This window comes from Triturus cristatus, chromosome 10 (genome assembly GCF_964204655.1).
Source record: "Triturus cristatus chromosome 10, aTriCri1.1, whole genome shotgun sequence".
Taxonomy (NCBI): Eukaryota; Metazoa; Chordata; class Amphibia; order Caudata; family Salamandridae; genus Triturus; species Triturus cristatus.
The window spans coordinates 569,596,635-569,884,992 of NC_140593.1; the positions used below are offsets into that span (position 1 = coordinate 569,596,635).

A 288,358-nucleotide genomic window follows, 5' to 3' on the forward strand; every position below is an offset into this window, starting at 1 on the left:
CTGCAAAAACCCTCCTAGTCCGATCCGCCAGGATCATTCAGGACCAGTTGGTGGCAGAATATGCCATCATCTCCACCACTGGCGAGACATCACCTCAGATAGGTGGGTGTTGCAAGTAGTCCAAAGGGGCTACTCCCTCCCCTTCAAGACTACCCCTCCATCAATGCCTTCAGTGTCCGATCGGCTGATGAAGGATAACCTTGCCGTACTCCACGAGGAAGTCAAATCGCTCTTGGCCAAGGGAGCTATAGAGAGGGTTCCCGGGCCAGAAATAGGCTGTGGTTGTTATTCCCACTATTGTCTGGTCCCAAAGAAGGACGGAGGTCTTCATCTTATCGTTGGTGGTAGCAGGGGAGGCGGGTGTATCATGCGGGGTGGGCCGGGAGTTGTTGGGCGCCGTGAGCGAGGTGGGCGGTGCGGCGTTTGGTTTTCCGCGTTCTTCTTCCTCCCCCGCTGCGAGTGTCAAGCGCGGGGGGGGCGGGGAGTTAAGCGGCGCTCGGCTTCACTGCCGGGGGCGCCGGGAGCGTCGTATGTGGCGTCGCGGAATGAGGGAGAGCTGGTTATGGGAGCAGCGGGGGCCGGAGGCCGTTTGCGAGCGGGCGCTGAGGCGGTGGACGAGTATAACTTTGAGCGCGATGTCGGGGTGGGTGGAGCCAGCGTGGAGTGCGTTGTAGGCCCCAGTGTATTGGTGAGGGGTTATGAGGGAGATTTTGCTGGCGACAGGGTGGGCAGAAGGCAGGCATTTGGAAGCGAGTTTGATTTCGAGATGGCAGGGGGCACTGCGGAGGGTGGGCCTGTTAGCCCTTTACTGTTTTCCCCCCTTCTTCGTTTAAGGGAGGGAGAGGGTCTGTTGGGGGGAGTTTGTGCGGGGAGGGGGAATGGGCGCAGGTGGGGGGGCTGGCATCCTCATCCGGATTTGCTTTCAGTTGGAGATCGTGGGAGTGTGAGGGTGTCGGTTTCTCCACCTGGGGTGGGTCTGCTGCCTTCGGTCACTGGAAAGGTACGTCAGGGGCGGGGGGGAGTTGGTTTGGGTGCGGAAGGTGTAGCATTTGGGGATATGGAGCCAGCTGAGGAGGGTCGGGATTGGGAGGGGCTTGACATTTTTCCTTCATGGGCAGAAGGGGTTAGGGGCCTCGCTGATGGGGACTCTTTGGAGTGGTCCCGGTTGAAAGGGCGCGAGAGGGGCGCCGGTAAAGGGTTAGGAGCTAGGTTTGGTGACAGGGGTGGGGAGTGGGCGGGGTTGGGTGGTTCGCTGGGTTCGGGGGCCGGTAAGGGAGCTGGTTCTGCATCTGCGTTGGTTCAGGCAATGTTAGAATGAAGTGGGGATGAGGAAGGGGTGGTGTCTCCTTACCCGGTTGGTGTTGGTCGGTCAGGTTTTTCTGGAGGTATTGGGCAGAGAGAGATGTTTCAGAGTGGTGCGGGGGCAGGTGTAGCAAGTAGTTTTCAGGGACCCAGCACACCAGTCCAACATTTTTCTTCACAGGTTAGGAAGTGTGGCAGCGCAGCGGACTCGGTAGGGCAAGGTGCGGCCCAGCGGCGCCGAGGAGAAGGGAGGATGAGGCCTGGCGCGGCACATTCCGTACCATCGGGGGATCCCATCGCGGCCAGCATACGAAAGTCCGGCACGACTTCGCTGGCCCCAACGTTCGGCAGGTCACGGTGGTCAGCATTTACGCAGGATTTTGATGGTCAAGCCAGTCAACGGTTGGGGAGGACCGGCGGGTACAGTCGGCTCCCCCGCAGAGCAGATATTCAGGGGCCACTGGGGCCAGTGTGAGTCAAAAGGCAGGGTCTGGTAAGGCCCGTGTGGTGAAATTTGCTAAAGAGGTATTCCAGGCAGAGGAGCCAATTCTGCTGGACTATGAGGAGGATTGTCCTGAAGAAGGGGAATTGCTGGATGATGAGGGAGGGGTCTTCTCATGTGTCTCGTAGTCTTTTGCAGATCCCGGGTGCGGTACCACGTAAGCAGTCGGCGATGGTTCGAGCTAAAGGAGAGTGCGGCCCATCGGTGAGGGCGCTTCCTACAAGGGTTTCTCATGAGAGGTCGGCGCGGTGGTCTGAGTCCGTCCGAGTACCCTCCTTAGAGCAAGGTGAGAGCGTAACAACACAGGCCAAACCTAAAATGGTGTCTGTGGGGACGGGAGGAGGGGGGTGTGGGGAGGTGTTGGACGGGAGATTGTTTAAGGGGAAGTATGTAAAAGATACAGGGGTAGGCACAGGGGATGGTGGAGTTGGTTTGGATACTAAAGTCGAGAGTGGGACCAACACGGACGTAGGGGGTTTTAAGGAGCCCTTGGTAAGTAAAGAATTAAAAAAAAAGAAGCTCCCTTACATGGGGGTGACAAAGCCGCTAGGTGCACATTTGATGCTGGCAACTAAGTAGCGCATATGGAAAGGGGAATATGTAGAGATTTTGAAACTTCTTCATAGGGAAGTGAGGTCCAAAGAGGGTTTGAAGGAGGAGGAGTATGAGTTAGCCAAGCGCCCTAAGGTGCCGTTGACAATTGAGAATTGGACAGCGGCATTTTTAATTTACGCCAGTGTTTACTGCGAGAAGTTTCCTGAGTGCTGCGTGGCTATTTTCAAGTATATGGATGTAATTCGGAAAGCACAAATTACAGGTAGTGGTTTCGCATGGGCACAGTATGACGAAGAGTTCAGGGCTCGAATGGCTTGGGACTCGGAGGCAAGATGGGGAGAGTTGGATAATGATTTGTGGCAACATACAATGGGGGCGGCGCCAGGTGGTAAGACCATCTTCACAGCTAGGGGTTTGCCTCTAGTTTATCGGCCCTTTCAGGGAAAGCCCACCCGGGGTGGGGTGGGAGGCTCAGCCGCGACACAAACTGTATTTGGGGCATGTTGGGATTTCAGCAAGGGTTTATGCACACGGGAATTTTGCAAATACCGACATGAGTGCTCTAAGTGTGGGAAAAGACATCCTCTCGTTAACTGTTGGGGCATCAGACCGTCAGGCGGACAGCAAGGGCAGCATGCAGGCGCAGGGATGTCTGGCAATGCGAAGCAACCTCAGGGTGGACGGGGGGGAAGGGGAGCACAGGGTTCTGGGCCAAAGGGCTCCTACGCCAATTAAATTGGCGCAGCTTGAGGAAGCATTGAGGGGTTATGAGAAGGTGGAGGCAAGACAGACACTTTTGGATGGTTTTCGGTGGGGTTTTCATTTCGGGTACCACGGGCCTCGACTCAGGAGGTGGGTGGATAATTTGAAATCCGCATCAGAGCATAAATTGGTGGTGCGCGAAAAACTGAGCAAGGAAGTGCGTGAGGGGAGGATGGCAGGCCCTTTTGATGAGTGGCCAATTCACAATTTGATCATTTCCCCTATTGGGGTGGTACCTAAAAAAGAGGAAGGGCAGTTTCGGCTGATTCAACATTTGTCATGGCCAGAAGGGTCATCAGTCAATGATTTTATTGATGAAGACGCTGCATCGGTGTCATATTCCTCAGTTGACGTAGCCATGTCACTTGTAGTGACCGCGGGCGCAACTGCAGGCATGGCAAAGTGTGATATCAAGTCGGCTTTTAGGCTGCTCCCGGTTCATCCGGATGATTGGCCTTTGCTGGGGATACATTTTGAAGGCAAATGGTACGTGGACAAGGCTTTACCAATGGGCTGCTCTGTGTCATGTGCTCTGTTCGAACTTTTTAGCACTTTCCTCCAGTGGTGTTTCACGCAACGCACAGGTCACAATTTGGTCACACACTACTTGGATGATTTCTTTTTTGTGGGTTCCCCGGGCTCCACGGAGTGCCAGCATGCTCTGGACACCTTCCACGAGCTTATGGAGGAGCTGGGGGTGCCGCTAGCACCGGAAAAGACAATGGGGCCTGATACTGTTATATCCTTTTTGGGTATTGAGCTTGACTCAGTGGCAATGCAGGCCCGTCTGCCTGCCGATAAAAAATTCAAAATGTTGGCTTTGTTAGATAGGATGTTGTCTAAACGGAAAGTGACAGTTAAAGACATTCAAGTGTTGTTAGGTCATCTGAATTTTGCCTGCAGGGTCGTCAGGGCAGGTAGGACTTTCTGCAGGGGCCTGGGCCGGGCTTTGGCGGGTCAGCATTTACCTCACCATCACGTGCGCTTGTCAGCAGGAGTGAAGGAGGATCTGCGTATGTGGTCTGTTTTCTTGCACTCCTTTAATGGAGTACCACTGGCTAGGGACGAGGACTTACAGTGGGATGTGCAAATGTTTTCGGATGCGGCAGGCAGTGATGGTTTTGGTATTTACTGGCAAGGACGGTGGTGTGCAGAGAAGTGGCTGCAGAATTGGAAGAATGGAGGGCGGAGCATTACTTCTTTTGAGCTTTTCCCGCTCCTGGTGGCATTGACCATTTGGGGCAAGGAGCTGGAGCATAAGAAGGTGCTTTTCCGTGTAGACAACATGGCAGTAGTGCAAATAGTCAATAGGCAGTCAGCAAGGGATGAGCAGATTTTGAAATTGTTGAGAGTGTTTGTGCTGGGCTGTTTGCGCTACGACATTTCATTCAGGGCTTTGCACGTGCCGGGTGTGGACAAAGTCATTGCGGATGCTTTGTCTTGTTCGCAGTGGGGGCGATTCCATGGGCTGGCCAAGGAGGCGGACAAGACACTTACCCCGATGCCGGAGCACCTCTGGTATGTCGGCAACGTAGGGTATTTCAACTGGTGGTAGGTTCTCTGTCCGTTTCCACGCGTGCATCTTATGCTTTCGCGTGGAGGGAATTTTTGGCATCAGGAGCTTGTAGGAGGGAGGAGTCTTGGCGCAGTTCAGAGGATGTTGTGCAGTTTATCTTGGACCTCATTGAGAAAGGTTTGTCTAGAGTTACTATTGCTGGGAAGTTGGCGGGTATTTCCTTCATGGGTAAGCTTTTTTGGGGTTATTCCCCTTCTGCTGGGGAAATAGGAAGAAGGATGCTTGAGGGCTGGGCTAGGGAGCGGGGAGGGGCTCTTGTGTCTCGTTCACCTATTTCTTGGCAGACGTTAGCACGTTTGTTGGAAGTTTTGCCTGTAGTTTGCAGGGACGATTTTGAGGCATCGTTGTTTGCTACCCTTATGGCGTTCATGTTTTTTGGGGCTTTTCGGGTTTCTGAGCTCCTTGGGACCAAAGTAAAGCGGGGCATTTGCTGGCAGGAGGTGTTCTTTACGGACACAGGTTTGAACATTTGGCTGTCCAGTTCAAAAACGGATCAGAGGGGTGTTGGGAAGGGGGTGTGGTTAGAGGCAGGAACCCCCAGTTGTACTTGTCCGCTGCGTTTGGCAAAGCAATGGAAAATCCTATCGGGGGGAGATGGGAGCGATTTTGTTTTTAAACATATGAATGGCTCCCGTGTCACAGATTATCAGCTGCGTATGGTTTTGCGCAAAGGGTTGCAGCGGATTGGTTTGGACGGGGCTCAGTTTGGGACTCCTTCTTCTAGGATCGGGGCGGCAACTGAAGCGCATAAACGGGGTTGGTCTCAGGGTGACATCATGCGGCTAGGGCGTTGGTCATCGGACTGTTTTCATAAATATGTGAGGGTTAATGCAGTGGAGGAGCATGCGTCAACCCCCTGTTTGTGAGTCTCATTCTTTTTTCTCTTTTCAGGTTCGGTGGCTGGGCCCCACGCAAAGGAATTGACGGTGTGGATTGTGGGGCATTCATTCATCAAGTGGGCACATGTACAAGCGTGCAAAAGTTATTTCGGGGGAATGTTGGGGTTCAATGAACGTCTTTTTCGGATTATCTGGAAAGGAAAAGGGGGAATGCTTTGGAGGGAGCTTATTCCGTGTTTTAATAATGCCATGGTGAGGGGCCAATGCCCTGATATTCTGTTGATACATTTGGGCGAGAATGATCTTTGTGGCGCCAAAGGGGTGGTCTTATTGCGGGCAATGAAGAGGGATTTGACCTTGTTGAAGGAGCGTTGGTTGGGTTGCCATGTGCTTTGGACGGAATTGGTCCCGCGGAGGGTGTGGAGAGGGGCTTTGAACCCCAGAGCTATTGACAGGGCACGGAAGGTGAATGCAGAGATTTCTAGATTTTGCCGCAATTTGGGTTTCGGGAGAGTGACTCACAAGGAAATCCATTTTGAGGCGGTGGAGTTTTTTCGAGGTGATGGTGTGCATTTGTCAAGGATGGGCATGGATCTATATTTGCTTGAAATTAGGGAAGTTCTGTCCCGATGTGTGAACGTGCAGAGTCATGGTCAAGGGTCTAAAGGTTTTTCTCTGTTGGGGGGCAGAAAGAGGGGTGGTTAGTGGTTACACCACCCCTTTCTTTCTGGGTGGCGGGGGTTATGTGAATTTTGACAGTTTTGCCGTAGGTTGGTTGATTTATTTGTTGAGTTGGGTTATCGGCAGGGAAAGGATAGGTTGGTTAAGTTTAGCTCGGTTCCACAGTTTGGGTGATCGATAGCTGTAAAGGGGCAGGCAGGGGAGTTTGGTTAACGAAAGGTTTGTATTTAGAGATTTTTGATGGGGTTATACAGGAATGTAATGTTTGATATTGTTGTAATGTTGTAATGTACGGGCGGGGGCGGGTTCGAAGAAATTTAGGGGAGGGGGCGGGGTGTGGGGTTAGGTATATGTTTTATTTAGTGAGGTTTAGTTTTGGAAGGCTGTTTGCCAAGGTTTTTAAAATTGTAATGTGCACCTGTTCCAATAAAGCGGCCTTTTTCACACAAAGTCTTTGTCAGTGGCCTGCTTCCCCCCCCACCCCTCCCTCCCAAGGGGGTCCTGGGGGGGGCAGACGACCGCAGGGAGGTCCCCCCCCCCGGGCAGTTTGGGAGGGGGTGTGGGGGGGGGCGTGGCTGGCCTTGCGCCGGCCATTTTGAACTTGGGCTACATTTTTTGTAGCCCAAAAGTAGCTCAATTATAAAGGGCTTGGGCGCCTGCTGCCAGCCACCATTTTAGGTTTGGTGACCTGGTGGCTGGGAGTCTGGCTATTGGTGTTTTTTGTACCCCCCCCCCTTTCCCACCCACAAAAAACACTTTTTTCCATTCGGTTCCCCCCTTTTTTGTAGTTTTTTCCTATTTTTCTTTTTTGCTTTCTCTTCTTTCGGAATTTTTCAGGTGTTTTTTTCTGGGACAGGTGCGCAGGGGTTTTGTACTATTTATTTGTCGCTTGGAGCAGGTGCAGTGCGGGGGTCATGTGAATTTTGACAGTTTTGCCGGAGGTTGGTTGATTGATTTATTTGTTGAGTTGGGTTATCGGGAGGGAAAGGATAGGTTGGTTAAGTTTAGCTCGGTTCCACAGTTGGGTGATCGATAGCTGTAAAGGGGCAGGCAGGGGAGTTTAGTTAACAGAAGGTTTGTATTTAGAGATTTTTGATGGGGTTATACAGGAATGTAATGTTTGATATTGTTGTAATGTTGTAATGTACGGGCGGGGGCGGGTTCGAAGAAATTTAGGGGAGGGGGAGGGGTGTGGGGTTAGGTATATGTTTTATTTAGTGAGGTTTAGTTTTGGAAGGCTGTTTGCCAAGGTTTTTAAAATTGTAATGTGCACCTGTTCCAATAAAGCGGCCTTTTTCACACAAAGTCTTTGTCAGTGGCCTGCTTCCCCCCCACCCCTCCCTCCCAATTTTCTGTTCTAGCGCTGACCTACAAACCTCTGCGGATGCGCCTCAGTGAGTCTTTAAACAGCACAGGCACTGGGAAAAAGGAGTTGAGTTGAGTGCAGGGGAGTCGCAGCACAGGCTCACAACCCGGACAATTGGGGCTGTTTAGGGTCTCTTAAAAGCTGAACGAGGATGCTTTAGAGCTCTTCGGGGCAACTATACGATGCAGACTCGTAAGCGAGTGAATATTTACAGAAGTTGGTGATGGGACTGTACTACTTCTATAATAAAAGTGGTAAACGTAAAAAGTTTCCCATGCACAATGTGCGCACAGCAGTTCCTTTCGTGTATATAATAATGCAACGGGACAAACCATTTGGTGGCTTGGACCGTCCGTTTGATGTAATTTACATATACGTGCGGTACTGTTATATGGTTTTAGATAGCGCCGGCGGTTCTCGTTCGCCTGCGTGGCCTCGATATCTAGTATACTATTACTATAGTAATATGGATCGTCTGTTTGGTGTAATTTACATATCATACGTGCGGTGTTATATGGTTTTTAGGTGGCGCCGGCGGCTCTAGCTTGCCTGCGCAGCCTCAATATCTAGTATACAGCACTTGGAAACAGATTAAAAAATGTAATCTGTTTCCAAGTGCTGTATACTAAGATCGCGAGGCCGCGCAAGATGGTCGCCATGTTATGTTACCACCAACTCCTCTCGGAAAGATGGCCGCCACCTCCCCCAAAACACAAGATGGTGGCCATGTTATGTTACCAGCCACCAGGCAACTCCTCTAGGAAAGATAGCCTCCCCCAAACCGCTGTCCCAACCTGGTTGCAAGCCATTGATTCAGCAGATCCTTAGAAAGAGGTCTGAGCTTTACCTCAGTGAGCACAGCCTCCAATAGTTCAAGTGTGGCACGTGTGACTCGAGTACCCAATCCCACCGGAGTACCGGACAGACTGCTGTTTCTACTCCTGCCCTGAAGACATCTCTTTTTCTCCCCTCCCATGTCAGAGTGAACTACCTGCAGGCTGCAGTGGTGCCTTCAGAATATGACATGCTTGGGTAGGCTATCACCAGAATTATGCTGTAATGTAGATATCAATTATTTCGCAGGGAGGACTAAATTATGCATCAGAGGCAAATTATGTGGCGTAATGCTACATTTTTAACTATTTGACTATTTTGTCATATCAGCATCACACATTAATCCTGTGGAATATAGGTAAAACATTTACATCAGTGTCAATTAACTCCGGAATACAGCAATCAGCAAGGAAAAAGTGACCAATGAAACCTTTACAAATTGTCTGGCACCGCGCTGCGCCACGTGTGGCACTTTTCTGGTATTTATTTTCTTCAGTTACAAATGTTTTCATATATACAATTTGGCAAAAGGTGAATTATGTGCATAGTGCGCAAAATTCTGCTTCAGTGTTCTTGCCCATATGAACTTTCAAATGTCACCAGTGGCCACTCACTGGTCAAGTAAGGTTCAAACTATGAAAAATAAATAAAGCAATTCAGAGTGTTCGCAAAGTGGCTACATAGATTTTATTCACACCCAAACATATTAGCGCTACTTTACAGAGTTTGCCAGTGAAGCAGTACTTTTGTTTTCTTGTCTTTTTTTTAACAACATTGTTTTCCCTGGTGGGGAAGTGCACCAATCGTGGGGTACTACAATGACTGATTGATGGGTGGATTGGTAACCCTAAACCATGTTCTTACTGCTTACATTTCACATGCTTTAGTTTGCTCTTTCCAGGATGTTGGTACTTTTTATTTAGGCAGCATATTGCTCTCTTGTCTAGTACGTAATTTGAATGGAGTTGCAAGTATATTATGGTTCTAAAAGCACTCGAAACCCCCTTCCTGGCCTCTAGCAATTTTCAGAAACAATACACAAATGTAATGATAACGCTGATGGTTAATGTTTTTCGTGGAGAGAGATCAGAGTTTTGTCTAGTGGAAGTTTTGACTCAAGGAAAGGTCGCGCAGAAGGTTAATGTGCCAGCTGCAAAGAACATGTACCTGATGCGGACCACAAAATACACATGATGTAAATAGGTCAGTGAGTCACTGCTTTTGTCAGAGAGATCCTTTTGTTACTTGCAGTTTGTAAGTTAAAATCCTAACATACAACAGTGAGCTATTAACTGTCATCTAAGAGCTGCATGCAAACTGCAAGGTAAAAATTAGAGCGTTATGTTTTGTTCCCCCACTCTTTGTTTGATTATCCTAATGTTTCAGCAATAAATTGTTATATTTTTATTTTCAGCACCTGGTAAAGCCAGACAACCATTACCTAATTTTTGGCCGAAGAACAAGAGGCCTCAACCTCCTTTGCTGCTCTTTCACCCCGGCTACAACCCAGCAAACACCAGTATTAAAGGTAAGGAAACTGATGCTATATTTTTTTTGATTGGAGTTAGGGCAATGTATGTGGTCACTCTACATGGTGGTTGGGGTGGGTGCACATTTTGAACATTGTTGCCTCAGTGGATGGAATTTACTAATAGCCTTAGCCATGTGCTTTGGGCAATAATGGTTGTTAAAGGCACTATCTATTCAGTGCCTTCAGCAACCAGTATGGCACACAGAGGCAGCAGGCAGTAAGGCTGTAGTTTTAGCAGTCATGTTGTGCAAACCAGGGGAGCTGTTGGAGACATATTGCGATAATGCACAAGATATATGTATTTATACTGAAATTTGATATTATTTGCACCAAACCTTATACACTGTACTTTGATTATTGACAGGTTTCTTTAATATTGGTAAGGCCAGCATCGGCATGATGAATACAGTAGAACAGCTAATTGCAAGGCCATTCTTTGGACGGAAACTTGAAGAGAAACTACATATAAAGCAATTAGGGCCTGGTCAGCCTGACCTAAAACTACAACAAGTTACCCAGGACAGAGGAAAAACTTAAAAACGTACATTCTCAAACACCTGGTACACAAAAGCTGATTGGCTTACAGGGTGCGCGTCAAAAAACTCTCTGTTCTGCTTCCCTTGCTTGCTGTTCAGTGGTGGTGACATGTCTTGGACAAAACAAGGAGTGATAGACTTGAAGCATTTGTCTAACAAAATAAAGAAGCATGCACACACAAGAAGCCATTTGGAATGCCTGACGGGACTGGGAATGTTGGGAGACACACTGATTGAGCACCACATAAGCGATGCATACCGCCAAACAATACAGAAACACAATGAAGCAGTTGATAGGAATAGACACTATCAAAAATAATTGATTCCATTAGTTTCTGTGGTGCTTTCGAACTGGCATTGTGAGGCCATGATGAATCTGAAAGTTCCTCAAATCCTGGAATATTCAGAGGCCTCATGGATTTAATAGCAAGCTTAGACAAGGAAATAGAAGCACATTTAGCAAGTGCTACATTCTTTAAGGGCACCTCTAAAACGATACAAAATGAACTCCTTGAGTGAATGCTAGGAATTCTGAGAAGCCATATTGTCCAAGAGGTGCAAAACACAGACTTTGTGGCTATTCAGGCTGATGACACCACTGATGTGGCCACACAAACACAGTCCGTATTAGTCTTTCGGTACCTTGACAAAGAGAGTAAAGTTGTGGAGAGGTTCAATGGCTTTGCACATTTAAGAGACTCTAGTGCAGAAACCATTACTTCAACTATACTACGTGAACTGAACTACCTCAAAGAAAAAAACTTATCTCACAAAGCTATGATGGTGCTTCCATAATGAGTGGAAACCTGCAGGAAAAACAACAGCAGTCTGGTTCGAATTGCAAAGGAGATATGTGACATTATAATTATGCATGCACAAGAACGTTTTTCTTTCACAAAACATTTGTTGAGTGCCACATTATTGCAAAGTGAACACTTTGCAAAATATGATCAATCCTTCCCTGAGCAAGCTCTGAATGATGCTGTGGAAGCGTATCCTATGCTCAACAAAGAGGACCTGAGAACCGAGTTGACTGTACTGTACGGAATGAGTGTATACCGGAAGGCCACTGGTGCCATTTCTTTGCTGGCTTTAATTCAGAAACTTAACATGGAAAGGTCACTTACAGTGACAGTGGCTTTACTAAAAATTGTCATTACCACTCCTATGACAACAGCAGAGTCGGAACGATGTTTTTCCACCTTAAACCAAATTAAGACATTCCTGAGGAACACAATGATTCAGGAAAGACAGAATGCGTTAGCAATGCTCTCTATAGAGAGCGACCTAGTTAAAAGAATCCCAGACTTTAACGTTCAAGTTATTGAAAAGTTTGCTGCTCTTAAAGACGGATGTGCTGATTTTATCTACAAAAAGTGAACAATATGTTGAATGCTGCTAGTTTGCGACCTGTTTAGTTGTTTGTTAAATAAAAAACATCTGTGAGGTACTCAGAAATGCATTGTATCTCGAAGTCTGTTATGAAGCTCTGTGGTTATACTGAATAAGCAACTACCTATGTTATATGACATCTCTTTATTAATGTAATAACGGCACTTTCGCAATTGCTTTATTAACCTTCCTGCTTTCTCAAATTTGCTTGAAAATGCACCATTTGTCCACTCTTTTTTCGAAATTTTCTCGGGGGAAGAACCCCCCCAAACGCCCCTTAGGTTGTACCACCTCGCTCGCTACGCTCGGTCGCAAAGGTGCAGTATGACAAATATTTTACGGCGCACCACTTTCAAATGTCACCGGCCGCCACTGCTCAATCATTACATTTACATCGGAGCCTGATGATGATCACAGAGGAAGTTGGATACACAGCATCCTATGTGCTGCCTCATGCTACCTCAAGATGCACAATATATTTTTAAACCGACTAGATGTTACCTTTCAGAAGCCTATAAAGGTCCAAGCATATCTAGGCTCATTTAATATTCCCAATCAGGTACCTATTTCAAATCATCTCTTTACAGGTACTTTTTTTTGTACAACTGCCCGTTTTTCAGCAGAGTTCTGCTAATTAAAACGAGGACAAAAGTCACAAAGATTTTAGAGGGATGGATTGTCCTCCGTCCTGAATAATCACAATGTTAAGGAAAGATGTTGGGGTGATTTTACCAGGTGGGGCGTTACTACAGTGAAATGTAACACTTCCTCTTTAGGTCAAGCCTACGAGAGCATGCGCTACATGTGTTAGCATCTGGTGTGTTATCCCACAGAGCTCGGTTATTTTACAAGACATTATAGTGTTTGCACTATCCTTGTGGTGTAAGTTTGCTTGCTTCACATTTTCATCATCATCATCATCAGGTTTTCAGCATCTTTTTACAGCGGAGGCCGGCATGGATCGGAGGTAAGGGGCTGGTGGCCAGAGGGTGGGTGGATGCGGGAGAAGTGGGTTTAAAAAATAAACTAAAAAATAAAACTTATCTTTTGCCGCGTCTTTCATCCGCAGTCCTCCCTCGCTCGGGCTCAACAAGAAGCATACCAAGACTTCCAGTCAGTCAATCACAATGCAGCCTTGGGAGCATTGTGATTGGTCTGAGCGTCGTGTTTGGGTGCTCAGACACTGACTGGGAGCCTGGGCATGTTCTCCATGCAGGCTGTAATGCGCCTGTATGGAGAACATGCAAAGTGTGCAAGACTGTTTTGGACGGCCCGAGAGGGCCGGCCACGCAGTCATTGCACACTTAGGAGGGTGTTAGCACTACTCCCCTGCCCTCGCCCCTCAAGCAAAGCTGTCGAAGAAGGAGAAAATAAAATGATAATAACGTGAGCTATTACCATTTTATTTTCCTTTTGTGTCACTGCAAAAAAGCAGTGGGGCGACGCTCCTCCGCCTTAGCGAAGGAACCGCCACTATCTTTTTCACTTCACTGTTGACATGCAATTTATGTGGCAAGTGCATCTAATTATGCATTCATCTGTTCTTCAGCATTGGATCTTTCCAAGGTTCACATGCTTGAATCCTTCCACGTCGTCAGACTGGGAAGTTTTCAACCATGTGAATCTATGAAAGATACCTATGCTGGAGAATTGGAGTTAAATGTAAGTAACTTACTTCCAGGCTACCCTCTCACCCCATCAGTGCTTAGCGGGAGTCCTTATATATAGACCCCCGGGTCACGCATGGGCCTTCCTGAAGTCCATCAGTGACGCTATCGCGCCAATGGCCTCCAGATTTAAACATTTTCTTGTTTTGGGTGATTTTAACATACATATGAACATACAGGATATCCCGGAGACTGTCTCTCTGTTGAAATCCTTGGATGCGCCTAATCTTGTTCCTTATGTCTTCACCCCTACGCATACTAAAGCACATACCCTTCACCAAGTATTTGCCAACTGTAATATTCAGGCAGAGACTCCTTTACCTCTACTATGGTCAGACCACTATCTGGTGGGATTTAAGTCACCTAAACTAACGCAGCCGTCACTGACCCAGGTGAAACGGCCGTCTTTTACATCTAGGCCTTTTCATAAGATTACCCCAGCTGCCCTCAAAGATGAACTCGATAAACACCCTCTTAGGCCGAGCGGCAACATAGAGCAGGATGCGGAGGCCCTTGTTAAATGGATCACGCAAGGTACCCTGTCCATTGCCACTTTAACCCCGTGCTCTATTAAAACTGCCAGATGCTCAGCCCCATGGTTCAACGATATCCTGCGACAGTGCAGAAAGGACTGTAAACGTCAGCAAAGAGTATGGAGGAAAGATTTTAATGTGGAAAATAAAAGGAACTACAAAGAGGCCTTAAGAGAATATAACAAAAGTATACAGGAAGCTAAGAAGAGTTTCTGTGCATCCAAAATTAAGTCCGCTGGAAATAAAAGCAGAGAAATCTTCAGGATTGTTAAAAGCTTCTTTTCTCCTAACGCTGGGACTAGGCTCTCCCTTCCTTCAGCTGACTGGACTGAAAAGTTAGCTAACTTCTTCTATACGAAGATTAGCACAATTCAATCATCTTTTGATGGGTTGGATGGGAAAGATGTGATCGCTTCCTCATTTACCACCCCGCAGAATAAGGATGGTAGGGTTTCCCTCTCCAGCTTCCCTCCCTTGTCCCCTGAGATGTCTTTATCAATAATGAAGGGCCTTAAATTCGGCTCTCCTGTGGATCCATGCCCTGACAAATTTCTGGCTTCAAAGGCGGAGGTTGTGAATCCCCAAGTGAACAGCATTTTGATCGTGTCTCTTCTTAGCGGTCAGGTCCCAGTTAGCTGGAAGAGCGCGAAAATTATCCCATTACTGAAAAAACCTACGGCTGATCCCACAGTCTTAACCAACTATAGACCGATCTCTTTGCTATCTTTCTTCGCAAAGACAATAGAGAAGTATGTTCACTCAGTGATCAGTGATTTCGCTGAAGCCAATAATCTTCTCCACCCGAGTCAGTCCGGTTTTAGGCAGAACTTAGCACAGAGACAGCTTTGCTGGAGGTCTCCGATTCCATCAAGGAGACCCTGGATAAAGGGGGCAAAGCTGTCCTAGTACTCTTCGACCTATCTGCGGCTTTCGACACCGTGCCCCACAGTCTCCTCCTGCAGAGGTTAAGGGAATATGGACTCTAGGGCATGGTGTTGAAGTGGTTCTCCTCGTTTTTGGCGGATAGAAATCAGGAGGTCTGGTTACCCCCACTTTCGGCCAGTGTTCCGCCCTTGAAGGCGGGCGCGCCCCAGGGATCTATCTTGAGCTCTGTACTTTTTAATCTGTACATGGCTACCCTGGCAGAAGCGGGTGAGGCTATGATTATATCCTATGCCGATGACACTCAACTGCTCTTCACTTGCAAGAAGGGGGAAAGATTAACAAATGCTTGAGAGAAATCTTTGCCTGGTTCAGACATAACCATCTTAAATGCAACCCGGACATGTCTGAAAAAATTTCTTTCGGTACAACTCCCACCCCCCACCCCTCCGGACGCCTGGAAACAATGGTGGCCCATGGACATGTCCCCCCCCAATCAGCAGTTAAGATTGTAAAAAAACCTGGGAGTGAAAATTGATGATGCCTTATCTATGGCGCCCCAAGTTCAGTCAGTTGTGGGCATGTGCTTAGGCATCTTGAAAATGCTACGTAGGTTTCTCTTCCTATTACCAACCTCGCACAGACAGGCCCTTATCACCTCCAGATTGGACTATGCCAACGTCCTCTAGCTGGGCCTTCCGGAGTTTATGCTCAATAGACTGCAAGACGTGCAGGATGATGCAGCCAGGGCAGTCCTGAGACTCTCACCCAGAGACCGGATCTCTCACCACCTGAAGATGCTGCACTGGCTGCCTGTCCGATGCAGAATACTTTTCAAAGCACTTGTCCTTGCCTTTAAAGCTCTACATGGCATAGGGCCAATTTACATCCGTAGAAGAGTTTCACATTACGTACCTGGCAGATCCCTTAGGTCAGCACACCAACACTTAATCGTTATCCCTAAGGGCCATATGTAGGTAGCCTAATACCGGTCGGTAACGGCCGATTTTCGGTAAAAATCCCGTTACCGACCGGTATTCAGGCTTTTGGTATGTAGGGGGGACATTTCAGGATTCGGTAATTTACCGAATCGGTAAAATTACCGAATCGGTAATTTTACCGATTCGGTAAATACCGAATCCTGAAATGAGATGTAGGGGGAGTGTGTGGGTGTTGTGTGGATTCGTTATTTACCACCAACTAAAAGTTGGTGGTAAATGACGAATGGCTTAGAAAAAGCATTTTTTGGCACTTAGAAGTGTGCAATGTGGCAGACATACATGCCCTTAGGGCATGTATGTGTGCCACATGTGCACACATGCAGGAATCAGGGGTGCAACAGGGTGTCACTGTGACACCCTGCCACCCTTGATTGTGCTCCCCCCATTACCGAATCGGTATTTACCGATTCGGTAATGGTAACTGGCTTCCCATTGATTCCTATGGGCCTCCTGGCCCATAGCAATCAATGGGAAGCCAGTTACCATTATCGAATCGGTAAATACCGATTCTAAATTACCGACCAATTCCGATTCGGTAATTTTTACCGACTGATTACCTACATAGCATTTACCACTTCATAAATACCGAATCGGTAAAATTCGGTATTTATGAAGTGGTAAATGTTAGGCTACCTACATAAGGCCCTAAGTGTCTTACAGCCCGCCACTGCGGACGTTCTTTTCAAGTGCTAGTGGCTAGATTCTGGAACATACTGCCTCTTTCGATGAGGCAGGCCACGAGCAGAAAGGTTTTCAGGAAACAATTGAGAGCCTAGCTGTTCCAACAAGCTGTATAATGGCCGACCGCCCGAGACTGATGTCCCATCCCTGGCCTCTGCATCTTTTCGTCTTAGCGCCGGGATACTCTCCTGAGTAGCTGTGCGCTCTACAAATCCAGTTTAACATAACATAACATTTCCTTCATCAGTGCATTGCTAAACTTGATCGGGGCTCTGCAGTGGCCACAAGATTGAATGCAGCCTCCAGGCCTCCGCTGCGCAGTGCAGGAGGGCCATGGCTTTGAGTGTGTTATACAGGCATCACCTGACATCACAAATGACCTTTATCTTCATGAACTTGTTAACCCCCTTCCATTCTTGCTTTTCTTCTCTCTCCTTTTCTGTCCCTCGCGATCTGTCAATGTCACTCTCCATGTTTTTCTCTCTCTCCCTTTCCTTTCCCACTTGCACTCCAGTTGGCTCTATTTCTCGTTCTCTCTTCCTCTTCACCTTGTCTTCTAGCTTTTCCAGTCTCTCACCTAACATCCTGCTGTCTCGTTCTTCCACCATCACCCCTTTTCTCCTCTCTCTTGCTTTCTCCCACCTTCCCACAGTCTTGTTTCCTATTTCCTTCTCTTTTAATCTCCTTCTGCCCACTTCCTCTTCAACGTCCAGCCGCCCCGTCTCTGCACTCTCGCTATAAAATCATCCGGCTATCCACTACCACCCTATTGTCAAAGCACAATAGCTCGCCCATGGGCAAGACCTATTAGCTTTGCTAATGGATGTTGTATTTAAAGTTTTTCCTCTCCTATCACCTATTCCTTTTTTCCAAGATCCAGAGAAGTGACTCTCAAAATGGTGAATACAAATATTTTTTGCAACTGACATTAAAAAAAGATTCTGTTGAACTACAGTAGACTACAATTTAGAAAACAGAAAAGGACAATACTCTTTCCAGTGCTTTAACCTTTTATTAGTGGAAGTGGCTTAAGCACAATCAAAGTGCATAGAAAACAGTGTCAATATTTTCAATTCTTTCTCTTTTAAACAAAAAAATCTTCAATTTTTAGTACAAGTGTATAAAGAAGGCACTTTGATGATGCTAATGTGCACTGTGCATCAGAGGGATAGTTACCAGAAATAAAAATAAAAATAACAATCAAGAGTGATTACATACTGGGGCAAATGGGGACAAAGTAACGGAATAGCAAACAATGACTTTGGCAACATCATCTTTTGCAAAATGTTTCGTCCACACAGAACATACTTAACCAACCAATGACCCCTTGGAAAGCTGTTTGTTTTCCACTACTGGAATTCACAAAAGAGAATACACCAAACGGAAAATTAAAACACGGAGCTTTTCAAAGGATTTTCTTTGCAAGATTTCAAAATGTGCATCCTACAGCCATATCTGTTTGTTCCCATTTCTGGTAGTAAGATGTGCATTTGTGGTTGGACGGCAGAAGTAGTGTTTCAGTGTAACGTAGGAACCCTAACATCAATTTAGACAATTCAGAAAATTGTCCTTGTTTGCGGTGATATATGTATGCATTGATAGTCTTATTCGCTGGCTTTTGTTCCATTAAAATCAGCATCTCGCGAGTCCCCGTCCTCTTCTGACCCATCTGCTGCATTATCTACTGTTCGTCTTCCTCCTCCAGATCGGCGAGGGGGGGCAAAAGATGGTTCATTCCCCCGTCTGAAGAAAAGAGAAGAAAGACTTAAAAGGAGCCAACATGTACGTTCTACTGGAATATTCAACTGTTATTTGCCACCACAGTTGGTTAAAGATAAAGAACCAAGATTATTTCATCAAGCACAGGCATGACCGGTCAAAAGAAAATTCATGATCGCTGAATGAATGAAACCTTGATGTAATGGCTAATAATGTCACATGAAACCTCTGTACATGGTACAGCTCTATAATGTTTCTCAAACTTTTTGTGAAGGTTTCTATCATACAGCAATCCGGATGGAGAGCTTTATTTTCAAAAGAGTTGTCCCAGATAATAATGAATTTGGAGGGAAAATACAAGTTTCTTATGAAAATGAAGCCCAAAATATTTAAAAAGGCATTGAGCTTTTCTGCAGCAGTCTCAAATGCTTCTTCCACTGATTCCAATTCCTTCTAAGTTTTCCATCTACCATCTGGTATGTCATGTGCATGTAATAAGTTCACACGTGTCAAATGGACATAGATAAACAGCTTGAAAAGTATTGTAGCACTCTCCCAGACTGGGGAACCCAACCGCCCTAAGGGAATCTGCTTATTAATCAATTTGTGCTATAATTGCTTTCATGAAACCATGTTTAAAATTCACCCCTCGCTTTTGTCAAATACCTGTCTGTATTTTTTCAATTGTTATTGGCCACAAGACTGAGTTTGTGATAAATGTTGTGACTGAATTTAATAATATACCCATCTTTGTTAGTTAATGACTTTTGTTTTATTGTCTGCAGTCCTTAATCAATCTTGTTTTCTTGCTTTATGCTGAATAACTTTGACTATATGATATCCCAACACCACTGATGTTTTTAGACAAAGGACTGACTGGTATTTGGACTCTAGTTTATACGCATGTCTGGTCAATGTGGTGGTCATTAGGCACTGTTAATGACATATGAAGAACTACAAGTGCTGACAAATCATGTTATCATCTACAGATGTCAACTCTTCTAGTTACGGACCTCTGCACTCCTTGTACACAAATATAGAGTATAATTCTACTTAATCTTACAGTACACGATCCCGGTCCTATGCTTCCCCAGTTTCTAGCTAAAGTATGTAAATAAGTAATGGTGTGTGCCAAAAAAAAGTTAGTACAGATGGTTTGGAAACATTCAATGAAAACCTTAAGAGACTGCTGCTAAGACAAGGCTTCCTTAAATATTTGTGTCAAAATAGATTAGCATAGGTGAACAAAAGAGGAATAATTGCAAATATGGAAACCCATTTTGGGAACATGGGGACTACTGAGCAAGTATGCCAATTGAAAGTAGATTGTTTAGTTCAGAATGAGTGCTTTCATTCAAATTACCTTTTCAGATAATCAAATTATGGAGAGTCTTCTTGGTGCAGCAGTGTATATGGTCATTGGTATTGTTGGCATTTGTAGTACATATTCATGCCCTTCTTTCTTATTCAGTAGAAACCTCCACTGCTTTTGTTCATCTCTCATAATGCTAAGCTGGGATATGTGCATTATACAGACAGTGAAGTCTGTACGATGCATGGCTTTAGCATAGGCGGCTCCATAGTAAAGGCAGCATTATGTGATGGATTATTATAGATGTAGTGCACAAAAAAATGGTGGATGGAATGCGTGAAATATTCTCAGCCACTGGTAATTACTTGGGGCTGCATCCCAATCCATTGTTATTTTGCACACCATGTCACCTCAGTTTAGACGCAGCTAAATGCACCCTGCTCTAATCTGAACAGTCAGGCCCAAACTGCCAATCCAGGTCCTCCCTTAACCGGAACACAAACAACCAAGGACCGGTTTTGCCCTAGTTATGGCCTCATCAGATGGGTACAGCTTGGTTCCAGTGACACAGCGTGCAAGGGATCCATGTACGGGTGACACCGCTTCTGGGTTGCTTGAGTTCTGGTCCAGGGAGGACCTGGCTTGGCAGTTCGAGGTAGACTGTTCCTATTGGAGCAGGGTCAAGTCTGATTTGCATCTAGTTGAGTCCAATTGGAGGTGGAATGGTGTGCAGAATAATGATGGATTGGGATGCGGCCCGAATGTTTACCAGTGGCAGAGATTAATTCAAGCATTCCATTCATCACTGTTTTGTATACTTATTGTGTCGTCTAAGGTGGGACAGGTATGCCCAGACAGACGTGGGTTCCGTGCACACTGTGTCACTACTGTATCCAGCTAATGAGCCACTAACTAGGGCGAAACCGGTTCTGGGTTGCTTGTGTTACGATTCAGGGAGGATCTGGCTTGGCAGTTCGGGCTGCTAGGGTCCTATTGGAGCAGGGTCAAGACTAATTTGCATATAGCTTGGTCCAAACTGAGGAGGCATAGTGTGCAGAATAACGATGGATTGGGATGAGGCTAGTGGCAGATATTAATTTAAGAATTTCATCCATCACTGTTTTGTATACGTATTAATACAGATGGCACAAGAAATTCCTTGATCACACGTTTATCAAAATGCGTAGATTTAAAATAGCTGCTTACATCAATCAAGCGAGATTCGCAAATGAAAATGGAGGCTGTCGACAAGATGTCTGATTCATGGAACTTAGTAATCAGTACAACATTCCATAATGTTTAGAAATGTTTTTAGCACTTTTACATGGTCTGTGATGGGCTAAATATACTAGTCTGACGTTGTGTTGCAGCATGGGCAAGCGTCGAGATTTTCCACTCCTGCTTATTTTGGGTTAGCTGGCATTATGGAGGCTGAAGGCTCGAGAAAGGCATGCCTTAATGAGAACACTGTTAAGCTAACTGGGCTGTCTTAACAAATTTGCTTATAATTCTAGATTCTTCAACAAGTGTTTGGGAAAATTCAACACCAATGTAAGTTTAATAATATGAGAAGATGTTATTTCCTTCCTCAAGTTGCTTGGTGCATTCAGACTATCCCAAAAGGGATCTGTGACTGTGAAGATGTCACAGTTGGTGTTGTATCTGTGCTGAATTAAAATTCATTGTGCGCATTCACCATGAACAAGTGGTTACTGTATGTGGTGAAAATATGCATTTCTGTGATGAAGATTGCAATACAATATATTAGTTATTTGTTTTAGAATGAGTATTATGCTGGTAAGTTATTGCATCATTCTGGAAAAAGGTGTGCAAGAGACAGCTCTAGCATGCAAAGGAGACAAGGCAATCCAATCGGCATTCCGGTCAGACCGTCCTACACAGAGTGTGAGAATGCACAAATCTCAGTATGTGCCATCAGGCAGAGGAGAAACATGAATTTTAGAAGGACTGGGGGGGATGCAGGTGTCATTGGTACATTGGTTTCCCTTCATGTGAAACTCATATTGCAAAGATATCCAGGTCTTGAAGTTTTGTTAAAAAGTATATATCTGATTCGAAAAAATGGATATCTGTGCAACAATTACTAGTCAGAAAGATGGAGGCAGGGTACCTGCTTAGTCATTTTGTGGAGGTTCCTGTGTCCCTCTGAAACAAAGATGTCAGCATAAATCAATGCATCACATTACATGTTAAGGTGTTACACTTAAATATCCAGTGTCAATATTTTAAAATAGACAACAAAAAAAGACATAATTAAATAGAATCATTATGTATTCCCAGAGTTATTTCCATCATTTGATTTGCATCACATTTCAAAATCAAATCCTAGTGGTGCCATGTGAAATTGATAAAATCATAGATTTCAAAACTTTGGATTTCAAGGTCTCCATCGAGGAACTGGAATTATTTGTAGCCATCCAATCTGCATAAGCATTTGTTCAACCCAAAAGTCTTGAGTACCATTTAAGAGGGCTGTCGCACAGTTCCAACATTTTAATAAGGTTTTCTTGTTAACTAAACCTGAACGTGGCACCATATCTCCCTCATGGTGCATTAGAGAGAACTTGCTTCAAACTTCGGACAGAAGAAAATTCTTCCCTCATCTGTCTTTACTGTTCCTTCGCTATTGACGACAAACCACATTATTCAGATTTTTTTTTAAACTTTTGTTTTAATGAAAACACCCAAAGTGGTGGTATGGTCTCTAAATATATGTATGATTGCCCTCTCCTTTAAACCTACACCCATAATTTCTGTAAATGCCTATGTTTACCTTTCTCTTTTCAACATATATTTCAGACACTTCCACTGTCTAATCAGCAGCTTCAGCGCCAAATTCAACCCGTATGCTTATGCTACAAAGACCTACATTAGCCTCAAATGATAGCCAGAAACTCCAGATATCTTTTCTCACTATCAGTTTGAAAATAATTCAGTGAATTAATCAGACCTTGCCATTATTTCAAGTCACTCCTTTATAATCACTCCTTACTGTCTTGCTGTCGACCAAGTACAAGATATACAATGAACTGCTCATGTCCCCTTGTATGCATTTTTGACCTGTTATTGGTGATGCGCACTATGCAAAAAATTATTAGTTGTGATTTTAGTTAAAAGGCCCATGACACAATGCATTGTATTCTCCATTGCTGAGTGGCTGCCCACCTATATTAATGTGAATAATGTAAAGTCTTGTCTAGTGGTATATTTAGCTCCAAATATATTCCTCTACATAAAGCTGATACTGGGGTAAACCAGATTATACTCCCAAAAAGGAAATTCAAAAGTGTTGCTGGATGAAAAGAACAAGTATTTAAGAATTGGGCAGTTATGGACTGTCAAAATCAAGAGCGTAAGGATTTTTTAGTCCAGGACAGAGAGGCACATACTTAAAAAATACAACCCACTCAAAAATGAAGATAGGCAGTTGCTGAAAAGTCACCATGAGAACCATGTATTCTCAACAGTGGAAGAGAAAATACATATTTGGAGGTGTGACCCTGAGATTTCCTGAAACACAAACTAGAGCTGGGAAGGTCTCGTTCTATGAGTCAGTAATCTTCAGAAAGGCGTGCAGTAAGATTTCATAATCAACAGAGATTGTCCGACATCTAAACAAGAAGATTGGGCCTTGTGACGTAGAAAACAAATCTCATCAAGTCATGATTTGAGTTACTTGAGTATAAGTCACTTGGTCCCATTTATCCTGAATTACTAGTGTAATGACTGTGTCCTAATATTTCTCATTATTATACCTCTTGTTGCTTTATGCTGCAACTTACGAGTGTTGCAGTGCTGGTCGACCACTGTACCTGATGCCCTAATGATATGTGTATAAACAATGACAAATGTTTCACTTGTTGCAACGGAGGACTGCCTAAGTCCACCACTGGGTCCATCACAAAGGTTTGCGGTGACACCGACTGTCTATCTCCCAAGAGTATATTCCCAACAGCATCAGCTTTGAAAAAACATTACGTGTCAAAAGCAGTCCAAAGCAGCCAGTCCAACTATTGGTTGTTTGTTAGAATATTGAGCACAAAAGTATTTTTCTTTTTTTTTTTTTTTAATTAAATTTTTTATTCAATTCAGTGAAGCAATAATATTACATAAATTTCATAATATACAAAAGAAAGAAGAAAAAAAAACCAGCCTTAAATTAAGCACATATACAAACATACAATCAGATACAACAAACATAATCCTTGACTTTACAAACAGACCCAAAACACATCATCAGAGATGCCTTTCTAAAGCCAATTTGCAATCGGCTCCCATATTGCTACCCCTAGCTTCTTTCTTACCCTGCCTTTTAACTTATACAGGGCCATTTCCAAATTATACAATGAAATAAGCTTAGCCCTCCAGATATCGAATGAGGGGGGTTCTGAATCCAACCACTGAGATGTTATACATAACCTCAACACCGACATACATATGAACTTAAATCCTCTGTATGACACCGTTTTACTCCCCACCTCCGTACCATGTTCCATCCCAAACAGAACCAAATGTGCAGTCACCGTAATCAGGATAACCAAAGATCCTGAGATAAAACGTTCGATATCCAATAATAGTTGGGAGAGTAATGGGCAGGAAAAGAACATATGTATTGAGTCTGCAGCGTGCAACCCACACCTAGCACAGCTCGTCCCCCTACCCGCCTTCCACTTTGAAATCTTTGCCGGCGTATAATATAAATTAAACGCGGCCATATATGCTTGGCTTCTTAGACTGCCCGAGAGCAAGATTGCATTCGCAGTCCTCCAAGCCAGCTGAATATCAATATTCGTCAAAGTTAATTTCCCCTCCCACATTGCCTCAAATTTGTGGATATCATCAAACTCCTTTAGCATAAATTCTTCATATATTTGTCCGATTTTAGATTTACACTTTATCAACTCCAAGATCCGAATCTGGGACACTTGACAATTCCCCCTCGCAATTTCAGCTTGAAGATAGCTTCTAAGTTGCAGATATTTAAAAAAAATCCACCCTGCCAACCCCAAATTTCTCTTGTAGCGATAAGAAAGTAAGAATATTGCCAGTATCAAAAAGATCCCCAATTATTCTTATACCTTGCTGTGACCACCTCCTCATAACTGAATCTTGACATATAGTAGAAGACAACACATACGAATCAAAAGGTGTACACCATAAAATAGTAGGCATATCCCATTGCTTCCTGACCCTCCTCCATACTGCATATGCTGCCTGTAAAATCTTAAACTTAGTCTTTTTATAGTAGCTAGGCTCTAATACTTTGACCAACAATCCTCGAGCTGATTTGCCAAGACACCATTCGTATATTGAGGGAGAAAAGGCAGCCTCCAATACCTCAGTATTTCCATATAATAAAACCCCCATATATTGAAACAATGAAACACAATAATAAGCATAAAAATTAGGAATAGCGAGACCTCCCCGCTCTACCGGCAAATAAAGCCATTTCATCGCTCTTCTAGAGCGCCTATACCCCCAAACAAACCGTGAACACATACGCTCCATTCTCTTAAAAAGGATGTTAGAAAACATAATTGGGATCGCCCGAAACAGATATAAAAACTTCGGGAAGATTGACATCTTTAATACATTCCCCCTTCCATATATAGATAAATGGAGCCTATTTATACGCTCCAAGATATTAGTAACTGATGTGATCAGTGGATCAACATTGATCCTTGGTATCTCTTGGATCTTAACAGAGATAAGCACCCCTAAGTACATTGCCTCCTTAGATATATCGATCCCTATTGGTAGCCCAACCTCATCATCAAGCCACATACATGTTGAGGTAAGTATAATACATTTATACTTAGCTATAAATACTTAGCTTCACGATATTTATTTAGTTGATATTCTGGCTATATTTTTGTGGCATATTTAAAACTCAATATTCTGATAGTGGAGGTCAGCTAATATTCTACCATTATGGCTATTCATATGGCACTTTTATATTGGATCTTAACCATTTTTGCCTTGGTAAAAGTGATTGCCTTTGTACTAATTCTACTACTACTATAACGCATGTTTCCACACTTGCTAAATACTGGTGCTAGGAATTGTCACAGCATGAAATTAACTAAAGCAGGTGCTTTCCTATGGTAAAATCCCCATCCAAGTCTTTTCCCTACTCCCTCATCCCAAATACCATTTAGTAAATGCTGCTCTTCGGCAGAACTATTTTGATTTCTTCAGGGAAGATTGGCCTTGTTAGCTGGCTGAATGGGGGTAGGCCACAATTTTGAAATTAAGCTATGACTGGCTTCGGCAACCTACCCTCATGATTGTCCACCTCCCTTTTATTTCTTTTTTTTGTACGGTGGAAGCTCTCATAATTTAATTCCTCTTTTTGGTTTGTATGGTTCTCTTCCCTGTGTTTTTGTTTTCCCTACCTGTCTGTAGTACAGCACAGTATCCCACAGTGTGGTAAGGTTTTGATATGTCTGGCAGGCAATTTGTCAGAGTAAGAGAGGAGAGTCTACATAGCATCATTATCGCTGATATAAGTTGATAGAGACAGATCCTAAATTATGACAGAAAGAGTATTAAATTAAAGTGTGTATTTGAGTATGAGGTAGGCCAGTCATGGTCAATCAGCCCCTGTATGTCAAAGCAAAGACAAATGCATACACTAACATTTATACCACTCAGTCTTCACTTGCCCCTCCTAGTCCACCTCCATCCTTGCAACTCTTCCTGGAGTTCCCACCGTGTCTGCAAAAAACATGTTTCTAATCCCGGGAATTCATAGGACAACTTTGTGTTCTGGACATGTAATCATTGGTTGTTTCAAGTAACCAATTTTACTAACACAACTGATAATAATGTGTAGCAGAAAAGCTCAGGACTGGCAATAAGGTGTTCTGACGACTTGGAGTTCGATGACAACTCAATTCTGGTGATTGGCAGACAGGTTGGGCTGCATGAAAGACTTTGGAACAGGTCCATTACATATTTAGTGCCAGTCCCATGCTGGTTAACAGAGGAATCTCTTTAGATGTTTACATTAGTCATTAATACCAGCTCTGAAGGTAAAGTGTTCCTAAAGTTGTATTGTGCAAGACACCGTCTGGGCAGCAGCTGTGCTCTCACCTCCCACTTATGCTGTAAACAATCCCTTGTTCCTCAGTCATGTCTGCACAGCTCGTGTTCAGAGGGTGCACGAATCTGCTGCACAGGCCGCTCAAGGGATAGCCATCCCAAGCAGCTCGAGGCTTCTCAGTCCACCCATGGACCCGTCACCCAAGGAGAAAAGATGGAGTCCTACCTGAGCTTGGTCTTCAGAGCATTGACTTCTCGGGTAATGGCGTCGTTGCTCTCAGTGGCCTCATCCAGCTCCCGCTGCAGTTTTCGGCGAGAAGCGTTGATGCGCTGGGACTCTTCTTCTGCCTCCTCTAGCTGCCTCTTGAGCTGCTTCAGCCTTGTGTTCCCCTTCTCTGCCTAAATGGGGGCATTAAAATAGGTTAGAGAAATTATTCTTTTAGAGTGGGATTGAATCAGTGTGTCTGTGGACATGGCATTATGCGTATGCAAAACAAAACATTTTCACCACATCATTACATTTTATGTTGAAATTAGACTTCATGATAGCCTACTTACGTGTGCGGATATCTGAAGCTTCCACAAGGTTATTTATACCCTGGTGTAACTAGTGAGTACAACACACCCAGTGCAAATAGTACTCGTATCTGCTATTGTGTGTTTTTACACCTGATTTACACCTGTGCTGTAATTAAAGGCAAGTGATGTGCATGTGGAATAGTTCCACTCTATCCTACTACTCCTAGTTTGCACAAACACTTACTACCAGATAGAACATGATGATACTTGCCCATGTAAACTGAGGCATGGAAAACATTTGTAGCCCGCCAACCACAAATATGTAGTAGTATAAAAATGGGTGCAAATACATCTTACACCTAATTTTGCAGTAGCACGTGGGTAAGCACAGGGTTGGACTTTGGCATGGGTGAGCTGGGCCCACTCCCAGTGTGCCAATCCTTCGAGGGGCACACAGAGCTGCCTGCATTAAGATCATGCATGTAAGCATCTGTGTTTATTACTCCATTAAACTCCCTCCACCCATGTCCCTCTCATCCCTCCTCCTCATCCTCTAACCTCCCCCTCGCCTCACCAACAACTCGCCACAAGTGTGGAGCAGGTAGTGATTCAGGTGAGGTCGGGGAGGAGTGAAGGTGTTTGTGTTCAGGGGCCAGTCACTGTCTGAGATAACCAACCAGAGGCTGACCTGTGATCACTAAAGGTGCCCCTGTTGACTCTTTTTATGTGTTATCTGGAGCTAGGACTCAAAAATGGTTCTGCCAATGGCTCTTTCACAGTTAACACTAGCATTAGTTTTACTTCCATTAAATCCATGTACTGAGTCCTTAAACAGGTGACGGTGTCGTATTAAAATAAAGGCTTTTCACCTTCCTACAATGAATGATGGTTGAGCTCGATCCCAATATTGTCTCACAGAGAATTTAGGGTTACTGTACAAGGCTTGCTGTTATTACACATCGCTAGGGATTTGTTCACTCATCTTTTTAACCAACAATGCTCCACTAAACAGTTGCAACTGTACGCTGTAGTTCGTGAAAGACACATCATACATCAAATAAGCTTGAGTTGTGTCAGATGAATATCGACATTACCTGATCTTTGTATTGCTCCGCCTGCTTTCTCTCATCCTCAACTTGTAACAAAACTTCTTTTAGTTTCTTATCCTTCTGGCGCAAGGTCTTAGTAGTTGTCTGTTTCTCCCTGTACGGAAAGGAATTTAGGTATGTGTTAATATTCATAATTAACTATCTCCCTTTCAAGTATCATATGGTATACTATTCAGATTGGTTTCCTTCTTAAAAAGAGACTTTTAAGGTGACAATATCAATAGGAAGTTGCACAAGCAGATCAAATATTCCATAAACAAACAAAAATATAAGGCTATCACCGCCAGCAACAAGCAGGGATACTAGTGAGAGCAAAAGCACTCAATACTATACCAGTGGAAAAGGTGTTGTACTTGGTTAGTTCCTGTGATCTACTATACTGAGCTGTTCTTTCAGACTAGAGTTCCAGCGGTGAGATTACTGGGTAATGGATGTGTGGCTACCCATACACATGTATTGTGTTTGTAGCATCCAGTTAAGAGGCATTCACTCATTCTTCCACATTGGTCATTATACTGACATTTATTTATCATGTATGTTGTGCATCCATATTGACTTCTTCTAGTAAGATAATTTCTTACAGTGTTCTGTGGCTCCACAACCCATAACCTGCTTGATCCCGATGAATGAACCCCTGTAGGAGGAGAGGGACGTGCTACTGGGTGCCGGTAGGGAGTGTGAGCTGTACACCGGTGGGTCGCTGCGCCACATGCCTGAACACACATTACAGCATGCGACCAACCGGAGTCGTCATACCTCTTCCTGTAGTCTGGGGAGGCTGCACAAGAAGGACTCTATCCGCACCTCCATTACCCCAGGCCTCCCCCTTTCCAGAATTCCCTAAGAGGAATTCTAAACTCAAATAAAGCCCAATCCAAAATGGCCACCCATGCATTAATGTCCATTATTTTTACCCAATCAATACGGATTCCTTGTAACTTCCTGTTTGTGGCCCTATATAAGGAAGTTTGTCCAGCCTTTTGCATTGCAACACCTTCTGCTCCTTGACCTATTGTTCATCGCTCCTGAATCTACTCGCTTTTCTTTCCCTGTGATTCAAATCACTTTTCCTGGAGTCCTGCTATTTTCTCCTTTATCCTTTTCTCTGTGAATCCTTCTGGATCTTCGTCCTGTTTTCTTGCACTGGAATTCCACCACATTCTTGGAGGTTTTTTGCCCTCAGGCTTTTTCCTCCGATTCCTTATGGAGGGCACTTTCCTGCTTGAACGCTTCCTCTGTCAACAGCAACCTGACTACTAGAATGGGTCAACCATACCTCTGGCAGACCAAAAAGTCAAGACCTGGAGTTCTCAATCAGTCCGCTTTCAGAGATCATCGACTAGGCATCAGATCTTTGACAGTAGCGTAGCAAAACTCTACATGTAAGCGAGACAATCTATATTGCTCAATGCATAGTTTTTAAAAATATGTTTTTATGGAATTTAGATAGTGACCTATACAACTTAGTAATTCATGTAAAACCTACAGTTTGCTGTCAACTACTCTTCCATCCACAATTTGTTGTTTACAAACAGTGTAAAAACAGGATGTCCTTTGTGGAATACTAAAAGAAACTCAAATATGGGTTAGATGCATGTAATGATCGTGTCTACAAATCGCATACCATAGGATCTCCTGTAAGTATAAGCCTATGCATTCCCTCCAACCATCATATCACTTATGAATTTGAGTGCGGTGTTTGCTGTGCTCTCAAGAATATGTTTGTGCTGTGTGCAGCATTTGACTTAGAGAGTTGGCTAATGGGAAAGTGGGAAGCCGGGAGGAATTATAACTAAATAAACTAAGTAACCAATTAAACAGTATATTAATTATGTCTGTGGTGGGGGCGAGGGGGAGCAGCAGAAGGGGGGGGGTGAGGTGGTCCTATTCCGGTCAACAGGGTTATATGTAATGTGTGGTGTAACCGATTAACAATTGTCAAGCTATTTGCATCAAGTGGAGTTCAAGTCCGGCTGCTAAATGCATAGCTAAGACCTATAAATAGTCCTTCTCAATTAATGAACATCATGACATATTCCAATATAATAATTACACCCATGTTCTTTTCTGTTGTTGCAGGACATAAATTATGTTAACCACTTGTAGCCTGCAAAAAGCATTATCCACTGGTATCACTGTTCATATCCACTGGTATCACTGTGTACCCCAATCTCATGCATTGGGCAAAGCAGTTGATAAAGTGGAGTTATGTGAAATTAGAGAAAACGGCTAAAAAGAACCCCATACCTCGACCCTTTTGTCAGGAAACCTTTAGCATTATTATATTATTTGCTTACAATCATTACCCTTTTCATGGTGGGGATGTGGAAAACCCTTGGAAAAGCACACTCTCACCCCAAACCCACATACTCGTGTAAATCATGACTACCCATTTCACCTCCCCACAATTTGTGGTGAATACTTGGCAATGCATTCCAAGATTATTGGTTTTTGTTAAGGGTAGGGATTTTGAAGTAAGGTAATCCTGACATCTGGCTGCGTCTGAATGATGTATGATTGAAGCATGAGTATTGAGTGCTGATGTCCTTGATGGGATTTGAGCGAACATAGAGAAGATAATTGATGTATCAATTTATTGAGGGTTCTGAACATACCTGACTTCCTGTTCTAACTGCTCTTCCAGCTGGGCAATCTTTGCCTCCAAAGCGGTGATGGTGGCCTTGAATTTAGATTTCACTGTGCCCTCCATCTCTTGCAGCTTGGACTTCAACTCCTTATTCTGTCTCTCCAGTTGCTGTCGGGCGCTCTCGTTCTTTTGGGCCGCACTGCGCTCGGTTGCTAATTCATTGTTAATCTGTTCTGTCTGGAAAACAATGAGACTCCAAAGCATGAACTCACTAAGTCATGTTTGTAAACCAGATGTTGTCAACTGCAAGGTGGTTTTGCACATAAACATTTGAAGCAGTGATCATACCTGCTGCACTGCTTTTCTGAAGCGATCGCTCATGTTTTCCATGTTGCTCTGTTCCTCATCTAGTTCTTCCTCCAGTTGCGAGATTCTGGCCTCAAGCCGACGCTTGTCATCCTGAAGAGCAGACCTATGGAATTCACAAAACAACGCATTGCCATATGAAGAGATGCCAAAACGCATACATACCCATAAAATGTTAAGGGATCAACTCAGCTGCAAATTACTTGTATGGGTGCATGTCACCTCCACCCTCTGTAAAAACATTATACACTGTTTAGACGGGTGAAAGTAAAAAATGTATACTTTTATTATTGGGAAACAGAATTAAATAAAAATCTAAAAAGTGGATTTCTGTTTTTTGTCCTTTGGACAGCACCTAATATTCAGGGACTGGAGTTAGTCAGTAAGGCACCTGAACTATTTTAGGGAAAGTTGAACTATCACCAAATGTTCTTGGACTGGATTAATGTAATAATGTAGCTTACCCAGCGCCCCCAAAACCCTCTGCTGTCCTGATGGTGCAAATGCAAACGACAAATTTAAGTCTGCTAAAAAGAGATCATTCAACTATATCTCTTTGCTGATTCTTGGTAGTGTCAAACAATTATTATCTGCAACCTGGTGAACTTAAATGTACTAGGAGCCATTGCCAAATACAGCATGGTGCAAGGTTAAAATAAACCATTGTGAGCACATGGTGAGGAGCTCAGACGCAGAAGCAAAATGCTAGATGATGATTATTAATTATGTCTGTCCTTTAATATTTCATTACGTTGTTTCAGTCAGTCTTACAATGGGTGGGTACAATTAAAAACTATCCAAAGAAAAGGGGGAGGAAGAGGATTGTCCCAGGTTCGTACTCCTTACTCAAACGTATTATATCAAAAACAGAGAACCCACTAATTATACACTCTCGGTGTATCACCATCTACGGTCTCTTGGGGGCTAAGTCTACAATAGGCGACACAGCGAGGGTTTGCCTTGATTCGAGTTAAGACAACAGGCCACCCTTTCCCCGAAGGTACCATAATGCACCATTAAGGCATTGTATAAAAAATAAAGAACACCAATTAGATGGTATATGGATGTATTTTTTTGCAATGTGGCATAGCATGCAAGTAGCGTGTTTTCTGTGATTAAACATACAAGAGTAGTACCAAGAAACTAGGTTCCCATGGTCCTGAAGAAGAGCCATAGGGGCACAGCTCGAAAAATGTTGACCTATAGGATTGCAGGCACATTGCCAACCTCACCTACCTAACTACCCCCTTAATTTTTTGTCAGACTGACTAGAGGCAGGAATAAAACACATATACCTACTAGCCAGGTATTTTTAAATTATACTGCAACTCAGCACCTTCCTTCACTTCCTCTCCCTTTTATATAAACACCCTCTTTATCATCATATAAAGACCAACAAGTCCTCACATGTCAGTCGCAGCACGCCCCGATTCACAGCGGATCGGGATGGACCCAATGATGAAGCATGCCACAAAGGGGTAACCCTGGTGGGTGAGGGATTTACAAGAAAAACATTGTTTTTTCTGGCACTGGAGAGTTATCAAGAGTACAATTACTGGGTTCTCGGTTTTTTATATGATGCAATTAAAAAGCCCATTGGATAAAGAGGTATGTGAGGTTACAGCAAATATACAGGCACACGTCAAATGTGTATCCTGCAATCACAAACACAGTCCTGTTAGATTTCCCCAGAAATCTCTTAAAATATTTTTTTTACTTCAGTCACCAAATATCAAACTTTAATGTGTGTTTGTCTTCGTACTGCTCAAACTGGTCTGTGAGAAATTGTTTAGACTTCAGCGCATTATGGAGCCCATCAATTTAATCAAAATATGAACATTTCTTTATGATTTTATTTTCACCTATTTGGAAAATAATGGATAGAGGAAGAGATTGGTCTTAAATTAAGATTACAGTAAAGTATTATTGCCCACTGCTTAGGACATTATGCGCTATTTGTCCAACCCTGCAATGTATGCGTTTGAACCAAATGGGAGGGTACATAATGTAGGTACTGGGCAACCAAGTTAGGCGCTGCAGCAATTGGGCAATAGGCCAGCCCCACACATCCCCCAAACTCAAATCCCTGAGCCAGACAAAATGTGTCAATACCCACTTCATGATCCAATCTCATACTCTCATGGAATGCAAAATGCTGGTAAACAACCGTATTTACTGCAGCACCATAGACCTTCTCTGGCCCAACTTTTGGATTCAAATAGGATGCTAATTTCAATGGCTGTCATTCTCTGGTAATACTTTCACCTATATTTTCATAGAGCTACAGATATTGCTTACTTTCCAGAAGAACTGCCTGAAAGTTCTTCAGCCAACTCTTCCTTTTCTTGCTCAGCTTGTTTACGAGCTCTTTCTGCAGCTGCAAGATCCTGGAGAAAAGAATGAGATCAATACTATTTAAGGACTGACATTTTATTTTTCCCAAAAAGTATACATGCATTAAATGCAATTCAGTTCACATATTTAAGACATAGAAAGATATAGAGTGAGAACGTGTGGGTGTGCATGTGAGTGTCTCTGCATGGAAATGAGGACAGCGGCCAAAAAAACTGATCTGCTTTGTTGTCCCAAATAATTTTAAGATATGCTCGACATTCCAATTTACTTTTTTTGCTTTACCTCCTGAAGCTGGATCAGTTCAGCCTCCAAGGACTTGGCTTTCTTTTCATTTTCTCTTGCAGTCGCAAATATTTCTTCTCTTGAGGCACGCGCATCATCAAGTTCTCGCTGGTAGTCCTTCATCTGAGCCTTGAAGAAGGAACAAAGTAGACAAATATTAGCATACTGGACACAAGTACATTTTCCTTCACCTGCCTTCAGAGTGTGCTATATAAGGACACTGTAACTTCTGTTTGTGGGATATTTTCTTCTATTGTTCCATTCAGCCAAATTCCTCACACAGTAATGTAGCGAAAGTAAACTGAATAAGAATGCATAACAGTCAAGCGGTCTCCACTGCAGGTGACTCATTCCCAATTGTTTTATTTCCAAGCATCGGTTGTTTTGGAATGCAAGATAGTATGTATGTGTGTGTGTATATATATATATATATATATCACCCACAAGGTTTCCCACCTTCAAGGACGACACTTGAGTGAACAAGCGGATTCTGCGTGTTCAAGCAGCATTCCTTTATTCTTATTCAACCGGAACATCAAGGTGCTCGTTTCAAATAACATGGCCCCGCGTTTCGGAGCTCCTGCTCCTTGATCACGGGCTCCCGGCAATGTTCGAAGATGGATTAGCGTGTGACAAGAGCCCTCCATTCACAGTCCTTATAATAGGTGCAGCCCTCTAGTGGGCGTAATCCATGAGAAAGATTTCTGGGACTCGTAGTTGTCACCACGCTGCTGTTTAAGTTCCCAAATGGATTCCATCTTTAAACATAATTTATTGCACAATTTTAAGCTCTCCAGTGAGCTGCAAGTACCTGATTCCGGGAATTTTAAAGATACGAGTTCAAACCTGCACAAGCATCACAGCCAGTCCGTGTGCAGCAGCCCACCTGGGTTGTGGTAGGTCGTCCTCACGGCTGGGACAGGCCGTTACATATCACCCACAAGGTTTCCCACCTTCAAGGACGACACTTGAGTGAACAAGCGGATTCTGCGTGTTCAAGCAGCATTCCTTTATTCTTATTCAACCGGAACATCAAGGTGCTCGTTTAAAATAACATGGGTGATATATATATATATATATATATACACACACACACACACACACACACACACACACATTTATTAAAATCAAAAGATCTTGGCTATTGCAAACCTTAAAAATTACTGTGAGTTGGGCTACAGGTCACTAGCATGAAAAATATTGTGGAGTTGATTTGCAATTAATTGGGTAAATTTGCGGCATCCAGATGTGTATAACTGAATGCAGCTCACATATTTGTAATAATGGACAGTATATCAGTTCTGAATCTACTATCCAAACTGAAGTTGGCTAGGTCTTTTAACTGTGCAATGTATCTTCAATACACACAGCTTTACAAGTCTCATTACGGTACAATGCTTTCACTTTGGTGCAGCCTAGTCACAATGTCAGTTTTGTATAAGGTAGCTGCAGACCACTGACGGTGTTGGTAAGCACATTTGAGACGGAATCCAAGGTCTCCCTAATGTCATCCAGTGACGGCTGGCACAGCTAGTCAAAGTGGGACGGGGCGGGGTGGGATGGGGTGGGGTGGGGGGGCGGGGGTCGACAGACGATGGAATAGGTAAAATTAAATAAATAATACCTATTCTGTCAACTTCTCCCCCCACTGCTCTCCGCCCCACTGCGCTTACCTGCACCGGCCGCGACTGATGGCATCTATGTTGGTAGTGTTTCCATACTGTGCCTGGGAAACTCGGTTGTGCTCACTTCATGTTTTGTCCCTACACATTTGCTTTCAGTAAGGAGCAAGGAGTGAAAGACAGTACACATAAGGCTGTAGTGTACGAATGCAGAAAACTGTGTGAATGCAGCATTCTACAGCCATATTATGCGAATTTGCTGTGTATCCGCTACAGCCTATTCATGTCATGTTATACTATTATGTAATCACTGCCATGTTATCAGTGTCATATTATTTATCCCTGTTATATAACACTGCTAGGCTGAACACCACATTGCATTAGAATGGCATGATAAGAAATCACAATCCCAAACCTGCAGTTTCTTCAGTTGCTTGATGGCTTCATCCCGACTCTTGTTGGACGAGTCCAATTGCCCTTCCAGATCCTTCAAGTCGACCTCGAGCTTCTTCTTGGCCGCAGCAGCGATGGTGCGTTGCTTTCGCTCATCATCCAGTTCAGTCTCATACTCATGAACCTAAACCAACAGAGCCGTTTTAATTTCTCTATATTCCATTCAAAACACCAGGTTGTGCGCTTCGGACCATTATTTAACAGCAATGCAGAGATCAGTTAAAACAAATTTCAGGGGTCAAAATGAAGAAAGATCAATGGAAATTGTCAGATGATTCACACAAAAGTGTTTCCTATAAAGGGAGTTCACTTCCCTCGAATAAATTGGACAATGTACGTAAAACTTTGAATTCTCCCAATGCTTTCCTCAAGCGCTCCATCCCTTTCCATTTATGAACTGCTTTGAGCAGGTGGTAAATAGAAGCAGGGGAGGCCTGTGTGGAGCAGGGAGCAGAAGTGGAAAGGGCATCAGGAGTAGGAAGCTTCGGCCAGCAGGGGAGCATTCAGTGGCAAAGGGAGGGGTCGGGTGTGTGGGCCAGGATAAACTTGCATTGTGCGTCTCATGCGATCTCATTGCTACCTGTCAAAGCAGGTCGGGTGTTCCTGCACCATGGAAATCCTGTTATTGGAAACCTGGACCAGTCATAAGCAGGTGGAGCACTATCCTACAGGGGTACACGCTCTGCCCAACTTGTAATTGTTGCTACCGAGCTAGAGTTTCCAACCATCTGTCCACCTGCTCTTGACTCTCCCATCTATGACAATCCATATGCTTACAGACTTTGTGGTGGTAATGCACATACTACTGAAAGAAGAAACTAAAAATGATTCCTGCGACACATCTCAGAGTACACCAATTTATGAACTTACCTGTTTCACCAGCTGCCTCCTCTTCTCCTCATTCTGCTCATCTCTGCCTTGCAAATCACGCTCAAACTGGGCTTTCAGCGCCTGCATGTTGACCTCAAGCCGCAGCTTGGCGTCTTCTGTGGCCTGGAGCTCGTCCTCCAGCTCTTCCAACTGCGTCTTCATCTCCTCCACCTGTTGCTCCAGGCCTCGCTTTGACTTCTCCAGATCATGAACCTTGAGCACATGACAAGTGAAATCATAATTATAAGAGGACTGTCACTTCCTTAAGGGAAATATATGATAGACTATATTTTCCTTGCTAAAAGGAGAAAAAGAATAATTAGACCTGGATTCTGTGCAAGTGGGACTACAGGGTGGTATTTACAGCACTCCTATTCTGAATTTTGCTAGTTAAAATGACATTTAACATACCGATTCAGTATTTATCACACCCAAATCTGCATGCTTTGTCTTATCATTGCACACCCCTCCCCAATAAATTGTGGTAGGTTTGACAACAAAGTTGACACTAAAAATAGAGTTCATAGAAAAGCCTTGAGGAGGTCATTTAAGCAGCCCACCAGCCTTCCAGGTTAACGTAGACTATGGCTGCTATACTCAAGAGGAAGGACTGTCTACCATATTTTAAAAAAAAAACACTAGGCGGGTAGAGATCTCTGGGACTTCACCGCAGTCCTGGCTGTGCTAAAGGTACTAACACTTATACAAGTGGGTTACCTGTTTGATGCTCTGCTAGTCAAAGTTTTTATGTACTCAAGAAACAAATTCTAAAAGTAGAAGTTTTGTCTTAAAAAACCAAAAACAATAATCCTGGCAAAAATTGACCTTTCTTCTTTCACATGGGGGGCACTGTGGGATTTCCCTACCTAGCACCGCCTGGTCTAGGTAGTGAAAATGATTGGGGTCTCACCCTAACAGGGAAGTGTGACCGACAGTCTGACTAATGTACCATCTGGCATTGGGAGTGCCATATCAAAGGATTATGGCTGTGGAGCCACTGGGGCTACACTAGTATAAACACAGCACTACTCCGAGTTCTAATTAAAGACTGTCAATGAGACCCTTAGTTAAGCCGAAATTCCTCAGCTGTTATTTAAAAAGCTAAGATCTGTTCAAATGCATTCTTAGCTCATCACTCCAGAGAATCTGCCGACCACTAGTGTTTTTGTACGAATTGTAAAACTACAAGTCTTTTTCAGAGGAGTAGGATGGTATCCTCTTGACGTATACGTGAAGAACATATACTAAAATGATGCGGCCCATGCCCATGGAGAGACTCTGCAAACAGTGAGCTATATTTTGTGGGAGATTAACACTAATCTGTACGAGAGTGTAGTGAAGGATTCATGTGTTAAATTCTCGTTGGCTTTTAATTTATTTCATTCTCTTCAAAGTATAAATGTAAAATTAAATATGCCTTTGCATTATATAGTTTCATTTATTTAGAGTTTTTACATTCTTCTTAAAATCTTAGAGCCTTTTTTAGAGTTCGAAGGGCAGGAGACTCCATCGCAAAAGTGCAGATACGCCATATTGAAAATGCCATACACAATAATGCTCTTGTAAGGAAGCGGACGGGATATCCGTTATGTTTGAGACAGAGTACCTGTCCACCAACCTTTAAATAAGGCCTTTATTCTTTATCTAATGCTCTCAGTACCAAAGGGGGCTACTACTCACACCCCATTCTTGTCACCCGATACTCCTAACCCTGCCTCGACTCATTCTGCATGTCCGAAACCCGTCTGCTTGTCTTCAGGTTGCAGTGCTTAGACAGTGTCTATCTGAGAACGACCAGGCACCGTAAAAAAGGCGTTACAGGTAGCTTTTCAGTTTCTCCTAAATAAAACATACCATTTGTCTGATTCAAGCCAAAAGCTGAGCTATTTGACAGTGTCTAGTTGCTGCTATGCTAGACACTGAAAATACTCTTCATACATCTGAAAAGCAGCTAAGTAGAAGCTGAGATCAGACCGTTTTTACTGTATCTAGCACAGGTTAACAAATGGCCTATAATAATCACTTATTTCCAGTTCACAATATGGCATTTGCCATATTGTAACAGTCTCTAGTGCTAAACATACTCATAAAACTCAGGAAGAGCTCCCACCAAGTAACATGGTAAAGGGTTTCTAACTACCTCGCTGTGTAGCAAAGTAAAGCCAATTATCTCTAACAGCAAATATAGACATAGGAAATAAATTAACATCATAATTATTCAATTGAAACCATCACGTATAATGGCAATGACTATCTTGCCAGTAGTTTCAAAAGGGAGACATGTTTTTTAAAGCTGTGAAAGGGCAAGACAGAAAACATCCGGGCACATACTGATATACAATCCAATAAGGACCTGGTAAACTACCAATTTGCATCTGGGTTAGCCAGATGCACAGGGACATGGTTGTTGATTGACCAAAATGGTAAGTGACCACATGTACCCTTTGACCTTTGTTGGCATGCTCTATTGTCTCACTATCACCCATGAAGAGGCTCCTGTTTGTGCTGAAGGGCAAGCGGAAGTGCATGAAGTGTTAACTACTCAAATGAAAATGAGTTTTTTTAAGCCCTGTTTATTTAATGTGCTTTCCACTGTTTTCATGACTCCAAGGCCAGGCGTGGGAAGGGCTTGCTAGTGGTTACAGGGGTAGCAGCTGCTACCTCTGACTGTGCTGAAGTGACAGTCTTACTTTCTGTAAAAACCATGTACTCCAATAAGTCAAAAAAGCAAAATAAACCCACATTCTCTTGCTTCCCTTCTTAGATGGCTTGCATTCCAGGAATCATGTCATTCTCCTGAGCTGTTGCTTTGATTATATGCAGTATGGGATATGGCAAGAGTCTGGCTCCAAATCCATACACTTTAGCATAATATTTCTTTGATATTGGAAAGCTGTAGACAGAGGGCATGTTGCATTATGTGCAATTCAGTTTGTTATAGGTTAATTTAATTCACTATCTAAAGTGTTCATTTAGTTCTAGAATTTGACCGTCTTTATGTACTCCTGGTGAACAATCGAAGGAGGTAGCTGAGAGTAGAAAGGTAAGATAGGGTAGAAAAGGCAGAGATGAAAAAGGGAGTTCTTAAATCTATGCATAGGAGAAGGAGCATAGATTGAAGTTGCGTTAGATCCTCAAATTGATCATCATAATTAGCAGCCAGCTATGTCTCTGTTTAGTGTATAAATGTTCCATTGAGTTAGGTTATTATATAGTTATGAGGAATGGACTTCAGTGCTGGGACAGTGTACAGATGGGTATTCCTGCCCCAAGTGTCTCATTTATGTGTGACACTGGCATCCTGACTTTGTGTTGGACTAGCTAACATGTCAATCTAACGTGCCCTGAGTAATAGGCATGTTCATGGCAAAAGCCCTGGTGCAGAACCTGTTCTGCGATCTGGAGGGGCACACCAAGCGTGCCCTCTTGTGTTGACATAGAACTCTTGTCCATGTCCTGGATTGTTGACATAAAAGGACGTGGTGACAGTGCACTGATTTCTAAGGATTAATAGCCCTTGTAAAATTTCCACTCTAAGGTAACTCTTGCACTGACATCCTATCTGCCTGTCAAATGCATGCTTACCTGTGAATGTCTGGCGCAAAGCGTTGAGTGCATGTAGACCATCCATGACCAGTGGGAGGCATTATGGGTAGCCCCTAGTTTAGCAGCTTCCCCATACAGTGGAAGTGCATTGACAGCATTTTTAGGCCTGAGGGTGGAGACCCAGACAATTTAGTGAGAGGATGAATACAGGACCACCCATGGAAATTATATGAGGACCTTTTAGCAAGGGATTGCTGATTAGATTTTCCTGGGCGTTGGTGGATGGTAGAGGTGCCAGAGGTGGAGACGTTTCTAGGAAGGATCCGCTCTTTTGACTCTCCAAGGTAGCTACTTCAGGAAGGCTGGAGACAGCCAGGCATAGAGTCTTCACATGTGATTGCGCTCATGTTCCAGATACTGCTGCTTGGAGTCGGCATTATCACTACCTGCTTTGACAGCCGTCACCTTGCACATAGACTGTGCCTGTACCAAAGCCAGAAAATTACATTTGAAAACACACCTCCAAACCCTTGTGCAGTGGATTAATGTCCCTTGTCTTGAAAATGAGTATAAAAGTGGGACCCAAACCATCCCAGTTCTAGGATGCTTCACTGAACAGGGAAAGGAGTGTTCACAGAGTACTTGAAGTGCTGCTGTGTGACCAGGGCATTTGTCTGCATGACAGCCAGTTTTCCAGAGGTGAAGGGATGTCACTTGAAGTTTAAACAAATGTGCTGGAGAAGCTAAGGGTCTGCTTAGCCCCTAGAAGCTTGCCTGGCCAAAAATGAAAGGAGTGTGCATGGCCCTGCAGGAGGAGAGACTGTTCAGGCATAAAAGCCTAGGCATGTTCCAGGTGTGTGGAACACCAATAACAAGCGTATTGTTACTGTTAGTGCAACCGGCACCGATCAAGACAGGAGAGATCACCCAGTCTCTCTACCCGGTTATATGATGAATTGTTTGATAAAAATCCCAAACCCCTTCATGCAGTCTGGCATATCGGCAGTGTATCCTGTGAGATGAGTGCTGCCTCTTCTCACTTTGTGATGTTGCGAAGCGCATTGCCATCATCAATCTGGCACAGAGCATAGCCCCTTAGCCTTGAGGCTGTAACTGCCTAGGACACAGCACCTGACAACCAGGCTAGCCATACTGTACACCCGAGAGGCTCCAGAAAGGAGTGAGGCTGTCCGTGGTCCAGTGTCACTTTTGAGGATGCAGGTGATGTGAAACAGGCATGTGCACTGCCTGGAGCTACTATAGCTGTGTCCTCTGTGAAGAGGTAACACAGACCTGAAAAAAGAGATGGAATCTGTATATCTTGATCAGTAAAGTCAGGTCTGCTGTAGAGGCATAACAATAACAAAGTGAATCATTTTAGTTGAAGATCACACAACTGACTTATGGGATGGCAATGTATGGCAATTGCTCGATCGCTTAGTGAACTCACGCCTGTGCTGTTGTCACAGAGACACTGCTATTCCCTTGAAGTGGTCTAGACCAATGGGATACCTATAGGCACAGGGAAGGGGACCCTAGATGTTGCATGGGACCTAGCACAAACCCATAGTTGGGAGTTCTGAACCCTGGTTGGCGCATTAAATGTGTAGTATTTTGTTTTGCCGTAACACTACAGTGCTTACCTTTTCTCAACACAAGCATTGAGCTGGACACTGAATTATTGTGCTAGAAAGGGTGTACTTGGCACAGTTTGCAGAGTCATAGTAGAAAAGACCCCTGAACACTAAAGTTAAATGATCCAAATCACCACGATTATGGCGCAGTAGATCATGTCGACCATCTGACCATCTGACCCACTGAACAATGTCTGAAATTCAGTCTTCATTTTCACTGCCTTTGTCGAGTTTCGATTGGATAGAAAATGCTCAGTGCCTATTCCTTCAAATAAGGATTCAGGGTCATTGGTGTAGCATGGTTTCTCTTGCACTATCCTTATCATTATTGGCTGAAGGTAGTCAAAGGCTTCCTTGACAGTTCAGTTTTCCGAATTTGCCCGAGCCACAAATGGTTTGGTTCAGCTCCCAGTTTGGGGAATAAAACCTTCCATAGCCTTTGGCCTTTTATGTCATGGGATCTACACCTGCTTCTAATAATTACATTTTGACTGGTGAACTTACTTGGTGCTTGCTGAACTGATGCCTCTCAAGGGTATAATGTGAGATGTTAGTTTCTGAAGATAGCCTTAGGTTTACATCTAGTATGCCTTGAGTTTGGTGTACATCATTTTGAATTTAACCCAAACTATGCTTCTGGGTCAGATTTACCATGATCTGAATATTTAGATTGTGGCCTTTTTGCCAATTGCATCGAAAAAAACACAACACAATCAATATCTACTGCATATGCACAACTACAGCTAGCCCTATCAATGCAAAGACAACAGCAGTTCACCACAGAACATAATCACTCGGGGGCAGATTTACAAGCCCCCTGCGCCACCGGTGCGTCACTTTTTCTGACGTACTGGTGGCGTATTTCTCTGCCCCATATTTACAAGGACAGGAAAGCCACCCTACGTGGCTTTTCCTGTCCTTGTAAATATGGCCCCTTTACACACAGCACTTTGAGTGAAAGGGGCGTTCCATGGGTGTTGCTGTGGGTGTTCTCACGCAACACCCATGGAACAAGACACATTTCTAGATTTACGGGGAATCGTAAATCTGGAAATGCATGTGAATGCTACGCCTCCCCAGGGGAAGCATAGTGAGGCGCAACGAGGAGAAATGTTTTCCTTTCTCCTCGTTTTTTCCTCTTTCAATGTGTGCTGCATTCTACAGCACACATTGATGGAGGAAAATGCCTGTAGTGATTGTTTTTGTGCAGGAAGGAGCACCTTCCTGCACAAAAACAATCTCCCCATGACGCAGGCATGCTTGCACCATGGTGCAAGGGTGCCTGCGCCGGCGCATGGCAGCTGATTGTGTGCCAGTGCAGGGGAGAGCACATGAATGTGACATATTATTGTAAATATGTCGCATTCCTGTGCTTTAAAAGTGCCGCAGAGTGGCGCATCTAAAGGGCTTGAGATGCCGCGCTGCGGCACTTCCTCGTTAATCTGCCCCTCAAATACTAGAGATACAATTTTAAGAGACAATGATTCTTCAACCTGAGCCGAGATATATAACAAACTATTCATGACCATGAGAGGGAAACACAACTCTACACCTTTAGAAAAAAATTAAAAACTCACTTATTATAGAAGCCCATACCTGTTCACAGACATATGCGATTAAAACAACACTTGGACACCTAGCCGTTTTAACACTAAACACATGCATGAAGCATATTATATTCTAGGGAATCATACTCCTTCTGTTTTGTTCCATTAGAGTGCTTTCTCAATTTACACATATAGGATATAGAGATTTTTGTGTGCTTTGTGTTAGCTTTAAATGTGATATTCTATACAGAGCCACACAACAAGGAGGAAGAAAGAAACGCGAATAACCAAATTAAAATGAAATGCCAGGTTTCATATTTTAGGGGACTTACATTCTTGCCCACATCATCTTTGGAGCTGACCAGGTCCTCCATCTCAGCCTTCAGCAGTTTGTTGACTCTTTCCAGTTCTTCCTTAGATGCCATTGCCTCCTCCAGTGTTCTGGCTAGGGACAAGGCTTTGGTATCTTTCTCTCGTGCTTCAGCTTCTGCTCTGTCCCTTTCCTCTGCATACTTGGAAGAAATATTTTTCTCCTCTGCCAGCATCTAGAAAAAATGCAGACAAGATTTTTCTTAGGAACAATCCAAGGAATATGTATTGGTTACCATTGTACTGCTCTATCGGTATTATGTTATCAGAAAGCTCATGCTATTATAAAAACCGTTATTGTATGATACTATATCAAGTATTCCACCTGTGCCTATTTTAGGGGCAAGAGGAAGTGTATCTGGAGAATTAAGAATATAAATTATACACTTACCCTGCAACATAGTAGTAGGTCCATGATGTACATATGACGTTACTGTCATGCAATATATCGCTAGCGGTAAAGTTACCCTCAATGAAGCTCAGAATTGCAAATTGCTGCAAAGTTAATACGACTGAACTTTAAATGTAGTTTTTATCTGTTTACTGTAGGAAAGGGGTAGTTATTGTTATAATATTATAAACAATTCTGCTCAACTACTATAGTGTTTTGGTATATATGGAAATTTGACTACTGTCTAAGTTCCGTTTTTAATTAGATTTTATGCACATGTATGTAACACCATAAGTTACTCCGTAAGGTTTTAAATATACCAAGCTCGGTTAGAATGAAAGCCCTGCGTCTCAAATATGAACAGAATTCTTTAGATAACTAAACAGAAGTGGACACAATAAAAACTTACTTCTGCCTTTTCAAATATAGGGTTTCAATCCCTTGCTATAGATTGTTTTTTATGATTTTTGTAAAAGTGAGTTATTATTTGCATGAAAGGCAAAAGCTAGTGTGCTCGCGTTGTGCTTTGAGTATGGAGTCTCAATCAAATGTAAGCACATTTTAAATGGGAAGCCAATAATAGTTACGTAAGGGCTGCTCAACTTGTAAGCAAAACCATTGTCTTTCAACCCAGAGTTATCACAAATTAATAATAAAAAGGCTCTTCAATACTAGTAAAAAGTAAAGCTCACTTTTGGGACTTCACCATATTTAACATTTTGTGCCCAGTCCCAGCTTGTGAAGTAAAGTTATTTTCTTTAGAGTCCTACCAAATTGAAATTCTGAGGCTGGGGCGAAATTTGCTCCAAAGTTCTTTTAATGTTATGTTATCTGTGTTTTTGTAGCGTGCTAATCACTCATGAGGTTATCCAGAGTCTCTGTAGCAGGTGTGAGGGGTCTGTCCTGGAGGGCTTACTTGAAAAGACAGTGTCAGTGATCTTTACAGAGACCAAATGTTTTTGTGCATATTTTGTTGTTATGTCGTGCCTTTAAAACCTAGAAGCTAACATATCTGAAACCTCTTTTCTCTGAGTACAATCTCTGTACAATTGTGGTGCGTGTAGATTTTTAATTGGAATGCAGAAGAAACTGCGACTGCGATTTTCTTATACATTTATTCTTGCAAGAAGGCTTCGGCTTGATTTGTACCTTTTATATTTATCTTTGGTCTTAATAATTGGTTACAGATCTGTATATGTTTTCAAGTATTATTTTGATTTTTTATTGTGTTTTAAATTACTGCTTAATACCCATTAAATGTATTATATTTGTTTTATGAAGAAATAAACTTTGAAAACAAATTACATAATATTATTGCTAGAGGGAATCAGATTGTAAAAAAAGAGGTACTGGGGATACCTGATCAAATTTCTTCTGTTTTTTCTCCAGGTTGGACACCAATTGGCGCTGATTATCTAAGTCTACAACCAGATCATCCAGCTCCTGCTGTAATCTGTTCTTGGTCTTTTCCAGTTTGTCATAAGCAGCAGCTTTTTCTTCAAACTGCTGGGTGATACCCTCAATATCTTTATGAAGCTTCTTCTTGCCTTCTTCCAAAATTTCCAGTGTGCTGGTGAATTCTTGCAATTTCTTCTTTGAATCTGAGAGCTGAAATTGGAAATCGATTTGTTTATTATGCTTGATATTGTAGCACCGTTCACTGTATCTTACATCGACACTGCATTCACTAAGGTTTTCTTCAGGGACCGATTTAGCAAAATGAACAAAGACAGTAACATTTCCACTTGAAAATAGGTTTGTTTATACAATGAAATAGCTACATTTAATAATTTCAGTAAAACATGTGCCTACTTATTCATCTAAAGAGCACTAATTTAAAGCTCACTTAATTTATAATGACAGAGAATAGTGTTAAATGATGCTGGCTTTCAGCCCTAGGTATCCCTATTTTCAAGGCACAATTTTTTATTAATTATTAAAAACTGTTAGAAGAACATTTGTTTACAGGTTTTGGTTAAACTCCCAAATAAAACTATCTTACTTTTGCCAGAAATACAGAGCTATGCATAAATTGATGAAATATTATAATTAAAAACCCATGAACGTCTTACTGTTGAACACGCCATGCTAAGATGCATATTAATACTACTGGAAAAAGAGCCAATGATGTGCTGTTTGGACCAAGCAAAGCCAATGTAAAGCATGGCATCAGTAAATATGGAGAAAGTGAAACTGCAACTAGTCAGAGACAGCACATATGAGAAATCTTACACAATTACACAGAAGCACGAAAAGGCGCACAATCTCCACATAAAACCTACACAAACTTACAAATATTTCTTTATCACAAAAATATATCATGTCTCATTTAACGAGTATGGATTAACACTGTCCTTTTATGACAGGAGGTGATGGCCCACTGTATGAATTAATCTTCCAGGATTTATTGACATTTTGCTAATTATTTGTGCAAATGTAATTAAACACCTTCTGTATTTGTTTAGGGCTTGTGTTTCCATCAAACGAGTCTTTATTGTTGAAAACAGAAATGCACACCATAGCCCATGACCAGTCTCTGCCCTTTCATAATATTGATAAAGAAACTAAACCCTCAATGGTATTTTCAGTGAATAACACTGTGATAGAGTAAATAGATGCTGTGCTGTTTTTAAATCCTATGTTGGTAAACTAACCTCAAAGCTTTTCCCAACTGTATGTCAATTTCCAATTTGAAAAGTGTAACGAGGAAAGATGAGTAAAGTGTGCTGTATGGTAATCAGCAGGAGAACATCCATTGTTATAACACTATAATATTTTATTATTATTATAATGAAAAAAGAGAACTTCCTGAGAACCTGACCATTATTGTATTGTCAAAGGTGATATAGTTATACGACTGAAACAAGTCATACATTTTGACAGTGATTGTAAAATACTACAGTACTGGGCATTGTTGTGTCTGACAATTTGTTAGACTTTTCTACAATCTAGATTTAAGAAACTCTAATAAAACTAAAAAAAGCTTCAGTACCTGAATGTTCAAGGTTGAGATGTGTCTCTCCAAGTTCTGTTTGGCTTCGACTTCTTCATCTAACTGATCTTGCAAGCTGTTCTTCTCATCTTCCACCTGACGCAGCTTAGTTGCAACATTCAACTTTTGCCTGGTCTCTTCCTGAAGCAACTCCTGAAAATAGATAGATTTGGCATCAGCATTTTTATATTTATGATTTGATGCAGTCTGAAGATTTATCGATGAGGGAAGTGATTTGGGGACAGCCTACTTGAGTGTCCTGAAGCTGAGATCCTAAGCTGGAGACATCCTTTGCCAGTTTAATCGCCTTGCTTTCCGACTCGTTGAGCAGCACAGTCACAGATTCAACCTCCACCTGACGACAAATGACAGGAAATAAGTTAAAACATTTAGTTTGTTGTGTTTAACTTTTGCTCACATATTACAATGAACATTAATTCTAGCTAGAACATAAGTTTGCATTCTTCTCAGTCTAATTTTTAAAATAGGCACAGTTAAGGGCCTAAGGTATGTAAGACTGGAAACTTTCTGCACAGATAATAACCAGTGGTTGGATATGATTCCAGAGGCACAGAAAACTGGTCTATCTTAGTTTTACTAAAGGGCCACATATCTGTACTGAATAGCAGACACTCTTATGAACAATAAAGTAAATCTTCAAAAATCAAAATAATAAACCAAAGAGAGGGTCCTCATGGGACCGGCATTCTGACCACGGTATCTGTTCTCGGTTCAATAATTATATTTTGAACTCCCAGACTTATAAAAGTATTTTCAACATTGTAACTACTTGAGTATATGGCAATAAACCATAACAATGTTTTATTTAAAAAAGTGCTATTCAGTTTCTCGTTTGTAAATAAATTAATGGGTCAGTGAATCGCATCTGGATTACAGTCATTAATTCACTTTAATTTACAATATTTGCTGTTGGCAGATGTTATCTAACTCAATCTTACAAGTGCTCACTACCTTAAAATAGGGATCTTTACTTATTTTGTAAAGGTCAAACCATAAAATTTATTTTTACCTGCAGCTTGTGTGTTTTCTCAGTCAGTTCATTTCGCACTCGCTCTCCTTCTGTGTATTTGGATTGGAGTTCCTGCAGCTGGACTTCAAGTTTCTTCTTCTTGTGCTCTACCTCCTGCTTTATCTGATTGAGGGACCTGACCTCATTGGTTAGATCTGAGTTATCTTTTTCCAAGGTCTGTTTGCTTTTTTCTAAGTTTACACGGACCTAGACAAGAGAAAGAGAATATGTGTAATGAGCAAAGTATTGCACACACATAATAGCAAATGGCAGCATTTGTGTCTTGTTTTCCCTGTCAAAACAATAGAGGCATTACATCCGATCATCAAAGACTAAACTCTGATTACAGAAATGTGCCTATTTTTCCTTTGTGTATGGATGATGTCTGCAAACTAACATAGAGCAGGTTTCTTGGTAAGCATGACTAGTGAATTCTAAAAATAGAACTTTTGAGCTGCTGTAATATGTATGTTCCCTGGGCCCAATTCACTAAGAAAAGCGAACTACCACAGGCACAGGTCTATGACTTCACTTGAAAGAGCTTTCACACTTTGTGCCATTCACAAAACAGGTGTAATAGTAAGCCGGGAAAGCTATGTCTATTCCCCGTGCAGAAATATATAGTGTGCACTTCCACACAGTGGGGATTTTCACTGTATGTGGGGAAAACAATTTTCCCTGTGAAGAAAGCCCTACACCATCACTAAATATGAGCGTGCTCCTTTACCCTTCCCTTGCAGGAAGGAGAATTACTCCAGTGGTTGGGTGGAGTAAAATTCGGACAATTTCCAAGTAGTGAAGGGGCTGGATCAGGTTTGTGAATTCCCGCAAATGTACATATACACACACACAAGGTAAACTACACGATGTGACAACCACATCCTACACCTTCTGCTTTGGATTCCCTAAATCAATTTATGCCTTCCAAGAATCCTTTTGAAAATTTGTAGCAGGCTGAAATGGAAGCCTTTTCAAGTGTAAAAGTATGCTCATGTGCAAAATAATCTTTGTGAATGGAGCCCATTGCTTTGTCAGTATTTTTCTTCACTTGTACCTATGTCTGATTGCCAATATTTTCATTATGCTTATCTGTAATATGTATAAAAAGTAAACACAAATACTTAATAGGAAAATAAGTAATGCACTTCCCTGGAAACTCAAGGTTACGAGCAATTCTTGAACATGAATTCTTATACACAGCGATAGGAAAAGCCAGACAACTGTGCCATCCAAGAACTTCAATAGGAAGAAGGATCTAGAACCAGCTCGTGCATAAGAAGCAGGCAGCAAAGAGACACTAGCTGCTAGAATGGGGACAATATAGAGCACAGTAGAGCCAGGGGCCAAGAGGTGGGTAGTGAGTGTTCAAGACATGTCTTGACTTGTTGGAAGTTACCCGTTTAACTTGCTCTAGCTGCTCAGACAACTCCTCCACAGCCTGGGTATGTTTCTGTCTCATCTCCTGGACCTGAGCTTCATGGACCCGGGTTTCCTCCTCCAATGCCCTCTTCAGCACAGTGACTTCTTGTTCCCTCTTGGTCCTGAAATGAAAAGTAAATAAAATGGAAGCAGCACTCCTAAAAGATTTGCCAGACAGTGTACTTTTGAAAGCAGAATTAGGTCAATAAGATTTTACCCCATCCTTCCCCTGAAGGGGAACCTGCAAATGATTATTTGTTGGCAGTGTTTCTCGTATGATCTACCCACGGCAGTAGGAAGGGATACATTGCTTGTGTTTCGCTAAAGATTATCGCTGGGATTGATGTAAATCATGTCTGAATAATGGGCAAACGCAAACAACTTAACTTGCTGTAACTTCTGTTAGTTGAACAGTTACACTATTACAGATAGTTTGGCAGGAAAACATGAGTAGCAACTCTCTGAATATTTCACCATTTGTTGTATTACCACAGATCCATCTTAATTCACAGCTCTGGCTTTGACCTGTTGCTGGTATTCCTCCACTCCCTAATTTGCTACATGTATTTTAAGTTCTCTTTCTGAAGGTGATATTCACCCCTGCTGATAAACAGTTCCATTTAGAGAAGAACTTTCTTGAATTACTTCTGAGTCTTCATACACAATATCTCTCAATGAGTTGTTCAAGAAAGATGAATCATCTGTTCTTATTTACAAGCATTCTTGACATTCATGTCCAACCTGTTCATAATCTCCGACTTTAAATGTGTGAGCCAGAAATAAAACACAAAACCAATACTTCGATAATGGCTGCAGTAGTCATGATATACCACTACCTCCTGCCATCATTAGCTGAATTTTTCAACTAGGGAAGTGGCAGGAAGGAGAACCTCAGTAGGTGATTTGGTAACAAGATCTAGGTGAAAGCTACATTGCAAAGCGCACAGATTCACGGCTAAGCCATTTATCTTTAACAGTAACTGTATAGGTTAAGTAATTTCAGCATCTCTCCTGCTGTTCCACCTATAAGATATGAACTTGTTTCCACCATATCTCCTCCATCCCTCCTCCTGTCCTTCAGAGGACATCACTTTAATTTGATATATTTCTTCTTAGGATTGATGATGGAAACTTTTCACCATATTGGTACCTCCCTCTGGATGGTTTATGTACTATTTTCATTTTTCTGAATATGTGGACTGTAGGGCTGGAAATACTCCAGATAAGGCCTCAGCAATGAGTTGTACTACAATAACATCCTTGTGGACTTGAGCAAGGGTTTCTATTGTAGGTCCATGGGGGCTGGATCCATGCCAGATTTTCAGGATATTCGTGAAACAGAAATGCGCATACAATAAGTCTAAATGGGAAGATTATACACAATTCATATCCTCAAAATCTGGTATGGCTCTGGACCTCCTAGACCTATGCTGGCCAACTTTGGACTAGAACGTTCACGTGCCTGCCCCTCCTTGTTTTTTTTTTTTTGTTTTTTTTTTTTGTTTTTTTTGTTTTTAAAGGTTTTTATTGAACAATAATTCGATTACAAGCACGGGCCTACAACCACCAGGGCCGGCCGCTAAGGACAGAATGAAATATACATTTATCAAAGCTGCAGTCGGTTCCCGGGGCTCGGCCCCGTAATGACTCCGGATAGTTCTAAAGGAACAGGAGACTTAAATCCAACAAACACAAAAAACGAAAAGAAAAAACAAAAGGCGAGGCATAAAGACAAACAGTGCAGGTCAGGCTTTCTCCGGGGAACTCCAGTTCAGACCATTAAGCAGCACGCGAAAGGAAGGAGTACCGGGAGGCTGGGGACGGGGGGGGGGGGCCAAGGGAAATGAACGTCCATATGTAAACATTCCAAAAGGTGCCCGGAACCGTCAAGGGTCAGGGGGACATGGCGATATCGGTGTCCACCAGGGGGGGCGTACAGATACCCCCGCGATATGCATTCCATTGCCCCCAGATTCTGCCCCATGCCCCCGGCTTACCACGGGCAACATACACAGTCTTCTCCCGGAACATACACCAGTCCATATTCTCCTTCCATACTGACACGGTGGGCGGCCGCTGGGCACCCCAAAGCTGCGCTATATCTCTCTTGGCAATCATGTTCCCCAGGGCCGCCCACCGAGTCTGAGCCGCGCTATAATCATTGGGCTCCCACACATTCAGGACACAGCGACGCACCTCCGGCAGCAGCACAACCCCAGTGACCTGTCCCATAACCGTATGTACCCGGCGCCAGTAGTCCGCCACCTCGCGGCACTCCCACAGGATATGGAGAAAGGTGGCGCTGAGCCCACAACCTCGCTTACAGAGCCCATCGTCGGAATATCCCATCGAGACCAAGCGAGGACCCGTCACATACACCCGGTGAAGAATCTTAAGCTGTACCAACCGGAGACGGGCTGGAATGGCGACCTCCTTGGGGGACGACAGTGCAGACTGCCAGTCCTCGTCGTCCAATTCCACCCCATCCCCCGTCCAAGCCTCCCGAAGGCGCACCAAGAGGTCAGCCCGATGATTAATCAGTTTCTTATAAATTAAAGAAATAGTACTGTCAGGGACATGACCGTCAAGTATGCGGTCCTCGAGGGGCGAGGAAACCGGGATATTGGTCCCCTCTCCAAAGACCGAGCGCAGGGCGTGTCGAACCTGGGCATAGCGGAAGAACTCCCTGTCCGTAAGCTCATATTCGGCCTGAAGAGCCGCGAAAGTCTTAACCGCGCCCTTATGCCACAGGTCTCCCACTTTGCTGATACCGATCGTGTCCCACTGGTCAAACCCCTTCGTAGTCCAGAGGCTCCCCAGACGATCGGAGGCAAACAAAGGAGTAGCACATGTCAGTCGCTCACTCCAGCCCGTGGCCGCAGTGGCAGCCCTCCAGGTCCTCACCGCAATCTTAGTAGGACCCGTAAGGGTCCGGCCAGCCGAGCGGGAGTAAAGCGCCCTGTTATAGTCCCCGCCGGGAAGCAGGAACTTGTCCATCTCATACGCCGGATTCAGGCCAGGCGCATACGTGGCATGGTTGATGGCCGACAGCTGCGCGGCCCAATAATACCTGCGAATGTCGGGAAGCGCGATGCCCCCGTCGTACCAGGGGAGAGTAAGCTTCGCCAGAGCAATACGCGCCCGCCCGTCCCACACCAGTCCCCTCTGCAGGCTCTCTACCTCCCGAAAGTAGGCCACTGGGATGACGTCGAAGGAATTCTGGAGTGCATAGAGGAACCTGGGAAGGGACATCATTTTGAACAGCGCGGCCCGACCCAGCGGGGACAGGGGCAGCCTGCACCACCGGGCCGTGTCCTCTCGCAATCGCCGAAGCGGACGCAGGAGATTCTGCTCATAGCGAGCCACCGGGTCCAGCGAAACGTATATCCCCAGGTACTTAAAGCCGCTCAGAGATACCTGGATCGGAAGCGGCAGGAGAGGAGGACCACCGGAGATCGGATAGACGCAGGATTTAGACCAATTGATCGTGAGACCCGAATTATTCCCAAAGGAAGTCAGAACGTCAAAGAGGACGTTGAGCGACTGCCGCGGTGAGGTGAGATATAGGAGAATATCGTCCGCATACAGCGAAACCCGATCTTCAAAGCCCGGGGCCCACCGGATCCCTCTAAGCGAGGGCTCCCAGCGGAGCCAAGCCGCGAGTGGCTCCAGGGCGAGAGCAAAGAGCAAAGGGGACAACGGGCATCCCTGCCTCGTGCCCCTGCCGAGGGCAAAGGGCCGAGAGACCCGCCCATTCACCACCACCTGGGCCATGGGTCCCGTGTAAAGAAGCTTCACCCAGCCAATAAATCCTTCCCCAAAGCCAAATTTAGCCAAGACAGCCCAGAGGAATGGCCACTCGATGGTGTCAAAAGCCATCGTGGCATCCAGAGAAACCAGCACGGCCGGTTCGGAGAGGAGCTCCGCCCTGGCAAGGGCGCCGTGAAGACGCCGCAAGTTAAGAGCGGTGTTACGATGCGGGATAAATCCGCATTGGTCCGGATGAATAAGATCGCACACGACGCTCAACAGACGAGTGGCAAGGACTTTCGCCAGGATCTTAGGCTCCGCATTTAGCAGTGAAATAGGCCGGTAAGAAGTACAGCGGTCTCGCGGCTTGTCCTCCTTGGGGATAACGACTATCGTGGCCAAACGCTGGTCGGCCGGGAGGGAACCCGCCGCCAGAGACTCACGGAACATGCGACTGAGGAAGGGCGCAAGCTTGTCAGGGCGCAATTTATATAGCTCAATGGGCAGACCGTTGGGACCCATAGCCTTGCCCGAGCGAAGGGAGCGGATCGCGGTCGCTATTTCATCCGCCGACAAGGGGGCGTCCAGCCGCTCACGGTCCTCAACGGACAGGCCGGGCAAGGCGATATCCCTCAGAAGAAGGCGAGAGTCGTCCTCATCCCTGTCAGTCACTGGGGAGTACACAGCCCGGAGGTGGTCGGCAAAACATTCCACAATCTCGTCAGGCTCCGTCACACACACACCATCCGCAGCACGCAACTCCGGGACCACACGATTCACTCTCTCCTTCCTGTCCAGCCACGCGATCAACTTTCCCGACTTGTCCCCGGCATCGTACAGTCGACCCTGCTGCTCCCTATACATAGTTTTGGCCGCGTCAGTGACCAGGGACCTATATTCAAACTGTTTCAGGCTGAGGGCATGGAGCCCGTCCGGAGTGACATTCGCCTCCAAGGCCGACTCCAGCCCCAAGATGTCAGTCTCCAGTCTCACCACTGCCTCACTCTTGACCCTCTTAGCCACCACTATCTGGGAAAGGGCGTGTCCGCGGATCACGGTTTTAAAGGCCTCCCACAGGGACATTGCAGACGACACCGACCCCTCGTTATCCAGGAAGTATTGGTCCATAGCCTTAACCAGGCTGTCACGAGTCGTAGGGTCTCGCAGGTACCATGGGTTAATGGGAGCGATCCGCCCTGCAGACCGCGGCCCGGTGTCAAAAAGAAGCCACAGCGGAGAATGGTCGGAGATACCCCGCGCCAGGTGCCTGACCTCTCGAATCCGACCAGTCTGCGCCGCGGGCATCAGGAAGTAGTCTAACCTAGAGAGACTCCCATGCGCCCCCGAGTGAAAGGTGAATTGACATTGGGTCGGATGCATTAATCTCCAACTATCCACCAGGCCGAAGGTGTCCAGCATCCCACCCAGCCATGCCTGGGCAGCGGGGAGGGTCCTTGGTGGGTGACGATCCAGTTCCCCCGAAACCACAGAATTAAAGTCCCCGCCCATGAGCAGGAGGCTGTCCGGAAGGTCAAGCAGCATTCGACCCAAGTCAGTGAAGGTGGAGTTCTGGAGGCCCGGGGGGACGTAAACTGAAACCAGGGCAAGGGGCTGCCCCTCCCACCTCCCAATCAAGCACACATAGCGCCCTCTGTCATCCGAGACTATCTTAGTGATCTCCACCGGAAGTGAGGTTCGCAGGAGAATGCCCACCCCCCTGGAACCAGTTGTGAAACCAGAATGGGCCACGAGGCGGTATCCCCCCCTGTTCATTGCATGACAAACATTGCCAACCAGATGCGTCTCCTGGAGAAACACCACGTCAGGAGTCAAACGACGCAAATATTGCAGTACTACACCCCGCTTGATACGGTCCCCCAACCCATTGACGTTCCATGACATAAGCCTCAACCCGTCCCCCCCCATCCCCCCCAATAGATCAAGGGTCCCCCAGCCTGCAGCACAGTTCCCAAATGTGGACAAAAATCAGTACCTCGCCCTGTAAACAAAAAACACACAACAAAACAACCCCTCCTCCCCCCCAACCCCACCCCAGGACCAACTCCCCCCACCCTGCACCCCTGCGGGCCAAAAAAACCCCCCAACTTGCAGTGTGCCTGTCGCCCCTCTAACCCCATTCTACGAAAAGACCCCAGAGGAGGTAAGGGACCCGTCCCCGCCCGCCCCCCTCACTGGTCCTGGTAAAACACAATATGCAAATGAAATAAGACCCGACTGTACAGTGCAAAACGGCAAAATCAAGGACCAAAAGTCATTCTAAAGGGGACCCGTCACCCGCGGTGCCCGCAGAGGGTCCGGGACGGCCACCTCCGTCCGGCAGAGAGTCCAGCCAGTCACTTGCAGCCACAGGAGAGTCAAAAAAGGCTGTCCGATCCCCATGTTCCACTCGGAGTTTTGCAGGGTAGAGCATCGAATATTTTAGGCCCAGCTCGCGGAGACGACGCTTCACCCCCTGGAATCCCATCCGTTGTTTCTGGACCAGTTGCGTGAAGTCCGGATAAAAATTGATGGTCGAGTTCTCATGACGAACCGGGCCGTGGGCCCGTGAGGCCTGCAGAATAGCGTCGCGGTCCCTGTAGTAGAACAGTTTGGCCACGATAGGCCGCGGGGGGGCCCCCGGCCGCGGCCGACCGCCCGGAACTCGATGGGCCCGCTCCACGGCAAAGAACTTACTTAGGCCGGCCGGGGACAACTGGTTCAGGATAAGTTCCTCGACCACGAGGTCAACCGGGCGGCCGTCGGAGGACTCCGGTACACCTGTGACGCGGATGTTGTTGCGTCGGGCCCGTCCCTCGAAGTCCTCAAGCCGCCGGGCCATATGATCGTTCACCACCCTGATGTCTCCAAGCGCGGCCCGCAGATCCGACACCTCCGCACCGAGGGTGGAGGTCCGTGCGTCGAGAGCCTGGACCCTCTCGTTAGTTTTGGAGAGGTCGGCCCGGATCAGGGTGACATCAATCGCGACAGTGTCAATCTTACGGGCCAGGGCCTCATATTGCGTCGCGATGGTTTCCCTAATGCCATCAATGGCGCCCATAATGTCCTGCAGGGATAGTTCCGTAGAGACGGTCGCGCCTCCCTCCGCAGTATCCGAGGGGAGGCCAGCAGCGCCAGAGGGCCCCCTGCCCTGGGTGTAGCGGTCCATGTTATTGCTCTGGACTGTTCCCCCGCGGAGGGAAGCCTTGGTCTTGCGGCCCTCGGGACCCCCTTTGCCCCCCATGTGAACACGGTCACTCAAGGGGACCTCCAATCAAGAGGTGTAAGGGCACCAGCAAGAAGACCACAAAATGTCGGTATAGGGGGTCCGAGGCGATAGGCACTCTAGTGGCAGTTGAAAGAGAGCCTCATGCAGAGGCCCAGGAAGCACCTCGCCACCCCGAGCGCACCCCCCTGCCGGTCTCCTGAAGTGTAAAACCGAAACCGAAAGTGGTGGATCGGCAGCTGGCACCGCGCTGAGGCCGCTGTTGTTCAATTGCAGCCCGGCCCCTCGGGTCACCTTCACCCCGGTCACCTCCGTCGGGTGGGTCCCAAAAGTTCCGACGACGACAACTCAGGATTCCCAGGTCCGATTTGAGTTTTGAAAAGAGATATATGCTCAGCTGGTCTTTATCTCCCAGATTCCATAAGCCACGTCAGGATATTCTCAGGATAGATTCCGAGGAGCAGAGAGGGTCCGGGGAGCCCTGTGCTCACGCGACCATCTTGGATGCGCGCTAGGCTCCTCCCCCCTGCCCCTCCTTGTTGTCTCCTCATGCACAGTGTTTGGGATCTTCGAGTTGTTTGGATACGGAATCCCAGAACCATTTTCTTTCTTGATGGCTTCAAATATCCACTACTCTCCATCCTGTGCAACTTCCAAAAGGATTCCCAACTCCAAAGGAATGACTTTCCCTCTACATGAAATGAAGCTAAATAGTCATGTATTTATAGTACACTTAGTTTTATTAAATCTCATATAATTTGGAGCACACCTTCGGGGGCATAATTAAATTTTTAGATCTTAGCTCCAAGAAGCAAAGCATAATATTCAACAACTCTGATAGCAACACCAAAAAGTATATGGAGAAAGGGGGTAGGAGACAGTGTCAATGTAAGGAATCAGAGGAAAGATTTTTGTAGCTCAATATCAGTATCAGATCCAGCTACACTTACCTGAGTTCTTGTTGAGTAGCTGTGCTGTCTAATGTGTCTTCGAGTTCTGTTTTCAGGGCCTCCAGCTCTTCTCCCAGGTCTCGTTTCATTTTCTCTGCCTTGTTTCTTGCAGATCTTTCTGATTCCAGGTCCTCTTGAAGATCAGAGATATGTCCTTCCAATTCACGTATTTTCTTGAGGGCATTGTTTTTCTGAGCAAGTTCGTCTTCAAGCCTTCAGAACATAAAATGGTGCAGTGTTGAAATAGACAGTCATGCTGTCCTTGATTGAGTTTACAAGATGTTACAATTGTTTCTTAGCAAAATGTTAATTGCTGTATGAATTCTGGCAATTTATTCAGTTCATGATAGTTTGTGATGTTAGAAATAGTTAAGGTACAACAATTAACTGTGTACCTTGGATTACTTTACTATTATTGAGCTCCTAAGAGAGCCCTACCACCCCACACGGTAGGGACTTACATGTCATAAATATATTAATGATCTTTGATCATAACCCAGGGCTCCCACCCCCTGTCCACTGCTCTCTTGCTCCCCAGCAGAGATCAGCCATACAAGTACGTAAGCCTACATACATAAATGTATTACCTTCTGCCCCCTTTGAGTCTTACACAAACTACCAATATAAAAGTAAGTCTGTTTTTAAGAAGACCGGAAGGAGAATGCAACACATTACCTAGTTAGAGCACCACCCCCTGAATGCATTAACTGTTAACTTATTGTAGATACTACCAAAGCAAAAGCTCTGAAGGTATAAATGTTTCCTCAGGAAAATGTAACTATTACAGGTATAACTGTCATTAAAGGTTGCCACGAAAAATACCCCAAATCAGTGTTAGGCAGCACTCCTAATTACAAATAAAAATTCCAAGCCCACACATTACAGTGTTGCTCACTACATGAAACGTTGACGAGGAGCTCATCGTTAGAGACCTCTGGTTATTTGGCACATTCAGGTCTTATACATGTGTCCTTTAATAAAGTTGTTAAATAGTACATTAACTCCAATAGTTATTCTGTTTTTAGATGAAGGCTTACATCCTTTTGTTGAGCTTATTTTTTTTTGACTTCCATAAACCCCTGTGGCTTATTCTTTCTCAATTTTATTGTATCCCAGTACAATGACTGGACAAGTGCAGCAATGATCCATGCTATTCTTAAGGTAAGTGTGAAAGACATATGAAGGTATAGTGGATGTAGCCTGCACTGTTAAATAAAGAATTGTATATTTTCTGTGAATTTGGGAGTACATTTAGATACAAGATGAAATATGTACTTTCACATTGTTAAGATGAAATTTATATTGGAATTAAAGATTAACTGGCATCATAACGTAAAATGTCATATGACTGATTGTATATTGATGATATCTAACAATTACTTCAAATATCTTTAAAAAATGAACCTTGATGCCAAACTAATGTGTTTGAAAATCAAAAATGTGATGCACAAGGCATGAACACATATATCATAAGGTTCATAATTTTTTGCAGGTATTTATTTCTCCTTTCAATTAAAAAATGCGGCATAAAAAATATAATTGTATAGGAATGTATATGAACGTAACTATAGATTAATTTTGTCAACGAACTACGATGGTTATATGTTCATCTGGTGTATTTGTAATCAAATTTTTCATCTATTAACATTTAGGTCTTCACTATTTAAGGTTTATGTTTTGTTTTTGCCATAAAGTACATTAGCAAACACCTTTTACAGGTCAAGCATGTGCGGGTGTTGTAATGTTTTTCACACAGCAGAATTGCTAGCCCTTAATAGATTACTTAATTGAAGCCAGTGCTTTCAGGTGCTCGTAAACCGCACTTATTTGTAGACACTGGCACTTATGACAGCTGCAACATGGTGGCACTGGTGTCATATTTAGAATAGAGCACAATACCAGTTGTTTATTATTTAAAAATACATTAAAATGATGCCTTAGTCATTCTTACAGCTTTGGGGACCTGGAATAGTCTTAATTGTCACACCTCTAGGAGTGTGAGGGTTAGTAGCTGATTTGCTACTGTCATTGGCAGCGCTGGTAGGGACAATGGATGGTGCAAGCAGTAGTGGCCTCCTGACGAGGGCCCTGCCATTTATTCTTTTTACAAATAATGCAATGGGCTTGGGGTCTCTACACCATCATTCCTGCCACTCATCTACAATGGACAGAGGAAGGATTGTGGGTTGTCTTCGTTACACTTTCTGTACCCAAAAATACGTCTAATCATAATAATAATAGCGCCAAACAAAGGAAAAGACACTTCTTTTATTGGCGCCCCCCCTGCCGGCTGTGATCCAAGCTATTTGTCTGCATCACCTTACTGGGTTGTGTTGATCATGTCAATGCCTCTTTTCAAATGTAGCATTTGTTAAAGTCCTCATTTCCATGTACATCTTGGAAGGAAAATAAATCTTCTGCTTGACTGATCACACTACAACCCTAACACCTTCAAGTACACAGTTAGATCAAAAATGTCAGATTAATTTAAAAAAAAAACTCTGTACCATGCCTGACTAGGACCTTAAGGTGATATTTACCACACAAACGCAGGGTGTTTTTAAATAACAGCCAAAGAGAAGATAAGGGACCATGATACCCTTTGGCCACACAAACCCATACCTAGTAAGAGCCGCCTGCAACTCTTCCTCTTTTTTGGCAAGTTGCATCTTCAGTTCAGCAATCTGGGCCTGCAGGTCGGCAATTTGCTCATGGAAATCGCTGGAGTCTCCTTCCAGCTTCCTCTTAACTTTTTCAAGTTCTTGTCGGCACTTTTCTTCTTTCTTTAAGCGAACTGTAAGAAACACCTCTCTTTAGAAAATGATAAATACCAGGAACACAACAAAGTGTTGTGTGTTAGCTAGAAGATTACAATGAAACAGATATCCACTTGGGATATTGGTCATATCTGATTTGTAAAGCTAGATATTTAAATAAAAGATATGTGAAGTTTTACATTTTGCTTACAATTCGTCTCAGGTTTCCTAATTCGCAAAATACAGGTGAGCACAAGCAAATCTCTGGGCCAGAAACATCACACTTTAAAACAATGGAAGGGTGCAATAATAAGCCCGGCTGTGTGCCAATCTTGTCCCAAGCTGATAACAACATTGACCTTGTACTGTCAAACATTTGCTGTCACATCTCCACTCCTGTGATATTTGTAGACTTTGCAAATCCCCCCACGCACAACACCTCTCCTTCACAATACCTCCTTTACAGTACCTGCATATTTCTCCACACTCACCACCACACATTCACTCAAACACCATCTTTGCATTGCATCACTGCACACCACACATTTCCAAAAAGCATACTTCTTTATCCTCCCTATCTTGCCAAAATGTTTGATTCATGCATCTACGTGTTCATCTAATCTTTGAGTGCTAAATTTTCACCATCGCTATATTTATAATTAATTCTCACCATGATATTTCCAGAATACTATACCATATCTCTAAGCTCTGCTCAGAGGTATCTACATTCATCAGCAGTTATCATGTCCCTATACCTGTTACGTCTCAGTGCTAGCCATATCTCCTCAAAGACCACATTTTGGCATAAAACAAGTAGTTAGAGGTCAGACTTTAAGGTGAACAATTCTCTGCACTATCTAGATCGCCAAATTTCACATCCCTGCACTCGCTACATGTGCGAACTCCTTCATAATCACGTATTGAATTTTTCTTGGTACACAAAGTGATTATACGTTATCATTAGAGTGAAGGAATGTCTTTTTCTGAGTCAAGAAATTTTGAAGTGTAATTTTGTACTACCATTGTTCAAACTGACTCCTCAAACAACTTTTCAAAACTATGATCTTTTTCTTTGTGATAGATAGCAAGTGTTGTAGGCAGGGAGGTAAAAGAACTCTGTTGCTCTACAAATTACTCATTCTGCACCTCTAAAGCCCATAACTAAAATCTCCTCTGTCAATTTCAACTCCTACTACTAGCATTGATGTAAAGTAGATATGAGAATTTGTACCTTCCAGTTCTGATATCATGGATTCATGCTTATTTTTCAGTTTTGTGAGGTTCTTTGCTTTTTCTTCCTCTTCTGTAAGATTTGTTGTTAGATCATTCACCCGGTCTTCAAGGAGTTTCCTTTCCTGATTCATAATTTAAAAATATTTGGTCAGATTTTTCAGCTTGTCGCACCGAGAAGAAAAAACAATTAGATACCCTAACCCTGATAATATTTAGTGCACAATGGATGCAAGCTAAAGGTCCACCTGAATGTTTGCAAAACATGTTTCTTGTGCTATCCATTCCTTCTTGGCATGGTGTGAAACAAAGCAAAAATCGTGTGAGACACCAGTGCTCTGGTCGTAGTGAAAATGTAAAAGGAAACTGGAGGGAAAAACACTGCATTATTAAAAAAACTAAATTAAGGAGAAAGAGACGTGCTAATTTGTGACATTAAACATACCCCTCATGTGTCCTTAGGATAGGCTTACTTCCTAATATTTTTGGAGGGAGGGCGTGAGAACAGTGCTATTTTTATCTCTTGTAAATAAGGACCAACCTCTCTTTTCTGGTGGTTGTAAGTGGGAAATGGAATCTCTCTTCCATCCACGTCCAGGGTCCTGGAGAATCACTGACAGATGTATGTCAGAATATCCCTGGACAGAAATATCTTCTCACATAAATATGGCAGCTTAAATAGTGTTTACAAAAACATTGTCCCAGTGAGTATAGCTTGTCTGTTGTTAAATCCAATTGGGATATAGGTTTGTAAACAATATTTAGGGCACAATGTTTATGTTAGATGATACTCTGATCACGATATTCCGGTACGATACCTCACGGATACAAGCTTGGAGAATCCATACGTTATCTGATGTCACTGCTGATGTAAGTCACAAATGAGAACCTCTGAATAGAGTTTCAATCTGTAATCTGCGTCCTCTGCTGAGGTCTGGCAGGTAGGGTCAGTTGAGGTGTCCTGAAAGTGTTTTTCACAGTTCTCAGCTTCCACCTTATCGTCCCACATCCCAACCATTCACTTTTTTGCTGGGGAGGATGGTAGGCTAACATAGCCTACTACCCCTGACATAAAGCGGATGATTATCAGACTAGAGCTAGAAAGAGTGGAGCTGGAAGTAAATAACATCCTCAGGCTTTAAGCGCAACAACCTTGGTTCCCATGGATATCATTCATTTTGACTTTGTATGCTTTATTCCATAAATGTATCTTTTTAGTTGATTTTCCCTCTCTACATTTGTTAGATATTCCCTTTTGAGTAAAGATATTACTGGAACTGCACTCCCAAAGTGGAAAACAAAATTTTCCAAAATGCACTTTGTTAAATGCCATGTAATTATAACACAGCTGATTATTTCATCACAATAGAGGTAGCTAGGGCAGATTTACTAAGCACAGGTCGCAAAACAATTATTGTTTTTTCATATCAATAAGTTTGCGAATTGGGCTTCTTTTTGTGATACTAATCAGTCTCCCCCTGCAAACGCACATTTACAGAAGATCACAGAACCTCCTCACTCGTTAATTTGTGAACCCTTGCACACTCCTGCACAGGAAGGGAAGGAGACCTGTGATTGACAGCAGACCCTCACCCCTCCTTTTACATTCCTTACATGTGAAAGTTTGTATATGTGCAGGGGATGACATCGGGGAGAGTTCAGTTGTCGTGTGGAACACAGACTGCTTCACCCAAATTCACAAAGTAGAATCTGCCTGAGGGGGGGTGCGGGGGCATTGGCTATCACCCCAATTGGTTATTAGTATCAATTCAAAGATGTGCACCTATAACTGTGGTCACAAGCAATTGATACATGTCTTCCCAAATCGTAAAGAAATTGAGAACTCCTCCACTACTTCCTACTCTTGGCAAATGAGTAGTCAAAGGCACTCTGTGACCCTGGAAAGGCTCTTTTGACTCAAACCGTATCTGTAGTTCATTGCAACTTCTGATTTTGTTGTCAATAAGTCATTGATTTCGGAAACTGCAGTCTTTGTAACACCAAAATATTTTGGGCAACTCAGTTGCATAAAAAAGTGTATAGGATCAGTTGCAGCAACTATGCAAATGGATCATGTTGGAGAATTTAATTACCAATTTTAATTTAGCGTGACATTTGACAGTGATATTGAAAGTAAATACAGTTAGTTTTAAAGTTTGTTCAGCAATTATATCAGCTGCTGGGGAGGGGGGGGTTTATTAGCTTTGTGTTTCTAGTCATTTCAGAGGTTTCTTACATTCCTATTGCCAATACTTGTTTTGGGGACTAGTAATACAGTTTCCACAATTCCATGTTTTCTCTAAATTGTTCATTTTCTGACACAATTGTTTATCCCCTTAGAAAGAGCCCCCGAATGAAAAAAGCAGAGGTTCTCACCTTTACCAGCTTGTTGTTCTGATCATCCATTATCAGTATATCATCCTCCATTTTCTTTATTTTAGCCTCTGCTGTTACCTTCTCCAGTTGTAATTTTTGCCTTGCAGCTTCTTCCTCCTCAAGTTGTTCCTCAAGATCCTTTTAGAATGGAAACAGATTGTATCAGGCAAGAATGACATTCAGAGGCCACTGAACAATCGCAATCGACAAGAGTTTGATAATCTATGGGTGCTGACATAGGCCTCCATTTCACAAGTAATTGTAGTCTGGTAATCTTCAAATTGGCATTACAGATATTGGTGGTGTTGGTAATTCTGTGATGCAGTATTACCAGAGGTGCATGAGGTATCCCTTATAGGTCCTCTATGGAGTGGGGAGCTCAGTGTTAACATACCAATTTCTGGCTGACATTACATAATTCTAGGCCTTTTTCCTGGGATTTACTCCCCAAATGAATGCCCGGTTTCTACCACAGCTGCTATTAAGTTGTCACTTAAAATGAAGGCCTTATGTCTTCTCTTACAACCATGCTAGGCAGTCACAGTTATTTTGCTCAGTACATGAGGCTACTAGGTTCTGCGGCCTTTTGAACATACATTCCAGTTCAATGTCTGTTGCCTCTTACACAATTGCTGCTTCAGAAGAACACACATCTACGTATGCAAGCGCAAAAAGAAGGCCAAACCTCCCCTTTTGTACTTGTGATACTGCAATACTGTCTGAAACAAGATCTCAAAGATACGCCTTATCTGCTGTCCATTGCACGCTCTCATCATACATCATATAGTGCCTTCAGACATCATGTCTGCCGTTCATGTAAAAAAACTCCCAGTTTCTAAAGAAAACTGTAAAAAGACAACTTTTCAACATCCACACATTAACACAAGCATCTTGTTTATCACTGTACATCTAATGGAACTTACACTGTAAATTAGTCTGCAATTTTTATAACATGCGTACATGTTGGCTGCACTACTAGACAGAGAGCAAGCACCTTGAGGCGACTGAACTCACCATATGGATTGTACACTAGTGCTCAAATAAATGCACATTATCTGTTCTGTGAACAGCCCTCCTAATTTGAAATGAACTTAGAAATAAAAAAAAAATAGGTGCAGTTGAAAAATAGCATTTTACACAACCAAATTAAACGACACAGCCATAACTGCAATCCCCAATCAAGAAATTTTGTCCCAAAATCAAGATAAACACAAAAACTGTGGGTAAGCAAATAAAAGTAAGATTTAGATAAAATGTCAAATCGATGCCATTTGCTAGAGAAACAGTATTATTTTGTCATAAAAAAGCAACTTAACAGAATACATTTGGAAATTCTAACAGATGAGATCAGTTGAGTTCATATTTAATGCATTCTGTGTTCCTCAAGATCTGAACCTGGAAATAATCTCTATATGGATGCTTTCACTCAAGAAACTGATACATCCCTGTTCAGGAGGAACACGGAAGCACAAAGCCCACAAGCAACCACACTGCAGACCAGGAACATGAATTGGACATTGGTTCCCAATAAGGTATCCACCCAGTCAAATAACTGGAACTTTAGAGTAAAGGATCTGAACCCAGTTATGCAGGTGATAAAGATTCAGGAAAACACATTTGTAGGACAATTCAGAGAGCTAAAATGGACAATACACAGAAAGGCATAATTCTTCACTAATCAAAAGGCAGAAGTATCAACAGAGGGTCCATAGGCCTATTAAAATGACCCAAGTACAGAATAAAGGAAATGAATTAAAACTTCTGAAAACAATGAGGAAAGAGTTTAAATCAAGTATCTAAAAAAGGTTAAGGGGGAAAAGACATATTAATCCAGAAGCAATCGACTGGATAATCTTGAATAACTCTACAAATTTGCTTTTCCAAAATAGGGGGGTAATGGTTAGAAAGATTGGAAGCCCTATTATGGCACGTCAAATTCTGTGAAAAATAAGAGAACCATCTTTCTTAAAGTGATCTGGCAACTTATTAACTGTGAGACGTATTGACACTAGTAGATAATGAGGAGAATAACTACTTATCCAACACAATGATATAAAAGTCCCAAGAGAAGCCAAGGTGTTGTAAAAATTATAAAATCTACACTAGAAGTGAAAGGAAGTAAAATCTGCAAAGATGTTTTTATGGCTTTCATCTGCTTTTTGCCTATCCCTAGAAAACTGACAGATTCAGAGACAGGACGTTGTGACTCTTGTCACTTTACCTGGTATGCGTCATTGTTATTCCAGTTCTTCTACTATCTCAAAAATCTCTATAAACCTGACTATTCAAGCAAGGCTTTCTTGGAATTTAAGTGGTGGAGCCCTGTGAATGTGTATTGCTGCTCTGTGCTCCTTTTTTTTAACACCGTGCTTATTTAACAGTTGACATATTACTTTACATTCCATTCCCTTCATAATGGGATTTTAATTTTGTATCAGAAGTTATTAGTAATTCTCCTAAACTGGGTGCGACATAAGCCCTGGTGTGGGGCGCAAGAATTCCAATATGGCTGCCGAGATTAGACTACAACAAACGGTAAGGGGAAAGGAGCATAACACTGAAGACGTCAACACGAAGACAGGGAGGCCAGGAGGGGACGTCGACCAGCAAAAGTGAAAGAGAGAGAGAGCGAGGATCGCACAAGAAGCTGATGAGGACTGGAGAAAAAGCACACAGAAGCAAGAGACCTTGGTGGATACGAACGCTGTGGATCAGCCTGCCGCGGATCGTCTATTGAGCCCTGACATAAGCCAAGTCTTGGAGTCCACAATTTGGGCATGCCTTAAGGGGTTGGTGACTGGTGGAAAACATCTGTAGAGTGAGAGGTCTCCTCGGACGAAATTCCAGAGCACCTACTCCCCAGCACTGTCCCACTGAGTCGCTGGCACTTGTGTGAGGAACACTGAGTGGCCTGAACTGCTAAAACACGGGTTAAAAAAGTGACGGTGGCACAAGTGATTTAACAGACAACTCAGGAGAGTTTATCTTTTCTTTTTCTTATGTTTTACATCTCCCGACCCGGATGGCGTCGATTGGAGAAAGCCTGTCAAAGGTGGAAGATAGCCCTCAACCTGCACCAGAGTTTACTTTGTGTTTATCAAAGAGAGTAACTATAAAGGTTAGAAGCCTTATATAATAACAAATAAATCCCTTCAAAGCCTATCCTTGAGTCCAGTCATGTATGACCTACTCTTACCCTCGGTTATTTATTACGTAGAAATTGTGCTCGCCTTAATTTTTCAAGGCACCAGATCTAAGAAAACAAGTGTAGAGTATGTCAGCACTCTACAGTGAGTTTTGTCAAATAAATGTAGAAGAAAGGTACTCTCAGAACAGTGAAAGTATGCAAAGAAACCTTAAACATTCTGGAATATAGGGCGATGGTTCAAAGAAGTAGGGGCTGTGGACAATGATCTTGACTAATTCCATCTTTTTTTTAATTAAAACTGTTTTTATTGGGGTTTTTCATATTCAAATATAAGGCAAAATACAAAGCATTTGCATTATTTTGAGTCAATATACAATTGGTTCTCTAAATACTGGCGTACCCATTGGGCCATAAATTAGGTGGTACATCCACCCACCTTGTATGTGGTGCCAACCAACTGAGGCGGGACCCCTGAACTGGGTAAGGGAAATGACAATTCCAACTCAGTGGTGGGTGGGGCAATGTATGAGGGGGATATGTTGGAAGGGCCAGGACGGAGGGCCAGCTGGGCCGTGGCCTGTGTCACGAGTGAGGTGATGGGTTGAGCCGGGATCCAGCTTCTCTGGTCTGCAGTAGTGAATGGTGAGGTTTCAGGAGGGGAAGTTTCTAGGGTGTAGATGTATGCGGATGGAATCCCCTGGGCAGTGCGTGGCAACTTGTGTTGTCTTTTCCAGTGTAAGGCAGTGGGAGTGCCAGGTGGCATGCACATAATGTTTACCTCTAGGTCGGGTTCCCAGGGGTAGGTTATCACTACGGGTGAGACTCTCGAATTGATCGAGGAAGGCGTCCCAGTCGGTGGAAATGGGTCACTTATGAAGGTGTTGGATCTCTTTGTATCGCAGCACCTCTCCTTCGGCCTTCTCTCATTTCCACTTCGCCCCATATCATGCCACCTCCAATGGGGCATGTGTCGCCCTCCACTGCAGGGTGAGGGCTCTCTTAGCGAGCAATAGGGCCATACCAGGGAAGCATGTTCTCACCTTGTGCCGCCCCCTGCGTTTGAAGATGCTAAGGGCACTAGCCTCCCACCTGTTAAGGTCTGTAAGTCCGGTGACCTTCTGTAGCATGGTGTGAATGGAATGCCAGTATGTGAATATGGCTGGTCAGGACCACAACATATGCTGCAAATCCTCGTAAACCAGCTGTCACCGGGGACTGCTGAGGTGTGCGTGGGGGAAGTATTGGTTGAGCTGTTCTGGCGTCAGGAAGGCCCTGTGTAAGATATAAAATTGTATACTTTTGAACCTGGTGTTTCTAGACACTTGTTGAGGGAATTCCTAAGCCTGTTCCCACTCTTTGTCATGTAATGCCCTTCCTAGTTGTTGTCCAATTTAACTCTCAAAGCTGTCAGTTGGAGGCCGGTGTGTTCCTGTGTGACCTTATATAACCACGTTACCAGGTGACACCCTGTCCCCATGTGTAGCAGGGTGTGTGGGACTGAGTGTGCATGGGGTTCTTCATGTCATTGGGAACAGAGAGCCTGACGTGTTATGCATCTCTCTGTAAGTGAGAAATTGTCCGTTCGGAAGAGCATTGTTAGAGAATAGTTAGTCGAAGGTGAGGAGGTGGCCATCAGCAAAGGGGTCCCCCACTGTGGTTAGGGATTGCTCATGCCAGCTCCCCAAGTCGGAGGCAGAACAGGAGCCGGGAAGTCGTGGCAAGCCGCGCAATGGGAGTGCTGGGGCATATGGCAGAACATGCATGTGCGGGGATAAACCCTGGCAAAGCATTTGTGGACACTTGTAACTTGTAGGGACTGTGTGGCCTGGGGTGTAACTTTGGGTAGCAGGAAGCTTTGGAGCGTAGACAACACATGGGGACCAGACCTGTTGAATGTATCTCCCATCATTCGCCCCGCTAGCCATCCTGATACCCACTGTGGTTGTGCTGCTAAGTAGTACGCCTTGAACAATTTGATGGGCTTGTCTCCCCAGATAAGGTCTCCTAACAGGGTGTTGAAGTCTTGTAAAAAGCACGATGGAGTGCAACAGGAACATTTACGAAGTCGTAGAGCAGTCTAGGTAACATTATGCTTTTGGCTAGGGCTATTTTACCAGGTGTAGCTCTGAGGGCGACAGGGATGTGTGGGAAAGTAAGTCCTGCCAAGAAAGTCTCAACTGCATCCAGGACCAGGGGGTGGGGGTGCTTTGTATATGGAGGAGTAATACTGGAAGAATGCATTCAAGATGTCACGCTGTGTGTAGAGGCTATCTACAGCAGGCAAGGATATCTCCAGGATCGGGTTTGAACGAGTGTCCTGCCAAGCCAGCCACACTAAAAGACATCTGGACTTGTCTCCTTCTCAATGTTTCTTGGCTGCATAGGCACTGAGACTGACACAGTGTAGCTGTTCCAGGAGAGCAGCGTAGCGAGTTTTAGCCTCGGCCAGCTCGGGGTCCTTGGAGGTTGTCCTGAGTCCCTGTTCGTCCTTAGTCCCTGTTTTTTCAAGAGGGGTATGAGTAGTTCAGCCTCCCAATCCCTCTCTCGAAAACTCTATGGGCCCCTGCTACTTCCTGCATGCAGAACCCCCTCATGACTACCTTAAAGGTGTCCCGCTAAAGCGCCTAGTGGATGCTGTGGCATGGTTCACCTCGAAGTAGTGTCTAGTGTGTGATGCCTGGGATTCGCGAAAAGCTGGGTTTTCTAGTGTCTATCAGGACAGGTACCAAGTAGATACTGGGGGGACTGGGGCATCATGGTCGGAGATGATGCGCCTTAGATAGTAGACATGGGTACCATGTCTAGAATGGAAGTGGAGCACAGTATGCAGACGTGGAGGTCAAGTGGGGTAGAATAGAATAAGTAGAGATGGGATTGGGGATGTAGGGTTCTCCAGATATCAGCGAGTGCCAACTGACACAAACACCCCACAAAGTGCCTTGATTGGGTGTGTCGATGGGAGGGAGGGAGGGGAGGATGGGATTGATCTAGCTGTAAGTCAAGTGTGCAGTTGTAGTTCCCTCCCAGTATCCACGACATCCCAGTTCTGTGTCCCAGTATCCCTGACAGCGTGGTTCAGAATTCCTCCTGGTCGCTGTTCAGAGCATTTATGCTCCCTAGAAGGACACACAAGACATCTAGTCGGCCATCAACCAGTGTATACTGTCCTTTCCTGCAGCGGTAGTGTAGCCACCCATCCACTGTCAGCAACTCATAGGGCCTGCTACTAACTGCACCACAAACCAAGCGGACTTAAGCATCGAGCGACAAAAGGCAGCGATGTGTGAGGGTGACTGATCTATGTGAGGCTTGGTAGTGGTGGTTCAGGTGGGGTCTCCCCCTTGACATCTATACGCTGAGGGTCTATGAGTCCATAGTCCTCAGACATTGTGTGGATTCTCCATTGCTGGACAGCTTGCACGGTTCAAAATAAAGCTTATTTTAGTCTGCGATCTTCTCTGCTACATAATGTCATCCGCCATTTACTACTGGTGGAGTTTGGAAGCCTCTTTAGGAACCGTCCGTTATCATGGAATCATCATCTGATGCGAAGATATGCAGGCCCTTCTCCCTCTCCGAGGTGCTAGTGCTGTCTCCAAAGGATGCTGCCGCCCAGAGGGCCTGACAGCGCTCCTCAATAACGTGTTCCAAAGTGGGAGATCTGGCTGCCAAGGTTAACAGAAAGGGGTCTCACCATACCTGGTTGCGTTTCCTGGTTCCTTTCACTGAGAAAAGGGGGAGCCCCCGGTTGTGCAGGAATCTCCCCATGGTGTCTATCAGCCCAGTCCCATGGGTCCTTGGGATCTGTGAAGAAGAGGGATTTGCCGTTGTTAGGAATTTTAAGACAGGTCGGGAATAGCAAGGAGTATTGAATGTTGAGCTCTCGAAGTCTCATCTACACTCCTGTGCAGGAAGCTCGTGGATGCAGGATCGCTGCTGGGTGTAGTCCGAGAATAGCATTATTATCTTGTTCTCGAGCATTAGGGGTCCAGTAAGTCTGGCAGCTTTTAGGATGGCTTCCCTTCTGGGCAGAATGTGGTAAGGCAGCACCCCGGGACAGGTGGGTGTGCTGGCACACTGGGAGCCTTTTCAGCAAGAAGATGGGTGTTAAGTCTGGTGTGGAAACAAAGGATTTGAACCAATTTTGCAGGAAGGACAGTGGGTCACAGCCTTCAATCCTCTCTGGTAGGCCCAGGATGTGTGTACTGCTCCGACGAAAGCATCCCTCAATGTCTTCAGCCCTCTCTTTAAACTCAGTCCTGGAGGTCTTGGGTTTCATTCTGGTGCGTTGCAAACTGTGGCTGTAGTGTGGCCAAAGACTTCTCCCCCTCTGTTGGTCATGCCGTAGGAAACTAAGCTCCCCTGCTAGGGAGCCTATCTTACTCTCCATGGAAATTCTTGAGTGTTCAATTGCCGTCAGGACCTTGTCCAGTTTGTCTTCCCGTGGTGTCAGGCAGCATATGGTGTACTACGCTTGATGGGTCAGCCACCTTGGGTGCCTGTGCATGCATGGCCAATCTCAGGCAGCCCATCACAGAAGGGGCAGCAGTGTCAGGCATCAACCAGCCGCAAAAATCAGATGTAGGTTTATCTGTCTTTGCCGAGCTCAGACTTGTGCAGGATTGTCCTTTAAAGTTGCCGCCTTAGGTTTTGCAGCGAGGGTGGCTTGCAGGTGAAGACAGTCCCGGGGACTCTAGAATCTCCTAGCTCTGGTCTGACGAGATGGGACTCATCTTCCCGGTCTAATGAAACTCAAAGGGACACTGCTAATTGAGGGCAGCAGGTATGGAGTGAGCTGGGGGTTGTGCTCGATTAGGGTCCTCTGCGACTCTGCGATAACTTGGGACCAGGGGTGGCCAGCACGGAGAGAGACTCTATGTTTAACAAGCATCCCCCATCTGTAGGCCTCTTGCGGGTAGTGAGTCTCGCTTCTCCGTGGCCAGGCTTGTCTGTCTCTGCCATGCCGGAGCTGCGAAGCGGAGGCAGGAGTTCCCCCTCCCCCTGGGTCAGAGCTGCAGGTGTTTGCATGTGGGCGCAACTAGGCCTCAGCAGGTCTCAGTGTGCAGGGTCTCAAGAGTTTTTTTATTAATGCCTGATAAGAAAAGTCGGGGGCCACTCAAGCCATCCTTTCATCAAGAGTGTCAAAATCAGGTCCCCTGAGTCGTAGTAGGGTTCAGCATTAGGGGGTTATTTTTCCCCCATTGGGCAGTTTCCTATCATGGTGGGGTCTCGTTACTGTCTGTCTTTGATTGCGGTGAAGTGCTGGAGGGGGTCCCCCCTGGACTGCTACCTCCTCCCTCTGCACCTCTCACGCCCGTTTGTAGCCCTCAACGATGCAGATTTCAGTCCTCCCTGATCTGGAGCCAGTCCAGCAGTGTCCGGGGGCTCAGGTCTCATGCACTTCATGATAATTCCATCTTATCCCAGACCCATTTGACTCTTCTGTAATTGCTACTTCATCTTATCAACTGTAGAATGGATATATTTCAGTTAAAAAGAATGGTTCTCGTTGTTATTATTCTGCACCTTTTCAGAGCTGCTATACAGTGTACATCTTCATGGGATAGAAAGATCTTTTTACCTGCCTTATGATCATATTGACCAAAATACTAGCATTTTACAAGTTCATGGTCTCTGGAACAAAGTAAATGCATTCAGCAGAAAATTCTAAAAGTAAACTCTACCTGAAGTTACTTCCCTACCTGCATTTGCTGCAGCATCTTTTTCTTCTCTCCCTGTAGTTGTAGGTTGCGCTCTTCCTCTTCTTCAATCCTGACCTCCATTTCATGAAGGATCTCTTCCAGCTCCTGTTTCTTAGCACTGAGACGTATCCTGAGTTCTTCGGCTTCGGCATAGAGCTCTGTCTCAGCCTGTAGCTGTTCTTGAAGAAGATTCTTCTCTTCAGCAAGCTAAATACACCAAACAATCAGTTATGAACACGAGAAAACAACTACAATCATCTAAGTCCATCCCAAAGAAACACAGGCAAATAATCAGACAGAAATTGAATTCATAGCACCAAATGAACACAAAACAATACAAAACAGAGAAAGTTGACAATTATTTATTGAGAAATAGGGAGCCAATGAAATGTACAGAATTAGCATAATAAGGGACCTTGTTTTGGTCATGGTTCCTGTAAGGCAGAATAACCTGACTCCAAATTGGGTTGAATGTAAAAAATATGCATTTGCACAGTGGGCTCCTTAACCTCCCTCCCCCATACTTGAATCTAGAAGCTCACTGGATTGGCCACAAGGCATTCCTAGTAGTGCACATGGAATTATGTGCCTTGCACACCTTTCCAGCCGTACAACTGGAAATGTTTGTGAATTGGAAAAAAAACCAAAATCCGATCAGGCACAGAGGTAAATCTCCACATTTGCTTTTATTTTATTTTTTGGAATTGGGCCCATTGTATTTTGTATACCACTCTTGTTCTTTTGTGATGAATATCCAAGTACACAGAACAGATGTCATGCCTATCAACACTGATAAATGCTGCATGGTACTTGTTCATTCAAGGTGAGTGACAGATGAATGTCAGTTTGGGATGTTAGTCTTTTTTGATATTTTCTTGTTAAATCATATTTTCTCCTGTTAATAACCCATCTTGTTGTTGCTCTTGCTCCCATATATGCTGGAGGTCTTTCTGGCCCACAATCTCTCCATCCACTACCCTCATCCACTGCTCTCTATTCAGTCCCAGCTGAGACATGCTGTTCTGCCATTTGTACAAGTAACAGGTCCTTGCACTACCCTTTAGATTGATTCATGCTCAAATGCCATTCATACCTGAGAGTGTTTGAGGTGCAGTTCCTTTAATTCACTATCTGCTTTTTGTTGTCTTTCCGCAATCGCTTTAAGCTCATCCTCCTTGGCCTGGAGTTCTTCCTCTTGACGGGTGACTTGGAGCAGAGGCTTCACCTACAAAGGAATATATAAATGTGTTATTCATTTTTTCATTCCACTCACTGTGACCACACAGTGGACATATGCTGTTCTCTCCAATGAATGCTAGTACTTATTTGACCTATGACACCATCAGGGTCAGGCCCACAGAGAGAATGATCTCGTATTTTGGGGCTTCTTATCCAATTTTATTTTGTGCGTCTCGTTTTCCTTTCAGAAACATTTTTCTCATCCCCCCATTAAATATCTTCATTAAGTGAAAACAAAGTCAAGTTGTTTGCCGCCACATTTTGTGTATTCTAAGATTAGGAAATTTCAACTTTGTGCATCAAATAAGCAAACTGTTGAGAGTTATTATTTTGTTGTGGGTAGGAGCTAGTAAGGGTAGATGCCACAATTATTGGTCTAATTAAAATGTTTACCTCACTCACATTAGGTCTAAGCCTTTGTTCTCCCTTCCTCAGCTACTCCGCTATCACTTCCACAGAACATACTTTTTCTCTGTCCCAACAGCCCATAGTCCCAATTAACAAGGTTTAAAGTTTCCATTCAATCACTGCTCCCCATTATGTATATTCACACCCTGGGATAATTTAGAATTTGGTGAAGTGGGTGTCCTGCCAGCCAAACTCGTGTTCTGCCTAACTAATTTAGCGTTACAACAAACAAATGATGGACGGAATGCTGACAATGCAGACATTCTCCCCCAGTCAAGAGATCTGGGTTAAATCCATCGTTCTTTTGCCCACTACACCACCCCAGTTTAGACATGGCCATATGCAAATCAGTCTTGACCCTGTGCCTCATGGGAACAGTCCAGCCCGAACTGCCAAGCCATGTCTTCCCTGGACCGGAATCAAGCATCCTAGGACCGGTGTCTGGCTATCAGCCGTCATCAGCCAGGATAGCTTGACTCCAGTGGCGCAGTGAGCACGGGTCCCACGTCTGGGAATACCCATCCCACTTAGGGCGAAAAGCGTTACAACAAACAAATGATGGACGGAATGCTGACAATGCAGACATTCTCCCCCAGTCAAGAGATCTGGGTTAAATCCATCGTTCTTTTGCCCACTACACCACCCCAGTTTAGACATGGCCATATGCAAATCAGTCTTGACCCTGTGCCTCATGGGAACAGTCCAGCCCGAACTGCCAAGCCATGTCTTCCCTGGACCGGAATCAAGCATACTAGGACCGGTTTCTGGCTATCAGCCGTCATCAGCCAGGATAGCTTGACTCCAGTGGCGCAGTGAGCACGGGTCCCACGTCTGGGAATACCCATCCCACTTAGGGCGAAAAGCGTTACAACAAACAAATGATGGACGGAATGCTGACAATGCAGACATTCTCCCCCAGTCAAGAGATCTGGGTTAAGTCCATCGTTCTTTTGCCCACTACACCACCCCAGTTTAGACATGGCCATATGCAAATCAGTCTTGACCCTGGCTATCAGCCGTCATCAGCCAGAATAGCTTGACTCCAGTGGCGTAGTGGCGTTGTTTGTTGTAACGCTTTTCGCCCTAAGTGGGATGGGTATTCCCAGACGTGGGACCCGTGCTCACTACGCCACTGGAGTCAAGCTATCCTGGCTGTTGACGGCTGATAGCCAGAAACCGGTCCTAGGATGCTTGATTCCGGTCCAGGGAAGACATGGCTTGGCAGTTCGGGCTGGACTGTTCCCATGAGGCACAGGGTCAAGACTGATTTGCATATGGCCATGTCTAAACTGGGGTGGTGTAGTGGGCAAAAGAACAATGGATTTAACCCAGATCTCTTGACTGGGGGAGAATGTCTGCATTGTCAGCATTCCGTCCATCATTTGTTTGTTATAACTAATTTAGAGCTGGGCTGAGTGCAGGGTTTCCATCAGTGGAGTCTTAGCTGGCTCTGTCAGTGGAAACCCTTGACCCTTGGCTGCCAGGCACAGTGGTAACCACTCACTATATTTAGGGGGGGAAACGTCACTAGATTTCCCTGCCTTGGATCACCATGCAGTTCCTGGGCAGGGAAATCCATGAATGGCTCCCACACAAAAGGAAAACAAACTCCCTACTCATCATCGACATAGAGTGTTTGTTTTACACAAACAAACACCAGCTTTGGGAGAATATTTATGTTAAACAGAAATGCTGACCGGCCCAAAAATAACAAGAAGCCTGTTCTGTATTTCACTGAATGGAAAGTGGAGACTCTGGAGTGCCACTTCCAGTGTAGGCTTTGAGGTCCCTCCCAGTAAGGTGTGAATTTCTAATTTGGGCAGGAGGTTCTCAACAATGGGAATGAAGACAATGGGTTCTTTGACCTGGGGAGCTGGTGGGTGCACCTCCTGAGCTACATGACTTTCCTTGTCTCTGTCACTTTATCACCTTATTATTTCTACAGGACATTCTTGTGGTTTGCAAAGAAATGAATTACCAAGTGGGCCATATTACTTATAACAAGCGAACAGGAGAATATTAAGAAGGAGCCATGTTTTCACAGTGGAGTTGCCACACCTAGACTTGAACAGATGGTGAAAGAGTCAGAAACTAGCCTTACGCCTGAAGATTACCATTTGACTTTAAAAGTACTTCAGTGACATATGTGCTAAAAACCAAAACTTTTCTAAAAATGTTATTTCAGTTCACAACATTAATCTATTAACAGAATTTCTTTAAAGCACGGATTCTATTCTTAGAAATGAGAATGCAGGCGTGACTTACCTTGGTGAACAATCTCCACCATTGCCAGTTCCTCAGCTTCAGGTATGCTGCACAGTTCCTCTGGATCACTTTCATTGCTGTTAGCTGCTGTTGTCTCTTTGCAAAGGCCCTGAAAAGAAATTCGCATAGTTAAACATGCCATGCACACACACTGCCATCTCTACACCAAAACACATAAATGGCTTTTTAAACTATTGATATCATTATCATTATTATTATTATTGTTAGTAGTAGTAGTACATTATTATAATTTTTAGCCCTATCATTATTATTTTATACAATTATTGTAGTCTTCAGTTTTGACTGCCACAATCAAGGCCTGCTCCACATAATGTGTAGCATACACTGAGTGATCCACTGATCCTATGCACAGTCAAGAACAAGGCTAAATATTGGTCAACCTTAGTGGGCCATGTATTAACCATGACAAATTATGGTTTGCCTATACATATACAAGTATGGCGTTTAATTTCCCATTTCCCAGTTGGCCTCCCTAACCACCAGAAAATGTGAGCCCTAGAAGGTCTGTCTCAGCAGCAAGATGGATTTGCTAGCTCGTTGTTGTGTCTCAGGTAAGGCAATAGCATGCAACTCCTATGTGTGCCTGCAGAGTCACATCTACAGTGCTGGAGGGTTTTGCCAAAACTATTGGCAGGTCACCTCTCCAGCATGATGAAACCTGCAGCCGCGTTTGCTATGAGAGTAACACTCATGAACTTCTTACACATGCTTAGGGTGAAGTCAACGTGATGTGAACCTGCGCCATAAAACTCTTAAAATTGCTCCTGTAAAAATAATTGTGAATATCTTGAAGTTCTTGAATAAAACTACAGGATTAAATGTTCAATGCCAAGGACGCCAATCCTTGGTCACAAATTCAGATTTTAAAATATGAATGCTGTGTTGCAAAAATAAATAAATGAATAAATATGATGGTTCTTATGTATTAGTCATTTGTATTAAGAAAACACCCTTACTTTCTTGCAAGGTAACCTCTGGCCAGAGCCTGGAAAGCAATAATGACATCTGTGACCTTCAGGTCTCGCTCCTCTTCAAGATGAGCCAGCACACCTGTCCTAAAGAAAACCTTGCTCTGCCCAACTCTGTACAAGTTAGGATCGAGATCTAGAGCTTTTATCTGAGAAGGAATAAAGAAGATAGTAATTTTGAGATCAGGTCATTGCTCATCACTTTAGCACCATAATAAGTAGTTGTACATTTTGCCTGTATCTGTAAGAGTGTATATATTGGATTATATAAAGACCTTATCGGTAAGCATGACATAGCTGCATCTATGGGATGTTTTAAAGGATATTTAAGAAAAATAAATGACATGTTATTCGTAAAAGCCCATTTCAACAGCTTTGGATTCAGGCTAATGGAACTTGAAGCTATTATTTTACATAGTAGCTATATCACCTACAATTCTCATTAGTTTGGGAATATGTTATTCATGCCTTATAACTTGAGTTCTATAATAAGAAGTTAGTGGCAATTTCAATGGCAGGAAGAAAGCACTAACCCAATTGTAATGGCAGGAAGGAACAATTAACCCATCTACAACATAAACATTAAATCTAATCAATGAGAGGTTGTGGCCTAACGGCTAAGGCAGACAACCTCGAAGCTGGGGAACCGGGTTTGAGTCTCAGCAGGGACACTCAACATCCTGTGATTCTGGGCAAAGCACTTAATCTCCCCATGCCTAAAAAAAATGAATGTGTCCGCCTGTAACACAACGAGTGCTCAGGTAAAGTGCTTTGGTAACTTCGGGTCTAGTTGGCACTATATAAAACTCCCCCCAAAAAAATGATCGATTAATTTTATATTATTCACAATTACAAATGATTGTTCATTTTTTAAACCCATCACTAAGATGATTTGCAGCCAGTATTAACATAAAAGAAAATCATTTTTACAATGATCATCCATTTCTTTCTCTTATACACCATTCTATTAAGTGATTCATTTACCATCCTCATTAAACCCTGGTAACTGTAGCTTCATGGTTTCCATATGTAGTTATGGCGTTCAGTATATGGTGTCCCCAGGTTATGAATCAGCAGCACTATACATCAATCAACAAACTGAGTAACATATGTGAAGAGATCTGAAACATGTCCTTGTATCAAAGAAAGCACTTATTTGTCTTTAGGTGTCCACTGACTCCAATTCCTTTACATGTATGTATTAATCAGTTTCACTCACATTCCCAGCCCTCAATAGGGTTTTCTCTCTTTTTATCATAGGTCTGAAACATCAAACTCAAAAAAGAAGACTTCCTGGTTATATGCAACAATTGTGCAAACATGATATTGTATCTTCTATTAAAAGAATCCAACATTTACCACATATTTATCCCAAAATACCAAGATCATGGGACTCTGGTTTGCCTTGTTGCTATTACCATCATAAAATAACTATCACATGTTCACTACCGAGGGCCTGATTTAGGGGTTAGCGGTATTAACTCTGTCCTTCAAGATGGCGGAGGACATTATGTCCACCACCCTCATTGATAGAGGATCATCATATTTAGAGATAACCACCAGCCGGGTCTAGCAGAGATCTCAGACTTCTGTGAGGTACCTGTGAAGGTACCAAAAGATTAGGGTATGGCCTGCCATTGGGTTTTTAACGGCTGTCCACCAAACGGTTTGTTTTCCAAAACACACTGTGGGAGTTTGTTTTTTTAAAAACAATTAACTATTGACCTCCACATTCATGGTGTTTTTTTCCGGCAGTGTGGGTCATTATTTTACCTTTTTTGTTCACACCACCATGTTTTCATTGGCAGTGAGGGGCAGAAAGCTAAGGGCATCAGCCGGTCTGCCCTAAACAGGGTAGGCAGTGTAATGCCCCTACTCTGACAGCCATAATATCCACAAACAATGCCCCTACTCTGACAGCCAGCTCTCTGTCATGCCATCAGAGCAAGCTCTCCATCTGCGAAGCCAACGTGGATACCGCTGACGGAAAGCTGACAGCCCACCCAACTTATAATGGGTCAGGCGGACCGAGAGTTTGGTGGACAGGAATCTCTGTCACATCTGTCCACGAAACTGTAAATGAGGCACTAAGTGGGTTGAATAACAGGAGCTTTTTAGGAAATCAACTGAGACTTTCATACTAGTGTTCATTATTGGTTTTCCCCTATTTCACTATCTTCCCCATGCAAGCTTTTCTCACCTAGGAAGGCTCAATCATTGCATCACAGGAACTCTATGTTTCAAGGGCCAGAAGGATTTAGGACAATAAGAGTGTTTTATGAGTGGCCCAATAAATTGCAATCACAAAGGGATGAGTTTAGGTGGTGCAATGTTGATTGCATCCGGTATTAATGCTACTGGAATTTAAAGAGTGAAAAAGATCTGTAAAGTGCCAGGAATTTCAGATTTTGTTGCAGTAAGCTGCAAGATCCGCACATTTTACTCCATTTTCAGGGCGAAATTTTGGATAGACAGTATTGTTTGCACCTCATAAATCCAAAATACCTACGTGTCCGATTTTATCGAACCATGGAAACTCATAACCAAGCCCTAAATTTGTAGGATTACTAGGTTTTGGGTCAGCCTCTTCCAAAGAACTGCCTAGAAACTATGTAAAAGTTATTGTAAGTCCAGAATCTATCACCAAACTGAAGGCCTGATGAAAAAACAATAGGCCTGATTACGATCTTGGCGGATGGGATACTCCGTCACAGATATCCAGTCTGCTGTGTTACAAGTTCCATAGGATATAATGGAACTGTAACCCTGTCCTCCAAACTCATAGTCAGGCCCTATATCTTTTGTTCACATTAATACGAGAAATCTCCGACGCCATATCTCATTCCTTTGTCAGGAAAGTGTGCACTTACCATGAGGACACAAGCCTGTTTCCCATCCATAAATCCTTTAGGAATATGACCAGCAGCAAGGATTTCATACCTGAAAGCAAAAATGAAGTAGGGTGAGGTGTGCCGCAGGATATTCTTCCTCATTTTTGTGCCTCACTCTTTCCTGATATCACTTTGTCCACCTGTTTAAATGCCTCTTCTGATGTCTGTCCATAGACATTTAATGCCACTTTCGAAAATATGTTTATATAATTAAATATCTGCATACTGAAAAATTGTAATACAATAGGCCAAAATCTTTTATTACTATATACAATATTTTACTTACTATAATCGGTGTCTATAGCAGAAACATACAAGGAATTGTGGGCCATACCTATACTAAATTGTAGAATATAAAAGTACAATGAGTAGGCTTCAGGCAACAACATCCCACCAAACAATTCCTATCCACATTAGCTCCCTTTCTTTGGGAGTCTTCATCTGTCCTCTAACGAACCAGCCCTCCCATCAAAGATGTCTTTAATTACTGAAATGTATCTATGTCTGATGTAATTTCCCTACTCCCCTAGGTAAATACAAAAGGGGACATTAATACATGGCAGTGCAAATTGCCAGCACTAAGCCACAAGTAAAATGAGGAGGACAGAACAACTAACTGAAAGTCAGAAAGAGGTACCGTTCATGGTGAGGGGAAATGTTGAACACTTCCGGATTCAGAGGTCACTATGACGTTCAGAAGCATCTAGCCAGAGCAGCATATGCACTTAAAAATAAGCATCTGAATTACAACATCCAGCCATTAAATGTGGACGTGCAATTCTGTTTGTAATGGGAACCTTTAGAGGTATTTGGGAATCAATGTGCATTCCATTGTCTCTCGCTGATGAGCAGAAGGACCCAGTTTATAGTCTGAAGTGTCATGTGATCCTTTACTTATAGCCTACATTACAGTTGCTCTATTGTCCTCTATATATTTAAGTATGTTTATGGAATTTTGAGCAGTGAAGCACTACAAGTTATTTATGATGTGTTGTATTAACATTATTTGTGTACCTCGGATGTGCACGAGTCTCTTAGCTTTGTAGGACAACAAAACGAAGGCAACCATTCAACAGATATAAAAACAGCTCAAGAAAACAATACTCACTGGCTAAAGAGGCAGGCATTTTCCCTTTCTAAAGCTCAATGCATAAAACTCTATGTACAAGGTCAAGAGAAGAGTATTCCATACCTTGGTGTCTACAGTCTACCACAAAAAGCACTTTAGCTTCAAGTGGAATCTTTGGGGAATTTAAGAAGTTGAGTGTGGACAGAAAGCAACTGGCTTTGGGTCTTCGCTATCTGTATTCAGCTGCTGCAGAGTCAGAAGCAGATTAATAAATCACCCTATGGGTAATGACCACAGACTTAAATAATACTCTATTACATACTGTAAGCTGGAAGGCGCACGCAACGTCTAGGACTGACATGATCACACTTGAAAGACCTTTGAGTAGCCATGCAGGACAATTGTAGCCTGTTCAAAAGTATAAGGGTGGTAACCAGGTAGACAGTGATGTCTTAGTAAATTCTAACCTACACTAAGTCTCCAACTACAAGCACATGACAGGAAGGATAGGTGTAGGGCAGTATACTGTTTAAAAATTGTATTTACAGAAAGGAGACGATGGAGACCTTTGCGACTGCGGTATCCAATGGCAGAACAGTATAAATGAACATACCTAGGTAACATACATTCTTCGGAGGTACTGATGGGGGGGCCTTTATGCCTGGACAAATGGCCAGGGAGCTTCTTGGGCTAGGAGCCCTGTTTTAGCAGGTTTACATTCCCCACGGTCCAATCGATAGACAATCCATCAAGGTAGTTGATAACAGTAATCCAGCTATCAGCTTGGTGTCATCCATATACACAGAGAACTGGACACTGTTGCAATGGAGCTGTGTTGCCAGGGGCTGCATGTAGATATTGAATATGAATGTGCAAAGTAAGAATTCCCATGGAGACCAAGGTTCTGAGCTACGTGAAGGTAAACTACAGACTTACTCCTAAAAATGATTTCAGACCGTCCATTATGATGCCAATGAACTGGTCTTCAACCAATCTGGAAAGAAAGATAGACTGGTCAATGGATTGGAAATCAATAGATAGGGCACGTAGCATCAGCATTCTGACACCCTCACCTTACCCTAGCCATCTCAGGTCTTCTGTCACCTAAGGTAGAACTAATTATGCATTATGTCATGGCGGAAACCCCACCTGGAAAAGTCCTGAGGTCCCTGCCCTTCTGCAAAGTTTGCCAATTGAATGGTTTCCAGTTTCATAAGCAATGTTCCCAATTAGGGATGTTTGGAGAGTGGGCAAGAGATGTTTTTTATCAGTCTTTTTATTGAACAACTTCTATCCAACCATACAAGCAAAAGATAATGAACCAGAGATGTTCTGTACAGCTTTCGACATATGGAGTGCATTTAAAATACATATATATAAAGGGTTCGACAATATTAAACATGATACATCTGTACAATTGGGTTCTCAGCTCTCCTACACTCTAGTGTCCTTCCCCCTCCCCCTATTGGGATCTATATGTCTCCCACGGGCTCCAGATTTTTTTCCCCACTTTTAGGGGCATCCCCTGCACTCGTACACCACTTTTACTGCCAATCGGCACCAATCCATGTCTACCTTCCAATAAGAAAGTTTCAGAGGATCCCGTGCCCCCCACAGCCATGCAACATATTGCTTTGCTACCCCTGAGGCTAGCATGAGCCAGGTTTTAGTGTGCGAGGGCCACCTGTCTCCTCCTGTGACCCCCCCCAACAGGTGCCAGCATGCATCTGGGTGGATTTGAATGCCCAGCACTTTTGACATCACCCCTGTGACTCCTACCCAGTAGCGCTTGATTTTGGGGCAGTCCCAAATGTTGTACAAGAATGTACCTGCCTCCCCACATCCTCTCACGCAGTGAATTGTGTCGGCTCTGCCTATTTTGTGTTGGGTCGTCTGGGAGGAGTACGAGCGGTGCAGGATTCTGAGTTAGATGAGTCGGAATCTCACCCGTATGGCTATCTCTCTGGGAATTTGGATTGCTTCCTGCCAATCATCCTCCTCCAGCAATCCCAGGTCGGTCTCCCACGCTGCTCTCACTGGGCCTATGGGGTCAGGGAGGTTGTTAATTATTTTCTATACGTGTGCGAGATCGCTCTATCGGGGGCAAGAGATATTTAAACGATCTGCTGGTAATGAAGGAATACTTAATCTTTTTCATAATTGCTAATTTCCCTGTATTTCCATTCTTCATAGACCGGCCCCTTGTTTGAAGAACTGTCACACAGAATTAAGCACTTGCAGAATAAGTGTGGAACCATGGGCTTCATAAACCATGGCAGACAACTATGAGCACGATAGCTCAAGTCATGATATCCATGATATCTCTTGATAGAGCTACATTAGTTGAGAACATAGTACAGAGAGACTGGTGCAATTAACATTCATGTACATCATCCAGGGTCATAGGTACAAAGAGTTTCCTTTCCAATATGGATTTAAAGTTCCTTGAAAAGAGACATTTACAGCGGAATTCTGATTTGAATGAGAGGCGGCTGGAGTAGGCTTGTCTCTGGCTCTGTCCTTTCTCCTCTGAGTTCCAATACAGAAATGTAATGATTCTAACTGCTGTTTTACCTTTGTCATTGTTTTTTTCAGTGCTTTTGATATTTTTTGGCACTGTTGGGTGGTGTGGTGGTTGTTCCTGTCTTGTAGTTGACACAAGAAGTGATCAATGTGATGGGGGATTTTAGGAGGAGCCAATGTAGATCTGGAAGGGTGGGGGTGGTGTGGTAATACACTTTGATAAATTGAGAAACAGCTTGCAGAATGCTGTATCATGTTGCCAAGTGGTTGTCAGAGATGTTAATAAGGAGGGTTTACCAATGACCAAGTGAGAAACTACTAGGACTAGCACGATGTTTCTGAAGTCCACGTCTACATAGTAAGCTTTTTCACTGTGGAACAGGAATAGCTGAATCAGGCTTTGTGAGGAGTAAAGTATAAAACAAATACATTTTCAAAACTGCATACTTTTCTTACCGTTGACGGAATTCTTGAAACATAATTCTGTTGGGAAATCCTTGCCGGCAGATACGGATGCCTTCCAAGACACCATTGCACCTCAACTGCTCCAGCACTAAATTAGCATCCAGCTTTCCAGACTGTGGAGAAAAGTTGAAATTGTGAGTGAATGAGATACAATAAATTGTGTGCCATTGGACAGTGATGGATAATGGCCTACAAAATAAGTCAGAGTGATGTTTATGATTTCACAACATAAGCACCCAAACTCTTAGCACACGAAGAAAGAAGGTTTGTTCATCTTTATGTACTTGTCTTAGAGGCTTTGAAGGTTTTGTATATTTTTGTTTGAATTACCCGCTTCTCGTGATTTGGAATGATGCAGCGGACAAAGTTTGGACTTGTATTTCTGAGGGTAGTCATGAGCTTGGTGAGTTGTTCCTTGTATAGCTGCCCAACAGTACGGAACATGCCCTTTTTGGTTTTTGAAGCACTGGGTAGGGAACTCTCAGTCATTTTTGCCATTTGATCCAGTCCCACGATACGATCAACTGCAAAGATAAAATAGCTTAACTTTAGATGGTTGGTAACAGTGCCTGAAAGGGATAGTTAGCAGTGCAAGTACTCACAGTTCTTAATTCGTAAACAAATAAGTGCAAGGTTCAAAGTTTTTTATAGCAGCCTGCCCATAGCACTGCTGAATACCAAGGCTTCTAGCCTTGAATACCACATCTTGCTTCTTTCCTCCATCACTCTAAACTTCCTGTATCTGTACCACATTCCTTCAGGAAATGTTTCATTCATTAATTCTCCTTTTTAACTGTATTCCTGTCTTTCTCTTCTGTTTGCCCGCGTATCTGCCATCTCTCTTTTAAGTCAAAATCTCCAGAAGAAAAGAAGGTCTCAGTGGCCGCTACCTGCAGTTACCGGCACATATTAAGTGCTGACTCCTCACTATCTGAGTGGTTCTCCTTCCTATTGAGAGGTGGAGGTAATTTGCCATTGGTGGAACTGGATTACATGCCAATAATATCCCCAGGAATAATTTTTATGCGGATTGTTAAATATATATTCATTTTCAAAAAATCTGAATGGATGTAACTGTAACATACAGAGAACACGTAAAGTCATACCGTCTTTCCAGAGGTCGGCAACAAATTTGTCGGACGATTGATTCAGGAGTGCAGTTACATTGTCGTTCAATGGATCCATGTTCTTCGTCAGCCACGCACTAGCATTGTAGTCCACCTTAAAAAAACACAGGACCCTTAAAGATTTCCTTCAAATATTGTGTAATGTTTTCACTCAATTGTGTTTTGTAACACAATATGATCATATTTCATCGATCAAGCACCAATCTACGAAAATCCTTGTTTGATGCCTTTTGAAAATGACAATTGCTACCACTATATTTCTGTTTGTAACCTCTGCCGAGTTCTTGGCAAACTCAATGATGTATTCAACATGACTAGTGGATACGTACAACATTAGGTATGTCTTTGTATTTATCAGTTGTTTTCATTAACTATTTCTCCCAGTGATCAATGGGCATGTGTTAACATGCTGCAGGCTCAAATGTGCAACAATAATTGTTTCAGTATAAAATAAGCTGGCTCACCATCATGGTTAAAAGTCATGGGGTATGACTTCTTATGATGTCATTATGGCTCACAGTAAATATGATGCCACTTGTGTTACACTTATGATTTTGTGATTACTTTGCTTGAGCTTCCTTGAAATAAAAGAAAGCTAAACACAGGTCATCTGATCGAAAATGTGTTGTAATCAGCAAACTTTAATAGGTGAAAAGTATTTTAATGTCACTTGGACAGTCTCAAGAGTTTCCTTAATTTTTGAAAACTGTTAGACACAACGAACTTCTTTAAGGTATTTGTTGATATCCATAGATAACATCATTTAACATTTGTTGTGGATTAATTAAGTCTGATAGGCAGGAGGAGGAGCCAAGATGGCGACCGGAGCAGACGCTTGAGCGCCCGGCTCCGCCGGCCCTTGGCCTCGGACTATCATCCTGATCCCTATCCTCGCCGATTTTCGAGGTGAAACGTGCGCGACGACGCGCTGACCGCGCCGCCGCTTTCCCGGAGTCTGAGCCCGCCCGGATGCCGGAGCTCTTGGTGCCTTTGTTCTCCGCGCTGGACCCCTGCTCCATTGTGGCCTTGGCCGGCCCCCTGGAAGCGCCGCAGTCACTGGACCCCCGGCGCAAATCTGAGCCCCGCGGCCCCGATCCCGCCTCACACCACGGACTGTCGCCAGACGAGCCGGGGGAGAGACGCCCGGACACCTCCCTCACCTTTCAACTGACGGGCTGGAGCTATAGGGTAAGCCCCGGTGTGGCGGGTCTCCTGCCCCGCTCTGTGGCCCGCGCTGTGGAAGGCTGCAGACCCCCTTCTTCTATTGCCTAGTCGGCTGCAAAGAGAGTCCGAGGGAGGGGAAGCGACTGTTGGCTTTCACCTGTTGCGGCGCGGACCTGCGGGGAATTGCCTCCTTGTTACGACCCCCCCCTGGCCACCGTACCGTTCAGCGGTAAAACATGGCGTTGATTGCCTGCTCGCTGCTGGGGGGTGATGCCACGGTCTCGCCCGTTGCCCGCTTCGCCCTCCCTCTACCAGACTCCAGCTCCACAGTGCCGTCCCGGATTGCTGCCGATGTAGGGGCGCAGCTTCCGCTGACATGCGGCTCCGTTCTGGCTGCCCTGCGGGACTTTCGTCTGCAATTGTGTGTTGGCTTGCAAACGCTGAGTGAGCGGATCGACTCCATACTGTCGGCTGCGGGTCGTGAGCGCCCCGTTTGTTCTCAACAAGACGTGGGTCTGCCAGTGCTTCTGTCCTCTTGCGGGGACGCAACGACTGGGAATAATCGTGCTACACTGGTGTCTGCATCTGGCTTTCCCGGCACCCAGGATCAACCGATCTCCTGCTCAATTGTAGACACTTTGTTTCCCCGTTCACTGCCGCCTGCTTTGTTGTTGCCTGCCTCACCGCGCCCGCAAGATTATCCAGCCGAGCGACACCTGACGTCCTCGAGGAACCGTTCACGGTGGCCTACGGCTTCTTTTATGTGGAACTCCTGTACTTTACAGGCCAGGTCTGGTTTTTATATGGTGCACAAGGAGACCTTAATAGATGATCGGCGGCCATTTTGTGACTCTACTTCTCCATCTCCTCCCAAGCGGCCATATTGTCTTTGTCTGCACGGGCTGCGGGGCCTTCATGTGGGGGCTGGTCTAATCTTACGCCCGCGATCGGGCCAGGGCTAGATTGATTTCTATCACCATGGATTCACGGATGGGCTGGCCTGGGACTGGAACTGTCTGCACATGTTGTGCGCACTCGTCGCGATTTGTCTGCCTCCATTATATTGTTGTGACACGTTATCTTCACACGATCGCCTTCGGGCGTAGTGGGTTCTCAGTGTGTGGAGACGTAGTTGGCCGGTGGGTTCGGGCGCTCCGAGATTACGTGGGCTCCTCCCCGCTTTCTTCTTTGTTTTCTTATTTTCTTTCCTTTATTCCTACTTTCTCTCTTGTCTATATTTCGGGTTCATTGGGCGACAGGCACTATGCTGGGGGGGGGGCAGGCCGTAGCCTCCGCATTGGTGTAGGGTGGGGGGGTAATTTACTGTTTCTTTTTAGTTCTATGGGCCTTTTTCTTCTATGTCTCTGCGCTGTCCTTGTTTCCGATTCGGGGTCCGAGTGTGGGGTGGACTGAGTGGGGGCGGCTTTGGAGGGGTGCGTATTTACTCCTGTGACTATCCTGTTATATAACTGCATCGCCTCACTGTCTGAGATTTTCTATGGCCGTTTTTAATGATGCTGCTGCTCTCCTGTGTGATGAAGCCATCTTGCGGACTCGAATCTCCTTGGTTCTATCCTCTACTGACTTTTTTCTCGATAAAATTATTTTGAAAACCTTAAAATTAACCTCCACTTCTCCTTCCCCTGGTGTCAAGGATCTCTCCAGTGTATAACTCCTGACTCGTTGCTAATCTTGACCATTGATGCACAGGGGATGTAATGTTTGTCTTAGTGCTTAACTGTTTTGTGGCCGGCCTGATGGTTGTAGGCCCGTATTTGTTCTTTTAATATGCACAAATAAAGGTTTTTCAAAAAAAAAAAAAAAAAAAAAAGTCTGATAGGCATAAGCTAAGCATTTTCTCAGCTGGTGGTTTCCACAGCATTTGATGATCTTTGGATTAAATTCCCAATCAGTATGAGGGTGCTTTTTTCCCACCCCCGTAATGTCCTGCGGATGATACACAAACAATTGCAAAAGAGTTGAAACCTCAACAAAATCTCAGTAATTTAGGTTTTTATAGCCCAGACATTGCTTTCCCTAGTTTTCTATATATTTCTTGCAATATTGAACCTGGGCTGTTTTTCTTGCTGGTGTTTTCATGAAATGTTGATTTACCATTACATGCACTTTGTACAGTGTCAACACTATACAATCAGCATTGAATTCCCGGTTTGTCATGCACCCTAAGTTAGATATAATATGGATGTGAAACAGATGTAAATACCTTTATACAAATTGAATAAAGAAGTTTTGACCTAAATGAATTGCACAAGGGTCCTATCACTTTTCATGCGTACTTTATTGTAGTACTACAGGAGTTCTCATTTATGTACTCTTACACACCTTTGTGACTTGGCCCAGAAATTACAAACTCCCTATTAACGAGAGAGCATAATCCCTTCTAATTACATATGAATATTCAATGTTTCCCATTTTCAGTGTTTTGGGGATAATTCACAAAGGCACGTAAGAGTACGTCAAAGAATACTGCAGGAGTACTACCATACAGCCCCACCCATACACAAGTCTCTTTGACCAGTGCAAAATGATTTAAAAAAATATGAATAATGCCTAGTGAAGCAATGTGATTTTTATTTATGCAAGGCTTTAACACATTTCACTCCACCCTGACAGTATTTCTCTATCCCAGAGTACAAACAACTATCTATTAGAAGGTGTTGCGGGCCTATCCAATACATCACTTCAATCTTCATGGATGCAACTCATGTACATTTCACGTCCCCTTCAGTTAAGACCTCCTTTACCTTTCCTGCATAATGCATGATGGAGAAGATTGTTTTGTCTTTCAGTTGCTTGGGCATCTGGAACTTGCTGTGACCAGACTGTTCTTTAGAAAGCTTCTCCACAAAGGATACATCAGTAGCTTTAGGGAACCAACATTCTTCATCCAAAAGGGCCAAGACACCGGGCGGGTTGTTCTGAAACACAAATTAAAGCAGTCAGTTTGCAAAACGAAGAACTGAATATTCTATTAAATCTCTATTGGGAGTGGATCTGTAGAAAACATTAAAGGTTCTTCTTTTTGTTCACAATGATAAACGACCTTTACATAAAAAAATTGCATGTATAAAAAGTTAATATTAATTTAACATCAAAGAACACCATTTTTTTTAAATGTTTTTTCACATACTTTAAACATCATGTCTAGAACTGTTCATTTATTGTATCATCTGGCTAGTGTTTGCAATATTTCTTATATTGATTTTACTTTTAAAAAATTTCCAAGCACTGCATAAAGTCCATTCATCACAATGATCATGCACAAATGCAGGTATTTCTAACATGATTGCTTCACTAAGATTTTGAGAAACTGACACAACATTCAGACACAAAAGTGCTTGCTTATTTACAACAATCTAGGCGAGCAGACTAGATGTTTGGTCTTGATATATCTTATGTGAAATTCATAGAATGTGAATGGGTTGCACTCAGAAATGTTCAACATATGTGAATTTCCCATTGAAGGCTACCCAGCCTCCCAACACACTGCAGTTAAGGGAACCCGTTTACAGCATCTTGTGCTCTTTTCTGTAAAATAATTATTTTCCATCAGAGAGAATATAATTTTGTGAACTCCCTTTTTAAATCAAACGCTGGACCCATCTCTTTTCAACTGTGGAAACATACTTACTCCTATCTTTGTCATAAATAATTTTCTATTGGCTTCCAGCATTGAAAACATCATAGGAAACATTTGGGAATGTTGATGTAGCCCAACCAGCGATACATATACACTGTCAGACAAGAAACTAGCTTCATGTGCCTGATCCAATAACGCAAAGAGGTCCTTCAGGGAGGAGAAGAGGCCCTCAGGCCTTCTTCGTAGACTCTTGCCAAAAGGTACCGTATAACAAATACATAAACTGTTGCTCAGCTTCTTAAAGCCTGCTTCTTTTTCAGACAAGAGACCCTTTACCTTTGTTCAGGAACTTATTTTCCCCAATATCATAACCCCATAACAAGACAATCAAGCAGTGAAATGAGCAGCAATGCCAGTGGGCATTTACATGATTCCTGTTTTTAATATTAAGAGATTCAAACTCCATTTCCAAGTCTGGGGCATAACCTCAAAAACAATAATTAATTATACCAAAGAATTCAGATTCCTTCGCCCCCCCCCTGGGGTTATTTTAATTAGGGTTGGTAGCCACTCCATCTATGTCTGAGGTTCTTAAGGCTATAAGCAAAAATCAGTATTGAGCGACCATGTTTCACTTTAATGAGCTTTACTGTTTTCTGTGCATCTACTATGGATTTTCGCATCTATGAAAACTGCCTTAACTGCACATTTTGTGGCAAGAAGTCTCAAAAGAAATTGACCACATGTAGTGAAAACACAAAGTAGATTTATCCAAAAACCCAGCCTACTCAATTTACTGTGCTAATTACATTCTTCACAATGGTTCGATCCATTGTACCATCGCCATATCTCTAAATCATCAAGAGATGATCTTTTCTCCTCAACTAGATTGTTGCAATTGTCTTATGTAAAAACAAGTCAATTTGTTCTCTGAGATATCAGATCTCAAATGATTCAAGTTGTGGTTGGAATATATTACCTGCATAAAGGAAACAGCTCAAGAAAAGGGATTGTGATCCATTATTAACACTCTTTTATCTTTCAGTTCCTTCAGAGGTATTTAAATTGATAGACACCACCTCAGTATTACTGCCCTAGTAACAAGGCATACTTTCTTTTTGTATGTATTTAAACGACATATTTGTTATTGCCACATGGTACGCTGAAAATGCTATTGTCCTGATTTAGAGTTACTCAATCACAAACGTTCCCTGTCCACTTTATTACATGTACATTATATCCTATTGGATTTGTAATAAGGTGGATGGCATATCTGTCACATTTGTGATGGACTACTTGTTCACCAAATTCTTAATCAGACACAAAATAACAATTCTGGTCCCCGGAAAGCAGAACATTCTCTCACTGTGTTTTAGAAAAGCATGTTCTCACCATTAGGAAGATAACCAATAGAATGGAATGTAAATACAAAATATTTCCATCGACATTCCAGGCGTTCCTCAGACCAGCGGCTTACCGGCCTCTCGATGAGCTCAATGCAAGGCTGCAGATCCAGGCCAAAGTCAATGAAATTCCACTCAATGCCTTCCCGTTGGTACTCCTCCTGCTCCAGAATGAACATGGTGTGGTTGAAGAGCTGCTGAAGTTTCTCGTTGGTGTAATTAATGCAGAGTTGTTCAAAGGAGTTCACCTTAAATGAAGGATAGGAAGCCATTAAACATCAGGGGTATGAAAAATATATACAGCATACGACTAGTTTTCCAACGCAAAACATTTTAGCATGTGTATGTTTTAAGCATTATTGACCACTACTTATGGTGTTAACAGTATTAACGACCTATAGAGATTGCAATAACTGCAGTTATTGGCACACCCCACACTTATTGCCCTGTGCTAAAGGCGGTGATGCATAATGAGGGGCAAGGGAATAAGCAGCATAACACCCACATATGGTTGGGCAATAAGGCTGTTAACACTTACCTCCATCATGTAACCTAATATAGATGAAGAAGGCTAACTGTTCCTGTATTACCCAAGTCTATTTTCAACATTCCTAGTGAAATGCAGACAAACCCCAGTAGTAAGTAGCAGCAATCAACGTTTTCTGATTGGCAATGTTAGTCCAACCTTAAATCACCAATCCGAAAACGTTATATCTATTTATTCTTTATCTGAAGTTGTAATCTACTATGTAAACATATTACAATAATCATCGGCAATGAAAAAAGTTAACATAAAAAATATCAGCGTATATATCCAAAGGTACCATCTTCAATCAATTATCGTAAATCATTAAAAAAAAGTACAACCAGCACCAAAAAAACCTTTTTATCAATTTGGGGTTAAAATGATAAAGATACTTCATTCCAATTTGTGCAAGATAGCAAAATCGCACTTTAAAGAAAGACTAATTCATAACGTAGTAATGTATTTTATTGTATCATTCCATATGCACTGTAAAACACATCTTTTGCGCGCACCAAATTGACCTACACCATTTGCACGTACTATTTACTGTAAAGTCAGCAGTTGATATTATTAACTCGGTCCCCCCTTATATACCTACCATAAATACTCCAGTAGTAAGTGCAATATTTTTATTCATAAATATTTAATCTATGCCAGTGTTGACACCAGCACACATTTTTGGGGGCTGGAACCACTTTTTTATCATCAGCCTTTGATCCAAAGCAAGCGAGTGAAAGGGAGATAAGGGAGGAAAAGAAAGATAGAAATTTAGTAACAAAGGGTGAAAACCGGGGTGAAAAAGAACCTGACAGACTCAGATAAAGAGACAGGAAGTGTAGCGTAGTAGACAAAAGAGGCATGAGGTCCAAACAAGACCAAGTAACCTTGATATTCGGCAATCCCGTTACTGAGCAGCATCTGTGGTGTGCTCCTAAGAAAAACTTTGGGCCCTTACACTTATGTTTATTTTTAACTAAGTACTAGCCAGAATACACAGTGTAACATCCAATACATTTATAAGGCAGTTTATCAGAATAAAAATTCAATTACAATTGGCCAGATAAACTCTCTAATCTATCCCACAGATGTGTGTTATGACATACAGCATCATGCTAATTAGTCACAATGCCTTGAAGCACAAACTAATGCTGCTTATAATAGAATACTTCTTTGAAAATTATCAACCTACTGAGCGTAGGACAAAGTCATGATAACATTTCCCATCTTCATGGACAACAGGTCCACCAACAAATGCTCTGTTTGGCCGTTAAAGCTGTACTATACAAACACTTGTTTTTCTTAGGCAGACAGACTTCTTTAAGGCACAGCCCATACATAGTACACAGCCCCTTTTATAACAATACCCATTAAACATCACCAACAAACACCCTGTGTATGGCATCTATAATGATCCAACAGCTAATCGTCCCACCAGTAAACAATGCAAGTTAAGCACACATATGCCTTTTCATCCCAGGTGCAAACTATACAAAATGCCTTCCAGAACCCTATATCTGAAACTAAGACTCATTCCGCCTTCTACAAAAACATGAAAACATGGATGGTCCTAAAAACTTCATAGCTAAGTCAGAGTAGCCAAAATGCTTGAGAATGAATTTGGACAATTAAATATTGTTAGACCTGACAGCCTTTGGTGTGGTCCTCCTCCAAAAATGTTGCCTTCTGTTTTAAAATGTCCAAGTAGTGAAAAACTCAGAAATTCGTTTTTCAATACTGTTAGCCATACCTCTCCCATAGGATTGCACTGGGGTGCCTTATTAAGTTTTAAAAGTGTTAATATGTGACTGTGAACTGGGGGAAATGTCATGCTTGGTTACAAAAGAATTGTAATTTTAAATCCTCTTTAATGGTAAAGTTGAATTTTGAGTTACAATTCTGAAAATGCCACTTTTAGGAAGTTGCCATTTTCTTGTCCTAACCATTTGGTGCCTGCAGCATGTGTCCTGAGTTGCATGACTGTGAATAGTTTGCAGATAGCATTGGTGTATTCCTCCCAGACAGTCAGACAAAGAGGGACTAGGTGTTGGGAGGATGGGCCATCCATTGGGTGGGGCAGAGCTGTTCCCTTCCCCACTTACATTTCAACGCACTGCCTCCAGCACTCTCACAAAGGAACTTAATACCAGCCATTTGCCACCTTAGATAACTGTGAGCCTGGGCAGGAAACGGAAGTAAATTACCAAAACCATAAGGGAGATAGCCTAAAAGTTTCTCCCACTTCAAAGGATGGCACCAAGTATATATATTGGCCCTTCAGACAAACTCTGGAATACGCTCTTGGACCTGTGGACTACAGATGAAAGACTGCCCAACTGCTACCAGCGGACTGCCCTGCACGTTGAGAAGGAAGACTGTACCTGCTCACTTAATCCCAGGCTAACCTGAGTGACTCCAAGGGTCAGTTGGCTGAAATCCTGTTCCTAGCTATTGAGACATAACAAGCTCTAGAAGCCTTCCTGCAACAGCTCAGTTGACCTGCTGCATCTGGACCTGCAACTGGATCTGCCTGACGCCTACTGTCCTCTTCTAGAGTGAGTCCCTGATCACCAAGTGGTGCCTCACCAGGTACGTGACTCTTGACTGGCATCAGAGTGCATTCCTCCCCAGGTCCTGAAGTTTTGAGCTCTTTGCGACCACAAACAGGCCCATTCCTGCTGAGACTCTACCACCCACGATGACCATCAATGTGAAGCTCCGGTGATCCCCACTCTTCGTGTTACAGCAACCCAGTGCTTAATTTGAGCCGGGTCTCTCCGGTGCTAAGCACTGGCACTTAATTGGTTTCCGGTGCTCGCCACCGGCACCTAATTGTTAACAACCAACCTAGAACAGTCTACCACATGGTGGCGTTGCTCATCTAATTTAGAGATTAGCAGAGCAACGGTTGTTTAGGAATACAATATACATTAAAATTGCAAATACCTGCCTCCCCAGCCATCCCTTTAGCTTTGGGGACCATTTATATGCGAGAAAGATGATTAGTAGTTGTTTTGGCAGCAAGGACAAGGGCAGTGTGTGGTGCAAGCTGCAGTGGCCTCCCGGTCAGAGCCCTGGCACTTAATATTTTGCAAATTAAGCACTGCAGCAAACACCAGCGAAAACAGTCAGTGCGAGTACTGCACTTCGCGCTACATCAACGACAGCCCACAGTTGACCGCCAACGTGAAACTCCAGCAACAAACGCCTGTGACACCGAACTGGATCTTCCCCGTATAGGGATGACTATCCGCAACGCCAGGCCTGCTTTTCGCGCTACAGCACCAACCATCCGCAATGCTCTCGCTGCTCCACACAGTCTCCCCCCCCCATAAATGTAACTTTTCGCGCTGGACTTTGAAAAGGTAACTTCTCAGCAGAACTAACATAGTCCCTGTATCCATTGTGGTTGGCCTGAACTTGTGACTTTCCCCCAGTCTAGCACGACCAGATAACTGCAATTGGCACTTTGTGCTTTTAGGTGCTATGTCTACGTAAAACTTTCAAACTACATATATGTCCAGTTCTACTGATTCTTGTCATTCTGATGTCATTAAATTTATTAAAAATCACTTTGTTTTTCTAAATTGGTTTGGGATTTTTCTTGTGTTGTGTTTTCACTTAACTACTGTTTGAGTGCTGCATAAATACTTTATTGCCTCTAAGTTAAGACTGACTGATTTTTTTGCCAAGCTACCAGAGGGTTAAGCACTGGTTAATTTAGTGACTTTTGTGCTTCCCCCATACAGGGATTGTGGTTGTTACTTGAGAAGGGTATTTAACCATTTCATTCAAAAACCCAATTTCCTACAAATTTCTATACAGAAAATGTGTGCTCTTGACATAGTGACTCACAAGCTTTCTTGAAAAATGTCAACTGTGTTCTGGATTCTACACTGTTGATATATTTAAGGGTGGGTAAACCTTTAACCTTCATCCTCAAAGTTGAACGAGGTTGTCAAAATTTCTCCTAGTTTGCTAATGTTACAAATTTCGCCCAAGATAGTGTGCAGCAAATGTTTTTGACATAAAATTGTTTTTATAAAAGAAAAATCTTGCAGATACTATTTAGGGAGAATCCTCCTGTTGAACTTAGGTTATTTGCTGAGTTTTTCATTTCATCCTACAGACTTACTTTTGGCTCAAACGTTTTTCCGCTATTTATTTCTTGCAAAATTAAAAAAGGTTATGGAGTTTGAGAAGTTTAGAAATCTTCATAAAGTTGGGTAAAATACATTTGCAACTAAACACATCCCTAGGTAAATCATCAGGCCCAATTCAAACCATTTCTATATAATTACCCAAGGAAGAATTAACCTTTGTATACTTTCCATTCAACCTGTAAGCCTGCTGAGTTTCACAACAAATAGGGTGGACCTAAAGACGAGTTCTACTGCAAATTGAAATATGTTATCTGCTAAAATGGTGGTTCTCCAAATCTGGTTGTATCTGTACCTCAAAGATCTCAAATCCAGCAATATCGAGAATTCCCAAGAAGGAGGCCCCTTGCCTCTTCGTCTTGTCCAGAGCTTTGTTCACACGGCTTAGAATCCAGAGGAAGAGACGCTCAAATGTTGCTTTGGCCAGAGCCTCTATTGCAAAGTCCGCCTAGGGATAGAGAAAGCACAAGGACACATTCAGCCAGTGATAAAGCCAGCTTTTTAATAAGAGCAGTTTTTACTAAATCCTGTGCCTGTTCCCAGAGGGCGGTAACTTGTATGAAAAGCTGGTTTAGAACATCAAGCGATTTAGAACATTATTTAATTCCGTTAATAAAACTATGGACACAAAAAGCTATACTGCCCTCTACAAAACAGACTCTCTGTAAATGGAAAGGGTAAGGTTACCCAAAAGCAGGTGGCTGGTTTAGTGAACTATCCACGTTAGCAACATAAAAAAGATTAACTTTACAACTTTGGGTAGGGTAACCTTCTTCCACTTCATATGGCAAAGATTCCTGGGTTGTTATGATTGTTTTATGTATAATCCATTTCTATGATTAATGATCTGTGTATTTAGCAAGAAAGGAATAAATATTTAAATTCTTGGAAAGTATTCTAAGCTTAAATTTTGTATAGCAAGAACTAATAATAATAATAAAAAATTAAGGCCCTCATTATGAGGTTGATTATGACGCCACCGACAGGCTGGCAGTCCGCCCAACATACAAGGCATCAGTCCGACTGCCGCGTTATGATGCAGGCCGACCGCCTGCATCGCAATGCGGCAGTCTGACTGATGCCTTGTATGTTGGGCGGACTGACAGCCTGTCGGTGGCGTCATAATCAACATCATAATGAATGCCTTAATTTTGTATTATTATCACAAAGAGAGATAATGTCGGGGGAGACCGCCGCCCCTGACAGGATCCAAGATCCTGTCGGCACAGCAGGTGAACTCCTATCCCTACAATTGGAGGTGGTGCCTGAGCAGGACCCGCCGTAGGGATTAGGATGTCCCTTTCCGACTGCCTTTTCATGGCAGTCCCATCGCAATGAAAAGACAGACATAAACGGACCTTGGGTGTCCCAAGCAGGGCCCCCGTGGGCCAGTGCTAAGTTCCCTGGGGGGAATATGTAGTGTCCCCCCCAAACATCCAAACCGCATGTGCCAGGCATCACATGGTGCCTGGTACACGGTGTTTAGATGTTTACAATGTGCCGTTTTCAACTGCGGCTTGTGTTGCGGCCCTTTTTAAGCACAAGCCGCAGTAGAAAGAGGCCCTTTCCGCCCAACAGCAATGCGGTCCCATCCTAATTTGGCAGATGGGACTGCCGAATCATTGTTGGGTGGATTCCTGCCCGAAGCGGTGGCGGTCAGCAGTCCGGCCGACCGCCATCGTAATAAGGGCCTATGTTCTTTCTTTTGTGACTTGACATTGTTAAACATTTTGAAAATGTAACATATTCACCCAGCACTGGAAGATGTCTGAAAAAGATTTTAAATTTCTTCCCAATAGCAAATAGATGTATTTTTTAATTTACCGTCACTACCTTGGCTACCTGTGGTCATTCCATCCTATCTAGAATCTTGTAACACTCAAATGTTTTTGAGAGAAATGCTTTTGAACCTCAAGAACTCTCAGAGAAGAGCATAAAAGGGACCCAAAAAGAAGGGTCTGAAACACAATGTCAGCTCATTCCTAAGCGGGCAGCCATCTTGATTCCTGGGACAAACTAATCACTTTTAAAATGAAGCAACTTTAAAAGTGCCAGCCAGTGAAGAGAAAAATAGTTCTCTTTTTCCAACTCTTTTGTTAAAAATCACCAGCAATATAGATTCTAGAAGGTTGCTTTTTTAACAATGTATTGTGATATCATTCATCGGATTGCCCCTTTATAGCGGCCAATATACTCTTGTGAAAAGAGTGAAAGTGCACTTATTCCCATAACAGGGCCTCAAATAAGTTCTCATTGCAATTTTTGTCACTAACTTCATCAAATAAGGGGGAGTTAATTTGAACTCTTCCTTTTTGCTGTACTCTCTGTTGATGGACATAATTCTTGCTTACCCTCTTACTTTCAGATGCCATGTACAAATGAATGCCCACCACATTTGCATTTTTTTTACCATGTATTGCAATGAAAATGTATACTTGCTGAACAGATCCATTTACTGAATTTTCAGTAGTGGAAATGAGTGCCTTGCTGGAATACTGGAGTTACAGAAAAAATAAAAAATGTGCCTAGACCTCTGTGGACCCACCACTCCTGATTGAATGCCCTCACCTGCTCTTTGGTCTGGGCTTTCTGGACAACATCTCGCCCGACTTTAATACGTGGTGTCAGGATACATCTGGTGAAGTCTGTCACATTAATACCTGCCAGATGGCAGACTTTCTGGGCAGCTGGAAAACAAATCACAATTGGTGGCACCTCTTTCATGTACTGACACCTATATCAATAATATCAATATTACGGTATCAATCAATCAGAAACCTAGTGCAACCAGATTATGTGGAGAATTACTACATGTAGATGACTGCACATTGGGAACACGTATCCATAAAACTGACAATCAGAATGCCTTCCTGAAATTCAGCAAAAGTTTGAAAATACCCCCCTTCAGGCACATTGCTTTATTCATCTCTTGGTCCTGAGACCACCATGCCACTCCTTAATGATTGATTTTGCTTATTGAGCCAGTAACCTTCACATGAGGACAAGTGCTGCAAAGCTTTGGATTCACCTACACGAAGACTAAGGGCCTGATTACGATGATGGTGGGATGTGTCCCACTGTCACGTTTCGGTGGTCCGACAGGCCGATTGCGATCTGTGCGGTGAGCTCCCGCTGCTGGAGAGGCAGAGGTGGCCCATGGACGGGTTCCCGACAAGTTTCCAGTGGGGCTAATTGTGACCTGCCTTTCCGCCGACCTTTTCCTGGTGGGGACACCACCATGCACGAGTCGGCAGTAAGGCAGTAAATGAGGCCAAATATTGTGACGAGGACAACTGTGCCTTTGTGTACTGTCACTATTGAACATGTAAAGCGCTGGAATGCCTTCGGGTGTCGGATTTGCACTAGATCACACTGCAAATTATTTTTGGGGAACAATTACATCCACCTGACAGCATTCACGTTCTAGAGAGTGCATGTTCATTCAGTGAACCAACACTGCGAGGAAATGTACCGCCGTCATGTTACTGTCGCCGTGAAACCGCCAGCCCAGCAGGAAACTCCTAATATGGCAGCCGGCGAGGGCAGCTGCTCGGCGTAGTACTCAGTCTTATTGCTGCAGCAGTCTGGCGGTCCCACCGCCGGACTCTTAATTAAGCCCTTATACAGTCACCCAAGTATTTCAGTACAAACCAGCAGACACCAAACTTCACACTAGTCTTCACAAGTGACTGAACTATCAACCATCACTATGACTAAGAATAATTCTAATTACTAGCTTCCTTTACGTAACTCCATACCTACCGCAGTTTGCCACACAGTTGTATGCATAAGAGCCCATAACATCATAAAATAAAAAAGATTTCTAGCTCAATATATAAAAAGCAACCACAAGATGTACTTTTCCATACCTTTTCATTCTTTTGTTTTTCCTGTACAATAAGTGCATGGAAAGGAAGAAATAGCAAAATCAATATTTCTCTAAAATGAATACAAATTGTTTCTTAAGGCGTACCAGTGTCATCAGGCATGGATGCCTGATCTGTATTTCTTTCTTTCTTGAAGACAATGTTACCCATTTGTAAGACTGATGAGACAACCTTCATCATAGCTGTAAGAAAGCAAAGAGATGTCACCTAAGTCAGGTTTATTCTTACAAATGAGCTACTGCTACTGCACTTTTAGCAGGTTTTAGACATGAGAGCCAAGAACTTATTCTTGTCTGTCTTCCCATTCCTTCTCCCAGCTAGTGGAGGACATCTGCATTTCCAGTTCATTTTGCATCTTGAGTTTTAAGTCAATCAATGATATTACATTTTTCACATAAAAAATAATTTTCAATAGTCATCAGGCTACTTAAAATTTATTTTACGTGGATGACTATTCAAAACAATTTTCTAAATAATTTACATTGTCACACAAAAACACTATTGACAAATGTCTCTTGTTACCTAATTAATGTCTCCATAACAATGACTGGAAAATAGAAACTACATGCAGATATGTGTGTTCAACTCCACATTAGCAAAACCACAATAAATCTTGGTGTGACTAATCAGGCTACATATTTTAAGGTAATTAAACGCTAGTCGAACAAACAATAGTGGGTCGGTTTTGAGTTGAGTTTAAGTCTAGCGATATGCAAACTAGCAATTCATAAGAAAAGTAATCCAGTGATTTGTACCTTGAGAAGAATAATAACGGGGTGAGGACAATGAGCTGCCCTCTATGAATAAAGGGCAGAGAAGCAACCAGACGATGAATACCAACCACTCATGTCTGACAGTTGATAAATAGCCTTGATCGTGCCCCAAGTACAACGCTTCTCGTATTCTTGCTCCTTTCCAAGTGGTCCCTGCTGGTAAAGATGACTCTTCCTATCCTCCTAATGGTTTCTCCAAACAATTTGAAACAAGGGAGATGGCACAGTGGCAAAAGAGTACCAATGTCAACATACACAACACTGCCTACATGACACTTTCTATTCAGAGTGCAAAGTGCGAGAAGGATAGGTGGAGCAGTTCTTACCCAGCTGCTCGTCTTCAGTGAACCCCATAATCTCCATAGCTTCCAAAGTCTCTATGAACATATCACCATCATCTTGGCCAGATATAGGGACATGTCCCGCGGATAAGAATGTGTAATTCCCGTAGCCTTCAAGCAACAGCTCATCTGGTGGAAAAGAAAAGGTGTAAGCAAAAGGTAATTTTTGTTCAGCCACAAAGCCTTTCACAAATCCACAATTGCTTCTTTGTATTCTTCGGATCAAATGTACCATGTACTGATGATCCATCCATTATGCAGCCAAGCTCGTACAGCTTTCCATCATAACATTGTTTGGTTAGAGTTTCTTCAATGAAGTGTAGTCTAACGCACTGTGTGTTCTCTGAGCGAGTGCAAAGATCGGAAAATTGTCTAACTATTTAAACTGTTTTTTATATTTCATGTAATAGGTCTCATTTTTCACGCTACAGGTCTGGGGCTTAAATTTTATTTTAAATTATTGGAGTTTTCAAGTTGAAATGCACTAACCCTTTGCAATCCACCAATTTACATAAAGAACACAATGTTTTCCAATCCTCTACATGCATGATACCCAAGGCTTATGGTTAGAGTACTTGCAGTAATTGGTAGCCCTTTAAGCACAAGTCAGTGACTTGAAATCACAATCTCACATTTGCTCAACTAACACATTTTGAAGAAAGAGGTAGTTCTTTGGGAGTCAGTTGCCCCAGGCTTTCAAATGCCCTAAACCCATGCCTGATGGCAGGAGCTAACTTAAAGTGCCTCAGGAATATAGCATCTGAACATCGTAGGACCAAGAGGCAGTGACCAAGGATTGTCAGATACAGATTCTCGCCTTGCATCTTACTGCATTCTAACTTCCTCTGATCTCATTTTCGCAAACCCCTTGCTGAACTCTACAGTGTTTTGAAAGTGCAAGAAGATGAGCAGCACTTCAAAAAAACATAAAAAGAACAAATAAATATTTTTCTAAATACATGCTCATTAATATTCATTACACCAAAAGTACAAATTGGATAATAGTTATACGCATTAGCCCAACCACGTTGGTGTTACAGTGCCCAAGGACTTTGTCCCGAAGGTAAACAACAGTGGTGTTTTTTCTTTATCCACCTGCTTTGATGAAATATAAACAAATGGATGACAAAAGAAAATAAAAATGGATAACGAGTCAAAATAAAATACATTGGCAAAGTAAAGTATTGGCCCACTAGCCCTAGCACTTAATGTGCTTATTTTTGGGTGGATATGCACATGTGAGAAGGCCGAAAACATTCACTCACAGCACAAGAATACCAGAGGTTGAAGTGTACTGACCCAGTACCTCATACTCTGCACTTTCGTGGGTGAAAGGAAAATGTAAATGTCAGTAGAATAGACCAATGGAAGAAAAGGGGTGACCCAAAATCCCTCATTGTATGTAAATATGGGTGCATTTTTGTATTTCTGAAGTTCCTTCAGTAAATGAGGCTAGTGATACACCTAAGGCTGGCATTAGTGCACACCTAAAAGGCAGTTGTGCCTGTGGAGTGATGCATTGTACCCTCAAATGACTATACAAGGAGGTCTGTTTTTTTAAGTGATTGAAATTCAAACTTTCAAGCTTCGAAAAACTAAAGTAGATTTTAGTATCGCAATTCTCAAATATGTGATTTGGTATTATTATTCATGGTTTCAGTGTATTTTTGGAATTTTTAGGAAGTCTCCAATTAATAATTGATTCACAGGCCATCAGTGGCCTAGTTTCATTCTGCTGTATACACGGGTAGCAGACAGAATGTCAAGGACTAACCAGGGAGGGCACAATCAGAGTATTGTTTAGCATTATGGTACTATAATGGCAACCGGGCACAATTTTGGTACAATAGCATGATATTTTGTTACACCATTTGTATATGCTGGAATAATTCTGGAGGTTCATTCTAAAAAGTTCCCCAAGCAAATTTAATTTCAAACTGGAACTTTTACAAATATATATTGTAGATCACCAATTTTGCTCTTCCCAGCAAGAGACATTTGCAAATGAATATTGCAAACTGTGCTGGAGTGGAAATGTTTGCCTTTCACAACACACACTTACGGTGACTGTTCTGCTTCTTCTAGTTGTCCCTGTAGTGGTGGCTGATAATTCATGGTAAGCATGTGTATCAATCACGGATACATGTAACCAAGCCCCTGCCCACAATACTGCACGCAGTCTTATCCACACTTTAATATAACTTACTTCGCATTTTTTCTGGAGCACCGGAAAGCATGTAGTAAAAGATATGAAAGGCTCTTTCATCTTTAGCCTGGCGAATTGCACGTGACTTTTCTAGGAGATCTGTTGATCACAGCTACTAAGGATCTGAACTCAATATTCATAAATCAATAATATAAATTCTTTAGAGAAAATGATTAATGTACTAATGATCATCACAGTAGTCCACATCAAGAATCTGATTCAGAGTTTGTCGGAAATAAGGTGCTATTTTCCGCATTTGATAAATAACAATGGAGTGAGGTTCGTTATTTATTGGGTGCGATAAATAACACATATGACAGGTTTTGGGGGAATAACACCAAAATGCACATGGCACGGTAAATACACTTTTCCTCTGTTAAATTCAAGCAGGTTTCACCCGCCAAAATTTAACGAAGGCTGAGATATCTAACACATTCTGCAATAGCTGGATGTGGTAAATACCACCAAACCCAGAATTCTGATCCCTGTGCAAACAAGAGTTTACGGAGGGGTCAGAAAATGCCGACCAACCTGTAATCAGGACCTAAGGCTGCCTGTGCACCTTCAACCATCATGGTGCTGATCATAGGCTGTCATTGGCCAATCTTACACCATGTCAAAAGACCACACACATCAGCATACTTAAGAGGCTGCCTCTTATTTCATCCAGGCCCGCACTGGCCATAGCGGGCATAGGGCGTTTCCCTGGGAGGCTGGAAAAGTGGGGGCCGGTTTTGCCACAGTGGGAGGCGGTTTTGTTACTGGGGACAGGTTTTTCAGTGTTGCTGCAATATCGGCCCTGAGTAACAAAAGCAACAGTACTTCACACTTGCACACACCCCTGCCCCTCGGGGGCTGGTCCGACAAAATTGCCAGGGTTGCTTTGGATGCCCAGTCCGGCCTTGATTTCATCATGTTTAAACCCAAATCTTAACAGGGAGTGAAACAATTAGTACCAATCGTTTTTACCCTACACAGCTTTCTAAAAGTGCTGTTGCATTTTGGGAAGCAATTTTTATACAGGCTTCATGCAACTTTTTTTTTTAAACTGTTTGTTTTAGTTAGTGATGTCCACTCCCAACTACATCTTATAATGGCACTTATAAAATACCTCTTCTGTTCACTTAAACTATCTCTAAAAAAAAAAACATTGCAAACCTGCACATGTACTATATACGGTAAATATAATCAGTTTTAGAGTGTTTTTGTTAAATATAATCTGTAACACTCATTACACATGATGCTCCACACATAAAATGCAGTAATACACATTGAGAATTATTTATTTATTTGTATTATATATTTTGTAGTTTTATTTAGCGGCCCTAGGACGTTAAGGTGCTTTACAATAAAACAAAATTCATTACAAAACAGTACTCACAAATAATTTATAAAACAGCAACATGAGGTAAAGCAGAAACTCATCAGTAAGTATAAAAAAAGTCAAAAACACAATGCAACAATTCAACATAAAAGAGAGGAAACACCAAGATAGCAGCCTATGGGGATTAGATCATGGGTAAAAATAAGGATAACAAGCATTAGTGATGCCAACAGGTCTCCTCTTTCAGCTTTGCCAATTAAAACCTATTGATTTGCCAATGGTTTTTGCCAAAGCTGTTCATTGTCGGCAAAATGAGAATAAACCGCTTTTTACTGATGCAAGAGCCATCACGCATACACATGCATGTGTCCCCATGCTTGTGGGCTTATTTGTTATAACACAGCGTCTATTCTGGTTTTTCTTTACATTCACTGTACATGATGGCGGATTTAATTAAAAAAATATAACAAGTGCTTAAAGCACTTCTGTGGGGAAAGGAGCCGTCTGGCAGCAAGTTGTAGCTGCCAGGCCATCAAAAAAAGGAAAATCTTACTCTTTAATAAAGATTAAGCTAGCGAGAAGGAGCAACTGTGTAGTAGGAGGATGGTTAGGGGTTTAAATAAAGCACTAGTGAGTGGAAGAAGTAGTAATGGGGAGTAACAGTGGACAGGTGGAGGGGCATAGGGATTTAGGAAGCACTGACAGGTGTCAGGCCCAGCGATGAGGGGGAAGCAATTGGGCAGTTGGGTGAAGGATATAAAATAAGATGTGAGTGAAGAAGCAGCAAAAGGAGAAAGCAAAAAAGCACATGCAAACACACAGAGCGAGTAAGAACATGAAAAAATCAGTTCCCTTAATGTAAACAGTGAAAAGTTACAAGTCATCCACTCAAAAGGATGATAAAGAACCTGTGTTCCAAAGAATAGACAAATATACAGTAATGGTACGTAGTTTCTTTTTTTACCCAGGAATTAGTCTCATGATAGATGGAAATGGATGCATGAAACATTAATTTCTAAAGGCATCAAATACTGTACATTTTAGTCATGCCAAAGGTACCCACCAAATAAAGGACAAATCGTGTGGGTATTCCTTTAGACATTTTAAAACATGTATAGCCCTGCATTTATCCAATTAAATTTATCTCTGAACTCCCAATGTTGGTCAAATCCTTCTAGGTGGTATTCACCTACGCAATTTGGGAGAGGACACTGATGACGAAGGATGCCATGATAAATGTGGGTAAGGTGCCCTCTTCCAATAGCTCTGAATTACTGTGACATACCAGGAGACACATTTTCGTGTCCCTGGAAAAACCTACGTACCATTAGAACATTGAAATGTTGAACGCTCCATTGAAGACTGCTTCTGGCTTCTAATTGCCGGTAGAATGGCCAGTAGAAGCCCTTAGCTCCAACATTCCAATGTTTATCTTTCACAGCTGTTGACGTGAACAAAGGCCGCACAGAGCCTGAGAAGATTTCAACCTTGAGGCCTTTGTTTGACTAATTAAAACATTCTGCCCTCTAGGGGTGAAATGTTCTAAAAGCCTTAAAGCCCATTGTGGCAAGCTATACTGGCCATTAAAGGCCGACTCTTTTGAAGCAGGCCTTTAAAGGCAAGTAAACCCGCTACAGCAGACTTTAAGGCTATATTAGTGTATACTTGGGGTTACTAAGGACGATTGTTCATAGGTTGGCTTTCTCTGGATCTCCTTTTTGTGTACCAAAGGAAGGACAAACACAAGAGGAAGGACACCAATTAAATAATAAGCAGGCAAATGAGATTGACATGACAGCTAACCAATAGTAGGCAATTGGGTGTCCCAGAGCTCACTGTAAATATTGGTATTGCAAGTAGGGGTATTGTCCCCTGTAAGGCTTCCACAACAGACACTAAAAAGCGGTCTGTGGATGAGACATAATAAAAGATACAATAAGCAGTAGAGTGTCAAATAAACTGTGAGTAAATGAGGGGGTTGAAAATGTGTATGTAAGGCCAAGGAAGAAAAAAAACAGAAAGGGCCCACCAGAGTAAAGGAATAGAGACAGAGGGTAAAATAGACAGAGGGTAAAATATAGAGATAATGAGGGAGAAGTGAGAGTCTAAGCAGATAGAGCAGTGTAATCACAGTAGAAACAGGAATTCAGAAGTCAAATTGCAGAAGCATTGTGCGTTAAAGCAGCTGAAAGCAGAGTAACAGGGATATTTAGGACTAGACTGGAAATGGATTTGGAACAGGAGGTGTTTCAGATCCTTTTTGTAGGTAAAGGACAGGGCGTATTGCCTAGGACTGGTGGAAGGAAATCACAGAATTTAGTCACGCTACCAGAGTACGGCTGAGTCCTAGTCTGCTCTTTCTTAAAGTCCAGATATGAAAAGAGGTACCCCCTAATTTGATTTAGGGTCCAAGCGGAGGGGGAAAAAGAGACGGCCAAAAAACTGTATGAGACCTCTAGCAGATCTATATTTCTTTTAAGAATAGCCTAAAGCTTATACAGGCCCCACAAGAAAACAGTTTTTTCTTTTTACAAAAGAGTCATTTAGAATTAGCAATTTTTATTGAAAAACATTATTTTTTATTTTTTATTTTTCATTTTCAAAAAGTGAGAATTCATTTATGCAAGTGTTAAGTTCACAGATCACAAAATTACATCATGAAACTAATTCAACAGAATGTGAGCTAAATATGTACATTTAAGATCAGAAACAAATCAATTCTTTATGGAAACCTTACCCCAAAATACTCATACTAAAAATGCAGCATACACACTCCATATCATACCAGTCATTCAACCTGACATACAAAAAGTGAGTTAAAAGTACAATTTTGAGACACCAAAGGGATCCGACAGTGTATAAGGTCAAAGAATCATTTCATTTGTAATGTAGAAATATTTAATTAGTTTCTACAGTATATAGAAATTACTGTGTCATTTCATTGTTATATGAGAAAGTCAACTCTGTTTCTTTTCCTATATATATCTCACTGGGCGGATTCCCAAGGGTCAGTGGTACTTTTGTGATTTGTGAACTTAATACTTGCATAAATGAATTCTCACTTTTTGAAAATGAAAAATAAAAAATAATGTTTTTCAATAAAAATTGCTAATTCTAAATGACTCTTTTGTAAAAAGAAAAAACTGTTTTCTTGCGGGGCCTGTATAAGCTTTAGGCTATTCTCAAAAGAAATATAGGTCTGCTAGAGGTCTCATACAGTTTTTTGACAACTTTCTTAAAGTCCAACAATTCAAGCAAAAGACGGTCTTTGCTGCGCAAGAGTCGCAGACCATTGGAGATTTTCAACTTTTCTTTCAAATAAAACCAAGTGATTTTTTAAACAATGTTGACATGATTCTAATGAATGTTCTTGAATATCAAACAGCTTCCCAGAAAACAACAGCACCTTCAGTAAGCTTTGTTTGTGAAATCTTTTAGTGATGCTTGAGAATTTGGGTCACGTTGGAAATGCCGTTTATCATACATTTGGTTTTATGATGATTAGCATTCTCTTCCGCTTTTTATCATATTAACAAGAACAAGGGAAATTTTCATATTTGCAGTATCTTCTATATACAATGATTCCTGACAACAGATCTGAAAAATATGCAAGTGCCTTTATATGGAAATGACAATCAAAGGTTTGACATTTTTTTGGGTGGTGCTAGGTCTGCAATATCACTTTACCAACACAAGAAGTCATGCAATATGTCTTGTAAGAGCTTAGCACTGGACCATATGTTTTCCCCCACTTCTTTGTTCTGAAGCCATTCGCTGAAAAGGATACAGGTCTCTATATTAGCTCCAACAATGTAGCCAGTCACGTCAAAGTTGATGCGAATGAATTTACCCTGTTGGTGATGAGAAAATATTTAGGATTTCTATAAACATGATTATCTGGAAATTACGCTGGACACAGAGCTCAGTTCAGAAATTCCACAATGTAGAGTAGATATAAACAAATTAGATCAATTTTATTAACAAGATGAATTTCCTTAATTTAGAGAAATTATATTTAGGTTTGTCGGGTATTGGAGCGTCCTGATAAGAGACAGAAAAATCACTGTCTTGGTGTGAGCTGTGATAGAGTTTACACACTGCCAAAACAGACAGTGCCCCAGAGTTAAACTGGTTTCAGTAATGTTAACCATTCTCTGCAGAAACTGAAGCCTCAGAGAAAATGTGCAATGTGTTATGCTTGATAAACCAACCAAACAATACCGCCAAATAAAAAACAACTTACATTTACATTCTAAGTTTAAATACGAGAATACAAGTGTAACAACAAAATCTCACATTAAAGAACAACAGTGATTCATAGGTTTTGGAAGCAGTAGTGTTTATGAAAATCATTGTAATAACTGTTCCGTAAAAAATAGAGAACTTGTTCTCAAGGAGTCTGCCTTTGCCACTGGTGCACAAGGTGTTCAAATCCAAGCAGATGGTTTGTACTGGTGAAGGATTTAAATTCTGACATAGAAAAGAAAAGCACTCCTCTACATTCCACTAGGTTAGGCACATCTTGCGAGAGCTCCCATGGATGACATGTTCTAAAATGTTGTGACCAGGAAGGACCTTGGGAAACCTAAGTTCAGTCCGCATGCATCCTGGGCATGTAATGGAGATGATCCTTCTGTTTGGTCTGACGTTTACCACTAGACTTTGAGGTTTTTCTGCAGCCCAATTTGGCACAGCAGGTTGAGATGGATACTGCATTCAGCGAGGCAGCTTGAAGGCTAGATATCCTTGCGTCAATGTCCCACTGATCAGACTTTGCACATTTCAGAAATGTTCACTCTGATTCTGCATGAACCCCAATTTGTAATGTTTGTTCTGCATAATGGGAAAATGCCATGCAAAGTAAGTTTTTCATGGGATAACACATATTCCAAGATGGTTTTGTAATTTGCACCTTGGTTTACCTTCAGATTATGAAAGGTTTTCTGGAGTCTGATTTAATGCAGCAGGTCGAGCCAAATGGCTCAATATGGTGGAGCAGCTTTGAAATGCCACACCCTTACTTCAATATCTTGCTAAAATAATTTCTGGGTTTAAAAAAATCCCAACCAGGATGAGGTTGTGTGGCTTTGTGAGATGTATGCCACCAGGACACCGTAGACCACCAGAAATGGGAGTAAACAATGGACTGTATGTTAGATAACTGTCTACAGTGATATTGTCGGATATAAATATTGTGTACTAAATATCGTTTGCAAGAATATCTTCCCTTTAGGTTTGGATTTTCTATTATTAATGAGGTAATACTTTTGTAAATAACATTTAGGGCACAACGTTTACATCTGACATTTGTCTGACAACAATATTCTCACACTGGATTCCTAGTAAAATGCTTTTAACAATGACCAAGTGATCAATAGTTTATTATTTGTAATTTTAAGACAGCATTACGGAAACAAAGCCTTACACATTTCCATTTGAAATAGATTAAACATATGGCATAAGGGGGAGTTTAACGCCAACCTTACACTGCTCAATGAGGGTGCATCTAAATCAAACATGTTAATATCATTATTCAATACCACAAAAAAAAAATTGACCAACAAAGGTACTTACAAATCTTGAGGAGTTGTCGTTCTTCACTGTTTTGGCATTTCCGAAGGCTTCAAGAATGGGGTTAGCTTGAAGTAGCTGCTTTTCCAGCTCACCCTACAATTCAGCAATGCTCAGTCATTAAGTGCATTTAATTAGTAGCAACGCAGCAGCAGCGATTCAGATGGGACGATCAGTCACAAGCAGTTGTAAAGAGTTGCTACAAAGTAAAAGGGAAGGGCAACAGAGGCTCCCTAATGGGTTAGACACTTGACCTCAAAAGAAATCACAGGACTTAATCCTCCTGTCCTGTATGTAATACCAAAACTCTGACTGTTTTTGAGGTCTTTTAAGCAAAGAATGGTGTAAACTTAATTGATGACTATTAATCTCAAGTAGTTCATATTTTCAGAACGCAAAATATTTTTGATTGAGGCCTCAAACAAATATTTTGCATTTCAAGAATAAATACGATTTGAGACTAAAAAAGGCCTCAATCAAAAATATGTTGTGTTCTGAGAATATGAACTACTTGAGATTAATACTCAATTGAGTTGCTTAAAAGTCCTCAAAAACTGTCAGTATAATTGCAAAGGGCAGATCTGCCTACATTAGCCTTGGACAGTGCACTCACAATGGGTCAAACTCTCCACCTAACATATTTTTCCAAGCCATCTAAGTAGCTTTCATACTTGCTTATTTATTATGTCTGTTGTAGTACCCAATTATCAGATCAATATATATATATGTTTGAAATTAGGGCCAGCACTTTAGCATTGAATTCGAAGTTTCCGGGTGTGGGAGGCAGACTGCATCCCCTTGGTTACTCTTTTCTTTACGCACTTTTCCCATACTGTGGGCTGCAGTATGACAGATGAGGTCAGCCATGAGGTTGTAAGGTTTAATTTTGAAGATGAAAGCCTGAGCATCGCGTACCAGTAGCACAAATGAGAAGAGCATTTAGCTGAACAGTAGCACTATTGTCCTGGGCTGATTGTTAATATATACTTTCAATTATGACAAAGGCAGATGTAATTAAGCAAACTTGCTGTTATGTTTATGAAGCTTGCACACTGAGGCCTTTCTTTTAGAGCACAAGATGATGTCATTAGACACTCTTGCTAAGAACGATGTAAGACAACACAGCTCAAAGCTCAAACACCGACAACACCGTTGTTAAATGCAGTTATATCTAGACTTGGGATGGAAATGGAGGACATAATTACACAGCATTACGATGGATGGACATGCACAGATGCACCAGTGTTAATATTTATTTGCAATTTCACTCTGAACCATGCAGTTAGAACAGATGTACAACAAAGCAACACTGCTGGACATTAAAACAGTAGGTCATGAGAAGAAACAGCCCCTAATATCTACCCTAATTTGTAAAACATATGGTTAGCAGGAATCATTTTGGGTAATCGGAATAATTATTTTCATTTATTTACTTATTTGCAAGAGCGGCCTGTGCTGGTAAAAGCGGTGGGGTCGGGTTGAGGGGGGGATTCGACAGACGACCACAAGAGAAAATTAAATTAATAATTAATTTCCCTTCGTTGTCTGTTGAAATTCCCCCCAACCGGCCAACCGCCTCACCCCTCTTACCTGCACAGGCCGCTCCTGCTTATTTAAATGTTTTTTCATATGGCATGTAGACCCTAAGACATCACAACACGCTGGGCACATTAAACTTACTTCTGATGGGAAGTCTTTTAATAACACATTGCTTTGTCAGAGTATGCACAGTAGCCCAAGTGGCAGCATTAATGGTCTCCTCAAAAGAACAAGTATCTGATGGGAGAGGCTTTAAATTGCCAGAGAGACCTTCAAACTTTTAAGAGGCATGCTTCTTATCCTACTCCTATATAAATGGCATGCAATTGGCAACCAATCTGTAAATTAATCTTAAAACCACTCTCTTAACCTGGGTTCCGTCAGTTCAACAGAGAATGGCAAAGTTTTTCCAATATCAAGTAATATCCCCTCCTGGAAAAAGGTTTCAGGCCTAAATAGGACACAGGGCAAGCCACAGATTGCTTTAGGTGGAGGAATCACATGCCATTCATGAGCAACAATGGCCAGTCTTGGTCGTAACCTTATCTCAAGGAACACAACAGCACAGAAAGCCATGCTTTCATTTATATTAGCCAACTTAAACCTTAAGGACTAACCTCGTCATATCTAAACAATGATGAACAATATTGAAACCCAACTTTAAATGTTGAAGAGAGGTTATCTAATGATTTCTCCTCATACAAAATGTGGATCTTGACTCTCTGATAACAGCCTCCCAACCACATGAAAGGTTGTAAAGTTTGACCCTGAAATATTAGCACTTAGGGAGCTAGGCCATTATGTTTAGAGTTGATCATTGAAGTCATATGTATCTGTTTAGTATAACATTAGATCCTGTTACTCTATAATCATGAATAGATTTACATATTGTGGGTGGTTCTCAATAGCCAGTTTTATAAGACTGTGGCTACTCATGACACAATCTGGTCCAGCGCTAACAATCTTGCAAAATGTAAAAGTATAGATCCTTTTGCAAGCAATAACAATTTTAGAATCAAGTTCAAAGCATGCACACATGCACAATGAAGTACAAATTGCTGGAAATGCACAATCACACAAACTACTAATGTAGTACATGCACTGTTTGTTGCATCAGACAGTGACAAATGCCACACAATTTCACCACAATCCTAAAAAAGGTTCAACTGCAGGGATGGCCATACTTGTTTGCTTTCAGAAGTAGGCGTCAAATTTTAAGTTGATTGCCTCTTTTAAGATCATACGAAAGTCACAGCTGTAACGTTTGGCACACGTTGAAAGTGATTTCAGATGATGACCCTAGACATGTTGAACCTTGATAACCTCTAGTACAGTCCTTTAAAAATGGTGGTACACACGTGAACGTTGGGTGCTATTGTTGCTTTTCAACGTGATACAATGAAGTAACCTTAGGTACTGAATTTCACTCTAAAGTACTCTTTATGTGCAACAATAGCATGCAGGTCTGCACTCGGTGCTCTATTCACACACTCAACACTCTGAGTTACTCACGTAGGCAAAAGATGGACCTTGCTGTAGTCGAATGACGTAAGTATAAAAAACATGTCAGTATTATTTCAAACAGGTACACACTTTGTTATGGCAGGCGCCACGCATAAACAGCATATTGCTATTAGGGATCACTTCTGGATTATAATTTAAAGAAAAAAACATAAGTTCTTGAGGTATTTTAATATTATTGTGTTCCTTAATTATTTTCTTGCATATCCACAAAATGGCCTATGTCCAAGCTCACCTCCAAAGATCATCACATAATTTATGTCAGAGTATTGTTGTTGTGTTCATTTTGTCTTCTTTGTACCAAGGGCACCTGGCCAAAGTGTGCCAAACACAAGGAACAGAATTGATGGCGCCACCACTCCAAACGTAAGGCAGACAACTGATGATAGCATAGCTTCGCCAATCCAGCTGCGTGAACAGTGTTTATTGTTAATGATGTAATGCCCTTTTTCCTGTCCCTCTCCCCAGGTAAAAACTGGGGTGAGTGACTGAAGAAAACAAATAATGACCACCACACCCAGGGAAAAAGTCCCTGGCTGTGGGAGTCATTTTTGTTTTGTTTTTCATTAACAAAGTCCCACTTTGGGATCATGTTTTTGAAAAGCAAAATGTTTGTAGATGTTTTGTGGATTGCCGTCAAACTGATGGCGGCCGTTCACCAAACTTTTCATACCCTGACAGGAACCCCTATGATGGAGGTTCCTAATAAGATACAGAGATCAGCATTGAGCCAACTGTGATCTCTAAATATGCCTGATGGTAGTCACTTATGGATGGAGTGCTGTCTGCCAACCCTTAAAACTGGTCTAAGTCTTGGTGAAGCCAAAACCTTCTTGGTAGTTTTGGCACCATCGAATAAGAGCAACTTAAACATAAAGTCAAAAGCAAACGTTGAGTCTTCCTTGGTCACTCACGCCCACTGATGTGTGCTTGCAATACAGTGTATGACAGGCCAGGAACGGGTGAAGGACAGAAGATATGTGAATTAGTGACTAGCATATATGGTGTCAATCATGTCAAGGTTTCCACTTTGCACATTTGGGATTCTGCCTGTGTTCACTATCAGGCCTACCGGCAAGCCTTCCTATTCTATTGAGCCTAGGTGAATTTATGTTCTCAATATTTAACTTACTCATTTAATAAAACAACATCTTTGACTATAAGTTAATTTTCAAGTACTCTAGGAAAAATAATTCTAAGTATCCACAAATTTAACTTAAAGACTTATTTTAATATAACAACTGAATCATATTGTGTGCATGAATAACACTGTGGAGGATTGGCGAAAAAATGAAGTACAGTCTTTCTGACATTTCCCGTTACTGTCTCCTGCATTGTTGCCCAGTAGCCCAGTAATGGGTGAGTGTCACGTGCAGAAGAGTGTGGGAGATGCTGAATAATAGCCTCTCCTTAAGAGTTTACAAGGTCCATTGGGCACCTGTAACTAGGTTCCCTGATGTATGCAACAAAGAAAAGGAAGAGGAAAGTGGAATTTCCGGAAAACCACCCAATGTGGAAGCCAGAATGCCAACTGTAGGCAGAGGGTGAGCATACTCCCTGGAGTCCGGTCCAGGTTGTCTTCCAGAATGAACCAATGAAATCTCAGACTGGAAAATAGTAGCTGAATATGGGCATGAACGAGGATGACCGAAAAGTGGACAATAGTGATACGAAGAGAAGAAGACGCCTGGAGAGCAGAGGAATGTAAAAAAAAGGCAAACAGAGTAGCAGGGGAGAAGAAGTAAGAAGAGAAGAAGAACACCGGATAACAGAGAAGGCAGAGTTGGGGTGTGGACCAGAGGATGAACGAGGAAGAGAAATGGAAGAGCTGAATAGCCGGAAGCACCACAGGGCAAAGATGGCAGAGAGAAGGAGGAGTGGAAGAGCAGATGAACACCAGTGAAAGGAGACCGAGGAGGGAGAAAGAGGAGGAGCAACAGAGGACAACAATCAAAAGCAGGGAGGAGAAGTGGAGGACGGCCAGGGTCATCATGGTATACACAGACCTAGTTAGTTGCCATCCAGAGTGTGGTGCTGTTTCCACTGTTGCAACGGCAGAGGAAACAACTCTTATCCAAAGGTGAGTAATTAGGGCTTTGTGGGATGGTATTGGTTGTTTACCAGGTGATGAAGGGTCATATTACAAGCAGGGAAATGTATATTGGACCTGATGGGTGGCTGGTTTTACTTTTACATGCAGAATAAAAATAACAGGAATAAGCCAAAGCATTCCTCAACAGCAGGCGTCAGCAAAGACAACCTACCTTTTAAATAATATCACCACTGAAAGCTTCCAAGGCCACTCTCCCATAATGTGGACTGAGTTAGCCTTCCATTTTTTCTGACAGATGCCTTTGTATTTTTTGCCTTTTTATTCTGAATGGTGAAGACTTACGAGCCTCCCCGGAGGTGATACTCTGTCAGTACAAAGATTTTGATGGACATGGATAGCTTGTGAGATTGTGGCAAACAAAATCTTGAAAGTAAAACATTGGTACTCTTAAAATATGCTTCTTATCTTTCTTTTTGTGTCACAAATGTGTAAACCTTCTTTGCCCACGCTTCGTCGAAGCTGCTCTTATTTTGTGTATTGGCCCTAAAACCTTCAGCAACAACTCACAATGGTTGGAGAATTACCTCACATTTCAGGAATCTAGGTTTATAGCATCAAAATAGCACCAGCTGTTGTAGCTTCACTTGTACTACTGTGCCGTGGCTAGACTTAGCCTCCGAAAAGAGAAAATTGAGAGATTTGCCCTGGACGCCATTTTGCAAGCTTTCAAAAAAAGGCTTGAGTTGCTTAAAATGTGAAACATAAATAAGAGAAAACCAAGAGGCAGCACCTGTGAGAACTAAGTTGTTGGTTAACAATCAAAGACTGAATGGTACTATGTCGCCACCAAGAGATCCCAAAATCATTTTTAGGATACAAACTAGTAGGTCAGGAAAAGAAAAAGAAAATGGAGAAAAAATAACTGAGTAAAATAATAGTCAGTTTACAGATGCCAAGACAAAAATCATGCAAATTTTATGATCACAAAAAGCAAAGACCAACAATTCTACAACCTCCGACTATTTTCTCTCTTTACTCGTATGTGTTACCTAACCTGTTAGAGTCCCATGAAACAATTTAATATAAGAGAACACTGAAGAAAGGTACCTGTGCCTGAAATTTTACAGAAAGTGAACCTCCAGCACCTGCATTTCAAAACTTGAAATTGAGGAGTAAAATACAGCAATATTTGGCAAAGAAAATGTAAGCAGTTTGGCACTTCTTTGAGACTGATACAAATAGTTTTGTATTTATTTAGCGCTTGCTGCCACAAGATACATCCGTATTGGAGTTTTCCAACACTGGTGTACGAGGGCTGAAGCCATGCCAAATTTAAGTCATGCACCTGGGATACATTAGCACACAATAAATGTAAATTCAGATCATTTACATATTGAGTGATTAGCACGAAAATTGGCATGGCTCAGGGGCTTGTCAACCTAAGTTGGGCAGTCCCGCTCTGCATCAGAGATGTTGTTTTTACTCACCTCAGGAGGATAAAAGGCTCAGTGGGATGGGATTTGCACTGCTGATTTGCAGTGTGCATTCAGATCTCATCAAGAAACCACACAACCTGCTGAGCTAGTTCAGCGGCTCTTTTTAACAGCATAAACCGGAAAATGGATTAATACAAAACAGCTGAGGCACCGGAGTTTCTGTGCACATGAAGGGGCGCATTGTGTCCTAAAATGTCCATACAGTGTCTAAAGCAATTTTCCTGAGAGAGTAGCATGCTAAAAATAACAGTTTGCCCCTGTTGCTCCAGCTTTAATGATTCCCTTTAAGTGCTCAGACAACAGTTGCACAAATGTAATAACATTTGATTGAATCATAGAGTCTCACGTGATCATCCAGCGGCCAGGCTCACTTTTGGGCATCAGCAAAGCTACAGAATCCTAAAATCCATTAAGCATCTCACAACAGTTGTATCTCAGAATATCATGGGGGTAGTGTCGCCCTACAAGAATATCGTGGGTAAACTACAAAAATAGTATCAAGCTCCGCATGTATAAGATTTACTATTCTTATCTCCACATTTGTGTGCGTCTGTGTGTGTGCGTGCATCAGTGCGTTTGTGTATGTGTGGGCATGTAGAACCCACACTGTGGAGACCAGCTCGGTCCTTATAGCTTGGGTTAACCTTGACAGAACCACACTGGCGTAACGAAAATTGAGGGGGCCTCCCTGCACGGTACGAAGAGGGGCCCCTTCCAGGCTCAATCAGGAGCGCTCTGGCCAGAGTGCAGTGCCGAGGGGGCCCCCTGGAGCTTGGGCCCCCCCCCCCCGCACCGCGGGGGCCTGTGTTACGCCCCTGCAGAACCAGACAAACACTATCTTTGTGAGGATCGGTGCATTATGAGGACCAGTCCCAAAAATGCATTTAGGTACTTTCAAGTGAGTGTATCAAAAAACTAAAAGTGCAGTTAGACTTGCTTCAGTGTGCTTTATAACCTACCCTACTACCAAAGCGAGTGTGGAGTTAGGAATAGTAATTTCACACTTCATTACATTCAATGGCCGGTGCTCATAAATATAGGTATGTTATTGGGGGGGGGGGTCCAAAAATAAACAACCCTGCACTGCAGGAACTTAAAAAGAAACACTTTTATTAACACATATTATGGCTACACCGACGCGCTTCAACCCTTGGGATCTTTCCTGAAAGTGAAAGAGACTGAGATGGTCGAAACGCGTTGGTGAAACCGTAATGTGTGTTAATAAATATGTTTATTTATAGGGTCCTGGAGTGCAGGGTTACATTTATTTTTGGAAAGATATTGAATGGGTGGCTTGGTCCACCTTCCCTGCTGCACCAGCTGACAGTCGCCCTTCGCGAAAACCTGCAAGAGACCGGACTGCAACAATACATAAACAATATATAAATATATAATGATATACCATCAATATACATATATGTTGACATAAGTATGTTGCACCTATACTTACCTATGTATATACACTTGGACAACATTTTGGCAGTTGATATATTTTCTACACTATTTCTGCAGGCGTGATATTAAAGCTATGATCATCTGGTAGCATGGCCCTATCTTGTGTTACCAAAATAGTTTGTCCTGTAAAATTTGCAAGCTCTTGCCTACCTTTATATGCCTAACATGTCAGTTGATTGTCACAAAGCTCAAGCACCAGATGGTTATTTTTTATTCGCTTTCTGTTCCGTTAACCAAAAACAGGCATGATGATATACAGGTGTACATCTTTCTTAAAGCAAGTTGATTTAACATTTCCCAATGGTTTCCCAAACTCTAATTCAGAGATCTTAAAAGGTTAGTGGTGGGGGACGATATACACCATTTGGGTACGAGTGACATCACAGACCTAGCCCTTCTCTCTACAATAGACCCTGATGGAGCCAGGTAATGACAAGGGCTGGAAACTGGTAGAAGTAACCACGGTTCAAATAGGTATGTTGATATTCTGTTACGGTCAATGCTTTCATGACCCGTGACACTGAGGATAGCAAAATCCATATGAAGAGTAACAAAAAGCAACTGAAGGTTAGCAACTGCAACTATACAAAATATTTACTGAATAATTCTTTTAGGGTAAGTCATAGTCCTTTTGTCATAACGCAGGACTAAAAAAAACCACAAAAGTTCCCTGAAAAACCACAGTTAAAGTGAAGTTATAGATATGATTTCTATTAAAAAACATACTGACATTTGCCAGTTCAGCTTACATACGCAATCATAAAACGCCCAGATGCATTATCATGATCTCTCATATGGCATCACAAATGACATAATGGATTAAATCACTGGTGACATCATGTATCACATCACCATTGACATCATTGATGACATGATGACCTAGGCAGTGGAACTGCCTGAGATACAAAAAAATGCATATCAAGGCCCTCTCATTTAAACTTCACTAGGCTCTGTGCTGAACCAGGATGTACATAGAGGCCAAGCACAGTTGATTACTTGCATATGAAAGGCAGGGTGCATGGCCTGGTCAAAGGCAAAGCCTGTGGTAACTGCCATTGCACACGCCTAAATTCTTTATACAATGGGTTGTGTCCACAGATGGCCGGTGGAGAGCAAGGAGTTATGCTGATGGAAAAACAGGCTCCCATCAACCCAAACACACAGCCAAAGAGTCCTTACCGGCACAAGGAAAAGGTATGCCATGCCAGTGCTTCCATCTCGTTGGCCCTCAGTTGGTAGTGTGTAATACCATGCATCGAAACATGTAGAACCCTCACACTTGATGTCTCGAGTGAGTACATAATTGTTAACAGTTTTTGTTTGGGTTGGATTACCATTTAAAGTGGAAATATTTCAAAGGACACAAAATGCACATATGACTGAGGAAGTTGCCCATTAATTTGCTACTTTAGCATGTGTGTTTCATTCATGAGAGTTTATGGAATTCTGCAGATCACAGTAAACTACTTCAGACATCAGCACAGCAAACTTTGATTACAAGATACCTTTCCTAACTGTAGAAGATTAGAGTCTATCAAATATCGCCCTAAACTAGAGCACAGAATTAGGTGAGTTAGTGTCTGTTTTGGTTGGCTGCAGTTGAGTTTCTGGCCCCTATGATAGCACGGGAGAAATAAGGCAATATGGAGTAGTAGGATAGGGGTAACAAAATGTACTTACAGTGATGCTTGTATCTTTTTTGCCCTTGTGAGAGGAAGCAACCATAGCCAAGTACTGGATGACTTTCTTGGTATTTTCAGTTTTTCCTGCTCCCGATTCACCCCTGTAAACAAACAAAAAGCAGGAGATTTGTATTGTAAGGCAGAGTGGATTGTTGTCAGTATAATAAACATTTCAGGCATACTTTTATACTCATATATAGCATAATGCTCTCACCCATGCCAGAATGGGAGGCGGGTCCCAATATGCATGTTATGGGTAGCACAGTGCGGGTGATAAAATAGTGTCATTATCCTGTTGTAGGCGACTGCTCCTTAAGCACATGGTAGTAATGGCATGGAGCATTTGTTTCCATCACCCCAATTCTGTGACGCTAAGACACATCACAGTATCCTTGTACAGCAGATGCCCTACTTTACACTAGGTCAACTCACGCAAAATTAGAGAATTCACCATACCGCACTAGTAAAGTAACAATTAACCAGATTAGGCTCTCCTGTAGTCAGGTTATGCTATCGAGAAAAAGACAACTGTAATTGGTGTGTGATTTGTAGTAAGAATGACAGATCCTAGACCTAGAGGAATGTCTAGGACCCAAATAGTGTGAGGATCCTAAAAGGATAGCTCAAGATTCTTTGGGCCCATCTATTTAATGTTTGATTCTGCAACTTCCAGCTACCCCAAGGTAGGCTACAAAACTGCTTCACTGTGTGAAGTGATCTTTACCATCTACTATAGTTGGGTAGCAGTCTTCATTTTTAGATCCAGAACACCCATGCCACTTCTTCAGGTCTCGATGAAAGGCCTGTTGCCCTACTCCTTGTCTTTTTTCCAAGGCAACAGCATTGCACTCTGTATCAATGTGTTTTAGACCTCAAGTTGTAGAGTTATTCTTTCCTAGAGAACTTGATCTTTTTCTTGAAAAGTATTTTGTACAATGACACTTTTCGGAAACTTCTGTCACAAGATCTGGAGAGGGCATCTGGATTCCTTCATTAGTTTTTTTTAGAGTTTTATATAGTGCGAACTCGACCTGAAAATATCAGGTATCAGAGCGCTTTATACGAGCACCAGTTTCGTTAAAGATGGACACATTCATTAGGCACGGGGAGATTAAGTAATTTGCCCACAATCACAGGACATTGAGCGTCGTGGCCGATACCCGAACTCGGTTCCTCAGCTTCGAGGTCAACCGCTCTAGCCGTAAGGCCACATCCTCTATCCGTCTTAGTAAATCAGCCCAGAAGGTGGTGACAAAATCAAATAGCATTAACAAAGCCTATTGGTCCCTCGCCTGTAAGTGAGACAATTCAGATTATTCCAGGTCCCCAAAGCTAAAGGAATGGCTGGGGAGGCAGGTATTAGTAATTTTTATTGCATATTGTATTCATAAACAACCATTGTTCTGCTCATCTCTAAATTAAATGAGCAGCGCCACCATGTGGCAGACTGTCATAAGAGCGGTATTGACAATTAAGTGCCGGTGCTGAGCACCAGAAACCACCATCTCAAATTAAGCACTAAACAGTGCTAATTTATGCAACATCAGGGGAACACAAGCAACATAATAAGGTGTTTCATCATAGTCAATGAGCAAAATACGTTAAAAACTAATCATTTAAACTGATGCATCATTGAAGGAGAAATTCTAAATCTGCTCTGGGACGGGAAGCCTCCACGTATCTCTGGACCCAAACTGGTCCGCGGGTGGTATCATGGGGGAATTGCCCTTCCAGACATCCTATGTTATTACTGGGCCGCCCACCTGTCAATCATAAAAAAATGGGTATATGGACCATATCAGGACCCAGCATGTCGGATTGATAAATGGCTTATGGGACATGGAGGGTATAGAGAAGCACTGTACACAAAATCAAATGGGAAACGGTTCACGGGGCCCACTGCTCTTACTGTCGCCATATGGTACACCACCACAGCTAAATTGGACAGGAAAAATAAATTGACAAAAATGACACCACTATGGCATGCTGACATCCTGGGCAATTTGAGTAGATGTAGTGGGGTTGATAAATGGGACACCATTGGCATATCGCAAGTTAGTGACTTAATTAAGAAGGGTAAAATACTGACCTTCCCCAAACTACAAATAGAGTATAAATTATCTGTGACCGAAACCTTCCTATATTTACAAATATATTATGCCCTACTAGAAGCAACTAAATATTTGAATGGGATCCCGGAGGCCACTCCACTGGAGGACAGATTATTCGCAGATCCCATGCTGAACAAGGCAATCTCTCTCACGTATCCTAAGATAATTAACAACTTACCAGACCCGATGACTCAGCTATATACGCGTTGGCAGACTGACTTTGGAGATTTGGAGGACGACGATTTTTCGCGATGCGTTATTCTTTCCGCGCAAAGTGGCTATACCGGCAAGACTGCGTTTGGTCCAATAATTTTTTTTACATCGCACGTATATTACATGTACGACACTTGTCAAAATGGGCCGTTGTGACTCGACGGACTGTAGCAGGCGGTGCGGGGAGGTGGGTACGTTTTACCACACACTCTGGGAATGTCCTTTTATACAGAGCTACTGGGAGGCAGTTAACCGCATTGTGAACAAGGTGAGTGGCAATGCTCTAACATTATCTCCTAAGACATGTCTCCTAAACATTTGGGATGCTACAGACCTCAACCGTATGGATCAAATGTGGGCTGCCAATGGTTTCACAATTGCAAAGCGTAACATCACTTGCAAATGGGGAACTCAAGACACACCAACGATTGCAGACTGGAAACGAGATGTTGATTGGTGTATGTTGGCGGAACGTGCAGTCAACACGAATAGAGGCTGCTCCAAAAAATTAGATAAGATATGGGGGAAATGGAATGCATATCAAGGTGACATTTGTTTCTCCCCCTCCAAGGAGAGGCATGAATTGGAGTGGTTAAATGTGTGAAAATCCTGGAGTGAAGGGAAAGGGGACAGGGCATTGGTGGGATATTCAGTATCAGATTGTAATCTTCTGTAATTGATTGGAATGTGATGCACAAATTGTATTGTATCAACACGTTTTTACACAATAATAAAAAGTGTTTGGAAAAAAAAAACTGATGCATCATGCAATTAACAGTATTAACCAAATTTGAAATGGTAATTACTGGCTTTCGCAAATCTTTTTTCCACCAACATCATGAATTTCATAAAAGAAATATTTAAGTGCAAATTGTTCAGATCTAGGCACACAATAATTGCCTGCTTACATGAATACCCTGCTCATTCAACAGCTTCCTCAACCGTGATCCCTGTTCAACTAGTAGGCTAGAACACATAGAGACAATATGAATAATAGTTTCAACTGCTGAATTACACAGCCTACAGTCAACACTTTGCTTGGATTTAATCCATAGAGGAGTCAGATTGTTTGTAGGCCACTACGTTTTCTAAAACTTTATTCCGTTATTGCAACCATCCAAGTATACATCCATAAAACATTTAAAATCACAATTGTATCCTGTAGAACAAATGCTAGATGGATTTGTTTTACTTATAAGGTACATCACATGTTAAAAATAATTAAAAAACACATGCCATATACTCATTTACTTCTAATAGTAAACAGTAAAACAATTTGCGACCCCCTCTAATCGAGCCATGCCAAGTGTAAAGTGACCAGTGCCTTCGCAACAATACAAGTATATATAACACCAATATCACATTACTGCTAATACAATAAATAGAATAAGTCTCACACAAATCTGGTACAAAATTAGCTATAAAATACATATTTGTAAATTTTCATCTACAAGGTTGATCGAATAGGCAGTTAAATAGTAGCTTTTAAGATTTTTTTTCTTATGTGCCGGGCAGCTACTAAAAATTTACTAGAAACCAGAACAATTTAAAAGAGAAAAAATCTATTTTAAGATCATGAGTGCTACCTGGAATACATTAAATAGTATTTTTTAAAATTATTTTTCGTTTATACCAAGCAGCTTCTAAAAATGTACTTACAACCAAAACGGTTTTAAAAGAAGTGTTAGTTTATAAAATCCTAAGAACACCTTGATATCGGGTTATTCTCATTTCTTTGCCTAAGGGACGAATCCACTGTCGTCTGGAAGTTAGATACTCGGGGCAAAAGAACAGTAAATGAGATTCGTTCTCTTCACCCTAACCACACAAAGAGAAGCCGTGGTTCCTTGTTCTTTGCCCCATTTAAGGATAAATGATCTTATAGGTAGAGTGCTGAGACAAAATCGTAGGCCACAAAATCTTAAACATATGAAGTTGGTTTTTAAAATGATTGAGTAACCAATTTTGCAGATTCTTGAATCAAAACAGGCACAATCCACAAGTCTCTTATGGGTAAAGAACCTAAAGCTACCTCCAAATATGTTCCAAAAGAGGGTGTATATTTCACACTGGCTATTTCCCTCCACACTGCATAATCAAGAGTATCATGCTTAGCACCTTTTAATTTAGAGCATGTTTTTATAATTGCCCCTAAACTTGCAACTGCCTGGCATTTTATACCGAATTCCAAGCAGATTTGGGCAGGTGATCATTTCTTGGAAGGTGAAAGCCTTGCCTATAGATGTTAGCGATGATCGTATCCAAAAAATTGCTATTTTGCCACAAAATACTTCGCAGTCAAAGGGTAGAGTTTGCTGCAGCTTGGCACTTATTATTTTAACCATTGGCTCCAGCGTCATTCATCTCAAGGACCTGTTAATGGAAAAAAATTTAGTCAGCAGGGCATTTGCTAGTGATTCAATAGCCTGCTTGTGGACTTGCAGGTTTCCTCGATTATCGACAATGACTCCAAAGTACTTATATCGCGATACTTTTTCTACAGGGCCGCCACGGATGTGCCACTTGCCTTCTTTCTTTGCCTTTTTGCCAACAACAAGAATTTGGGGATTTTTCCTATTCATTTCCATTTTATTTGCAGCAGAAAACTCCTCCAATTTCACAAGAAGTCTTTGCAATACAACCCTAGTTTTGCTAAGCAGTAGAACGTCTTCAGCGTATAATAAACAAGATAACAAGTCTTGTCCCAACTATGAAGCATGTTCATGGGCCTTATCCAATTTGGTTGGTAAATCAGCAATGTATAAATGAAACAAAAGTGGTGCCAAGACACAACCCTGCTTCAAGCTGGACTCAAATGGTATTTTTTGTGAGAGGGCAGACCAGTTGCCGATTTCTATATGCACCCATGGTTTGGAGTGTAATCAGCGGTGGTTCCTACATGGGAGCGGAGGAGCGCCACCCCCATCCCCACACAGCTGAAGGAAGCTGGAAAATAAAATGGCAATAAAAGGATTTTATTACCATTTTAGTTCTCCGGGTTTCTGCTGAACTGAGAGGGCAGGGCCAGTGCGTCATTGCTGCTGATTGGCAGCAATGATGAGTGGCCTTTTCAGTGTGAATTGGGCATGTTGGTTTTGGGCGGCTACATTATTACGGCCAAACAGACAAGCGCAATTCAATCTCTCCAACCCGGCTGGAGTTGAAGAGCAGGCACAGGCCTTCAGTGCACTATGGAGTGCTGAAGCAGCCTGCTCCAGCCAATCCAGACACTTCTCTCATACAGCATGAGAGCAGTGTCTGGATTGGATAAGGAGCTGTGAGACCTCGCGCTGGAGGGTTCGGGAACTGGCTGGAGGAGTCGGGAGCCGGCTGTAGAACACCGAAGACAGGACTTGCTGCAGGCTAAAAAGGTAAGTTAAACTTTGTTCTCATTTTAAAATGTAAATGTTTATTTGTATATTGTTTCATTTTATCTATATTGACCCATCATTTTCGTGGGTCACCAACAGCCACGCAGAAGAATAACTGGATCCCTTTGAGCAAGGTAGGGAGGATACCCCAACAATAAAGCTTTAACCATAAGTTGTTTCTAGGTGCACGAACAAATGCAGCCTTAAAATCCACAAAGCCAAGATAAGATGAGATAGTTCACATGCCTTGCCATAAACCAGTTTGGTGCCTCGTAATTATTTTATGTTCTGTTGCCCAAGACTGTAAATCATGCTGCAGAAGGAGACAGGAAAAATATTTAGCCTCACCATCAGCTTGTAATTTGACTGGTCTCGCGCGCTCCCACCCTTAAGTATAGGGTGGATTACTGTGCCTTTCCCGGATTCCGAAACATCTTCGTGCTGTAGAGCTCAATTATATAGAGAAATTAATTTATTGTCCCAAAATTCTGGCATTACCTTGGATAAGGCTTGCCAAAGGCCATTTGGGCCAGGAGTGCCCTCGCTTCGGCCATTTCGTATTATTTTCTTTAACTGTAGGTAGTCGTGTTCAAGCCAGGATCTGCTCCTTGGATAAATTTTCCCCATTGTAATTTTACTAATACTGGCTTCATAGGAGAGACACTCAGCGAATGTTGTATTTATTTGTGAGGTGTATCTAGGACAGGCATGGGGATACGTGGAGGTTAAATTTTCAGAATATTGTTTTTGTAAAAGGATATCTATACTGGTTCAGCAATATCAGCGTTATTTGCTGATAGCTGCCTTTTTCTAAGCTGTTGACAATCCTCCACAATTTCTTTGAGTTCTTACTTCTACTTGCGTGGAGGAAATTAATCCAAAACATTTTAACATTGTTCTCCTGGATTTTGCGATCTGGTTTCTTTTGCAGCAGAAGTAATCCACAATTGAAATATTTTTTCAAACTTCTAATCACAGCAGTACGTCTGTTCCAGCTGGGTGAGTTTGGCCAAGTAAATAGGTCCTTTATGAAACAGGATTGGGGAATTGCACAAGTTAATTATTGATGAAGTGGTTCCATTCATCCTATATATTACCCTGTGGGTTATTCTACATATCAAGCATTTGCCTGCAATCTGACATTATCGAGTTAGCTAGAGCAGCAGTCTATTTTAGTTTTTTTTTATATTCCAAGTGCGCTTGCATCAGCAATGTGTTCGATTTCTGATGTAGAATCGTTTTACTTGAAAGGCGCATAACTTGTGGAAGGTGATCACTTTTCGGTCTCTGGTCAATTTTGTTCTCAATCATATGCTTGAACAGAGATAACCCTGCTGCAGTTTAGTCAATAACGGTGTTTGACTTTGAAGAAATAACTGTGCTAACCGGCGGTCGATCTTTAGGAAACCTGCCGTTAAGGATTCTAAGTCCTGCTGTCCGATTTGCCTAGTTTATCACGTTGATTAGGTTTTTTAGTCACCTGAGACAGAATGTTCCACGGTTGGTTTTACAGAAAGGTTTGCTCCTCTTCATGACGAAGGAAGAGGAGATGAGATTAAAATCTCCTGTTTTTAGGAAGTTAACATTAGTATCTCTTCTTTCTTGGTCAATGATCACTGACTGTAATTTTGCTACTATTCAATGCTTTATTGTACGAGATATGTAAATGGCAATGATGATCAGGGGCTTCTGCTGAGCTAATCTCTAATTTGGTGACCAGCGACCATTTGACTCCGATGTCTCTCAGAGGAAACAAATATTGACAGCCCTCCCCCCCCTTTTGCTGACCTTTAACTTTTTATTTTGTTGCACAGTTTTGATACTCAACAAATCCAATCAAAGGTGTAGGGACTGTGCTCCATGTTTCCTGTGCAATTTTAATTTGAAATTGACACAGATAAGCAAGTGTATCTTCTTTATTGGTCAAATTAAAAAGACCATGCACATTCCACGAACAAATATTTAATGAGTCCTTGGTAGAGCAAGTCGATTTTGGATTTGGAAGCTGAGCCAAATTTCACTTATTTTTTTGCATTTATTAACATAGCAGGTAGCCAGCTCCAATCCTGAATTGTTCAATTTCGATTTCTAAGCACTGTCTACCATGCGACCGTGAGTAAGTGATTGTTAAATTTACGGGCGTACAGCTTCTGGAAGCAGAATTATTTCCAATAGTATTCCGCAAAACTGAGTTGGAAGAGTCATCATACTCTTGTGCTGACTTAAGGTTCAAATTTACACCCAAGATTTCAAGTTCTTGCTTTGTCAAAGACACAGCATGAGGGTAGGATAAGCATTATCTATATATCTCATAAGTCTGATTTCCAATTTTCTCAAGAAAAATCTTTTTGAATAAATCTATTCTGTAATATCTGCATTCTGCTAAAGTGTTAAGTAAATCTAATTTAGTGTCTGTTTTATCAGACTCAAAATATAAAGCTTTTGCTATTGCACTTAAAGTATTCATCATAGTAGCCCAACAAAGGCTTGACGAACCCTCATGCACTTTAGGGGGGACTATTGAACCTAATCCATATTCGTAGATTGCTCTTTCAGGCTAAAAGACTTTGTCGCCTCGCTGAAAACTTTCTTATTAATTTGGTTAGATCTATCCAAAACTGGACTATTTCTCTGACCGGTATCTTGATTCGGACCAAGACCGTTGCAAGGATTCAACAATCAATTGAATGGGCTTGGTCCAGTTGTTGCTGCTTCCCATTCATCTTCTAAAGAGCCCATACCAAGGGAACAATCTCCCAATAGATCTTTGTGAGGGTGGTAAAAATGAGATGGGCTAAAGGTCCTAATATCGGTCTGCAATTACTGGTTTGCATGCTCCATTGACACTAGGGAGCCATCACCTTTAGCTGATTCAGGAGGTTCTACTGAGGGAGGCCTGTTTGGGAAATAAATACACTGTAATGATTGCATTACATTTTGTGTCTCATGTTCCACTAGGCATATCTGCTGATGCAAACTCGAGGGGGTAGCTTGTTTTTAGCTTATTGCCTACCATGGTATCAGTGGTTGAAACCTCCAGTGTAGGAAAGTGGGTTTCTGTTGCAGTAACCCCCCTCCCACTTTTTGCCAGATTTCTGATGCACTTTGACTTGATGTGCCATAGGTCCCTGGCAATCAGGTTCTCAGGGCCTGTGTACTTTGCCAAAACTGTGCATTTGAACTCACAGTTGGCACCTCTGTGGCCACATGTATGTCCCTTGTAAAAGGTACTATGGGTACCAAGGGCACTGTGACCAGGGAAGGCCTTTAAGGGTTGCAGCACATATTGTGCCACCCTTAGAGGTCCTATACCTTAACACACAGACTGCCATTGCAGGCTGCATGTTTTGGTGTAGAGAGAAGTGAAGAGTCGACATGGCACACATGCACATGTCGCCTGGTTGTATATAAATATTGTAAAGTCAGTTCAACATTTGACGGCTGTGCACACGCTTTCTTTCAGGCTATTTTGCTTGATAAACTTCACACACATACCTGTGTGCCATGCCTGCAACCCACTGCCTATGGTATAGATAAGTCACCCCTCTGGCTGGGTGCACTATACCACTGGTGAAGGTACAGTTGCATGAGCTCTGTACCCCTACAGTGTCTAAGTGCATTCTTAGACATAGTAAGTGCAGTAAATCCATAAAGAGTATATAGTCTGGGAGTTTGTCACTACGAACTCCACAGCACCATAATTGATTTACTGAATTCTGGGAAGTTTGGTAGCAAACATCTCAGCATAATAATCCCACACTGATGCCAGTGTGGGATTTATTATTCAATGCACTCAGAGGGCATCTTATAGATGCCCCCTGAAACATGACCAGCCTCTGGTGAGTTCCCTGATTGGTAAACACCAGCCTACCACCACAAGATATGTTTCTGGACTCCTAAGGTGGGAGCCTCTGCTCCCTGGGTTCAGAAACACAGTTGTTCCTAGCCAGAGGTGTTCACACCTCCCCCAGATCAGGATAAGCCATTTGTGACAGGGGAGCTTGAAAGGCCTTGCCACCTTTGCAACACAACCCTCAGCCTCTCCAGCAGACCCCCTTCCTGTCGCACCCCCTTTTCGGCAGGAAGACAGGTGGGAAAAATTAGAGCAGACCAGAAGGTGTGCCTACCCCTGACAACCCCACCCCTCAGGTAGGGGAGGCGAGGTGAAGCCCACTCTTCAGTGCCCACCAGCTTGCAGATGGCAGGCACTCTCCAATCAGGATAAGGGATTGTGCCTACTCCCCCACGTGGGGTGAGCACACCAAGGGTGTAGTCACCCTAAGGTCAGTATCCCATTGGCTACTACCTTGAGACTCCTAAAAAGCCCCCTTAATTCAGTATTCAGTAGGCAGCCCTGAGCCCAGAATGCATATTCCTGCAACCTACGAAGAAGGAGGGCGGAAGAAGTTGCACAGCAGAGAAGACTACAGAGAAGAACTGACTTGGCCCCAGCCCTACCGCCCGTCTGCAGTTTCCGGAGATCCTGCGCCAAAAGTAGACTTGTCCTGCAGCCAGAAACCTCCACAATCCCTAGGAGAACTGACTGCTTTCAACAAAGACCTGATCTCCTGTCAACAGCATTCTGTTCAAAAGATACTCCAAAGACAGACTCTGAGCCTGCTGAGGACAAAGAAACGCTACGTCTGGAACCACCACTGCACCTGTGTCTACAGCCCGAATCCAGGTGGCCCACCAGTCTAGCGAGGCCCATATCACTCCAGAGTCCAAGTCCACCGTGCATTGACCCCTTGAGGACTCCTGATGTCACCTGCAGCCTCAGCACAGAGAAACCCCCAACCGCGAGTGGCCCGGTTAGGTGAAATCTGACCTCAAAAGCAACCCCTACATCCGGCTGTCCTGCACCCTGGACAGGAGGACCTGAGGTGCACCTACATCCCTGAGCCCTCCAACTTACCTGCCCTGCTGTTGGTTCCTCCCGGAAGACTTCCTGAACCGAGCCTGCAGCCAAATCCAAAACCGGCAACCCCCGTAGGATTGCATTGGGCTCCCGACCCATCCTAATTATACTGCACTGGGCTGCCCTAGTGCCGCTGGTGGTGCTGACTGGGGTACTCCTTTGCCGTGACCTTAACCCTAGAAGCTTGGCTCCCGAGACCGAGTGGCCCGCCCGTGAGCAGCCGCCAACCGAGGTGCCCCCTAGCCCTATTGGCTAACATTGGCAACCTGCACTCTTCACCCGGCCGCCCTAGTGCCGCTGGTAGTGCAATTTGAGTGCCTAGCTGGACCTTGGGGAACATTGGTCCTAACCCTAACAACTCCCACTTGTAAGACGTTTACTGACCTGTGAAACCGATAACCATTTTTCTCCCATAGGAGCCAATGTGAAGAGATTTTGGGCCTAAAAATGTCTGTTGAACTGTTGTTGTATGAGAAAAAGAGAACTCAATTGCAAAGTATAAAAAGTCATATTTACCTTGTATTGAGAGATCCTAAGGTGTGGTATCTAGGCATACCACCCCCAGTACTCCAAGTAATCCAAAAAGAAATCCAAAAGTAATGAAAAGTAATTTCTGTGTAATTTAAACTGTTTTAAAAGCATATACAAGCCTGTACCAATTGCAAATTCAATCATAACTGCATTTCATTGTGAAATCCTGCATTCCAAGTATATTTTACTTACCTGTACCAAGTCCTGCTTGGTTCTAGAAATAAAATACAAGTATACCTTTTTTTATACTTACGCAATTGGTCTGGGTTCAGTCTCTGAGTGTGTGCATCAGTCTTCATTGAGTGAATACAATAAATGCTTAACACACCCTCTAGATAAGCCTAACTGCTCGCCCACACTACCACAAAGAGAGCTGTTAATACTTACCTAATTTAGCCTCTGCTATACCTCTGGGGACTCCCTAGATTCTGTGCACACTATACCTTACTTTGGTATAGTATATACAGATCCAGCTTCCTACATCCACTTTTTTAAGAAAACTTATAATTAGAGTTGATGAGCTTACTAAGTCGGGCTGATGGGTATAATTTCCCAGTGATCTGGTATTCTTTCTGGAAGATATAATTTGCCCTATTTTTGCCACAGTTTCCTTCTTGCTCGATGCTGTGGCCCTTAGGTTTTCATTTGCCCTTCCAGGTCGCATAGCGTACTTTGGGTATGCTGGAGCTGTCAAAAATGTCCAAAATATTTTATAAAAGAAGCACTTATCCAAAACAAGTGATGAGTACAGCTTCATACCCTCTTCAGGAATATGCTTTCGTGAAAAGGATCCACACGAATCGTTAGCTAGTTAAAAACTAGTGACGGGTTAATGACTGGGGCGTTACAGTTGAGTTGAGTGGTTTATACTGTTTGTGGTTCCTCAATGCCCCAAAGCGATTGCCACACTTTAGCTTCCTTTTGACGACCTTAAAACATTGGCACAGGTATTTCAATTGTTTCCTTTATTATGTTTTCCTGCACAATTTTGATGTTGCAACCTTCTCACAATATGGCAGGTGTTATTCCTCCACCGTGATGCTGATCACAAGTTTGCTCAATATCATTCATTTCAGCTCAGTTTTTTTATTTCTACTTCCCTTTGCTTACTTTGCTTACTTTTCCTTATTAATTGTTAATTATGCAGCAAACTATTCCTTTAGCGTTTGAGGTGCTTGGGGATTGGGTGGTTATAAAAAATGCAATCTGTCGCCTGGGGTGCGATGTGAGAAGGGCCTGCGGTGTGGGCTGCCGAACACTCTAACCCTGGGCCCACCCACCTTACCCGCTTACTCCTCGACACCCTCCCCAACACCCTCTTCCCACAGCCGAACGAATGTCCACCTCCCTAAGGACTCACTGGCAACCTTGGCTCCCAGAGAATCCACCTTTTCTACAGTAAATCTATATTATGATGAGAAATGATGAGGGCTGGGCCAATCTGTAGATTCCAAGCACAGTAGAAAATGTAACTGTTGTCTTACAGTGCACCTTAACACTTGGGGGAAAGGAGTAACTGAGTGTTAGACACCTATGTTTTAACATTTATGATAAAATCTAGGAAGAAGAGCAGTTTATGAGACAACACTCTGAAAGTAGAATGCTTTGAGGAACACGCCCAGCTTCTTTCAAACTTTTAAGAAACGTCTGATAATTTTAAGGCAAGTGGCTGTGACCCTCTGTGCCTCCAGGCATTACCTAAGGCAGCAGCTCTTAATCTTTTGACTTCTGTTAATCTCCACTGTGTCACTACTGGAAGCCTGGTACCCAGACTTGATCAATTTCTACAATTTGATTAGAAAACAATGCACAAAAATAAAGAAAAAAATATACGTCAAACAAATACAAATTATTAAATATTTGATTTAAATCACAAACTAAAAAATGTGATTTAGTTTTTAATTTTAATGCTAAGGGAAAGGTTGGATCTTTTTTAAAAGTCGTGTTACTTCTACAAGACAAAGCAATATGCTACAGTCTAGCATAACATCTTGTCCTTTTTACTGCTAATGCACATTCTCTTTTTGCCTGTACATACCTGTGCTTCAATTGAGGCCACAAAGTATCTATACTAGAATCAGTGTGCTTTTACTTGTGCTGCTCTCGTGAATCAAGATAAAGATAACAACTTAATTTTAGCCTCTGTTGTCAAATTACATCACATTTAAACAGTGTTTTAAAATTTACTATTTTACATGTTCCTTTTCTTTTAATATATACATTATTAATCTATTAATATCACTTAATTTTCTAAATAGTTGCTGTTCCCCTGAGTGGGCGTTGCAGACCCCCAGGCGTTCACGGAACCCAGGTTGAGATCTGCTGACCTAGGGCACGAACTTGAGGCTGCATTCTTTCATCTTTGGAATTATCAGCGATCACTGAGAGTTAACATGGCAGACTGACCTCTTTCGATGTTTGGCATACTTCTCAATGTGTAGTAAAGCTCATAAGCCATATAAGCTTTATCACGGCACTCCATCATACCACAGGAGAATCTCTGCCAAGAGCCCTTCACATGACTGCTGGCCTCAAACTATCAAAACTTTTTAAGGTAGAGAAGTTGAAGAGGAAAAGCATTTCTTGATTAAACACCGAGTGGTTCTGATGTTTCATTAGTATCACCATGGCTTAATTTGTGCTGGTGGTTGCCGGTGATGGGTATCGGCACTTATATTTGGAGATCGGGACATATAGTTTCATCATCTGACTGTGACAGAGCAAGACAGAAAAAGAAAGAAAAGAGAGAAATAAGAAGAAAGTTTGAAAAAAGTGACAATAGACTAAAGCAGGGAAGAAAAAGAATCTATAAGAGTGAGAGAAGGAGACAGGAAGTGTAGGATGCTGGGAGAAAGATGCAGTAGGTAACCTTGGTATTTGTAAACGTCTGCATTCGGCAGTGCTTGTGTCAGATTTCTAAGAAGATCTTCGAGCCCCTGTGCTTGTGTTAGTTACTGCGAGTCAGAGTCTACCAATCAGAATCTAAAGATAAAGGGACTGATTTAGAGTATAGGCAATTGCCCCACTGTGACCTACAGGAAACCTACCTCTCTCAGAGATAGGTTAGTTAAGAGCTATTATCAAACTGATCCCAACACCACTTGGTTGCAGTCGAGTAAAGGTTTTCACAAATGCATGGCCTGTAAGGCCTGCATTAACAGTGCTAGTTGCAAAACTTACAAAACCCACGATGGCAAAGAGAAAACCATTTCTAAATTCATCACCTACACAACCGACCACGTGGTTTACTTATTAGAGTGTCCATGGGGTCTCCGTTACATAGGGAGCACTAAACTCCCTGTGAAGAAACAGATACTTGAACATCTAAGGGCCATTACTAACCTGGATTTTAATTATCCGGTAGCCAGGCATTTTTATAATGTCCACAAAAGTAACAACAAATTACTGACATTCATAGGGCTCGACAGAGTTTGCAAACATATCAGAGGTGGTGACAGAGAGAAGCAATTGTGGATCTATACTAGAATCCCGATATATCATTGACCTTAATACTCGAATACCCTTTGGCCTCAATATGGAAGAGGAGCTAGCAACCCATATTGGGCTATAATGTTTGAACCTGCAGTTCTCCTATTCCGTTCAATTATGCATCAATTTTAATTGTACAGTGTAATGTTTCTGTAATTTGTTTTATTTCACTATTTATAGAGGGTGCGCTTTAATCACATGATCACTTATGTGTGTGTGTGAAATGTAGGCTAACATGCCATGATGTAAGGTGGCTGTCAGTAGTTTCTTAGCCAAGTATGGGCACTTGCCCAAATATGATCTCAGTCAGATATGTACATTTGTACAGTATTATGTACCACATCTAGGAGTACATTTAATATTGTTAGACTATTGACGTCATCTAGATGGTTTTTGTCCTCATTGTATTGATATGAAGAGACATCAATATATTGAGCACTACACACACACTTATTTATATAGTTTTCACCATTCACAACGTTCTCACTTTAATTCATGTATGGTGGCATTATAGTCACACACAATGTATTATCCCAAACACACATCACAGGGCAGTTTGATTTTCAAGTAGGCACATTCTGTATACATGAATGTATTATAATAGCATCTATATTCCTTCGTGTATGGTTCCGCATGCATATTTCATTCATTGGCATATTCTATTTACGTTGCCTCGCGTATTCTAATACTGGAGGATGTTATAGCCTAAATATTCTGATCGCAATTATGCTCTTCCGTTCAGATTCCAATTTTAATTTATGGGTTATGTATTAGGCAGAGGTATTCAATCGCATGTGTTCCACCGATTGTAGCCTTTTTTATGCCACTGAACGTATTTTGTATCAGTCCAAATGAAAGTCTTTCTTTCCAAAGAGAAATACAATGTATCGATGCCCTTGTAACCACAGGCACTTTGGCTAACCAGTCTTAATCAAGGTTTTTCCTCCATGTTTATGAATGAGTTATCGGCTTGTCATTCTCTCTTTACAGGGGCAGTCAATATCACGTTCGAAATGTTATTCAAATTAACTTCCTTGACAAAATATGGTGTTACAATATAGAAGTATGCCAACGATATGCACAATGCGGCACCAGCCATAATGCAGTTTTATTTTATTTTGACCTGTTTAATCGTTTGACTACACTATGGTGATGCAGTATTTAGTCTATTTCCATGTATATTAGCGTTTTTTAATGCCGTCAGTGGCGAGTGTGTGTTAACTCAAAAAAGGCCTGTGCGGCTGAGACGTGTTGTTATTGCTTTAATACATTTCCTTGGCTGAAGCGGGTGTGCCGCCGCCTTCCCGCCCGGGATTTGGTTTCTTCGTGACATGTGGCTTCTGCCGCCACGGCTGGCACCGACGATTTGCAGGCAGGAGTATGGCGTAACAGGCAGATTTCTTTGAATATATATATATATGTGTATCAAAAAGAGTTGCCCCTAGGTGGGATGCACTCCCAGGTGGAGATTACGCCAAAGCAAGGGCACATGCCATGAATAAAATATATATATATCTCAAATAACAGCTTTGCCATCTCCAACCTCCACAAGGCGATGAAGAAAGCACAAACTACTCTTTTGTTTGGCGAAATCAATGTCTATTCCTCACATGGCGCCAGTCAATATATATATATATTCTACTAAGCGTTCCCTGACCTATATGTCTAGGGTGTATGTATGTTTTCTGCCAGGAACCCCCGATTGGAACCCACTCAAGGGAAATAATTTAGGTCCCTGTCTTGGTCACAAGTTGGACATCCCTCGCAAAGGGATCAGCAAGCAGCTCAGATGAGCTTTCAGTGTGTAGTGACCTCGCAATGAGGGCAAGTGCCTCTCTGCCTAAACCCGGAAATGTTTGTTTATTTATAACCAAAAGAATAATTGCTCTCGAGCCGAGACCTTATGTCGACATTGTTAAGGTCTATTGATAGCTCAGTCACCTTATGGATAAAAACAAATAACAACATTTGCACAATGTGTGTCGAGGCCTTGTACACGGTATTCAAGGTGTTGTGATAATGTTCATACTAAGTGGAATGTGTATGCAATGTAGTTTCAGAGAAACTAGTCCTGTGTTGTCACGCGCACAAATGTATCAAAAGTCACTGTGTGAAAGAGAAGGCAACTTAGGAATCGTGTATATGGTAACAATGGCAGTGTTTCTCGCCGGGCCTATATAAGAAACATGACACACTTGCAATAGGGCAGACAGGGATATTATATCCGATTGCACTTGTAATAGGGAAGACGGGATATCCATCACATTTGTGACAGTGTGCCAAATTCAAACTAAGGCTTACTACTTAATGACAGTGGGATCCTGGTCTGATGCCAGACCCTGAGGGCCTGTAGAACTGTAGGCTCTTTTGTGCGGATGGATTCCTCTCTCAGAGCACTCTAGGTTCCCAAGTTCTTATGCAAGAGGTTCGTTCAGTCCAAGGTTTTTGCTTTACATTCTGGAACCTGTAGATCAGTTTAACACATTATGGGCCACATGTATCAACATTTATAATAGCGATTACCTAATTGCGATTATCAGCGAATCGCAATTAGGTAACTGCTATTACAAATGTATGAACCTCCAAGAGTTTCATATAGCGATTCGTAGGGGTCGCCAATCGACGGACCTCATTAATATTAATGAGGTGGGTCGCAATTTACAGCGCCCTAGGAATCGCTAAAACCACAGGGATTGTGGTCAGCTGTGGTCAGCTGGGGTCAGCAGACCACAATGTTCGTGAGTGCTTTTAAATTGAGCAATCTTTTATTTTTTATATTTTAAAAGCAGCCCGTTTTCCTTAAAGGAAAACGGTTTGCATTTAGAAAAAAAATAATAGTTCACTTTTCATTTTTTAACAGCAGGCAGTGGTCCGTTGCCTGCTCTTAAAAACCGTTTTTGCATACATTCACATACCGTTACGATTTGGAAGGGATGCCCTAAACACGCCCCTTCAAAATACCAAATGGCAAATCCATTTTGCGATTTGGTAACAGGTTACAGAACGGCAAAATAGGGTTTGATACATGTGAAAAGCATTTTTTGCGTTCCAAATGGCCCGATTCTGAGAATTGGCCCATTTGCGAACGCAAATATGTGTGATACATGTGGCCCTATATAGTCAGGACTACAAGTCACGGTATGCAAACCAAAAACCTGGACAGGAAAAGGCACTCATGCATGGAATTGAGAGCTCTACTCCCAGCACCACTGGAGCCAAAAGGGTGTGTGTTACAATCCTGTTCAGATATCCACTACACCGATGCTTAATTTGAGCCTGTGTTTGTGGGTGTTCAGCACCAGCACTCAATTCCCAACAACACTGGCACTTATGACAGTCCACCACATACACATAGTGGTGCTGTTGATTTACTTTTGATGTGAGTACATCAAAAGAATGTTTAATGCAGTATAAATAAAAAATGTAAAAATCCCTTCCACCCAGACCATTCTTATAGCTTTGGGTGGCCTGGAATAATCTAAACTGTCACACTTGTAGGAGTGTGGTGGTTAGTAGTTGTGTTGGTGCTGCCATTGAAGCTGCTAGGAGCAGTGGGGGGTGCAAGCTGTAGTGGCCTGCTGAGTAGGGCCCTGCCACTTATCTATTTACAAATTAAGCACTGCAATACACACTGGAGCAATTCAATATTTATCTTCACTTCTGGCATGTCAGACGCTTTTTGTGGTGCCTGACATAAAAAGTCATGATGGTCCCACATTTCAGTATTTGGTGCAGCACCATATAGTGGTGGAAATCATAACTAAACAGGGCATGCTTGCTTCATAATCTATAAACAGAGTGTCAGCACCCCGTCAAGGGGCCATGGGAAATGCAGGAGCTCCTGGGCCCAACTGAGGTGGTTGAGGTCTTCTACCCCTGATGTCCCGGGGCCCACCCAACTAAACTGGTTCAAGCGCCCGCTTCTGCACCTGACTCTCAGCTGGGTAGCGTAACTTCAGCAGTCAAGGCTCCCTCGGGGAAGCTCAGATACAGTTCAGTGAACATGATGCATAACTCAACATGTGGTCAGCGTAGCAATAAATCCGTATCCAGTCAAATACTTGTTTTTGCATAAAAAGAAGTATTTTTTATCTAACTCTACACATGCAAAGGTAAAAAGCAATAACAGAATCCCCTTGATATTTTGGGGATCTAGCATTTGTCCTCCCACCTCTAGTGTAACAGGTTCAGTGTTATTACCCATTCACTGATGGCCGAATCCAGGGAATGTAAACTAATAGGCCATACTCAAGAGTTCTTCCCTCAGTCTCTGCAAGTAAGTTCAGTTGTTAGAGTCTAGGGTTTAGCAGCACCAATAGTGGCATGACCCGGGGATCAGAAGGCCCATTTCTTAGCTTACATGCTCCGGCGGCACTGTACCCAGCGACGCAGCAGCACAGACCTGTTCTGGATTGTCTGAGTCAGGCCGCCCACAGTCACACATGGCAGCACCTGGCAGGTGTGGGATCCCCCCCCCCCCCCCCCCCCCGAGCCACGCTACCTGCAGCGGCAAGATGGGTGAAGTGATCTGGCTTCCGCGGTCATGCAGTAAGTCCTTTCTCCCTCTGTACAAGGAAGAGGTTGGTATTCTTGCTTCAACAGGGTTCCGTGGAGGCAGTCCACAAGATGCAGTTGAGTTCCACCTTTGTCACAACAGTTTCCTGGTCCCGGGCGACAATATCTCAGCTTCTCTGGCAGCCCCTCCTGGCATATGGGGTTGCCGCTACGGTCTTCACACTCCGTTCACGCTAACCTCATGTAGATCGTCAAGGTGGCCCCCCTGGCATAGGGGGCTGCCAAGCCACTTCAGCACAAGGGCAAAGGCCCGAGCAGTGCAGGAATATGTTCCTCGTGCTACAGGCTTTAATGCATGCAACGGCAGCCATTCCTGGCATACAGGGTCGCTCAGTTAATGCAGCACAAGGGCAATGGCTCATTCGGTGCGGAGGCAGGTGTCTACCACCACAATCCGTAGGCAAGCGGCCGCAGTCCCTTACTGACATACGGGGTCACCCAGTTAGTTCAGCACACGGGCAATGGCCCGAATGGTGTGGGTAGCGGGTTTCACCCCCTGCGCTCCTCAAACTGAGTCCATGGTGGCCCCTCCTGACATACGGGATTGACAATGAAATCCAAGATACGGGCTATGGCCTGATCGGTACAGGGCTCGATTTAGAACTCCTTTCACAGAGAGTCCTCATGCCAGGGCTCTCTTCTGGACCTCGCTCCCTCCAACACTCTTCCTCACGGGCACGCCTGCCTCAGCAGGTAGGAAGATGCTGGTACTCCAGGTTCCAGGGCAGGTGATCTTGACTTCCCTGGGTGATATCCCCTCACCCAGCAGGGAGACTAACAGGTGAGGCCCTTAGTCCTGGTCACAGGCAGAAGTCTTGCAGAGCTTCCCCTCCTCACACAGTCCAACTGGCTGCTAGGCAATTGACAAAGTTTGGGGTCTCAGACTCCGTTACTTATAGATCTTTTAGAGGCACAAAAATGTGATATAGGGTCTGGACATTTGAGGTTTTATGTTGGGGTTCTGCTTCTTTGAAATGCACATCTCTCCACTTTCTTCTGCATCCTGAAGGATGTCTGTCACAGCAGGCATGCCTCCGAAGCTGTTTAACCCACAACAAGATTCATGGGAGTGACCAGAGTTCACATCTGGATGTCAGCCACAGCGATATATGTGCATGAAAGGTTAACCCTGAGCCCTTAGTCCTATTCTTTATGATTCTATTATCAGCCCCATCTCCCTCCTCTAGAGATGTGTCCAGGCCCCCTTCCTTGTGAACTGTCACTGAATCAAAGAGCCCTTTGAAATGCCCAGGGGTGGTCTGACTCTCCCCTCATCCAGTGTTTGTCCCACCTAGTTCACAGGAATGCAGCAATACACAATTCTGTCTGGGGGGATTCCTCTACTCCTCACGTTTTCACCAGGCAGGTCTGGGCTTCCCAAAATAGAGCCCATGTTATGTACTAATGCAGGCACTCCTGCACTCAGGGTACATTCACAGCACACTCACTGACTAATACTGATGTACACGTTGTATTATGCTACCATCAGCATTCCCACATGCAGCACGCTCACTCAGTCGGCGCACACTGTCCAGTGCTGCAGTCTCTGTACTGCATCAGAGGGTGTTATTTTAAAAGCACACCCTGCTAGCTCACACACATTTACCATGTGCACACTGTACCACACTTCACCCTAGGTGTAGTGTATTCCTTGCAAGCCCACATGCACTCTGCATATGTTCATCACGCATGCATTTCCACATCAACCTGATGTAGACCAGGGGAGAGTTAAACACACATCAGCTGAACTTTTTCAACAAAGGTGGGTTGGTCTATAGGCCGGACTCCAGTGACATGGGGTAACAAGCACTGGCATAGCCAATAGGTCTCACCTTTGGGACCTTATCAGTGTTTAGCCACGCAACAGTTGCATAACTAAATACTTATAAGGTCCAAAAGCGAGACCTATTGGCTATGCAAAGCGGCCATGCGGCTGCGAAAGTGAAAGTGATCGCGATCACGATCAAACATCAATGCGGCCGCGTGGCCGTGAAAGTAATCGCGGTAAAGCGCGGCGCGCGCGCCCGCACACATGCACTGTAGCTCTAGCCTGGCCTGGTAGCACTTTTTATAGCCCTCTCAATAAGTCTCGCCAGACCAGCGCTGGGTCAGGCGAGACCTAAAAAGGACCTGTTCACTACTACTGATCACTAGACGGCTTGCGCTATTTAACTTCTGGTGAAGGCAGTAGCCTTCCACCACTATCAGAGTAGCGCTTTGGGCACCTCTCCCAGCCAACAAGACCACGATCTGTGAGACAGGCCTCTGTCATGGTGCACACGCATGATCCTTGTTCATCTATGATAAAATAATCAGCATTAGGGATCCAGACTGCAAAACAGCTGGGCACTCCAGACAGGGGGGACACACCTCTCGCCACGCAGAGGACTTTCCCGTCCCAGTACAGAGTTGTTAGCTCAAAACACAGAGCCTGAAAAAGGGCCGGCTTTAGAGAACAATGTTCGGTGGCAACTCCTTCCCTTCTGATGGCCCGCTCTACTTGTCCTACAAAGTAACAGCTTTGTTATGAAGTACATGTGGACGGTTGACTGGACAGTTTCCTGTCAGTTATCATTTTGGGAAGGCTGACATCTTTAAAATGTCATATGACCTGGAACATTTGCACTGTGTGCCTCCTGCAAATTCTGAAATTAAAGTAACTAAGATCATTGAAAGGTCAAATGACAAAGTGACACCGTATGCGGAAGTGCCTTTCACATGAAGACATTTACATCGCCTCTATAATGACCTACACCGTAGTGTGTTTTTTCCACACACTGAGGTGCTACTAACAGTGCAGCAGACGCATGGCACCGCGGACCAGATGCTTTAGGGGATCCCTGCACCCCAATTATGGTTTTCTGTTTTACAATCCAAGCAGCAGACAAGGAGTCCCATTAGCTTTTGCTACAATTAATTACACTTGAGAGAGGCATTGAGCCTCCTTCAAGTGTAATTAACCGTAGAGGCCCGTGTAGGTAAGCATGGTGGGGTGGGGGGGGGGGGGGGTGAAAGTGACAAACGACGTGACAGGGAATGTAAAATAAATAAATAAAAAAGACTCAGCGATGCTTCTTGCACAAGGTAAATGGTTTTATTTATTTATTTTACATTCCCTATCCCGTCGTTTGCCACTTTCAAACACCCCCAACCCCTCCCCGCTTACCTGCATCGGCAGCCCCTGGTAATTAATGTAAGCAAAAGCCATGTTTGGAGTAATGTAATTACCTGTAAGTAATTTAAACATTTCCCTTTGCTTGCACCAGGGCCAAGGCTCCCTTGCTAAGACCCTGCACATAGTACTACATAAAGGAAGTTATGATCTCATTAATATGCAGAACTTTTGCGCCGATGGCGCCCGGTGCAACATTCTTTTTTGGCGCCCCCCTCAGACCTCCTCGGAATCCCTCACTATCACCTAGCAAAAGCGCCCCTCAGCTCTCCATAGCCCCTCTTTCACATGCATTTGATGTCTCTCTCGCCCTAGCAGGAACATTTATCACAAGATTTATCTTGACATTTTTGTTGCTGCCTTAAAGCTGGATGTACAAGGAAATTATTGCTAAACACAGCGCCACCCCCCCTCCCCAAAGTTAGTGCCCCCTTCCAGGTCAGCGCCCAGTGCAGCCGCACCGGTCGCATCGCCCTAAAGCCGCCCGGGTTCACGGAATTTGAAAGCGTTATACAAACATCAATAGAATACTATACAGAACGCTCTTACTTATCTTGGGTGCTCTAGCTTAACATCAGTGATTTCTCCCTGTGTCTCCCTTAGGTTTCTTTAAATTTATTTTCTTTACTGTTTTTGTTTCCGCCTTTTTGGCTAGAAGACAGTGCCATGCGTTTAAAGTAATATTGTTTGTGTTATGCCTTTCCCGCCACCTTGTGCCTCATAGCATGAGTTTCTCCTCGGGAGATGATGTTTACACTGCGCACCAGAGAGGCAGCAGGTCTGCGGACTGTTGTGAATCTGTTATTTTTCTTCCATAGGTGTGACTGTTGTCTTTGAAAACAACGTGGAAACCGCTGGAGTTTCACATCAGGAGGCTCATTCAGAGCCAGGTATGAGATCTTCATCTCATGAGCCTGGTAACCAGTTAACCTCAGTCTGCCTTATGTTTACATGTGTCTCACACCCAAGCTACAATTCCCAGGACTGCTTCAGGTTGCTTCTTCAACCGCCGGGAAGCCAAAGGCCATAAGGCTTCTCCATGGTCCAAGAATCCGGAACGACGTTCATGTCACCAACAGAAGAGCGCCAAACCCTGCGCAATTCAGAAATGAGCTGAGGACCCACCTCTTCATAGAACACTACGGGCCTATCTGCAAAGGCATATTGGAGTACGTAAAGTAGTGCTCCTGTAGTACTCTTTTACGTACTCCTACATCCATGCCTTTCATCAATTGGCACCAAAACTTCTAAAATTGGAATAGAATGTTGATATTCAGTGAATATTCATATATAATGAGTACAAAACAGAAAGGACTGTGCCCTCTTTGTACTTTCACCGATAGGGAGTTAGACATTTCCGTAGGAATTAACAAATACTTGTAATTGTACGTCAAAGAGAACTCCTGCAGTAGTACCTCCTGTACTCATAAATGTTTTTGTAAATCAGCCCCTATTTGCCACACTGCGTTCACCACCCACAAAAGTCCTGCGTAAATGATCCTGAATCATAATTCGTGGATCCCGCACTTATTCAGTGCTCCAAGGCTCACTAGAAAGGTTTGCACTCTACAATACCTATAGATATGTTTGCTCATTGCCTGTGTATGGCTGGATCACCCAGGGTGATCCTGTAGGTCAAAGAAGGGTACGGCGGAAGCAACAACAGGGACTTTGCCGCAGATAAAACAATCCCTCACAGCTCAGAGTGCAACCACATTAAATGGAAGCATCTCACAACTGTGGTAGTCACAGCTGCATCCTGCCAGTCAGTCTGTGTAGTAGACCTGGATGGATTGGGATGAGGTCACAAGCCTCTTTCAGATAACCCATAAGGAAATCATTTACAAAAGTTACAAGCCTAATTCTAATGCAATTGTTGGTAATGGCTTTGGACTCGCAGGGGGTCAACCATTTGGGTGTTCCTTTTAGTTCTAGGGAGCCTGATCCGTTTCAGATTTTCAGGGTAACTAGTTACTGTGTAAATGAGGTCCATGTAGATTCTTTGCTTCCAACATATGTGGATAGCCAGAAAACCTGGCATGGATACGGCTCTCCAAGACTTACGTTATGCACCCCCGGTATATGAGATAAGCACCCCCAAGTCAATCTGACACTTTTACGATCACTCAATTGCTCTCTTTCTTAGGGCAGAGCGAATCAAGAGATTTTAACTTGGTTGGTCATTGTGCACTTGACCTTGTTTTCCAGCACAGTTTTCATCAGGAAACCCCTAGCGCAAATCGTATAGGTAAGTTTTATGAAATCCGAGTTTGCAACACAACAGAATGAGAAAACAAACACAACTAGCAAATTATCTTCCATTATGAGCTACGAAATGTATCATATTAAGAGGCAGAAAGTGTATACCCCACTAAGTACCATAGCCCATGGTATTTACCATGTGAACGATTTAGATCCAGAATTGTGTGTCCCTCAGCATGAGGGCCTGTGTGAAACAGTTGTATTTGCCTGTTAAATTATTTGGTCATGAAATGTTTGAAAGAACATAAAGGATGCTAGACATGGTATCCCAGTGCATGCAGGGAAGAGGGATTACTCCTCCCAAAATATGAAGACAAACGTCGAACTAGACAATCACCCTATAGAAAACATATAGTAGATCTTCCAGCTCTCCTAAATTCATTAGTAAACAGTGGACATGAGTGGAAAGAGAAAATCCTCGGATTTGTGGAGAGAGTGGATTTTTTCTCTATATTGAGGATTCTGCTGATGGACAATCCTCTGAACAAATTATTTCCATTTAGGGATGCCATGTTAGATGTATTTCTTCAACTCACTGAGAACCACCCAAGAGAGAATTTGCCACTTCCATCACAAGTCAGGTAGTTTCCTGTACTCACTCAACTGTTAGTGGTATTTCAACTGGTAGCATACTAACAATTCTCCTCATATTGTGAGGAGCGAGGTTTTAGAACTATATCAATCACACAAAAGGTGATTGGAGGAGTGCTTGCAATTCGTGTAATCGCTGGCAATCACTCGGGGTAGCACTCCAACCCATTATTCTTTTGACCACCATGTAACCTCAGTTTGGACCCAGCCCTAAGCAGATCAGTCTTGGATCCGGCTCCAGTGCAGCCCGAACTTCCAGGCCAGGTCTTCCCTGCATTGGAACAGAGGCAACCGAAGCCCGGTTTCACCCTGACTGGGACTCATCAGGTGGGTGCAGCGTGGTTCCACTGGCACAGTGAGCACGGGACCCGCGTCTGGGTATAGCGCATCGCAGAAGGGGCTAATTTAACCAAATAACTGACTCGGACATTGTCATTAGTGCAAGGAAGGGCTGTCCACCACAAGTCAGTGCTTTATAAAATAATTAAATGTATAAATAATTCGAAATGGTGCACTTTTAAATTGGATATCATAGAAGGTACGGGGAGTAGTTATAGTGCTCTTGGCGACAGCTTTGACTATGTTGATTTATAATTAGCTAATCATAAACAGAGAGACTGTAACTAACTTTATGATGGTTGACAGAACTGATCACAAAAATGTTGCATGCAATACTTCGCCTACCACTACACTGCTCAGTAAGTACATATTTAATATTTTACTCTACTTCGTATTTACTATTCTTAAAGAGGCCGTCCACTGAAGAAGAAAGAACAGTTATCTTTTCCCAGCCCTGCATCACTAACAATCATCAATAAAAAACTTTCCAGAATGTTCCTTTGTTTGCAGAAGTCAGATTAGGCTTTGAGACCTATTGTGGCAGCTTTCGCCGGGTGGGCCCTTTAATTCCACATGCCCTTACACTAGTATTACCATGGTATGTACTGCTTAGGTTAATGTAGTGGTTGCGATATGTTTTATGCTGCAAGAGATGTACTGACAGTGTACCAATACAGACACACTGGGATGCTGACAACAACAAACCACATGTCCTGACATATACACAAGATTCTAAACCAGCTGTGACATGTGACCACACAAGCAGATTTGAGAAAGGCCCTGGCACTTTCTACTGTGGTTGAAGCCTGTGTTGGCCTTCTACTGGATCCTTCTGAATTGCTATGATGTAATAACACCATTTTGCATGCATCAACCAATTGCGTACTTGAGCAACAGAAATAAACCATCCTAAAACACTAAGAAACGGGGCAATCATTTCGACATCAACTGTGAATGGTGGTGCAATAGATCATATAGCTAGCACATAAAGGACTAAGCAAAATTGTCTTGGAAATAATTGAGGTGAACCTTCTAAAAAATACTTCATGCATATATGCATCCATAAATAATTTACAATGCACAAGAGAATGAGAAAAGAGAGAGAGGGTGTGTGTGTGTGGGAGAGAGAGCGAGAGAGAGAGAGAGAGAGAGAGAGAGAGAGAGAGAGAGAGAGAGAGAGAGACAGAGACATAAAGAACTACAGAGATGAAGGAAACAGAGAAGAAGGGATGAAGACTAAGACAAGTGCTAGACTGGCATTATTGGAAGCAAGTACATCGATATTTTCACAAGAAACGAATAGTGACATGACTCCACACAAAAACCAAAGAAGGATATTCTGTAGTGTGCGGGGAGGAAGAGGGGAAAGAGGGGGCTACAAAGGGGAGGGTGTGATTTGTGAGATATCCTTATTTGGGATTTTGTGAAGATGCTAGAAAATATAACATAAACAAAAAACTTTCTTTGGAAAGGGCTTCTGCACTGCATAGGAAATCTCAATATCAAGGAAAGTTGGTGAGTGCTACTTGCTTTGGCATGGGCAGCCAGTGGTCTATCTTCAGTGGGGGGTGTTTGGGGTGTGAAACCCCCTAAAAATGTATTATGTAGTAAATAGTTGGGTAGAGGTGCTTTCAGTCCGGTATGGTGAGGTGTCTGGTGGATTTCAACCTAGATTGTTACATGCCGCAAAGACAAAAAGCTGTCTCTCTCTCTCTCTCTCTCTCTCTCTCTCTCTCTCTCTCTCTCTCCGTAAAAACTTGGTTAGTTTGAAAACAATTGTGTTTTAGGTACCCCTAACAATCCGCACTCCTCTCTCTTTCCACTGCCTCTTAAGGTCCCCTTGTGTCCTGAATCTCATGATGTACATTAACAAGATATGCCAGCATGACTGTTGGGAAATCGGAAGCTTAGACCCCCCCCAATCTTACTGACCAAGCTGCGCCCCTGTGGGCGCCGTGTTCTCTTGCTGGCACTGCCACAAAGCTGGCGGTCAGGTAGCGGCGACGTGGAAAGCACAAAATGTATAAAGATGAATGCGGCACAAGATACACGCAAACACATAATTTATCTGTAGACAGGGGTGTCTATTGGTGCCACTGTGTTTCTACTTGTGGCCCACATTGACTGTCAACAGCTCTTGGAATTTAAACAAGCTGACCACGGACTACTAAAAGTAAGCTCATCTTAAATAGTTTCAAGCTGTTGTAGATATATACAGAATATCTATTGTCACTAGCCTCCCTGGGACACATATGGTTCGCATCAACAAGGTTTTACGTATGGCTGCGAGATCAATCTCCAAATCCAGGAAATTTGATCATTTACTTCTGGTGCTCAAATCGCTCAAGACCAATTTCCAAGTTGCTAATAATCTCTAATGGAACCATTAATGAGCCCAGTTGAAAATGTTCGGGTGAAAATCTGGCCACAAATGAGAAATGTCCAGGAGAAAAGGACATTGCAAATTGATTCCTCCTTATATTCCCCATTCCAAAGTGTACCCTCAGGTTCCTTCTGATAATGAAGTGCTTTTTCTCACCCAGGAGATATAGTACCAGGAAGTAACGGTATCTCTGGTGGATTGCGGTATTACTTAGGTCATTATCAGGCTGACCATAATGAGGACCTAAAATGGTTACGCCTTGAAGCCGGATGCTTTCTCAGACCTGCCTGCATCAATTTCAAAGCCCTGAAACTCAATCTCCCCTACCCTTGTTCTAAAATGGACTGTAACACCTTTTCACTGTGTAATCTCTCTCTGCGACCCTTACTTATTTATTAGTTCCTCCTCACTCTTGATGTCCCTTGGCACTCTGCCACTCTTGACTTAATATTCCACTCTGACCTGAGGGTCTGGTTCACAAAGGGCCTCACACAGTCGTAACGGGGGTCCTGCACTCGGCGGGAACACTCTGTACTGCCGTTACCCATTGTGGAGGTCCAGCCATGAGTGTGGGACCCCGTTATGACTGCGGGGCTGCGGAGGCCCTTGGGAATTGGCCCCTGGGTGTTTACCCTCATCCAACCTCTGAAGGCTGTCAGAGGTCTTCTTCAAGTCATGTCTTTTTGTATTCAAGTTTTCTTTCCACACATAGGATTTTCCAGTCACGTCAAGACCTTTAACATAACATTTCTTTCCTCATTGGTCGTTTACAACTTCACGCTGCTTGTGTCAAATGTTTAATTTCTGAACACTGATTGTCGAAATCCTGCAGAATCTTTCGTGCATTTTTAAGCCCTGAAATAAAATATAAGAACGCTTACATTCAGTTTCACATGATCGAGAAAGATTTGTTTGATGAAGTTGTTGGGCAAGCATCATCCGCTGCAGAGCGAAACGAGAGAAAGAAAGCAAAAAGAGGAAAGAAAACGAAAGAAAAAAAAAACAGGTAAGCAAGCAAAGTGGCAAATATTTAAACGTAGCACTACAAAATGAGCGTAGCAAGCAAGGAAACTGTAAGTCAATTTGTTAATTTGAGTTTTTATTCACTCTACGATGTTGTGTTGCATGTCAGGTTAACTTGTGTTTTCTTTGTTTATCTGTGCGATACACAGGGCTGTAGCTCAACACCTCTGTACCTGTGAACTGTTTGAATAATATGGGTGTATTGTAGAGATTTTGATATTTTTGGTTTGCGCTCACTAACTCAATCTTGGCCTTGGAACAAAATTAGCATGAAAAACAAACAGACTCGATACCCGGAAGACTTTTTCGAACGAGGATGGCTGAACAAGGTTGCGGACCTTTTCACTAAATTTAACCATGAGAAATAAGGAAATGTTTTCCTCCGCCTACGTAGGTTTCCGTGACTGTCACCGGCAAGCGTGACCCCTGCCTGTGTCGTCACTGCTGGCCTGGCCTTCCTTTAACCCCACACTCCCGGCGCGCAGTGCCCTCTGGGAGATGAGTGCCGCGTGAGGGGGCGGTCCAGCGCTATGGAGCCCCTTGACCTCTGTGAAGTCTCTGTCAGAAAGCGTGCAGAGAGCTGGACACTGAGTCCCAATTATGCTGTGGAGTTGGAGGTCTGACTCCGGCCAACAGTGCTTAATTTAAGAAAAATAATTGCCGGCCCCAAGTATTGCTTAGAAGTCTGCCGCGCGGGCTACCAAATGCCAGGACAGCAAAACACCATGGTTACCTAGTCTTGCTTCCACTTCTCGCCTCTTTCTTCCATTGCTTTACCCTTCCCTTCTCTGTACACGCTCTTGCGTGTTCCTTTTTCATCCCTGGTTTCTTCCTTTGTTACTGTTTTTCAATGGTCGCTTCCTTCTACTTCCTGCCTTTTCTTTCTCTTGCTGTGGGTGAAAGTCTGATAATGAAAAATGAATCCTGCTCCCCAAAAGTGACGTAAGTGCCGTTGCCCCCCACTGCAACCGGCACAAATTAAGCACTGCATGGTTGCTGAGAAACACCTAAAGGAGGCTGCATGAGTGCCCACTAAGCCCAATATTATCTCGGGTGTTTGCTTAAGGGGAAGGAGGTCCTGTTTTAACCTGTTAATTAAATCCCAGTGCTGAGTGTAAAACGTCGCACTGCAGTCTCTTGAGGAATGGTTGCAGAGATGCCAACTGGTCCATGACATCTAACCCCTCTCTGGACAAAGTTGGATTTTATTTTTGTTATACCCAATAACTTCCACGCACTGGGAGTTGAAGTTCAATAGTTAGATCACAAAGAGGAGGCACATGGCCCAGAATCTAGTGTATTTTTTGTCAAAAAATCCAAGACTGAATGAACTTCACCAGGATGACAAGGGGTCAGAGGGCACCCACACAACCATTCTTGAAGAGACTGGCCAACTATGAGTTTGGCGGTGTTAGTCAGCACCGTGGTTCCAAGAACAAGTCAACCCTGAAGAAGTCTCCTGCACATCAGGAGTCTGAGAGAACTGACGTGTGGTAGCAACAGTGATTAGGGCAGGGCCGGCTTTAGGGCAGTACGACTGGTGCGACCGCACTGGGCGCTGACCTGTGGAAGGGCGCTGAACTTAGGTGGAGCACTGTGTTTAGCAATAACTTTGATTGGAGAGATGAGGGGCACTTTAGCCCGGTGGTAGTGAGAGAATCGAAAGAGGCAGTACCTAGGTGTGGGGGCGCCAAAAATGATTATCGCATCGGGCGCCACTAGCGCTAAAGCCGGCCCTGGATTAGAGTCAGATGAATATATGTACTTTGATTAAGTAAGCCAGGAAAGTAGCGCCAGTGGTGAGTGTGTAAGTGTGCGTTTTGATTAGTTTGAACACAAAACATACCGCATTTTCTTGAGCGACTCAGCCAGCGATACAACGTTTGTTCACATGGCCATGGGCCGCCTCCGTCACTTCATGTAATCATCAAGAACCCGTGCATTCCCCCTATACAGAGTGCACTGGGTCAAACATCAGGGTTCCACCATACCTCTCATACCTCAAAACATCTGAATGAGCCCAGGCCACACATAGCAGGAACACTGGCGTAACGAAAATTGAGGGGGACTCCCTGCACGGTACGAAGAGGGGCCCCCTCCAGCCTCAATCAGGAGCTCTCTGGCCAGAGTTCAGTGCCGAAGGGCCCCCCTGGAGTTTGGGGCCATCTCCATACAAGGGACAGGGAAGTGCAAGAAAGCAGAGATCAGAAGGCGAGCCTCAGCCTTCCCTTATGAGCCTTCCCTTATTAGGCTCCAAAGATCTGGAACTCTATGTCAGCAGAAATACGCAGGACTCCCACAGTTCGCCAAGTCAAGAAGGAACTGAAGACGGTACTCTTCAAACATCAGTACTCTTGAGAGTACTCTTCAAACATCAATACTCTTGAGAGTACTCTTCAAACATCAGTCTACTGGCAGATAATCCTACAGAAGCTCTAATGCACAGAGGAATCCCAGACCCCAAACCCTCACCCTTTCTAGATCCCCCACACATTTGGGAGTCTCGATTCCCATTGTCGTTCTCTCTTCTCCTTACCTCCAAACCACCCCTGCGGGTACCCGGTCACCCCACCTCTCCCCCTCTCGTGCACCCAACCATCCATGTTCAAGTCACTGTTGCTTTTTGGCACAATGCATGCTACATAATCCCTGTTATCCCCGCCCCCTCGGAATTACCAGGACACCTGGGAATAGTAATCCCGAAGAGGGGCAATCAGGGCCGGCGTTAGTGCGGCCGCACTGGGCGCTGACCTGTGGAGGGGGGCGCTGTGACCTCAGGCGGTGCTGTGTTTAGCAATATTTTACGATAGAAGAGATGAGGGGCACTTTTTGCAGGTTGTAGTGAGAGAATCCGAGGAGGTGGTCATGGGACGTGGGGGTGCCAAAAGTGATTGTCGCACCGGGCGCCACCAGCGCTAAAGCCGGCCCTGGGGGCAATTCCAGGAACAAAATCGGGCCACTCATTTTGAAGGAGGCGACGATAATCCTTGTGGTGAACTTTACTGGCTGCGGGTGCACCCGAGCACCACGAGCCACAAATGGTATAACATTTCCGCAGGCTTGAATAGGCAGCGGGGCCTACCATAGCCGGGGATGGAATGCGAGAAGGGACATAACATATCCGTTTATGGGAGCGCTCTCCGGCTGAAATGTTCCATTGTGCGCTGCTGCAAATAAAGTGAGCTGGGAACAGCTGTAAAATAAACAGAACGTCCCCGAGACATCCAGGAACAGAACCTTAAACTGACTTTTACTTAAAACGGAACTTTTTGGAGTAGCGTAGCCTTTCTTCTAAAGCGTCGGACATAAAGGTAGTGACGACAGAGAGGTTAGTAGCTGGGCAGCCCCGCGCGCGTTCCTTTTACTTTCTCCCAAGGTAGTAGTGCGGCTCGCCAGTCATTCTCCTGGGTTCCTGGGAGTGTGGCCATATATGGCGTTGTTTCTCTTGGAATTATCCTACCACCCCTCCGGGCTCTGCTTGCTGAACATTTCCTTGGTGCTCTCTCTGTTTTTAAAGTCAATTTAGCCCAGAGGCCGCCTGCACTGTCCTCCTTTCTCCAAAGAAGATTGTTCAACATTTAAAAAAACAGGAAACGGTTACAAGTGTCCTTAGCGAATAAAACACCTTCTATCAAAGGTTTGAAACTGCGGTTTTTAAGAGGGACGAAGGAGGTACTAACATGTTGCATGGAAACATGTTAGTGGTAGTGTTGTGATAGTGAAAAGGTAAAGGAGTCCACTGGAACGGCTTTACTTTTAATGGGACAGTACTGGCATTTCTGAAAAGGTATGCTACACTTTCAAAGAGACAATGCAGGCACTTCTCAGAAGGGCTGGTATACTCTTAAATGGACAGTACCAGCTCTTCTCAGAATGTTTGCTATGCTTTTAAAGGGAATGTACTGGCACTTCTGAAAAGGTATGCTACACTTTCAAAGAGACAATGCAGGCACTTCTCAGAAGGGCTGGTATACTTTTAAATGGACAGTACCAGCTCTTCTCAGAATGTTTGCTATGCTTTTAAAGGGACAGTACTGGCATTTCTGAAAAGGTATGCTACACTTTCAAAGAGACAATGCAGGCACTTCTCAGAAGGGCTGGTATACTTTTAAATGGACAGTACCAGCTATTATCAGAATGTTTGCTATGCTTTTAAAGGGACAGTACTGGCATTTCTGAAAAGGTATGCTACACTTTCAAAGAGACAATGCAGGCACTTCTCAGAAGGGCTGGTATACTTTTAAATGGACAGTACCAGCTATTCTCAGAATGTTTGCTATACTTTTAAAGGGACAGTACTGGCACTTCTTGGAAGGTCTGCTATACTTTCAAAGGGACAATACAGGCACTTCTCAAAAGGGCTGGTATAGTTTTAATGGAACAGTACCAGCACTTCTCAGAAGGTCCGCTATACATTCAATTGGACAGTGCTGGCAATTCTCAGAAGGTCCGGTATACTTTCAAAAGGGCAGGACCAGCACTTCTCAAAGCTTCTGCTATTTTTTTAGTGGGACAGTGCTGGATCTTATCTGAAGCTCTACTATACTTTCAAAGTGACAGCACCAGCACTTTTCAGAAGGTCTATTATGCTTTGTATGGCTCAGTACCAGTACTCAGAAGGTATGCTATACTTTTTAATTAGAAAGTACTAGCACTTCCCAGGAGATCTGTTATACTTTCAAAGACTAAGTACAGGCATTTGCTCAGAAGGTTTTTACTCTTAATGGGACAGCATTGAAACGTCTCAGAAGATCTGTTATACTTTTAATGGTAGGTTATCGCCACTTCTCCGACATAATGCTATACGTTTAATGGGAAAGTACTGGCATGGCACTTCTCAGAAGATCTGCTATACTTTCAAAGGCTCAGTACAGGCACTTCTCATGCAATCTCCTATACTCGGTCTTAATTGAACAGTACTGAAACTTCTCAGAAGATCTGTTATACTTTTAAAGGTACATTATCAACACTTCTCCGACATAATGCTATACTTTTAATGGGAAAGTACTAGCACTTCACAGAAGATCTGCTAGACTATCAAAGCCTCAGTACAGGTACTTCCCAGACAGTCTTCTATACTCTTAATCGGACAGTACTGAAACTTCTCAAAGGGTCTGTTATACTTTTAATGGTACACTATCTCAGAAGTTATGCTATATTTTAATGGACAGTACCAGCACTTCTCAGAAGGTCTGCTATAATTCTAATAGGCAATTACCATCACTTTTCAGAAGGTGTGCTATACTTTCAAATGGACAGTAAGGACACTGCTCAGAAAGTCTTCTATGCTCTTAATAAGACAGAACCGCAACTTCTGAGAAGGTCTGCGATACTATCAAAGAGAGAACATAGGCACTTCTCAGAAGGCCTCCTACACTCTTAATGAGACAGTTTCGAACCCCTCAGAAGATCTGGTATACATTTAATAGGACACTAACAGCATGACTCAGAAGTTACGCTGTACTTTTAATGGGAAGTAACCAGTGCATCCCAGAAGTTATGCTATACTTTAAATCGGGCAGAACTGCCACTTCTCAAAAGGTCTGCTACACTCAAATGAGACAGAACCAGCATGTCTGAACATGACTGCTGTACTTTTAATGGGGCGTATTGGCACTTATGAATAGGCCTGCGAAGTTTTGTTATTTGTTTAATAGGATAGCTCCAGCACTGATGTGACTAATGGACTAATGGGCTCTTTCCGAGTGACAACAAAGAGAATATCTAGTTCCATCCATGAAACAGTAATGGAACCACACAACCACCACCCTTCTGGCAATAATGGGACTATCCAGTCTCAACCCATATGACAGTAATGGACCTATCCCTCTATATCCTAATGCCAAAATGGTACCACCTAGTCAACATCTATGTAGCAATAATGGGACTATCCAGAATATTTACCTTTTAAAAAGAAGGCGTCATCCCGTCTCTATCCTAGTGCCAGCATTACAGCCATCTAACCCCCACTTGTGTCAAGAATCGACTTTCCAACTCTATCTTCCTCTCTCAACAATAGAGCTGTTCAGACCCCATCCCTTTGACAATGATATTGGCGTCCAGCATGCAGGGGCGGCTCCTCCATTTGGGCGGAGGAGAGCCGCCCCACTGCTTTCTTGCAGCGCGAGAAGCAGAAAATAAAATGGTATTTTAAATACCATTTTATTTTCTGCTTCTTGCACTGTGAGAAAGAAGAAGGCAGGGGTATGCCTGATTGGGGGCGGGCGGGAGGATGTGATTTGTTGGGGGCCGTCGAGTGGGCGGGTCGGGGAGGAGTGGCTTTCACCACTCAGAGTACATTGACTGTTTGGTCGGCCCTGGGGCCGACCAAAGCAGTCATGCGCACTCTACATTTTCTCTATGTAGGCTGCATGCAGCCTACATAGAGAAAATGGCCTCCCTACAGGTGCCCGGCTGGGCACTGTGCGGGACTCCGCACCAATCACAACTCTGTCATTGCAGCGTTGTGATTGGCTTACAGGAGGGGAGGGAGCATGCCTGTTTCTGTTCACGAGCAGGAAAACGCGGACCCGGCCCAGGAGGAGAGGCGGCGTGGGACCGGTCAGGTACGTTTTTTATTTTTTTTTATTTTACTCCTCCCCCTCGCGGTAACCCCCACACGTGACCCCCCCCCACCTGCGAGAATTGCGAGCCGCGATCGCCAGCATGTACCTTGCGCTAACAGTGCCCGTCTAGCCCTTGTCCCTGCACCAACAATGGAGCTATTGAGGCTCATGCACAGTGCAAATGATGGAGCCAGGCCTTTAAGTGGGGTGGGTCCCTCCGGGACTCAGACCCAGCCATATTTAAACTCTGATCTTGAAACGGGTCCCTACCAGGACCTATTGTCGCATGCCCAACTATCGATTTCTGAACAGTAACTGTAAAAACCGTTTAGGTAATTCATGCCAGCGATGTCGTTCTTGTGAACATTACACACGTTTCAATTCGTCTTGCATTCTTTAAAAGTATTTATTTTCCCAGGATGCTGTGCTTCTGTAATTGTTTTTATACAGCATATAGTTGCTTCTAGGTGCCCATGTGAGTTCAGGTTCCGGGTGGCTGTTTACAATGTGCCACAAATGAAACCATGTAGTTGAAGCTGAAGGCAGAGCAAGTTTCTCACAGTACCTGTCAGTAGGTCATAAAGATGTTAAGAACACCTGCTCATCCAATCCTTGGCGTCTCTACAGAGCGCTCAGAACAATAGTCATGCGTGGCAATCGTAATTGGGATTGTATGCGAAAGTGGGTGAAGGAGGCACACAGCTGTTGAGATATTGACAGGGCTTTAGTAAATGAAAACACAGAGCTTACATGTGAGTGGGTGCGATGGATGGAGATGGTGAAGTAAAGAAAATGCAATCAGGTGCATGCAGGAGAGAGTGAAAAGAGGGTGCTGAAGAAGAAAGAGATGAGGAGTGAGATGTGCAGATGGGGGATTTCAGAAAGATGAGGGGGAGGAAGATAGTGTAAGTGCTTCACATATTAAGAGACTGCAGAGGAAGTGGTGTGAAGGGAAGCATAGGAGAGATTGAGACACTGAAGAAAACTACCCCTTCTTCAGGCCTTGGAAATGTTTAATTTACAGTCCCATACTTCTATAATGTAAATATTTTGAATTTCACTGATTCACAACAAATCACTGTTAGTCTTTAATGGGGTACTGCTAACAGGCATTGATAAATCCAATAGATCTGGATTGTTTTAGGTGCATTTCAGTGATCGTATAAGTCTGAATGCAACAACAGAAAGTTCACAAAGAGGTACCACAAGAGTTGCACACTATGGGAAGTACAGGATTTTAGTTTCACTATTTTAAGCTACGTCCTTTTCCATCTTGCAAAAGATACATAGTTACACTACTTAGGTAACGCCCCTTTTAAAGACCCACCACTTTTTTCATCCCACATAAATCCCTAGATCGAGCCATCCAGTCTCGGTCACTCAGGGGCAGCTGACACGTATATGCACGGGTCGGCCGGGCGGGCAACTAAGTGGGGGGGGGGGGGGGGGCGCATGCAGGCAAGGTGAGTGGCAAATAATAAAAAATAAAGTCACTTACCTTGCGTGCTGCACGTCCGACGTCCTCCTCGTTCCCTTCTCTATCGGCTCCGCAGGCTCCAGTCTCCAGGAAATTCCATTAACCAATCCTGGTGCTACTCTCACCAGCATGAGAGCAGTGCCAGGATTGGCTGGAGCATTCTGGCTGGATGCTCCTTCATGCCCTTTAGGCCTGTGCTTAGTTTCCGGCCAGCTGTCCAAGACAGCTGAGTGGAGAGCTGCAAAGTGCGCATGTCACTTTGGCCGGCTCAAGAGAGCCGGCCAAACTGTCATGCGTACTTTGGAGGGTCCATCTCACCCCTCCAGTCCTCTATGCTGCCAAACTGCAGCTGAGGAGGAAACGCCCCCATTTATCCAGGGTGGAGGCTGCTGCGTGCTGCACGTGAAAAATAAAATGGCAATGAAATAATTACATTGCCAATTTATTTTTCACGTTTAGCACCGCTGCAGCGGGTGGGAGCGATACTCCCTCGCCCTCACGAAGAAACCACTGCTACAATCCCTCTGCCATGGTAGAGCCACCCAGGGTATGCCGCTGTGCCAGAGTCTGAGCTTTCACCTGAGCCAGCACCTGTGCTTTCCTCATCCCTCTGCCCAAAAAAAACTACCCACTCTCTGTCACTGTCCCATCGACAGAGTCACCCCAGCTCCTTCCACGCTGTGCCAGGTGATTTTATTTAGAAATTGATATTTTGCTGACAGACACAGGGTGGCGACTGCACAAGGGTAAACAGCAAGATGGCTCCCCGAGCTACCACTCGCCGCTGGCATCTGTAGTCAACCTAACTCAAGAGCTCAAATTCCGGTGAGTCAATCTCAACCTCAATCCTTCCAAAGTCGGTAAATTAAGTGCCATTAAATTGAGGAATACTAACATACAAAGCACTTAGAAACAGTAGAAGTGCGGATAAGAGCACTGTAAATAAGAAAGCAGCATTTCACGCAGCATTCTGAATGAAAGCAATAAAACAGGCGTGCTTAATCCGTTTGATGAGACTCGGGAAGTGTGCAAAGAGTTGAGGGGGAATCTACAAGATGGCTGGGTGGCTGAGGGCCATAGGGTGAATTCCTGATGGCCTAATAGCTCGCCGCAGCCCCGGATGAGTATCGCTCACTGCCAGGCGGGATGCACATCGAGCCCTGTCCCACGGAGGCCTCTGTGAGGCATCCTCGGGGGCCTATTTTGCAGGGCATTCCCACACAGACTTAATGGGAAAAGCCACGGTTATCTCGGTGGTCATTGGCTGCGCTTGCTCGGTTCACATGGGCACAGAGGTCGAGCTAAACGTCTTCGTTCAGCTCAGTCGCACAGACCGTAAAAGTCGTCATCTCGTTGAATTCAGTGATACATTTGTAAAAAAGAAAAGAAAAGAAAAAATACGTACAGGTCCCACAACACGCCGCAGGCCCTGCCGAAGGCCGAGGTTTCTAAAAAACATACTGACTGTACAAGATGCCGCACCTCATTCCACCTGCCTGATGGCCTCCATGGCAGGCGGATTTGGTTGGGCTGGAGAATTGACTTCGATTAGGCCTGGTCCACAAACGAGTTTTGCCAAACTGCCACCCTGACATACACTTACCACACAGGCGAACGCTGGTACAGCACATACGTCGGGGAGGAGGGGGGGCGGGGGGGTGCCGGGATGGAAGGTAAGGGTAGTGAGGGGGACAAGGGCCCAAAAAAAAAAAAAAAAGGCCTTATTGGATTTCCATCCAAGTTGCAGCGGGTAATTTTAGTCAACACGAAAGCTGGGGAAATGGTAACCACGGTATTTGGCGCCACCTAATGATCTAACAGCATAGCATTGCTTGCTACCCCTAGCCTTTGAAGGTTGAGAGTGAGGACAAAGGTAATCTTACAACAACACGCACAAGACAATGGTCCTACAGCATTAACGTCATCACGAAGGAATAGGTCAGACCGGCTTTCTATTAAAATACATACAACTTGAGTGTGGGCCTCCAGTAAGTAAGGGGCGTGGAGCAAAGCCCCCTCCCCCCGCTGTCCTGGGACACTATCACAGAAAATCCTGTTACACCTGTGCAATGGAGGGGGAAAGGAGAGAGAGAGAGAGAGAGAGAGAGAGGGGCAAACCGTGGCGACGAATGACAATCGCAATAGCCATGAAACGACAGAAAACGGACGGGCACTATATTTAAGGGAGTTAGCCGCCATTTCTAGAGAGCGAATAAAGTCAACCAATCTGGTGCAGCAGAATCAGAATGGGGTGGTGCCATTCTCGCTCTCCACCAATCAAATATTCTGCCTTATGGGCGGAAGAAGATGGGTTCTCCGTGTCCCTATATAAACCGCCCCAGCAAGATCCTCAGTGGAGAAGGTAGAAGACCATGACTACCCCCGACTGCCCACAGTTTTCCTAACCCGACGTAGGTCGGTCACTACCCCGGGACATTTGACCTACCAGAGATGAAGGAAGACCACCAAAGAGACCATTTTTTACAGCACCAGAATGGGATGGTGTCTCTTTCCTATAAGGCAATGTACACAGGAATATTGCTGAAAAACTTTACATGAATAAGTCTGTGAAGTAATCTTGGCAGGTAGAGCCACATCATACAAGGAAAGGACTACACCTTTATGCTGTAATAAACGCAAGAAGACTTAAGCCTAAGGAATAGGTACTCATAAGAACCTCTTGGTACTACCATACTTGTGTTAAATAATACAAAATAAACTGTTCTGAGCAGGGTCGGACTGGCCTTCAGGCAGTGTCCAACGGCCTTGTCTGAAAGGCCAGTGTGTGGGTGACTTTTTGGGCTGTTTATGGGCCCATTTTATGATTTTCTGGGCCAGTTTTTACTGTTTTCATGCAGTCGTCCTTACCTTGTAAAACACTTATAGAGTGTGTCTTCACAAGTTCAAAACTGCCCTCATTTGCAAACATGGGACATTTTTTAGCTAATTCACTAATGGGGCCTCTTTTATTTTGGTGCTCTGGCCAATTTTCTGTCCCAGGCTGACCCTGACTCCGAGTATCCTAATTCAGCTCTATGTCTCCCTGATAAGTTCATGCCCCCTTTTCTGCTTTGTTCTCTCTTAGAGTGGGACAAAGTCTAATGATAGGAAGTAAGTTCAGGTCCTCAAAAATGAGTGGTGATGTCCACCACCTGCACAAATTAAGAATTGTTGGAAAACGGGAACATGACCGGGCACTTACCATGAATACAAACGAAGGGTGCGGACAAAAACACTCACCCTCCTCACCAAAGATCACAACTCACCTCATCTCTTGCTCAACTAGTCATGACCACACCATACCTGTTCAGCCTGCTATGCAACCTCACCACCTAGCTACACATAAGCTCTGTTCCCTACCCTCACACAACCATTACCCACAACTGTTCAAAGCCCTTTTTGGTCTCTCAGGGTTCATATACTGCAAGCTTCTTAGACCTCTGTAATGCAACACCCGCCCCCGTAAACAACTTAAAGCCCTTTGTCATCAGTTGAGTTTAGAAGATCCCTAAACACCCACTTTCTTGCACTTGAGAAACCACACATAAACCCAAGTGCCTCAGTCATTTGCCCCCTCGAATTCCCACTCACCTCCTCAAACCAAACCTGGACAACACTGAACTAATCCTCCATTGTAAATAAGTAAGTCGCTGTAAATATATGAGTAATGTATGTCATGTGGAGTATGAGTTTGCACCTCATTACTCAACTACCACATGACATCTCCTCCTCTGAATGTAAATACCCAAGAGAAGTTCTGGTCTTATTTATGGTCTTAAAATATGTATGCATTGGATTTCTGCAGGGACTGGCTAAAGTCAATAAACAAAATCAGGTATTTTCTTGACATCTCATTTATAATTCTCAATTACAATTTGAGGAACCTGCTACTTCTCTTTTACCTCAATAAACATTTAAGGATTTTCCTTGTTTGCTCACCCAATGAGGGCCAAGTCCCATCAAGTACCAAGCCATGCTGGAAGAAAGGGCTCAGGCAAAGGGTTTCTCTTTGTAGATTAGAACAATGACTACTTATGTAGAACATTATCCACCATGACATTTACTCCTGCTTGAGCCTGTGGACCCTTAATATTCTAACCTCTTTCAGTTGAATTAATTACTCCCCTTTCACGTCATGGGTGCACCCATGTATGGGCTATCCCTATGCTAACGATGGAGTCATCTAGGGTCACAAACAATCCAAAATGCAGTTTGTGACCGCAAAAAATGTTAACTTACAATGCACTAAAGCCATTTTTGGAGTCGGAAATTTTTTACCAACTCCTAAAGCCGCTTTGCAACTCCATACTTATTGCTATGTGGGAAAGGAGTGTTGTAAGCATCCCTTCCAAATAACAATTCGGTAAAAGAGGTTTTGCAACCAAAATATTGGAAAAATGACCAACCCCCAAGCTGGGGTTGTAATGAATTTACCTAAAAGAAGGAGTTAGCTTGAAACCCCTTTCCCTTTGTGAATGTAAAGAAAAAAGTTTGATGGGGATTAAACATTGGTCAAGAGGACCAATGCCACCTCTTAACCGAACGTTTCACAAATTAAAACTTCTATTTTTAGATGCAGCACTATTTGCTTCAAGGAAAATGGTCTGCATTTTTAAAAGAAAAAGTTTACTTTATTGAAAAGATATCATAGACATGATGTCTGCTGACCGCAGAAGGCCACCATACCTGTGATGGCCAAAATCGGAGTGAGCACCAATATGTGACCTACTTCATTAATATTTATGAGGTAAGTCAGATTGCGACCCACGCTGAATCGCAATTTAGTGAACTGATAAATACAGAGGTCAGCTCATAACATATTTTACTAGTGGCAAAAATTCTGGTTGCAAAGTGCAAACCCAGATTTTTGCGACCAATAATTAGTTCATTGGACCTCAAGCAACTATCCATGTGTTAATGATAGAGTCTTCTAAATCACTGTGCTAATCGCAACGTCATCCAATCTCTATTTCTGTGCCAACCACAGACTTAGCTAGTCTCTATCTGTGCACAAATGAGTTATCAGGTATCTATCCGTGTGCCAATGATGGACCTATCCAGTCTCTGTGCTACGTTAGAGCTACCCAATCTCTATCCCTGTACGAGCGATGGGGCGCTCTATTCTCTGTTTCAGTGCAGAAAAACAAGAGTCTCTAGCACATAAAACGTATCCGTCATTAAATCCCCTAAAAGCTGTGTCCAAAAGCTAATTAACCTGCCACATCTCACCACCACTCTGGAATTATAACAAATGTTTTGCTTCAAAATAGACCAATTCCTTCCTTAAATTGGAAAACAAACCTTAGAAACTGCACTGCAAAAAAACAGTGTGGGAAACAAACATACCTATTAAAGCTTAATGTAAAATAATATCAACCTACTCCTATATCAACTCCTAAATATTTATTACCCACATATCGCCAAGCTGAGCATACATAGAGAAGTATAGATTTACTATACTTAATTCTGTATCTACTGATATTGATACTATGCTGATAGTCTGTTAGAGCAGGGGTTTCTGGTTGACAGAGGTGTACACCCTGTTCAAGCTGGAACCACCACTGTAGTCAGGGTAAGCTAGATACACATTGAAAGATAACCTGTTCTCACCCCCTAGTAGCTTGGCACAAAGCAGTCAGACTTATCTAAAGAGGCAATGTGTACAGTATTTGTGCAACACAAACACATACACACAGTAACACAATGAAAACCCCACAAAAAGACTTCACACAGGTTCAGAAAAATAGAGACTATTTTAATGAGAACACGAAGACCAAAATGACAAAACTCCAAAAAGTAGAACCAAAGTTATGCATTTTAAAGAATAAACCAAAAATAGTGCTTAGAAGTCAATAGTACTAAGGGATTACTTGAGGTCGCGCTAGACCGGGGTAAATTTAAAGCTCAGGCCGACCGCATTGGAGGGTAGGCTGGCTACAGGACTCAGACATGTCCCGCTAACAAAGTACCTTGGATGGAGTAAGCGTTGATGGCGAGAACTCGAGGTGAATAGTCGTGGAGGCGCGATGTCGATCCCGTGGATAGAGGCAAACTTCGGCGCCAATCCACACCGTAGATGGAACCTTTGTTGACAAACCTCAAAACATCAGCAGTCCTTACTCCTGTCAGAGCTCTTCACAGGTCCAGTAGTTTACTGTCTAGGAAGGGTCAGAGCCCCAGTACTTATACCCAAAATGCCAAACCGCCTATTCAGATGTCTGTGTCAGCTCCCACTCCCCCTTCCTGTCCAGGAAGGCTATCAGAATACAGATGAATGTAGATGAGTCCTCTGTCACACCCACCCTTCCTGTGTTTGTGGCTCTCTATAGGGAATGCAAAACGTGTATCTGTCACTCAGCCCAGACATGTATTGGACATGTATTGCACAAAGAGCAGTAAGAGCAGAGAAATGTCGAGATTGTAAAATAGTAATGTTAAATTCAACTTTACAGGTTAAAAGTGTTTTTTTTAAAGTATTTGCCAGTGCTAGCTATGAGAGGAATAGGCCACACAATAGTGAAAAATTAATTTAGCTGTTTGTCACCACCAGGACATGTACAACTTAAAAGTACATGTCCTACTTTTTACTTACACAGCGCCCTGCCCATAGGTATATCTAGGGCCTACCTTAGGGTGACCTATGTGTAATAAAAGGGAAGTTTAAGGCTTAGCAAGTGGTTTTAGATGCCAAGTCAAAGTGGCAGTACACTGCACACACCGGCCCTGCAATGACAGGCCTGAGACACGTATTAATGGTTACTTGTGTGGGTGGCACAATCAGTGCTGCAGGCCCACTAGTAGCCGTTAGATTTCAGGCCATGGATATAAGTTATACCACTTTAGAAGGGACTTACCGACTTAGCAGTGACCCGTGGTCAATCAGGTATTCACCAACGTTACCATCTTTACGGTAGAAGTACATGCACTTTAGTGCTGTTAAGCACTGGCAACCTGGACTAGTAATGGGCATTACTACCTACAAAGACATGTAGCATCCTGTTTCAAGGAAAAAGATGTGGCACACCATCAATCCATCACCAACATAATTCTACTAAACAACGATGCATACTGGACAGAAGTCAGTGTCGTAAAGTCTATTTGCTGTTAAAATAAAAAACAATCATTGCAAAAGCCAATAGGTCTGGCTTTTTGTTACATGAAGTGTTTGGGAATAGTTGGGAGACTTGGTGTGTGTTGGTCTCAAAAGTTCCTAAAAAGAAAATGCCATTATGAAACAAAGTCTTTGGGGTAGAAAATTAGGAATTTGGGAGCAGGACCCTTTTCGTGAACAGACACCTCTAGCGTACTAAAGCTGTATTCTCAAGCAAGAATGTTACAAAAAGAAGTCAGAAGACAAAGTCTGCATTGTAAAGGGTGGACATTAAAAACACAAACAGCAAAATATTGCATGGCAAACAATCCAACAACATGTTGTCATAACAGCAATATGAAACAAATGAATGTGTGACGGCAATAAGGTGAATAGCGCTGTGTCTTAATGACAGACTAAGCCATCCATAAAGCACAAACCCATTAAACAGAAAAGACCTAAACCACCAATTAAAATGACTGTGTCAGCAAAATAACTGCATCAAAGAACAGACACTGGTATGGACTAACAAAAGGACTACTGGAGTCTCCACCCCCAAAACTTAAAGGGAACACAAATGGAACTATGCAACCATCCACAAAATGACATGGCCTTAATGCACAGCCCATCCCATCAGAGGCAAACCATAAAAGTCAGTGGCTGAAGGGGGCTATCCCAAAGCGCGTGCTGTCTCTCTCTCTCTCCCTCTCTCTTTCTTTCTCTCTATTTCACTCTCAAGAATCCTCTACTACATAAAAGAGTATAAATGGATAAAGCAAAATCAAACTCAGCAGGATATTTTATTAAATAATTTATGTAACACCTGATTTCCAAATCCTAAAGCAACAAAACACTTGACAATGTACATTTAAAAGTAAGTGACAACAACTTGGTTATGCACTACGAATGATGTAGTATCCCCTGTGTTGCTTCTTCCACTATCACAATTCGGAATTTCAGTAATACTGCATTTGTTTCAGTGACTGGCGGGCAGTGGCATTTTTCTCAGCCGCTGATGGCCATTTCCAGGGGACCCAATAGGCTGCTGGTCCAATGTATGCTATTTTGCCCTGCCAAGATCGAGGGCTAAAACGCAGTGGCCAGTTTAGAGCACTGGTTGCAGGCATGAAACTTGGGTATCCCATACCACTATCACTTAGAAGTAGTCTGGTCTGTGTTGCGCACTATGTAAATGGTCGGGCTCCCTCACTCAGTCACCCACTCACTCCCTAAAAACCTGTCTAAATCTTTTCCTCTTGGGAAAGCCATTGAAGAACAAGCTGCTCTAATCTCATCTAAGTAGATCAATATTGCTCTGTCAGGGCACCACACATAATCTGTTTTGAGTGCTCCTACGTAATTCGCAAGTTGCAGCACGCCTCAGCCCATAGAGGACTGAGAGGACCCCAATGATGAAGCATGTCACCGTGGGGAAACCCTGGTGAGTGAGGGGACTCAAGAAAGGCAAAGTTTTGCCCCTTTCTTCCTTGTTTGGGTGACCTTTGGAATCCAATTGTTTTTCTGAAACCCCAGGTTAGGTTCTTTTTACCTGATCGTTCAGGTTGTTTTTGATCTATGTAAAAGATGGAGGGTGAACCTAACCTTAAAACCTCTATTTCCCCCCCCTTTTTTCGAGTAAGAGGATTAAGTCTACCATCTCTGTGGCAACTGAATCATATAGTTAAATTTTACTAGGAACGCTCCACCCGGGGGGATGACAGCGGCTTGGACAAAGGCGGAATGGGCCTCCATTCAGAATATCTGTGGACACCTACTTGAGCGACACTCACTACAGGTTTGAGTGATTCCCTCATGTTAATGTTTGGTTTCTTGACTATTGTAGCTGTGAGGCACAGAGGACCTGTTTATGAGTTTGGCAGATATCACATACGCCGTACTTACAATTTCATTATATCCTATGGAACTTGTAATACGGCGGACAGGATATCCGCCATGTTTGTGCCGGAGTGTCCCAAACTCATAAACAGGCCTTAAGTCTGGAGTAGTTGGCCTTTATCCATGGATTTAGGTTCAGGCATGCTCTTAATGTATATTTTCATAAAACACCCTCTGGGTGGGTTTGAAGAGGTACTGGACTGATTATTTACTGATAGTCTTAATTATTCAGCTATTCCTTCTTCTTCTCATTACTTACAACCCTCCCCAGGAGCGTAACTCAAGGCCCCCACATCATCTGCCACACAAGGGGACTCTCAACCAGGATACCCCCAAACCTTCAGTGGGGCCTCCTTTATCCCAAGGCCAATGAATATCTGTGAGAAAATGGAGACTCAGGGCCTCCTCATTACATCTCTCAGTGAGGCCTCATTATTTTGCGTGACATCCACTACTCTTCCCTACCATCCAGAATGTAATCCCATTCCCAATTATGACAGGTGGGTGAGGGGTGTGCCTCGGCACTCTCTGCTGTTAGTGCATAGGCCTGTAAGAAGCTGTATAGTATCTTGGGGTGGAAACGGCCTTTGGTAAGCGGACTGAGTCACGCATGCCGTTTTCCCACAAGCTAAACCACGCTTGCCTTAACCACACATATGCCTCAACCACACATATGCGTGGTTAAGGCAGTGCACATTCTAGCTGTCCAGAAGGGCAGGGAGACTGACTGGAGGCATCGGAAGAGGCCACATCAGAATGGGAAGCAGACAGGAACACAGACAGGTAAGTGAGGCTGTGGCCGGGCCAGTTTTAAAGAGTTGTGTGTTGGTTTTAGGGCTCATGGCGGGGTTGGGGGGGGTGGGGGGGGGGGGTCAGGGTAATTTTTGGAAGGGGGCAGAGTTTGCGATTTTAGGAGTCAGTGCGGGGTGAAGGGGTTGGGGTAGTTTTAAAGGCTGGGTTTGGGGGGTTTAGGTGTGAGAGTAGGTTTTAGGGCTCCGGGTGAGGGGGTTCGGTGTAGTTTTAAGGGCTGGGGAGGGAAGGGTTTTAGGCGTCAGAATGGGGGTAAGGGTAGTTTTGAAGACAGGATTTAAGGCCTCAGGGGCAGGGTAGGAGAAGTTTTACAGGCATGACCGGTTAGGTTTTAGGCCTCAGTATGCGGGGTGGGGGTGCGAGGTTGGGGAGCTACAAGCTTAGTGAAGGGTGGTTGGGGTAGTGGCAAACTTAACAACGCACAAGCCTTTACCAAACATGCCTTTATAAAGAAAATGCATGGTAAAGGTATGCATGGTTAAGTCGTATTCGTGGTTTGGGCTGCGTTGTAGAGGCATGCGTGGTTTAACCACATCATACAACCATCTGGGGGCGTGGCCACACCTGAGTATGTAAGTACTTGGATGTGGTAGAGTTTTCGGAGTAGTGAAGATTACCAATAAGTAATCCTGCCCTTCGTAGGTTAGAGTACAATTCGAGATAACAACATGAGCCTCTATGGGGGTGGGCCTTAAGAGTTATATATCAAAAACGTATTTTCACAAGAGGAGGGAGAAACACGAAAGCAGAGTTTATGCAAATCTTAAATGTTTAAGAAATGGAGTGTGTCTTGCTACTGTTATGTCTCTCACTACCAAAGGATGCAGACTGGGGCCCTTTTCAACAGAGCCAGGGAAGGTAGGTACCCAGTATTATGTTACATGTCTTCCTATGCTTAAAGGGCTTCCCTGGGAGCAGACGTCTGGCGGTGCTGTGCCAAGCGTCGACTCCATCCCCTGGTATGTGGGCGGGATTTTTCTGGGAGAAACTCTCGGCTGTGCAGTTGCAACGCAGCTCTAGTAATTGCCGAAAATGGTCCTCAATCTTGCTTTATTATCTCGCTTTCTGATCTTCTCTCTGAACTCTCAGCTGCCAACAGACAATTATAGACAATTTAACCCCGTGACCAGTGCTCTCAGCGGATCCGGCGGCCAGATCACGAGCGGGTGCAGTGAAGTCTCCAGATGCAGCTTTTAAGAGCTTCACACATATGTTTGTGTAGATATATGTTTGCTTAAAACGTTTACATCCGACACTTTGTATGTGTATATACATGTATTTCTAGATATACACACACGTACATCCAAATTCGTATGTAAACATTTTAAGCAAACATCGCTGCTTTGCAGCAGAATTTATTTGGATAGATTACTGTGTGGGGCAAGCCAGGTGCAGTGCCTGTCTGCTTTTCTGTGCCTCGTAGCACATCCAACAGCATTAGTGGTGGGGCCACGACAAATTAGAGCTGGGGGGCAGGCCCCCTCTATGAGCGCCAGTGAACAAATGAAGTTAATTATGTGAACGAAATTCCATAGTACTAAACTGCAGTAAATATCAGAGAAAATGCCAGATTTCTTCTGCAGCACAAAAAGAAAGTATCCCGGGTATTTAGAAGCAAATTTTCATAGCTGGATTGTCTACAATGCTATCCTTTCATAGATTAAAAAACCAAGAAATAAACAATAAAGTACAGCTCTTCCCCCACTACTTCTCAATGGAATCACCCGGACCACTTCCTAGCCCAACGCAAGCCACCCCGCCATCACCCAGTTCACCCTCCCAGCACACCTCCTATCTCGAGAACTGGGGTGTCCTACATAACTCCGGGAGTACTTGGTCCATTCCTGATTTTTAAGATCACCAATAACTATGCAAATGAGTTCAATTTACATCAGCTGAATGGAAAAGTACTTTATGTAGCGATTCTGATAATATGCAAGTGACCCAGCACACCCGACCTACGCTGGACACTCCTGACTCCTGACAGAGAACAGACAGACCATTAGGAACATCTCCCATATGGCCCATGTTTGACCATGCCTCCTCACACCCATAATGCCACTGACCTTCAGTACAGCTACATATGCTGTCAATATTCACCAAACATGCCATATTGTATTCCATGCGACTCAACATTCAGCCTGACTGTCATCTGATCTTGGTTACTACACCTCTGCAACAGTTCTCTTGTTCAGCTCTGTTACAAGGTTGCCTCTCTCTCTCTCTCTCCTGTCTCTCTCTTTTTCACACTTTCACTTTCTTTGTGTCTCTGAATCTTATCCTTTCTCATATTCTATCTTTCAGTCTTTCTTTCGCTCTCTCCCTGCCTCTCTCCATCTCTTCCTGTTACCCTCACTGCAGGCAGCAGGAGACAAGCATTGGCATAGCCAATAGGTCTCGCCTTTGGGACCTTATAAGTGTTCAGCCATGCAACAGTTGCATAACTAAATACTTATAAGGTCCCAATAGCGAGACCTATTGGCTATGCCAAGCGGCCGCGAAAGTGAAAGTGATCGCAATCAAACATCAAAGCGGCCGTGCGGCTGCGTAAGTGAAAGTAATCGTAGTAAAGCGCTGCGCCCGCGCCCGCACACATGCACTGTAGTTCTAGGCTGGCCTGGTAGCACTTTTTGGAGCCCTCTCAATAAGTCCCGCCAGACCAGCGCATGCACTGGGTCAGGCGAGACCTAAAAAAGGGGTAATGATTGCATCTTTGTGTTTTTCGAGCTCTGCTGTCGGCAAAACATGCACCAACACAGTAGCGTAACGAAACTTGATGGGGCCCCCCCCTGTAAAGTACATGCAAGGGGGCCCTCACACTCTGGACCCAGTCCAGAGCTCTCAGACTAGGGACCTGCCAGTGCCAGAGGGGACCCCCGGGGCCCCCCACACCACGGGGACTGCGGGAGCTTTTGTTATGGCACAGCACCAACTCAAAGATTTTTCGAGTTACTAAGTGCGATGAAGACGCAAAATGGAACTCACAGACCCCTTCTTTGCTGGCTCAGCCCAGAAAATGAAATTAAGATTCAGCCTTAGGAGTGGTGATGATGATGATGATGATGACCAGGGTGGGGTTAGTGCAAAATCTCAAAGCCCATATCACCTCCTAACTCGCTGCCAATCACAGCACTATCTGATGCTCTCACGGGTGTCTACAGAACTATCAGATGGGTGTATTGATGGACACTTGATTAATGCGCATACACCTCTCTGAATGTTTACAATGGATTGTGTTACTATATGCATTTTGTGGGAACTGCACTATACACACTTTTCTGAGAATGTTAATGTATGTGTGTGTAAACTTTATATATATTACCTACTGGCGGTCGCCAGTAGGTAGTTATAGTTAGGACCCTGTTTCCATAGGAAAACCGCAACATTCTATTTTGAATAACTTTGGCGCCGGTCGACGAATCCTCGCGAAATTTTCAAAATAGGTGGGGCGCTGCGCTCCGCTCCTACCCTGAAAGTCTCGGGGGGATTCGTCAAGCGGGGGCTGAGATAAAAGGGGGGTCCCAAAACACGTTTTTCCCATGCATTTTTCCATAGGACCTTTAGACACAGCTACAGCCCGAACGGCTGAACAGAGTTCCTTGAAATTTGGCAGAGAGGTAGTCTACAGGTCAAGGAAGTGCCTTTTGTAGGTTTGGTGTAAATCTGTTCAGTAGATTCTGAGAAAATAGCCTTTAAATCAATATATATATCTGAGCCAGCTTACGGTGCGCTTACGGTGCTTACTGATTGGCTGTTCGATCTAAGTAAACATTCGAATCGGTCGAAACCAGGAAGCGGCGGCCGCAATTTTCTCTCTCGCACTCTGAGGGGGGCAGCATAAACAAAGTCAAAAAACATCTAAAGGGGTAGTATATTTAGTTCTTAACCACCCAGCATCGATATAGGTGTCCCCCAAAAACCCCCAAGGCCAAAAAAACAATTTTAATTTTTTTCGAAAAATCGCCGATTACGCTTACCGTAAGCGTACGGTTAAAATTAAAAAAAATAAATAAATTATCCACACTTTCCCCACCCCGTGTGCAAATGGTGCCCGAAGGGCAACTTTGTGCATGGCATATCTTTATCAAGGAAACTAAAAATGAATACCTTTCACAACGAAGCACATAATATGTCCCCCATGTGCGCACGGTGCGCGAAGCGCAATGAGCGTACATGGCCCATCCCGCGTGACCACCGTGCGTGCACGGCACTAACTGCGTAAAATCGCCGATTACGCTTACCGTACGCGTACGGTTAAAATTATTAAAAAAAAAAAAATTATCCTCACTTTCCCCACCCCGTGTGCAAATGGTGCCCGAAGGGCACCATTTGAGCATGGCATATATTTTTCCAGGAAACTAAAAATGAATACCTTTCACAACGAAGCACATAATATGTCCCCCATGTGCGCACGATGCGCGAAGCGAATCTTGCGTACATGGCCCATCCCGCGTAACGTGGGCACGCGGTGCGCGCAGCGCACCGCGTGACCACCGTGCGTGCACGGCACTAACTGCGTAAAGTGGGCGCGCGGTGCGCAAAGCGCACCGCGTGCTCACTGTGCGCGCACGGTGCGCGCACGCAACGAACTGCGTTAACTGGGCGCGCACGCCACGAATGGCGTAAAGTAACTTAGCATTTAAAAAACCGTACAAATTCACTGAAAAAACCATAGGTTTCACACACGTTATAGTTAGGAATTAGCATTTAAAAAACCTTGCAAATTCACTGAAAAAACCATAGGTTTCACACAAGTTATAGTTAGCTGTACATTTCACTCGTAAAAAACCAATGAAATTCCCCCGTTATAGTTAGTGCAGGCAACTATAACTCACGCGACCGCAATCCTCTGCTGATGACATATGTGTCTTTATGAAAAAAAAATATTTGTAATATATGTATAGCTAAAATTTAATGGAAGAAGACATGGGCAAATAAGTGTCTAAATACAGTATTAGCATCAGCAGAGGATTGCGGTCGCGTGAGTTATAGTTGCCTGCACTAACTATAACGGGGGAATTTCATTGGTTTTTTACGAGTGAAATGTACAGCTAACTATAACTTGTGTGAAACCTATGGTTTTTTCAGTGAATATATATATATATATATATATATATATATATATATATATATATCCGACCAAACGAACCTCTCCGGTAGGAAAGACGTGAGCCCACACAGGTAAGTTAAAATCCGCCTCCTTTAATTTCAATAAACAAACGGCATTATGCATTTCGGCACTCCGTGCCTTCATCTGATGCCATAGCTTGTTTCAAAATGAATTGTCCACTTCAAGTAAAGAGCGTCCCTCTAAAATACACGAAGACACTCCTGCCACATTTAAAGGGGATGATCTTCAAGCTCGCTGCTCGAGTTTAACTAGCTGCAGTTACACATGTGGAAGTCCTTACCCCAGTGGGCGGTGACTGCAGCTCCCTTAGGATTGTGGTCCTTGTAGTGTTCTGGTGGCTCGTTCTACTGACCTTCACCCCACCAACAGTAATCACAGCGAGCAGGTGTGCCATCGCCTGAGTAAGCAAGGGCGCCGCGATACAATAATCACCCAGTCCTCTGGCCTCGCATTACGCTGTGAATTGCGGTGGTTCGGCGTTTTCTCAAGCGCCTTGAGATGCACCAACAGTTGCCACGGTCCGCCGAACTCTTGGGGGTGGGGGCTTGAGTGCGAGTGGCCACGCACACAACATCCGACCAAACGAACCTCTCCGGTAGGAAAGACGTGAGCCCACACAGGTAAGTTAAAATCCGCCTCCTTTAATTTCAATAAACAAACGGCATTATGCATTTCGGCACTCCGTGCCTTCATCTGATGCCATAGCTTGTTTCAAAATGAATTGTCCACTTCAAGTAAAGAGCGTCCCTCTAAAATACACGAAGACACTCCTGCCACATTTAAAGGGGATGATCTTCAAGCTCGCTGCTCGAGTTTAACTAGCTGCAGTTACACATGTGGAAGTCCTTACCCCAGTGGGCGGTGACTGCAGCTCCCTTAGGATTGTGGTCCTTGTAGTGTTCTGGTGGCTCGTTCTACTGACCTTCACCCCACCAACAGTAATCACAGCGAGCAGGTGTGCCATCGCCTGAGTAAGCAAGGGCGCCGCGATACAATAATCACCCAGTCCTCTGGCCTCGCATTACGCTGTGAATTGCGGTGGTTCGGCGTTTTCTCAAGCGCCTTGAGATGCACCAACAGTTGCCACGGTCCGCCGAACTCTTGGGGGTGGGGGCTTGAGTGCGAGTGGCCACGCACACAACATCCGACCAAACGAACCTCTCCGGTAGGAAAGACGTGAGCCCACACAGGTAAGTTAAAATCCGCCTCCTTTAATTTCAATAAACAAACGGCATTAGGCATTTCGGCACTCCGTGCCTTCATCTGATGCCATAGCTTGTTTCAAAATGAATTGTCCACTTCAAGTAAAGAGCGTCCCTCTAAAATACACGAAGACACTCCTGCCACATTTAAAGGGGATGATCTTCAAGCTCGCTGCTCGAGTTTAACTAGCTGCAGTTACACATGTGGAAGTCCTTACCCCAGTGGGCGGTGACTGCAGCTCCCTTAGGATTGTGGTCCTTGTAGTGTTCTGGTGGCTCGTTCTACTGACCTTCACCCCACCAACAGTAATCACAGCGAGCAGGTGTGCCATCGCCTGAGTAAGCAAGGGCGCCGCCATGTTTTCAGCATGTCACTCAAACCCATTTGTCCAGATATACAATTATTTTTTAACCTTAATTTGTCAAAAACTACTCAACGGATATACACCAAATCACAAAAAGCACGATCTGCGGACCAAGGTCTAGCTTCCAGACAAATTTGGTCTAATTCCGTTCAGCAGTTTTTGCGGTACAGCTTCTTAAAGAAGTTTATGGAAAATGCACTGGGATTTAGCATTTTGGGACCCCATTTTTTCTCAGCCCCCACTAGACGGATCACTCGAAACTTTTCATGAACAAACTAGACATAAAAGAGCACTTTTTTGGGAAAGTTTCATGTATATTCGTCAAAAGACGCCAAAGTTATTAGCAACAAATAATAGCATTTCCTGTGGAAACACTGGCTTAACTATAACTACCCAGAGGCGCCCGCCACTGGGTAACAACTAACCAAGATGCAAGGCACTTTGAATTAAAATGAGTGACAAATGCGGCAATTTGAACACAATAGAAAGTATATGGCTATTTTCTAAGATAGGTTTTAATTAAGTTCATAGTGCATACCAGACACTGAGTATGAAAACAATGACATATTTTTTTAAAACAAATGTTTGAAGAACACACCAGTAATGATGCATGCATTACTGTGATAAGTTAAATGCCATTAGGCCTCATCTACTCCTTAGGGGACCCTCTTTTTTTCTACAGAAACATTGGAAACAGGGAAGACAGTGACTAATGACGACAAAGCGCTTCCTGGCATTCCACACCTTCCCTCAGGTATATAAAAAACACAGAAGCAGGTAAAAGACAGGGGAGATGGTGACCTGCCATTCCACTGCTCAGTTCTCCTGGCAGATCAGAATTCATCCTTCCATTGATTCCCCTGCTCTCTAGAAATATGGGTAAGGCAGAAAAATTGAAAATAAGCACCTGTCCTGCTTCCACTTCCTCCATGGCTCTGGAAACCTGCATGGAGTGGGCGAAATGCAGGGGACATCATTGATGCTTCATTCGACTGCTCTTCACATGTCTGTGGAGACTGCAGGATGCAGGTGACCTTCATTTATCCTTCCAGCGATTCCACTGGGACTGTGGAAGACTGCCTCACATGGAAGAAAACTCCTTCCCTCAAAGCCCAAGTGACGAGGAGGAAGTCAGGGGGAGACGGTTGTCTGCTATTTCACCGTTCTAAGTTCTGTAGAGACCTGGGTTAGAAGGAGAATTGCCAGGTAGATGGCTGAGGAACATCTATCATTTCACCACATCCTTGAGGTTTGAGGAGACCTGAGGACGGCAGCTGATCGGCATTCACATTGCTACTGTTTCCCTTGGATCTATGGAGACTCTTTGGAAGGTGGAGACATAAGGAAGCAATCACAGTACCACTTCCCAGTGCCACAACCTCCGGTGCCACAGCAGTGTATTTGCAGAGTGATTTATCAGGCTTCCAACGACAGAAATCTGTAACACACTTGTCACCAATAAAAACAGTCCACATCTTCCCTATTTATCTGGAACAAACCACAACATGCACATAGAAAGTTGCCTTAAAACACACAAGCCCTAATCTTTAATGTTACAGGGCAAGCTGTTAAAAATTGAATAGAAAAAAGTTGTGTTACTCACGTGCATAGAATGGACTGGTCTTCTCTTTCTGCAAACAAAAATAAAATGAATATATTAGGAGTGTATACCAGAGTTTGAGAAAGGCAGACTGTGTTTGATAAGCCTAGAATACAACTGAATTATGCTTTTGAAATTCCATTTTATTGTCTATTGCCAAAAACAGTTTCACAAGATGATCTTGAACTGCATGCCATAGACACGTTATAACAAGCATTGTCAAAGGCAATGGAATTTGGTTTTAAAAGGCATGGGGGCATATACATAAAACCTTTTTTGGGGTCACAAACAGCTTGATTCCCAGAATCATCATTTGTGACTGCAAAAAAAGTTTTTAAAATGTACAAAACACAAATTGCGATTCAGTAACATTTTACCGAGGGGATATGTACAAAACCTTTTTTGAGATCGCAAACGAATCAGGCCAGTTGTGACCACAAAAAAGGTTTTTAAAATGCACAAAACATACATTACTATAACATGTTACAGAACATGTTACAAAATTGCAATTTGTGTTTAGCAATTCAGTATTTGGAAGGGCGTATTAAGGGCATCCCTTCCTAATGCCGATTCGCAGTGGTATGTATTGAAAGCTCTGCGAACAAATTCGCCGTAGCAAAACATTAATTTTTTCCTTTGAGGAAAATGTGCAGTATTGTAAAAAATGATTGCTTTATTAAAAAGCAGTCACAGACAAGGTAGTCTTTTCCAATGCTTTTTGAGAAAGTGAGCAGGCGGCACAAACAAAGAAGGGGAAAATAGCAAGAGAACACATGAGCCTACCATGGAGTGCTAAGTGCTAGATCAAACAAGCATTTGCAATGCATTTGGTCTCGCCTTTGGGACCTTATATGTAGTTAGCTATGCAGCATATTAGTCTGGGTGCTGAAACATCTACTGTTCTTTAACATGGGAACACATGGAGAGAAATATTGCCTTTCAGCGGGAAATGGTATAGTCCAAAGCTCTGTCAAAAGCTCTGTTTTTAATATAAAAGCAGGGCCTTCGGTGGTCATATCACTGCAAATACATGATTTCAAAAAAATATTATTGTCTACGGGTGCTCATGGAAGACAACTTCTATGGACTGGAATCTAGAGAATGCTAAAGTGATTCTGGTATTTTACTGACCTCAGCTGTTCGTTTTCTATCAAGAAAGTTAAATAGAAGCAGTTGCCAGAAAAATACAAAAAAGAAAGTCCCTCAGCAGAAAGCAATTCTGGTATTTTACTGACCTCTGCTGGTCGTTTCCTTTCAAGACAGTTAAATAGAGGCAGTTGAACTGAAAAAAGTCCCTAAGCGGAAGCAGACAAGTCCTAGGGCTGATCTCCAGAGTCCAGAGCCCATAAAGTACACATATAAGTATATACTAAAGTATATACTAAAGTATATATACTACAGTATATACTAAAGTATATACAAGAGGTCTCGAATGCTCAACCTAAAAAGAGTTCCCTGAGGTATAGAATGGAAGGATACTATGAGAGCTAAATTCTTTTAGGTGGGACAAATACAATAGTAGGTGGCGGGAAACCATCAAATCAAGATCCACTGAGATGGACAACAAAGCCACTGAATCATGGGCAGTGGGTTGACCCAAAGCCCACTCTATGTATGTTGGAAACAAGGGGTATGGCTAACAAAAAAACGAAAACTGTCTGTGGTAAGACCTAAAAATGACGAGCTGTCTTTAAATTGCGACATAAGGTTGCCAATAAATAGCTTAACAAGCAATCGTGCACAGATTGACACAAAATAAGGACCACCAGACCCTCCTACTTACTCTATTTTCCGGCCTGGCCCAACATAATAGAAACAATCAACTGGTGTATGTCACAGTAAAGCTTTGGAAAGTGTAAGGGCTGAACCGTGCCACATTTTCAGCACATGATCTATGTTCATGATAACTATTTTTATTTATTGTATGTATGTTTATATGATGTGGGCGACTAATGATCCTTGTTCAAGACCTCTTTGACCTATGTTGGACACCACTTATTAAGGTTGGCTAAAACATTTACCTGAAATAGAAAACAGACAGATTCCTCCTGTTTCAGCTTTTTATATGAAAGGCCAAAACTCAAGTGATTTCCACAGTCTTCCTGGAATGCAAAGGCATCCAGGTATGTAACTGGGTATCAGACATTGTGACTGGCCTGCATGCAAGGTTCAGTTCAGAGTGGGCACAGTGTGGCAGTCAGATTGCCTAAAACACCAATATATTGTAACTAACTCTCAGTCGCCACCTTGCAAACCATCAGACTAGCCACGGTTGAGTGGTCAGCGACATTGTCTGAAACATCCTGCGGTATTCTAGTTCTAGCTCTGCTGCCTAGGAATGCATGAGGTGCCCCACAGAGGGGCACAACTCACAGGGGCCTCTATGCCATTGCATTTTCTATGGTGGTCCTTCCTTCCTGTCGTTCAGTTATTGTGTTCGTCTGAACAGTTGTGGCTGCTTTCAGCCGCCAATACCCCTAGGTGAAAGAAGTAAAAGTATTAAAGGCTTAAATTCACTTCTAGGCCATTTTAAAATATTGAAATAAATAATGAAAACTGCTGGACTCATTTGGATGACTCTGACTCCATTCCTGGTGCACCTTCCTTACTCATGAGAATCTGTTTTTCTGGACCCCAGTAGAGCCTACCTGCGGAAAGCTCTGGAAGTGAATGCACAGGACATTAATTGGTTATAGACAGGGATCGAGGTGCTGAACCTTAGGTCAGCCGCTGTTGGGTGTGTGTTTTTTTCCCCATACTTTCTATGATGCCTATCACTCAATACACGTGATTGTTATGAACTCAACAGGCAGTAATAACCTATAAGCCACATGACCAGAGGCTGTTCATATATGTGTGTCACTCAAACACTTTTTGGGAATTTCTTTCTTTCCCTGAGAGTTTGGTAAGTTTCACTATATCGCAATGGTGTGCACCCTGAATATCGAGACCAGAATATTGATTGAACGACATATAGAGGACAAAATATCGCATCCAAAATATCGATAGGTAAGTGAGTACAGATTTTCAATACCTAACACCAAATATATACACCTACCCAATTAACCCCTTGGCTGCGGCAGGAATTCCGCCGCAGCGCTGGGGGGGGGGTTGGGGGCAGCGCGGTGGCGCTGTGCTCATGACGGAGCCGCTCCGTCATGAGCCACGGTTGAGCTGTGCTCATGACGGAGTGGTTCCGTCATGACTCCTCCCACTGCGCTAATCGCCCGCACAGGCGGGGAATCAGCGCAGCGTGGGAGGAGCGGCGGCCAACGGCCGCAGCATGACGGAACCACTCCGTCATGAGCACACGGCACCCGTGGCTCATGACGGAGTGACTCCGTCATGAGCGCTGAAGGGGTTAATATACACCCTCAAGCACTGTAGATGTGGAGATAGGAATAGTAAATCTATACTTCCCTATATGCCTTACCTTTCAAAATTACAATATTCTGTCCTCGATAGTCTTGTACCACTATTTACTGGGTGCCGGTATTTAGTAATCCAACCTACAGCAATATAGATTGACAAACAATGTTTGGCAGGGAATCTTGGCAAAGAGGGCTTCTGAAATCTTAGCCATTGGTAGTTTGATTGACGAGTGACAGTCCTTGCATGGGTGGAATCACCATCAGACACTCACATCCCAGAAAGTGATTGAGTGCCATTATATTAAATGCATGTGTTTAAGAAGAAGGCAGATTCTGAGACTATCGCACAAGTATGTAGCTGAATCCCATTGATGTAAAAGGACCACCTGTATAAGAGTGGCATTTTCCAGACCCCAACCCATGCAGATAACCATAGGTTTCTTGAACATGATTCAACTCATTTTTCTATCTCAACCATTGTGGAAACTCTTGCACCCAAAACCAGGAAGCGAATTCAAATAATCATAACAAAGTTAACAACTCTAAAAGACAGTACCTCCGATCCCTAGAACATAATTTGGACAAAACACCTCAACACCAGGTTACCAGGACCTTAAAACCAGACAGAAAGAGGTGGAGCTAGCTACCCAGCAAGTTCCTTTTCATGCAGTGGGCCAGGTGAAGGCAAGCTTGTTGGGGCCCAACTGAGGTGAATACGAATGGCAAAAGCGGATGTGAACCTATGAGCAACTTTGCCTTGTCACATTGCCGCACCTCAAGCTGAAAATTGAGGGTTCCCACTGCTGAGTCTCTGACATACATCCAAGATGGCGCCACAGAGATGCTTGCTGTTTCTGATAGCACTTAAGCATGACCTATGACTCAGAGGTGGAGCAGCGAGGTTCCTCGACTATGTAGCTGTCAATTGGAGTGGCTGCTGGCTCCAGTCCCAAAGGTTTTGGGTGCCCTCAGTGAACTGGTGATGAGGGGTGCCCAGGGGAAGTTCCCAGGCGAGTGCCTCAAGGAGAGGCAGAGGTCCGTGGACTTTTGACTGCTGCTTTACTACTGAGAATGTGGGTAAATGCTGCCTCTGGGGCAATTCAACCTGCTTCTGTGAGGTCCTGTTGCACAAGATCAGGCCCTCTTTACAAAGACTGAAGATACCCGAATACAGTATAACATGCCCGCTATAAAAAAAAGGCTAAAAGCATTAGAGACAACTGTAACTTTTTCTCACCAAAAGTTTCCTATGTCAATAGACAACTTGGCACAATGGGAAATAAAACTCGCTCGAAAGCAGCCCAGCTGACTCACAGTGGGACGCTCATTATGGATACACTGAACAACGTGAGTTAGTCTGTGACCATCGTCAACAAGAGAATGGCAAAAATGGAGGCCCACTTTGACAATTTAGTATCAAGGACCACAAGTACTAAAACTAGAGCTGTAGTACTGGAGGAGGTACTAACAACTGTGGATTCTTGTGGGCCAGCATGTCGAGAATAGGCACCATGTTCTGAGATAATGCATGACACAAATATAGTCCCGGGTCGACTGTCTAGAGAATACACTGACAGCTAATAGGATCAGAGTGTTGGGTGATATGTTTTGAAACAGGCAGATTCTGAAATTCTCAGACCCAGGTGGAAAGCCCCGGAGCGCATGGACGAAATATAGGTTATAAATTATAAAGAAAGAACTTCTCTGTATGGACCTTCAGATTTTTTGGTTGTGTCCAGCCCAGCTATGTATTGAGAAAGGGGTTACAGTTTATGCTTCACACATATACCGTCTGCACGAAAGTACAAGGAGGCCAAGCGAGAACACCAGTATGGCCAGGTCCCTGGAGCTTGTACCACCTGAATGTAGAATGAACCTTTCTGTTGGGGTTCAGTATGATTTTCTTCCTCCTGCACTGGTGCAACTGAGGGGAGATATGCGGGTAGAGTTTGCTTGTTGGTACTTGTGATGTCTTTGGTTCATCCTCCAATTCTTCCTGCTTTCTCTCTTTCCTCTTGATTCTACTAGGGTAGGATGGGACTTTTGTTGTATCTGTTCTACTGAACTATTCTATAGAGAAGTGCCATGTTGATACCAGGCAACGTTGCATGGGTATATTTGAGAAATGTTTACTTCTTATGCTCAGCAAAAAACACAAACCCTGATAATTCACACAGGAAAAAGAAGCAAAACAAATATCTTAAATAGAAAGCCTACCTCCCTTCTAAACCAATTGAAAACTCTAAAAATAATCAATAAACAAACAAACTGCTGACTTATGCAGAACTTCAGCTCTGCTAAAAGACATTACTACTGTAATGAACTGGCCAAATTCTTTGGTGATTAGATACATATAACACGTAAGGTGACTGCTGAAGACCTAGATATCCTCTGTCATTCAGACTAAAAGCCGAACAAAAAGGTTCCAACTGGCAATTAGGAACAAGTTCATTTACCTCTCTCTTAATAGGAGATCTGGAAGAAATAGTAGCCTCCAGCTGCCAACGAACCACAATTCGTCTTCACCTAGCTCGGTCAGCAACTACCTCCTTAACTGCACCATGGAAGAATTTAATCAAAATTCCTCTTTTGACCTGGAACAGCCTACATTTCTCTAAAGAAAGGAATAATCAACCTACAACCTAAAAAACAAGGCTTACTCTGACTGCATCAGAAAATGTTGCTTCGTAGGCTAAACTTTTGCGGTGAAAATCATAAAGAAATCTGTAGCCAAGAAGCTAAATAAATATATTTAAAAAAACAATCTCCTGGCAACTATCAGTCAGGTGTCACTAATGTCGTACTGCAGATAAGGCCACATTAAGCATCACTGACAATACCTATCAAATGATGGACGGTATTAACTTTGTTTATTGGTCCGAATTCAATTGTCAACAATGTTGGGTGACTTTGGCATTTGCTGAACACCGTCTCCTCACATTGTGGCCTTGTTGGGATGGTTCTTTACTCATTCATATCTTTTCCGCTTCATCATGGCCAAATGATAAATATTCCTGAAGCCATACTCACAATATGAAAAACTATTTTTGAAGAGGCAGTAACTTAAACTAAATTTGAACGAAACGGAATCATTGCTAATTGATGTCAACCTCGAACACTATACTCAAAAAGTTTGGTTTACGCACCTCAAAGAAGTGGGTCTTTTCTCTGAAATGATACAGAATGCCAAATCCCAGAACTTCATGCGAGGTACTAGACTGGCATGCGTAAAATCTTTGGGTAAGTATGCGCAACACCAATCAGGACTCTTTAAATCAATCAAGAGACTCATTTCTGAAGACTGTTTTATGTAGGCCGCACAGGCGCTGATAATCTGAAGACTAGAACATTGCTATCAAATAGCCCCACAGAAAGCTGTCTTTCAAGCAGCTCCAAGACGCTTCACAAGCACAAGGATATTTAGGGGATCAGGGCTCCCATGGCAAGCGCACTCTGCTTACAGATCTTCCAGCATCATAATCAATTCTCTGAAACGAATAAACCCCACTATCCAATCTTAGAAACAAATTAATACTATCAGGCAGACAGGGACACCCGTGCAGCAACCATTGACAACTGGCAGCAATTTGGAGCAACAAAGCCTCCACATTTCCTGATTCTTTTCTGGGTTTGCTTAAAGGATCTGGAATGGTATCCCACTAAATATCAGAAAGGGACCATCATTCACATCTTTCGAAAACCACTTAAAATCACCCCATTCTGAAAGAGCTAACCACATCTTAACGGCCTCCTGTACACTTCTACAATATATTGCTTACTATCCACAAGCTTTGATTTACTGGCATTCCAATGAAGCCATCTACTGAGACGATACAACAGCATCCGTACTGGCCAACCTCTACATAGAACATGCCTCTTGTTCCCTATAGTAGAACATCCCCAAAACTAACAAATGTGTGTTACACCATGTTCCATGTTAATTTAAATTGTAAATGTGTTGATGGTCATGTTCCTTCCAGGTTTTATGTAAAGAGCTCTAAAATCCTCTTTCACTGTGTTGATATATAGCAAAATCTAAATTTGAAAAAAACCTTGGAATAGAAACATCTCGCCAGCTTTTCAGCTGGGAGAGGCAATGTGTGACTGTCCCATACAATTTGGGAAACTCTAATCCCAAAAACAGTGGCACAAACAATGTTGACAACTGGGACTTCATTTGTCTCCTTCTTGAAATGTGTGCAACTCAAGAATCGCACCGGGCGCGAGCATGTCAATAATTACACGTGAACATCGCACTAAATACGAGTGCAACCACATACATACACATCCTTTATGGCATCCTGCCTCTTCTGCACCTCCTTCAAAAAACTGCCATTCTGCAGGCAGCTGCCATTTTTAGGATCAGTTTCTACGTGGAAAGTTATGGGGTCTTGTAGCAAATACTGTGACCAAGATCTACTGCATGCAAAGTATTGACACTCACTTCCGCCAAGGCCTGAAACAGAGGGAGCATATCTCCAAGCATTGTTGTCACTGTACTGCCTCCCAGTACATTAAAGCAATAAATGTAAGAAATGTATTACAGGTGTAAAATTTCCGTCATGGACAAGCACCCACCTACCTCTCTAATTTGTCGACGTCATACTGGTTGACCAAACGTGTAATGTTGGCCACACAACATAAAGTATCAAGACACCTGGAAACATACTAAAGGTTTTAGGGTAAAACACTACATGTACAAAGCTCCTCCATATGGAACTCGCATTCTTTTTATTGATCACTTCTTTCAGACACTTAAAAAGAAAGATAATCGTGTAACGAAGTCTCCGGCCTTCATTACTGATAACTCATGTTGCCAGTGACCGACTTGCTATATTATCAAATGTCTGAACACTTTTAGGACCAGATCCTCTATGGCTATCTCTTGCCTTGCCGAGTTTGTTTAAGTGACCTCCAGGCTCCATGTGGGCTACACAAATTGTTAAACAACATAAAATAAATAAACAATTCCAAGCTAAAAGAACTATTTTGTGCTTCTGGTGCGTACAAATGAACCACTTCTTTGTGATGAACGTTGTGTCTGGTCCTTTACACTTTGTGGGGGATCAGCAACTAAATGTGTCTGGAATCCTTAGTTCTTAGTTGGGTGAATGTTGGCAAGCGTCAATCTGAAATGGCTGCCTGTGTTAATGAGCAGACCACACACTTTGGACAGTTCGACACCATGATGTCCTTATCACGTTGTGTGGCCTACACAATGTTGGGAGGAACACCATGCACCTAGATAAAGATCTCATCAAAACTGGCCTGAAGCAGATTCCAAGAAACAGGTACAAGCTGGGTTTCCGGCAAGGGTTCAAGTGCAGATGTGAACATGCTCTCAGGAGCCAGGTGCAACCTGTTGGAATTATCTTTTGGAATCATCGTTTGGATGTGTGCCCATGACAGCACACAAAAGAGCTCAAAGCCAAATGAATTACATTAGTCAACTGGTGGAATAATGTAGATCTCTGAAGTGAAGGAGACACCTAGTTAGCAAACGTCACATTCTGGCCAAGGAGTTAGTCTATGAGGTGGCGAAAACGTGACATTTTAGGGGTACCTCACCAAATTTTGGAAGCAGGTGGCAACATTGTGTTCTATCCCACTGTAGTCAACAAGGCAATATGACTTCATGGCATCTGATAAAGAGCATTGGTGCAAGAAAATTGAACTGTAATGAAGATTTACTTGTGCTAAGAGGCCCCAAGAACAAGGAAAACTGAGTTTACATCTTATATTAGTGTACAAGCCCCAATAATGACCGTCTGTTGATCATATATAACATTGACAGTATTTTTTGGATATGGCAGTCTCTTTAAAATCAATGTCCTCAAAATAGCACAACATAAATCTTGGTTAGGTCAGAGGTTCCATGGGACACAGGACACCACTCTAAAGGCATATCCCTGAGATAGCTGATCCCCATGGGAAAACAAAAAATTAAATCCATTATTTTCCAATGGAAGGGCCCCAGAGTCCTTTAGGGGTCAATTACATTCATGATTTAAAATACAGAGGAGGTAATCCAATCCATGTCATTATCCCTCTATTCCAATTTTCAACCGTTATATTGATTTACACAAGGTTCCATATATACAACACAATTAGTCTGATATGTATTTCTAAAAAGATTACAATTGTATTCACGAAGGAACTTCTTTTTTTATTTCAAAGTATTTTATTGTTATTCGCAGACACAAAAATAAGGAGGAGGAAAAAACAGCAGGGTATTGGACATTCATAATGATAAAGATACTTGTGAAACAAGCGTACATTCAAGAATAGAACTAAATATAATCATCTGGTTATGGATCCAAACACATTTGTAATTACAAGGATCTTAATTGAAGTGAACCGGGGGTGGGGAGGGGAGGGGTTGGGTAGATGGAAGGAGGGGAGGAGGGGGAGAGGGATGACATAAGGGTACCCCAGAAAGAGACAGGGATAGAAGAGAGAGAGAGAAATAGAGGAGATATTGGATGACAATCCATTTAGGTTGAATTTCTGATGTGATTCTCTTGTTGGTGAAGTTCAGTGACTTGTAGATTGAGGATGTAGCATGGGGCATTTTAATTAATTTAAGAAGTATGGGGATTAGGTCCAAGTTGTTTGGGGTGGGTTGTTTTTCATCGCAACCTTTAGTTTGAGGAAGTTATAAAATTCAATGTTTTCGAGATTGTGGGGGCTCTGTAATTCTGCAAATGTTTTAGAAAAAGTAGGTGGGCCAAGGTCTTTGAGGAACAAGATATTATTAGTTGACCAAGATGTCCAAGGGGTAGAAGAGCGACTTATTTTAATTTTTGCATTGTTCTATAGGGAAGCATAGTCTGAGTTTTGGATATTATGCAGGAGCTTATTATCCAATGACTTGAGGGCCGAGATAGTGTTCTTGAGAATAGTGTGAGAGTGTTGTAGTGGTACTGATTTCATAGTGAGCAGTGAGTTGAAAGCATATGATTTTGTCAGTGCTTCCTCAATATGAACCCAAAGTAAAGTTTCTAGTGTTATAGGGTATGACCACCAAGTGGCTTACTTAATTAAAAAGGTAAGTTGGTATTTTAAAAAGTTGGGAATGTTAAGGCCTTCGAGCTTTTATTTAGTTTTAGTTTCTTGAGTGCTAATCTATCTTCTTTTCCTTTCCAGAAAAATTCGGAAATTGTGGCGTCAATATTATTAAAGAAGGCGTTTGATAGTTTTAGAGGGAGCATGGACATAATAACATTTATTTGTGAGGTCAATCATAATTTTAATACATTTTACGCAACCCCACCAGGTCATAAATTTCGGCGACCAGGCTGTCAGAGTGTCTGAATTACCATGTAAAATGCAGCAAAGTTCTAGAATATTGTGATAAACTCAAAGGTGATACAATACTTTTGCAAGAAACTAAATTGGGACACAAAGATTGGAACACCTTATGATATCAAGGTATACAGACCATCTCCACCTCCCCTGCCAATAATAGAAAAAATTGGGTCATTATTCTGATAACTAAAAAAAGTTAATATAAAAGATGTGGACAGCACCCATGACAATGACGGCAGGGGACTAATCATCCACGTTAAAAACAGTCACTCCTCATTCTATATTATAAATATATACGCCCATACAGCTGACAACCCTGACTACTGGATCACTCTAAATAAACAACTGTGCAAACTGCCAAATAACTATAACATTCTCCTTGCAGGAGATTTTAACCTCCCATGCAAGGCCATATTAGATAGGAACTCCACTTGCCAATATAGACCACACAAATCACAAACAAATGAGGAACCTGTGTAAGACGCATTGCCTGAATGACATTTGGTTCCACCAAAACCCAATTGGAAGCAACTTCACATTCTTCTCACACCCACACAACACGCCATCAAGAATAGACTATATCCTGACAAACAATGCACTTACACAGGCTCCCACTACCTCATCAATTGAACCAATATTAATCTCAGACCACACATGCATCTCAGTAGACCCACAAATAGATCACAACCCCCCCAGGAGGAATCAGTGGAGATTCAACTAAGAAGTTCTCAAAAATCTATCAGTTATCGACAAAATAAAAAACTCCATAAACAAAGTCTTCCTTGAGAACGACTCCAATGAAATCTCTAAAGAAACCATCTAGGTTGCCTTCGCTACCATCAGGGGAGAACACATTAGCATCATGTCCAACATAAATAAATGTACTAACAAATGCATCAATGAATTAGAACATTCAAATAAACATCTTGAGAAGAAATTCTCTGTTAACAAAAATCTGGAACTTCTGCAACAACTTGAAACGCTAAACTATGAGTACAACAAGATTTAAAGTAACAGAGCACACACCTGGGTACAACACAACAAAATACAAAACTTCAAAGATTCAAACAAGGCAGGCAAAGTGCTAGTGAATTACCTAACATTGAAAAAGAGCATAAACTACATCCCATGTATTAGTAATAAATTCTTAACTACTATCATTGACTCTACAGAAATAGCCAATGTCTTTAGAGAGTTCTATAATGACCTTCACAATCCTAACAAAATTACAACAGCCGATTGTGAGAAATATTTGGAGAAAATCCAGCTTCCAGCTCTCTCAGAATCTAACTACATTACCCTCAAACAACCTTTTTCTCATTCGGAGATTGCGAAAGCGTTACATTACCTTAAGTTAGGCAAGACACCAGGGCCTGATGGGTTCGCAGCCAGCTTTTACAAAACCTTCCAAAACAAACTAATCCGTCATCTGAAGTCCCTTTTCATTCACATTGAAAAATCAGATAAAATCACAGGCACAACCTCCGAGGCTAACATTACAGTGATTCGCAAAGACGGAAAGGACCCTCTAGAGGTCAAAAACTATAGACCCATTTTCTCCTAAACATGGACTGCAAAATATATGCGAAAATCTTGGTGACCTGACTATAGAAAATTCTACCAACCCTTATTCATAGATCACAAACTGGCTTCATTAAAGGTAGGCATGGCTTTGACAAAGTAAGACTTTTCTGCTACATCATTGAAAAAGCGAAATCTATAATATCACAGAGAAACTTTTTATTTCATCATCATCATCATCAAATTACTATATTTCAGTCAGAAACAACCTTAAAAAGTACAATACATCACAGATATGAACAACTCTTAAAAATCAAATAAAACAAGTTATAAAAATATGGAAGTAAATGTAGATCCAAGAATCAGTGACAGTAATCTTAGGAAGTGCAATAGGCGAATAATAGCAGCATTCATAAATTCAAGGTGTTACAGTAGGAGCGAATGCAGTTTCTAGCAAATAGAACCCCATGCCAACTCTAAAGCATCAGATAAAAACAGGGTATATAATATAGAAAGATATAAAACCATGCATCAAGGATCAATGATCTTTTGAAGAGTACATGAATTCAGGTGTTGCATAGCAGCAAATGCAGTTTCTATCAAATAGTACCCCAAGCCAAAGTCATATCAAGAATCTTTATATAATATAGCTGACACGTTTCAGCTTTTTATTCTCTCAGGACAATTATCAAGGACTTCTGTGTGTTTCAATTCAGCAAGGTGAATGCTTCCATCTTTTGGGCATTTTAATGCTTATTCCTCAATTGTGCTGGCACACTTTGTATGTTCTATAATCCTCAGAGAGCTGGCACACTGTATTACAACTTTCCCTGGCTATAATTGTCTCCCTATTGACTGCCTACTTGTCTCCCTTCGCCTGGGTCAGGATGGTGATTTGTTTGCTAAAATTGTTAAAGGTCCTTACTTATCATGATCTTTCACTGGTGTCCTAAAGTTCTCTTTGGGGGTATGTTAATCTTTACTGACTTAGTAAAATTAGAAACAGCGCATTCAGTGGAACGTTCAGAGCGCAACAGTTGCGCAGTCTCACGGGAAAGCAGTCCATAAGTACCAGTAGTTATAACTGCGGCTGTCGTATCAGACAATTGTCATTTTAAAGACATATGAAAAGTAGTGGTGACAGACCTAACACAATCCTTTGCTAATACAATTAATGATTGGAGTGCTAATCAATAACCCTGACCTTCGTTATTTACCTTCCTTATACATACTCACCGCTGGTTCAGCTAATTTGAACTGGCACACATGCCAGTGTTTAAAGTTTTTCTTATGAGATCACTTCTTGCTCCGCTGAATGCCAGACTGACGAATACCAAGGTTGCTTAGTCTTGACTACGTCTCATGCCTCTTTCTTCCACTACCCTACAATTTTCATCTCCATATCTCACTCCTGAATGCCCTTTTTCATCCCTGCTTTCTGCTTTTGTACCCGCTTCCCTATGTTTCTTTTCCTGTATCTTTCTCCCTTTTCTGCCTTTCTTTTTCCTGCTGTGGGACAAAGTCTGATGAAAAACAAGCATGGTCCCCATAAAATAACTGCTGGTGTCCACAACCTGCTGCCACCGGCACAAATTAAGTGCTTGCCCTCAATGAGATGGAAGTCAATTACTACGCTGTGTGCCAGCAATTCTACAATAAACACCAAGGACAGAAATAGTAACATTATTGATAATAATTTCCTTGCTTGCATAGTGCATGCTAATTCGCAGCTCCGTGGCACTACAAATCGGAGGTGCTGTTATCAACAAACACAATTATACTGTTAAAAACGATATCAAAAGTGTTAGACTGGGTCTGGTGGTTGAGTTAACTAACCATATGGTTAAACCCACTTTTCAGGAGTGGATGCATTATACTAACATACCCACTCCAAGGATGCGTGTTTAACTACATCGTCGACGGGTCGAATTCTGGCGGGTCCACTCAGCCTTTCATCTTTACAAGACGGATAAAATAAGTGCGACTGAGTTGAATAACAGAAAATATCTGTTTTCGGTCACTGGCACCAAAAGACCTTCTTGAGGGTGTGTTTGCGCTCTCTAGAAATACGTGTAATTTATGTTATGTTATGGTATGTTATGTGGTATGTTATGTTAATTCCTTCCTGCTCAGACACATCTCAGAGACTTGCTAACATACACTTATACAAAAGCATCTCAGCTCCGAGTCAAGTCCAGGAGATAGTTGACATTCAGCCTCTCCTCACAATGCATGCCCTCCAACCATCGTGTGAGCAGGCACCATGCCATCCTCTTAGACGCGTCCCGGGCCAGGACACCATATAAGAGCAACAAATGTGGGTGTTGATGGCATTCTTTGTTGGCTGGGTTCTTTCTTGGCCGGGTATGTTGAAACAACAGTCCATGCCATGCTTCCATGCCTACAGCTACGCAATGAAGCGAGGTGCTGGCGACAGGACAGTTCCTTCCCCTGATGCTTTTCTCATGTCAATGTTCCTCAAAGAGCTTCCTTTCCTCTACCCTTTAGCACTGAATTGTAGTGTAATACCACTTATATAGAGCTTACTTCCCGTGATAGGGGCCTGAAGTTCTGATGGCCATCAATATCTACGTCTGCGGCAGGGTTGTCCAATTTAAGGCCATGCTGGCCAGGATAATGTCTGATTTACAGATATACCAGGAGATGACTTTATATAAAATTACCCAAATGGGGTTCATTTAGTGAGGCTATGGTTATTCCAAAAATATGGTATGTATCTGGCCCTCCCGAGCCTATATTGGTATGGTAAGGTAAGGTAAGGTAATTTATTTATTTGTACATGATTAATTAAAATCTTTACAAAACAATAAAACGTTGCTAAAAATTGCTAAAAATTCATTATGTGCGATTTCCTCAGTTTTACAAATTTACTTAGTATTAGTTAATAATTGTAAATATTGGGCACCCCTGACCTACTGCATCCTCTGTTAGCTGAAGAGGGCGCCGCATTTACTGCGAAGGTTTTATTTGCACCCCACACACAGCTGTATTCCCACAATTTCTGTGGCGCGTCACCCTGTCGTTCTACACCTAGGTATGTGCCTTACATGCGTTCATATATACATACATATGTGGTTGGCAGGGCAGGGAATTTATCTTTACATAACCTAGGACAGGGATGTTCAAAGGCAGCCCAGGAGGGACACATCATTATCAGGTTTCAGAACAAATGAATACTGCGATTTTAAATGGAACTCCTTTACAGAAAAGCGGATGAATCCAGACCTGTGTTGGACAACTCGATTTAAAATAATAACTTGTTCTCATTCTAGAGCAGGGATGTTAAGGGTGTTACTTGACTAGAGAAACACGTGCAACCTACTATTCAATTACTCAAATATTCATCCAAATGCTTCGCTTCCTCCCTGTGCGGGCCTGTGAGTTAATGGACCTCCGCCTACGCATTGGATTGTTACGCCTCCTACCAGTCACCCAGAAAGTGGCGGGAAAGCATGGCGGTTTAGGAAAAGCAGGTTGTGGAGCACTCCATCAGAGCGTCAGAAAGGGGCGCACAATATTTCCCATGCCTCGCCTTTTGTCAGGGCCCTGCACTCGTGCTGCAAAATGGATTTATACAGGGCTTTAAGTGGGATGAAAAAACTGGAGGGTCTCTCAAAGGGGCGTGGCCAATTTAATTAAAGGTGACTTAAAAATACTTAAACTAAAAAATCTGTGCTTAGCATAGTGTGCCACACGACTTGCATCTAGATATATGATGCAACAAGTAACATCATACCTACACAACAAGCCAGGACTATTGGCTTTGTCAATGGATGTTAGTTGCAGTAGATAAATAAGCAGCAACTGTGGCTGGTATATAATATTGAAAAAGCTTCCACTTAGATCCCTGGTGACACCAGGACAGTGTTGCTGCTCCCGAGTTTCAAAAAGAGAAGGGAAATCCAGAGAGAAAATGACTCTCTTTAAAGGATTCCCCTTCCCCTACAAAGCTCACCTGGTTTGACGTCATGCCGTAACTTCTCCACTAGTGAGAAGAGGGCAGTGTGAGTAGGCGCACATGAAGTGCCTGCTGTCACTGCAGTTCGGAAAAAAGCAGACAGCAGTGACAGCAGGCACAAAACAGAGCCCAAAAGAGACCGGTTTCGAGGCCTCCTTTAAAAAACTGCTGGTGGTCAAACTCGGTGAGATCCGGCCCACTTAAAGCCCTGGATTTATAGATATTGAAGCAAACTTGTCCTGTTTATTAATGATGTGGAAGCAAACAAGGCAAAGCCATGCCACTAGATGGCGCTAGATACCATGACTGCCGTGTTTGCTCTTTCCTTTGAGGATAACTTTTTAACCTAGAAGCAGGTGCTTATTCTATAGAGGCCTCCGGTCACAGACTCAATTCAATGCTGGCTTACCGACGGATAGAGCGGTGCCCCTTTCCTGAGCGGTTGCCAGTTAGAGGTGTGGTGACTTACCTAGTAGTTACGGGTAATGTACTTTATGAAACAGGCACACCAAGAAAATCCTTGTCCCTGTATCCTTTTTTGTTACATCACTAGTTCAGTCTTTGGCAGCAGCATCATAGGTCCTGATGAAAGCCTAGCCCATTTTTAGGCACTATGGCTGAAACATGTTGACCAACTAACTTTATTTCATCACCGCGGTTTATAACTCTGACCGCTGGTGCACTACGTTTGTAATCCTGGTGAAGAACGTCTCACAATAAAGTTTCTCCTTGGCGTCCTTTAGTCAGTTTTAACTTCACTTTCCTCATAGTTTTGATTTAACTTGCGCTGCGCCCTCACTCATACTATCAGCTCTTCATATGTGGATTTAGAATATCCGATATAACATACAAAACATCCCTGAGCTCCTCCCTCTCAGAGAGGGGGTTGTAACCCCCAGAGGAACTAGGTTTTTCCTCTGGGAGGAGAATTCCAAATGATGAAGCATGTCACCTTTGGTGAGTGAGGGATTTCGACCTAAAAAGGGAAATGCCCATAGCTAGCTCTGTTGGGCTTAATTACTAGTTCTGTTTCACTTTTTTCTTTTTCTTCTGTAACTAGTCAGTAGTGGTTTTTCCACACTTGTTTGAAGTATTTTTGTGGACCTCGGGATTTCTTACTGTTTATTATTCTATAGAGGCACCACGTTAATTTTGTGACCCTCGCCCTTCAAAAACTTCTTAGATGCTTGCATGCCATTAATCATCAGATTGAGATTTTCACTGCTCAGAAACGCATTCTTTTCCCGTTGTCGCTGTTTGCCTGTCCTGATGAGGGAGCTAACAGATATTCTAATGGTTGGTATTATCACTTCTACCACTCCGCCTCTTTGTGGTCTATCCTCATCTATGCTTTCTTCTTTTACTTTCTTGTTTTAAAATGACATTGCATTGCATTTTTTTTTCTTAACTATGATGTATCATTTTCACTGCTAATCGCCTTACGCCCTTCTTAGCATAATGGATTTTTTAAGGCTACTTTTCTGTATACTTCCATTTATTTTTGTATTTAGGAGTGTTCTAAAGCTTCAAACATGACACCTGGTGAGCACTTCAGCTTGTTTGGTGGTGTTGAGGAGACATAACTCTTTTGTGGAACTCCACTGTCGGAAAAGACTAGTCCAGTCGTCTTTAAGTCGAGCCTGGGCAGCACATGCGCTACTCTGCGAGGCATGCTATATTCAGGTAGGGACTTGAAGCTCCGCCCACTCTCCGCCCATATTTTTCATTGGCTTGTGTCATTGTCCACTTTAAACTGTGGTTGTTCATTGGTCAAAAGGCTTAATAGACCTTTCTTAGTACCACCCTGTCTCATTTTGTAACCTCCCATAGCGACACCCCCTGTTACATGTGTTGTTACTCTGTAAGCTTTAACTACTGCCTCCAAGCACTATTTTCTCAAATAGCTTTGTCCTGCCTGCAACACGCTCTCTCCTAACGCTTTGTAAAATAAATTATAGCACGGTCGCTGGCATTTGCAATGCAATAGGTCACGCATTTGCGAGAGTTTAAGCTATTGGCATTGTATTTTTTTTTAAACAAATTAGATTGATTTTTCATTAAACAGGCATAGTGGCTAGGTGTACTGTGAGATGAAATCAGATAGCAGTAGCACCGATTTGGATGGTCAACTTTACAATGCATTTCACATTCGGTATTAATAGTATTATCATACCAATATCTAAATCATGCAAATGTCGGTATCAATGCATTACTTGCTACAGCCTTACAGTAGAAACTAACATGACTTACCATAGCCTTTGAGCTATTGGCATTGTAAATCACAATGCCTTTTATTTATCCATTTAAAAAACAACACATAAATAAAAGGCATTGTCATTTACAATGCCAATAGCTCGAACTCTCGTATATGTGAGACCTATTGCATAGTAAATGCTTGTTAACCTGTGGTCCGAGAACCACTGGGGGTCCCCTAGGTCTTATCTGGTGGTCTGCAATTGCTTCAAAATTTAAATAATATTAACAGATTACTAAAGTATATATAATGCAGAAAACTATAAAACTAAAAAATTTAAACTTTCTGTGAGAATGAAGGAATTTGGAATTGTAGACTAAAAATTAAGTTGTTATACTCAGATCGATTTGAGGGAGTAGTGCAATAACATCAAACAGACTATCGTGTGGATGATAGGTATGTTCAACTGAATTAATTAAAGCTCCACCCTTTCCATTAAAATTAAACTTTTGATTTTTTATATTTGTTTGTGAATGAAATAAAATATTTTATCATTTATATATTTGTATGATGAATGCTTGTTTCTGCATTTTTGTGTATCGTTTTGTGGTTCAAGTCATCGAAATTGCTTAGGCCAGAGTCTCAGCTTTCTGTTATGTCTCAATGGGGGGCCCACAGATTCCAATAATGATTGAGTGGGGGTCCCCAGATTGCAGTAATGATTATGTGGGGGTCCACAGACGTAAAAAGTTAAGAACTGCTGGACTAGTCAAAGGTACCGATTGCGGATAGAAAGATCCTTTGATGGTGCTTTGATTTGCTCTGGAAACAGTATTTTGCCAGCTTTGCTCTTTTCCAAGCTTGTTTTGATTTGTATTTATTCAGTTCCATGTTTGGTTGTTATTCACTTTTTTTTAATTAACCGACCTGTTGCTTGCTTTTCAGTGTTACTGATTTGCTCCTGGCGCTCTGCTGCCCCGTTTTCGCCTTTGCATCACCTCTTTAATTTGAGGTCCTTGGCAGGAAGAGCGCTTTATAATTAAAGCATTCATTCATTGATCTTGTAGCACCTCCCTTCCCACGCACTATTCCTGTCCCAGTGCCAGTTTCATTGTTGGGCTTTGTTGGCACCAGAAGAGTTTAAAACAGGGCAACTCTGGAAAGGTTACACAGTTCATGCCATGCTATGGCAAACGATACATTGTAATTGTAAATTGTATTTATATAGCGCTTACTAACCCTTAAAGAGCTTTTTCAAGTGGCACGCTACTCGTTAACCCAAGCTTAGAGGTAAATAGGTAGCAGCTTAGTAACTTGTGCCTCCTTTTCTTTGTAGGATTAGTTGTGTTAAGTTTGTACTATTGAGATCTCTGCATTTACTCGAGTGTTTTCTTTTTTTTTTTTTTTTTTTTTTTTTTTTAATTTTTATTGAACAATAATTCGGTTACACGCACGGGCCTACAACCACCAGGGCCGGCTGCTAGGTACAGAATGAAATATACATTTATCATGGCTGCAGTCAAGTCCCGGGGCGCAGCCCCGTAGTGGCTCCGGATAGTTCTAAAGGAACAGGAGACTTAAGTCCAACAGACACAAAAACTAAAAGAAAAACAAAAGGCGAGGCATAAGGGCAAACAGTGCGGATCAGGCTTCCTCCGGGGAACTCCAGTGCAGACCATTAAGCAGCCGGCAAAAGGAAGGAGTACCGGGAGGCTGGGGACGGGGGGGGGGGGTCAAGGGAGATGAACGTCCATATGTAGTTATTCCAAAAGGTGCCAGGAACCATCAGGGGTCAGGGGGACATGGCGATATCGGTGTCCACCAGGGGGGGCGTACAGATACCCCCGCAATACGCATTCCATTGCCCCCAGATTCTACCCCATGCCCCCGGCTTACCACGGGCCACATACACAGTCTTCTCCCTGAACATACACCAGTCCATATTCTCCTTCCATACTGACACGGTGGGCGGCCGTTGGGCGCCCCAAAGCTGCGCTATATCTCTCTTGGCAATCATGTTCCCTAGGGCCGCCCACCGAGTCTGAGCCGCGCTGTAATCATTGGGCTCCCACACATTCAGGACACAGCGACACAGCGACGCACCTCCGGCAGCAGCACAACCCCAGTGACCTGTCCCATAACCATATGGACCCGGCGCCAGTAGTCCGCCACCTCGCGGCACTCCCACAGGATATGGAGAAAGGTGGCGCTGAGCCCACAACCCCGCTTACAGAGCCCGTCGTCGGAAAATCCCATCGAGACCAAGCGAGGACCCGTCACATACACCCGGTGAAGAATCTTGAGCTGTACCAACCGGAGACGGGCCGGAATGGCGACCTCCTTGGGGGACGACAGTGCAGACTGCCAGTCCTCGTCATCCAATTCCACCCCGTCCCCCGTCCAAGCCTCCCGGAGGCGCACAAAGAGGTCAGCCCGATGATTAATCAGTTTTTTATAAGTTAAAGAAATAGTACTGTCAGGGACATGTCCGTCAAGTATGCGGTCCTCGAGGGGCGAGGAAACCGGGATCTTGGTCCCCTCCCCAAAGACCGAGAGCAGGGCGTGTCGAACCTGGGCATAGCGGAAGAACTCCCTGTCCGTAAGCTCGTATTCGGCCTGGAGCACCGCGAAAGTCTTAACCGTGCCCTTATGCCACAGGTCTCCCACTTTGCTGATACCAATCGTATCCCACTGGTCAAACCCCTTCGTAGTCCAGAGGCTGCCCAGGCGGTCGGAGGCAAACAAAGGAGTAGCACATGTTAGTCGCTCACTCCAGCCCGTGGCCGCAGTGGCAGCCCTCCAGGTCCGCACCGCAATCTTAGTAGGACCCGTAAGGGTCCGGCCAGCCGAGCGGGAGTAAAGTGCCCTGTTATAGTTCCCGCCGGGAAGCAGGAACTTGTCCATCTCATACGCCGGATTCAAGCCAGGCGCATACGTGGCATGGTTAATGGCCGCTAGCTGCGAGGCCCAATAGTACCTGCGAATGTCAGGAAGCGCGATGCCCCCGTCGTACCAGGGGAGAGTAAGCTTAGCAAGAGCAATACGCGCCCGCCCGTCCCACACCAGTCTCCTCTGCAGGCTCTCCACCTCCCGAAAGTAGGCCACCGGGATAACGTCGAAGGAGTTCTGGAGTGCATAGAGGAACCTGGGAAGGGACATCATTTTGAACAGCGCGGCCCGACCCAGCGGGGACAGGGGCAGCCTGCACCACCGGGCCGTGTCCTCCCGCAATCGCCGGAGTGGACGCAGGAGATTCTGCTCATAGCGAGCCACCGGGTCCAGCGAAACGTATATCCCCAGGTACTTAAAGCCGCTCAGAGATATTTGGATCGGAAGCCGAGGCGGCAGGAGAGGAGGACCACCAGAGATAGGATAGACGCAGGATTTAGACCAATTGATCGTGAGACCCGAATTGTACCCAAAGGAAGTCAGAACATCAAAGAGGACGTTGAGCGACTGCCGCGGTGAGGTGAGATACAGGAGAATATCGTCCGCATACAGCGAGACCCGATCTTCGAAGCCCGGGGCCCACCGGATCCCCCTAAGCGAGGGCTCCCAGCGGAGCCAAGCAGCGAGTGGCTCCAGGGCGAGAGCAAAGAGCAAAGGGGACAACGGGCACCCCTGCCTCGTGCCCCTGCCGAGGGCAAAGGGCCGAGAGACCCGCCCATTCACCACCACCTGAGCCATGGGTCCCGTGTAAAGAAGCTTCACCCAGCCAATAAATCCTTCCCCAAAGCCAAATTTAGCCAGGACAGCCCAGAGGAATGGCCACTCGATGGTGTCAAAAGCCATCGTGGCATCCAAAGAAACCAGCACGGCCGGTTCGGAGAGGAGCTCCGCCCTGGCCAGGGCGCCGTGAAGACGCCGCAAGTTAAGAGCGGTGTTGCGATGCGGGATGAAGCCGCATTGGTCCGGATGAATAAGATCGCACACGACGCTCAACAAACGATTGGCAAGGACTTTCGCCAGAATTTTAGGCTCTGCATTTAGCAGTGAAATAGGCCGGTAAGAAGTACAACGGTCTCGCGGCTTGCCCTCCTTGGGGATCACGACTATCGTAGCCAAACGCTGGTCAGCCGGAAGGGAACCCGCCGCAAGAGACTCACGGAACATGCGACTGAGGAAGGGCGCAAGCTTATCAGGGCGCAATTTATATAGCTCAATGGGCAGACCGTTGGGACCCATAGCCTTGCCCGAGCGAAGGGAGCGGATCGCGGTCGCTATTTCATCCGCCGACAAGGGGGCGTCCAGCCGCTCACGGTCCTCAACGGACAGGCCGGGCAAGGCAATATCCCTCAGTAGAAGGCGAGAGTCGTCCTCATCTCTGTCAGTCACTGGGGAGTACACAGCCCGGAGGTGGTCGGCGAAACAGTCCACAATCTCATCCGGCTCAGTCACACACACACCATCCGCAGCACGCAACTCCGGGACCACACGATTCACTCTCTCCTTTTTGTCCAGCCACGCAATCAACTTTCCCGCCTTGTCCCCGGCGTCGTACAGTCGACCCTGCTGCTCCCTATACATAGTTTTGGCCGCGTCAGTGACCAGGGACCTATATTCAAACTGTTTCAGGCTAAGGGCATGGAGCCCGTCCGGAGTGACATTCGCCTCCAAGGCCGACTCCAGCCCCGAGATGTCAGTCTCCAGCCTCACCACTGCCTCACTCTTGACCTTCTTAGCCACCACTATCTGGGAGAGGGCGTGTCCGCGGATCACGGTTTTAAAGGCTTCCCACAGGGACATTGCAGACGACACCGACCCCTCGTTATCAAGGAAGTATTGGTCCATAGCCTTAACCAGGCTGTCGCGAGTCGTAGGGTCTCGCAGGTACCATGGGTTAATGGGAGCGATCCGCCCTGCAGACCGCGACCCGGTGTCAAAAAGAAGCCACAGCGGAGAATGGTCGGAGATACCCCGCGCCAGGTGCCTGACCTCTCTAATCCGACCAGTCTGCGCCGCGGGCATAAGGAAGTAGTCTAGCCTAGAGAGACTCCCATGCGCCCCCGAGTGAAAGGTGAACTGACATTGGGTCGGATGCATTAATCTCCAGCTATCCACCAGGCCGAAGGTCTCCAACATCCCACCCAGCCATGCCTGGGCAGCGGGGAGGGTCCTTGGTGGGTGACGATCTAGTTCACCCGAAACCACAGAGTTAAAGTCCCCGCCCATGAGCAGGAGGCCGTCCGGAAGGTCAAGCAGCATTCGACCCAAGTCAGTGAAGGTGGAGTTCTGGAGGCCCGGGGGGACGTAAACTGAAACCAGGGTAAGGGGCTGCCCCTCCCACCTCCCAATCAAACACACATAGCGCCCTCTGTCATCCGAGACTATCTTAGTGATCTCCACCGGAAGGGAGGTTCGCAGGAGAATGCCCACCCCCCTGGAACCAGTTGTGAAACCAGAATGGGCTACGAGGCGATATCCCCCCCTGTTCATTGCATGACAAACATTGCCAACCAGATGCGTCTCCTGGAGAAACACCACATCAGGAGTCAAACGACGCAAATATTGCAGCACTACACCCCGCTTGATACGGCCCCCAACCCATTGACGTTCCATGACATAAGCCTCAACCCGTCCTCCCCCATCCCCCCCAATAAATCAAGGGTCCCCCAGCCTGCAGCACAGTTCCCAGATGTGGACAAAAATCAATAGCTCGCCCTGTAAACAAAAAACACACAACAAAACAACCCCTCCTCCCCCCCAACCCCACCCCAAGTCCAACTCCCCCCACCCTGCACCCCTGCGGGCCAAAAAACCCCCCCAACTTGCAGTGTGCCTGTCGCCCCACTAACCCCATTCTACGAAAAGACCCCGGAGGAGGAAAGGGACCCGTCCCCGCCCGCCCCCCTCACAGGTCCTAATGAAACACAATGTACAAAAGAAGTAAGACCCAACTGAACAGTACAAAACGGCAAAATCAAGGACCAAAAGTCATTCTAAAGGGGACCCGTCACCTGCGGTGCCCGCAGAGGGTCCGGGACGGCCACCTCCGTCCGGCAGCGAGTCTAGCCAGTCACTTGCGGCCACAGGAGAGTCAAAAAAGGCTGTCCGATCCCCATGTTCCACTCGGAGTTTTGCAGGGTAGAGCATCGAATACTTTAGGCCCAGCTCGCGGAGACGACGCTTCACCCCTTGGAATCCCATCCGCTGTTTCTGGACCAGTTGCGTGAAGTCCGGGTAAAAATTGATGGTCGAGTTCTCATGACGAACCGGGCCGTGGGTCCGTGAGGCCTGCAGAATAGCGTCGCGGTCCCTGTAGTGGAATAGTTTGGCCACGATAGGCCTCGGGGGGGCCCCCGGCCGTGGCCGACCGCCCGGAACTCGATGGGCCCGCTCCACGGCAAAGAACTTACTTAGGCCAGCCGGGGACAACTGTTGCAGGATAAGTTCCTCGACCACGAGGTCAACCGGGCGGCCGTCGGAGGACTCCGGTACACCTATGACGCGGATGTTGTTGCGTCGGGCCCGTCCCTCGAAGTCCTCAAGCCGCCGGGCCATATGATCATTGACCACCCTGATGTCTCCAAGCGCGGCCCGCAGATCCGACACCTCCGCACCGAGGGTGGAGGTCCGTGTATCGAGGGCCTGGACCCTCTCGTTTGTTTTGGAGAGGTCGGCCCGGATCAGGGTGACATCAACCGCGACGGTGTCGATCTTACGGGCCAGGGCCTCGTATTGCGTGGCGATGGTTTCCCTGATGCCAGCAATGGCGCCCATAATGTCCTGCAGGGAAGGTTCCGTAGAGACGTTCGTGCCTCCCCCTGCAGCGTCCGGGGGGAGGCCAGCAGCGCCAGGGGACCCTCTGCCCTGGGTGTAGCGGTCCATGTTGTTGCTCTGGACCGCTCCCCCGCGGAGGGAGGCCTTGGTCTTGCGCCCCTCGGGACCCCCTTTGCCCCCCATGTGAACACGGCCACTCAAAGGGACCTCCAACCAAGAGGTGTAAGGGCGCCAGCAAGAAGACCTCAAAATGTCTGTATAGGGGGTCCGAGGCTATAGGCACTCTAGTGGCAGGTGGAGGAAAACCTCGTGCAGAGGCCCAGGAAGCACCTCTCCACCCCGAGCGCACCCGCCAGCTGGTCTCCTGAAGTCCAAAACCGAAACCGAAAGTGGTGGATCGGCAACTGGTACCGCGCTGAAGCCGCTGTTGTTCAATTGCAGCCCGGCCCCACGGGTCACCTTCACCCCGGTCACCTCCGTCGGGTGGGTCCCAAAAGTTCCGACGACGACAACTCAGGATTCCCAGGTCCGAATTGATTTTTGAAAAGAGATATGTGTTCAGCTGGTCTTCATCTCCCAGATTCCATAAACCACATCAGGATATTCTCAGGATAAATTCCGAGGAGCAGAAAGGGTCCGGGGAGCCCTGTGCTCACGCGACCATCTTGGATGCGCGCTAGGCTCCTCCCTCGAGTGTTTTCAATAGGTGTAGATTGATTGAAATAGATTAGTAAAGAAAAACTGTGAGTTGTTGTACATGTTTTTTCCTAAGCCAAAACACTAACACATAAGCCCTTACACATTATACTACTGGCTTAAAAGCCAAATCGGTAGGCGTCAAAGAAAGAGTTTGTCATGGATAAACACTCATTCACATTAACTCTATTCCCCACACCCCAAATGAGAACTATTTTGCACCGGGTGGTTTTTATTCATTGGATATTTACATATGTATTACCAGAATGCACATGGCGTACAATACTATAATTGTTTCTGGTAGGAGTAGTAACAGAAAGGTTGGAGGGAAGGAGAGTGATGGAAGGAGGAAAGGAGGAAAGGACAGAGGTAGCGGAAGAAGGAAAATAAAGGATTAAGGGAAGAAGGAAGGAAGGGAGGGAGGGAGTGAGGAAGGGAGGGAGGGAAGAAGGAAGGAAGGAAGGAAGGAAGGAAGGAAGGAAGGAAGGAAGGAAGGAAGGAAGGAAGGAAGGAAGGAAGGAAGGAAGGAAGGAAAAGGAAGGAAGGAAGGAAGGAGGGAAGGAGGGAGGGAGGGAGCAAAAAGGAAAGAAAGAAGGAAAGGCTGGTAGGAAAGACAGAAGGAAAGAGGGGCATAAAGGAGAAATAAAGGTCGCATGGAAGGGTGAAGGAAGTGAGTGAGGAAGGCCGAGAGGCTGGTATGATGGCAGAAGGGAACCAAAGTGATAGAGGACAATAGGGAAAGATGAAGGGAGGGATAGAGAAAGAGGGCGAGGGATGTTAACTCACTGCAAAGGTAGCCAAGTGGTGTAGAGGACCTTCTCAAATTCTCTGTGCTTATCTCATTTGTGGTGCACATAGTTATTGACAGGAACATCACCACGACAGGGCCTGTCATTCCACCATTTCACTTCTTCATGGCTGTTTCTTTCACCGGCCCATATGTCAGTCTCTTTATCTCCCTCATGCAGATACTGTTTCATGCCCTCCTTTCTCTCTGTTTTGCACTCCTTCACTTCCTCCTTATTTCTCCCTTTCTCTCTCTTGCTCCGAGTCTAAATCTGATAATGAAAGATAAATCCTGGTTCCCAGAAATTAGTGCCAGCATTACCACCTGCGTAAATTAAGCTCTGGCTCTTGGCTGCAGGCTAAATGGTCGGCTAATTCCTGGCAGTGAGGGAAGTTCCATTTCCTTATGGACAGATCACAGTATCACACAGGCTCTCATCAGAGCAGCCCTGCCCCTCCAAGCGTCTGCGGCATCTGTTCCACAAGGTTTTCTAATCTCAGTTGAGATGAATAAGTTCTGAACTGGGGCGGCGAAGTGAGCTAAAGAACGATGATGGATTCAACCCAGATCTGTGACTGGGGGTGAGTGTCTAAAAAGTTTCAGCGCTCCGTCCATCATCTCCTTGTGTTTGCCAAGCTTTGAAGGCAACACTGCCAAGTGTCTTATAGACATGTACCATATGAGACATTGCACACCTTCCGGTTGTCCCTCCCCTCGCACGTAACGTCCCATGTCCCATAACATGGTATCCTAAGGAACTCCAGTATCAAGGCGGGCCATTCAGAAAGAGTGCCACTGGGCAGAGATCTCAACAAGGGAGTGGCTAAATAAACCGTGGGGTCCACCAAGGTGCCATAAATGGCCAGAATAAAAAAAAGTCTCTATTTCCTTGACAGTCCACTTAATAAATAATCAAGGTGTGTAGCTGATCATGAAGTAGAGCTGCGTGGACCATTCCAGATTTAAACCCACCACAAAGTATTTGACTGAGATGCTGGGCAGCCAATTACATTCATTGTAGGTAAGATGGGCAGACACATCTGCACTCCTTACACCAAGTAAGGGCTCCTGAGGCCATAATGAACCCACAATCAGCTCACGGCCACAGAAATGCAATCTTACCTCTATCCTGGCGTTCATGAAGCCAGTGGCGATGGATACCCACCTATGACTCCGATCCCAGTCCCTCACTGCATTGTAAGGAATAGGACAGGGCGAAATTTTGTTTACACTGGTGTCATTTGTGTAATGTCCATCATTTTTCGTGAAAATTGTTGTGCAAAATGCCTGAGATTACATTATTAAGCCACATCATTTAATTGAGATTTCATTTGACCAAAAATTGTGTTGCACGGGAAGTACATAAAAAACCTAACTGTGAGTGCTTGTCGTTTCCATATTGTATAATTTTGTAATTTTTTTAGTGCAAAATGCGTACTCGTGTCCAAAATGGACACAAGGATGCACTTTGTCCCTTAAAAAAATGGGCAAAATGCTGGATCAGGATTTTACATAATGAACCTTTCTCCTGCATAGTTTTTCTGCATTTTGCTTAATTTCCACACGGAGAATATGCAAATGTAGCCGAGGCTTGGTAAGGAAATACTCAGAGCAGTAGTTGGTATGGAAGTAGAGATCCACAGAGGAGGCCTGACACAGCTCAGGACGGCAATGGATCTACAATCTAATGGTGAAGCCAGTGCTTCCCATCACAAATATGCAGTGGCGGCTCCTCCACGAGGCGGAGGAGTCTCGCCCTACTGCTTTCAACAGTGGAAAGGAAGGAAAAAAAAATGATAATGATAATAACTGGACGTTATTATCATTTTATTTGTTCCTACGTCTTAGCGGGGTGGGGCTGCTCTGCTCTCAGAGCAGGGGAATGAGAGGTGGCACTCTGTAAAGTGTGCATGAATGTTTGAACGGCCCTCCCAGGCCGGCCAAAAAGTCATGCGTTCCTTACATGTTCTCCATGCAGGCTGCATTACAGCAAAAGGTAGTGTTGTATTCTGTGATCTCCTAGTTCCTTGCTGCTCAGCCTGTGTGAGTGTGATGCAATAGAATGTTCATGAGTGCCTGGTTTGGATGAGTGGTCAGTTGGAATGAGTGGGGCTGAGTAGCAGGATGCTGTTCCCGGTGGGGCTGTACCATCTTACCTGTAACTGAATAAACCTACATAATCTACACTACTGGCTACTGGACTCATTACCTACAAGGACCTTACTTGTTTACAAAAGTGGCGACGGGTAGGTAGGGTTGTTGGATGAGTGGGTGAAAGGATACGTGGGTACACTGGTGAAAGGATCGGTGCATGAATAGGAGGATGGACGGATGAAAGGATGGAAGAGTAAATAGAGTTCTAAGAGGATGGAGGGGTGGATGGACAAAATCATCAATTAATGGATGAAAGGTTTTATTGGTGGATGGGTAAGTCAAAAGATGGATGCATGGCTGGATGTATGTATGTATGTCTGCTTGCGTGCATAGATGATGGGTGTATGATGCTAATAGGCAGAATGGCAAATGGACGGATGGAATGGTGAAATATTGAATGATGGATGAAAGTGTAAATGGATGATTGAATGTAAAGGCAAAATCGCGGATATCAATGTGAGGAAAGAAATGTGAAAGAATAAACAGATAGATGTGTGAATAGAAGAGACAAGGGAGCTCTTCTAGGGAGGGCCAGACTCAGAGCTTTGGGTCAATTTGGGGGTTGGGGGGGTATTTTGATTTTCTACCTACTGCCCTGATAGAGTGCATGTCGGGTCCACTCCTTTCAATCTTGGCTTTCTTTGATCAGCGTTTTTCAGCCACTGGCTGAAACTTCAAGCGTGTCTTTGCTCAACCCAAAGATGTTGGCTGTCTGGATGTATCCTCCCACCTCCACTTCAGTGCTTGTATTGAACAGCATGATGGACTGATTTACAGCTATAGCCTTCATGGCACCCTCCTGCTGATTCCCTCCTTTGAATCTCTCTGTAAAGTGCTTATGCTTCTGCCTGCCCTATTTATTTATTTATTTTTAGGTTTTTATAGAGCGCACAGTCACCCTTGAGTATCCCAGCGCTGAACCTCGTAATCCTAAAGGGGGGGGGCAAGGAAGACTTCAAGTAGATCAAGGAAAGAGGAGGGTTTTGAGGGATTTCCTGAATCTTAAAAGGTTTGGTTCCGCTCTGAGGTTTGGGGGAAGTGCGTTCCATTTTCTGGCTGTGTTCACAGAGAATCTGCGGCCGCCAACGCGGGTTTTCTTCACCCTGGGGACCACAATAAGGTTTCCCTGTTCAGACCGGAGCGCTCTCGGTGGTTTATATGGGGTGATCCATGTGCTCAGAATGGGAGGGCCAGCGTTGTGCAGGGTCTTGTGGGCCAAGCAAAGGGCTTTAAATGCGACTCTTTCCCTCACGGGGAGCCAATGAAGTTTCCTCAACGCTGGTTTGGCCGATGTTCTAGATGGGGTGTTTGTGAGCAGGCGTGCTGCAGCATTTTGGGTTTTTTGTAAGATCTGGTAGGTGGCTTCCGGTGCGCCGAGGTAAATGGCGTTGCTATAATCTAGCCTTGCTAGCACTAGGCCTTGGATTAGCAGGAGGCGAGATTTGAATGGTAGTAGGGGCAGTACCTTTCTGCATGATCTTAGAAGCCCATAGCAGATGCCGGCAGTTTTCCTAGCCTGGGTCCTGAAAGTGAGGTCTGTCTCAAGCCACACTCCTAGACTCTTGACCTCTGTTTTGGGGGAGGGGGGGTCACCCATACAGGCGGGCCAGATGTCAGGTGGGAGACTCGGGGATTTGTGGCCGAGGAGCAGGATCTCTGTTTTTGACCCGTTAAGCTTTAGGTCAGAGTCGCTCATCCATTGATGGACGGTGGAGAGACAGTCACGCAGGTTGGAGGGTTTTAGCTTGGGGTGTGATAGAGTCACCACTAGCTGGGTGTCGTCAGCGTAGCTGACGATCGTCACTCCGAATGGGGCGACCAATTCCTCCAGTGGGGCCATATACACGTTGAAAAGCGTGGGGCTCAGTGAGGAGCCCTGGGGCACTCCACACCGGAGGGGAATTGGGGAGGAGCGGCTTTCTCCTTCCCAGACTTGGAAGGAGCGTTGTGAGAGGAAAGATGTGAGCCATCTCAGAGCACGGTCTTGTATACCTCTGTTGTCTAGGCGCTGGGCTAGGACCTGATGGTTGACAGTGTCAAATGCCGCGCTGAGGTCCAGGAGGACCACTGCCACTGATCCTCCTGTGTCAATGATCTCTCTCGCTTTCTCTACGGCCGCCAGGAGGGCGGTGTCTGTCCCCTGACCTGGTCTGAAGCCGGTTTGGGAGTATTTTAAGAGAAGGTTAGCCTCCAGGAAGTGGGACAGTTGTTTATTTACCAGCTTCTCTGCCACCTTCCCTATCCAGGGGAGGAGCGAGATGGGTCGATAGTTGGACAAGTCCATGGGGTCTAGCGACGGCTTCTTTAGTAATCCCTTGACCACGGCCTCCTTCCAGCTTAGAGGGACTTCTCCTTGGGAGATGGAGGTGTTAATGAGGGCCGTGAGTCTAGCTACGATGGTCCGAGCGATGCTTTTTGTGAACCGTACGGGCACTGAGTCGCTGGGGGCGCCGCTTTTCGTGGCTGCTAGGGTGGTTGCCACTTCTTCCTCTGTAAATGGTCCGAATGAGGCTAAACATGGAAGTTTAGAAGAGTCCGTGGGATTTCTTGAGGTGGGGGTACAATCCTTGGCTGATCCGGGGGAGGCCTGATTGGTGGTGGGTAGGGAGGAAAGGATTTTTTTTATTTTGTTATCAAAGAAAGTAGCCAGGTTGGTACATTTTTCCTCGGCTGCTTTGGGGTCCAGGGCTATCTGCGGGGGAGCTGGAACATGGAGGAGCTCTTTAAGGATGGAAAAAGTCTCCTTAGCAGAGCATGCTGAACTCTTTATTCTTTCTTCAAAGAAGGAGCTTTTTGTGCTATGGAGGGCTTGTTTGTATGCCTTCATGGTTGATTGGTAGGCGTTTTTATTCGTTACCGATTTATCTTTTCTCCAAGTCCGCTCCGTCCTTTTGCACTCCTTCCTGAGGATGTTCAGGGCCGGAGTGTACCAGGGGGCGTGGTTAATCCGTTTTACGTGCTTGAGGGCACTTGTAAGTGGAATGAGGCTGTCTAGGGAGTTGGTGAGCCAGCTGTTAAACTCCCTATCGGCGGAGTTGGGGTCAGTGGAGAGGGGACCGTCGGATTCCCTCAACTTCCCTTCCCATTCTTCTGGTTTTAGTTTGTTCCAACGTCTAGTTAGAATCTTAGTTTTTTGTTTCGGAACCGTGGCGGGCTGATAGGACCAGTGCATGGGGACCAAAAAATGGTCGGTCCATGGAAGAGGGGTCGGGTCATGTGTTTGGAGATTATTGATATTAGAGAAAACGGGGTCCAGAAGGTGCCCTTTCTCGTGCGTGGGTTTCGAGTTCAGCAGCAGGAGGTCAGCTGACAAGAGGTCTGCTTGGAGATTGGCGGCCTAGCAGAAAAAACCCATACCTATTGGTATTGTCAATGCTTGTTGTTTAACCTGGGGCACTCCAGGATCACAGGCCAGCCTTGAAACCTTCCCATGAATATCATTTCCTCAAAGTTTCCTTATCCCTCTGAAAGCCTCTTTTTCTAGAGCTTCCGCTCAGCTTCAATAAAAGCCTTTGGTACATTTACGTTCTGATGTGGCGCAGTGGCCAGAGCGGCTGACTCCGGAGTGCGGGGATCATGGTTCGATCGATGGCGGCAGCTCAGCTCAGCTCAGCATCATGTGACTATGGGCAATAGCTCGCTTAATCTCTCCGACGGCCCCAATCGCCTGGATCCCCCTAGGTGTAATAAGTCGCGCTTTACAAATCTAGAATTATTATTATTATTATTGTTGTTCCACACTTATTCCTCACCGAGTTAGGCATTCGCTGCTGACATCTGTGTGGGCTGCATACCTTGTCTTTCAATTTAAGGCAGAACAACTCGGCCTTTCATCCTTCAGAGGTCAATACAGTGAATTGAATTCTACTGGGTAACAGTAACCGCTGGTGTAGGTTGACCACCCAGCTCCATGTCGTCAGGGCACTGTGTTTTCAAAACTGGGCTTTTGTGTCTCAAACCAGTGTACTGAGACATGTCAGTCCTATTGGTTTAATGGAAGCAATGCATGACTACATCTCCCAGAACACAACGGAATCAAATGAAAAACAACGGACTGGAAACACGGTCACATGGACTTAGGTTGCAGCGCTGAGAAACGGCAAAAACTCTGGTGTTAGGCGCAGAATGAAAAGAATTTCCCTATAATTATTACAGCACTGCCCCCCAGTCATATGCTCTTCTATGGTCATGTCTGAGTGGAGGTTTATTAGCGTCCCCCAATCCTCGTCACACTGCAGCAGGCATCAATAAAGCCACTCGGACCGGGGGAAGGCCTTCTGTAAATGTTTAGAGAGGCCACCGAGGCCCTTCCATCTGTCTGTGACTGCCGCGCGGCGCAGTTCCCATCACGCCTGCTATTTCGCCCGATCGCAAACAGAATCTCAGAGTTTATCGCGAGGAAGAATGGCGCGTGGCAGCTTTACCATAAAAGGATAAAACAGCCTGGCGCTGCCTGTGATCAGACACTGGCGTGCAGCGCCTTGACATCCATCATTACCGGCGCTGCCCCGAGGCACGCAGCGCCGGCTAGGGCCCAGCGAGGGACAAGGGGACGGAAGAGGAGACAGACACTCCGACAGGAAGCGCGGCTGGCAGGAGAGCCACACACAAACCTCCTTCACATTCAGAATAAATGTAGCAACATGTTCCTGTGTTCTTCAAGCGGTTCTTTAGTGCTTGAGTGGGAACACGGCTCAGACGTGGTGAAAAGTTACTTTTCTAGGCATTCCAGTGAGTACGTTGCTCGAATATATACCAATCTAAACTGCAAAGAATTGTGTGTTGTTACTTTTATATTTGTCATCAACACATTGCGTTAGTTTTTGTTTGTTTTGCGTTACTTAACGCACACAGCCTTGTTTTACATTATAAACAATATTAAAATATATTATGTTAGATGAGATGAGGTTAGGGGTTAGGTGAAACAACTTTAGGTCAGGTTAGACTAGAGGTTAGGTTAGGCTAAACTAGGGGGCATATTTATGAGCAGAGTTGAGTTGCTTTTGCACCACGCAACATGGTACATGCGTGACGCAAGTCCAATATGAATCTCATGAAGCCACGCACGGCCACTTTGTAGGGCCCTGAGTGGCTTCATAAATCTCGAGTAGATTAACACAACGTAAATCGCTGCGCTGCCTTACTCTGCGCTAGGGAGGCGTTCCAATGGTGTTGCGTGGCTGTTCCCATGTAACTCGTATGATTTTTGACCAGTGCTTGAAATAGAAAATAAAAGTGCAGGTACTCTGTAGATGAGTACTTGCTTGTTTCTGAGACGTGTCGGTACTCTCCAATTAAAAGTATTACGTCACTCTTGAGAAGTGCCGATACTCTTCCTCTCAAAATAAAAAAGTTCCGGTACTCCTTACTGGAGAGTACCAGCCCATTTAAAGCACTGTTTTTGACACATTCCCAGATTTACCAGAATTGGTAAACTTGGGTATGCGCCCAAAAGATACGCCTTCAGAGGAGAGACGTAACAAAGAGAAATATCTTTATTTCTCCTTGTTACTTCCTCTTTCTATGTTTACTGCATTCTGCAGCACACATAGATAGCAGTTAGGTTTAACAGATGGTAGTGCTAGGCATTTGTTGTATTCACAGAGGCAAATGAGACACACACACAAAAAATAAATTGAGACCAATTTGCAAAAATAACACTTAATTTCAGACCAAGAACTTAGTTCACAGGTAAGTACTTAATTTGTTATGAATTTTCAATGTTAGAAAAATAACGTACAGTTGTGCGCAAATAAGGACAATGCATTTCTATGGGCGGTTCTCGGGGTTCACCTTCTGGTTTTAGGGTAGTAGCAATCCCAGGTCCAATGTTCCACCAGCAGATCATTGGGAACATCCCAAATTCGGCAGGGAGCATGGTGCTGGAGTTGTTGGTAGCAGGTGCTACAAAAAGGGGGGACACCTCAAAACAGGCTGTACAAGGGGACTTACAGGTAAGTCCACGGGATCCCGAGTAAGGGATCAAGTCGCAAGGGCTCTGGAGCACCGGAGCACAGCTGGTTCTTTGATACCCAGGCCAAGCGGGCTGGATGCAGAACAGGTTGGTCAGCTGGGCTCTGTGCGTCAAGATGGTCTTCACTGTCAGGGGCAAGCAGGTTGAAGTGTCGATTTCTGAACAGCTGGGCCACTCACAAAGTGGGTCTCAGAGGTTCCGACGTCCCTCGATGTGTGCTTGATTCCTGGGCAGTTGGAGTCTGGATAGGACTCTTCATCTCTATGTAAGTTGCAGGTGTCTGGTACCCCGGTAATTGCTTTGGCACGGCTCCGATAGGTCCTGGTGGCATCACACTCCGTAGGGAGACAGATCTGCCCCACCGGAGCTGGTGTATCTCTTCTGGTTCAGTTGCTGCGTCTGCATTGCCGGGTAACGGCAAGTCGGTAGGTCCGTCGAATCTGAAGATCTAGTTTGAGGGATGCTACCTAAATACTATAATGATGGGAGTTAAAGTGTGTGACAGGTAGTAGTGAATGGGCTACCTACCTTTAAGGTGTCTACACCCTTTATGCTCACTTACAATTTCGGAGAATGGACTTGGAGATTGTAGGGTCCTAGCCACTCAGGCAGATATGTCCACACATGGGATATAGTGCACCCTGCCTTAGGGCTGTAAGGCCTCTGCTATTGGAGTGGCTTACCTATTTCTCATGCAGTGTCTGTGGACATGGCATACTGGGATGTGTGCCATGTCAACTATTCAGTTTTCTCTGCACCAAGACATGCAGCCTGCACTGGCTGTGTGCATGATCTTGGTGACGGGTCCCTAGGGTGGCACAATACGTGCTGCAGCCCTAGTGGACCCTCTTCAGTTCCAATGCCCGAGGTACCAGGGGTACCATTGTCTAGAGACTTATAAGGGGGTTTGAAGTTGTGCCAATTGTGGAACAATTTTAAGGAAAGAACACTGGTTCAGGGAACCCGGTTTGCAGGGACCCAGTACACCTCAGTTAAAGTTGCATCAAAAAACTTGCAAAAAGTGTGTGGGGGGTACTGCAGCAAAAGCCCAGTTTCTCACACCTACTCTTTCCCTGTCATGCAGTGCAGTGCAGCAAGGTGACTTTGCTGCGCTGCGTGACAGTTCTCGTAAATAAGCCCCCAGGTGTGTTAGGTTGGATGAGGTCAAGTTAGATGTTAGGGGAAGTTATTTTAGGTAAGAGTACACGTTAGGAGAGACTAGGCTGTTAGGTGAGGTTAGGTTAGGTGTGGCTGGGGTAGGTTAGACAAGGTTAGGTTAAATTAGGTTTGATTAGGTAAAGTGAGGTTAGGTTTAATGATGTTAGATTAGATGTTAGGTGAAATTATTTTAGGTTAGTGGTTAAGTGAGGCTAAGCTGTTTAGTGATGTTAAGTTAGAGATTAGGTGAGGCTATTCTAGGCTAGGCTAAAGGTTAGGTGTGGCTGGGGTAGGTTAGGCAAGATTAGGTGAGGTAGGATTATATTAGGTAGATTAGGTTAAGCAAGGTTAGGTGAGGCTAGGCTGGGTTAGAGTTAGCTGAGGGGAGATGAAGTTAGGTTAGATGTTAGGTGAAGCTAGTTCAGGTTAGGTTAGAGGTTGGAAAAGGTTAAGTTAGATTACGTTAAAGGTTATATAAGCCAAAGCTAAATTTAGTTTGATTAGGTTAGGTTAGTTTTGAAGTGAAGCTAGGGTAAATTAGGTAAGGTTAGGTGATGTTAAATTAGGTTAGGTTAAGTAAGGCGAGGTTAGAGGTTAAGTGAGGGTAGTTGAGGTGAGGTTAGAAGTTAGTTGAGGCTAAGCTAAGTTAGGGTAGGTTAGTTTTGATTTGGTTTGGTTAGGCTGGTTATGGTTATGTTAGGTTTCTTGATGTTTGTGTGTATCAAGGCCAGAAAACTAAGATGTAATGAAATGCTGAGTTGGGTTTTGTTTTCCCTGAGAAGTAAGAACAGAAGGTGACTGTTCCACAAGGAGGAAAGAAGGGAAAAAACACAATGACCTGTCTTTACATTCAGGCCCATAACAAGCCACACGGTAGTTAGTAAAGGACCAGTAATGTTTCACAAGTGGACAATACATCCCATAGATTGTGCGGTAAAATACATCTTAAATTGCATTCTCTAGGATGCCAATTCAATGAGTCCCACAGGAAAGCCCTACGATGCAATTCATGAGCATCAGGCTGCGAGGCTCTGAACCATCTGTAGGCATCAAGACAGGAACAGTGGCCGCCTACATGAAGGACATTCCCACAGTCAACCAAGAGCCAAAAACTGCTGTAACCTTGATTGATGACAGCTGTGCTATTAATACGAACAGATTTTCCTGATTACACTTAGATGAGAAAAACTTGCAGATGATATTACACTAACCTGGGAAGCCTGGGGCACTCCATTTTGAAACCTCAAGTTCCTTAACTCATTTGTTGCACGAATGTACATTTCTGAACGTTAGAAAGTGGGATTCCATATGGAGGGGCTCATGTCAAACCCAAATTCTGAATCTTGTCCATACAAAACTGTAGCAAATATTGGCACAACCATGCTGGGTTTTCTAAGTGAAAAGAGATTCTTTCTATACGATGAGCGTTCTTGAACATATCTTCCTCTACCTATGCCTTTCAGACAGGATGCGGGTATGTGAGGCCTTAGTGACATCCTGTCGGAATTATGCAATTGGGTTCCACACATGACTTTCTAGAATATGAATTGACAAACTCCAAGCAGGCGGAGGAGCATCGCTGCCACTGCTGGAACCAGCAGATGCTTGTATAATAAAATGGTAATAGAGCAGTTAATAAAACTGCTTTATTGTCATTGTACTCCAGAGCCTTCGCAGAGTCTTGAGGGCGGGGCAATCAGGCGCTGGAGGAGCGATGGGCTCAGGGCACTGCCAGTGCGCATGTAGGTTTGGCTCGCCGTCTCAGGACGAACAAACCGACATGCGTACTTGGATATCTCAAGGCTTTTGCTTGGAGATTTCGGCAGGCTCAGGAGCACAGGCTCCTAGTCCCTGCTGGAGTGTGGAACCAGCCCGCTCCGCCCAATCTCTACGCTTTTCTCCTGCTGGTTAATAGCAGCATGAGAGTAGCATTTTGATTGGCGCAGTGGGCTCAGGGAGCCTGAGTGAACAACGTCTGAAGACGCAGCGAGGTGGCAGACGTCAGGCTGCAGGTACGTTTTTAAAATTTGTATTCTCACCCCCTCGCCCCCGCTCTGCCCCACAGATTTCCCCAGCTAGCGGCCACCATTGCCAAGCAATCCAGAATATTACAGCTAGACCAATCCTTATAACCTAAACAGGCAACACCACAAAATATACTGTCTTCTAAAACTCTTCACTGGTTACTAACGGCAAGAAGATATTCTTCAAAGCCCTATAAATTGTACTCTGGGTGATCCACTGGATGAAACCAGCCTTGGTACAATCCAACCTCAGTAATACAACCAACGAAGAAACCTCAGCTCTAGTCTCTCCCCACACCTGATATTCCTTTAAAAAATGCTGTGTTGGAAACTCCTTCTCAGTACAGACATATACGCTCCGCAGTATACTCCCAATGGGGAAAAGGATCACCAATAACCACTGAGAATTGAGAAGAGAAATAAAGACTTGTTTTTTCTAATTGTTGGACCCAAATGACTACCAAACCACCACTGGGACTGGTCTACATATGCGTCTTGTAACCCTGTTCTTATATTACTTTCTGACTATCACATGCATACGTTTGGAGCACAATCCCAGGGCCTCACACCTGACACCAAACCATAAAACTAGAAGATGTCACTTTAATAAATGTACTTCTTCCATCCATTTGCAACAGTATTTTTAATCACTTAATAGTCTAGAAAGTGCTTTGCGGTCTCGACAAGAGGTAGGAAAGCACTATAGTAATTCACAGAACAATACAATACGGCATACATTGCAGCAACTGCCTTGTAACAACAACCATATCCCACTGAAGTTTGAAGACGGCTGTGTAAAGTCAGCGATCACAGAGAAATGGATACCACAGTATTCAGGGAGGCGAGCTAAAGTGTGGATACAAACATCGGCCTGATGTTAGCACTATGCCTTGGAGAAAAAAGACCAATCCCACATACAACTGATTCTTAAAACCCATATCTTCTGCGGGCAATCAAAATGTTCTGGTTGATGGAGAAAAATGCTGATACCTCAAGCAAATTCAAGGGAGAGATCTCACCATCCAGAGGTCGTTCAATACCAACACCAGGCAAAGATTGAGTACTCAATGTAGGTGAAAGCCCACCTAAAATCCACCATCGATCCTCATGAAACGTTGTTGTCACTGAGTGGTCAAGTTACTTATCTGCAACCAACCACATGAAGAAAAAGGTGATGAAAGCTGGCAGAGTCAAAAGTATGAAGAGATGATTTTGAAACCAAGCCAGAGCAGCTGCTGTTTTGATATCTGAGAGGACACAGCCAAAGGACCAAAGACAGATTTGAAACCATGGCAACAGACAATAGAGTATGAAAGTCGTAAGAAGATCCAGATTTGATCTGGGTCAAAAAAGATAATAGTTATGATTCAGACAAGGTGAAATCAACAAAGGCAAGACCATGGCTCATGCGATGTGCTCCAGAAGTAAGAAAGGATGGTATTTTGATCACCATATTCAAGGGGAACATAATGCTCTTGAGATGGATCTGTCAGTGGTAGTTGCAGAGAATCTCACCAACTCTTGTGTGAGATCAAAGATAGTGTTTTGTTTTCCGTTCATCAGAAACGGTATCAATGCGCTGTGGGCATAAGCACGCTTCTCTATTTAATCCATCTGTTGATAGGAACAATAAAGTTTCAGTTTTCACCGAAACTAGATGCTGATTGAATCATTAGATTCAATTGTGCATGTCTTCAGTGGCGGCTAGCTGTTATAAAATATGGTGAGACACGATGGTGCCAAACTCACCATAAATGCAGCACTTCTACCTGGCATGGCACTTCACGAGCAGGAATGGAAGAACTTCCTTTCTGCTCAGTGGAATACGAATCCAACCAATCCTGGAGCTGCTCTCATGCTGTTTTCAGCATGAGGGCAGCTCCAGGATTGGTGGAGCAGGCTAACACAGTCCAGGGCTTGCTGGGTATACAGTGCGCATGTCGGGCCGGCCGGCTTACAGTATGTATGTCGGGCTGGCCGTAGGTAGCCAGTCAGCCAACTTAACATGCGCACTGACAGGGACGGCAGTAATCCTGCAAAAGCAGGATTCAGCCCTACACCTAACCTCATGCTTGCGCTGTACACAGCGCGAGTTGGTGGCAAAACAAAATGGCATTATTATGTACGTTTGCCTGCTGCGCTCGCAGCAGGTGGGGAAACACTCCTCCACTCTTGTGGAGGAGCCGCCCCTCCATGTCTTTAATTTAGTCTTACCAGAGCCACTGATCAAGCCAAGTCAGTGACTGTATTTTACACTCCTAGCATAAGCCCTGTAAAGAAGGAATGGGCGCAGATGGGATTTACCTTGTAGCTACGATTGGGCCATGCTGATGGCGAAGTTAGTGACGTGTGAGTATTCACGCACACACACTTCGCCCAGCCCTTCCCGCCCTGTCAAAAAAAAGGAGTAAAAGTCCTTTTCCAGGACTGGAAGTCACCCAAAGTCGGTATGGGTGTAGGGGAAGGGGCTTCTTCCTAGGGAAAATATTTTCCCAGTAGAGAATTTTTTTTTCTCAAGTGAAAATATAAGTATGTACAACTTTGCTTGGTAAAATGGATATCGCAGCATTACTTAAAAATTACGATTTGTACCTGGTTTCACTGGAGAAAATAGTGAAGGCAAAAAGCAGCCGGTTGTGCAAATAGTGACAGAGTCACAATGTTAGATACAGGAGCAAATGTGAGCTTACACCCATCTGAGATTTGTGCGGTCCTCAGACTGAGGGCCTAACTCAGACTACTACTTCACCTACGTACCATGGTATTTTACTTAACCTTTATAGTAAGGCCCAGTTGGATATGCATGGGTTCTGGTCTACCGCCTCCCCTTCACCCCATTAGCTGCTCGCTGGGGAATTGTGTGACAACACATCATTACAGCTGAGAACTTCAGGCTCCCGCGCTCTCAAATCAGCTTCGTTCACAACTAACAATTCACTTTGTACGTTTTCTAAAGCGCCCAGAGGTGATTTTATTCACAGTTTGCGCTATGTAGGAAAATTCCATTACTCAACTAAACCTGTACCTTCAAAGTGAGTTTAGTCCTTCCAACGGTATATATACATGAATGAATAAATGAATGAATGAATGAATGAAAGAAATAATTAATTAATTAATCAATTAATTAATAAATAAAAGTAAATAATTATGAGTGTTATATTCAGATTTATAAGGGTTATTAATTATTCTAAACCTTAAGCAGTCATTCAGATGTTCGCATTTCTACTAAACACTTTGCACAACAACTTGGTACGGGTGCAACAATGCACTGTTCACTTGCATTTATTTATTTCAAATGCAGTATTAAAATGTGTCTGCTGCAGCAGGTTTAGCTCGACAACAAATATCAGTCAGTGAAGTTAAAGTTAATACTTTATAAAGTGACAGTCGTCCTATGTTTAGGCACAGCAAGGGGAAAGGGGCCGTATCTTGGCCGAACACAAGGGTCCGGCCGCATCCTCCACTCCACATGTCAGAGGGACATCTTATCTCCTGTCCACAGTCTGTGAGGAGCTGGTGAGTGGCTGGTTCACTAGAAAGGCTAATGGTGCTGTCACCAGCTCCTGATCCGCAGGCCTCTCTGAGTGCCTGGAGCAAGGCTCTCGAGACTTCAAGAAGGTAAACAGATGAACGGCGGCTCATCTGTTGACTCAATGAGTGATCTTCAGCCCAAACACATGCTGCAAGTACAGAGGCTCTGGGTAAGCAATTGGTGCTAATTCCGTTTCAGGTGCAAACATCCAAGTCGGCAGTATTTGCCTATGTGCTACCTCCACACGGGCGATTTGTACTTGTGCAAAAAATCCTTACGTCCACAGATTTTTCGCCAGTTATAGTTTGATGAGAATCTTAATGGCAAATATCGCAAAATTCCGATTTCAGCACCCAGGAACACGCATGGTCAACCCCAAGCAATGCAAATCCGAACATCTGTGTGTCCACGGTGGGAACATCTTATTTCATATAATTCGCCAGCAGCACAATCATAAGTACTTTATTTCCAAGAAAGATAGTCTTATAGAAATATTATGCCAGCAACATTTTTCACTAAGTTTTTCCTTGTAAAAACGTTTGGCCACACAACGCAATGTGTACATGTGCAAATAGCACATGTGTAATTAACAGATGGGCAAATACCACCTGCCATGGGAGCTGGCACTGGCAATGGTACTAGTACCAGGCTTGTAACCAGGGCCAGTGTGCATTGTCTGACTTCAGCTCTTACCTTATGTTACCGAGCTATCCAATCATTCTAAAGGAAAGAAAAAACGTAGAACCTCACCCGCAAATTGATGTATCAACATGTGGGCTGTTTCCTTCCCAGTATTTCCCCTTAGGCAGCAGAGTACATACAAAAAAACTGTAAAATGCCATCAGGTATTAGGACATCCACAATGAATATGTATGAGGTGGATTTACATATAACAGTTTTTCAGTAGCTAATATTAGCATATTTGTTGGTCATCCTGAAACCCCTTCCCTTTATGGTTGTATTGCATCAGTTTACTAGCCCAGCCCTTCTTCAGCATGGGTAGTCAGTATCAACTGTTCATATTTCACAATAGTTCTTAATCACTATTTGATGCTAAAATCTCAGACCTTGGTACATGTTCACTACTCTGTGTTAGCCACAACCTAACTCACCACTAATCCTTTTTGGGTTCCGGAGTAGCGTGCTACTCGCCAAAAAGCACTTTGACGCCTCGGCAGGGGTAGTAAGCTATATAAATGCAATTACAATAATAGGGTATTTCAGCCAACCCTTTTGATCTTTAGGAATTTTATTGTATATTTCACATTTTTTCTTCCGCTCACTACAGCACTCAGCATAGGGCAATGAGCAATGCCCATTGCAGCGCAATGGATGAGCCCATTTCAGCCACTGGCTGACTTCACAGTGAGTGACGGCATCTTACACTTTCGCAAGGTGCATATCCACGCACAAATTAGTTTCCTTCAGTGCCAGGGACGACTACTAATGTATTGTGGGCTTCTTGAGACTAAAAAAAATATTTTTGCTTTTAGCCAATATATTTTAGACTGACAAAAGAGCCTGGCAGCTTGCCCAGCAATATAGTTTTGTAAAATCCATGACAAAACATAATAGGCATTTACACAGCCACAAGGTTTTACCAATGCTTGTTAAACTAGCTGATAGGATCAATATGAACACAGAATGCATTAACAACTCATCCCAACATAACAAGGTTTCACAGTGGGCAAAAAAGAGGTCATAATTGAAAATTTGATAAAGTCTGTGAAGGAAGAGACCTTTCATAAATGTAAAATACAAGACTGGGCGCGAAGTGAACGCGGTTCTTGCTTCACCTAACATACGTGAAAAGCCTCCTGATGCAAACGCAACATATATCTATATGATTCCAAGCATGTTTCTGGATTTCACGACCATCCCTTCAGATATATTATGCTATATTACCCCACACAAGTAATGAGGCCCACAGTTGAGTATCACTCAGCGCAAGTGAAGCCACAAAGTAATTTTGGACACTCCGAACAATGCCTCAATCAAAGCACTTCACACACATCCACCACAGCACAGATATGCCATTAAATGGGTATCAATGATGCTCATAGTGGGAAACAGCATTTACAACGCATGCTTTAGATTGCATGCTATTACAACGCGGTCGTTACAACCACCGCGTTGTTACAACGCAAACCATTACATCGCAAGTCGTTACAACGACTTGCTGTAGGGGGCAGAAGGTGTTGGATATACAATCCAACACCTTCCCTGCTGTTGCACAAACAGGAATAGTATAATTTACTATTCCTACTCCAAAGTCCAGCGCGCCCCCTAGAGCAAGTGGTTGTAACGACTTGCGATGTAATGGTTCGCGATGTAACAATGCAGTCGTTGTAACGACCGCGTTGTAATGGCATGCTATCTAAAGCATGCGTTTTAAAGAGACATATTCGCTCATAATAGTCCACCATCTCCCACCTGGACACACTACGCACTAAGGTACACCAGAAAACATTAGACAGCACCCCGCCACCCCCCACCAAGAAAAGCTAGTAGCTGGCTATCCCAGTACATAATAGCCGGCGCCAGCAACAAATGCAGTTCATCTTTACTGATTTGTTTGGCAACGAGCTAGCCTACCAACATGGAAGATGTGCCAGCAACTTGGTGAAGCACTCACATTCCATTCCATCGTGATCATGCTCTCATAAGTCGAGAACTATGACAAAGTCACCTTATTGAGGAAAGGACATATACACAATAATTACTTTATCCTCACTATTTCAAACAGACTCCAGCATGCGATAAAGCTCTCCTGCACAATCTTTGAGGGGGGCCAAACCTTTGGTAGCGCAGTGAAGCCATAATAATGGTACAAATGTGAGCTATAAAAATGCCACAAACATATCATAACACACACTGTAGACACATTTCCTTTGCACTTCATAAATGGAACTAAAATTACCAAATTCAAAAAATAAAATAAAAAGCAACATCATCCCAGTCACTGTAAGAAAGAGCTCTACTGGTGGCAGGAGCAAACCAGGTCTGCTTGGAAATGCCTCAGAAAGCTTATGAAGAGGGCTGACAAGCCTTCAAGGCGCGTTTCCTGCCATCTCTGGCCCTTGTACTGATTTTTGTATGGGCACCCTAACTATAGGGTCAGTGTTTTCTGAAGGGTTTTCCAGTTTAATGTTTGAAATCTAACCCGAACAACCCTTTTCATAAGGGAATAAAAACCAATCAAATAAGGTGTTGATGGGGATTGACTAACAATATTTTAGCATCAAATGACTGCCTGACACTTTTTATTTCAGTAAAGCATGGCCATTCCGTCACACTGGCGAAGCATTTGCCTCTGTCAGTTTGTCTTGTTCAAAATAATGCAAATAGGCAAATTATTTAACCTCATGAGAGAACTCTGCAACCCCCCGTATTCCAGTGCACTTTTGGGCAGCATCCGCTGATAAGGGTATTAACCAGGGTCATTGGAATTATGTGGCAGAGAGGATCAAATTATGTGGCAGAGAGGATCAAATTATGCAGAAAGAAAAGGCAAATTATGCGCATTATGCGGCTCATTTTGTGATGGTATTACATCATTATTTTGTCTTTTTTAACCATGATAACAAGATCTGGACAACAATTTTACCTCATTAGTACAGTTTAACAAACAAATACAGCAATGAGCAACTGAAAGATGACCAGACAACCTTTGCAGAGGGCCTTCCACTGTGCGGGAACATATGTTGCCACGTTTCTATTAACATCTGACCCTTCTGAGCTAGAAACACATTTTATTTTTGTGAAAATCAGAATATGCATAAATTGAAGGATTATGTGGCAAATAGGCAATCGCATAATTACAAGGAAAATGCAGTGGCTGCCGAATCGCATAATTCCAGTGGCCCTGGTGTTGACCCAATGCCTAGGTGACATGCACTATCCTTACATCTGCTGTGTATCAGTCTTGTACAGATCTCTTTAGACCCTATCCATTAAAGTCTGAAGTATGTCACTCAGATGCTTTAGAACTCTCACAATATCAGCAAAAGAAAGTCTTGGCAAACATATGTGCATGTTCGTATGTGACATGCAGGAATGTGCAATACAATTGTGTTTACGTACCGGACCCCCTGAGATCTGCAGTTGTGTTTCTTTGCCTTTAATACCACTTTTGGACAGGGGTTGTGGTAAATAAACTCTGAATATGGCTCCCAGTCAGCTTGTGAATGTGGACATTTTTCATGCCGTATCAAGTGGGCTTTCAAGGCCCACAACCCTGAAGGGAGGACCTTGAATTTACACTGAGCTCGTCATGAACCCATAGCGTGCATCACACATGAACTAGGTAGCGTACTTGCTCGTGTGTATGGAGCGCCAATGCCAACACTAGACCAACATGGCATGGCCACCACCAAAGGAGAAGGCTTATAGGGGAAGCGAGGTTACATTTCACAAGAGATCTGACGTATGTGGGCACATATAAAGATCCTTGAAAGCAGCCTCGTAAGTGCTTTTTGCGAAGTTGTGGTGGACCATAATGGCCGGCAGGAATTAGTCCAGTGGGTGCTTCTCTCCCTTGGCTTCTCTGTGATGAGTGTCTGTGCTGCTGGTCACGGCTCAGCCATGGCCTCTCTCTTGCGTCCTCCTCCCACCTTGCCCACATCTGGGTTCGCCCACTCGACCCTCTGGGGCCAGCGTTATATATAACACATAAGTCTGCATGCATCGAAACACCTAGGTAATTGCTTCTTTATTTAGTAGTATTTTTTTCTTTACAACATTATACTATGTCTTTTTTACATGCACGTGAATACACATGGCGATCCATTCTCATTCTCAAAATGACCGGCAAATGAACATCCAGATATGCCATGGCTACCTTGGAGAACCGTTGTGAATCACACACCAAATGGGATATTTAGCTTTTATGTTGTCTAGTAGTACGGACGAGCTGCTGTTGAATTTATTCCGGGATGACAATTACTTTGTTATTTTTTCTGATTGTATTAATGCAGAGGTTTACTCATGGTAATATGATAAAAAATAAATACAAAGTTTAAGAAAAAAAACACTATTCATGGCAGGTTTAAGTACAACCGACCCATAATTCGGACTAGTCACTAATTATGCCGACAGCTTTTCTATAATAGGTTGTCTGATTTCTATGTCTTACCTTGCATCATGCTCCTGTAAGCCGTATCAGCAATTGCATAGATATGCGGTGGCATTTCATGTCTTTTCTTCCCCTTATACATGTCAATGATCTTCTCAGAATAGATGGGCAACATTTTATACGGATTTATCACAACGCAGAAAAGGCCAGAATAAGTCTGTGGAGAAAGGAAATAAGATGGAGTCAGTCTTCCATTAGGAAGAGTCGAAATCAGTTGATTGTAACTAGCCTTCCATTAGGGAAGGCCTCCTGAATATTAAAGATAGAATATCAAGGGATACAGATATCAAGGACAACATTTTGAATGAAAAATATCGAAAGATAAGCAGCTTATATCTATATACGAACAAAGTATCGAAGATAAAATACAAATGTACTATTCCTAACGCTACATCCACATACCTAGAAGATATACATAGATCTTCTAGGTATGTGGATGTGGAGTTAGGAATTGTACATTTATTCTTGCTCTACGTGCACTTACCTTTTAATATTTTGTCATCGCTACTTTATTCGTGATATTCTTGTGTCACAACATTCTTAGTCTCCATATTCAGTAGTACAATTCCAATAGGAAGAGTAGAAATCAGATCATTGTAAGTAGCCTTCCGATTAGGGAAGGCCCCCCTGAATATCAAAGCTAGAATATAAAGGACAAAATATTGAATCCAAAATATCGAAAGGTAAGCCGATGTGTTTGTATATATCTATATAAATGATCAAAGTATCGAGGACAAAGTATAAATGTACTATTCCTAACTCCATATCCACATACCTAGAAGATATACGTATATCTTCTAGGTATGTGGATGTAGAGTTAGGAATAGTACATTTATACTTCCTCTACATGCGCTTACTTTTCAATTTTTTGGCTTCGATACTTTGTTCGTTATATTCTTGTATCACAACATTCTTAGGCTCGATATTCAGAAGTACAATTCCAATAGGAATGAGTAGGAATCAGATCATTGTAAGTAGCCTTCTGATTAGGGAAGGCCCCCTGAATATCAAAGCTGGAATATCAAAGGATACAAATATCGAAGATAAAATATTGAATCCAAAATATCGAAAGGTAAGTAACTATAGATGTCTTATACCTAACTCAAGATATATACAGCTTGACAGTAGATCTTCTAGGTATGTGAATGTGGAGTTAGTACATTGATACTTCCTCTACATGCACTTACCTTTCAATATTTTGTCTTCGCTACTTTGTCCATGATATTCTTGTATCACAACATTCGTATCCTCGATAATCAGTAGTGCAACTCCAATAAAAAGAGTGGAAATCAGTGTGTTGTACGTAGGTGTCACAGGGTGGGACAGTTTTTGTTTTGTTTTTCTGGTGTATTTTTATATAGCGCGAACAAGACCCTTGGGTATCAGAGCGCTTTATATGAGCACCAGTTACATTACAGGCAGACACATTAATTTTTGTTAGGCAGGGGGAGATTAAGTGATTTGCCCAGAATCACAGAATGTTGAGCGTCCCTGCCGAGACTCGAACCCAAGCTCACAACTGTTACACCGCATCGAAAGACTAGAGGCTATGGTTTGTGTTTAGGAATGAAGGGCTGATGGTGGAAAAGGGACTGAGCAAGGGTATCACAGAGCATACATTTATTTATTTGCATAGAATTCTTCATTTTTATATAACACTGACAATATAACACTGACAAGACGCAGCAATGTCAGAGCACTTTACATCAAAGGGCTTCTTGAATTCACAGAGGATGCTGAGGACATGAGAATAAATGGATGGGTAAAGGACTAACATTGTAGTTGTATAAAACAAAGCATTGACAATGGGCATGCATCAGAGGAGAATATACGATCAGGTCAAGGTAAACATGTCGGTATAGGCAATGGATGTAGATCAAAGGACCCATTAGTTTGGTGCTGGTGAGAGCTCGCCTGTAGATTAGCTAGATTATGATACAATTTAAGCAATGGGTCACTTTAGAATCCCATTTTGTTAGTAATGCTGTTGATAGGATGTCCCAAAGGGGAGATGGGTTATACATGTCTCTTATCATCCTAGTTGGAGGTGTTGTCTGAATAACAAAGGTTTCAGTTCCTTTTTGAATAGTTTATATGAATGCATTGCCCTTAGGTCTGAGGGATCGAATTACATAGTCTGGGTCACGTTGGGAGAAAGATTCCTTCAGTTGTTTGGATTTTTTCATCACTGGGATCTCCAGCAGCAGATGATCGGTGCTTCTTAAATGATGAGGTCCACCTTAGATTCAGAACTTTCTGGAGAGATGATTCGAGGATCCCTGGTGAAATGCCTTATGGGTGATTTAGGCTAGTTTGGATGTGACCCTTGCTTCAATTTATTTCCATCCAGGCTATGCAGATGTGGCCCCTCAGCATATTTCACAAGCTAATCAAGCAGAGCTCAGAGACAGATGGGCAAGGTTACTGCAGGGGCTGGGCATGTTGCAGCAGTGCATGTTTTTTTTTATTTAGGCTGTTTGACAGCACAGCAGCTATCAAGACCTATTGTTATCAAATCTTTAAAAAAAGACATAAAGTAGACTATGGCTCTATCCAGGGTGGTGTCACTCTGTCACCTTTCACGATTAGGAATGTGGTGTATTACTCCACCTTCCACGAGGTGCTTCCATTGGAATACATGAGGGACTATTTTGCATCTGAAAAGTGTAATCAGTGATCCCACTTTTGTCATATTCAATACCCTTTCTCCTACATACATTCTGTAGAAAAATAAATCATTTTTTTGTCTTTTTCACCAGCACTGGCAAAGCCATGTAGGCATGTTTTAATGTGATAAACAACTTTTGTGCATGCTTTGCTTTTAAACACCATTTGTGAATGCCTATGATTACGTTGTTACAACACAAAAGCCAGAGCTATTGTCTTCACCAATGCTTGTTCATTAACAAAGAAAAAAAGAAAGCAGAGATGAAAAAGAACCTGCAAGAGAGAGAGGTAAGGAAACACTAAGTTGAAAGTGGTGGAAGGAGGTATGAGGTGGATTCAAGTATAGGAACAGTGTTGTATTCAACAACCACGGTATTAAGAAGCGTTGGCGGCCGGATGCTCAGAAGAGCTTTGCGATGTCTCCTCATGTACAAGCAGCAGTCATGTTTATGTGTGTGTGTGTGTGTGTGTGTGTGTGTGTGTGTGTGTGTGTGTGTGGGTGAGTCAGTGATAATGCACAACAAAGCACTAAACGATACAGATGTTATTGACAAACAAGCCTAGAAGGGTCGTTTTTGGCATTGCTAAGTAGTTACACACACAAACTTAGGCATAAACAGGACCTTACTTCCTGTGACCAGATCAAAAGGAACATCTTTGTCTTCCAAGTATGAATCTTGAAATGCAAAGTAGAGGAGCAGCCTTATTTAGACTAATAGTTCCATAGAACAAAAGTCTCTCGTGTCCCTCTAAACGGTTGACCTGGAGAGTGAGCCCGTTTTACGTATAGGAAATAACAGTGTGCGGCGAGTGTATACCATACCGCTTTTTCGATTGACCCAATTCTAAGCACGAATGCTTGAATAAAAGGAGGAAGTTGTCCATGAGTATCCCTTCCTACAGGCACAATTATTACAATGCCACTTGAGCAGCATGTTTTGTTTGCTGGGTTGGTGCCATCTGAGATGAGACACTTGGGCATGCACTTCCCGCTTCATGAAAGCTTGTATTGTTGTGTTGGCGAATTATGGCGCCATTCTTGTTCGGGCTCGCTCCACGGCATTTCTCATACCTCAAGAACCCAGTGGAAAAAATGTGTCCAAAAAAAGGATATGCAGTTACAATCATCTGATGGCAAATGTTTCACATATAAACAAGGTTGATGGACTGCTGCCAAGGCTAAATTAGTTGTGCGGCAAGGGAGAAACAAATCACGTGTCAAATAATGCAGTATGTTACATATAAGAGAGCGCATATTTTAGGGGCACTTTCTGGTGCGTTGCCACATAATTTTAACACTATAACATACGTTAATACTAAAGATATCCCAAGGCTAAAAATACATAGGTTTCTCAAGTAAAAAACTACACATGCAGAAGATGCTTTGTGGAAACGTTAATCACTATCATCTGGGGGCTCAGGATAGTGTTGGAATTGTCCTTTCTACCTCATTCAGTGTAATAGTTTGTGTAAAAGATGCACAATTGGACAGAAAATAGGCCCCGGGCACCAAAATAAAAGTGGCCCCCATTAGTGAACTAGATAGCTAAAATGTGGCCCATGTTTGCAAATCAAGGCAGGCTTGAACTTGCAGAGACAAGCTGTATAAGTGTTTTGCAAGGAGTGGAATCTTGCATGGATCTGAGCTTGCTGCAAGTAATGCTTCTTTTAATATCAGGAAACTCAACAGTAAAAACCGGCCCAGCAGATCATAAAACAGGCCCACAAACAGCCAAGAATCCGGTCAACACACTGACCTGTTAGAGTAGCCCATCGGCACTGCCTGATTGCCCTATAGGCCAGTCTGACTCTGTGCACATTACACTCCAAAAAAATCATCAATTGTAAAAGTGCTTGTAAAACCTATACATTGCCCCACTCAGCTCTCAAGGATGCATTCCAAGATATCTAAGCTCAACAGCCTATGTAGATGGGCGGATTACCGGGGGCTGTGGCTGGAGCAACCAGTGGAAGAAGAGGATCATTTATGGGGATGATTAGTGAGACTGGTCAGGCCGGGGGGGCGCCAGGCAGGGGGGGTAGACAGGGGGATCCATCTTATCAAGATATGACGTGGCAGCTGGACTTTAAGGCTGTGGTGGGGAATATATGGACATGGTGGGGACATGGGGGGGGTTGTTATTGTTAAGGATATAATTCTGTGGCATTGCTGGATGGCAGGCGCACTAATAGATTGCTATAGTGTTATGCTGCAATGTGATTTTATTGATGACCCTGATACCCAGGGTGCTGTAACATCTGTGCAATCGACAAATAAAACATGTTTTAAAAAAAAAAGCCTATGTAAAATACTAAGGATTCTTTTAAAGTACAAATATCCTTCTTGAAAAAACAGCTGCCTTGAGCACAGTGTCTGTGAAATAAACATGAATTTGTGCGACTAGTGAAAGAGAATGTTTTCAAGCAACATTAGTCAATCTCTCCACCTAATAAGAATTACATTAAGTACTTCATGTTTTTCTGTTCTGCTGGAACCAAAAGTCCTCCCTCCAGTATATCAACTATTGAAGTTAACACACTTATCAGCAGTTTAAATGCCGGGATATAGGGATCAAAATCGAGCTGAGTCATATTGACTTTGTCAATGTTTGGGATGCAGCACTGCATCTCTTGTGCAGTTATTTGGAAAACTTTTGATCCATTTCAGGTAGAAACAACATTTTTGTGTCTAAATCTGCAAATTATGCAACAGGTCATGGATTAAATGGCGAGTGCAGTAAATATATAGTTAAATTGTAAAAAGCTGTAGCCCAGAATTCTAATTTTGCTGTGGCCCTGACTACACTGAACTGTAATAATTATAAGACGGGAAGATGACCGAATGTCCCATTGGAGGAACCATGGTTTCGTTGGGCTCGAACTCACAACTGAGGCATAATCCTCACATTCCAACATAGTCTAAACAACTGAGCAGCATAAAGTACCGCTCACCGGCTACTTAGAGATACATGCCAAAAAGGCTACTAAGACCTTTCCCTTGACAGAGAGCGCATCGCTTGCAGAAACTGGCCATGGGTGCCAGCGGAGGAAGGCAAGGAGTTCGGAACATGATGGCAGCAGTGGAAAGTGCTTCCATCTGCGCCTGCCAAGTGGACCCCAGATTAGGACATTCCATACCTTATTTAGACAGAACGCGCCAGCGTTGATGGAGCGCTCTTGTTATGGTCTCTTCTAGGATGAGTGCCCATAAGTACATTGTACATCTTCATGTTTGGCTCTTGAAGTCGACCGCTTTCTGAGTGTTTACCAGCTAATTGAGCACATACCCGAGGCTCTATCACTTGTATGGCATCTGCCCATTACCACTTAAAGGCCATCTTCCAATTTATATGACTCTTTTAGCAATTGAAAGGGATGCTAGGGGGCTCTGGGCATCAAACTGAGCTACTTAATTAATTTGACTTCCTTTTCCAAGCTGCTTTCTCGCACTGAAAAAACAAGTCCTAGTCAAATCTCAGTTGAGAATTTTAGGAATAGCCCACCACTTCTATGATTACACTACTAAGAGAACCAGCCCTGGTCTAGTCCAGTGGTTAATTTGTAAAAACAAAATGTGATACGGCTCTCGTCAGGAGGCAGCTTGCACCAGCCCATGTCTCCTGTTAGTGACCCTAAAACAGAACTAACTGTTAACCATGAAAGTGGGGAGAGGATGTGGTGTAAAGGCTCGAGCTGCCGACTTAGGAGCTGGGGAACCAGGTTCGAGTCTCAGCATCAGCAAATCTGGCCAGATCACTTAATCTCCCCGTGCCTACCATAAATGAATGTGTCCTTAACTGGTGCTCATGAAAAGCGCTGATGTTGATGATTAAGTGGCGGTGCTGAGCGCCGTAAACCACCGGCTCAAATTAAACGCTGGTCTAGTCAATGATGTAACCAACCTTGAGGGAGCCGTCCTGCAAAGTACATGAAGGGGGCCCCTCATGCTCCGGGCCCAGTCAGGAGCTCTTAGGCCAGGGGCCTGCTGTCCGTGCACAGTACCGGAGGGGGCCCGCTGGAGCTCGGGGGGCTAAACTTTTGCCACTGGGTTCAGTCAGTGCTTTTGAAGGTAACAGGCTGAAACTGGGGCTAGTATTCCCTTGAATTTTAAAAGGAGGTATATCGAAACTGTAGGTATATATTTATTTTCCAAGTGAAGACTTAGGACCACAAGTAAAAAATGTAACATACATAATATAATGGAGCATTATCAACATTATCAGACATATTATTTATGCTATGCTGATCTATGTTATGCTATGTCTTGTGTTTAATTTCTGATACAACCAAGTACAGTAAGGCAGGCTCTATGGAACCAGCAGCTAGGGAGGAGATGCTGAATTCAAACAGGTCTTGCGTTGTTTTTTGGGGCTTTTAGGTTGGCTTGACCTTAGGGGTGGGAAATGGTCATGGTGTTATGGTGATATGCTGGAAAGAACTGGCTTTCTCCATTGCTTTCATAAATATGAGAACTTTTGGATAATTTGGTTTATGCACAATTAATGATGCAGGGTGAAGATATATTCTGAGATTGATGCCTCATGGTCTTTTACAACAAAGGATACATGGTGTAGGAATACCCTTTTCAGGGCCAGCTTTAGGACAGTGTGACTGGTGCAACCACACAGGGCGCTAACCTGTGGAGGGGGCGCTGACCTCGGGGGGGCTATGTTTAGCAGTATCTTATGATTGGAGAGATGAGGAGAACTTTTGCCTAGGGGTAGTGAGAGAATCTGAGGAGGCGGTCATTGGGTGTGAAGGGCGACAAAAGTGATTGTCGCACTGGGCGCCACCGGCACTAAAGCCAGCCCTGACCCTTTTGATAGTAAATCAGGCGCTGTTTGGCACTAAGCACTGTCTGACCAGCTTGTTTGAGTGATGGCACAGTTCCCGCTATTTCGTGCCCTATCAGGGTAGTTAACGTGTTCCTATAGCAGGCATGAGATTAGAATATGACAACAGTCAGGCCTTATGACAATTGTTGAACATATTACTGTGGCAGAGTGATTTAATGTCATTGAATCTATTTAAGTAAGCCCCAGACCTTCTCTATAGGTCTTTCGGCATCTAAAATCTAAAGTCACTTCTCAAGAGATCGGAAACACAGACGTTTTCCTGTATTATGAGTAAGGTTCCGTGTTTTCTGTTTTTACGGATTTTTACAGATAAATACAGACACAGGTCAATTTGTTTTCTGTCTGCATTTATTTTTAAAAGTGGATAAATACAGAGAAGTGTGCTACTTTTAAGTGACTCTCCGTGCTGTCTTTCATGACTTATAGGCCAGCAGCTGAGCGGATGGACAGCATGGGTAATTAAAAAACAAGATTACATTCCTTTATATATTGGCATATGTCAACATACATTTATAGTATTATGCTAGTATTTACTAGGGGATGTATTGTTATGTAATGTTTGACAGCCTAAATAGCTAAAACACGACAGATATCAAAGTATGAGTGTGTGTCTAACAGTTAAAAAAATATGGAAATGTACAGTTTGACAACTTCATTTATGCACAAAACACAAAATAAATATGGATAAATACAGATAAAAGGGCCAAAAAATAAATATGGATAAATACAGATGGAAATGTTCAAAAAATAAATCCCATAAAACCGGGAGCCCTAATTATGATTCTTCCATGTCACAGATGTTTATGACGTGTTTCTTTAGTTTGGTTAGTTTCCCTGTGTGTATATCAGTGGTTTGCTATTGGTAAGAGGCTGTATTTCAGGATCTTGTTATTCCTCCTTGAGTTTTTACCATGTGGAAATGATTGACCTTGGGCAGTTATTGAGAGATATAGCCAAGATAGTGCATTTTAAGGCCCATGAATTTGTCTATTACTTATCCTTTGATTAAATGAAGGATGGAAACCATCTAAATGACATCACAGAGAGGTGTTTACAAGATGAGATGGTTTCATTTGCACATATGAAGCAGCATTGATGACTCTATAGCGAGATTGATATTTTATAATATAATTGCATCCATATCACCTACCACCCATCACATGTTAAGAACCCAAATATAACTACTATTCTTAGCTTCATCTCTACCTATAATGTGAAGTAGTGGCTAGGTCGATATAAAGAATGCAATATTAATTTCTTGAGATATAATTCATGCACCAATATCTTTATTTAAGAAATATTTTTAAGTTGCCATACTGTAGTGTTGGGGGCTAGAAACCTGCGGAAGGGTCAGAGATTGTATACTGCCCCTCCAAGGACAATGACCAATTCATGCTCAAAGCAAGCTAACAGGAAGGTGCTGGCACAAGCACTCACTCTTGAGACCAGACTAGAGAAGAGATTGCATGGAAAATTCTCTCAGGTGGAGAAGAACCTAGATAGTGCCACTGGAAATAAATGTGCTGCGGCAACAATTGATGGACGGAATGCTGGATGAATCTAACATTCACCGCTGGTCAGGAGATCTGGGTTGAATCCATCATTCTTTTGCTCACTATGCCACCCTACTTTGGACCCAGCTATATGCAAATCAGTACTTTTTTGCCCTAAGTGGGTTGTGTATGCCCAGATGTAGGTCCCTTGCTCGCTGTGCCACTGGATTCAAGCTAGCCTGGCTGATGACGGGAATTACCCCCAAACCAGTCGCAGGGTGCTTGTTTCTGGTCCAGGGAGGACCAGGCTTGGCAGTTCGGGCTGGACTGTTCACAAGGGGAGCAGGGTCAAGACTGATTTGCATATGGCTGGGTCCGAACTGGAGCAGCATAGTGAGCAAAGGAACGATGGATTTAACCCAGATCTCTTCACTGGGGGTGAATATTTGATTAATTCAGCATTCCGTCCATCATTTGTTGCTGCTGCACATAAGAAATAAATGGACATGGTTGAGACACCTGTCTCATGTTATCTGACCAGAGCCTGCGAGCTCTGAGCATCACTACTGAGAGAAACTCACCAATGACTAATAAAACTGCGAAGATGAGAAAAAGTCTCATAAAACCTGGCAGACTAAAGACCAGTTAAAGTTATCAAGAAGCCATGGAAAAAAGATACGATGGTGATGAATTATTAAATGAGAATGGGCACTGGAGATTGAGATAGGGCGATAATAAGGCCCTGCAGGGGAGAGGTGTCCTCGTTTGGATGTGAAAATGGTAAGTTGGGTGGGTTTCATGTATGGGGCTTATTCCATGAGGGGATTGTGTGGGAGCAGGTTCTCTATGGGAAGGGGCACACATGTTAAGTGTGTGTTTCTGTCTTATGATGTCACTTCATTGAAAGCTAATAAAAAAATTGAAACTCAAAAAGATTCAGATTTCAGGAGTCTCATCCTATATGAAAACATATTGAAGACATCATCTGGAGTTATACCGCAGATCTGCGGAGAAAGTCATCCCACCAAAGTCTATACGAAGGCTGAGTGCAGAGGAGATCAAAGTAAGAGGCAACGGCCATCAATATTTGCACCTGCGCAAAGCTGCCCATGAATGGTGTTGTACCTGTATTGATTGTTCTAAAACTACCTCCCACTTCAACAAATTGATCAGATAGAGGAAAGTAATTGAGAAAACTTTCAGAATATGTCCAAGTTGAGGTACGCATTGAAGCTTCTTCCTTTAGCCATGATGGGAAGAGTCAGATTCACTATGCCTGACTATACTACTGAATATCCACACCAACAATATTGTGGTACAATAAGATCTATGACAGAATATCGAGGGACCAAATATCGAAAGATACGTGTATATAGGTAAGTATAGATTTACTATTCCTAACTCCACATCTACATGCCTTGAAGATATATGTGCTGCACTGTAAGTATATGTGGTGTTAGGTATCAAAAAGCTAGCCTTAATCACCAGTCGATATTTGTTTTTCGATATTCTGTCCTCAATATTGGGTCTCAGCGATATTGTGGCTTCCATATTCGGGGGGCACACCACTATGACTTCTATTATTTACAGTGGGCCTACCAAACACAAATAACTTAATGATGTCATGGAACCCAAGATGGATGCATAAACTGTCCATGCCTACTCGAAGAATCATTTACGGGCAACTCTAAGTTCCTAAAATTTCCTGCATTGCAGTTCCTCCCTTTAGATCGCCATCTGAGGTGTAGCAATGGCCGTTGAAAGGTATTTCTATCATTGAGTCAATGGAAACCATAGAATTGTAAAATGATTATCCCAGGGCATGGATGCTTCTATAGGTTTGAAGCCTTATTGCCTCTGTACCTTCAAAAAAGGGCACAGATATTATTCAGAAACAGTTCTGTTGACTATATATATAAATGATTAATAAAGCAAACAGGGCAGAATGTAATGTTAAAGAAGAATACAGCGGATGTCACACAAACACTCATTGAGGTAACAGCTCAGGGAGCATCCTCAAGGCCTGTAAAAATGGCCGGTAATTTTTTTGGGGGGGAAATATGGGAAACCAAAGTTCAATCGGAAACCATAAAAAGGGCTACTAAAGTCAATGTACACTGCTGATAAATACTGATGCTGGTTTATTGAAGTGTTGTGACAGCAGAGGTTTTGGAGTTAGTCCCTGAAATGGACGGCTTTTAAGGAAAAGGAACATTTCCTTTCAAAACCTCTTGTTGGGAAGCTTGCTATTAGCCCACCCGTAAGATTTAAGTACATTTTAAGACGTAGCTTGAGTATAGGGTGTCTCTGAAAGAGTCGTTATCTAAATTGACGTTAAATGAAAGAGAGGAAGAATAGGGTTGCCTTTTTACTCCATGTTGGCAGGACACCATGTTCTCAGTTCTCTTCTTTCATTGAACCACCTACTGCATTCTGAAATTTGTCATTTTAGTTGGCTTGTAGTTACCGATTTGGGCAGAGGCGCCTGAGAACAATGAGTTGTCACATAAAAGCTTAAGACAGGCACCTAATGTGTCTTGAAGTCATGGGTAAGGGGGTAACCCCAGGAGAGAGAAGCAACATGCAACTACCTCAGTCTAGTGGATCATACTTCAATAGACTTTGGCTGGAAATTATGGATCGCACACGCTGTTGGCTTTCATGCATGCACAACAGATTTTTTGGGATGTTAATATCATGCAGCCCTGCTAGGGCTAAATAATGTTCGTATTCTACTCTTGGAGCCATGCCTGTTTCAGTATTTGAACATTTCCCAATAGTCGGTCTCGTAGCCATAGATGAAAGCAGTAAAGGACTTCTGTTAACAACTTCTTGGCCTCAATACTTTTTGGGAAGACTGGACGATGAATCTACATCCACTTCTTAGATCCTCTCCATGGTGAGATGGGGACAGTCTCTTGAAAGGCCAGTATAGCCTGCCCTCCCCCGCACTGCGTCCTAGCGCCATTCATTCGCTCACTGGAATATTTATGGGACCCCGTTGGCCCACTGTGGTGTAGCACACAGCCTTAGCAAAACAGCTGCCAGCATGGACACTGTACAACAGGCCAGCTGTTGGGTCCCCAGAGGCTCTTGACAGGCGGGATCCACGGGGCTGCCAATATTTACTCATCTTCCATTTCGTCTACAGATGTTTCCTCTCATAATCTCTCATTCCCACAAAAGCTTCATTCTGCGGCAATATTGCTGACTTTTCTTGTATTTCCATCAAGGTGCACAAGGTTTTTCTTTCTGATCCCAGTGGATGAGATTGGTCAGACGTCCCTCATCGTTGTTCAAACATACCGGATATTATAGTGTCTCTTTAGCTGTGGACTGTCACCATATCTTCAGAAAATAAGACACCTAGTAGGGTACTACAAATGAGGCTACCATCTAGTAACATGGACACTCAAACACTCCTAGGAGAATAACCAAATATTTTCTGTAAGTATTTACGTCTTGCCAGCTGTGGCAGTAGATTATGTGTGTCATCAGAGCAAAAGCTGATGTGTATGCTTGGCTGAGCAGCCCATAGCACTTTTGATCCGTGCTAGGGGAGAGCGCGGAGATCGGATGTTCGGCATCAGCATTCATGCATCAGAATACGCTGGCTGTGATACCGCAACACCAAGTGGAAACTGCAGCCTCCAACATGTACAAAAATGGCCAGAACCCCTTATGCCCACAGTCGGTGTACTCTCTGGTAAAGCAAAAACATGTCTGCTCATGTGGACTCTCTGTCTGAGAACACTAGAGGTTTGCACCTTTTTCTTGACTACAGTTACCAAACACGGCTCACGCCTTCGACTTACTATGTAATACGGCATGGCTCTTGTGGTCACACAACTTCACTGTTTTCTGTTCGTACCCCAGAAAACCTTCAAATCAAGGTCATGAGTCAAGTCAGGGAAACAGGATTTTTTCGAGTCAGGAATAATATCTGTGAAAAAGCTCTTGTTGAAGATCACTGCACTCAAGAGGACCACAAAGTGGTCCTCAAAGCTTCTTGCTTTGCGGAAGCTCATTGGGGCTTTGGAATCCTCTACTTTCCATTCAAGTTGACAATAGGTGTTCTAATTTTACCAAATATATTTTTTTTAAAGTCTTATTTCAGAATGTGAGGTCTTTTAAGCGTAAGATTTCTGGTCCTTTGGGGTAGCTACGTGAAACATGAGGTATTTCAAGAATGGTCCCACGTTCAAGAAGAACTGGGATTTCCTGTCTTTACGTTAGATCACATTACACATTCGAGAACAAAATACCATAGGACATGAAGACCTCCCATTGACATCTCACAGAGAAGTTAACTTAAGGGTGTAGAACTTTAATGCCTTCATATTGTGAATACATCTTATATTGGGCCTTTAGTACAAAGATATGATAGTGTCTCAGTGTCACGGGTTCTTGGTCAGTTGGATGGGGCCCAGAAGCAGGTGCCATCTTTGCTCTGATTAGTTAAAAAGTTGGTAGATGAAAACTAAACTCACAAGCTACAGGAAAGACAACAAGATCATGAAATGAAACCAACAAAACTAACAAAAGCAAGCTACCGTGGGAGAAAATGGGGTTCTAAATGTCAAATGCTTCAGTAAAATTGTATAATTGCACATATTCACATTTATCATGGGTTTTCAGAAAGGGTACCCTTCCTTCTTGGGTTACTGGCACTTGCACTTGCAAGCCTCCTGGCCTAACCCCAGTTACCAGGATGGAATGCCAACTGTGGGGAAGTCTGCATCAAGTGCAGGAGTTTTATTACAATAAAGCGGCCATGATTCCAGATGTTAGATGTTAACAATGTACTCGGCTTGCCAAATACAGATGTTAAAGCTTGGTTATTAATCAGAGACTTCCTCGGAGATCTTAAAGGTGACAGCCCAGAAAAAATGGAAAATAGATGAGTCTGACTTCTCTCGTGTGTGGCTTCCTTCTAGGAGAGTACCTCAAAGCGCTTCTCCATTTCCAGTGATGCTCACAACAAACTAGAACCTTAGCTGTCTCAATATTCATTACATGCATAGGAAAGAATATTCAGTGGAAGTGTTGCCTAACCTAATAGAACAGCTTTCCATGTGGACACTCGTCTTCTAATTACAGATGGAATGGATGCGTTTTTTCTCAGTCCACATCATCTCCACTGATTTTTTTGTTGGTGTGGTTTGTAGACTTGGACTGGGATTTACATCACACTCTAATGATAATATAAGTCACAGAGTAGGCCATGGCCATATAGAGGAATGAGACTGAAGGTCGATTTCCCTTATAAGGTCATAGACCTCTTAGGTGACTTGTAAAATCCTTTTAACATATGACCCGGGGCGTTTTGTTCCTTTTATTACATTGTTACACCATCTCCTTCTCACAAAAAGCTTACATCCTTGCTTCTTGCACTTTCACATGAAAGGGATAACATGGCTGAAGACTTAAATGCTGAAAAATGGAATATGTAGAATAAAATGTAAACACACAGGCTGTAGCTCAGAATGAATGTAGAGACCTTCTTTATTTTCTATAATGAATTATAGTTTGCGAAAAATACGCATGTTCCCATAAATATCTCCTTTCCGTTGATCACTGCTCATTTTAGAAGAACAGATAAGAATGAAAACCAAACTACGTCATCTCGTTATTACAGGTGACTAGAGCCGTAACAGCTCAACTGTAAAAATGAAACTAGAGATGGGCTTTTTATACAGCGAATCTGTGGTTTTATGTGTTATAATACCATTAGAATATTTTAGTTACTTAGGGTAAAATGTTCTAAAATAAAAAAAAGGAGCAACAAAAAGACAAACATTGGAATGCCATGGTGGAAGGTCTACGCCAGCCATTATTGGCCATGAGTCACTCCATTATCTTCAGTGGCACACTCAAAACTCCAATGTTCTCAGATTTAGAAAGATATTGGCATTGTTCAACCTGACTGACTGTGAGTCAACTCTCCAATCAGTCCATACTTATTTTTTACTCCCCTCACAATGGTCACGGCTAGCTAAACCAAGGCACTGACATCTGACAGGAATTGGTCATGCGATACAAGTACGCCCTGGATATTTGAATCCTGCTATCCATAGAATCAATCAGCCTACCTACGTTGGTTCATCTCAGCATGCTTTTCTAGATTAACTTATTCCACACTACTTCTTAACTTTTCTCTTCTCTTGTTGGCTGTTAGCTCATTCATTGATGTGATATGTGGGTTTTTCCAGAAACCGCAGTTCTCACACTGCAAAACACTGTATTTCTTCTGCTGAGGGGGACATTGAAGCATTGGGTGTACGGCTAACGAGCAATGTCCAAGTGTCAGAACAGAAGACTTATGTGGAGCCAATGTCTTGATCGGGCAAATGAATGACCCTAGTTTGTATTATAGTTACGGATTTTTGCACTATGTGAAGGGAAAGCTAGATTTATTTGTGTCTATGTTCTGATGCCCGGGTGACATCTTGGGAGCTCTTTGTATACTTACGTAGATGAGCCCTGAGAAGTATCTTTCCCTCAGATTGTGCAGCACGGAAGCTTCGTTGAGGCACGTGAGCTCGGCCATGTCTTCCACTTTGGAGAACTTGGGTGGGTTCATCTTTTGAATGTCATCCTTCCCCACGGTGATTTTCCTACCATTGTCCACCAGCTCAACCAGCACCTCGTCTCCTTTCTCTTCCTTGATGCTTGCAGCTTCGAATCCCATTTTCTCGGATGGGACCCAGACCAGTTTTTTAGCTGACCAGTCCGCCTGGGCAAGTGGACTGTTGACAAAGTTTTTGTCCACAAAGAGGAACTTTTCGTCATCGCTTAGTGATTTTTGTGACATTTTGGTTCAGTAGTTGCCTGTTGAGAAAAAGGAGAATGAGTTATTTTTGGACATAAACAGTTGATCATTGACTTACAAATACACATTGAGTCTAAGCTGATAAGTTGAATTGACAACCGGACCTCTGGCCCTACGAAAGGCAGTTAGGGTTGGACACAGTCAGATGCATGTCTACCTCATGTGCGACTACACTGTCCAAGCCCTGTCCATATTTTATAGTCGCAGGACTCTTTAAGTTCCCCTAGATTCCCTTTTCACCAATGGGACACATGGGCTAGACAATAGGGTTCCAATGTAAGTCCAGACCAGCCGCGAGCTAGACTTTTTAACAAAACTACTATCCACTTAAAGGAGTTCTACTTAACTGTAATTATTTGATAATTGATCCTAATTGAATGTCCTGTACAGCTGGCATTGATCTATTAGTCCCGGCCCTAAGCTGGCGACCCCTGTACCACACTATGTAACCCAGAGGTGTGACCTGTTGCAGAAGTGTGCAACATTTCACATCTAGTTGGCACTGATTGATAGGCTATTAATGGGGAAAGCCCGTCCTAACGGGCACTAGAAAAATATAGAGTAAGATAACAACACAAGTAACCATGACAATGAAAGTAAGAATGTTATCCTAATACAACACCGAGGCAGACTGGCCCGTATGAGAACTGGGAGATTCCAAAATGGCTGCCACTTCCAAAAGTCACAGGTAAGAGTAATTTGCTTGTCAGTCTACGACTGATTTCAGACTAACTCTGCCATCCTTAAAATGCCATCTGGAAGGGATTGGTCTATCTAGATAGCTCATAATTTTCCCATAGGCCGGTCCATCTTATGGACAAAATTACCTAGTGTGACTTGCTTTATGGATTACATTTTAGGGTGTGATACGAGATTCTTTGCACGCAAAAATAATGTTACTTAGAGAGTGCTCTATATGGGCTAGTACTTTACTGAGTAGCTGGTAGAAAAGAGCTAGGACCTCATATACTGAGGAAAGAGCAGAGCCGGGTGTGTCTCTGCAACAATGCAGTGTTTTAAGCCTGTATCTTCATTATTACCCGAGTGTGATAAAAGGGTGTTCTTGCACAGGGCATTATAAGAGTCACAAAAAAACCTCTCTGAAAGAAAAGCAAACAAAGCTGCCCCAAAGAGCACAGTACACCTGCTGAAGCGTCTCCGTCTAAGGGTTAGCCATGCAAAGAAAATCTAATGATGGATTTTAGTTCCCAGCAGAAACTGGAGGATTGTCAGCTGCTACTGAGTTTTAAATCGGGGCCTTAATCCATCGTATACACCGTGCCCCTGGCCTGCCAGGCTACAGGTGTTATCTGAAGTGGCAGGCTTCTTTCCCTGAAGATTGCATTATCAGGCAGCCTTTAACTTGACTGCTTACAAAGAAGAGGGTAACAAAATACATTGTTATTTAAATGTACACCTTTGGAGAAAGAGATGTCTGTCAGGATACCTACCACTGAAAAATAGAATGGAGGACACGAGTCACAGACCAGGATCTAAGACACAAACTCATGTGGACAAGAACTAAGGCGAGATTGCTAACATATATTCATAGACGCGGTTGGGATGAATGTTGTACAGTTGTGATCAGTTTGGTGGACTGGTCACTGCACCATGTTCTGATTTGGCTGGAGGGCGGAGTACGGGGGAAGGGGATTGACTGCATTTTGTTTTGTGACCTAATAAAGTCTGTTTAAAAAAAAAAAAGAGAGCGAGATTGCTAACATATATTCAATAGCCAAGCTCTGTTAACAGTCGGATGTGGAAGCTCGACACTGAATCAAATTAATTCAACCGTTGAGTGTTTGCTTCCATCTGAAGCCCTGAGTGGGCCGCTGGACCACATATTCTGATGTACTAGGTTGCGATTCCATTACTAGAAAGAAAACACCTCATGGCACAATGATCTACTACTTTTTATGCAAAGAAAAGAGGTGACTGTTGGATTCAACACAGTGGCTATATAGTTGACAAACATTCAATTTATCCATATTTTTTGCGCTTAATGATGGGCCTTGGGACACCTCTCAATGCTCCCAAGTTTGGCATGTAAGAGAACGGCGCCACAGAAAAAAAGTGATTTGCCGAAGATCACTCATTTTGGTCATGAGTTAACCTCCTGTCCTGTTTCCACTACCGCCTTAAAATTCAACCCTATCCCAGGCAGTACACGTGCAAAAAATACTTATGCTTCTTCTGCATGGCATGTGAGAATCCAATTATAAGACCCCGCTATATTCCAAAATATAAGGTCTCTCTTCACAGATATTAACAGAAACCCTGTAAACCCACTGAGCTGCAGGCAGGCTCCAGAGCTCCTGAACTCCAGAGCTGCACTTGCGATGCGGGAGAAGGACCTGCAGCAGGTTGCCAGTAACTTGCCATGGCCCCTCTGCTGACATCTTGGAGTGCTACCATATATGGGCATGTTCTCAATACTAGCTGGTGCAAAAAAAAATCTAATGATAACAAATGCAAAACACATCCCTTGTAGGGAATAATATGCCCTTTGAAGCTCGTCATAAAAATGGGCTGTTTACATCAGATGTGACCGCGCCGGTCTGCAGCGGAACCAACAGAAGCTGTATGGCCCTTTTACTAACACTGCAGGTGCCCAACATAAGACACCAACTATTTTTAACCAATTTTTATTTAGTTCCATCTTGATGGTACAAAGACATGGACAGATAAAGCAAACCCATACTGGGTTCCTTACATGTATTGCAATACAGATAATTTGGCAGAAGGAATTGGTCCACAACATGAACATATGAGCATATACAAACTGTAGGTCATAACAGTAGAAGTCGTTTACAATAGATAGATACATCCAGAGTGCTGGAGTCGCCTATACGACTCCACCAACTAGTTAACACTGTAACAGGCCCTAAGACTGAAAACGATTGTACAGGCACCTGGTGATCCTCTGTTCGACTGCAGCCATTATCTGATGTCATCGATATCACAGTACTTTCAGAACATGATATTTTTAAGCAAAACACGTGTCGCAGGTTTAACTTCACGCTGGTTTAGAAATTCCACTAAATACATTGTTTTGCAATGGCTAATACAGAAACTTAAATTCAGATGCAGAAATTGCATTCGTTAGAATCAGAAATTTGAGCCACAAAGCATTTTCAGCATAATGCTAAAAAATAATTTTCTTTCCAGTAGCCAACTTTGCATGTTGATGTTTACTGGCAGAGTTCATGGGGGAAGCGGGGCATTAGAAAAGCTCAAGCCTCGTTGATAATCTACAAACCACACATGGCATATGGCCGCAAAGTCTGCTCTCCTGCCAACCCCCAGCTTTTCCAGTAGTGGGTGAAAGTAACCAGTGTCAATCACACAGCCTGTCAAATGAAGAGCTATTTTCAAATCAACCAATGTAACTTAATTGTAGTCCAGTGCCTAAATGTGGGACCGGGCCGGGGACAAAGAGACCCGTCTTTCGGTGCTGACTCCCACACGAGAGTAGACTGTGTGATCCTGGGCATATCGCTTTCCGTGCCTCAGATCCCTTTTCTACCACAAAATGCGAGAGCGATTCGAAAGAGGAAAACCTTATTTATGAACTGCAAAGTAGAGAAACGTATAACTCACATACATTGGCGGGCTCGTGACCTTTGCAGCAGCTGTGTCAATTTTGAAAGCTGCAATGTTGCAAATGAAAAACGCTGAAGACATTTCTAACCGTCTCCGACTTCCTTGCTTAGACTTGGACGCATGCATTGTGCATATGGGCATTTCTAACATGTGCAATAAGCCACAACTGGTATTCAACAACAAGTACAGCACTGTGATGCTATTAGCAGATATTCTACATGAGAAAGAAACATTTTATGGGCTGAGTTTAATAGTAAGAACCAGAACTGCCACAAGCTAGGCTGGGTGAGAAAACATGTGGCATGATTGCATGCCAACACAAAAAAATAAGCCCAATTAAAATGTAGATTTCCAACTAAAAAGTGTGTGCATCTATGAGTGTGTGTGCGGTTTAACTTACTAATGGTTACTAACCTCCTGTCATTTTATCACCCCCGTAGAAGTTAAAAAACAACCCTTCAGAGAACAAGGCATGGTCTTGCTGCTGAGATAAGAGGGAGACGGGCCCCTCAGCGAGAGCTCTGTCTCTGGCACTCGTACTTACAGAAATCCGACAGGAGCAGCGGAGGGTGAATCGGAGAGCCCCGGAACCTGTGCAGCGGGCAGCCAGGACAGTCCAAAGCCAGGCTGTGGTCGCAGCCCCTCTATATAGAGTGAGGGAGCTGCTCTTGGGAGGGATGGAGAGGAGGAGCTGAGGGAACCGCCCCCTCGCTACCTGGGCTTGCATCCGCAGCCCTCGGAGCGGCAGCATGGACCAGCCAGGGACCGAGGCACCACTGCACCAACCCCTGGTCAAGGGCTGCACACAGCCGCGCCGCCACCCGCTCACACTACAGTTTATTCACACAAGACCAGAGGTGCAGAAGGCAACCTGTTTCTGCAGAAACACATATGTGCTGCCCCTCTGGCTAATACCATTTACGTGTTTCACTGCGCTACACTTATATGTTGGACCTCATGCTGCTCACGTTTCAGTGTGTGTTTCTTGCACGGCTCAGCGCATGTGCCACCCACATATTTCAGCCCATGTTATTTGCATGTTTTAATGCCTGTGGTGTGGCGTTCATGTTTCATTGCATACCATTCGGAACTTTCAATGCATGTCATTTACGTTTCAATATGTGGGGCATTCGCGTTTCAGTACATGCCTTACGTAGGTTTAGTTGTACGCCATTCTGGATTCAATACATGACATTCACGCGTTTCTTTCATTCCATGGCATTCACGCTCCACTGATGTCAACCGCATGTTTAGTGCATGTCATTAACATGAGCCACGTGGATGTCACGGTCAGGAGTCTGGAAAGTCACAGTCGCCTGCATGTATGAAGTATTCTATTATTACCTTTTTTAGTTGCATGACATGTGCACCTGTCAGTGCATTTCATTTAAACGTTTCTCTTTTCGTAGCTCTGTCACAATGTCAATATATATATACAAGTGCATAGCACTGTATTGGCGTTAGCATGGCGTCAGCCTGGTAACGAGAACGCTAGTATGGTGTCTCAATGGGATAACAGATTCACATTGAGACATCTGTAATTGAACCTCTTGTAATGCTATATTACATGGCTAGAAGTAGCCACCCTTCCTTTGATTATGTTGGGTTCTCTTTACAGTGCATTTTGCAAGTCTGCAGCATGCAAAATAACTAGATGATATAAGTAACCAGCATACACCTGTTGACATGACATTGCTATTTCTGTGAGAATTAATTTACGAAAACAAACTAAAGGCGTCGCTGCTGCGCCGGAGGAGTTCATTCTAAGTACAAGAGCAGAACGCCCGTCCGTTCTAATCTTGTCAATGGCGGCATTTCTACCAAAAAATAAAGATTTCAATATGGACAGCGTGGGGTGTGCGCTTGGCATCTGTGTCCGGTTTTAATAGACTTGTAAAAGTTTCCAGAGAGGCACGGTGTACGGCCTGCCCCCCTCCCTCTGCCACATCTAGCCAGGGCTCCATGTGAACACTCTTGTACAAACACACAACTCCCTCTAGCCATAAAAGGAAGAGGGGACTTTTTCCTGTGGTTTAATTCCTGCGAGGACGAGGAGCGCGCGGGTGACAGTGCCATACAGAGGAAGAGAGGGCACTGCGGGTTGGAACAGGCAGTGGGCGGGGCAGAGGAGGTCTGGCAAAGGAGGCCGGGGAGGCGCATGAGAAGCAGGGGCAGGCCGTGCATCATAAGGGAACAGCGAGCAGTGTTCCAAGGTTGCATAGGAAGGGGCGGGTCTGGCACTTGGAAGCAGGGGAGGGCCTGGCCTGGAAGTGGGCGGGGCCGCAGCGAAGCAAAGCCTAAGGAAACAAGGAGAGGATCTCCGTCCGCAGGCATCCCGGTAGGGCTTGAATCATGGAGGCCCGGCCCACGCGGGCTGGGGGCAGGCACTGCGAGGGCCCAGCAGAAGAGCGAGTGGACTGACTGCCAGGAATCCGCGAGGAGCTCTGCCCACCGATGCAGGGGAGGAGGAGCAAGGGGCCAGACACAGGCCAGAAAGGCGTGGAGAGGGCCTGCCTCTGGGAAGGCCCACAATAGAGGCGGGCCCCACGCCTGGTGGGTTGCGTAGAAGTCTCTCGGGCACAGCGGAACAGCTGTCGGGAGTCGGAAGGGCACTGAGGGGGGCTGCCATAGGCCCAGGCGGCTGGGCCCCAGGCCGGGGGCGGGGTTGGCTACTCTCGCCCGGTAGGTCCGCCGCCAGGAGGCGGGAGCTCGGCGCAGAGTCCCGGGATCTCTGGTCCTCGTCAAAGGCCGGATAATTCAGGGAGAGCGCGCTGCTCCCCCCGCGGCCCTTCACTAAAACAAATTCTGCCGGGCTCGCGGGACTATTAAACATCCCAAAAAGGAGAGCGAGGGTGCTCCAGGAATCCGCCACGGAGCATACCGGATATGAAATATTGAGGCCAGCCGCGTAGTAACTGACTAAATATGGTGTCAAGTGCAGCCCAGAGAGCCAAGGCGGAATCCTTCTTTTACGTGGGCACAGTCTGCGTGACTAAAATAGGCCGCCTTGAATAAAGTATAGAAACAGTAACGAAGTGAGCACTTTTATTAATGTAGCTCGAAAGAAGTGTTTATTCCATTGCAAGGTAACTGCAGAGTTAATTCACTTCTTTCATGCTCAGTTGGCCACTACCGCGTGCTTGTGTTTTCTGATCACCCAATTCTCTAAGAGCACAACTGGCCATCGTTCTGAAGGAACACCCAGACACTGCTATAAACCCGCACCTTTCCAAACCAAAGATCACATCACCCCTGCCCTCAGATCAATGCATTGGCTACCCATCAAAGAGCCTACTTCAGAACAGTTTGCGTTATACACTGGTCTGATCACGGGCAGTGCACCCGATTACCTGACTGTGGCATTTTATAAACCCTACCATCCTTCGAGGTGTGTGAGAGCATCCTCCCCAAACCTACTAGCCACTTGGGCACACAAGCTCAAGAGATGTGGAGATGGATTTCTTCATGTACGGAGCTCCTCCCTGAGGAACACTTAGCTTCCACCACCGAGAAAGGAAAAAGACTTCCTAAAATTCAGATGAGGTTTCAGAACACTTCTTTTCCATTCCTCTTATGGCTTGGACTCTGCAAACACAAGCCATCCTTCTGCCAGACTATACTATCCGTGTTCATTTTCCCCTAGCTGCTATTGAAATGCCCAATGCCGGATCATTGTATACTTCTTCCTGACCAATGCCTTTTTACACGAGAAATCCTCATCCACTTTGCCAGCCTGACTCACAACTGAACTGATTCACAACTGATCTTTGGTATAACCTGTTGTTTGGACGGGAATGTCCCTTTCATGATGAACAGTCATGCTCACCATCCTTGAGTGCCAAAATGGGGTTATGTGGTATCCAGGTTTTTTTCTTTCAATTTTGGCCCTGGTGTCATGCTAATATGCACAGAGGCTTAGGCCTTCCCCTTGACACACGTAGAGTCCTGGACCTGTCCTGTGACCTGGAGGGGCACATCATGTGTCAGTGCACACAGATTTCCAAGCAATGGACTACTGTCACTGACGTGGTTTTTGCACTGACGAATACAAACACGCATTTGTAATGCATCATTTTCGCCTATGTAATGAATAAAGAGCTCCCTGACAGATAACATGAGAGTGGAGAGGATGTGGCGCAGCAGCCAGAGCTGCTGACTTGAGCTGGGGATCCCGGTTCTAGTCTCGGCGGCGCTGCACAACTTCCTCCGATTCTATGCATACTATTTAATCTCTCTGGGTGATAAATTGTTATATAAATATGCTGCCACAGTAAAAGGCAAAACTTTATGAAAATATAGTTCCACCAATGCGGATGTTAACAGTATTTCGGCAGCAGGAAACTGATTAGAGAAGCAGACAAGGGAACAAGTATTTGTAAAAGCAGGAAAATATGCTACAGCCAATAGAAATGGAGGACAGGTAAGTGGCACGCACAGGAACCAATGAGAAGCCAGGAAAGAGAGGAGACAGGATGTAAGTCCCTTTAAAGTTTATATTAAAAACAATAGCTTTCTCAAGCGCTGTGCAGGCGATACCTAAAAAGTGATGAATGGAATGCTTCAATGAATTTCAGCAACTAGTAATAACTTGGGCCCTGTCCCAGTCCATCATTTTTTTGCCTACTATGTCAACTTGGAGTACTTCCAATCATAAGCAAATCAGCCTTGGGCCTGCTCCAATAAAAACAGTCCAGTCTGAGATACCAAGGAGGGTCTTGTCTGAACCGGAACACAAGCATTTTAAGACCAGTTTCGGCCTAATTGGGCCTCTTCAGTCAGGTGGATGTTGGTTTCAGTGTCACAATGAGCATAGGAACCACATCTGGGCATACTCATCACACTCCGGGTATCACAACGTGGAACACAAAAAAGCTATGGATGGAATGCTTGAATTAACCTCAACCAATGGTAAGTACTAGGGGCCGCATCCCAGTCCATTTTTTCCCCAGCTACTCTACGTCACATTAGACCAAGCCATAAGCAATTCATCCTTGGCCTTGCTCCAGTACAGCCCCTGGCTGCCAAGCCAAGTTCTTTATGAAACAGAACACAAGCAATTCCATCTTGCCCGTTTGGTCTGACCCTTTCCTATTGGAGCAGGACCCAGACTGATTAACATAAAGCAGGTTTTTGTCTAGTATGGCACAAAGGGTGAAAAACGATGATCTGGAGTGCGGACAGAGTAAATGGCAGTGGCTTAGATTAATTCACAAATTCCTTCCATCACTTGATCGTTTACACAAAATACGCCAGTAGAAGGGAGCACTGATCTCAGGAGGGAATCCTAAAACACACTGGCTGGAGCAGAGATTCAGTAGGGATCTTCGAAATTGAACAGGGACATAGGAAGTAAAAGCTAGAGGAAAGACTGGAGGAGAGGGGAGGAGGAGAAGAGAGGATATATAGAAAGGACTTATGGGTCAGAAGCTTCAACGACAGGCCGTAAGGAGGTGCGTGGAGGACGAGATTGAGGCAGGAGAGTAGGATTGACCAGCAAAAAAGTGGGAGACAGTTACAGTTCCTGGAAGCTCAAGACAGTCTTCAAGGAAACACAAAGGGGAGTGATGGCGTACCTAACAAGATACTGAAGGAAGCAAAAGACTGGACCAATGAATGATGGCCGCCACCTTCAGGAGCTGGTGAGAACTATCAGCCTGGTACAGTCCAGGAAGGCTGTCACTGTGCCAGGTGTTTTTCAGGGTTATCTGGTAGCCTTTACATAGAGAGGGCATTTTTTTTTTAAATAAGAAAGATTAGTCATACCAAACCTTTCTGTAAATTAAAAAAAGCCAAAAAAGGTTGAAGCAGTTCAGACAACAGTTTTGGTTTGACTCCATCGGACCACACAAATTGAGGAACAAGATATTATTTATTTGAGAATTGAGGATTAAGTATGGGCAGAGGTTATAACCGACAGGTGGCCCTAGGTAAGGAAAGGAGATAGTAAAAGTCCTTGGGTGTTCTCACCAAGATTGTTATTATTAATTTTAATATATTTTTCAGTGGTGCGGTTTAGCCCAAATAGGAAAAAGGTGGAAAAGGCAACCTCTAAGGCTGTTCAAGAAAGGGGAAAATCTTATCACATAGCAATATTTTTTTTTGGTCTGGTCATCCACTTTATTGGCATGGTTCTCTTTTGTGTTTTCTTATCCGCCCATGGAGAATTACTGGCCCAGGGGAAGCTGAAGGTGATGCATCTGCAGAAGTAGGACTCCTGAAGTAAAAACATTGGTTGCACAGATATTAAGAAGCTGACGTGACAATAGATAAAGTTCAGTTTGGAGAACTAAGGACAGTAAACAAAATTATTGTACATTTCCCTACATGAATCGATTTATCACGTTACACACCCTCACAACACCCTTAGTACAAAGGGTATGCCCATATGTGGATCTATGCTCGCTGTACAGTTGGACTTAGCTATACCTCCCTTGTGAGACCTACGTAGGTCAACACTGGTCTGTGATTGTTTGTGTTCCCATCGGGAGAGGACCTGGCATGGCAGTTTGTCTAGACTGTACCTATTGGTGCAGGACCAAGAATGATTTGCATAAGTCGGGTGTCTGTCTAGAATGGCACAGTGGGCAAAAAACCGGTCTGGAATGCAGCTGTAAGTGATCGCCAGTGGGCAAGTTTAATAAAAAAAATTCCTTCCATTGCCTTGTTGTTTTTACAACAGGCACCCTAAGTACAACGGGTATGCCTAGACGTTGTTTCTGTGTTTAATTTACCATAGGTCTCAGCAGTGAGGTACACCTTGAGTTCTAAGTAGATCGAAACCAGTCTGGAGCTGCTTGCGCTTTCATCTGGAGGGGACCTAGACTGGCAGTTCGGGCTGGACTGTTCCTATTGGAACAGGATCAAGACTAATTTGCAAAAGGTGGGTCTTTATTTAGAATGGAACAGTGTGTGAGAAACAATGGTTTGGGTTCGCCAGTGGCTGAGACTAATTCAGACATTCCTTCCATTATCTTGTAGTTTTTTTAATAGAAGTCTTAAGTGCAGCTGGTATGCCCAAATGTAGGTCTCGTGCTCTCTATACCTCACTGAATAGACCTAAGTAGGTCGAAACCTGTCTGGGAGTTGTTTCTGTTCCCATCTAGAGGGAACAGAAAGAAAATGGTGATTCTGGACTACACAGGGGATGTGCAGCAGCAGTGTCGCTCTTTTGCAGAGATGAAGCAAAAGCGCTAGGCCATGAATCTGACCTACATTGTAATGGTCTCAGCCAGGCTAGGATTAACTTCAATGGGAAATCCTTATTCTTTGACTCCCCTGAGGAAGCCTGGGTTTGGTGGAGTAGAGAAAATTCTCCGCAGGACTAGGGACTGACCAACCATACCTCCTGCCACTCAGTCAGTGAGACTGCCACGAGCACAGTGAAAACAATCTAAGAAACACACACGGGATCGTTCTATGGCTGCATCACAGGATAACACACATTTGTTTTGCAACACAATTTTGTTGATTTCCGTAATTATAAAGACATTAACAAACAGTATATGCAGCCCCACCTTTATCTGTGTACATCAGTACAGTATACAATGTGGGAGTTCTTGTGATAAGGGAGGAGGGCCCCAACAACAGGAGGAATACGTGGTGAGGTGATGAGAATTTGAGTTCATTTGCATTGTGAGGGGGCGTAGTTGGTGGGGAGTCCATAGGCGATGAGGGAAAAGAATAGAAATCTAACACGAAGTAAAACATAAACCGAAGCTAATCAACCTGCTGCAGTGAGTGTAGTAAAAAGAGGAAGCAATTTTGGGGTTTAAAGGCGGTGAGAAGTCCTCCACTGTAGCTGTGTCATGCAATGTAGTTTGTCAGGGCATTATTAAGGGTATGTGTAGGGTAGGGCAGGCGACCTTGTGTTGTGGCTAGGGGTGTGCGTTTAGTCTGAGTATCCCCCCTCGCTCTTGGGGCTTTCCGGAGTTTTCCAGAGCTGTTCACGTCCTGCAAAATAGTGTCCCAAGCTTGCATGTACTCTGGTGCCCGGAAACCCTGCCTCACTTCCCCCTACAGAGCAGCTTCCTCACATTCTGCTCACTTGATGAATTCTGTCCGCCACTGTATGAGGCTGAGTCCCCAAGGGCTTTTCCAAAAGATCACCACTAGGCTGCGGGCTATGACCAGAGCTAGTTCTATGAATCTGGATGTGACTGCTCTTGCCCTAAGTGGGATGGGTATACCCAGACGTGGGTCCCTTGCTCACTGTGCCACTGGATTTAAGCTAGTCTGGCTGAAGAAGTGTGACATACCCTGAAACCGGTCCCAGGATGCTTGTTTCTGGTCCAGGGAGCTGGCCTGGCAGTTCGGTCTGGACTGTTCCCATGAGGCACAGGGTCAAGACTGATTTGCATATGGCTAGGTCCAAACTGGGGTGGTGTAGTGGGCAAAAGAACAATGGATTTAACCCCGATCTTTTGACTGGGGGAGAATGTTTGCATTGTCAGCATTCCGTCCATCATTTGTTTGCTGTGACTGCCATTGTCTAAGGTCTTGGGAAGAGACCCAAAAAACAATAAACAGGAGTGGTCAAGATGTATCGTCCAGAAGCCGCTGCTATGTGTCGTGTAACAGTGTCCTAGAAATGGAGAAGTACAGTCCAGCTTCACACCATGTGGTAGAAATCTGGTCCTTATAAATTACTGCACAGGAAACAGCATTAATCCTCTTGGGGGTAATGTAAACCCCACGTAGAAAGTAATATTATATGTGCTTAAACCTGGTATTCTGCAACACTCGAGGGGTGGACTCCAGAATGGAATCCTAGTTGTTATCAGAGATCGGGGTGCTGATGTCCCCTGTCAAGCTGCCATGTAGTCCCTGTCATGTAGATCAACTTTAGTCTGTTCTAACAATGCAGTATCTAGCACTGATCTCCCGGGTGTTACAGGCTTTCATACAGGTAGGCCGAAGACCCTCATGTGGCGATGGTTCGGCAGTGCGGGCCTTCCAGGTTGCGTGCGTTGTGGCCTTAACAGCTGCATAAAGTAGGAAGTGGTGAGGGGGGAGCTAAAACTCATCTACGAGCCCCTGAAAGTCTCTCAGTGCATCATTTTCTAATAGCCCTCATTGGGAGCGTAGACTAGCCCTGTTGCACTCCCGCATGCCACTCCAGTCTCTGCGAGTGTGTAAGGTGGAGAAGGCCATGAGCAGGAATGGTGGTGTGGGTCAACTGAAGTGCTCTGACCCAAGTATACTTGAGTTTGGTGACTAATATCCTGCCTCTCGAGTCTTGTAGTTTCCGCAAGGGGTGTAGTATCAGCTGGAGCCATTCGACATGCATTGGAAACTCCATACCTCCCATCCCAGGGGACCCCTCACATCTCTTCCAAGCATGCAGCCCATAGTAGTTGCACGGCCAAATAGTAAAGCTCGTAGTCTGGAACTGCCAATCTGCTCTCAGCAGTAGTAAGCTGAAGCTAGGCCAGTGGGATCCTAAGTAAAGTCAGAAGCAGTTGATGTATTTCTCGAAAGGTGGACAGGAGTACCCAAACGGGGAGAGTGGCAAAGAAGTACATTTGTCACGGTAGGACCACCATTTTCACCAGGGCTCGCAGCCCATGACGGATAAGGGTAGCGTGCACCAGAAGGACATAGACTGCTGCAAGGGACACCTGTATATTACCTTTTATCAACTGAGTTTCAGAATGGTAAATTTGTACTCCCAAGTAACAGAAAGTATGTGGCTACCAGCGGATCTCTTCCCCCAACTCCGAAGGCCTGTAATCCGTGCACAGAGCACATAATGAGGAGGCATTACATTTACCCCAGTTCACTTGGAGGCCTGACACTGCGCCAGAGTGGATGAGGGCGGCACAGGCACCCTCTACATCAGATTGCTCCCACAGAGGTAGAGCAGCATAGCGTCTCCATACAACAAGAGACAGAGTCAGGTGTATCAAGGTCCAGGCCATGGAAAGAATTGCCCTGTCTGAGTGTTAATGCCAGGGGCTCTACTGCTATGGCGAATAGTACTGGGCATAGCGGGCACCCCTGCCTGGTGCCTCTTTCAACAATACGGGACTCGAAATAAACGTGTCAGGATTAACTCGTACCGTTGGGGCCATATACAGTAGTTTTGTCCATGCAAAGAACTCGCTTCCCAACCCATGCTGGCAATAGTTGCGTACAGAAAGTCCCAGCACAGGGAATCAAACGCCTTCTCTATGTCGACTGCCAGTGCTAAGGCTTTAGGATACTCCCGAAGGGGAGAATACAAGACATGCATCAGTCGGCTAATATTAGGGACTGTGCTCCGAGTCGGAATTAATCCAGATTGATCCAGGTGTATCAGATCTAGAAGCCAAGGCAGCAATTGATTGACCAATATTTTTCTGAGTATTTTATAGTTTTCATTTAAAATCGAGAGCGGACTATATGCAGAGACAAGGTCCTCCGCCTTACCTCCCTTTAGAAGCGGGACGATCAGGGACTTACATATGGTAGGAGCGAGGGTGCCCAGGTATTTGCAGTGTTATACCGTTTGACCAGCATAGGAGCCAGGACGTCTACATATGTCGAATAGAATTTGACGGGTAAGCTGTAAGACCCCAGCATCTTTTTATTGGCCAGAGACTTGCTAGTCACCTCCTGCACTAGTATATTCTCTCCTAATAAGGTGGCCATGCATTACCATTACCACTTATTACCTTTACCATGCAGTATTTTACAATGCATATGCCTTTAGCACGCATGCCTTTCCAACGAATTTCATTGTAAAGGCATGAATGGTAAAGGCATATGCATTTTAAATGTATGTACTAGGCATACATATATTCACTGAACAAAACAAAGGTTACAGGGACGTTACAGTTAGGCTCTGATTTCACTGGTACAAAACTAGTGAAATTCAGCAGTTATAGTTACCTGAGCTAACTATAACTTACACCCTCGTAATGTGCTGCTTATGACCTCACCTATTGCATCACTCATGACATGGCCAGTGACATCACTCATGACATCATCCAGTGATTGTGAATGTTTTCTAAAGGTTTTTGTGTGTTAAACGTATATACTAAGGTAGCACAAAAGTTAAATTAGTATATTAAGTGTAATACTAATGAGTGATTACTTTTTTTAACAAAGTTTATGTGAATTGCTTGGTGACTGTGTGCATCTGTGTGTGAATGGGTGTCTGAGTGACTGTACAGGTGTGTGAGTGGGGGTGTGAGTGGCTGTATGGGTGGAACAGTGGGTGTCCGAGTAGCTGTGTGGGTGACAGTGGCTGTGTGAATGGCTGTATTGGTGAGTGAGTGGGTGTGTGAGTGGCTGTATGGGTGGGTGAGGAGATGTGACTATATGTGAGTGAGTGGGTGGATGGCTGTATGAGTGAGTGACTGGATGTGTAAGTGACTATGGGTGAGTGAGTGGCTGTTTGAGTGAGTGTTTGGTTAAGTGAGTTGGTGCATGAGTGGTTGTATGGAAAAGTGAGTATCTGTGGGATTGGCAGTATGGGTGGGTGAGTGGCTGTGTGAATGGCTGTATGGAGGTGTGAATTGGTATGTAAGTGGGTGTGTGAGTGGTTGTATGGCTGAGTGAGGGGCTCTGTTGAGAGGCCATATGAGTGAGTGAGTGGGTGTGTGACAGGCTGTATAGATAAATAACTGGGTGTGTCAGTGGCTGTAGCAGTGAGTGACTGGCTGTATGATCAGGCTCTATCAGTGAGTGAGTGGGTGTGTGAGTGGCTCAATGGATAAGTGAGTGGTTGTGTAAGTACTTGTATGGTTCTGTGAATGGGTTTGTGAGTGGTTGTGTGAGTGGGCGTATGAGAGGTTGAGTGGCTCTGTAGTTAATGTAATCAGCAGGCCTCGAAATCATACAAATGTTACTAGACCTGCAGGTCTAGTGACTTAAATAATCTACTCAACCTATTTGTAATGCTCTTGAGCCATAAACTGGTTTCAAATGATGTGATCTTGGGCAAATAATTTAATTAATTGAGCTGCCATTTTTTTCATTATAACATATGAGGGTTCCTTCACAAGTGCGAGTTAATTATGTCTGCTGTACAAAAAACGAATTTTTGATTTAAGAGACTAAACTTTCTTTCCAGATGTAATACAAATCTAGCCACATATACGATACATTTGACTTGCCTCTTAGTTCATTAAAAGCATTATCATCAGGGCGGGGGCAGGAATGTTTCTCAAATCATGTTTAAAAACTATCACTTTTAATAAATACATAACTAAAGCATGAAGTGGTAGCACACTGTGATTTGTAATCAGCAGATTTTACATTGAAAAGGCCACAAACCTTCCCACTGACATGCAGACTAACTGATACAATGAAATAGTGTACAAACAGTAGTGTTTGAAAATAGAGTTTCTGCAAATATGTGTCATGTGCACATCACCAAGTAAAGTGTTCTGGTTTGTTTTGCTACTATTTAATTCTGCATCACACTTCTTAATTACAAAAAATGTGCTTTTGTGTAATTACTGATCAATCTTGAAATATTTATAATATTAATTTACAGGCTATTTATTTAAATGCTATGTGTTAGAGAACAAATAACTGACATCTTCAGACAGCTCACTTGACAAAAACCTCTAACTCTAGTAAGAGAGAGAACAAGCATCTGCCATGCAATAGGTCTTGCATTTATGCAAGTTTAAGCTATTGGCATTGTAAATGACAATTCCTTTTTATGTTTTGATTTTTAAATCATAAATAAAAAGCATTGTCATTTACAATGCCAGTAGCTCACACTCTCGCAAATGCAAGATCTATTGCATTCCAAACACTTGTTTAAAAGTGTGTGTGTGGGGGGGTTGCAAATATATGGTAGCAGAAGGAAATCAGACGGGGTTGGTGTGGGGAATCAAAACTGAAGGTGCGGATGTGGGGAAGCAAAAATGATGGCACAGTGGGGGAAGGGACATGGAGGACATAGGTAAGCAAACAAAAGACAGAGCAATGTGGCGGGCTGGGGGAGAAAAGCAAATTAGCGAGAGCAATATTAAGCTGGGGGTGAAAGCACACCCTTTACAGGTTATCTGAGCCGAGGAGCAAAGCGCAACAAGCTGCCACTCACTTTGGAACTGGAACACTACTCAGTAAAACGCTCTAATACTTTCCGGTCAGGTTTGCGGTTGCAGGAGAGTGTGTCCAGAGAGACATTTGCAGCCAAAGAGTTTCTTTCTTTTTTTGATCCATTTCACAGAGTAACAAATTGAGAAAAGAAAAGAGGGTAAGAGCCCTTTGTTGAAGTCATTGTTTTTAGCAAGTGAGCGGAGGAGCAAACCTAAAGTATATTCATGTTCAACATAGATGTTCGCTCAGAAAATAAACACGCCAGATCTAGCGGAATTCACATCACGCACCTTTGACTTCCCTAAAGGCATTGCTGAGTTGCCCCCTTCTATCTCCCATGGCCCCTGAAGAGCTCCCCTTTTGCTACGAGTTAAACAAGCCAATGGTCACAACTGCACGTGAGAGACCCTCCTGCCCTCCTGCAGTAAGAGAAACTCATTAAAGAAGATAGTGCTTACAGACTAAAGAAGATGTACCGTGTAACAACCGAAGTAAAAGGGCCAGTCCTCCTGGGAGGATACAAATTAAGAAAAGGCGGTACTAATGAGGGACTAACAAGCCTAATAACGAATCAGAAGCCAGCATTTACGAAGGGCAATGACACAAGCCATTGACAAATATAGGCAGAGTGTGGGCGGGGCTTCAAGTACATACTCCAATACAGCATGGCTCAGGCTCGACCAAAAAATAAACTTCATTTTCCAAGCAGCACTCAGTTAGAAGACAAACTGACATTTGACCTCTTTCCTTGAACAGACAGCAAAATTGTTAAGATAAAAACAAGATTTAATGGCATCTTTATTGCTCTTTAACTTTCTGAATGAACAGAACACCTGTTCCTTTCCAGCCTAAGTTTACTCGCCAGATGGGACTAGTAGGTGCTAAAAATAGCTCAACCTGATAAAACTTTACTCGCAATTGCGCGTGGACGAGTAGATTTTATGATGCCTGATCAGTGATGTCACTGACCAAGTCATGAGTGATATAATAAGTGAGGTCATAAGCAGTGCATTGTGGGGGCTGAAGTTATAGTTAGCTCAGGTATAACTGCTGAATTTCACTGGTTTTGTACGAGTGAAATCTGAGCCTAACTATAACGTCCTTGTAATCTTTGTTTTGTTCAGTGAATTTCTACGTATTTTAAAATTCTATTTCCTAACTTTAACGTCCCTGTAACCTTTGTTTTTTTTCAGTGAATTTGTAAGGTTTTTTAAATTTAATTTCTTAACAGTAAACACTAACCTTCGACACTGAGTTTGTGACTGAGTGCATGAGTCTCTCAGTGGGTGTATGAGTGTCTGAGTAGGTTTGTAAATGGGTTTGCGAGACTGTGAGTGGGGCTGTAAGTGGGTGTATGAGTGAGTGGGTCTGTGTTGGTGTGTGAATGTCTGATTAGATCTGTAAGTGAATGAGAGTATCAGTGATTCTGTAAGTGGGTGCATGAGCGTCTTACTATGTCGGTTAGTGGGTGTACGTGTCTGAGTGTCTATGAGTGGGTGCATGGGTGAATGGGTCAGCGAGTGGCTGTGAAAGTGTCTGAGTTTTGTGAGTGCATGCATGTCTGAGTGGGTTCTGCTCATTTTCTGTAGGCCTGGGCAGAGCTTGTAAAGTTTCACGTTACCGAAAAACTCCACCAAATTCAACTGAGATCCGTGAGTTGGGGGGGGGGGGGGGAGTATTGCTGAGCCTCCCCTAATGAAGTCCCCTTGGCTGTTGAGGTTCATTGGGGGCCAAGAACGCCTATTGTTGCCACAAGTTGGTCCCCCAGAGCAGGATTGCTGAGACCTCTTCGGAGACCTAGCCCCATTTCTCAACCCCTCTGCAAATGTGCCTCCTATCACACCACGTTAATGGGGGTTGAACTCCCCTTGGCTGCTGATTGTAGCTGATGGCCAAGAACCCCTATTGTTGCCATAAGTAAGTCACCCACAGTGGGATTGCTGAGACCTCATTGGCGGTCCGCCCCCTTTCTCAACCACTCTGCAAAGGGGCCTACTGCTGCAGTACTATTTGGGGAATGAAGTCCCCTTTGCTGCTGAAGGTCATTGGGGTCCAAGAACCCCTATTGTTTCCACAAGTTAGTCTCCCAGAGTGGGATTGCCGAGACCTTGTCAGAGACCCAGCCCCATTTCTCAACCCTCTGTAAATGTGCCTCCTGACACACTACTGATTGGGGGTGGAACTCCCCGTGGCTGCTGATTGAAGCTGGGGGCCAAGAACCCCTATTGTTGCCACAAGTAAGTCCCCCAAAGTGGGATTGCTGAGACCTCAATGAGGTCCGCCCTCTTTCTCAACCACTCTGCAAAGGGGCCTGCTGGTGCAGTACTAGTTGGGGAATGAAGTCCCCTTGGCTGCTGAGGGTCGTTTGGGTCCAAGAACCCCTATTGTTGCCACAAGTAAGTCCCCACAGTGAGATTGCTGAGACCTCGTCGGAGGATCTCCCCCTTTCTCAGCCACTCTGAAGACATGCCTCCTTGTGCACTATTAATTGGGAGATGAACTCGCCTTGGCTGCTGAGGGTTGTTGGTGGCCAAAAACCCCTATTTGTCCCATGTAAGTCCCCCACAGCGGAATTGCTGAGACCTCGTCAGAGACCCGCCCCCTTTCTCAACCATTCTTTAACAGTCCTCGTGGCGCACTACTGGTTGGGGTATGAAGTCCCCTTACCTGCTGAGGGTCGTTGTAAGCCAACAACCCCTATTGTTGCCACAAGTAAGTTCCCCACAGCGGGATTGCTGTGTCCTCGTTAGAAGCCCCGCCCCTTTCTCAACCACTCTGCACACGCAACTCCTGGCGCACTACTACTTGGGGGTGAATTTATTTTGCCTCTTTCTCCTAGTTTCTGATGAGTTTTGTGGGAAATTACGGCTAGCGACGATTGCCTACAGTTCGGATATAGTACATTACAGAATAGTACCGATATAGCAAAACAACTATGCAGCCTGTTAACATGAATGCTAACTAGTAATCTTGGCACAAGCTACACAATTTTACTCCTTTGCGAGAAGTGTCCCCATGAAGTACGTGTATGGCCGGGATGTCACCTGTAATGTGCCTTCCACTCATGGTGCTGCCTGACTATGGAGAGTTCTGGGATGGTAGGGGAGGTAGGCCTATCCCACAGAATGCTGCCCCACGCGACCAAATTGTCCTATGTGTCTGCGGACAGCCACGTGCCTGATACACTGCAATCTCTGTCCCCATGCAGCCGTCCATGGCCTTGTTCCACCTAACTATGGGCGGCGGTGAAGTCCCCTTCCAAGATTGGGCAATATTCCGCTTGGCCAGTGTGAGGCCAGAAATATTAGGTGTTGTTTATACTGGTTCCCCCAACCCTTGTGTGGTAGAAATAATTTGGGTTCAAGCGTCAGCTTCCAGGACAGGACCCACTCCAGACAGAAGGCGACCGTACGCCAGAAGGGCTGTAGTTCCCTGCAGCTCCAGACTGTGTGGATGAAGGTCCCCTCTGCTTCGCCACATCTTAGACAGGTGGGGGACGGAAGAACACCCATCCGCCAGAGGCAAGAGCATGTATAGTAAGCCCTATGAAGGTATTAATATTGGATTAGGCAGTATCGCGTGGCAGTGGTGGCACCACGGGGACTGGCTAAGGCTTCAGTCCAGTCGTCATCTGTGAGGTCCGGAATGTCGGCCTCCTACGCAGCTTGTGTGGTATTTAGTGTAGTTTGGGTGTGGGTGATCAATGTCTGGTAAATTTGCTGGATTTTGTGGGCGCCAAGGTCACCCATCAATAGACGTCCCTCGAGAGGGTGAATTTCTGACAAACCCTCCAGAAGCGGATCAGGGTGGTCAGCGCATGTCATAGTTATATATAGATTTGTGTGTGGTGGAGATGATAATCTGTTTGCAACTGTTGGAAGGATTTTAGGGTGGACGCATGCATTATATCACCTAATGTTGAGATTCCAATGAGATCCCATGCCCGGAAACCTGGGAGCGCAGCAATTGCTCGCAGATAGGTTCCATGCCACAGAGGAGTGGTCTGTGTCAGGCGCCCCTCCCAGCCCATTCTCTTAACAGTGTGGTGCCAAAGTTGTATTACAATTCGGCACGCTGGGGGTAGATATTCAAGGTTAGTGTGGCTATATAGAAAACCTAGGGGGGTGCTACCCATCGCAAGTCTTTCCACTGCGTACGCTGGGTCTGTGTGTGAGTTGTACCACCACTCATTTATATTCAGCAAGTGGGTTGCTGCATAATATGCGTATTCATCGGCCGCCGCCATCCCGCCACAATATGTCAATTTGGTGCAAGTTCGTAATGCAACGCGTACGGCACCTCCCCCCCATAGGAAGCAGTTGAGAAGTGCTATTACCTGGGCAAACCAGAGCGTGGAATGGTATATGGAAAATATTGGAGCCTGTAGAGAATACGAGGCAGAGAGACCATTTTAAAGATTGCTGACCACCCAAACACAGACAAAGACAAGGGCGACCACCCCCTCGTCTCTTCGCGGAGACAGGATAGGAGTGGGTTGATATTACGCGACCAGGATATCGTTGGGTTTCGTGAAATGTAGACCCAAAGGTATTGGAAGCCCACATGTGCATGGGCCAGTTGTGATGCCCATGAACCACGCCCCTGGTACCCGCATACTGGAAACAACACCAACTTCACTGGGTTAGTTCCAAGAGCAGACGTTTCCCCAAATACGCGGAGTATTTGGAGTAGTCGTGGGCCGGAGAATCCGGGATCAGTTAGGGAGAATAGCACATCATCTGCGTATAACGAAATTCTGTCTGAACTATCTGCTGACCAATCGTATCCCCTTATTAAAGGATCTCGCCTCACCCACACCGCCAGTGGCTCTATTGCTAGCGCAAATAATAGCGGGGAAAGTGGGCATCTCTGTCTCGTACCCTGACGGATTGGGAAGTGCACCGAGCATGCCCCCGCCACCCGTACCGATGCCGAAAGCTCTGTACATAATAACAGTATATAGGACAGAAAGCGAGGACCAAAGTTAATGGCTCGGAAGAGCTGGAATAAATAAGTCCAACTTAAGGAGTCGAACGCCTTGCCTATGTCAGCCAACAGAAGGGCCGCAGGGTGGTCCCATTCTGGTGCTTTCCCAATGGCGTTATGGACTTGTCGGATATTATGACAGGTGGAGCGGTGTGGCATGAAGCCTGCCTGGTCCGGGTGGACAAGCTCCTGAATGCATGTGTGAAGACGGTCAGCAAGAATTTTGCCTAGCAATTTAGATTTGATGATCAAGAAGGAGATTGAGCGATAGGATGACGGCTCTTCCGGCGGGCGTCCCGGCTTAAAGAAACACCACGAATTTGGTGTGACTCCATTCAATGGGTAGAATGTGCTGTTCTAAGGCTTCGTTGAGTGCTGCCAGAAGGTATGGACCTAACTGGGACATGTGAGAACGTAAAAATTCACTTGGAAATCCATTAGGGCCGGGTGCGCAGCCAGGGTGTATGTTCGATAATGCTGTGCTGAGCACTTCTATCGTTATAGGGCCATTTAACTGCTCGCACATATGGTCAGGTATCTTTTGGGGTGGTATATCTTTTAGGAATTCTCCTATTAACTCACTCGATATGAGTTCCTTCTGGGCATATAGGGATGTATAATAGGAAGCAAGTGCCTGGGCCACTGTGTCAGGGGTAGTGCATAGGATTCCTTCTGTGTTTAGCAGCATAGGCACCAGGGCGGAGGATAGTGTAGCTTGACAAAGATGGTGTAGCATATTCCTCGACTTATCCCCCCATTGATAAATTCTGTGTTGAGTTGCTAACCATATCTTCTGGGCCTCATAGTAAGGTGTTGGTGTAGCTGCTGCTGTGTTTGGAGGAGGCAGCGCTGTGGCGCTGGGCCTCGACCCTCCATCACCGCAGCCTCCAGAGCCCGCTGGCGATTTTCAAGTGCCACCACTTGGGCTTTTCGCTTGCCCGATAGCTGATATCCTCACCACGAATTGTGGGTTTGAGGGCTTCCCACAATATTATACTGGAAGGGGTAGTTGCTACTTTGGATGTCAAATAATCCGTGATCACCTGCCAGAGGGTAGTTTGATATGCAGGGTCACATAAGTGCCAGGGTGACATTCACCATCTGAAGGGGAGTTTGTTCGGGCTGATACTTAATTTTTAGGGTGACTGTGGAATGGTCCAAGAGATCTCTGGGGAGGATAGAAACTGATGAAACCCTGTGAATGTAGCTGCGTGGAAGAAAAAAAGAGTCTAGCTGGGATAGAGATCCATGTACTGCAGAAAGGAAGGTGAAACTTAGCTCTGCTGGGTGGTATGCGCGCCAAGCGTCAGCCCACCCCAGGGTAGAGACCAGGTGATGTAGTTTTGAATCTCCCACTTGGGGCTGTGGCCTGTCTCCCACCAGCAATCGATGGGTTCCATGAGGTTGTTCCAATTGCCCCCCATCATTGTCAGACCGTCTGGGAGTTCTCCCCATAGTCATGTAATTCTGTCTACAAAAGTAAGTTCCAGTGGAGGGTGAGTGTAGAAGCTACCTATTGTCAGTGTTTCCCCATGCAGTGTGCCTGTCACTATGGTGTAGTGCCCACCTGGGTCAGACCATAGTTTGGACATAATGTAAGGAATCCTGCGGTGCATAAGGATGGTTGTGCCGCATGATCTGCAAGCAGACCGTGAGTGGTATACTTTGTCGTAGCCGAATAGGGCCAGACATGGAGCTTTGTTTCCCCAGCAGTTAGACCTCGATCTGTGTCGTCTTTTTGTGGTGACCTTTTTCGGGCGATTTCTGTGGGTGCTGTGTGAGGAATCAGATTCCAGAGCTGGCAGGGTATGTGGTCTGAGATGGACCGCTTTGTCAGCCCATGCGAAGATTGCCTCCGGTGTGCCGAAGAACAGGGACTTAGTGTCCTAAACAATTTTCATACGGGCTGGGTATAGCAGTATATATTGGATGTTCAGTTCTCGATGTCTGCGTTTGGCCGCGGCAAAGGATTGACGTTGTTGTTGAACTAGCCGGGTATAGTCAGGGAAATCATGATAATGTTCGAGTTGTAGAGCAATTGTCCCTGTGTTTCCTTGCAAATTGAAGGATGGTGTCCCGGTCCATATAGTTCAACAGTTTGGCTATGACTGGCTTGGGGTGTTCTCCCGAAGGGGGCTTCCTTGTCAGTGCCTGGTGGGCTCTTTCCACCACAAAACAGGGGGACAAGGATTCCGCGGACAGGAGGGATTTCAGCCATTGCGAGAGGAAGCCGTTTCATGGATGAACCTTCACACCCCTCCGGAAATCCAATAAGGCGCAGATTATTTCGCCTGGAGCATCCCTCCGCATCTTCAACCTGGGAAGCCAGCTCTTATATTACGACGGTGAGTTGTTTTCACTTTTTGTTGCAGGGTTGCTACTGTGTCTTCCACCGATGACACATAGGTTTCTGCCTCTGTGATGCCATCGACGGGTTTCTGTCTCTGTGATGCCATGGACGGATTTCCTGAGGTTCTGCCGTAGGAAGGAGACCTCTGATCCCACTGCGCTGATTTTCATGCCTAGTGTTTTGCAAGCCTGAGTGATCACGGCCAGCAAGGCGGCGTTGTCTGGACAGGGCATCCACTGTCTGCATTACTGGTGCTGCCAGGGATCGTAGTAAATTGGTCCAATGTGCTTTACTTTGTAGTTGGGCCTGATGGTTTGTCCTTCGTTATAGTTGCTGAGAGGGCCCCCGGCCACGTATACACTGCACCCTAGCTCTCTGTCTGCCTCCACTCCGTATGCTTATCCCACAGACTTCTTCTCGGGTGTCCCTGCTCCTCCTCAGCTGCTGTTCCATGAGGGTGTCTGCTGAGTCACTGCGGGCCGGGCCTCACAGATCCAGACTGCCCCAGACCGCAAGCAACACCAGGCCTAGCCTGACCGTTTCCGCAGCTTGGGGGCAGCCTACCAAGTAGGCCCCCTAACGGGACCCGACTCGCCGGACTCCCAGCCTACAGCTCACCCACTGGTGATGCTCCGGCCACAGACCCCCACAAGGTGCTACGGGATGGGGCCCGGGCCTACCGCTCTCGCACAGGCCCCTGAGCGTGAGGCAGTCCCCAGGTCTGCACCAAATATCTAGAGTCTCTCCGCACCCACAACACCCCAGAAAGGGGGGTCTTGCACCGTGAGCCCACCTGGCAGCGCTGGCAAGATCTAGGAGGCAGGTCAGGCTCTGCCCAAGGCCCAAGGGGGAGCAGCGGCCCTTACCTCTAGCAGGCCCAGCAGATGGTTGTGCCAATGAGGAAATTAAAATATCATAAGGCCTATGTGTCCCTGTGTGTTCCCCGTCACTCATGTGCACATGCATGTAACCTATGTATTTCCCCTCCATGGCCTGTCTATCATGATGCTTATGCTATAACGTGGCCTGTCATCATCCAGTCTCCCATGAGAGAAACGACAAATCTGCACTGAGGCCTACACGTTTTGCATCATGTTTTCCCGCATTTTCATGAAAGCCCATTATTGTGGCTCAGCCAGAGCCGAAAAGAGGTTTCAGGCCTCAGAACGCTGAAAGCTGCAGCTGCGTATCCTTGGCCTTGCACACTTGGGCCTCAGCCAAAGGGGCCCTGTCCGAGGTGCCGAGACAGTATTGAGCACGGTTATCTGCTTACTCCTACTGAAACCACATTCCTGCCTGGAGAAGGAGGAATAAACACGACCCGTCTGCAAAGGAGAAAGCCTAGCCTTTCTGTCTCTTTTCATGTGATTACAAAGCTCACGTCAGTGAAAAACCCATAGCCCCCATGTAAGGCCCACGCAGTAAATGAAGAAATAGATGCCACATTGGCTCTTGGTGATGGGCAACCTATGTCACAAATCAGTCCCTGCCCCAGACTTTAGATATCAGATAATACAAGATGTGCTGGTCGTCCTGACACTGAAGGCCTCACTTCCAGACCCCCCGGTTGCACAGCAACCCTTCCCCACGTCAGTTACACGTCATGCTCGAGTTGAGCACAAGTAAGGCAAAGTTCCAGTAAAGTTCCAGCTGATCACGCAACCCCCTCCAGGCATCCACCCACCTATGACACTCACCTATTATCATCAAGTGGACGCCCACCTTCACGCCTACTTACACACCCACATGCTCTTATCTCATTCTCTCTTGCTCCGCCTGAAGCACTCCTGCTTACGTATATTATTAAAATGTATATATACTGTACTCTGTGAATAAAGTTTGAGAATATTCTGAGAAGACCCTTCCTGATCCCTTGTGGTGATGGAACTATTCTCCCTATAACTCGAGTTATTGGAATAAAGCCCTTCTGAACCTGATACCACAGACTCAGCCTCTTGCTTTATGCATGATCATATTGATATTATAGAAATTCTGAGCGCGTAATATTTTATTTACGACATTAATGGCGCCCGAACAGGGACAAATCTCTTTCCCCGCGCGCCGGAGATGAAGGTCCAGTTTAGCCCCCTTCCACAGCCGTGACGGACTTCAAGTGTACACGCCGCGGGTTTTCCCGCCAACTCCCTCAGGCCAATGAAGGAGACGGACTGCGACCAGGCATCCATACGAGGCGGTGAGGATTGCGGATCGTCCAGACCCAGAGCCCACCCTGCGAGAGAGCTGTGTCCGAGGTTTCTAGAGATCCACCTAAGATACGCCATTCCCTGCGCAGCGTCAAGTGTCCGAGGCCTTCAAGTTCAAGTTCTGCTTCCCGGTGAGTTTTTCATGGGGGTTGCAATAAAGACGGGTTCATTTAATGAACACGGTAAAGACGTGTCTCACTTGTGAGACCGGTATGTTCAAGAGCATGCATCAAGAATTAAAGAATTCAAGAATTAAAGTCCAAGTTTTCAGGTGCACCGATATAACTGTATGAATGTTATTGTCTTAGTCAGGTTCAGTTAGGTTTGAATGTGTCAGGTTTTTATGTAAGTTGTTTCATTGTGATTTTTGTTTTTTGGGTCATTGTGATTTTTGTTTTCGGTTACATTCCAACATGCCGTTATTTTCAAAACTGCGTAAGATATGTACCAGAAAAGGTGTACTAGAGGAACCAGTTAACATTCCGCCTAGAGACACACCTGGACATTTCATGTACTGTAAGCATGGTTTAGATGCCGTGTTGTTTTTAGAACTATGGGTAGATTACACGAAGGATTTAGAGACAAAGTATAAATGGCCCATCACGGGAACGTGGGATGCGGAATGCATTATGAAGATAGAGGAAGAGATATGGAAGAGAAAATCTAGACCTGCTCAGAAGGATGCCATTGAGTTATGGCGCAAGGAGTCACATAGAAGAACAGAGAAAGAGTTCCACAAAGCAGAGAGAAGTAGACAGGAGTCCGAAAAAGCCAAAGAAGAGAAATTACAGGAGGAAGGGGAACGGGTAAAAAGAGAGCAGACTGAAAGAAAAAGAAATACTGTCGTTGCTGGTATTTATCCCGTCCTTTCAGAGGAACTAGCAAAAGTGGCCCCAGTAGAGAGACCCATTAGAGTGCCACCGCAAGTACCCCGAAAAATAAAACAAACAGCATCCGAAACATTCATTAACACCTACCTAGAGGAATCCCCACCAGCATACGTGGACGGATTTTTCCCTGCACCCCCAACGCAAGAACAGCTCCAGGAGCTCGAGGACGGCGGGGAGGGAGGATCCGGGGCAACATCAGGAGGGGGGCCGACAGTAAAAGTAGACATCTCCGAATGTATATATGACCCAGATCCAGGAAAGGGCAGAATGCTCGTGTTTTCACTACGGCTTAGACGAGCAGTCGCAGATTTGGAAAAATTACCAGATATGGATAAACATCTAAAGAAAATGTACACATTCATAAGAACAGGGGAAGGTTCTGAGTGCATAGCAGAAGCTGTACAAAATAGAAAGGTAATTATTAAGAACTATATCCTTCGCTTCCTAATTAATTGTCTGATCAGGGAAAAAGACGAAGGTGACGGGGACGTAGACCGTTGTTATATTGGTTGGAGTGATCGCATAGATGCCGGTCAGCATGATAAATCAGGCCAGACAGACAACATGTTGACCAAAATCCGAAAGGCAATAATAGCGTCACACGAAGGAGTTATCATCTGATGACGAAGCAGGGGACAAAGACAGAATACATTATGTGGGCCATGCCCGGCGATTCGAAAGGCCCAAGGGCCTCAATCACCGTAAACAGGGAACGGCTATAAAAGAAAGATATTCCCTTGAAAGTTTGTTCCAAATCACCGAAAAAGCGGTGAATAAATGGTTAGGTAACGATCAGCCCCTCACCCCGACCGAAAATGAATTAGCACGGTCAGCCACCCTGTGGGTATCCCAATATGATATATATAAAAATGATATCATAGCACAAACGTTCTTGAGCCTCCCACCAAACGAACAGCGCATAGCTGGTGTTTACATGGTCCAACATTTGATCACGTTATATGAGAGTCAATATTCTGGTCCTGGTCTATTGTATAAGTTGCTGGACGACATAATACTAGACAGGTGGATGAACATGGGTACTGAATTGATTAATGTCATCCTGGATCAGCGACACAAGTATATAGTATACGTGACTAGGTCCCTGCTTCCCGCTCCACCACAGGTTAAGGGACAGTCATACGACAAGCTGAACCCCCTACGAGAGGTTCATCCTGTAAAGGATGCAAACAATGAACTGCAACGGGTGTATGTCTACACCCCCTTGTCAAAATTAGAGATACTGGAAATGAAAAAAATGTTACCATCCCATGATAAAGACCCGGGGGGTTTTCACCGAGAACTAAAAGACATTCTTCGCTTAGGAGAATATACATATGCTGACATTCTAAAGTTATTAAAAGTAATATTGCCTGCTGGTATTTACGAGAAGCTGAAAGGACAGGACTGGGAGGTGGGAGAGAAAAAGCTCAGCTGGGATCTGTTGGAAAGAGAGGAAGAGGGAAGAGGCCCGGGGGTTGGTCTGGGTCCCCGAGCTAAAGACCTACCTGAACTCCTTGTACAAGTTTTGCCCAGATTATTAATTACCAAGAAAGAAGACTGGGATGCTATTTCAGCCTGTAAACAGAAACCAGACGAGGACACTAGCGATTTTTACTCTAGATTTGAGAAGTGTTTCACTATCAATAGTGGTCTTAAGCCCGGTAGCGATTCATATCCCCATCTTTTCGTGAGCAAACTAGTAGAAAATTCCCTACCAGAGGTGAAGTATAGGGTACTGAAGGTTGAGAGTACTTGGCAAGCAAATAGCCCTTCCCAAATGTTACAGATGTTACAATACCACCAGAACAGAATTAGAGAAGAACACGACCAGGAAAAGAGACGCATGAAAGACACAAAGATGAAGATGCTGGTGGCCCAATCGACACCGGCAAACACAAACACGAACAAGAATAGCACGAAACAAAGTAATGGGACCTGTAATTATTGCAAGAAGCCAGGCCACTTCGTAAATGAATGTGCAGTCCTGAAACACAATATAGCTATAGGTAAAACAAAGCCACGTCCTTATCCTCCCAAAGAAAATAACACACATCAGATACGTTTCCACCGCCGCCGCCGCCTGTCCATGCACCTGCACCAGCCCACGCCACAACACAAATGTATGAGCACGCTCAGACTAACTATCCAGAATACCAAGCATATTCATGAAGCAGCCCAGAGAGGGAATTCGACTTGCCCCTTATTCCAGTTCCTGTGGACCAAGCGGGTCCCTATGTGCATGCACGTTTACTAGGACAAAATAAAAAGTTTTTGATTGACACTGGGGCGAGTAGAACTACCATCAGTCATTCCGAGGTTCCAGGGGCACCCCTCTCGGGCTCAAAGAGTATATCCCTGGGCTTTTCAGGAAAGCCTATTATCAATGAGGTTTCAGAACCAGTCTCTTTAGGAGTTGGTCCACTAATACATACAACAGACTTACTGCTTACTAAATCATGTCCAGAAAACTTACTTGGCATAAAAACGTTAAAGGAACTGGGGGCAATTATCTGTTGCTCGCCAGAAGGAGTGCGACTGTATTTACGTGACATCAGGCTTCAAAATGTACCACAGCACCTATGGGCACAAGGCCCGACTGACGTAGGTTTCATGAACATTACACCGCACCAGGTCACCCTCAAGGAAGGAGTGGTGCTGCCACGGATTAGACAATACAAAATCCCACCTGAGGCTGAAGTAGGGTTGCTGAAAATAATCGATGAACTCATCACACAAGGGGTGGTGATAAAGACAGATTCAAACATATGCAATTCACCTGTTCTTCCTATTCTTAAAAGAACTGATCCCAATACATCACCTGTCTATAGATTAGTTGTGGACCTGCGAGAATTAAACAAATGTGTGGTGCCACAGTACCCTGTGGTCCCGGACATTTCTTCATTATTGACTGCCATTGATGCGAAGGCTACGTTCTTTACAGTTATCGATCTGAAGAATGCGTTTTTCAGTATCCCAATACATCCGGACAGCCAATATCTTTTCGGTTTCAGTTTAAAAGGCCGCAGCTTCAGATTCACAAGAGCACCACAGGGCTTCACGGAAAGTCCTAGCATCTACAGTCAGGCACTCAAAAGACAACTAGACAGTATTCATATGCCTACCACTACAGCACTGATACAGTATGTAGATGACATTCTCATCACTGCACGATCGGAAACTGACTGTGAAGATGCATCACTCACTGTTTTACACTTCCTAGCTGACAAGGGGCACAAAGTGTCCCCTTCGAAGTTACAATTCTGTGAACAGCAAGTGGCGTACCTTGGGCACTTGCTATCCAAGGAGGGTAGGCGACTGACACCAGAACGTATTCAATTGATTTCTGGCCTTTCACAGCCCAAGACACAAAAGGAGGTACGTGCATTCATTGGCCTCACTTCATATTGCAGGCAGTGGATTCCCCAGTATGCTTACATAGCCAAGCCCCTAATACAGTTGACGACACAGGAGGTAGTTTCTACTAAAATCCTCCCTTGGACACAAGAACACACTGTGGCATTTGAAGAATTAAAAAGAGCTTTCTGTCAAGCACCAGTTTTAGCGATCCCTGATTACAACAAATCTTTTATGCTTTTTGTGACAGAGCGGGATGGAACAGCACTATCTGTCCTAACACAAGATCATGCAGGAAAACACAAGCCCTGTGCTTATTTTTCTAGTACATTGGACCCAGTAGCACAGGCTTTGCCTGCGTGCCTAAAATCTGTTGCAGCAACATCCTTAGCCATAAGACAAAGTGACTCGATAGTACTGGGCCACCCCCTGACAGTACAAGTACCACACGCAGTACAGGTTCTCTTGAACCGAACACAAACCCAACACCTGACTGTAGCGAGACTGACAGGTTATGAGCTGACGTTATTTCAACCACACATAGAAATCAGACGATGCAACATACTGAATCCTGCTACTCTTTTGCCCTCCAGTACGGAAAACGTTTCCCCACATGACTGTGTTGAAGTGATACATACCGTGACTAAACCAAGACAAGACTTGACAGATGTTGCACTCCCAGACCCTGACCTAACACTCTATGTTGACGGCTCATGTATGAGGACGGGGGCGGGAGAATTAGTGGCAGCGTATGCAGTGACCACTGCTACTGAAATCATAGAGACTAAAAGAATAGACATACTGTCAGCACAAGCAGCAGAGCTCATCGCTCTGACACAAGCGTGCATAAGAGCTAAGCACCTGAGAGTAAACATTTACACCGACTCACAATACGCATATGGGGTAGTTCATGACTTCGGAGTACTGTGGAGAGAAAGAGGTTTCTTGACCTCTCACGGGGCCAAGATACAGCATGGCCCCCTTATACAAGCCCTTCTAGAAGCGATACATTTACCAACAGCCATAGATATCCTGAAATGCAAAGCACATACTAAAGCCACGGATACCATTTCTCAAGGCAATGATCTGGCAGACCGAACAGCTAAACAGACAGCTCAGACCCCACTAGACATGACAAACTCACAGATACCATCAATGACCAAAGCCATGACAGTCAGGGATCCTTCCAAGGATGTACAAGACATACAGACACATGCTACTCTAGACGAATTAAAGAAATGGTCGGAACAAGGAGGGGTACTGACTGATCAGGGTTGGATGACTAAGGGCAAAGAAACATGGTTTCTTCCTGATTCGATGGTACAAGTGATCATAAATACCGCACATAGTCCTGCACACTTAGGAGAGAAAGCAATGCTAGACAGCTTACAGAATATATGGTTCAACAAGCACCTGCGTGCAGCAGCGAAACAAAAGGTCAGAACCTGTATGATCTGTTGCCAATTCAATCCAGGTAAAGGCATTCCAATGGAACAAGGTGGATTCCATCCACCTGACCACCCTTTTGAAGTCCTCCAGATGGATTATATCCAAATGGACAGATGTAGAGGTTACAAATATGTCCTGGTAGTAGTGTGTTCACTGACATGATGGACAGAGGCCTATCCAGTTCCTGATTATACTGCTGTAACTACCGCCAGACAATTGGTACGAGAGTTTTTCCCACGTTATGGATTACCGCGTGTCGTATATTCCGACAACGGTCAGCCTTTCTCCTCTGAACTCATGAAACAGGTGTCCCTTCTGTTAGGGTATACCTGGAAGTTCCATTGCGTACGACATCCTGAGGCAGCAGGCATTGTAGAAAGACACAATCAGACCTTAAAGATAAAACTGGCAAAGATTTGCGCAGACAAAGGTGTAGATTGGATGGTAGCCCTGCCGGTTGCCCTCTTTTACATGCGAATGGTAGCCCATTCTAGAACAGGTTTATCTCCCTATGAAGTGGTCTTTGGTGGACCACCGAATATGTGGGGCACTCCAATGCCTAAAAAGATCACTGATGTTGATAGTAACATGCTGACAGATTACCTGGCTTCCTTGATGTCTGCACTACTCTCTTGTCGTTCGCAGGTTGCTGCCGCCTTCCCTGACAACACCCAGGTCAAAGAACATTCCCTCGCTCCTGGGGATTATGTTTTAATAAGGAACTTTGATGGAACAAGCCCTCTTGAGCCGAGGTGGAAGACGCCCAAGTTGGTATTATTAACCACGAGGACCGCTGTTAAAGTCGAAGGATGGAAAGGATGGGTTCATCTTCATCATTGTAAACGCTACTTCGGGAAGAACGATTCTTTTAAAAAGGACACGAACTTTCCAGACTTTGAGCCCCCTTTACTAGAGGAGACTCCCCTGCAGGAGTACAAAGCTAAACTTAGATCTAAAAAGTCAGAACCCGTTTGATCAATTAAGTCACTAGGTGGTGAAGCGGTTGAACATGTATTCTGGCTTGCATAAGATCTCGAATAATCATAATGAGAAAAAGAGCAAGATGAAAAGCAAATACTGTAAAATATTACGTGGTAGATGTATAGTGACTTTGATTTTTCTATCTCTTCTATGCATCACGATAATATGTATCAGCTTAATACTACATGCTATTTTTCCTCCTATTGCCTCACTCTTACACTCTTCCACTAATGATACTATAATGCACACATTCAGTGATCTGCCATCCCATGAGCTATCATATCGACTTGCTTTACGCAACAATACCTTTATTCAGATGCTGCACCATTCACATCAGACTAGCAATGCTACAGACTGCTGGGTCTGTGGCCGACTTCCCCCGTATCAGAAGGTGAAGGGAGTGTTGCCTCTTTTCCCTTTTCCATTCTCCCATAATGGTTCTTGCGGAGCATGGTTTGCCTTAATGACATCCATCAACGGTGATGCCAAAGAATGTCAAGACAAGGAGTGTAGGGGCGACTGGGTATGGGGTAACTTGAATAAAGTCATGAATAAAGCATGTTTCCCAGATGAAGAAGGTTTTCCCCAAAGGAAAGGTACAGATCTAGAAAATGAAGAGTATCTGCAAGGAAATGCGACCCTCGACTTTATAGTGTTAAATGTCAAGCCCATACACAATTTAGGTCCATCCTCAATTACAGTCCTGCCAGTAAAAGGGAACTTGTGTGTCAGAAAAGAAGGCTCAGTACATTTGGGGCACAGCGAGTGTAATACTATAATAGTGTTTAAAGACAAAGGAAAGTCCTATTTCAGAGCATCACGACACACCTACTTTATTTGTGGCCAGACAGCCTATGTGCAACTGCCCTTAGACTGGGGTGGGACGTGCTACATATCATTTCTTTTACCACCCGTTTTCTTGGCCCCATCGAACTATCATCAAAATCTCCAACTAGCACTTATCAGACACAGACGAGGGCTCGATGCCTCTGGCATTGACCAGACTGAAACAGCCTGGGAGCAATATACAGATTTCAACAAAGGATTCTTTTTCTTCATAGGTCCCGTCCAGAATAGTAAACTTATCCGCAGGCTAACAAGGATTCTAGAAACAGTTGCTAATGAGACTGCATCAGCCCTGGGGAACTTGACCCAGGAACAGTCTGCTATGAGAATGGTCGTTCTTCAGAATCGTCTTGTTCTTGACGTCATCCTGGCGGATAGGGGCGGGGCCTGTAGGGTCATTGGTTCCAGCTGTTGCGTTTTCATTCCTAATAACGCACCGTCTGTATACAAAGCAATAACAAGACTCCACAAGATTGCCCAAAGCATACACCAAGATCCAGGCACGTGGACTTGGTCCAGTTGGCTCTGGGGAATAGTATCGGCATGGGGATGGAAAGTGTTGACCGTCTGTGGGTTAATACTACTGATGATATCCAGTTGTTGCCTATGTCTGCAGTGTGGCCCGGCCATTTGCGGCCTGTGTGCTACTGCATGTGTTCCACATCCCCATTTACAAAGCATTGAAAATGGTAAAATAATGCTGCAAGAACAGATTGACTGTCTTATGAGAATAGATGTGACATGAAGGGTCCACTAGGGGACAAGGAGGGAATGAGGAAATTAAAACATCATTAGGCCTATGTGTCCCCGTGTGTTCCCCGTCACTCATGTGCACATGCATGTAACCTATGTATTTCCCCTCCATGGCCTGTCTATCATGATGCTTATGCTATAACGTGGCCTGTCATCATCCAGTCTCCCATGAGAGAAACGACAAATCTGCACTGAGGCCTACACGTTTTGCATCATGTTTTCCCGCATTTTCATGAAAGCCCATTATTGTGGCTCAGCCAGAGCCGAAAAGAGGTTTCAGGCCTCAGAACGCTGAAAGCTGCAGCTGCGTATCCTTGGCCTTGCACACTTGGGCCTCAGCCAAAGGGGCCCTGTCCGAGGTGCCGAGACAGTATTGAGCACGGTTATCTGCTTACTCCTACTGAAACCACATTCCTGCCTGGAGAAGGAGGAATAAACACGACCCGTCTGCAAAGGAGAAAGCCTAGCCTTTCTGTCTCTTTTCATGTGATTACAAAGCTCACGTCAGTGAAAAACCCATAGCCCCCATGTAAGGCCCACGCAGTAAATGAAGAAATAGATGCCACATTGGCTCTTGGTGATGGGCAACCTATGTCACAAATCAGTCCCTGCCCCAGACTTTAGATATCAGATAATACAAGATGTGCTGGTCGTCCTGACACTGAAGGCCTCACTTCCAGACCCCCCGGTTGCACAGCAACCCTTCCCCACGTCAGTTACACGTCATGCTCGAGTTGAGCACAAGTAAGGCAAAGTTCCAGTAAAGTTCCAGCTGATCACGCAACCCCCTCCAGGCATCCACCCACCTATGACACTCACCTATTATCATCAAGTGGACGCCCACCTTCACGCCTACTTACACACCCACATGCTCTTATCTCATTCTCTCTTGCAACGCCTGAAGCACTCCTGCTTACGTATATTATTAAAATGTATATATACTGTACTCTGTGAATAAAGTTTGAGAATATTCTGAGAAGACCCTTCCTGATCCCTTGTGGTGATGGAACTATTCTCCCTATAACTCGAGTTATTGGAATAAAGCCCTTCTGAACCTGATACCACAGACTCAGCCTCTTGCTTTATGCATGATCATATTGATATTATAGAAATTCTGAGCGCGTAATATTTTATTTACGACACCACGATGATGCGGCCAGTAGGAACAGCCGCCTCTCAATCAGGACTTCAGGGGTCCGGGGGTTGCCGCTACCAGGCCAATGTCTGTAGTCCCACCGCATTCACAACACCCCAGGGAAGGGGGGTCTTTCACCATGGGCCTACCTTGTAGCACTGACAGAATCCCAGCAGTAGGTCAAGCTTCTCCTGAGGCCCCAGGGAAACAGCAGCCCGCACCTCCAACAGGCCCAGCAGAGGGTTGTACCAAAATGGCACGGCGCCCATGATCAAGGCTCCAGGGGTCTCAGCAGTTAGGTCGCTGTGCCGACTCCCGCAGCCCCCCCAAGGCATCGCCACGGCCCCAGAGGGACCTCAACTGTGCACAAGTGATCTTGACTGCATTGCGCGGTGGTCTCACCGGGCCGTGTCCCAGCACCTGCCCACCTCCTCAATCGGGCCCCCCGGAACACACAGGCACCGGACACAGGGCCGTGGACCCGCGCCCGGGCACCGGACACAGAGCCGCAGACCCGCCCCGGCGAGACAAGATACCTCTGGCCACCCTGGGCCTGAGTCTTTTGGTCTGGTGACCCGCTTTGGGTAGAGTGTTCCGGATCACCGCAGCTACTGGCTCCGGCACCCGCTCCCAGCAGGCTAGGCCGGTCGGCGTGTGCCCAGACCATGAGGCTGCAGCTTCCTCTCCCCTGGCCTGAGATTGCCCCGTCCCGGAGGTGGATGCCGCACTGGAGTCAGAACCCCAACCGGGGCTCCGCTGCAAGGATGGTTATGTCCTGGTTGGTCTGGGCGGAATTATGGCGGATTACATCGGAGCTCTGCTAGGCTGTGTCCGCCATGATGGCCATCCAAGCCACCAGAATCCTGATCTCTATTTTGCCTCTTTCTGCTAGTTTCTTACCGTTATCATGTCTCTTTCTACTAGTTGCTGACCTTTATTCTGCCGCTTTCTGCTTGTTTCACACCTTTATTTTGCCTCTTTCTGCCCATTGCTGACCTTTATTCTGCCTCTTTCTGCTCGTTGCTGTCCGTTATTCTGCCTCTTTCTAAGCTTTATTCTGCCTCTTACTGCTCATTTCTCACCTCTATTCTGCCTCATTGTAACTACTATTTAGACACGTTGAATTATTTTAGTTCACTCCTGTCAATAGTAAGAATTTATTAAAGTTTAATAAACCTTCCAATGTTCACCTTTGGAGCTAATGCACTACAATTGGGAAAAACAAAATTGACAGTTTTACCCTCATCATGGCTTATAAAACATGTTTTATAATGTCCCTGCTTATTTGAACATAGCACCCTACCCTTGGGGTCCCTAACGTAGACCATAGCGGCGAATTATATGTAAAACTAAGGTAGTTTAAGACTTTGGCTATAACTTTAATTCCAAAGTCGAATTTGGACTTTGATTTATTTTAAAAGCAGCCTGCAGAGCAGGGCAGGTTTTTAAAATGACAGCAGGCTAAACAGCAGTGCACACTAAAGTGCATTCAATTTGCTGGGTCTCTAAACCTACATGCCCTACCATATACTAGGGGCTTACAGGGAGGTTGTCAGAACCAATTGCAATTACACCCAATTACCGTATACCTTATAAACAGAGCACTGGCCCTGGGTCTGGTTAGCAGGGTCCTGGGCACAATCAGAGCCAGTAACCACCAGTATTAGTCAAACAATGAGGATGAGCAGGGCAAAAAAGATTTTTTTTCTCACAACCCCACTAGCCACAACTGAATCCCATTGTTAGCCCAGTGCCCCTGATAGGTACTGGTCAAGTGCTATGAAGTCTGGACTAGAAATTGGAGTTTCAGAGGGAGAGACCCAGGCTAGAGGGGATATGATGTTCAGATGAAACACAAGTAAAGGTGCAAGCAATATGACAGAAAAAGGCTGAAGTAAGAAAAAAATATGCTAACGCTATACAACTGAAAAAGCTCAAGGTAAAGACTGCAAAGATAACTGCATCAGTAGGGGCACTGCATTTCAAAATAGTAGCCCCCTTATCCTCAAATCTCTGCTTCTGAGCTACACCCTAGGAACTGGCATGATTTCTTTGGTTAACAACCTTGAGTTAACTTGTACCAGCAGAACGTTATTCTTTATTTGATCTGAGAATGATTTTGTGACTGGAATCTCTAAGGTTCATGTTTTTCTGGAGGGTGGATTGGACATATAAATCCAATTTGGGTATTTCATCCATAAATAAACGATTATAACCCGGGGTTAGATACATGACACAGTGTTGGTTTTTTACAGACACTTCACTAGTGCAGAGCCCATGTTTTATGTGATTGTTAGCCTCACTTAGTGGGAGAGGTCTCTATTTTTCCATTTTAGGGCTGGTACGGCTTGTCAGCTCATGAGCGCTGGTAATCCAACTGATATGTTGAGGGGACATATCTTAACTTGTTCCTGCGATGGGGTCTGTGAACAATCGTTATTACACTACATGTTTTTCTGCAACTTTTCTAGATACCATCGCAGACTTATGCTCAGACCTCTTCTAAAATCATTGAGCCATCGCAAATGTAGAGGCTTTGTTCCATCTGCAACTATTGAATACATCTGCTATTTGCTTCAGGGTATGCTCCAGTGCTGTAAGACAATGGCACTGGCTCCCCATTAGACAAAGAAAAACCTTCAAAATACTCTGCATTGCCTAAAAATCACTGCATGGAAAGGGCCTACTCTTTTTCAACAGAGTTTTATACAGTATACCCCAGGTAGGACCCTACGCTCATCCTCAGCTAAACTTGCGTGCCTTCCAGGTTCAAGCGGGCAACCTGAGGGAGGAAAGAGCATTGTACTGGGACCCTAAAAAGCTAGTAACGCCCTCCCGCTAAATGTCAAGGAGGTCCCCAATGTACTAGTCTTCAGAAAGTTGCTAAAGGTCTGGCTATACAAGTCTCTGTAGCTTCTTTTGCTGTAGGTCCACATGCTACACTAGTAATCATTAAGTTAGCGCCAAGACGCCTCCGGGTATTCAAGTGCTATAGAAATTATATAACATAACTTTTTAAAAGCTGCAGTTAGAACTAGGAAGACCATGGAGGGACCACTCTGTTGAAAACATATTTATGTTTGTTACGTTTTAAATTGTGTATTTTAGTCTTTTTATCATTGGGTTTACCTATTGTATTTGGCTCTTTGCACTTTATACAAAGGTTGACTAATGTCAGATTGCTTTGTGTCTTTTATGGTTATAAATTGGCCGAATAAGATACATTTTTTTGATAGGATTTTGATTTGACAGTTAAAGTAAACAAGTTATTTGGCTTATTAGTGCAGTATGTGATTATGCTGTCAATAGTTGAGAAGCCCAGGCCTAGACTTCTGTATATTTCAGGAACAGATCCTAAACACTTGTCAACTCACTCCTCCTCTTGGATTCAGTTTGTATGATCTAGCATTGAGGAGGAATCACATAGTCAAAAGCAATGATTAAGTGGTTTTTGAACCACGTCAACATGTAGTCCAAGGACATGGCAATTAAACTCAGCAAATAGGTCTGTAATTCTAGGATATATATTTTTTAACATGTTTTTATTGGCATTTAAGAAAGATAAGTCAATAATGCAAGTTTTTGCAGAAGCACATTTTTGAGAGTACAACTGGTACAGGTTCATAAGGGTAGCATTAGATCATAAATGGAGCATCAGCATTTTGACAGTCAAATATCAGTTGAAGGCCTTATACAGTTAAGAATTATCATCAGTGTACTTACAACCTTTAACGATCCCTCAACCCATGACAGAGCGCTCCATGTGAGAAGTGTCATGTTTGTATCTGCTGCCTTTCGAGATCTTACTTACCCACATTCGCATGCTCAACTGTCTATAACATCCTGGTCCTCCGGGAGTCATGATTTCGGATATAAGCTTGGTAACTTCAATACCAATATAATAGAACATGCAATCAGTTTTAGTGAAACAAGAAACTAGACAAACCACAATGTCACCTGGTGGGCACGGGGGTCAGATGACTGGGAGATACATAGCAAGAGGATTAACAAAGAGAGAAAAAGTCGTGCCAGGAGAGGAGTGTGAGGAGGGGAAAAGAGTTTATTATCCAAACCAATGCTTCCCATTCTCGACCCCGTACAGACTACTCAAGGAGAGGATGCCACAACCATGTCTGCCACTTATATGCCTATTATCTAGTTTATTCCACTACGGCAGCCCATCGGGGGTGGCGCCGGAGGCCTTGGGCATCCTCCCTCATCAGTGCCCTCTCCTCTGCCCTGGACTATGCATCTACATCGCTCTCCCAGGCAGAAACTGTGGGGCCTGCCTTGGACATCCACTTCAGGGCTATACGTCATTTCGCCAGGATCAATGCGAGGTCCATAAGCTAGTGCCAACCTTAAGTTCCTTAGGCCTGGGGAATAGGCCAAGGAGGTAAACATCCGCCGTACATGGGAGAGAGAACCCCATTAAGTGCAGCAATGACAGTCTCCCAGAAAGCCCTGGGCAGTCCCACGTCATAAGAGCAAATCCAACATCGGGTGTTCCACACCTCAAGCAAGCTCGGGGTTCCCCCATGCATAACCTGGAGTCGGTGGGGGGTCAAGTATGTCATATGTAGGTAATTGAACTGGACGTACTTAACGCTAGTATTCCTAGAAACATGCCCAGGGCTCTCGACCACTGAACTCCACTCAACATAATTGTAGGACATGCTTAACAGATGAATCTCCTAATAAGATTTAAATTCCAACTCATCTTTAGGGACCTACAAACAAGCTATAAAGCAAACATCATTTCTCATTAGCAGAAGATGATCAGTCCCGATCTGTTAGGTGCCAAGTAGAGGAAAAAGGCTCGATGTTGGAGCCACCTAGCAAAAGACGGTCATTAAGCAAAGTAAATTGCTTCGGTAAATCTGCCCTGAATCATAAATTCTCCCATAAAACTTTCACCATTAATCCTAAAATCCAAGCTTGTTTTTTGTGTTCCACCGAACTTAAGGGGAAAAAACAAATAAGCAAATCAGAAATATAAACTAGCAAAACTCTCATCCTTCAAGAAAACAACAAATATCTCAAACAAAGAATGAAATATAATAACCTTATAAGAACCACCAAAATATTGTTATTCCAATAAAATAACGATGGCACTTAATGTCCATAAAAAATTGTTTAAAATAATCAAATCCTTTAACCCCTTGGCTGCTGAGGTTCCCCTTACCCGCCCAGTGCTGAACCTGTTTTTTGGCCATGTGGGGTAGTTTGCACTTAGGCCTCCATAACTTTTTTCCCACTTAAGGTATCCACACCAAATTGATGTAGTTTTTTCCAATATCCAGGGGGATTCTAAAGGTAACCCAGGGTTTAGGGATTTCCCTGAAGGGGACCGAGAAAATAGCCAAAATATATCAAAATGTTTAGTTTTCTCCTAAAAATGACATCAACACATGGTTTCTTTTCAGCTTTTTGCAACATGCAGAGCTGAATCAAAAAACGTATGTTTGACACAACTTTGGCATTTTTGAAATAGGTAGCCCATTTTCCAATTTTTTGTTTTCTCAACCTACTTCCAGTTTGCGGTGGAAACAATTGTGAAACCCTTGGGTGATCCAGCTATAGATTTCCGAAAAGTAGACACAATTCTGAATTCAGTAAGAGGTCATATTTGTAGATCTTTCAAGATTTTCCCAAATAAACTAACCGTTGAAATAAAGAAATATTGTAAATGAGTAGTAAAAAACAGCCAGTTGTGACAACGTTTTCCTCATGTAACTATTTGACACAATGGCAGAGGCCTCGATTTCCCACAGTGAAACTCCCATTAGCGTTGGTTTGCTCCAGTCCTGTTGCGGGCACTTGGCCGCACCATACAAGTGGGACAGCGTATTCATTGGGACAAGTGGGGGAGTGCTGTGGGGTAGGAATTTTGTGAAGTTATTCTGATTCTGGAAGATTACATCACAGAAATGCAAGGAAAATTTGTGATTTTAGGCAAAGTTCGAGGTTCGAGGTTTGCAGTTTATTGTGGGTGAGAAAATATCATGGGATCCACAAGAAGCACCACCCTGGGCTCCCAGGGTGTCTAGGTTTCAGAAATGTATGGGTGTGGCTGGTTTCCCTAAAGGCAGCCGAGCACTGGCCTAGTTAATGCAAATTAGGTTAGTTTTTTGACAGGAAATGTTGATGTCTCCACATTAAGTTTTGGGGATTTTCCTGTTGTGGATGCAAGGCCCCCATACCAGAAGGGTTGTGTTTTATCAGAACAAGTGAGGTAATGCTGGGCAATAAGACGTCTATAAATGCCTGTGCATTCTGAAAGGTTACATCACAGAAATGCAAGGTAAATGTGTGATTTTAGGCAGAGTTTGAGGTATGAAGGCCATTGTGGGTAAGAAAATATCATGGGATCCAGACAAGGCATACCACCTTGGACTTCCCTCAATGTCTAGTTTTCTGAAATGTCTAGGTCTGGTATTTTTCTCTAGGAGGTGGCCTACCCATGGCCCAAAAATTGGGACCATATTGGGATTTATCCGCACTCTCCTGGCCCACATGTAAAAACAACAACCAAAAGAATCAAATGTCCTCTTACCTACCATCGGAATAGGATGTTTTAGTCTGCAGGGGAGCAGCAAAACTGTTGAAGCTTTAGGGGTGAGGGTGGGCCTGATGTCAGGATGGTCCAGACTCACCTCATTATTTAATTAAAAAAAATATTCCTGCCATCCAGTGGGCTTTCTGCCCAATGGTGCAAATTAGGTGAAAACTTGCTCTCTGGCCTCTGAGGAGGCCAAAATACTAGTTGTCCTTTTTTGGGGCAGGAGTATTGCCTAATGTGGGAATGTGACACCCGCACGCCTTTCCTTTACCCTAAATGCAAAATCCTTGGTGTCTAATGAGATTTTTGCCCCTGGGGGCAGATTTGGGGCAATCTTCCCAATTGGGACAAGCCTTTTATCAGCCCCCAAGGCAGAAGAAAGACACTGTTACCTTACTGGGATGGGAGAATGGCTTGATGCCAGGGTAGGCTGCCCCATCATTTTGTTTGTTTTGGCACCATTTTGAAATCTCGGATGTCTAGAAGGCTTTCTCCCCCCTAGGGGCAAATTAGGGGCAACCCCCTGTCTGTCTCTTGTAGTGCACAAAGACTGTGTTGTATCTTTTGAGCTAGGGGTTTTGACAGTGTGCGACACTGTAGGGAAATGTGACTTGCGAACAGGAACGCTTGAACTGGCTTATGAACACCTGGGAGGCCTGCAATACTTTATCCAAACATTTGTTTCGAATTGTCGTCTATGACAGTGAGGGAGATGTATTGTAGATAAATAGAGCCTGTGCAATACAGAAACCCTGGAACTGTGATAAAGTACACCCATGAATCCTGTAATACATTGCTCAAATATATTTATCTTTTAGAGAAACCACAGGGACCATACATTTACATCCTCAGAAAGGATCTTGGCTCACCCTATCCCTTGAAGAAGCATTGTGAATCACACAGTTCTCTTCAACCTGAACCATTCACCTCTTAGAAACAGGATCACTGGTCTATATTGATGAGGTTCACCAGGGTAAAGTTGAATGGTATTTTTACTAGGACAGCAAAGCATCCACTTTATCAGATGTTCTCATGCGGTGCGTAATGGCCAAGTTTATAAATACACTCTCAAAGGTTCATCGCCCATCAGTCATAAATTAGACTATTCCACCAATAATCTATTAATTAAAAAAATGTAACCTCACAAATTGTACCTGAATGTCAATGGACAGGATCTCTTTGTCCATTGCACTACGAGCAGGTGGGTCACACCCATAAACACTGAGGTGGGATATTCCTCGGTGCAAGCACCTTAGGACTTCCTTTAGTATTCACCAGGCAGGGAGAAAAATGTTTTCCATTCTGTTTGCCTGGATAGTGATATTTTTTTCTTGATTGAGAAACAGCTTGTTGATGTCATTAAACACAATTGCATAAACTGCAACTGCAGTCGTACAGCTTGAGCAGCAGGGGGGTCAAATCAGTGCATAGCTGAGCACCAATTCAGACAAGCAAACTATGACTGGAAAGGGTAGTCTCTCCCTTTACTAGTGAAACGTCTTGAGAGCTGATTCCCGCTTGTGAATTGCTGCAGGTGGATAATCCCGGAGCAGGAATCTGCCCATTCGACTGCAAGGGCTTTGTTTCCTCAGGAGTAGCATTCCCCTCCTTCCCTGGAGCGGACATGGCTCCCTGTGCCCCCTTGTCCCCCAGGCACCCAACAATCTTCCATCCCGTCAGCCTGCCTAAGACCAGAAAGCACTACTAGACACTAGAGAAAAATATTGGGGGGAAAATGTATGGTAAAACCAGCCCCATCTGGCATAGCTAAGCATCAAGCAAAACCAAAGGGGATGATGGACGGAGTGTTGAACATTGCAAGTACTCATCCCCAGTCAACTGATCTGGGTTTAATCCATCATCATTCTTTAGCTCACTCCGCCACCCCAGTTAAGACAAGCACCAACCATATTAGTTGTAAAAAGACCTTTCTGCACCAGTAGCCGAAAGACCCACAAAACAACAGAGGTTAAAAAAAAGATTGAGTGAAGGACTGGCCCTGCCTGGCATTAGGCACACACCTCAATTCCTGTGGGTAAAAGGCCTTTGTTCGCCAATTGGGGGTTGGAATTGGGGAGTCAGCTCCTGATCCTCCCTCTGGTGGGAAGAGAAAGGCCACTAGACAAGAGGGGTATACAAAACAAGATTGGCGAAGTGGTTGTGGACTCTTCCTGGCATCATACCACACCCCAGGTCTCCATGGGGTCAAGGTTTTGGGTCTTTTTTGTCCCTTGTGATAGACCCACCCACGCGATCAGGGTACCATTTGTTTCAGGAACAGTATGGTCAGACATTCGCTGTTGACCACATGGTCCAGACTTGATAATCATCCCTATTTTTATAAAACCTTTTATTTACCATTTCCATTGAAGTAACTCCAAAATGGAGGCAGCTGAATCTTTTGGCAATACATGAATAATAAGATCTGACTTAATGAAAACACAGTTCACACCCAAGCAAAATAGAAATTCATGCTCCTTGGCTTGAATCTCCATACAAAACATAGTATTGCTCCATACACAGATCCCAGATTCACTCGTACCTTTTTGGACAGACCCTAAGGGCCATATTTATGACCCGTTTTGCGTTGCTCTTGCACCACGCAACGTGGTGCAAGAGCGACGCAAACCTTAACTCAGATTTTCGAAGCCACTTTGCGTGGCAGAAAAAATCTGGAGCAACGCAACATAGCGCAAATTGCTGCATTCCATTACTTTGCCCTGGGTAGGCGTTCCATGCGCGTTGTGTGTGTTCCCACACAACTCCCATTTTTTGTATTCATTCCAAGATTTACAAGACCTTGCAAACCTGGATATGTGCCAAGATATGCCTCCCCAAGTGAGGAGTAACGAGAAGAAATATCTTTAGCTGCAGCACACATAGAAAGAGGAATTTGCCTCTCAGGATTTTGTGCTGGAAAGTGCCCCTTTCACAAAACCAATCCTGCATGCAACACAGGAACCCTTGCACCATGGTGCAAGGGTGTCTGCATTGACGCTAGGCAGCCAAAAGTGCGCCAGCACAAGTGAAAAGGACAGGAAGGAGCCGTTTTGAATAAATGTGGTGCATTCCTGCACTTCCCCTGTGACGCAGGTCAGTGCAGCAAGGTGATTTGCTGTGCTGCCCTCAGCCACAAAAGGCATAAATATGCTCCATAAACCTTTTTCGTGGACCCTGCACCAGTCTAGTTATCCAAACTGTGGGCTCTGTTGCTCCCCATGTCTGTGAAATATCAATTTTGCCATTTACCAGCTCTAAACCCTCAAACTTCTTCACTTAATTACTAAGTTTGTTCTCTCTCTTAATATTTAATAGAACGAGGTTCAGCGTAAGGGTACTATCATGCTGTTACAGATAAAGTTGTGCAATTTCTGTCAAGTACCTCTCAGGAGCTTCGCACCCTATGTTAAACATCACCGGTTTCATCCTGCCATCTTGAACGTGACAATTCAGTGGAGTAGTGGTAAATGTTGGGGTCCCTGAGTCTCCCATATATCATAGATATTCATTTGCCTTGGCCTGAACGGGGGCCCCATGAAGGGTTGGTAGCTCCTTGCATCACAGGGGCTTCATGGGCCTGTGTTACGCCTCAGGGATGATTCTTGACCCATGAGCCACAGTTTCTTGCGTACATCGCAAATACAATGTAGTGATTAGCTGATATCTAGCAGAGATTGAGATTTCTCTTGGTGCCGTCAGTGCCTCATGCCAGTCAGTGTCATCCAATGGCTCCACATCTGATTCCCATTCTGAGAATGTATCCGGGGTGTGTGTGGCAAGTGTCTTATATAGACACGCAATCTTTTTGTCCAAGAGAAAAGCTATTGTCAGCGCTGCCTCTAGTGGGCTGATTTCTAATAGTTCTCCCAAATTGCCCAGTTATGGTAGAATGGCATTTCTACTTTGTAGGTAGCTGTAAAATTGGGTCTTGATGAACAACCTAAATTTCGCTTGCAACTCAGAAAATGTCTTAATATGGATCGTTCATGATGTCACCTACTAACGTGATGCTAGTCTGTCCCAACCTGTTAAACCCTTCTGGGCATTCACGCGTGGCAAAAGTGTCTTTGACCATATGTGCAGGGTTAGGGTTGTTAATAAGTTTCTCCAGACCAGTCCATGAACTGTCTCTTTTCATATCATGATCCATTTTGCTTCCCAAATAGTGAATACTGATGGCATACAGCCTCCCTCAAAAAGTAGAAAACACTCCTGCTTCCCACTGACCATCTCTCACTCTTATAATGAGGCCTATGTCAGTCTCGAAAAGCCAATTGTTGATTACCAATAAATGGGATGGCTTGTAGTAAGAGTTCAGATCAGCCATCCCTAGACCTCCGTCGTACGGCGACTTATAGCTTTTATCCATGCTAACTCTTAAGGTCTTTTTGTTCCAAAGACGGGATCTTATTTCAGATATCGCTTTAAAGAAATTTGTTGGAACTTTGCGTGGAATGTTTTGGAGTATGTATACTATTTGTGGGAGGGCTATCATATTAAAAAGGCAACTCTTCGCATGAGTGATATTGGGAGTGTTCACCAATGAGCCATTTGTTTGCTCATGCTTACAGTCAATCAATCCAGGTTGCCCTCCCATGTCTGTGTGTAGTGTGCAGTTATGGATATGCCTAAATAGATGATACCATTAGACACTAGGGGTATAGAGACCTGTGGTGCCCAATCCCCCCCTGAATATGGTTCCTGTGATTCGATGCATGCAGGACTTGTCCCAGTTAATTCATAAATTAGCGTACTTTCTGAATTCACCAAGAATTTCCAATAGCTCTAGGGCCATAGATATCAGGATGACCAGGGTAGAGAAGGATATCATCTGCTTAACATTGTATCCGATTAATCTTGAACTTTACAGTCTTGACCTTCGACTTGCTGCTGCCCAGCTGACGGAAGAAATGTCCCTTGGGATAAAGGAGTTATCCCCCTGCTTGGCAGGCACCTGAAACACTGCAAGTGACCCGGTTGGAACTTCGCTGCTCTCACGAACTTCATCGACTTCCAGCACCCTTGAGGTGGGTTTCCTAAGCATCCCAGAGGCCAGTGAGTGTGCACAGCAAGCCTGTGTACCGTGGACCGCGTGGGTGCCGAGATTCCCAATACCCCAGGACACCGGCCACCTCTTGCGTAGCACATGACCCTGACCAGTGGGGAAGTTGTGCTTTGGCCCATTATTGTGCCAACCACCAAGCAGCATCCGTGCCAAAGATCAGCGCCCTAGCCCCCTCCGGTGGCCCGTTGGCTCCCTTTTACGCACTCCATTTTGCTGCCTTCCGCGGTCCCTTGTCTCTCGACTTGTGAGCCAGAGCGGAGGACAATCTCGACAACTAAGAGTTCCCCTGGTTGCTCCAGGCCTGCTCTACAGTCTCTCCAAAGGAGACCTCTCATAGACCTCGTGGGTCTGCACCAGTAGCTGATTTGTTCATCTTGCGTGGGTTGCGGTTGCCAAGGCTTAGTGGATCCAATCCGGACACTAACACCGCAGCGACCCTCATCTGACGTGGGACAGTCGCCCTCCCGAAGCTGGCCTTCCTTGAAGCCTCCCGGAGCCCGTGGCTGCAGATCCAAGCTACACCTCTTTCCACTTGAAGCACCCGACATTGAAGGACTCTTTGCTTTGAGCTCCCTGGTCACTGTGCCGTGACCCAGACTCTGTCCCCTCTGCTTTCAGGTTCTTCTCTACAACTTCATTCTTCACGGCATCATCGACGCTTTTGGCTAGGAGCACTTTTGAACATTTTCCCATTGAAAATCAGCCCACGACCCGACATCGAAAACGACCTATGCACCCGGCTTCCCTGGGGCAGGTAACAGTGGTACCTCGGTACTCTCGTGGTAGTGGGCTCCTCAAAAGCTTAAGTCAAAAGTTTTAACTTTGTACTCCTGCTAGAAGTGACTTTAATCTGTGTAAATCAAACCGCGACATTCTCCATAGGCTTTAATAGAGATCCCGATAGCAGCTATTTCCACTGCACGCGCCTCCCGTGTTCCCCTTCCTCATAACCTGGGGTGGATTCTTAAGGGGCCAGCAATCCTAAATGCCCTAGGCATTGTCTGTAGAATTGTCGTGGTTCTTATACCACTTTTTTGATATATGGTTTGGTCCTCCCCCCCCCCCCCGGGGCCCTGTGATTCCTGTGCTATATATTGTGTTTATAAATGCTTGTTTGAATTGTAACTTTGCCACTAGCCTCATAAAGAGACTGTGGGATTCTGTCTAGAATAAATACATATATTTTATATATATACCTGTGTGGGCTACTCTTTCATTTGGTTATTCAAGAGGTTATTATGGTAAAACAATAAGCTTAACATTCCTTCAAGACTTAGCCTGAAGGCTGCTCTCCATAGCTACCACTAGGATAGCTTTCTTTAAAGGTTGTCTTAAACCTATCATCAATAAGAGCCGAATTGGACTGGTGCAGGTGTCCCTATAACTAGGAGACAGCATATGCCAGGCCAACTTCTCACAAGCATTTATTGTATTCCTCAATCAAGACTGAAGGTACACACTCAGACTGAATCTAGACTAATTGGGCGAGTATAAAAAAGGTATACTTGTGTTTTATTTCTAGAACCAAGCAGGACTTGGTCCAGATAGGCAAAATATACTCTTAATCGTAGAACATTTGAGGAAGTGCAATTGGGAATGGATTTGCAATTTTTACAGGTTTGTATTGGTTCAAAAAGCAATTTAAGTTACACAGTAATTACATTTGGAACGCTTTTAGATTACTTTTGGATTACATTGACTACTCGGGTGGTATGCCTAGATACCACACCGGGGATCTCACAATACAAGGTAAGTAAGACTTTTTAGGGTTTGCAACTTTTTCTTTCATCCAAAGTCTGCTCAACAATTAGAATATCTTTGAAACAAAACTCGTAATATGGTTCCTATGGGAGAAAAATGGTTATCAGTTTCACTTGCAAGTAAACATCTTACGAGTGGGAGTTTTGGGGGTTAGGACCAAGGTTCCCCAAGGTCTAGTTTGGCACTCAAGCTGCACCACCAGCGGCACTGGGGCAGCCGGGTGCAGGGTGCAGGGGCCCAATGTTAGCCAACGGGTCTAAGAGGGCCTTCGGTCAGGGACTGATTGCGAGCAGGCCACTTGACTGTGGTAGTAAAGCTACTGGGGAGGAGTTCAGCACTGCAGGGGCCAACAAGCAGCACAGGAGCTGCACCACCAGTGGCACAGGGGCAGCCAGGTGCCGTGTATCAAGGCAACGTCGGGCCCTGTGGATTTCAAGGAGGATCTCCGCTTTGGTAAAGATGCAGCAGGCTTGAACAGGGCGGCTTCCTGAAGTCGACCACCGGCTGAAGAGGTAAGTTGGGGATGCCTGGATACTATCGGTTGGGCCACCCAAGGTCATGGAGCGTCCGGTGCAGGGGTGTCTTTTGGCGTCCGGTTCTTCTTACCAGCCCACGGTCGGGGGAACCCTTCAGGTTGAAGCTGCAGGCGCCGGCTTGAAGCTGGAGAGAGGTCAGTGATCACCAGATCCTTGGACAGTATCACTGGAGAGACCTCTTTAGGGTATGGGTCACTCAAATTCAGGCCTTGGGAATCGGGTGCAGAGTGGTGCAAAATCGCGGAGCTGCCTGGATCCGGATTCTTTGAGTGAGTCTTTGAGCAAATCCAGTGTTCACGGGAGTCAGTCTTAATGATGGTCGCAGGGCAGGTCCTCTGTGCGGATGCTGGCCTTGCCAGGGTTCCGCTGTAGGCACGTTGAACTCTGGACAGGCCAGTAGGGCTGGGGCCAAAGCAGTAGGTGCCTTCTTCCGGGGTCAGCATGGCTCTTCAGTCCTATCTTCCTCCTCAAATCTGAGGAGGCACAGTTCAGTGTTGCCCCAAAATACTAAATTTAGGAAAGTTAAAGGAGAGTGCAGATCGGGATCAATGGGTCCCTTCCTTGGGGTGGGTACACCCCCCTACTAGGCCACCCTCCAGTGAGAGGGAGGCATGAGCCTTTCCCAAATTGGCTGGGTCCCCTCATCTTCAAGATTGAGGGGACTGAGATGTGTGCTTCACCACACCTCCGCAG

At 44.1% G+C, this 288,358-nt stretch overlaps 1 protein-coding gene across 4 annotated transcripts; it reads right to left on the reverse strand.

Annotated features, from left to right (window-relative positions):
- Positions 1 to 17,638: 17,638 nt before the first annotated feature.
- MYH11 (myosin heavy chain 11) lies at positions 17,639 to 242,427 on the reverse strand. Of its 4 annotated transcripts, XM_085632080.1 has the most exons (43): positions 242,300 to 242,427; positions 237,793 to 238,151; positions 222,305 to 222,461; positions 175,756 to 175,783; positions 120,636 to 120,738; positions 113,943 to 113,963; positions 110,895 to 110,987; positions 109,108 to 109,171; positions 103,997 to 104,095; positions 101,776 to 101,919; positions 100,763 to 100,858; positions 99,358 to 99,476; positions 97,085 to 97,237; positions 92,181 to 92,354; positions 89,868 to 90,041; positions 85,918 to 86,032; positions 85,142 to 85,335; positions 84,803 to 84,924; positions 80,734 to 80,803; positions 77,852 to 78,012; positions 76,875 to 76,983; positions 74,056 to 74,187; positions 72,963 to 73,169; positions 64,113 to 64,250; positions 61,738 to 61,861; positions 60,373 to 60,544; positions 57,751 to 57,963; positions 49,805 to 49,949; positions 48,409 to 48,615; positions 47,629 to 47,733; positions 47,379 to 47,531; positions 45,746 to 45,994; positions 43,959 to 44,171; positions 36,900 to 37,112; positions 35,992 to 36,153; positions 33,955 to 34,083; positions 33,616 to 33,704; positions 31,300 to 31,423; positions 30,980 to 31,188; positions 28,350 to 28,458; positions 26,963 to 27,135; positions 21,803 to 21,837; positions 17,639 to 18,383 (listed from the first exon to the last, which is right to left on the reverse strand). In XM_085632080.1, the coding sequence occupies exons 2-42, from the start codon at positions 238,132 to 238,134 to the stop codon at positions 21,807 to 21,809; spliced, it is 5,835 nt and encodes a 1,944-aa protein (XP_085488206.1). In that variant the 5' UTR covers positions 238,135 to 238,151; positions 242,300 to 242,427; the 3' UTR covers positions 17,639 to 18,383; positions 21,803 to 21,806. The 4 variants fall into 4 exon arrangements, with proteins under 4 accessions (XP_085488206.1, XP_085488207.1, XP_085488204.1 ...); XM_085632081.1 differs by lacking the exon at positions 113,943 to 113,963; XM_085632078.1 differs by lacking the exon at positions 21,803 to 21,837.
- Positions 242,428 to 288,358: the final 45,931 nt, after the last annotated feature.

Excerpts from the sequence above, each read along its gene's own strand:
- MYH11 (XM_085632078.1), bottom strand. The coding sequence starts at position 238,134 with ATGTCACAAAAATCACTAAGCGATGACGAAAAGTTCCTCTTTGTGGAC. Across the intron at positions 90,042-92,180 it reads TTGAGCTCATCGAGAGGCCG|AACAACCCGCCCGGTGTCTT; the intron begins GTAAGCCGCTGG and ends TTTGTGTTTCAG. Across the intron at positions 47,734-48,408 it reads AGAAAACACACAAGCTGCAG|GTGGAGGTTGAATCTGTGAC; the intron begins GTAAAAATAAAT and ends ATTTGTCGTCAG.